The sequence below is a fragment of the Loxodonta africana genome, chromosome 15 (genome assembly GCF_030014295.1).
Source record: "Loxodonta africana isolate mLoxAfr1 chromosome 15, mLoxAfr1.hap2, whole genome shotgun sequence".
Lineage (NCBI taxonomy): Eukaryota > Metazoa > Chordata > Mammalia > Proboscidea > Elephantidae > Loxodonta > Loxodonta africana.
This window is the reverse complement of record NC_087356.1, coordinates 4,138,087-4,399,152: the sequence shown is the minus strand read 5'-3', so window position 1 is coordinate 4,399,152 and position 261,066 is coordinate 4,138,087. Positions and strand designations below refer to the sequence as shown.

At 40.8% G+C, this 261,066-nt stretch overlaps 6 protein-coding genes across 24 annotated transcripts; 3 read left to right on the top strand and 3 right to left on the bottom strand.

Moving 5' to 3' along the window:
* Positions 1 to 21,414: 21,414 nt before the first annotated feature.
* On the top strand, positions 21,415 to 25,929 carry LYG2 (lysozyme g2; the record flags this gene model as incomplete). The annotated part of the gene is made up of 4 exons (XM_023552534.2): positions 21,415 to 21,562; positions 22,363 to 22,559; positions 23,755 to 23,893; positions 25,166 to 25,929. Coding segments are annotated over 4 exons (603 nt in total), but the record flags the coding sequence as incomplete, so codon positions are not given.
* An 8,607-nt stretch (positions 25,930 to 34,536) lies between these two features.
* On the bottom strand, positions 34,537 to 57,796 carry MRPL30 (mitochondrial ribosomal protein L30). 10 transcript variants are annotated; one of them, XR_002786652.2, is made up of 8 exons: positions 57,623 to 57,785; positions 48,782 to 48,860; positions 47,075 to 47,155; positions 43,194 to 43,340; positions 41,180 to 41,253; positions 40,940 to 41,101; positions 38,932 to 38,998; positions 38,025 to 38,235 (listed from the first exon to the last, which is right to left on the bottom strand). XR_002786652.2 is itself a non-coding variant. In XM_064268453.1 (7 exons), exons 3-7 carry the CDS (start codon positions 48,830 to 48,832, stop codon positions 40,969 to 40,971), a joined length of 486 nt encoding a protein of 161 aa, XP_064124523.1. In that variant the 5' UTR covers positions 48,833 to 48,860; positions 57,097 to 57,213; positions 57,623 to 57,785; the 3' UTR covers positions 38,025 to 40,968. The 10 variants fall into 10 exon arrangements, 8 of the variants coding, with proteins under 8 accessions (XP_064124523.1, XP_064124522.1, XP_003413763.1 ...); XR_010317890.1 differs by adding an exon at positions 34,537 to 35,569 and having other exon boundaries at positions 38,085 to 41,101; positions 57,623 to 57,784; XM_064268453.1 differs by adding an exon at positions 57,097 to 57,213 and having other exon boundaries at positions 38,025 to 41,101.
* Positions 57,797 to 57,865: 69 nt separating this feature from the next.
* Positions 57,866 to 73,101, top strand: MITD1 (microtubule interacting and trafficking domain containing 1). Of its 3 annotated transcripts, XM_023552554.2 has the most exons (8): positions 57,994 to 58,106; positions 63,393 to 63,462; positions 63,683 to 63,784; positions 65,877 to 66,013; positions 66,139 to 66,225; positions 66,933 to 67,048; positions 68,785 to 68,845; positions 68,924 to 69,145. In XM_023552554.2, the coding sequence occupies exons 3-8, from the start codon at positions 63,736 to 63,738 to the stop codon at positions 69,017 to 69,019; spliced, it is 546 nt and encodes a 181-aa protein (XP_023408322.1). In that variant the 5' UTR covers positions 57,994 to 58,106; positions 63,393 to 63,462; positions 63,683 to 63,735; the 3' UTR covers positions 69,020 to 69,145. The 3 variants fall into 3 exon arrangements, with proteins under 3 accessions (XP_023408321.1, XP_003413645.1, XP_023408322.1); XM_023552553.2 differs by lacking the exons at positions 63,393 to 63,462; positions 68,924 to 69,145 and adding an exon at positions 72,994 to 73,101 and having other exon boundaries at positions 57,866 to 58,106; XM_003413597.4 differs by lacking the exon at positions 63,393 to 63,462 and having other exon boundaries at positions 57,876 to 58,106.
* A 100-nt stretch (positions 73,102 to 73,201) lies between these two features.
* LIPT1 (lipoyltransferase 1) lies at positions 73,202 to 80,398 on the bottom strand. Of its 3 annotated transcripts, none has more exons than XM_023552551.2 (2): positions 80,301 to 80,398; positions 73,202 to 75,148 (listed from the first exon to the last, which is right to left on the bottom strand). In XM_023552551.2, exon 2 carries the CDS (start codon positions 75,145 to 75,147, stop codon positions 74,026 to 74,028), a length of 1,122 nt encoding a protein of 373 aa, XP_023408319.1. In that variant the 5' UTR covers position 75,148; positions 80,301 to 80,398; the 3' UTR covers positions 73,202 to 74,025. The 3 variants fall into 3 exon arrangements, with proteins under 3 accessions (XP_023408319.1, XP_023408320.1, XP_003413644.1); XM_023552552.2 differs by lacking the exon at positions 80,301 to 80,398 and adding an exon at positions 79,799 to 80,104; XM_003413596.4 differs by lacking the exon at positions 80,301 to 80,398 and adding an exon at positions 76,817 to 76,931.
* Positions 80,399 to 84,409: 4,011 nt separating this feature from the next.
* Positions 84,410 to 100,170, bottom strand: C15H2orf15 (chromosome 15 C2orf15 homolog). Of its 3 annotated transcripts, none has more exons than XM_064268449.1 (4): positions 99,843 to 100,170; positions 99,002 to 99,112; positions 93,677 to 93,813; positions 84,410 to 86,381 (listed from the first exon to the last, which is right to left on the bottom strand). In XM_064268449.1, exon 4 carries the CDS (start codon positions 86,302 to 86,304, stop codon positions 86,029 to 86,031), a length of 276 nt encoding a protein of 91 aa, XP_064124519.1. In that variant the 5' UTR covers positions 86,305 to 86,381; positions 93,677 to 93,813; positions 99,002 to 99,112; positions 99,843 to 100,170; the 3' UTR covers positions 84,410 to 86,028. The 3 variants fall into 3 exon arrangements, with proteins under 3 accessions (XP_064124519.1, XP_064124520.1, XP_064124521.1); XM_064268450.1 differs by having other exon boundaries at positions 93,677 to 93,784; XM_064268451.1 differs by lacking the exon at positions 93,677 to 93,813.
* Positions 100,171 to 100,452: 282 nt separating this feature from the next.
* Positions 100,453 to 239,551, top strand: TSGA10 (testis specific 10). Of its 4 annotated transcripts, none has more exons than XM_023552546.2 (20): positions 100,453 to 100,527; positions 115,422 to 115,550; positions 122,492 to 122,707; positions 129,059 to 129,124; positions 130,427 to 130,550; positions 132,819 to 132,974; positions 135,605 to 135,775; positions 135,861 to 135,938; positions 136,995 to 137,146; positions 165,724 to 165,839; positions 168,219 to 168,373; positions 170,582 to 170,637; positions 171,751 to 171,919; positions 174,743 to 174,853; positions 178,597 to 178,782; positions 184,954 to 185,163; positions 218,792 to 218,994; positions 220,834 to 220,938; positions 221,648 to 221,797; positions 238,531 to 239,551. In XM_023552546.2, the coding sequence occupies exons 5-20, from the start codon at positions 130,500 to 130,502 to the stop codon at positions 238,553 to 238,555; spliced, it is 2,094 nt and encodes a 697-aa protein (XP_023408314.1). In that variant the 5' UTR covers positions 100,453 to 100,527; positions 115,422 to 115,550; positions 122,492 to 122,707; positions 129,059 to 129,124; positions 130,427 to 130,499; the 3' UTR covers positions 238,556 to 239,551. The 4 variants fall into 4 exon arrangements, with proteins under 4 accessions (XP_023408314.1, XP_023408316.1, XP_023408315.1 ...); XM_023552547.2 differs by having other exon boundaries at positions 100,459 to 100,527; positions 130,383 to 130,550; XM_023552548.2 differs by lacking the exon at positions 238,531 to 239,551 and having other exon boundaries at positions 221,648 to 221,948.
* Positions 239,552 to 261,066: the final 21,515 nt, after the last annotated feature.

The window sequence follows — 261,066 nt, the reverse complement described above, 5'->3', positions numbered from 1 at the left end:
CACTGATCTAGAAAGTCTCTGAACATGAAACAACAAACAGGTGTGTTTTCCACTAAGACCAGGAGTGGGTGTGTCGGAGTTCAGGGACTGGGCAGGGTCAGAATGAAGGTGGCCCTGAAGAAGGGTCTTTGTACAGCTGGGTGGTGAACGAGGACATCGATTCTGGCTGCAGGAAATGACCAAAGAAATCACTGAATCTTGGAATTTGAGGATTAAAAAATATCTGTGGGTCCTCTGACCCATGCAATGATGGAAGGAAATGCCTAGACTCAGCAGCCGAAAGTCTGGGCTCCAGCCTCAGTTACATGATTTGTTAGCTGGGAGACCTCAGGCAAATCACTACAGCTCTTTTCCTGTATCTACAGTGGGGGAGGTGACACCTGCTTGACCTTTCTCAGAGGGTTATTTTTGTGTTGCTGTTAGCGGCTGTAAAGTCAGCCTACAGCTCATGGTGACCCCATACAGAATGGAACGAAACACTGACAGTTCTGTGCCATCCCCACGATCGGCTGAAGATCAGACCATTGTGATCCACAGGTTTTCATCAGATGATTTTCAAAGTAGGTTGCCAGGCCTTTCTTCCTAGTCTGTCTCAATCTAGAAGTTCCACTGAAATCTGTTCAGCCTCATAGCAACACTCAAGACTCCACGGACAGATGGATAGTGCTGCCTAGGAGATGCATTGACTGGGAATCAAGCCCCGGGCTCCTGCATGGAAGGTGAGAAAGCTACCACCGAGACCCCACTGCCTTTTATTTCGGTTCCTTTAACTTACTCAAAAGCCCATTCAAATTCTGAAAGCACTATTCAAGCAAGTTATTAAATAGACATTGCCTGTTTTATAATCCTGGCTCAGCCCAGTACAGATAATTGTTGATAATTTTCAAAGTAGATAATTAATTTACAGATAATCTGGCATTAAATAATTGAGTATGTTTTGAGTCTCTACAGAGAAGCAAAAGGGAGCAAAGATAGAGAAACCCTGTAGCTCCCATTTTCTTCTTCTTTCATTTTTTCTCTATCACAGTTACAGGAAACTCTGGTGGCCTAGTGATTAAGTGCTTCGGCTGCTAACCAAGAGGTTGGCAGTTTGAATCCACCAGGCTCTCCTTGGAAACTCTATGGTGCAGTTCTACTCTGTCCTATAGGGTCGCTATGATTCTGAATCGACTCAACGGCACTGGGTTTGGTTTGGGTTTTTTTTTTTTTTAATCACAGCAAAACCTCCCAAAGGAACATTGGAAGAGAGCCTGTGTAACCTGGCAGAGCTGAGTAAACGGGACTGAAATAAAGAAAACAGAACTAAACTGAACTGCAACACAAAGGAGCCAGAAGCTGGAAACAGGCTTGAGGCTTCCTCACTCCTCTGCCAGCCTTGGGGAAATCCACCGAGTTTGGGTTGAATCTGGAGGGGAGTTGCTGATGGCTTTGACTCCCCTGTGCATTCATTGCCTGTTGCAGAACTGGACCCAGAGGCCAGCTGGGAGGCCGCAATGCTCCTGGACCTCTCTGCTGCTGCACACATCTGAGCCGAAACTTGGGGCCACTCCTCTCAGCCCTCAACTGGACTGGACCCTAAAAAGTGGAGAATTGTAAATGATCCCTGATCATCTCCATCATCCCAGCCACCTTTTGTGAGGTTCGGTCCAAGGAGCCGGAATTCTGGAAAATGCGCTTGTGGTTCTCATAAACCAAAAAAAAAAAAAACAGACCTGTTGCCTTCGAGTTGATTCCGACCCCTTAGCAGCCCTGTAGGACAGAGTAGAACTGCCTCACAGGGTTTCTAAGGAGTGGCTGGTGGATTCAGACTGCTGGCCTCTTGGTTAGCAGCCGTAGCTCTTAACCACTGCATCACCAGGGCTTTGCACTTCTCATAAATCCTTGCAGAAGTCCCCTGGGGCCCAGGAATCCTTCTAGGACCATTTAAAAGGAGCCCTATATAGCAGCTACCTGTGGGATCAGATTTGCCTAAGCTTTAGAACCCCAAGGAATTCTTAAAAGAGCATTTAATTCTGACAACTAAATCAATACATGTTCCTTGCAGAACACTTAAAAATTACTGGAAGGGACAAAACCAAAAACAAAACCCAGTGTCATCCAGTCAATTCCAACTGATAACGACCCTATAGGACAGAACAGAACTGCCCTATAGAGTTTCCAAGGAGGGTCTGGCAGATTTGAACTGCCAACCCTTTGGTTAGTAGCCGTAGCACTTAAGCACTATGCCACCAGGGTTTCCGAAACGAACAAAGAAAACAAAACCAACTGTGATTATGCCCCATTAATTAATATTTTATGTTGCCTGATTCTTTTCTTTTTTTGCATGTAATTAACCAAAGACTAGGATCCAGACTGTGTATTGTATATTGAGGATTCCTCCCCCCATCCCCCAAAAAGAGGAAAAGACCAACAACCCAGTGGAAAATGATCAAAAGATAAAAGCAGTCAGCAGAAAGAAGGCGAACCTAGCACAGCCAATCAGCAGTCTGCAAAGACAACCGGATCAGGGAAATGCAATCAGATAAATGAGACTCTTCCCACCGGATTGAAGTCTGGTAACGGCAAATGCTGGGGGGATGGGGAGCACCGGGAACCCTCATACCCCGTTCTAGCAGGTCGGTGTGGTACAAACGCTTTGAAGAACAATTTTATAACATCTGGTACCGCTGAAGGTGCAACTCAGTTTATTTTCCACACCAGTATATACAGACGTTTAAAACAAAGTTGGAAGCATTTAGTAATACTAAAAATCTTGATTATCGTGAACATTATTCTGTTAATAAACAAGAAAACTTACTAAAATCCTTCAAATATCACTTTTGGCTGCAGGTATTATATCATGTGGATGTACTAGATTTATTGACGCGTAGTGTTGGCTCTTTGGGTCGTTTCCAATATTCTAGTTTTATAAATAAGGCTTTATAAATAATGTTATATAATGGGAAGATTATTCTTGGGCCTTTTTTTTTTTTTTTTTGTCTTTCTCTGATTGTTTCCTTAGGATATTCCTAGAGGCAAAATTCCTAGGGACCAAAAAGTGCTCTCTCTCTCTCTTTCTCACACACACACTAATTTAAGTTACCAAATTAGCCAAACAGTGGCTCCCAGCCCTGCCAGCTTTGGAAATTATTGTTTTAGAAAATCCTTGTCAATATGGTAGGTGAAAAATAGTCTCATTTTATGTGCATGTCTTTGCTTCTTAGTAAGGTTGAAGTTTGCATATTGGCTGTTTGTATTTCTTCTGTATGAATTGTACAAATCCTTTCTTCATTTTTCCACTGTAGTGCTTGATTTTTTCTTATTGAGTTCAAAGAGTTCTTTATATATTAAGGATTTTAGCCCTTACTTTATATATTACAAATACGTTTTTCCTACTTTAGTGGGATTGAATTAATATTTTTTATATATACAAAATGTTCAAATTTTATGGACTCAAATATATTGATATTTAGTTTTTGTTTTCATCTTTGCTTTATACTTAAAAACCAAACCCGTTGCCTTGAGTCGATTCCGACTCATAGTGACCCTATATGAGTCGAACTCAGAGTAGAACTACCCCATACGGTTTCCAAGGAGTGGCTGGTGGATTCGATCTGCCAGCCTTTTGGTTAGCAGCGGAGCTCTTAACCACTGCATCACCAGGGCTCCATACTTAGAAAAGCCTAAAATAATGTTTGTTTGTTTTAGATGAGAACTTTGAAGGAGTAACTCCCAGATCAAAGATTTTTCTTTTTCTCTCTGCAAAGGGGAAGTAAAAAAAACTGGGCTGTAGTCGCCCTCTAGCGTCTGTAAGTTTAACGTTTGCAGTTTCAACGAGTGCCCCTGGTGGCCAATGTGTGTAACAACATGCACATCTCCTGACGTTCAACCATCCTCACTTGCCTTGCAAGGACGTGAACAGAATCGATTCACTTAGTGAGTGGAGCCAACCTAGCTTTCATGAAATGTTAAAAACATTTGCTCATTAAGAAATATGTATTTATTTATTATCAATGATAACGAAAAGAGCCAGTTACTAAGACTGATGATAGAAATGAAGAAAATGTTGAGTCTTGAAACATGATGGTTCTTGGCTAGAAAAATAAAATAATTTCAATAAAAGCTAAACATTTTTGGTTGATTTTACTGTATTGGAGTGGGAATAGGATGGGGAATAACATGCATTAAAAAATCATCACAAATTGGTTGCTTAGCAAATGTCCTGAAAATGTTTATTAGGAATGTCACAGGTCATCTGAAAATCTTGGGATGGTGTATTAGTTTCCTGTCGCTGCCGTAACAAATTCTCCAGAACTTAACAGCTTATTGTCTTGCAGTTTTGGAGGTCAGCAGTCTGGCATGGGTATTTCTGGGCTAAAATCAAGGCATCAGGGAAGGGCTGTGTTTCTTTCTGGAGGCCCTAGAGGACCATCTGTTTCCTTCCTCATTTTAACTATTAGCAGAATTCAGTTCCTTGTGGTTGTAGGGCCCAGGTCCTGTTCCTTGTTGGTTGCAAGCTGAAGGTTAATTCCCAGCTTCTAGGGGCTGCCACACTCCTTGGCGTGTGGCCCCCTTCTATATTCAACACCAGGTCTAACGGTAAAGTCCCTTTCCCCTGTCTCAACTCTCTGACCTTCTTCTATACTGCATATGATTAGATAGGACCCACCTGAATAATCCAGGCTAACCTTTCTATCTTAAAGTCAGTTTATTTGCAACCTAAATTCCATCTGCAGCCTTAATTCCCTTTTTCTATATAAAGCAACATATTCACAGGTTCTGGGATCAGCAGGGACAGATTAACCAGTAAGCAAGGTTGGTTCGAATCCACCCAATGAGCCACCTTGGAAGAAAGGTCTGGTGAGCTACTTCCAAAAGGTCCCAGCCATTGAAAACCCTACGGAGTACAGTTCTACTCTGAAACACACGGGGTCACCATGAGTCAAAATCAATTTGATAGCAACTTTTTCTCTGTTTTGGGTTTTATCAAATTTTTAAATGGATTATACCACTCCTGGAGCCCTGGTGGCACAGTGGTTAAGACCTCAGCTGCTAACCAAAAGGTCAGCAGTTCAAATCCACCAGCTGCTCCTTTTGAAAACACTATGGGGCAGTTCTACTCTATTCTATAGGGTCCCTATGAGTTGGAATCTACTGGATGGCAATGAGATTTTCTCGGTTATACCACTCCTAGAAATCTAATCTTCAGAAGGAGTCTGCATGCTCACAAAGACATAGGGCAGCTTTCCTGCAGCTCTGTGCAAAGTCTTTCTTTGGCCGCAGCAGATCCATCCCCCACACTTTCCCACCCTGCCCTGGAGGCTGACAGTGTGGATGTGTCAACAGGTCCCCTGCCTTCTGGATTCTGGCTCAGCTAATGGGGGCCTCAGAAAGGAACTGGGGGGAGGAAGAAAAGTGAGATTGGGGTGCCATTTCCCTGGCTTTCTCCCTGTAGGGTCACTGATGATTGGCTCTCAACCCAGTGTGACAGCTCTCTGTCTCCACTAACTGCTCCCTCACCTCCTGTAACGGCCCAGGAGCTGAAACAGCCCCGCTGTGGCCAGCCCTGGGAGACTGCCTGTCCTTCATGGATTTCCTAAATTCTTCCTGTCGGGGGACAGCCCCAGCAAGGAAAGACCCTCACTGTGCATCCTGGCAGATAATCCAAAGAATTGACAGTAGCACTTTCCAGATTCATACGTTTATTCAGGGAAACTTACTGACACGGGCAAGCAGCTGCTCTCTCCAGTGGCGGCCAGCTGGAGTGTTTTCCGCGCCCACCGAGCCAAAGAGGCAGAGACATTTAAAGGGGAATAAACCAAAAATGCGTGCAGCAGTTTTTCTAAGACCCAGGAGTTCAGCATAATCAAACTCGAGCGAGGGCGGCTTCTTCTCGTGTGCTCAAAGCTAATGGGAGTTGTTATTCTGGGATCTAAGACCCAGAGGTGCTGTTCTAAGACCCAGGCCAGTTCTCATCGGCTTGGAGCCAGTGGGAGCGCTTCCAGGACCATAGCCAAGGGCCTGCCTTGACCGTAGTGCGGCCATGGTGAAATCTTGTCTCCTTACACTTCTGCACCTTCATGAAAGCTCCTTTTTAAAACTCTCCTGTGATTACTCTCCTGCTGGGACTCCGGCACAAAAACCATGAAAAAGAATAAGCTACATCTCTTTGTCCTGCCTTGAAAATCTCCCTAAAATGTATCAGGGGGTGGGGTGGGGGGAGAGAGAAGAGAAGGTCATAGAACAATATATACAATTTAATCCTAGTGTTAAAAATCTATGTATATAAACGTATTCAGAGAAAATGGTCTAGAAGGATATAAGCTTTGTAAGATTTTACTGTTGGCTGCGTGTGACCTGCCCACCCTGTCTCTTGTACCTCACTGTCCATCACTCCCCTCTAGCTCTTTGGCTCTATCACAGTGTCTTCTTTGTTGTTCCTTAATTCAGTCTTGCCTCGGGACCCTTGCCCTTTGGGCTCACTCCACCGTAGCACACTGCCCACACCCTTGCCCACCATACTTGCATGGCTCAGGTCTTTCCTGACCCTCCTATCCTATCCCCAGCACTCTTGTTCCCTCTTACGCTGTATTTTTTTCATAATAAAACCAACCAAGACCGAACCTGTTGCCCTCGAGTCAATTCCTACTCATAGCAACCCTCTAGGACAGAGTAGAACTGTCCCATAGTGTTTCCAAGGAGCAGCTGGTAGATTCAAACTGCTGATCTTTTGGTTAGCAGACAAGCTCTTAAACACTACTATTTGATGTACAAGGGCGGTGAATTTGCTGCTTTAAAAAAAATCGCTGCTATATCCTCAAGGCCCAGGACCGTGGCAGGCACGTTTTGCAATTATTTTCAAAAATATTTTTTTAAGTTGGGGGGGATTGAATAGGCACTTTCTATTTATTTAAAGTCCCCTTCATTTAAAAAAGTAATTTAATTTTTTTAACTTTTTATTTTGAAATAAATTTGTAAAAATAGAACAAAGAATTGCCATCGACCACCCACCCGGAACTCTAAATACTAACATTTTACCGCAGCATTTTGCTTTCTCCATCCCTCTCCCCCTACACACACACACACACACACACACGCACACACACACACACTTTTTTCAACCATTTGAGAGACAGGTGCAGATATGCTGACCTTTTACCTCTAAATATTTTAACATGTATTTCCTAAAAGCAGAGACTCGCTGTTGCATAACCACAACTATCAAGCCAAGACACCAACAGTGACAGAACACTACTATCTACTCTACAGACCTCATTCGAATTTCGCCGAGCGTTCCACTAAGATCCTTCAGAGCAAAGCAGTAAAATAATTTTTTTCTAGTCCAGGATCCAGTCCGGGATCACACATTGTGTAGGATCTAATTTTTTTTTAAAGAAAAGGAACTCAGAACACAGGGCAAATAAAGTTAGTCAATTGAGGGACACCTGGTGGTGCAGTAGTTAAGGGCTCAGCTACTAACCAAAGGTCGGCAGTTCGAATCCACCAGCTGTGCCTTGAAAACCCTATGGGGCAGTTCTACTCTACCATGTGGGGTCGCTATGAGTCAGAATCGGGCTTGGTTTTTGTTTTTTTTAGCCAGGTAAGACTGATGAAGCTAGTGTTTAAGTAAGTACCTAAAAATGCATGCGGGTAAATCTTACCCAGTAACTAAATTCAATTTGGATCCAAAACCATTTAATTCTGGGAGTCTTAGCAACCTAGTCAGTTACAAGAGTCATAGAGACCCTGAGCAAAAGCGTAGGGAAGGAGCCCTGAGACTGGACAATCCCAGTCTCATCCCAAAGAAAAGATACAAGTTCTTTGGTCAGCTTGACTCTATGGACTTGTACTAATACAGAGGAGGTAATCATATGCCTAAAACCAAGTCAAGCCCATTGCTGTCGAGCTGATGCCAACTCATAGAGATAGGACAAGTATGGCTGAATGGTCCAGGGCTGAGCACTGAACCAACCTGGGCTCACTGGAATTCTTTTCTTATCTGTTTTAAAGTGGGTATTATTCCATTATATAGACATATGACAATTGTTTTTATTTTTAACATTTTATTGGGCTTTAGGTGAAAGTTTATAGAATAAATCAGTTTCTCATTCAAAAATATACACACAAACTGTTTCACCACGTTGGTTGCAATCCCCTCTGTGTGTCACACAGTTCCCTTTCCCTCCCTGAGTTCCCCCTTTTCCACTTGTCTGGTTTTCCTGCCCCTTCCTGCCTTCTCATCTTTGCTTTGGGGCAGGTGTTGATTGATCTAAGAAGCACGTTCCTCAGGTGTGTTACTGTTTGTTTCATCGGCCTGTCTAATCTTTGGCTGAAAGAAGAACTCTGGCAGTGGCTTCAGTTCTGAGTTAGCAGGGTGTCTGGGGGATGGGTATACCACAATCATTGATCCATTCTCTGGTTGATGAATTTTGGGATTGTTTCTAGTTTTTGGCTACTATGAATAAAGCTTCTATCAACATTCTCGTACGAGTCTTTTGGGGGACATTTGTTTTCATTTCTCTTGGGTAAATGCCTAGGGCTGGAATTGCTGGATCATGGGGTAGATGGGTGTTCAGCTTTATCAGAAACTGCTTAACAGTTCTCCAGAGCAGTTGCAGCATTTTACCCTCTAACCAGCAATGTACCAGGGTTCCACTTGCTTCGTATTCTCTCCATCTTTTGATACTGTCAGTCTTTGAGTTTAGCCTTGTCATGGATTAATTGTGTCCCCCAAAATTGTGTGTCAGCCTGGCTAGTCCATAGTCTCCATATTGTGTGATTGTCTACCATTTTGTTACCCGATGTGATTTTCCCATGTCTTGTAAATCCTACCTCTATGATGTTAATGAGGCAAGATTACAGGCAGTTATGCTCATGAAGCAGGACTTGATCTACAAGATTAGGTTGTGTTTTAAGTCAATCTCTTTTGAGATATAAAATGGAGAAGCAAGCAGGGAAACATGGGGACCTCACACAACCAAAAAACAAGAGTCAGGAGAATAGTGTGTCCTTTGGACCCAGGGTCCCTGCACTGAGAAGCAACTTGACCAGGGAAAATTGATGACGAGGACCTTCCCCCAGAACCAACACAGAGAAAAACCTTCCCCTGGAGCTGGCACCCTGAATTGGGACTTCTAGTCTCCTAGACTGTGCGAGAATAAATTTCTTTGTTAAAGCCATCCACTTGAGGTGTTTCTGGTATAGCAGCACTAGATGACTAAGACAAGCCTATCGAAAGGGTATAAAATGTTATCTCATTGTGGTTTTAGTTTGTATTTCCCTGATGTCTAATGATGCTTAGCACGTTTTCATGAGTTTCTTGGCCATTTGTATATCTTCTTTTCTAAATTTTTTGTCAGATGTTTGACACTGGAAGACCAGTGATGCAACTAAAATCAGCAATTTCTTTAGCAGGATATGGCATTTTACCTATCATTTAGAAGATTAAACCCAAAATGGGAAAGGTACTCAGCAGTTCAAGCCTGGCATTGAAATATCCTGAGGTTAAATTCACTTTTCTAGTAAAATTTTGTGGGAGGGCTCCCCTTCTGCCTTCCCAGCAGCCACTGGTACCAAAGTGCCTCTGCCATGCATTCTTGGGAAGTCCCTTCAGTCTTTATGCGTTGATGGTTCAGTGGTAGAATTCTCACCTTCCACACGGAAGGCCCAGGTCCGATTCTCAGCCAGTGCCCTTCAAGCAGTCTTTTGTGTTGCTGTGATGCTGAACAGGTTTCAGCGGAGCTTTCAGATTAAGACAGACTAGGAAGAATATCTGGTGATCTACTTTAGAAAATCAACTAATGAAAACTCGTGTGGTTCACAACAACCTGATCCCGTTGTGCATGGGGTCGCCCTGAGTGAAGGGCCAACTCCATGGCAGCTAACAACAACTAAGATATGGAACAGATGCTGGGGCTGGAGGTATCCCTGTGGCTTTTTCTGATGTTGTCATTTCTCCAGTCCCCTCAGGCAGGCTGCAGAGTGCCAGCAATAACCCTTGCTTGTCCTGCCTGCCATATTTCTTTCCAAGCTAAAGGGAGGGTTATATTTAACTTCCTACTTCTGTAAGTCAGCTCTTCATTATTTCCCTTATAGCAACATGGATAAATAAATAAATAATAAATCAACAAGAAGCTAAACCATCAGTACCTGAGTGCAACCTTCATCATCATAATAACTGGCATCCGAATGAAGCATTGCAGTTTATAACATGTTTTTACATATATAATTTATTTTTATCTTCAAAACAAAGCCACGGGTATTATTACCATCTCCATTTTACAGAGGAGGAAAACTAGGGCTCACAGAGGTTACATGGGTTGGCCGTGGTCATTCGTCCTGGCTGTTCTTCCTAAGGAAGAAGAGCTGTGACTGGGAGTCACAAATGGCGACGTGGTGGAGGCAGCCCAGCCTCTATCATCACATCCTAGTGCTGGGAGGGAGGAGATGCTGGACTCCTTTAGTTCCAGGGGCGCCGACCTAGGCTTGCTCAGGGCACAAGGGCAGCTCCTTCTGTGGTATGATTTGAGAGGCCCCTCAAGGTACCCCGACAAAGCCTACTTCCTTGGGTATGCACAGTGCCTCAGTTTCCATCATCAGGAATCTCTTCTCTTCATTAGGGCAGTACTTACAGTTTTCTGTTTGAGCTCCCCCAATGCAGAGGCCGCCCCGGTGTCTGGAGGAGGAAGTGATGCTTCTGAACCTCATGTGCTAGCTTAGACATTCATGCGGATTTCACATTCTTCTTTCTAATAAGTTCACATTTTTTATGTGTTTTAATATAAAGATCATGACCCATTAAAGATGCTTCTCATCTCCATCCTGTGTATCCCCTGGAGGGCTGACTTCTTTCTCACTTTGAGAAAATCTGACTTAAAGAGTTGTAAATCCTGGTTAAAAATTTAAATTGTACCTGAGAGTGACATTACTTTAAGTCCTTGTCACCCATTAATGCAAATCTGTTATCAGATTAACCTACGGGAGAGCAGGCTCCTGGGAGTTAAGAAGTAGAGAGGCTACATGGGCTTATAAAACAAACAATAACAGGTGAGGAACGTGCTTCTTAGATCAATCAAGTATACGAGACCAAATGGGCAACTCCTGCCCCAAAGCAAAGATGAGAGGGCAGGAAGGCACAGGAAACCTGGATGAATGGAAACGGGGATACCGAGCTGGAAAGGAGGAGAGTGCTGACATTGTGGGGATTACGACCAATGTCAAGAAAAAATTTGTGTATAAATTTTTGAATGAGAAACTAATTTGCTCTGTAAACTTTCACCTAAAGCGCGGGCACACACACACAAAAGTAGAACAGCATTAAAAGGAAAAGTTTGAAAATTGTGCAGAATTGCCAGAGGTGGCTGACTCTTGGCTCAGACCCAAATGTCACATGACAGACCCCTTGGCACCATGATTCACTCAGGCTACGAGCAACACCATCCGGAGACCAAGGAATCTCCTGACAATTAGGATAAAAATAATCCTGATATTTTGATTCACTACATTTGTCAGTCATTTACATTATTTTAGGGGAAATTTAAGGCTACTCTTAAATACTTTCTGTTGTGGTAAAACACACATAACATGAAATCTGCTGCCTTAACCATTTTTAAGTGTACAATTCAGTGCGTTAATTACGTTCACAATGTTGTGTAACCATCATCACCGTCTATTTCCAAAACTTTGTCATGACTCCAAACAGAAACTCATTCCTCCTTCCCCCGTCCCTGGTAACCTCTAATCTACTTTGTTTTTACGAATTTGCGTATTCTACATATAAGGAACCCTGGTGGAGCAGTGGTCAAGTGCTTGGCTGAGAACCGAAAGATCGGCGGTTCGAACCCTCCAGCCACTCCTTGGGAGAAAGACGTGGTAGTCTGCTTCCACAAAGGTTTACAGCCTTGGAAACCCTGTGGGCAGTTCTACTCTGTCCCATAGGGTCACTACGAGTCGGAATTGACTCCACAGAAACGGGTCTGGGTTTTTGGGTTTTTTTTTTTGTTTAGATTTAAGTGGAATCATATAGTATTCGTCCTTTTGTGACTGGCTTATTTCACTTAGCATAATTTTTTCAAGGTTCATCCATATTGTAGCATGTATCAGGACTTTATTCCTTTTTACGGGGGAGTAATATTCCATTCACTTTGAGGACTAAAGTGTGCTTGACCCAAGCAAGCCGTGGTATTTTTAGTCACCATATATGCATGTGAAAACTGGACAATGAATAAGGAAGACCGAAGAACTGATGCCTTTTAATTATGGTGTTGACAAAGAATGTTGAATATATCATAAACTGCCAGAAGAACGAACAAATCTGTCTTAGAAGAAGTAGAGCCAGATTGCTCCTTAGAAGCCAGGATGGAGAGACTTCATCTCGAATACTTCGGACACGTTATCAGGAGGGACCAGTCCCAGGAGAAGGACATCATGCTTGGGAAAGTAGAGGGTCAGTGAAAAAGAAGACCCTCAATGAGATGGATCGACACAGTGGCTGCAACAATGGGCTCAAGCATAACAACGACTGTGAGGATGGCACCGGACCAGGTGCCTGTACACATCTACCACATCTTGTTTGTCCATTCATCTCTTGATGGACCCTTGGTTTGTTTTCACCCTTGGGATTACTGTGAACATTGCTGTTATGAACATTGGTGTACAAGTATCTGAGTCCCTGCTTTAAAGTCTTCTTGGGCTTGAGGCTGCTCTTGACACATGCATAGTTAAAACCTCTCATTGGCAATACTCACACACCTGCCTTGACTCACCCTGTGTGACCTGGAACTATGGCTGAGACAAACAAGGAAGCAAGCACACAATCACGCAAATAAAAAAAATTTTTTTTCTACGTTGTCCTTGTCAATATGAAAATTGCCTAGGGGCAAACATATGAGAAAGGTCTTCCGCTATTTGCCAATTGCAAAATAAAGAGGAAAACCAAAGGAAAATGTCACTTTAAAAGCCACCTTAAGACATAGGATGACTTGCATAGCATTTGTGATTTTGGATAAAACTAAAACACAGTCCAAATTTCCATGAAAAATGGCAAAAACTATAATATAGACTTAATATGTACTTAAGCCTCCCTGTTCAACCTTCCATATTTATTCCACTTTTTTGAGCATCCAGGAAGGATTTGACTCACCAACTCCAGCAGAATGTTGGTGCTAGTGGAGACCTTAGAGACAGTCTGCTCTCATCCAGGTTTTTTTTACCTACAAATGGGAGAACTATTCCTATACTGAAAATTGAAAATGATGCCCACCCAAGGTCCATTAGCCAGTCGGTGGCAAATTTGAGACTGGGAGCCAGGTTTCTAGATTTGAAGGCCAGGGCTCTTCCTACCACACCATGCTTTTGCCAGACTGAACAAAGCAAGTCGTTTTTGTGGAACGTGCACACATTTTGGCTTACGGTCTATTGCTGAGAACGTTTAGATATTAGGGATGACTGGGGTCCTCACCACTAGGGCCAGGAACCTCAAATGTATCATGATTCACCAGGGGCCATGAGACTAGTCACAGAGTTCATTCATAAAGCAAGGACATTTTTCCCTATGTTTTTGTTGTTAGGTGTTTTGATGCTTCCTGCATCGTTCAATATTTTGCCCATAGAATCCTTCAACATTGCATCTCAAAGCTTGAGTTTTTTTCCTTCAGTTCTTCCAGCTAAGAAATGCTGAGTGTGTTCTTCCCTTTTGGTTTTCTAACTCCAGCTCTTTGCACATTTCATTATAACTCTTTACTTTGTCTTCCGGAACCGCCCTTTGAAATCTACTTTCCCTTATCATTTCTTCCATTCGCTTTAGCTACTCCATATTCAAGAGCAAGTTTCAGAGTCTCTTCTGACATCCATTTTGGTCTTTTCTTTCTTTCCTGTCTTTTTAATGACCTTTTGCTTTCTTCATGTATAATGTCTTTGATGTCATTACACAACTCACCTGGTCTTCAGCATTAGTGTTCAACGCATCAAATCTATTCTTGAGATGGTCTCTAAATTCAGGTGGGATAATCTCAAGGTCATACTTTGGCTTTTGTGGCCTTGTTTTAATTTTCTTCAGCTTCAGCTTCAACTTCCATACGAGCACTTGATGGTCTGATCTGCATTCGGCCCCTGGCCTTGTTCTGACTGATGATACGGAGCTTCTCCATCATCTCTTTCCACAGATGTAGTTGATTTGATTCCTGTGTATTTCATGCAGCGAGGTCCATGTGTATAGTCACCATTTATGTTATTGAAAAAAGATATTTGCAATGAATAAGTCGTGTGTTTTCACATAGATCGTATTTTTATTTTGGGAGGCTTGAAGGACCAATGGAGATTTTGGCCAGTGCCAAAGTACCCTCAAGCCCCTCCTGGCAACATCAATACAACTCAAAGGCATAGTCGCTCTCAGCACCCTGGGAAGAGATAGAAGATCATTCAGTAAACTTTAAGTGTCAAAAAATTTCTAAGACCCTCATATGATAGTACTCACACTTAACTATGTGAGTACTGGGTTAATAGGGTGTAGTAGTTAAGACTTAGACTTTAGAGTATAATAAACCGGGATTCAGATCTAGGCCATGCCCCTTAACTACTGTGTAAGCTCAGCATGTGTTAGCTACAATTATTATTGGTGGAGAAAACATAAAATGACACAAAGCTACTGTGGATTCAGTCAACTCATATTAATTTGCATTTCAGAAATTGCAACAGTACCTACAAACACTTGAGAGGCAATGGTAAATATCTGTGAATGGCATAATTTATTCAGACCACAGATGATACTCAGTGTGCAAGTTGATTTGGACCTGTTGCAATAATTGCTCCCCAGGGTCATCGGTCTATAGTGCTGATACATCGGAAGAGCATGAACTTTAAAATCTTCCAGAAGACTTAGGTTCAAATCCTGGCTCTGCCATGTACGAACTGTGCCATTGTTGACAAGTTGCTTAACTTCTCTGAGTCCATTTCCTCATCTTAAAATGAGAAATAATACTTCATGGATCATTGGAGGATTGAATGAGATGAAGTCCATAGGAGCCTGCCTATAACTCATTGCTGTTGAGTCGATTCTGGCTCATAGTGACCCTATGGGACAGAGTAGAACTGCCCCATAGAGTTTTCAAGGAGCAGCTGGTGGATTTGAACTGCCGCATTTTTGTTAGTAGCTGCAGCTCTTAACCACTGTGCCACCAGGGCTCCAACCTGGCTATGTTGTTGTTAGGTGCCATTGAGTCAGCTCCGACTCATAGCGACCCTAGGTATAACAGAGCGAAACACTGCTTGGTCCTACGCCATCCTCACAATCATTGTTATGCTTAAGCCCATTGTTGCAGCCGCTGTGTCAATCCATCTCATTGAGGGTCTTCCTCTTTTTTTCCTGACCCTCTAATCTGCCAACCATGATGTCCTTTTTCAGGGACTGATCCCTCCTGAGACTGTCATGGATTGAATTGTGTCCCCCCAAAAATATGTGTCAACTTGGTTAGGCCATGATTCCCAGTACTGTGTGGTTGTCCTGTATTTTGTGATTATAATTTTATGTTAAGAGTATGAGGGTAGGATTGTAACACCACCCTTACTCAGGTCACCATCCACTTGTGGTATTTCTGTTCACCGAGACAGAGACATAGTCTCATCATCTCTCTGCCTCCAAGGCAGATTTGTTTGTTATTTTGGCAGTCCATGGCATATTCACTATTCTTCTCCACCATCACAATTCAAAGGCGTCAATTCTTCTTCTGTCTTCTTTATTCCTCATCCAGCTTTCACATGCATAGGAGGCTATTGAAAACACCATGGCTTGGGTCAGACACACCTTAGTCTTCAAGGTGTCATCTTTGCTTTTCAACACTTTAAATAGGTCTTTTGCAGTAGATTTGCCCAATGCAATGCGTCTTTTGATTTATTGACTGCTGTTTCCATGGGTGCTGATTGTGGATCTAAGTAAAATGAAATCCTTGACAACTTCAATATTTTCCCTGTTTATCCTGATGTTGCTTATTGGTCCAGTTGTGAGGATTTTTGTTTTCTTTATGTCGAGGTGTAATCCGTACTGAAGGCTGTGGTCTTTGATCTTCATCAGTAAGTGCTTCAAGTCCTGGCTATGGTGGGAGTTAAATAAATGTAATTTGTCTTCTCATGATTTGAGCAAAGGAGAACAATTCACATTTGTTTGAAAACCTATTGTTTAAGTTGCAGAGGGCCCGGACATGAGACCCTCATACCTAGGAGGACTCGAAGCCCCACTGTTAGAAAACAGGGAGAGAAATAAAATACTATTCCCATTCAATGGTACGTGAAATATCTAATTATCACTTTTATTCTCCAGGAGATCCAGGGACACCTTCAGCCTCCATATTTTTACCTAACTTGTCATTCTTCCTCCACCTCCTCTCCTCCTTCTCCCTTTCTTGAACCTTCTCATCACATTTAGCCTGGAAGCCTCACATAAGTAGACGCGCTAACTCTGCACTGGGGTGGGCCAGGAGCACAATGTCAATGTGATGTTGCCACTGTCACTGGTGATAGCCTATGTGTTCCAAAGGGCTACCTAGGAGCAGATGGACCCGTGCGAGAGCCCCTATTAAACAGTGGCCCAGACAGTTGATGGTGGTGGAAGGGCAGGCCCTCCATGAATCATTTTCCTGATAGTCCCGGTAGGAATCATTTATTGACTCAGAACGTTCCCACCCCTCTTCCCCAGAATGGAAGGCTGCAGGCCACTTAAAGGCTGCCTGTTCCTATAAGCAGGAAGGCAGACAGGACAGACAGGGATGCAGTGAGATAGTGCAGAGATCAGCTTCGTGAGGGGGTGTTCTCCTGGGAGTTGTGATTTATTATTGACAGGGAACCTACAAAATTGCTTGATTCGGTGCTGTTGTCTTCCCTGTCTCCTGCTCAGGCTTCCTCACACCTCTCTTCACTTGGTGGATACATAGAAGGATTGTCTGCCATTTTAGAAACTTCTCACACCTGTGTAAGGATCCATGCCTGACTTCCTTCCTCCCCTGTAGGAAATGTGCTTTGACCATTTCAAGAACACCCCTTTATCTCCTGTTTCTGGGGGTGCACGATATGCTTTATCTCTTTCTTTGCACATAAATGTGAAGAAAGATACACCATCCCTGAAGAAATTTTTATACCCAGCCAAGTCTTTGTTTCCCATCTCCTCAGAAAGTTCAGGAAACCAGCGCCCACGTTGCTACTACCTGGCTTTGTAATGATCTCCTAGAGCAGGTAGGAAATCTTGTACCTTTTGGTCAGAAGTAGAATTGGAGCAAGGAGCCAAGTTCACCTATTGAGATCATGTGACATGGGAATCATGTGACTTTGGAATGGGGATCAAAGAGCAGGAGACTCAATCTTTCAGGCAAACAGCCCATCCAGGAATTAGAGCTGCTGGTGTTTCCTGTTTATTTAACTTATTTAGGCTAATTATCGTTTCTTGTTCTCAAATTTAGAAGCTGTTTGCCTAGCACAGTTTTAGAAATCCAGAAACAACCCACCAAATATATGCCTCCAGTACAACCTGGGAGGTTCATTACATTAATTAATCAATAGTGCTTAATAAACACTTTGAAATCCTCTTATTAAAGGGGACACCTAATTTCAAACTACTATTATAATCAGTCCTAATGAGGTCAGTGGCTTAAAGAGAGGGTTTTAAACCATATATAAAGCTCTTCCAGTGATCAGTGGTTTAGGACAAAGGTAAGAAGAGGCAGGTGAGTCTTCATGCTGGGGTTTAAAAGCTTACTCCACAGGGGTAGAGCCATAGGGAGGTCAGCTCGGATTGAAGCCAGGTGCACAGAGATCTACTGACTAATGGATTCCCACGTTGTTAAACCTGTGTTATAGGAAAGAAGCCCTCGTGGTGTGGTGGTTAAAGTGCTTGGCTGCCAGCCAAAAGGTTGGCAGTTTGAACCCACCAGCTGCTCCACAGAGAAACATGTGGCAGTCTGCTTTTGTAAAGATTTCCAGCCTTGGAAACCCTATGGGGCAGTTCTACCCTGTCCTATGGGGTTGCTATGAGTTGGAATTGACTCGATGGCAGTGGGTTTTTTGGTTTATGTTTTAGGACAAAGGCCACTGCTTTGTGAAAGCCTGACGTGCAGGTTGCTGCTGAGTACAGAAGACGTTCTCAGAAAGAGGGGAAATTTTCTCTGTCGGGTGACAAACCAGGTTAGTGCTGGCCTTCTTGTGTCTTGTAAAGTATATAAGCTGTCTTCTGAATGAAACAAAGAAAACGGTGGATGGAGGAAGCAAGGGAACCCGGCAAACCTAAGTCCTGTTGCTCTGGTGATGCCCAGAGCTTCTCTTGGTTTCTTAAGAAGGCTGTAGTGAAGAATGGGACAAAAATCATGGCAAGACCAAGCCTGGAGATGGGATGGGAGTATGTGCGGCAACATATGTAAGATATACCTGGGCTTGTGCCAATATGAAGTTGGGTTTAAATGAGTTGGGAGTTTACGCTTAGGCAAGAGAGGGATCCAACAGACCATAACAGACCCTAAGTCTCTAAGAATAGTGTCTTCATACTGGAAATGGGGAACGAATTGGAAGTGACTCTAAGCTTTTTATTAAATCAAAGCAATTCTTTAAGAAACTTTCAAATTATAAAACTAACCAGTTTCTATTTCAGATCATAACAGGCCCTGTAGGATAAGGTTTGCTGCCATGCTATCCTCTGTCGTGTTTTGGGGACTCATTGCCCTCATTGGTAAGTCATTGACTGACAGTTGACGTTTTTTTAGCAGAGTGTCCAAGAAAACACTCCCCAGAGTCAGGAATTAGAGCAATGATCACATGTGTGGAAGAGATGGCATTCCTTCTGAGCAGCCTAGCCATCAACCAATCTTATTTCTATAATTAACAGCATAGTCTGCTGGCTAAGCAGATGAAGGTGATATCAATGGGAATTTAAAACAATCAAATACTTACTGATCTCCTTATTTCCTCTCCAACAATGCACCTACTAGGCTTCTTACCTTATCGAGAGGTATATGGAACAGTGCCTGGGAAGGGAAGGGATATGAAGACAAAACTATCAATGCCAGACAGTAAATAAAGAGTTCAGTCGGTGGTAGAAAAAATGCTGATCTGAGGGGATTTGAAGAGAAGGAGCTCACATTCAGCCAGGATGTTCAGACTTAAAACGGGGGATGTGACTTTGGAAGAATGCTTGGTATTTTAACGGGAGAAGGGAAGAGCCTTCTGGATGGAGGAATGGCTTTAGTAAAGGGACAGAGGCAGAAATGCATGAAAAGTCTTTGAGATACCGCAAGCAAATCAGTGTGACCGGAAGGGGCGGGGCGGTTTTCGAGAGGAAGGCTGGAGAAGTAGGTTGGGGAGATGGTCAAGGACCTTGAATAAGAAAAGACTGGAAACTTCAGCCTAAGAAAAATGAGGAGTCATTGGAAATAACGTCCAAGTTGTCTGCTTATTAATAGAGTGACGATTGAGAAGACAGTTTTCTAAAATGTTCAATTCTAAATTTGGAAAAGTGAGGCTACTCAACAGTGATAATTTCCATTTACTTACGGTCAAATTCAGGGGGATATAGTTTAAAATGTTTACCCCTCTTGAATTGTCAGGTGGAAACAGAGTTATATAGCCAGTAGACCAATTATGAGCTACCATACTAGCTGTGTTTAATGAAAAGGGCGCTATGATTAAAAAGGGCCTGTGTATTTATGATACCAACACAAGTAGTATAGGAACCTTGGCCATATCCTAATACCCTTAAGACAGGGGCAAAACCAGCTGGGGATGCTGGTTAAAGTACAAATTCTTGGATCTTACACCTAAATATTCTGGCTCAATAGATCTGGTATAAGGAATAGAGTAATATGCATTTTTAATAAGCATCCCAGATCACTTTGATGCCTGAGCACTATGGGCCACACAGTTTGAGCATAACAAAGGCTGCCCTGCTCCCTGCCAGTAAAAAGATACTGAGCCTCTTGATATATGTACACTTAATCTATCCAGAAAATTTAGATAATTACTTTCCCATCCCTCCCTCCCTCCCTCCCTCCCTCCCTCCCTCCCTCCCTCCATCCATCCAAACATCCATTTATTCATTCACCCATTCAACAAATATCTATTGAACACCTACTTTGTGCCAGTCATTCATTGTTCTGGATGCTGAAGAAGATACAGCAGAGAAAAACACTAAGTCCCTGCCTTCCTGCCTATGCAGTTTATGTTCTAGCAAGAGAAGCAGGCAAAAAAAAAAAAAAAAAGAGAGAGAGAAATGTCAGATGGTGATAGTGATATACATAAAAAAATATAAGGTAATGAAGAATAAGGTTGAATGTGTTGTCTTTTTAACGTAAGTGGACAAGAAAGGCTCTACAGAAAGGTAACTTTAAAAAAACATTTTATATCGAGCACTTTGAGCCTATAAATTGGAGAGATAATAGTACAATAAACTGAGTACTTACCACCAAGCTTCTACAATTTTCAACATTTGCCAACCTTATTTTACCTATCATGTTACTGTGAAGTTGAGTCTCTGTTTCTTAACATTAGAAAACAATTGAGTTGTTTATAAAAATTTAAGTTAAATCTGTTGTCATTTTTTTTATTTTGTTGAGTTTCTGCCCTAGTCTGTTGACTAAAGAGCTTTTCTGTAATTTTGAAAAGTTTGTTCTAATAGTTCCAGTGTGTTAGTTACTAGGGCAAAAACTCATTTCATAATGACAAAATAAAAAATGACAACAGATTTAGTGTAAAATTTTTATAACTTAATTGTTTTCTAATGTTAACAGACTTAGAGACTCAACTTCCCAGTAACATGATATACAAAATATATTTAACTTAAATTGTTATGGTACCCTTCTTTTCCAGCTTTTGAAATAAAGGCAAATGATAAAACTAGATGTTTTGTTTACATCCCCAGAAACATTTGTGTCCAAAGTGTCTTAAAATTTCTCTCAAGGTTCCTGCTTAAAACTTGTGGCAATTTTTACTCTGATCAAGATCGCAACAAATATATTTGAAACCTATAATAATTGATTTTCATAATACTTTGCACAGTGTTTTAGAAATAAGTGGTATTTTTTGTTGTTTGTTTTGTCTTGTTATGTTTTGATGGTAGAGGTAGAGTAAAAAAATCAAACCTGTTGCCATCAAGTGGATTCCGACTCATAGCGACCCTATAGGACAGAGTAAAACTGCCCCATAGAGTTTCCAAGGAGGAGCTGGTGGGATTCAAACTGCCAACCTTTTGGTTAGCAGCCAGAGCTCTTAATCACTGTGCCACCACGGTTTCCACTGGAGATAGAGTCGGAGGCGGAAATCTTCTGTCCTGTTTTGTCTCTTGAGCCAAGACTAGCAAAGAGACTTGGGGGAGGACCCAGTCTGTGGCCTTGGTTTTTGGTTTAGTGATGTTTATAGTAGCGACTCAAGCAATATTTTCTCACAGGCTTCACGTGAATTACCATTCTGCCTCCAGGTACTTCCAGGGGCTCCTACCCTTTCACTCACATGATGAACCCTCACCTGCATCCCCGTCTGTACCACGGGTGCTATGGGGACATCACCACCATGGACACCTCGGGTGCCACCTGTGATACAGACAGGGTGATCAACTGTGGTAAGTGGGAATTAAAGCAAAGGCTTGACTTTCCCCCTTTCATCGTTTCAGAGTCTCTCTTAGAAAGTAAGTTATTTTTTTTAAGGCATAATTATTATTATAACAATGATATCAAAATTAAACATTAGGGGAAAAAAAAAAACAGAATCCTGGCCAACATAAAAAACCACATCTTTAATTTTTTTCCGTTCTTTCCAGTCCTTGTCCAAATCTGTTTATTTCTGTGTATTGAGGTTATTGATTAAATAAAATGTTATATCCCAGCTTTGTTTTTTGTTTGTCATTGTTTTTACTTAATGTTACAGAATGAGCATTTTAAGGACGCTTAACAGTCGCTCTTTGTATTTCTTCTCTTTTGCAATCCTGTTCCAACGCCTTCTTTATGATGTCATCACTGTTGTAGTATCAGAGCTGGAAGCAGCCAGGAAGTCACATCTAACCCCATGCACTCCATTTAGAGATCAGAACACTGAGGCTCAGGAGGGTGGAAAGAATCCCCAAGGGCCCAGAGCCACATAGCGGCACAGCCAGACTAAACCTTAGGTTGGTTGACATCTAGGCCAAGAGTTTTCCCAGTGCATCAGTGTGGCAGAAAAGAGAAGGAGAAAGAGAGAGAAGAGGCACCCATCCAGAGTTATGAACCTGTCTGGGTTTCTGTAGCCAGAGATGAAGAGAATGTCTTACAATGGCTATCCCAACCCATGAGCAATAAGCAGGGGCTGTGGCTAACTTATATTTTGGAAAAAGGTGATCTTCTGGAGTAGAGGATACACAGTTTTGTTTTGTTTTTTTGACTTCAGGGATCCGTGGTTCTGAAATGTTTGCTGACATGGATTTGAGGGCTATAAAGCTTTACCAGGTTATGATCAAAGATGTTGGGCAGAGGCTCTGCGTGGACCCAGCCCTTGTTGCAGCCGTCATCTCCAGGGAAAGCCACGGTGGAGCCGCCCTGCAGAGTGGCTGGGACCACAGTGGGCTGAAATTTGGTTTGATGCAGGTACTTAGCTAGAGACTCCGTCAAGCCTACTTCTTCCTGCTTTGCAGAAGCTCAGCCCAAAGTAGAAAGCCGTTGGCAGTGTTTCCAGGCCCCCAAACCCTGGGGGCTCTGGCTGGAGCTGCTTCAGCATCATTTGTCCTGGGATTTCTGTGACACACCTCTGGTGTGTTATTCAAGGTTTATTAGTTTGGGATCTCTTCAAAAAAAGACTTTTATGAGTTTCCTATCTATAATTCTGAAATAAATAATATACAATGTAGTTACATTGAGAAAATCTCATATAAGGTCCTATTATTACGGGGTCCTCATGGGTGCATGAAGTAGTTAGTGTCATCCATGTGGATCAAAACACTGTATCATTAAGCTCTACTTGAACCAATTTTTTTCTTTAGGCAAATGGAGGAAGGGCATCCAAATTATCTGGATGTTTGCTTCCAGGCTCTATTTCAAATTGTTTGTAGAAACCCAAATATCTAGCCTTCCCAGTTAGAAACAAATTTTTACCTAAATTAACTGGGTAATTATTTTTGACAGCAAACACCTGGACTTCTTTGTGTGCTAATTATTTGTTTTGAAACAACTTTTTCATATATATGTTGTTGTTGTGTGCCATCGAGTCAAACCGTCCCAGGGGTTTTCTTGGCTATAATTTTCATGGAAACAGATCACCAGGTCTTTCTCCTGCAGAGCTGCTGGGTAGGGTCAAATCGCCGACCGTTTGGTTGGCAGCTGGGTGTTTAGCCATTGTGTCATCAGGACTTGCTTTTCATATTCATAAAATATATATACACCCTGGTGACGTCATGGTTAAGAGCTCGGCTGCTAATCAAAAGGTCGGCAGTTCAAATCCACCAGCTGCTCCTTGGAAACCCTCTGGGGCAGTTCTACTCTGTCCTATAGGGTTGCTATGAGCTGGAACCAACTCGATGGCACCTAACAACAACAAAATAAAATGTAAATACAAACGTATATATGTATGAGTGATTTAAACTGTGCCATTTTCAGTTCTCCCAAACCTTACTTTGTTTCTCTGCCTCGTCCCTCAGTGGAGGAAAGGATAGTAGACTTGACTCTGAGGATATAGGAAAGTGGCTGAGCCAGCGTCTGTGAAAATAAACGCAAGGGGGGAAGTAAGTCACGTCAGAAAAACGTGTCACTTCATCCAGATGCTGACATTACTATCTGAATTTTCTAGCTCGATAAGAAAATCCATGACCCCGTTGGTGCCTGGGACAGCAAAGAACACCTTTTTCAGGGTGTTGGGATTCTAACAGACAGAATTAAGGCAATCCAGAAAAAGTTCCCCACGTGGAGTGTGGCTCAACACCTCAAAGGTACGCCGGATTTTTCATGCTTTGTTTAAATGAGCAGCGAGTGAGCCCTGAAGTCCAGGTGTGTCCTGGGCCTCCCTGGTGGGCAGTGGGTCTGGCAGGAGCTGTCGGAAGGCTGCACGAGTGCCTTCTGAGCGACTGAGTTGCTTTGAGTGGTCTTCCTTCCTCGACTTCTATTTCTGCTTCTCTGTGAAGCTGAGGTTCTTACTGTATCTCTCCTGGGGTCACTGAGCCATGAGTGATGCCTCAAGACTTAATGAGATAGTGTAAAAGAATATGTTTTGTCTTCCTCTGATAGGCTTTTTTCCCATATAAGAAACAGTTAACCACTTCGTGAATTGTTTGAACAAGTTTTTATCCTGTGAGCCCTCTCAATGCCATTGGGGCTTCAGGTACCACCACACGTTCATGCAGAGATCTCTCCCTGGCTGAGCACAGACTCCCCCCCTCCCCCGCCCCAAGTCAGCATCTCCCAGACTGAATTAACTCACTAGCATTTCACTACAGTTTTTTGTTTTGCACTTTTCGTGTCTGTGAAAGGCATCATAATATATCCAGTAATCCCAGCCAGAAAACCAGATTTCTTTTAGGTTTTTCTGGCTCCTTCTCTCTTCCCATCTAACCAACACCTATTCCTACGAAGTCTACCTCCTATGGACTTGTGAAATATATGTATTACCTTCTCTCCCTCCACGCCTTAAGGGTCTTAATTTAGAACAGTTTCTATTTTCTTTCTGTCCTTGAGGGCAGAGATTAGGACCAGGGGTCTTCTTCTTTAGACATCGGAGCACAGCACAATTATGTGTTCAATAAATAAGCATGCAAAGAAATGGACGCAGTATCTTGGGTACCATTATGTATCCCATACTCAGTGTGGCTCAAATCCTGGCACGTGCTAAGTGTTTAGAAAACGTTTATAGGGTGAATGAGTGAGGAGACAAATGAGTGAATTATTAAATGAATACAGAATGTTAGAAACATTCTCTGACTGAAGACTTACTGGGACTCTAGCTCTGTCAGGTCTGAACTATACAAGAAGCAAATCTGACTTTTGTAGAAAGAAAATCTAAGTCTTAAAAGAAATCTGAAATTCTTCCATTGATTCTTGGGGTAGCATGTCCTTTTGGGGCGGGGGGCAGGGGGGAGGAGGGAATGGAAGATCTGGGATTGCCTGTTTTGGAAGATCTGTCCGGAAGGCTGACACCCTGGAAATGCTCGTGTCTTACTTCTGGTGAACATTAATATTTGGATGTAAACTGCTGTGTTTCGTTTCAGGTGGTCTTTCGGCCTTTAAGTCAGGAATCGAAACCATTGTCACCCCCGTGGACATAGACACCGACTACGTCAACGATCTTCTTGCCCGAGCTAAATTCTACAAAAGACATGGCTTCTAGGGCAAGCTGTGTGGGTGGATCAGCTGGCACGGTGCTCAGGTAGCCTTTCTTCTCAGGATGGTTTGATATGAACGTTTTTCTACCCAACACTGCCAATTGTGAGAGAAAATTTATTTCCCAATTTATTGTGCTTGAGGTGAAAGTTTACAGTGCAAATTAATTTCTTATTCAAATATTTATACCCAAATTGTTTTGTGACATTGGTTACAATCCCTGCAATATGTCAGCACTCTCCCCTTTTCCATTTTTACCCTGGGTTTCCCGTGTCCATTTCCTCCAGGTATCCTGTTCCTTCCTGCTTTCTTGTCTTTGCTTTTGGGCAAGTGTTGCCCATTTGGTCTCGTATACTTGCCTGAACTAAGAACATTCCTCATGTGTGTTATGGTTGTTTTATAAACCAAACCTAAACCCACTGCTGTCGAGTCCATTCCGACTCATAGCAACCTTATAGGACAGAGTAGAACTGTCCCATAGAGTTTCCAAGGAGCGCCTGGCAGATTCGAACTGCTGACCTCTTGGTTAGCAGCCGTAGCACTTAACCACTATGCCACCAGGGTTTCTGTTTGTTTTATAGACCTGTCTAATCTTTGGCTGAAAGGTAGACTTTGGGAGTAGCTTTAGTTCTGAGTTATCAGTGTGTCTGGGGGCCATAGTCTCAGTGGTACCAATTTTCTTATTGAAAATAACCTTAAAAAAAATGAAAAGAAAATCCACCCAATCCCCAATATGGCTCCCATGAAACGTGCACAGACATACATATAATGGTTTTCTAGTTAACGTGAATAGCATCATAAGTGAAGTCTACATATTCCAGGAGATCCCATTTTGGCCACAATTTCAATGCTAACCTGATCCCTGCCTTCCAAGGACTGCTAAGAAGTTCACTGAAACTGACCTGAGCTTTTGTCCTTTTCCCAGTAACTGCCCACTTGGGCTTTGCTTGTGAGAAGTGCCTGATTCACAAGCCAGTCAACCCATGTGGCAGTGGAGAAGCTAGGGATAGAAATCCAGCTCCATGGGTAACAAAGTGCTGAGGGTGATGAAGCTGACCTTCCTCAATGATGTACACAACATCCCTCAGGCCCCCACTGACCTCCCATGTCTTCCTCCTCTTCCTTACTGAGGGTCCGGAGGCTGGTTCCTTTTCTATTTTCAGTAGTTGCTGCCATATAGTCTCTCCCTAGGCAGTCATCCCCCCACAAAAATGGCTGAAGATAAATATATATGCCTTGTATTCAAGATGGTTCTTTGGTTTCAAGCAAAAATAACCAACTTGGGTAAATTTAAGCAAGAAAAGAGAAATACTAGAAGTCTATCAGAAAGCTCACAGACCCAACAGGAAGGGCAAGGAAGCTGAGCAGGAAGCAGGCAACTCTGGGTATCTGGCAAGCAGGAAGTGTTTGACTATACAGAACCTTCACCGCAAGAAAAAATTAGGACCCTCACTGCAAAGATGAACTCCAAGGGTTTTCTTCCCCATTCTTTTTTTTTTTTAAATTTTATTGTGCTTTAGGTGAAAATTTACAGTTAATTTATCATTCAAAAATTTACACACATATTGTTTTGTGACTGGTTGCAATCCCCACAATGTGACAGCAAGCTTCCCCTTTCCACCCCGGGTTCCCTGTGTCCATTTGACCAGTTCCTGTCCCTTTCTGCCTTGTTGTCTTGCTTTTAGGCAGAGTTGCCTGTGTGGCCTTGTGTATTTGATTGAAGTAAGAAGTAAGAAGCACGTTCCCCACATGTGTTTTGTTTTATACATCTGTCTAATCTTTGGCTGAAGGGTGGACTTTAGGAGTAGCTTCAGTTCTCAGTTAGCAGGGTGTCTGGGGGCCACAGTCTCGGGGGTTCCTTGTCTTTGTCAGACCAGTAAGTCTGTCTCTTCCATCTTTTTGTCACTCTGTTTCAGAGTCTTGGGCCCTGGAGAGAGAATCTGATTGGCTTATCTTGAGTCAGAGACCCACCTGTACCTTGGCTGCTTTGCTTTCTGGTCTTGCCTAGACTACCCACAATGGAGAACAGGCAATTCTCTAGAAGGAAACCAGATGCTGTTTGTGGCTTTTACTTCCATAGTCAGGAGAAGACATAAGTAATAACACGTTGGAGTGTAAAGCTTACTAAGTCCCTGCAGACATGGCCCCTACTGGACCTTTAGCCCCAGCTCTCTTCTGAGATGCTCAATGAATGCTTCTACCCATTATTCTTCTTTCTGAGAGAGAATCTCTGAGCCTTCCTGGAGAAAGCCAAGTAAAGCATTCTCTACCCAGTGGCCTCTCAAGCCTGCTTGGGGTCCTTGTATGAGTCCTAACAGGCAGTGGGTGTGGCGGCCTTGGAGCATATGGGCCAAAGCCTGTTGTGATTGATCAAGGCCCATGTTGTATGAATTGTTAAAGACTTGAATATCACCCCTGCATATGGGCAGCCCAGACCATTCGTCAGAACTCTACTTTGCTCAAGAATGATTTCTTCAAGACTGTGCCTCACAAACATGCCAACTCCTTCAACGTCACAAAAAGCAATAAAGTACATCTAGGTGAGATAATTTCCAAGTAATGTGAACAACAAGAAATAGAACACCGACTTACACCCTACATCTATCTCCCCAGTTTTCTCTTTATGACTGGGATACCAAGGGCTGTCCTATGGGAGAGTCCATGCTCAAGGTGTCTTAGTTTGGTTCCGCCAGAAGCAGACCCTGAGACAAGGATTCAAGTGCAGGTAGTTTATTTGGGAGGTGCAGAGAACATTGGTATAAAGTGTGACAGTCATACTGGGAAGGAAAGACAGCCAATAAAGGAAGAGTGTGTCATCAAGCCAGCTACCCCAGTGGGCATGAAGTTGAATGCTGCAGGAAAACTGTGAGAAATGGTGGAAAACACACACCTCAGAATCATTCTACCCAAAGGGCAATGGACTAGGACATTTATACATACCCACTTTGGAGGGCCACTGGTCGAGGGCTGGGGTGGGGTGCGGAGTGTCAGTTCCTTGCTGCTTCTGGTCTGCCATGCAAGTAGGCAGCACACTTTGCTGCAGTTCCAGGGAACAGAGGCTGTAGGCACAGAGGTGCAGACACTGGCAGTTAGAAATCAGCCAAGAATCCCGAAAGGTCCATGGTTTTGGGAGGGTCACTGTTAGCACCCGCCTCACAAGGTTTAGCTATACCTGGAGGCTGGGGAACACGGGAATATCTCTGCAACATTGTTTGCTTTCCTTCCTACTTAACATGGTAAGAGCCAACTGATAATAACACACAAGCCTCATTATGCCTCATGATTTCCATTCCAAGCTCACCATAATCAATCAGAATCACTAATGAGATATATTAGAACTTTCCCAGTCTTCATCTTCTTCCTGTCTCTAGTCAGAGCTGGTTACCAGGGATTTACTGAGAACAAGTCCAAAGATACTAATCTCAAATGAGGACCCATTAATCATTCTTTCGGTTATCCTCATTTTTTAAAATATTTTTGCCTGTGTCTCCTTCAGGGATAATGAATTGTTCTATGTTTACTGCCTACTGTGTGAAATATTATCTTTTTTTTAGTTGTCCAAAAGCTAAGCTCTTACTGGAGGATGAATAAAATCTCTCTAGTTTTCAAATAAAAAAAAAAAAAACTGAAAGTATTTCCCTGGCTGGACTTATTCACAATTATGTTCTTATCCTTTCTGTTCCTCGGCCACCCATGCCTCACGGGGCTTAACACATCTGTACTGACGGCATCATTAGAAGGCAGAGATGGAGAGGCTGAGGCTTCCTTCCCTTGTTCCTCCACAACTGCTAAAACAAAACCAAAAACCAAACCCATTGCCATTGAGTCAATTCCAACTCATAGCAACCCTGTAGGACAGAGTAAAATTGCTTCACAGGGTTCCCAAGGAGCGGCTGGTGGATTTAAACTGCTGACCCTTTGGTTAGCAGCCAAACACTTAACTACTGCACCACCAGGGCTCCCTGAAAGAACATACTGCCTGAAAAATGGGCTCAGCAGTAAGACGTGCCCCAGAGGCTGTTTTGCAAACTGAGGATTACGTGTGACCAGGCAGTTACTGCACTGGTGGCGGCACCTCCGGAGCGAGAGGCTGGGGCAGCCAGGGGGTCCTGAGGATGCAGGTCTCCTGGGAGAGGGGGACCCCTGGAAGATAAAGGACCCCAAATACAAAGTGACTGGCTTTGCAATATTCCCACTGCCAGCCCAGCCAGGCAGTAGGTGTGTGCTGATGCAAAGATTCAAGACCTCCACTCGGTGCAGCGTAAAGACTGCAGTTAAACAGGCAAACTCAGATATTTCAGTGTTTCTGATCACTGCCGTAAAGGTCTGTGGGGACAAATCAGAATGACAGAATATTTTGGTCAGTCTGTGGTACGAAGTCACATCCAGAATTGCCCTGTAACCATTCTACTGGAGAAGCAATGAGGTTCACTCCCTCCAGTGATGCAGACGTCTACAAAACCAGGCGCTGACCATCTGAGACTGCACTGAAATTTGTCTCTCTGTGGCTGCTGGCCAGAGTTCTGTCAGCCAAGACTCTAATTTCTGTTTTCTTTCTTTTTTTAAAAAATTAATAGACTTATGTTTTAGAGCAGTTTTAGATTTGCAGAACAACTGAGCAGGAAGAACAGAGAGGTGTTATATAACCCACCTCCGCCCCTTGCACACATTTCCCCTACTGTTAGCGTCTTGCATTCGTGTGGTACATTTGTCACAACTGATGAAAATATTGATACAGTATTATTAATGAAAGGCCAGAGCTTACACTGGAGTTGACTCTTTGTGATACACAGTTTTGTGGGTTTTGACAACTATATAATGTCCCGTATGTACCATTACAGCATCATACAGAGTAGACTCACTGGCCTAAAAATCCTGTGCTCCATCTGCTCATCCCACCCTCCCTCCACATGAGCCCCCGGCAACCACTGACCTTTCTACTGACTATAGCTTTGCCCCTTCCAGAATGTCACAAACTTGGAATCATACAGAAGGCAGCCTTTTCAGATTGGTTTCCTTCACTTAGCAATATGCATTTAAGGTTCCTCCATGTCTTTTTGTCTCTTGATAGCTCATTTCTTCTTATTGCTGAATGATACCCCATTTTATGTATGTGATACAGTTTGCTTATCCATTCATCTATTGAAAGACTTCTTGGTTGCTTCCAATTTTTGGCAATTATAAATAATTATGAGTTATGAATAAAGCTGCTATAAATATTTGTGTGCAGGTTTTCGTCTGGACATGTTTTCAACTCATTTGGGTAAAATGCTGGATTGAAAGGTGAGACTATATTTAGCCTTGTAAGAAACTGTCACACTGTCTTCCAAAGTGGCCGGACCATTTTGTATTCCCACCAGCAACAAATGTGAGCTCCTGTTGCTCTCTCTACACATTCTCACTGGTATTTGGTGTTGCCAGTGTTTGGGATTTTAGTCCTTCTAATAGGTTTTTTTTTTTTTAATAGGTGTTTAGTGGCATCTCATTGTTGTTTTAACTTGATCTTTGTGGCCTATGGGATGTCTTCTCTTGGCTTGGGTTGAGCAACTAGGGTTCCTGGCTCTGAAGTGTCTTACAGAAAATATTGATTTTTCTTGTTTTTGTCATAGTGGTCATGGTGCTGGCCAGTTACCTTCTATCCAAAGTGTTAAATGATTCTGCACAGCCACTCTCTTCCCCAAATGTTCACACGATGATTCAGCAACAAAAAGTCAAGAAGATCTTGTGACGCAGCTGATTATGGAGACAACCAAACAATCCCAGACCAGGGCACATCTGGGTCACTAGCCTTCTCTGAATTGGTCAGCCTCTCAAAAGAGAAAGACTGACTAAAAGGGGATGATTGAGAGATTGAATATACAGGCAGACAATGGCCAGACTACATACGGCAGTAGAACTCTGACTCCCAACCTCTGCAGCAGCCAGTCCAGGAAGCCAAACCACAAATTCCCCAACAACCAGCCTGGGAAGCTAAACTACAGCCTCTGCAACGATTGGCCCAGAACTGTCAGAGCTTGGTCAAAAACGACCAGCTTCCCTATTTCTTGCCCCTACTTCCAATTCAGGGCCAACTAGAGAAAACCAAATATCCCCCAAAACCAGTCACATAACATTCCCCATTTCTTCTTAGCCCACCTCCGGCTTCCTGACACCAACAACCAGCAATCGAAGCACACCTGAAGCCTTCCCTTCTTTTACTATAAATCTTTCCCACTCCTCTGTCTGCCTTAGTCTCTGACAAACACAAGTGATGGTGGCTGACTCTGTTGCTACAGTAACCACCTCATTTGGGTGGTCTTTATCTCCACAATCTGGAAACCAACACTATATTCTCAACAGGCAGAATATGTAGGTCCAGAAATGAAGTAGTAAAGACAGGAGTGGTATCGCTCAGCATCACTCCCAGTGAGCCACTGGTGTTTCCAGTCTCTTCAAGTCTAGGTTCAGGACGTCTGGAGGACCTGGCTCCTAAGGGTGGGTGGGTGGTGAGGGGGAACACATCCACTAAAGGGGAATATGTATGTTGCCTGATCATTTGGGAACCCTTGTGCTGTTGGATCAGAGGCAAAGAAAGAACTTACTATTCTGGAAACTCTCTAGAGGAGACAGGGTTGCTTTAACATGATGGCGGGGCGGCGGGGACGGGGCATGGAGAAATATGTCTGGGGCTAGAAGATCCTAATACTCCTGTGCCATATTGGAGCTGTGAATGGACAATTACAGCCACCTCAGCCTGACAAGAGCACAGTAACCAGGGTCCAAACCTCTCAGAGATGAAGGTCTGGGTCATCCTATTAGGGAAGCGATCCAGACCAGCTGCACTCCTGGCTGAGGTTAAGGGGATCTAGAATGGGTGGTAGTGGAGGGAGGTGATGAATATCGACTATGGCCTCGTGATCAACTCAGGCAGTAGGGGCTAGAGTTTGTGCCAACTACCTTCCATTTCTAGATTTTATTCTATAAATTGTGACCAGTCACCTTACTGGATGCTCAGAAGAATGAGCTTAGGGTCTGGCAAGAGTAAATCTGAGTGGTGCAAGGAGTGGGCTATGATAGATACTGCCAGTATTCTGTCCATTTGGATGACTTTATCATTTCCCAAGCTCATCAGCTTCCTGTTACTTATACCCTCAAAAGTCAGTAGCAGGGTCTCTTTGTCAGAGGGCTGCCCTCTAGAGCAGAAATATCCTGGAGAGCCTGGAAATTTGCTACAATCCCACTACTCCTACAAGCCTCAGGCAATGATGGATGGGTGCGGGAGTGTAGATAATCTTTTTCCCAAACAGTTCTGAGGTGACCTACACTATCTCCACAGCTAGCTGTAGGACTGTGCCAAATTTACTCTCCGCAAGAATTTGCTTGAAACTGTGCACTTGCTTGAATTTCCCTTCCTAGGTTCATTCTGTAACGTTCTCTTAAATACTTTCACACAAATGTTTATCTCAGGATCCACTTATGGGGAGCCTAATCAAGACATCTTGGAACAGCTGAAAGTATATGGTGGGCTTGTGACCATTAAATACTAAGACAGTGAGAATCTGAATGATACCCTGCAAGGAACAAATAATCACAAAGTTCTCATTTTCACCTGTCTCTGGCTGTGGGATGTGAGTTGTGATGATTAGTGAATGAGAAGAAAACTGAAGATCTTGTCATATGTAATATTACATTTATTACCACTTTAGAATTCTTTCTTTTCCTGGTGGACCCAAGCCATAGCCCTTCCAGTTCCCAAGAGGCCCCAGATGCATGAGAGTAAAGTCCCAAAATAAAACTCTGATGATACTGAGAGCAAAACTAATCTTCTGTCTTTCCTTTTTACCCTAGAGCATAGACTCACCCTGGTATCACAATCTGAAAAACAGAGTACAAGAAAACAAAGTTACAGATCAATTTTATTGACTATGCAAAGGCATTTGACTGTGTGGACCATAACAAACTATGGATAACACTGCAAAGAATAGGAATTCCAGAACACTTAATTGTGCTCATGAGGAACCTGTACACAGACCAAGAGGCAGCTGTTCGGACAGAGTAAGGGAATGCTGTGTGGTTTAAAATCTGAAAAGGTGTGTGTCAGGGTTGCATCCTTTCACCATACCTATTCAATCTGTATGCTGAGCAAATAACCTGAGAAGCTGGACTATATCAAGAAGAATCCGTCTTCAAGATTGGAAGAAGACTCATTAACAACCTGAGATATGCAGATGACACAACCTTGCCTGCTGAAAGTAAAGAGGACTTGAAGCACTTACTGATAAAGATCAAAGCCTATAGCCTTCAGTATGGATTACACCTCAAAATAAAGAAAACAAAAATCCTCACAACTGGACCAATAAGCAATATCATGATAAATGCAGAAAAAATTGAAGTTCATGATATCATTTTATTTGGATCCACAATCAATGCCCATGGAAGCAGCAGCCAAGAAATCATACAACATATTGCATTCGGCAAATCTGCTGCGAAAGAATTCTTTTAAAGTGTTGAAAAGCGAAGATGTCCTTTTGAGGGCTAAGATGTGCCTGACCTAAGCCATGGTATTTTCAATTCCATCATATGCATGTGAAAAGTGGACAATGAATAAGGAAGACTGAAGAATTGATGCCTTTGAATTGTCGCATTGGTGAAGAATATTGAATATACCATGGACTGCCGGAAGGATGAACAAGTCTATCTTGGTAGAAATACAGCCAGAGTGCTCCTTGGAAGTGAGGATGGTGAGACTTCGTCTCACATGCTTTGGGCGTGTCATCAGGAGGGACCAGTCCCTGGAGAAGGAAGCGGGATAGGAGCGGATGTGCCTAGGAATGGAGCAGTATGGCGAACTGGGCAAGCCAACCCCGGAAGGAATTAAAATTTCTAGTATTTATTTCCTGCACTCCACTGGACCACACTGTCTCCCTTGGGTATGAACACTCCAGTTTGGAGACCACAGCTGTGAAGTCAGAAGTTCTGCCTTCGAAAGACAGCACCCTCCCTCCTCCTGCTGTTCTCAGGATGGACTGCTTCCAGAAGGATCACAGCAATGGATCTTCAAAGGATGTTCCCCTACAGACACAGCATCCGGAAGGCTGGGGAAAGTTTATGTGTGGACCTAGTGCTCACTGTGGACATCATCTTGTGGCCGCCATCTCACGGAAGAGCCATGCTGGGGTGCTCTCAGAAATGGCTGGGGAGATAATGGGTTCGGGCTGATGCAGGTATGACAGCAATGCAGTGAAGACTGGTTCAGTCAGCTGTTGGATTTTGGCTTTGTAACATAAGAGATTAAGGATTTATTTATTTTATAGCATGAAAATGATACCCACCCACACTCTGCTGTAAAATTTAAGGTGGGCGAAAGATGCCCTTCCAGGTCCCGTTTCAGGGTCTCTGCCCCGCACTTGTGCATTTGTTGTACCCAATCCTGGCTTCGTCCCAGGGCACTAACCACCTGTGTGCTCCCTCTAGGATGTTGTTCCCCGAGGGCCCTCAACTTCCTCCTTCCTTTCCCCTCCACACTGAAATAACCTGAGGAACTCAGGTAATTTATGACTCAGAGGGAACTCTCAACAGTTGCCCCTTCATGGGAGTGGGATGGGGGTGGGGGCTCCTGAACACTTAGGGCTTTAATTTAAATGACTGCATTTCTAATAGTAGCAGGTCAGAGCCTTGGCAGAGTGATGGGGGAGATCTTTTTGTCAAGGGCCTTGAGGACTTCCACCACACGTTCCACCTACAGAGAAGTCAGCTTAGTACAGCTGTACTAAATGAAGGCCCTGCATTTAGACAGTCTCAGCAAATTACGACTGTAAATACAGACCACTGCTTCATGAAAGCATCGCCCCTGCTAGGGGCAGCTAGACCCTCACCGGGGACGCCGATATCGCTGAAGCAAAGGTAACGAGAAAGCAGTAAATGAGATGTGGATATGAAGACAAGGTGTCGCGGGACAACTCTGACAAGGCCAAAAGTAATAGTCTGTGAAACCTGGGGACTGAGCAAGACAAAGACAGAACTTACTTAACTTCAGGGGCAAGCAAAGAGCGAGCATGACTGTAGACTACACAGAATTTAAATAAATACAATGAAAAACACTTAATTTAACATCCCACAGGAACCTTGAATTTAGGGTCCACTCTATTGGAAGGGTTGAATTCTCCTTGGGGAATCATCAGTCCTCTTGTCTGAATTTCTTGAGCTGACAAACACAACAAACTCTCTGGAGACTGGAACATTCAGACACACACTCATCAAGACAGCGGGATTCTGGTTGACAGGATTAATGCCGTCTGGCAAAAATTTCCCACCTGGACAGAGGAACAAAAGCTGAAAGGTATGTTGTGCTTCCATCTGCCCACCTGCAGGGCCCACTGACCACTCACACCCCTTTTTGCTGCTCTGCTGGGCCCAGTGAGCCATTTGTTTCAGAAGGAAAATGTCTCTTTTGTAGGAACCTTCCATTTTTCCCCTGGAGCCAGTGAGTCTGGGCCACCCTTGGTCCAGAGTCCACAGTATCAAGACAGGTGGTGAGGTGGATGGGCTATTGGTACATTGGGAGAAGGGGTGTGGTCTGTAGAGGACCGTCCTTCAGGGTGAGTTACAGCAGAAGTCAGCATAACTGCTTGTTTTTCTTATGTATTTATGTAGCCCCTTATTCATCTATCTGTCCATCAGACTAGTTAGAACAGGTGATGAGCAGCTCATCCAAAACCCTAGCTCCAGCGGAGCATCCAGCCCCCATTTTCTGTCCATCCCTACCTGCTCCAAGGTAGAAGCTTATCTGCTTTGAAGACTGTGGAGAGTGAGCTGAGATGGGCGAGGGGAAAAGGGTCTTACCAAATGAGACTACGTTTCTTCTCAGACAATGGGAAAAGGCCAGTCTCACGGATGGGACCTCAGGCCCCAGGCTGAGCTGGGCAGCAGAAAGCAGAGAAAGGCGTTTCTCCAAACTGAGGCTGAGTAATGATCAAAGTCTCACGAAAGCTTGGGTTGAACCCAGTTCTTTTCATTCAAAGGCCAGTGTTCTTTCTTCTCCCATGGTGGCTGTCTCAGTGAGCCCAGGGAGGCTCCCTGCTTGAAACCAGCCCCGGCCTAGGAACTGTATGGCTCCACCTGCCAGTTGGTCACGGGCATTCTGTGCCTGTCCTCGCCTTGCCTCCTCTCTCCTCTCCCCTGGGGTGTGCTGGGGGTGGGCCCCCAGGCTGCCACATCACACATTCCCAAGATGACCACCTCTAGATATCCCTAGGGAGGCCTGGACTCTCCATATGCCGCACACCAGCTGCCACTGTTTCTCCCAGCGGCCCAAGCAAAACCATGCAAAACTCGGTCCTGCAACACAGCCAAGCGTCCCCAGAATGTAAACACCCTGTGCCTTGAAGTGAAATGTATGTGGAAGACGGAGAGCAGGGCATCGCCAAGGATCAGAGGCCCCTTCATCTCACATCTTGATGAAATTGCCAAGGTAAATAAAGGATCCTGGTCCTTTCTGACCTCCAGTGTCCTCAGCTGTAAAATGGAGATCATTTATCCCTCTTTACAGATACTGAAAGATGCATTTTACAGGTGAAAAGCCTTCCGGGCATATGAATGGTTTTCACTAAACAGTAGCCATTACTAATCCTTCACAAGCATTAATTCACTAAATCATCTCGTCAAATCCTCAAAACAATCAGATGCTGTAGGAATTATCCTCATGTGAGGAATCTGAGAAAAGGTGAAGTCACTTGCTCAGGGGCCCACAGAGAGTAAGCAAGGAACCCTGGCTATACATGAAGTGTGTATACTTCGTGAAGTTCATAGTTTTTCAGCCATTCACTGCTTTCCCCAATCCCAGAACCAACCTCCTCACACACTGTGTCCTGTACCCAACCCTCAGTCTCTAAAGGTTTCCTCAAGCCGATTCCACCTCAGTACTGCCCCAAGGTTACTCAGGACTACCTGAGTATCGTTATCCCAGTTTAATGCAGAGTTACCTCAGCGTTAGCCAAGTTTCATCTGTGTTTACCGGCCCTCGTGGCACAGTGGTTAAGAGCTCAGCTGCTAACCAAAAGGTCGGCAGTTCAACTCCCAACAGCTGCTCCTTGGAAACCCTATAGGGCGGTTCTACTCTGCCCTCTAGTGTCACTATGATTCGTAATCAACTGGATGGCACTTAACAACAACGTGCTACCGAAATGTGAGGAGCATACTTTTGCACATTACCTCGGACTGAGGTATTTGCATTTTCATCAGAGCAGAAGCCTTAAAGAAATAACGGTAAGAGGGTTTCAGGCAACTCCAACATCCGTGGAGGTTCTGAGGGGAAGCGTGGGATGAACTTCCCTGATGCCCCTGTCACACGGGGCTGAGGTCTGCCTGCAGTGAAATCAGAAGACAGCTAATGATGACGGCACACAGCTGCTGGCCATTAACTACAGCAAGCATTTCAGACACTATCTCCTTAGCTGTTGTGGAGATCCTGTGAGTTCGGTGCTGTAATACCTTTATGGCAGAAGCAAGTTAAGTCTTAGAGGGATTAGTACCTTACACATAAGGGCAAACCCTCAAGTGCTCATATACCTGGGACTTAGACACAGCTTAGACTAGTTTCAAAGTCCCTGCTGTTCCTGGCTGTTCTCCTGGTGGATTGTTTCAGGTGTTAAATCCCAAACAGATCCTCAGCAGGCAAGAAGGCCCTTAGGCAGAGGCTGGTCATCACACAGGAGAGGGTGGACAGACTCGGCAGCTTCTCATTCAGGAATCTCAGTGAGATGACTGTGGTTTACACCTCGGAAACCTACAGAACGTCTTTATTTTTTAAGAGAAATGCCTTAAATATACCCCAAAGTCAGAGGTGGTCCTGCGGCATTGCCACCTGGATGGCCGCCTTGTCTTCTGTGCTTTACAGGAAGGGATGCCGTATATCATGCAGGTGTCGATGGTGCCAAGAGGCTCATGTGGACACCACTCCAATGGCGCAGTAGCTGGAGCTCTATAACGTGAAAGACAGATGATCTCCCGGTCAGAGGTGGAGAGAATGTAGAGCAAAATTCAAACTCACACACAAAAAACAGATTTACTGGACTGACGGAGACTGGAGAAACCCGGGAGTATGGCCCCTGGACACCCTTTTAACTCAGTACTGAAGTCACTCCTGAGGTTCACCCTTGAACCAAAGATAAAACCAGCCCACAAAACACAATAATACACGTAGCTCAAACATTTATACGAGACTAAATGGGCACATCAGCCCAGAGACAAGAGTGAGAAGGCAGGAGGGGACAGGAAAGCTGGATGAATGGAAATTGGGAACCCAAGGTCGAGAAGGGGAGAGTGTTGACACATCGTGGGGTTGGCAACCAATGTCACAGAACAATACGTGTATTAGTTTAACGAGAAACTAATTTGCTCTGTAAACCTTCACCTGAAGCATTAAAAAAAAAAAAAAAAAAAAAAAGAGGCAAGGGAAGGTCCAGATGGTCTCTGCAATTACACACACACAAAGGAAGAGGTATGATCAAAAAACGGTCATCTCGCCTCTCGTTCTGAAATACAGCAATGCTAAATGTAGTCAAATTGTAATTCTGTTCATTCAGAGTGAAGCTAGGAGATTCTATCCCAAGGTGAATGACTGAAATGCTTAGCTGTTGAGAATGCAGAAATAGAAAGAACAAAGCTTTTAAAATACCTTTTTCTGTAGAGCTTCCATCTCCTTCCACCAGTCAATTCTGAGGTGGGCATTACCTGCTTGACAGCTGAGGAGGGTAAGAGGCAGCAGCCAGTGGGAAGCCAGGCCAAGGTCACAGGACAAGTAGTCCTCACCCCAGCCTGAAGGGCCAAGGAGAGAGATGCTGGGAACAAGACAGGCACGACGCCCAGGCCTCTTCTTCCCCTACCCCTTCAAGAACCTCAGTTTTTGCAGAAACAAAAAATTAGTTTTCTGGCATTTATGGCTGATGGTCTTGTGCCACACTGGGGTCAGGCCAGTCCCTGTACCCACTCCTTGCCTGGGGCACTGTAATCCCTGGCTGAGCCTGAGTACACTCCTTCTCAACACCATTCCTCACCACAGCCCTGCAGTGCCAGGGCCCACCTCCGTCCATAACCCTCCAGGGACTCGGGTCCAGACACCCAGTAAGGGCTGGAGCTGACCCCCTCCTTTCTCTAAGCCCAACCTCTTGATATACCGAAACCTATCTCAAACGTGGCACTGACAGAAGACACCACTCTTGTTGGAAGGATCAAATGTATCTGAAGAATATCCTTGCTTACAAGCAAGAGACCGTTCTCTTTGGAGAATGCCGATGTCAAAATGAGTAACTCATCTCCACTTGAAACGATTTTTTTTCCTTTAAATTTTTACTCTTAGGAAGGGATGGAGAAGCCTCTTCTGGCTGAAGGGACACGTTCCAGAAGAAGGTGCCCAGGGCAGTGGTAAGGGCAGTCTGAGACCCCAGGCATCCTTGGCCCATGCTGGTGGCGGCTGGCTCTGCAACTCTACTTCAAGTTTAAGCTTTAACTCAGCAGTAAGCTGCTGCCAAAGGCATTGCCGTCCTGGATCTCGTGCAACCAACATCCTTTGTGGTGGACGGCACTGCTCGACCACTGAAGTCTCTACTCAGTCTGTGTAGCCTTTGGAAGATTCTCAGCTCGCTGGCCCTAAGGACATCTCCTGATTGTGCCTGTGGAACAGGGGACTCCTCAGGCTTCATTATCTCCTGGGACTCTTGGCCCTTAAAAGAACTCCGTATTCATCTACTACCTCTTTTTGCCTAAAATGTAAACTCAGCTCAGAAGCTGCTTTGTGGCGAGCTCCTTCCCTCCAGACTCTCCTTTTTGCACTGTGCCTCTGGGACATCGTGTTCCACGGCTGGAGTCTCTTGGGGTACAACTCCTGCTCACGTTCCTCAGTTCATTTCCTGCCATTGCTCAACTTGTAGTCAGCTCTGGGTGGCCTCTGTCCACTCCCAGTACAGCCCTACTGGGCCTGGTTTTATCCACTGTGGCTGAGAAGCTTGTCTTTTCTCTTTTTCAGTTGGAGAGGCTTCTTGACCAGTATCAAAGTGGAACATCGCAAGGCCCCAAGGCCTTTCTCCTCTAAAGATGGAGTGATAGGATGAGAACTAGCCTGGATGAGCACGGTAATTTTGTGATCAGGTTGTCTCTTCAACTTGCCTGAGGGTTTTCTCCAAGGTGCTTACTGAATTCAATTAAATTAAATGAGAAAACAATCTTTTTCAAATGCTAACATGATTGGTAGAGGGTCAGCGAAAAACAAGGGAAACCCTAAATGAGATGGACTGATGCAACAGTGGACTCAAACGATCCAACAATGGACTCAAATGGATACCAACGGTCATGAAGATGGCACAGGACTGGGCAACGTTTCCTTCTGTTATACATAAGGTCGCCATGGGTTAGAGCCTTCTCAAAGTCAACCAACACCACCACCAAGAATGACAACTGCTTCAGGTGGCAGTGGGCCTGAATCTAGATATTCAAATAATTGTCATTCTTACCCATTCTGGAGCAAAACTATTAAGGCAAAAGGGAGAGAATTAAACCAAATACTAGCGCTAAAACCCCTAAGTCTATAAGGAAGAACGATCCTGTGTTTAGTCTGTGAAAATCAATGGTATTTAAAATATACTTTAATGAAAACACTTCCTAGTCATCTTTAAATAAAAATGATTTACATTTTGTAAAATCTGGGACTGCTCTGGCATTAGGCCTTCCTTCCCTCCTGCTCCGCAAGCTTCAGGTTCCACCGCGTGACTAGCTCCCCAGTGCTCTTGAGGCACGTGTCCGACATGTCTTCCTCTGCTGGCAGTCCTTGCGGCAACTTCAGTGGCTGGATTCTGAACGTGAGGAAAAGCACTTAGAATGACGCTGTGTCACATATTTTTAAAAAGCAGCTGATACAACAAACAACAAACCTGATCAAATGTTTAACCACTTTTAGTTTTGCATTCACTGAAGGGATATTCTTGTGAACTTGAGGAGTATGTGCCTACGAACAAAAGAAATGGCGTTACGGTCAGTCTAGACAGCAGGGGGTCCCGCCTTACAGTAAAACGTTACGGGTCAGCCTAGAAAGCAGGTGGCCTGCGTTTCAGTAAAACGTTATGGGTCAGTCTAGAAAGCAGGTGGTCTTTGTTTCAGTAAAATGTTATGGGTCAGTCTAGAAAGCAGGTGGTCCCGCCTTACAGTAAAACGTTATGGGTCAGCCTAGAAAGCAGGTGGCCTGCGTTTCAGTAAAACGTTATGGGTCAGCCTAGAAAGCAGGTGGCCTGCGTTTCAGTAAAACGTTATGGGTCAGTCTAGAAAGCAGGTGGTCTTTGTTTCAGTAAAACGTTATGGGTCAGTCTAGAAAGCAGGTGGTCTTTGTTTCAGTAAAATGTTATGGGTCAGCCTAGAAAGCAGGTGGCCTGCGTTTCAGTAAAACGTTACGGGTCAGCCTAGAAAGCAGGTGGCCTGCGTTTCAGTAAAACGTTATGGGTCAGTCTAGAAAGCAGGTGGTCTTTGTTTCAGTAAAATGTTATGGGTCAGTCTAGAAAGCAGGTGGTCCCGCCTTACAGTAAAACGTTATGGGTCAGCCTAGAAAGCAGGTGGCCTGCGTTTCAGTAAAACGTTATGGGTCAGTCTAGAAAGCAGGTGGTCTTTGTTTCAGTAAAATGTTATGGGTCAGTCTAGAAAGCAGGTGGTCCCGCCTTACAGTAAAACGTTATGGGTCAGCCTAGAAAGCAGGTGGTCCGCGTTTCAGTAAAACGTTATGGGTCAGTCTAGAAAGCAGGTGGTCTTTGTTTCAGTAAAATGTTATGGGTCAGTCTAGAAAGCAGGTGGTCCTGTGTTTCAGTAAAATGTTATGGGTCAGTCTAGAAAGCAGGTGGTCCTGTGTTTCAGTAAAACGTTATGGGTCAGCCTAGAAAGTAGGTGGTCCTGTGTTTCAGTAAAATGTTATGGGTCAGTCTAGAAAGCAGGTGGTCTGCATTTCAGTAAAATGTTATGGGTCAGCCTAGAAAGCAGGTGGTCCACGTTTCAGTAAAACGTTATGGGTCAGTCTAGAAAGCAGGTGGTCCACGTTTCAGTAAAACGTTATGGGTCAGCCTAGAAAGCAGGTGGTCCACATTTCAGTAAAACGTTATGGGTCAGTCTAGAAAGCAGGTGGTCTTTGTTTCAGTAAAATGTTATGGGTCAGTCTAGAAAGCAGGTGGTCCTGTGTTTCAGTAAAATGTTATGGGTCAGTCTAGAAAGCAGGTGGTCCTGTGTTTCAGTAAAACGTTATGGGTCAGCCTAGAAAGTAGGTGGTCCTGTGTTTCAGTAAAATGTTATGGGTCAGTCTAGAAAGCAGGTGGTCCTGTGTTTCAGTAAAACGTTATGGGTCAATCTAGAAAGTAGGTGGTCCATGTTTCAGTAAAACGTTATGGGTCAGTCTAGAAAGCAGGTGGTCCCGTGTTTCAGTAAAATGTTATGGGTCAGCCTAGAAAGCAAGTGGCCTGCGTTTCAGTAAAACATTATGGGTCAGTCTAGAAAGCAGGTGGTCCACGTTTCAGTAAAACGTTATGGGTCAGCCTAGAAAGCAGGTGGTCCACGTTTCAGTAAAATGTTATGGGTCAGTCTAGAAAGCAGGTGGTCCACGTTTCAGTAAAATGTTATGGGTCAGTCTAGAAAGCAGGTGGTCCACGTTTCAGTAAAATGTTATGGGTCAGCCTAGAAAGCAGGTGGTCCACGTTTCAGTAAAATGTTATGGGTCAGTCTAGAAAGCAGGTGGCCCTGTGTTTCAGTAAAATGTTAAGCTGAAGGGTCATTCTGTCTAAATCAAACTTACAAATAAGCTACACTATGTAAGACATTTGAAGAAAAGATACTGTATATATGCCTTAAAGTTATAAAGTGTAAAATTCAAAGAAAATTTAAACAACACTAAAGGTGACTAAAATAGTTGCATACTTTTTCTAATCCAAGCATCTTTATTGTATCTTTTTCCCAATATGGACGTCTTTTTGTACTTTTTATCCTGGTAACAACATGCAGTTTGTGAGGGTTTTGTGGATCGCCGCCGTATTTTTCATGATCTGCAGGTGAAGGCTGAAACACCTAGAAAGGGAAGAATTATAAATGGTCATTTCCCAGCTTCCACACAGTCTCTGATTCTATGTGCCTCCATCGCCCCCCCCCCAACAAAGAAATATACCTAATAATCTCATCCCTAATCTTTATATATTCCTCAACCTCAACGTGAACATTTCTACATGTCTGATTACTCGGAGAGACAGAATCTAAGAATCTCATACTCTAATATCGCACAGGAACGGTTTTTTGTTGTTCTTTTGTTTACCCGTAGACCAAAGCAGAAGCAACCAGAGGACACTAAAGAGTTGAAAAGGCAGGAGAATTTATTAGCCACGCTGTGAGCCAAGCCCTGAGCTGCACCCCCTCCCTGCCTCCCAAAAGGCTAGGAGCTGACTGTCAAGTGGGGAAACAAACACATGAATCAAAAACCGTGAAAAGATGAATATGTAAGGAGTGTGTACGCAGTACTGTGAGATCACAGGGCAGGGTTGCAGGAGCTCTGCCTACGGGGGATCAGAAATAGTTCCCCAGAGCTGACATTCGAACTGAGTTTCTAAACATCAAAAGGTTCTAGAAGCTACCCCACAGAAAGACTTGCCCAGTCACATAAACATACTGGACAAGGACCTGCACAGCAGCACTGCGTGTAACTGGGAAATTTGAGGAAAACGTCTGTGCTCTTCAACAGGAGAATAACTAAATACTGATGTATGCGCTGTACCCCGCCGCTGCCATTAAAAAGAACGTGGTTTACTGTCTTTGCAGGGAACAACATTGAAGGATGGCCTAATACATTCTTGAGCAAAAAAAAAAAAAAAAAACCCAGAAATTTCCACATTACTGTGTGCGGTAGCATAATGTGTCTGCACCATCAGTACCAAATGCGTGGGTGTGTATGTGTGATATATATTATGAATCCTTATTTTAAAAACCATATTTTACACACACACACGTATAGCTGTTGGGTGTATATACACATAAATACTTATATGTCCATAAAAGTCTCAAAGGCATTAAATCAAGAGTCATACGTCTGGGGAATCAAACCGAGGAAGAATAGATTTAAATAAATAGATGGTACTTTCATCCAAAAGAATATTATTCAGTCATTAAAAATAATTTTGAAGACACCAATCTACTGACAGGTTCACATTATATTGCCAAGTGAAGGAAGCAGCTACAGGAATGCTACACACGAGATGATTCACAGTTTTAAAGACACACAACAGAAAAGGGTGAGGAAGCAGCTGTCTAAAGTGGGTGGGATTCACGGGCCAGGCCCTTTTTACTGGTCTGTATTTTTCTAGGGACTCTGAAGAGATTTAGGGTAAGAGGAATGGGTGGTAGGCAGGGGGTGGGGTAGGTGCACCAAAGAAAAGGAGAAAATATATGCAGACAGTGTGACAGCGTGCAGTATTTGGGAAAAGCAATCAGCTCACTGTGGCTAAAGTGAAAAAAAAAGGGGGGGGCATGAAAAGCAATGCGGGGGACAAGGTTAGACTATGCTCCACTGTGCTGAACCTTTAGGGTTTACCTACAGGGATACTGAGCTACTAAAGGTTTGAATAAGCATGACCCTATTTCCAAAAGAGACGCAGAAAAAAAATTCTTGTAAGAAAATAAAATGAGCCAGCCGGATGTGGAGGACTGGGACAAGGAAACCCTGTTAAGCAGCACGTATGACCACGGTTTAAAAGCCTGAGCTGCAGAAGGTGTAACAGAAAAGGGATGGATTTGATGACTGTGGGCAGTAAATACAAGGATTTGGTGGCGGGTGAAGGAAAGACGGGCTGAGATTGAGTCAGGGGTGTCTAGTTTAGGAAACTAGCTAAGAACGGCAGCACAAACTGACATAAACCACTGTAAGAAGAGCCGCTTTTTGTTTGGAGGGAAAGTGAGATAACGAATTTAATTTTGGATCTGTTTAATGTGAAATACCTATGAGTTACCCAAGTGGCAATGTCTAGAAACCAGGTTGGAATACAGGAATAAGTTCAGAAGATAGGCAGGGGTTAAAGGTACAAGTCTTGGGATCATTTTTTCTGAAGTTCCACATTTATTTACTCCAGTCGACAATCAAAATCGCTGCCTTGCTAAGTACTGACTACAGGCAGTCCCCGGGTTGTAGAAGTCTGATTTATGGAGAGCTCGTACTTAAGAATGGACTGCCGCTAGTTAAATACCACGGTTTGTGATAACAAACGCAGGCACTACTTTGCGGTTTGAAAGTGCTTCTTAAGTGTGTTATATGCGTAGAAAGGTAAAACATATACTACGTTCTAAGACAAAAATTTGACTAATTGTTGCTAAGTATGAACCATACGTACCTGTCACAACTTACCTACCAATTCGACTTAAAGACAGGCTTAGAAACGGATCTCATTCATAAGGTGAGGGCTGCCAGTACTGATATCGTTTTAAGTGAGTGCAAACATTTGTACCTACCCTTCTCTTCCAGAAGTTTACAGACTAAGGAAAGTATGTAAAAAAACATGTGAGACAATATAGTCGTGGAAAGGGCAGCTGTAGGAAAACCATGACTTGAAAAATAAAGAGGTCTCATTACAATTTTAAGAGTTTCTGTTCATTCTTTCTCCTAGTTCAGCAGGTAGTACCTGGGATCTTAAAAGCTTGCCACCAGCCATGCAAGATACAACAACTGGGCTCTATTCGTTTGGAGCAAGAGAGGAAGAAGGAGATCTAGAAGTTAGCAAGTGAAATGGTTTGTAAGTCTAACTGCCTCCATGAACTACTACCTCCCCTGCCACGAGACCAGAAGAAACGGATGGTGCCAAAGCATGACTGACTGTTTTCATCAGGGACTCAATAGGTGGATCTTGATCAAAAGGAGGAAAACTGAGGGATGGAACTTCAAATTCTTATTGGAAACCAGACTTCCTGGACACATTGAGACTGGAGGGACCCTTGAATGTATCGCCTGGAAACCACTTTTGAACCTTGAGCCAAAACTATCCCACGAAATCATCTTTAAACTAAATAACAATTTAGTGCAGTAAGTGATGTCTGCCTTGAGCGTTGTGCCCTATTGCTGCACTACCTATATGAGATTGAAATGATAACAGTTACTCTAAAGTACAGAGGGCAGAGAGTATAAGTCAACAGTGATGAAACTACAGGGGTGGAGAGAGTGAGAATGGTGATACAATGTGAAGTACGTAACCATTGTAAGTGAACCGGACATGTAAAAATTGCTAAAGGTGTATGTTTTGTTTATTTTCATTAAAAAAAAAATAAAAATAAACAGGTCTCTGATAAAAGAGCATCAACCACACTAAAGGTTTTAAAGCAGTCAGTGGTGATACTATTTTATCTTCAAAAAAGTCAATGGAGGGCTTAATTGGTGCTTCGCCTCAGAGAACAATAGGTACGCGTAAACCTAGTAGAGAAAAACTCAAGGACCCCAGATAGAGATGGTTGCCACAGACAGTGAAAACAAAGTGACGCACGGTGAGAACCTGAGGAGAAGCACAACTCAGTGTTTTCTCAAGACAAAGGAGAGAATCCAGAAGCAGGAACAAATAGAATCTGGGATGGTAAGAACCCACTACCTGGGAAGGCCAGTGGCACAGCTAACAGAACACCACCACTTCGTAATTCCTACTACGTCTCCAACTCTGCACCAGTGCATATATCCAAAAGCAATTCCACAGAAAAGCATTCAATATTATAAAGATGGGCACCCTTTAAAACACAGTATGTTTTAACAACAGCAATTTTTTAAAAAAACTTGTTCTTACTTTATCTGGAATTCTTGACCTGGTAAATTTGTGACGAATCCAATTTGTACAAATGAGAGACTCCACGCCTTTTGTCACAGTCTAAAATACGACACAAAACATTCGTTTTTCAGAACCTCATTTAGTGCAGACATCTATACCCACCAATCTCTAAGTGACAAAAATCTGTTCTGACCTCACCTATAATTTTTAAAGGTTTATCTCAGTCCTCTAGCAGGATGGATGTACCCAATCCAACCAAGAAGACATTACAAAGCTGAATACAGACTTCTAGACCAGAGGTTGGCAAACTTTTCCTGTAAAGGGCCAGAGAGTAAATATTTCCAGCACTGGGGGCTATGCAGTAGACGTTACCTAGACTCAACTCTGCCATTGCAGGGCAGAAGCAGCCATAGACAATACATAAGCAAAGGGGTGGCTGCATTCTGATAAATTTTAATTACAAAAACAAATTTGGATGTGGGCCAAATTTGGACTGTAGGCCATAGTTTACCAAGCCCTGCTCTAGAAAATGTACAATTCACCCTCAACAATACAAAGTAAAAAGAAGCCAAATGCATTTCTAATTTTCTTTTTAGGCCTAACGAGGTCATCACTGCTACTTCTCATCTCTTATTCCCTCCCTACATTCCTCCAGTCTTGTTTCTCTCAGGCTGTTGAAGAAAAAAGATTTGTTGCCAAAGACTTCACAGCAGGAAGCTCCTATCGTGGGTAATCACGGGGCTGCAGTGCAGGGCACAGATTGATAATACCAACAGTCATTCCCTTCTAGCCTTCCCCGTGCCGCAGAGATGGTGGCGACAACCAGTGTTCCCAGAGAACAGGCAGGAGGGAACACGAGCTGTTAAAGAAAAACACAGGCTTTGACACCAGAAACCTTGGGCTTCTAATCCTGGTTCCGTCGCCTATCAGCTGTGAGACATCAGATTCCTCAGCTATAAATGGAAAATAATTCTGCCCCCACAAGATTAATCTGAGGTGAGATAATATATGTAAACCACCTGGCACTAACTTCTACAGCCACTACCAACCCACTGCCGTCGAGTCAATTCCAACTCACAGTGACCCCACAGGGATTCCAAGACTGTAAATCTTTAGGGAAGCAGGCTGTCACATCTTTCTCCTGCGGAACAGATGGTGGTTTTGAACCGCTGACCTTTAGGTTAGCAGTCAATCACTTTAACCACTGCGCAACCAGAGCTCCTTCTATAGCCACTAGCAAAGCTATATCTAGACTCTCGCCCTTATCAATAGATAAGGCTGCACTGCTGTGCTTTCTAAAAAAAAAAGATGGGAAAGAATTATATGAAAATATTAACACTAGTGTTCTCTGGGTGATTGTTTCTCTTCTTTCTGCTTTTATTTTCTATGATTAAAAATATACCCCTCTCATAACAGAAGGAAAAAGCGAAACCTTTACCAAGATTAAGACAGACTATGGGGAATCAGCATAGTCAAGTTAGTGGCATGCTCTCCAGGAAAAGATCTTTTACGATCCCAACTCTTTTGGGATAAAATAGCAGATAAACCATAAATAAACCAAAGTAGCTCTCCCCCAACACACACACACACAAAATTTAATATATAAAAGAAGAAATCTGTCAAGAACTTAACTTGCCTGTATGTTTAGTTATTAGGAAAAAGAGAGAAAAGGCTCATTGACAATATAAAAGGAAACAAACATAATTCTTGAAAAGGAACACTTACCTGTAGGCTGCCTGGGGGCCCCAGAACTACTGAGCGCAAAATCCCGGCCATTGAGTTTGGTGATTCCTCTCTTCAGAGACTGTGAGAAGGAGGAAATAAACCCACAGGTCAAATATGTCCTGGAAATGGGCAGATCCTCCTCTCCTACTGTATTAAACTTAGCAACAAATCGACTGTAAACCTGATTGAACTTTAACAGTAAAATCTTGGTTATTTTAATATAATAAGGGTAAGAAATAAGCGTTTTCTTTAGAATTTGGCAAAACCACAGGTAGTAATTATAATAAATACAACCCAAATTTCACCAAGTGAATTAGAACCTAGACTGATTTCACAAAAATGGGAAATGTTTACTAAAAGATTATTATCTAAAAATTCTTCCCCAAAAACGGTGATGGATAAAGAAGGCATTATCGTAAAGTCCTATCACAGAATCACAGAAAATAAAAGAGCTGGAAGGGCCCGAGGAAATCCCAATGCCTCTTTCTTTCTGTCTGAGGAAAATTGAGCCCAGGGAGTTTTCATCACTTACTAAGTGCATTCAGCTATCAAGAACATGTATGGTCTTGAACCCAGTTCTCCTAAATCTTAGTCCAGGGTATTTTTACTAAATCATTTAACAGCCTTCTGTTAAAAAGAAAAAAGTACAACGCTCTTTTTTGCTTCTTGGTGTTTTTTTAGTTATTCTTAACAAACATGCATTGCTTCTATGCAGGCAGTCTCCAGAGGTATTTGCTCCTAAGTCTGACTTTAAGTCAAATTAGTACGTAAGTTGTAATAGGTACATACAGCTCGTATATAGCGTCAGTCATCAAATGTTTGTCTTAGTATATATTTTACCTTTCTATGCAGGGTTTTTGGGTGTGCATATAAAACACTTAAGAAGTACTTACAAACCATACAATGTTTTTATGAATGTCACAAAGCAGTACGGACGTTATTACAAACCATTGTATTTAACTCATTATGGCAGTCCGTTCTTCAGTACAAGTTGTTGTGAGTCAGATATTCGTAACCCCAGGGACTGCCTGTAATTTAAGAAGTTTTTTTTCCTTTTTTTTTTAAATTGTACTTTAGATGAAGGCTTACAGAACAAATCCGGTTTCTCATTACAGTTAGTACACGTATTGTTTTATGACATTAGTTAACGACCCCACGACATGTTAACAACACTCTCCCTTGTTGACCCTGGGTTCCCTATTACCAGCTGTCCTGTCCCCTCCTGCCTTCTAATCCTTGCCCCTGGGCTGGTGTGCCCCTTTAGTCTCGTTTTGTTTTATGGGCCTGTCTAATCTTTGGCTGAAGGGTGAACCTTGGGAGTGATTTCATTACTGAGCTAAAAGAGTGTCTGGGGACCATATTCTTGGGGTTTCTTCAGTCTGTGTCAGGCCAGTAAGTCTGGTCTTTTTGTGAGTTAAAATTTTGTTCTACATTTTTCTCCAGCTCCGTCTGGAACACTATTGTGATCTCTGTCAGAGCAGTCAGTGGTGGTAGACGGGCACCATCTAGCTGTATTGGACTCAGTTTGGTGGAGGCCGTGGTAGTTGTAGTCCATTAGTCCCTTGGACTAATCTTTCCCTTGTGTCTCTAGTTTTCTTCGTTCTCCCTTGCAAAACAGTTATGTTTATTTGGAGTCCTGGTGGTGTAGTGGTTAAGAGCACAGCTGCTAGCCAAACGTTGGCAGTTCAAATCTACCAACAGAGCCTTAGGAACCCTATGGGGCAGTTCTACTCTGTCCTGTCCAGCCACCATGAGTCAGAATCAACTTGATGGCAATGGGTTTGGTTTTTTTTTTTTTTTAAAGAGAGGTATGCTGAGAGCAGAAAGGTTAGGTTCGTGAACTACATGTGTATCTTGGGTAAGTTACTTAATTTGTTTTTCAATTTTTCCTTCTACAAAAGACAATAAGACTTATCTTGCAAACGAATTATTCCATAAGACAAATAAAACAGTACCTGGTACGCAGAAACCCTCAATAAATGGTCGCTTAAATTATTATAAAATTATTAAAACATTACAAAGGTACAATAAGAATGGCAGTCCCTGGGTGGTGCAAATGGTTTAGCACTCGACTACTAGCTGAAAGGTTGGTGGTTCAAACTCACCCAGAGATGCCTTGGAAGACAGGCCTGGCGATCTGCTTCCCAAAGGTCACAGCCTGGAAAACCCTATGGAGCAGTTCTACTCTGCACACATGGGGCTGCCATGAGTCGATTCGACTTGACGGCAAACAACAACAACGACATGATAAGAATATTGTTATTACATGGTGACTCAGACCTACCCAGCGGCACCACAGAAGAAAACGCTTGGCAATCCTCTTCCGTAAAAATTACTGCCAAGAACACCTCATGGGGCAGTTTTACTCTGTAACGTACGGGGTTGCCGTGAGTCAGGATCAACTCAACAGCACAAGACAACGATAACGTTATAAGAATCCTCCAACACTTACCAAAACAGGGAAGTGCTATATTTCAGTGTCTGTCAGATCCTATCTCTCTTAAGCTCTGTAAGTCTTTCTTGTGATGTAGATAAAGCAATAGAGTTGGGAACAAATGCTGGACCTCAGAAAATTTTCTTAGCAACTGAATTAATCTCTCAAAATTAATTTCGGGTCAGACAGTTCCAAAAGCATTAGCTACTAAATGCTTAGTGCCCTGAAAGCAAAATTTTGTTCTGCTCACGTTGTCTGAAGAACGGCAGACACCGTGTCTGTTGAATGAATGTATCAATCAGTTAATGGGGCAAATCTATGGTCCACCCAAATCAGAGTTTAGAAGTACAGCACAAGTTCATAACTGTCATCTAACTCCAGACCTCAAACATTACAGTACAGAAGAAACAATTCCTAGTTCAGATCTTCTACTGTGTCCCTGGCTGACTGTTTCTGTACCTTGTATTAAGGCGTCCCTGAAGAGATGCTTCTTCCCTCCTCTGCCCCCCAATCAGACAGGTAACGCTACATCACTTCCTACCACGTCACCTTCTCCCAGGTGAAGCATCATGTACCAACCCAACTCATTTAGTTCTGCACTTGGTCAAATCTTTCTCTTGGTACCTGGATTTCAACAAAAGCCTCCTAACTGGTCTCCCTGCTTCCATTCCAACTCCCCTATGGTCTTTTCTCTGTAACAGCAGTCATCCCATTAAATCTCGAAGCAGATCATGTCACCCCCCTACTCAAAACCTTCCAATGACCCAGGGCTCTCACTGTCGGTGTGGGAAGTTACACACAGCCCAGAGAGGAAGGCTAGAACCATCCACGTGCACCAGATTAGAGTCAAAATTCGTGTTTAGCTTAATACAGGTACTGAAGGATAGATACAGAAATGATTACAGACGTGTGTATCCACAGGATAGTATATGTGGGTTAGCCCTGTCAGCTAGAGGGCCTAGAACAACGGCACCCCAGGAGCAATGCGCACACCCAGTGCTCAGACCTTGGTTTCTCAAAAAAACAAAAACAGCATCAATTGGTCTCAACCCACCTGGATCAAGGGAGAATGAAGAACACCAAGGACACAAGGCAATTACGAGCCTAAGAGACAGAAAGAACCACATGAACCAGAGACTACATCATCCTGAGACCAGAAGAACTAGATGGTGCCCGGCTATAACCGATGACTGCCCTGACAGGGAACACAACAGAGAACCCCTGAGGGAGCAGGAGAGCAGTGGGATGCAGACCCCAAATTCTCATAGGACCAGACTGAATGGTCTGACTGAGCCGAGAAGGACCCCGGTGGTCATGGCCCCCAGACTTTCTGTTGCCCCAGGACAGGAACCATTCCCGAAGCCAATTCTTCAGACATAGATCGGACTGTTCAATGGGTTGGAGAGGGATGCTGGTGAGGAGTGAGCTTCTTGGATCAGGTGGACACTTGAGACTATGCTGGCATCTCCTGCCTGGAGGGAGATGAAAGGGTGGAGGGGATAAAGAAGCTGGCGAAATGGACATGAAAAGAAAGAGTGGAGGGAGAGAGTGGGCTGTTTCATTGGGGGAGAGTAATTGGGAGTGTGTAGCAACATGTATAGGGGTTTTTGTGTGAGAGACTGACTTGATTTGTAAACTTTCACTTAAAGCACAATAAAAATTATTGAACAAAACTAAAGCCAAATCCATTGCCATCGAGTTGATTCTGACTCACAGCAACCCTGTAGGATAAAGCAGAACTGCCCCATAGGGTCCCCAAGGAGTGGCTGGTGGATTCAAACTGCTGACCTTTTGGTTAGCAGCTAAGCTCTCAACCACTGTACCACCAGGCCTCCTGGTTTCTAATACCATTGTCTAATGAAAGAAACCAGGATTCCTTGGAGAAATGGCTGGTTATAGGGCTAGGCAGAGAATAAATATGGTGAGCCTGGAACATTTTTTTTTCTTTTTTTTTATTAACTATTATTGAGCTTCAAGTGAACGTTTACAAATCAAGTCAGTCTGTCACATATAAGTTTATATACACCTTACTCCTTACTCCCACTTGCTCTCCCCCTAATGAGTCAGCCCTTCCAGTCTCTCCTTTCGTGACAATTTTGCCAGCTTCCAACTCTCTCTATCCTCCCATCCCCCCTCCAGACAGGAGATGCCAACACAGTCTCAAGTGTCCACCTGATATAATTAGCTCACTCTTCTTCAGCATCTCTCTTCTACCCACTGTCCAGTCCCTTTCATGTCTGATGAGTTGTCTTCGGGAATAGTTCCTGTCCCGGGCCAACAGAAGGTTTGGGGACCATGCCCGCCGGGATTTCTCTAGTCACAGTCAGACCATTAAGTATGGTCTTTTTATGAGAATTTGGGGTCTGCATCCCACTCATCTCCTGCTCCTTCAGCGGTTGTCTATTGTGCTCCCTGTCAGGGCAGTCATCGATTGTGGCTGGGCACCAACTAGTTCTTCTGGTCTCAGGATGATGTAGCTCTCTGGTTCACGTGCCCCTTTCTGTCTCTTGGGCTCTTAGTTGTCGTGTGACCTTGGTGTTCTTCATTCTCCTTCGCTCCAGGTGGGTTGAGACCAATTGATGCATCTTAGATGGCCGCTTGTTAGCATTTAAGACCCCAGACGCCACATTTCAAAGCGGGATGCAGAATGTTTTCATAACAGAATTATTTTGCCAATTGACTTAGGAGTCCCCTTAGAGCATGGTTCCCAAACCCCCGTCCTTGCTCCGAGGACCTCTGAAGCATTCATTTCATCCTGGAAACTTCTTTGCTTTTGGTCCAGTCCAATTGGGCTGACCTTCCATGTATTGAGTGTTGTCCTTCCCTTCACCCAAAGCAGTTCTTATCTACTAACTAATCAGTAAAAAACCCTCTCCCTCCCTCCCTCCCTCCACCCCTTGTAACCACAAAAGTATGTGTTCTTCTCAGTTTATACTATTTCTCAAGACCTTATAATAGTGGTCTTATACAATATTTGTCCTTTTGCCTATGACTGATTTCGCTCAGCATAATGTCTTCCAGGTTCCTCCATGTTATGAAATGTTTCACAGATTCGTCACTGTTCTTTATCGATGCGTAGTATTCCGTTGTGTGAATATACCACAATTTATTTACCCATTCGTCTGTTGATGGACACCTTGGTTGCTTCCAGGTTTTTGCTATTGTAAACAGTGCTGCAAAAAACATGGGTGTGCATATATCTGTTTGTGTGAAGGCTCTTGTTTCTCTAGGGTATATTCCGAGGAGTGGGATTTCTGGGTTGTATGGTAGTTCTATTTCTAACTGTTTAAGATAACGCCAGATAGATTTCCAAAGTGGTTGTACCATTTTACATTCCCACCAGCAGTGGAGCCTGGAACATTTTGTAGTGCCAGAAAGAAACTCCTCAAAAAATAAAATGATGGGGGCAGGTCAAAGGGACACAGGAGCCAAATGAAAGAGCTCCCGAAGGCCAAAGTTGGAACAACATAAGCAACAAAATAAATTAACAAAGTATTGGACTATAATGCAAACCATAAAATAAATATCCATGAGTCCATACTGTTACAAATAAGTGAGTAAATAAATTAATGGGGGAGAGAGACCAATTCCCACATTAAGGAGTTCCAAATAGATACAAGTAGGTACCACTACGAGGAGATCTACACAAGCAGATACTCCTCCCTAAAAGAGGTGGAGTATAACCTTCACCCCCTTAGTCTGGGCAATACTTAATGACTTGCTTCCAAAGAGCACAGTACGGAAAAAGGAAAAAATAACATTACAGTAGAGAACTTGACAACACTATACTTGGCTGGGTGATCAACGTTAACATCAATAGTTGTAAGTTAAATTGAAGCGTGTACCCTTGATATGATGAGAACGGCACTTCATCTTTGTGGTCTTCCTCCCCAAAGCCCATAATCCTACTATAACCATGAGGAAAACATCAAACATACCCCAATTAAGGGACATTCTATAAAATATGTGACCTCCTCAAAACAGTCAAGGTCATCAAAACAAGGAGAGCCTGAAAAACTACCATAGCCAAAATCAGCCTAAGGAAACATGACTACTAAATATAATGCACTATCCTGAATGCAATCCTGGGACAGCAAAAGGGCATCAGGTGAAAACTAGAGAAATCTCAATCAGGCATGGACTTTAGTTAATAATAACGTATCAATGTTGCTTCATTCGTTGTAACAAATGTACCACACTAACGAAGGTGTTCGCAAAAGGGGACACTGGGTGTGAGGTACTTAGGAGCTCTGTACTACCCTCACAAATTTTGTACATCCACTGTTATTCTAAAAGAGCCCTGGTGGCACAACGGTTAAGTAATTGGCTGCTAACCACCCACAGGCTCTGAGGGAGAAGAGACCTGGTGATCTGCTTCCATAAAGATTACAGCCAAGAAAACCCTGTGAGGTAGTTCTACTGTGTCACACTGGGTTGCTATGAGAAGGAAATCAACTTGATGGCACATAACAAGAACTCTGAAATAAAAAATTTATGTGTCAAAAAACTGAAAACTTCCAATACCTTTCCATTTTAATCACAGTGAAAATCAAAGTCCGTCAGCCCCCAACACCTGTCGAACCTCATCTGCAATCACTGTCTTGCTCAATCACTGCTCTAGACACACTAGCCCCACACACCTTCCCAGGTAGGCATGCTCCCTTTGATTGGCTCTTTCCTCTGGGATGCACCCTCTTCAGATATTCACATGGCTAATTCCTTCACTTCCTTCTTTTTTTTTTTGCTCAAATCTCTTCTCAGTGAGGTCCACTCTGGTTACATTAACGTTTTGAAGCACACCACTACAAATGTCACCACTCCCAGTCCCTCTTATTATACATGATTTTCTTGCCACAGCATTTATCACCTTTTAACACGATCTAGTAAACCCTCGTGGTGTAGTGGTTAAGTGCTACAGCTGCTAACCAGAGGGTCAGCAGTTCAAATCCGCCAGGCGCTCCTTGGAAACTCTATGGGGCAGTTCTATTCTGTCCTATAGGGTCCCTATAAGTCGGAATTGACTCGACGTCGCTGGGTTTGGTTTTTGGTAACATGATCTAGGAAATCCTGGTGGTGTAGTGGTTAAGTGCCACAGCTGCTAACCAAAAGGTCGGCAGTTCAAATCCACCAGGCGCTCCTTGGAAACTCTATAGAGCAGTTCTGCCCTGTCCTATAAGGTCACTATGAGTCGGAACAGACTCAATGGCAGTGGGTTTGGTTGGCTTTGGTAACATGATGTAATTTAATTGCTTGTTAAGTTTGTTGTTTACTGTTTGTGTTCAGTCTGTTACATGTTAATTCCACAAGGACAGGATTTACAAACTTTGCTTTGTCTTTATTCTGTTCTGTTTATTCACAGATGTATCCCAAGCATCTACTGAACACCAGCACTTGCCATACAGTAGCCATGTGATACATTTTTGCTGAACGAAGTTTGATTTACAGACTTCAGAAGGTGTGAGAGCCAAAATGTTTCAATAAAGTAAAAAATTATTCTTATTAGGCACCTACTCTTGAAACTTGAAGCAATTATACTGTCTCTCTTCTACTGCATATTAATTTTTCTCTTGCACAGTTACAAAAATTAACAGAGAAGTACCAGGCATCCTATGAAAAGTACGATCTCATTTCCATAAAAAAAAAGTCTGTGAATGTGTGTGTATACATAAACTCCAGAAGGCTATTAGAAAAATGTCAACATACCCCCGGGGGTATGCCCCCTCGCTTCCTCCCCTGTAACGTCTGAAGTTTTTACAGTGGTCATGCATGTAATGGTTCTTTAAAAGAGCTATTTCCTTTTCAAAGGGATACGTATTAAATTACGAAAGGGGATAAAGATAAAATTACTACTGAAAATGCAAAAGGTATCATTTCCCTTTACCTGAGGTCTCTGACGGCAAGCAACGTGACCCTCCTCCAAGCCCCAGCGCCCAACAAGGCAGCCCCACAGCCGCCTCTTGGCACGGACACGCACAGCGAGCCTCGGGCGGGTGGCGACCTAAAGGTGCAGCAACATCACGGCTCTTAGCAAAAGGACAAACATCTTAACTGCCCACTCCGCACGAGTTCACCTTCCAAATGGAGCCATTTAAAAATAAGACAAACGCGTGTCTTCATTAAAAAAAAAAAAAAGATACAGTTAGCCCACACCTCCTGAACGGGAAGCAGGCGTTAGGAGCACGGCAGACGCACAGGAGCGCTGGAACAAGCCTGAACCCCTTCCCTTCCCCAGAGGCCGGGGCGAGCCTCGCCGCGGACGCTGCCAACGGCTTCTCGGGAGCCAAGGGGACGCGGTCGGGACGCGAACTCAGGATGGAATAGGGAAGAACCAACCGGCGCCTGCACAGGCCTCGGGGTAAGTGCTCGGCGAAAGACGCACACCTTCCGGCCTCTCGGCTCCCACTCACCGGGGCCCCGGGCTGAAGAAGCGGAGACGCCGGACCTTCAGCGGCTCCTACCGCAGCCTGGGCGCCTCCACGGAGCGGAAGTGGACACAGGAAGCACGGCCAAGCGCGTCGCTCAAACCCGGCCGGAGCAACGCTCGCCACCGCGGAGAGAGGACCTTTGGTTCCGGCCGGGTTCCTCCCATTGAAGAAAACGCACAGTGAGCGCGCAGGCGCGCCCTGTCACGGGACCAACTCCCGGAAGTGCGGCAGTCCCTCGGGTCCCCGGCTGCCCGGAAGTGCGGCAGGCCCTCGGGTCCCCGGTTGGGGTGCAGGCAGAGGGCAGGTCCCGGCATCATGGCGAGGTCCGGGCTGGGCCAGGACCCGGACGGCACAGCTGCAGTCGCTGTGCTGAAGCGGGCGGTGGAGCTAGACTCGGAGTCGCGGTATCCGCAGGCTCTGGTTTGTTACCAGGAGGGGATCGATCTGCTCCTGCAGGTTCTGAAAGGTGAGCAGCGAGCCGCCGGGCTGGATCCAGCGGAAAAGGCGCTGGGCTCCTGCTGTGTCTGAGGGCTGAGAGTTAGCACAGCTCCTCCTCGCCGCAGGAAGCAGTCCGGGGTAGACGGTGGGCTGCTCTCCCGCGCACCGGGCACGCTTCTGTTGTACGTTTAGTAAACGGAAGTCATTAAGAAAAGGGGGACTCGTCTAGATTTGGAGCCCAAGTGGCGCAGTGGCTACGAGCTACGGCTGCTAATCAAGGGATCGCCAGTTCGAATCCACCCGCAGCTCCTTGGAAACCTTATGGGGCAGTTCTGCTCTGTCCTATAGGGTTGCTAGGAGTTGGATCGAGTGACTGCAACGGGTTTATTCTCGATTTAGGATCCTTGGCCTTGCAGTGGTTAAGCTCTCGGCAGCCGAAAGGTCGGCGAGTCCAGTCCACCAGCCGCTCGCTGGGAGAGCGATGTGCCCATCAGCTTCTGAAACGATTAGTCTTGGAAACCCTATGGGGCAGTGTTGCTCCGTCCTATACGGTCGCTGTAGGGTCGCTATGAGTCAGAATTGACTCGATGGCAGCAGGTGTGGTTTGGTTATTCTGGATTTAAAAAGACTTAAGAGACAACCATATGCAGTGTATAAACCTTGTTAGGGTCTGGGTTTGAAAGAATTTAAAATAAATTTTTAGATCAGTATAGGAAGTTTGAATTGGATTGGTTGACATTAAAATGACTGATTTTGCTAGTCAGCGTGGTTGTTTGTAGTCCCTAGGTGGTACAAGCAGTATGTATGGCTGTTTAAACCCATCCAGTGGTACCACGGAAGAAGAGCCAGGCGATCTGCTTCCGTAAAGATTACAGCCAAGAAAACTCTACAGAGGCACCATGAGTAGGAATACGACAGCAACAGGTTTTTTGGTGGTTGCTTCAAAGAATATCCTTAATTTTTAGAGATGCAGACTGAAGTGTTTTGGGAAGAAATGTCATGATGTCTGGAATTTAATTTTACTTAAGCAAAAAAAAAAAAAAAGTTGAAGCAAATATGGCAAAATGTCAACAACTTTTAAGTCTAAGGATAGGTGATAAGGGTGTTCATTATACCATTGTTTTACTTTTCCTATTAAACATTTTTATAAAAAGTAAGCAAAAATAAAGTCACGTTCTGGCAGGAGAAAGTGTTTTCTTAAGAAACGTGTGTACTGGAATTCTGTGTGAGCAATGCACAGAATTGTGGGTGGGACAGTCAGACTTTATATTATGTCGTTCTTCAGTGTTGAAAACCAAGTTGCTTAACTCTTGGTTCCAACTCATGGCAACCCCATGTGTGTCATAGTAGAACAGTGCTCCATAGGGTTTTCAGTGGCCGATTTTTAAAAATTTTTTTATTGTGCTTTAAGTGAAAGTTTACAAGTCAGTCATACAATAACGTATACACGCCTTGCTATGTAACCCTAGCTACCCTCCCCCTAATCTGACAGCACACTCCTCCTCTCCACCCTGTATTCCCTGTGTCCCCCTCTGCCCTCTCATCTCCCCTCCAGACAGGAGTTGCCCACATAGTCTCATGTGTCTACACAGTATCATATCCTATCTCATAGTCCAGTCCAATCCCTGTCTGAAGAGTTGGCTTTGGGAATGGTTCCAGTCTTGGGCTAACAGAAGGTCTGGAGACCATGACCTCCTGGGTCTTTCTAGTCTCAGTCAGACCATTAAGTCTGGTCTTTTTATAAGAATTTGAGGTCTGCATCCCACTGCTCTCCTGCTTCCTCAGGGGTTATCTGTTGTGTTCCCTGTCAGAGTAGTCATTGGTTGTAGCTGGGCACCATCTAGCTCTTCTGGTCTCAGGCTGTTGTAGTCTGGCTTATGTGGCTGTTTCTGACTCTTTGGCTCGTAATTACCTTCTGTCTTTGGTGTTCTTCATTCTTCTTTGCCCCAGGTGGGTTGAGACCAATTGATGCATCTTAGATGGCTGCTTGCTAGTGTTTAAGACACCAGACGTCAGTGGCTGATTTTTTGGGAAGTAGATTGCCAGGCCTTTCTTCCAGGGCACCTCTTGGTGGACCCGAAGCTCCAACTTTTTGATTTGGAGCTGAGCATGTTAACCATTTGCACCACCCAGGGACTCTATAAAAATCCTGACAAAAGAGAGGACACTTCAAGGTTATGTTTAGAGGAGTTTTTATTACCTGGTGGAAGAGTATGAGTTCTTGTATCATCATTAAAGCAAACAAACAAAAAACCCATTGCCATCAAGTCGATTTCAGCTCATAGTGATCCTACAGGGCAGAGTAGAACTACCCCAGAGGCTGTAATCTTTACGGAAGCAGACTGCTACATCTTTCTCCCACAGAGTGGCTGGTGGGTTAGAACTACTGACCTTTTGGTTAACAGCCGAGTGTTTAACTGCTGCGCCACCAGTGCTCCTTGTTTCACCACAGGAGGAACAACTCCTCACCAGGGGTTGATGGATTTGTTATGATTTTCTTTTGATACTGTAGTAGAAGCACAAGAAATCTAAATGATATTAGCCTCAACAGTGAGCTCAAATATATCAGAGATCATGGAGATGGGCACAGGACAGGCAGTGTTCCCTTCTGTTATACATAAAGTCGCCATGAGTCGGAGCCAAAGCAGCAGCAACTAGCAACAAGACTATATTAATCTTGGCAGTAGAAGGACTTGAAGGGGAAGATTTCAGTCGTTACGTTGATACCAGTAACATGTTGGAAACAACCTAAATGCCCATGGATAGGAGCTTGCTTGAATAAACTATGACATTTACATACTGAAGTTGTATACTGCTACAAAAAAAAGAATGAGGAGGATCTCTGTGAACTGACACGGAGTGATTTCCAGGATGTGCTATTAAGTGAAAAAAGCAAGGGACAAATAGTATGCTATCCTTGATGTAAAAAAAAGAAGATATAAGAAGATATTCATGTATCTACTCATTTGTGTAAAAGAAATGTAGGAAGAATGAAACCAGAAACTAATGGGATTAATTACCTGAAGTAGGGTGTGTGGGAAAGGGGTGGAAAGAAGAGGGGGATGGGAGTGAGTGGCAAGGGACAGGAGGAAGTGACACTTGTCTGAGTTATTCATTTGTAACCTAATTAAGAAGGTGGGGAAGAAAATAGGTAACCTAAGAATCTTTAAAAAATAGCATCTTGACTGTTTTCTGTAAAGTTAAAAATGAAACAAATCATACACAAGTAATATATTCTAGTGGGCAAATTTGTTTCTAACAGGGATATGTTAGTAATTTTGAAACTACTTTATATGTTCTGTAGGACTGAGCAAAGAAATATATTGTGGATAATAAGAAAAAGGTTAAAAATAGGGAAAGGGGGAGGCTAGAATGGACCCTGTGGAATTGAAGGTATCAGCATGAAGCTGTGGTTCTTAATATACATACTGATGGGTAGACACAGACATATAGATGTGTGCCCGTGTCAGGCTCTGTCGGCTGAGAGGGTCTAGAAGTAGTGATGGGACCCCTCCTGCACCTCCATCCTAGCAACAGTGAGCACACCTAGTGTCCAGAATTTGGTTACTATATACCATTCTCCAATAAAAGCGACCAGGGATCCTTGGAGAAACGGTTGATTCCAGCCCTGGGGCGTGGAAAATACAGCAGTTGATTCTGACTCCTAGCAATCCAATAGGACAGAGTAGAACTGCCCCATAGGGTTTTCAAGGAGTAGTTGATGGATTCGAACTGCCAACCTTTTGGTTAGCAGCTGAGCTCTTAACCACTGCATCATCAGAGCCCCAAAGTAATGATTGTATTAGGTTATAACCCATGATAAAATTAATATCCATGAGTCCATATTGATATAAATAATTGAGTAAAATAGATGGAGAAAAGGAACAGCTGTCTCCTCTGGAGAAACTCAAATCAATAGGGACTTTACAGTGAAGAAATTTGTGAGTTCCACATTAACCAAATGATCAAAATTAACATCACCAGTAATAAGATACACCAACATCATGCACCCACTGAGAAGGGCATGTCATTTCTGTGATTTTCTTGCCAAAAAATGTATAACCTCAATCTAATCATGAGAAAACATCAGACAACCCAAAAAGAGACATTCTACAAAATAACTGACCAATATTCTTCATAAGTGTCATGGTCCTAAAAGACAGGGAAAGACACTGTCATACACTGGAGGAAACTAAGGAGACATAACAACTAAATGCAATGTGGGACCTGGGCTAAAAAAATAACTTCTTTAGTAGGAAAATTGGTGAAATTTGACAAAGATTTGTAGATGAGTTAATAGTATTGTATTGATGTTAATTTCTTGGCTCTGATCATTGTATTATGGCTGTTGGGGGCATGGTCTGCCTCTACGCCTCCCATCCAGCCTGTCTAAGGCCTTGAGTCCAGAACATTCTCTAATAAGGAGGGTGGGAATTAGGTCGCCTTCTCTCTCCCAGTTCCTTCTCCTCATCAGAGAAGGCTTCCCCCTGTTCTGGGCACACACTTTCTCTGTCTCTTGCACATGCACGGGTACCACACAGCACCTGACCAACCCTGCTTCTATGTCTGTTCCCTGCAGAGTCTCTCATACAAAAGGGGGAGTGTGCCAGGTTGCAAGAGCTGGGCTTGAGGGGCGGACTGAAGGGGAAACAGGCTTTGCAAGGCTGAACATGAGCGCCCTCATGTGGTCCATTAGTTCACTACAGTTTGCTAAGTGATCCTTACACAAATCCATGGCATGTAGCCACTACTGTCCACCACCACTATAAAACATCTGCCCTCCCACTGCAGGGTGGGGAAATCCGCTTGGTCCTGCAGCTGCCCAGGACTCACTTCATATGTAAGTGTCTCTAATAAACTCCTTTGCTGCCACCTTGAATTTGCCCACCTCTTTTGTCAGTCTCTGAGCACCCTCCATTTTTGGAGGCAAGTTTAGCATTACTGGTCCATGCCTGAACAATGGCTATGTAATATTTTACCATTAGGCAAATTTGCAAGAAGGAAACTATTATTTTTACTAGTTTTCTACAAATATGAAATTATTTCAAAATAAGGCAATATACTGAGAAGTTAAAAATGAAACTTTTATGGAAACCAAACAATATCAGCAGGAAGGAGGGTGAAGTGATTTGGTGAGAGGGGCTTGACGTAAGATTTTATTGATAATGTGTATTCAAAGATAACTTACATATTCTTGGGTTGCTGTGAAAATGATTGTGCATTAACTATAATAGGGAAGTCTGGAAGAGAAGTTGGTTTTGTGGAAGAAATCATTTGCTATCTTTTGATTATGCTAAAATTTTCAAACTTGCAGGTTATTAGGACAAGATGGTGCTCAGACTCAGGTTTGACATATAATATCACCCCATCGGGTGTCCTCAGAGGTGAGTTACATTATTGAAATCCCTATTCCTAAATAAAGATGCTTCAGATGCTTAGTGCAAAGATGAAGGTCCTGTACCATCAAGCCTATCCTCTGTATTTTAGGACTGAGACAAAACAGGCTAAAGGCAGAAAGTGTTTGGAAAACTTGGGAAACTGGACATAATGCTTCTGCTAAATAAACTGTTGTGAAAACATGAGAATATATTTTCTAATTTATAGGCACCAAAGATGACACAAAGAAATGTAATCTCAGAAAAAAAATTTCTGACTACATGGATAGAGCAGAAAACATAAAGAAATACTTGGATCAAGAAAAAGAAGGTAAAGAGGCTGTTTTATGGGTTGTGGGTTGTGATGAGCCCCATTCATCCAGTGGTTCTGTTCCTGCCCTTGGGAGTACTTTGCAGTCGGGACCACTTGTCCACGCTTACAGATTTCTGCTCCCTGGTACAGGAGAGATTCTTAACTGTTTTTTTTCCCCCCTGGTGGAAAAGAGTGGTGTCAGAGACCTCTTTGACCCTTTAAAACTTTGCATGCCACTTTAAGGAATTCTCCATCCACGTGAAGCCTGTGTATAGACCCAGTCTAAGAACTACTACAGAGGATAAGCCAAACCAAACCAAACTCGTTGCCGCCAAGTCGATTCTGACTCAGAGAGACCCTAGAAGACAAAGTAGAACTGCCCCATGGGGTTTCCAAGGAGTGGCTGGTGGGTTCAAACTGCCGACCTTTTGGTTAGCACCTGAGGTCTTAACTACTGTGCCCCCAGGGCTCCCCTACAGGGGAATACTGAGTGTAAATCCTGAATTTTATTGGTATTTACCTTTATGAAATGATCAAAATCTCTGAAAAAACAGTTGGGACTTCTCTTGGATTTTCTTGTGAATCAAAACATTTTAGGAGTTAATTGTTCATAATGATTAGAAGTGAAGTAGGTATTGTTCCGTATTTATTCTGACTTCTGTACTCATGAGCATCCAGTTTACGAACATAGATATAAATGACCGTTGCCACCCTTACCTGAAGCGCACACCACTGCTGCTTTCTGCAGCCAGAGGTGCTAGTGCCCTCAAAAGCCAGGGCCTTGGCCCCCAGCCGGTCTTCCTCTCTGCCTCACTACAGTTCTCTCCCCAACTCTTCCTAGTATTCCCTACCAGCCCACACCCTCTGTTCAGTGGGAATAAAATTGTGTTTCCTTCACCCCAAGTTGAAATCAAGAATGAAATTTCCCTGCAATGCATTGGTGAAATAGGTGGATAGATTTTATAGCACCATCAGCATTGTGGCTGGAATATATTGAGTTAAATTAACATTGACTTGAAAATTGATGCACAGTTTCTAACATTGTATCTGTGGAAATATTTGAACAGAATCCAAACTACTGATTTTTAAACAAAGTTTAAAGGGCAACCACCATATAAGTTAGGAACTGCCAGTAGGGGTCATATTTTTAAAAAGCCTTAAAAGTCTCTGGTAACTTATTCAATAATTATTCATTTTGAATTAACAAAACCGGTGGAACTACCCTGCTGAGCTGTGACATCCTAGTCTTTAGATTGGGTTATTAAACCCTCTTCAAATTCTAAGAAAGACTTCTAAAATTCCATCTTATACCACATACATTTTGTGTCTAATGAAGCCCTGGTGGTACAATGGTTAAGAGCTCAGCTGCTAACCAAAAGGTTAGCAGTTCGAATCCACCAGCAGCTCCTTGGAAACCCTATGAGGCAGTACTACTCTGTCCTATAGGGTCGCCATGAGTCAAATCAACTCGACAGCAACAGGTTTTATGTTTAATACTCACCTTAGCTATTAAGGAGCCCTGGCGGTGCAGTGATCAAGAGCTTGGCTGCTCACCAAAAGGTCAGCAGCTCAAATCCATCAACTGCTCCTTAGAAACCCTATGGGGCAGTTCTGCTCTGCCTGTAGGGTCGCTATGAGGCAGAATTGACTTGATGGTCACAGGTTTGGTTTGGATTTTTAGCTATTAAATTGCAAGACATAAAAAAAGACTTCAGTCTGAAGAGAAGGACCAGATAGCCACTGAGTTATGGCTGTGATTCTACCCATGGTGACAGGAAGTTGTCAGTCAGTTTATATCCAGTCCTACGTTGAATAAACTGCCTGGTCAGGAGCATCCAACTCATGACCTGTTCCCAGAAATTTCTGGACTTTCCCCCTTGCCCACGCACCATGAGGGCAGACACCATGTTTGCCTTATTGATGTGTGTATCTGCAGCAGCTTGCAATGTGCCTCATATGTAGTAGTGTTTCAATAAATATTTGCTGCGTGAATGAATTAAAAAAATTAACTTGTATCTGATCCTGATTAATCACTGTATATGAAATATAATAAGTGTAAAAAAGAAAAGCAGTGGTCACTAGTTTTATTGTTGAAGCTTGTGTTTCACAGATGGAAAATATCACAAGCAAATTAAAATAGAAGAGAATGCAACAGGTTTCAGCTATGAGTCACTTTTTCAAGAATACCTGAATGAGACAGTTACAGAAGTTTGGATAGAAGATCCTTATATAAGACACACGCATCAGGTAAGTGGAATGGACACAATGTAATGAGTAAAATAACAGAATAAATAATGGAAGAAAATACAATAAAGTACTACATGTCATATAAAATGTACTAGTTAGTAATAACCCGTCTTCCTGTCTTTCAGCTGTATAACTTCCTTCGATTTTGTGAGATGCTTATTAAAAGACCATGTAAAGTAAAAACTATTCATCTTCTCACCTCTCTGGATGAAGTAGGTACCTGGGAGCATTTCCTCTTTCTTAACTTCATAAACTTTATGCAGTTACAAGATGTAGTGAATCAAGGAAAACCTGGACGTAATGTTTTAGCTAGATCTGTCTCCTTGGGAGTTAACTTGTTATCTAATGAGAGGCATAAAACATCTGGAGAAAAATGTTACTGATTTCAGTACCTTGACCTTGTATTTGGCCACTTGCTAAACTCTTTTCTTTGTTCCAGTAGTTTGTCAGTTTATTTTCTTGGATTTCTAGGAGGCAGTCACATTGTCTGCAATATTGACAGTTTTGTTTCTTCTTTACTAATTATTATTATTTTTATTTATTGCATTGGCCTCCTGGGGCATGGTCACATAATGGCGGGCTCCTGTATCTTGATTTTGACTTACACAGGAATGCTTCTAAATAATTCTAAATTCTTGGATTAATTTGAGAAGACAGCCCCATCTGAGTGACTAAAATCATTACTTAAATAGACTTTAGTACAGAGTGGTGTCACGTTCACATTAGAAAAACAGTTATTTTGGTAATAACAACTGCTGTTTAAACTACTTCACATTGCTTGGTGCTTCTTTGAGACAGTAAAAACTAAAACTAGTATAGAACCTTTCTGTCTTAGCTCACCTATGACACGTTGCGTAGCTTAGGGGTAATTTAAAATATTAATAACTGAGGTAGAAAATTGTATTTTTGCCATTAATAGGGTGGTGGGAAAGAGCAGCAGAGTAATGGCCTGAGAGAAATAAAAGAATCGCTCAGGAGTCACGGCGTGCTGTTGGAGGTGGATTACTCTTCTTCGATACACGACCGGGAAATTAGGTTAGTGGACGGAAGTATTTTAATTCTGATGCCATTCAAATACAGTTATTTTTATGTCTCTTCCTCAGTACACGACCAAGAGATTAGGTTAGTGGACGGAATTATTTCAATTCTTATGCCCTTGAAGTACAGTTATTTTTATGTCCTTTCATAAGTTAGGCTTTATATAATTGCATGCTAACATTCAATTAAAATATTTAAAAATCAAAGTTCAATTTTAGTATCTTTTTACTTTCGAGAAGAAAAAAAAAGATTTAATTTACTTTATCCTATGTGTTAGTTTAATATTTCCTTAAGGAGCCCTGGTGGCAAAGTGGTCAAGCACTCAGCTGCTAACCAAAGGGTAAGTGGTTCGAACCCACCAGCCGTTCTGCAGGAGAAAGATGTGGCGGTCTGCTTCCGTAAAGATACGCAGCTTTAGAAACCCTATGGGGCAGTTCTGCTCCGTCCTACAGGGCCACTGTGAGTCGGAATCAACTTGATGGCAGTGGGCATGGTTTTTTTTAATGGAATAAAATTTACTGTACATGTTCTGTGTCACATAAAACTCGCCGTCGAGTTGATTCTGACTCATAGCAACTGTATAGGATGGAGTAGAACTGCCCCATAGAGCTTCCGAGGAGTGCCTGGTGGATTCAAACTGCTGACCTTTCGGTTAGCAGCTGTAGCTCTTAACCATTACGCCACATAAACCAACCAAACCAAACCCAGTGCCGTCGAGTGGATTCCGACTCACAGCAACCCTGTAGGACAGAGTAGAACTGCCCCATAGAGTTTCCAAGGAGCGCCTGGTGGATTCCACCTGCCGACCCTTTGGTTAGCCGTATCACTTTAACCACTATGCCACCAGGGTTTCCGCTACGCCACATTGGAAGGGGAAATACTTGTCTGTCTCTTCAACCATGCACATAGTGTTACGGTCTTGGGATAATTTCCTTTTCTAGTGAAATAATGCTTATTAATGTGGTTTAACTTCTCATGGTTTATTAAGTATCCTAAGTAGGTAATGCTGGCATGGGGTGTCTACAAGGACACAGAATATGCACCAATTTTTGTGATATGTTCGCGTCCATTGAGCACAGCGGCTTTCATGTGTTTACAGCAGTGGCATCCTTGGTTTTAATGGAAACTTACACACAACCAAAGTATGCAGAACAGATGAAAATGCACCTGCTGTGACTGGATCCCCTGTGATGCAGTGGTTAAGAGCTACAGCTGCTAACCAAAAGGTTGGCAGTTTGAATCCACCAGCAGCTCCTTGGAAACCCTATTGGGCAGTTCTACTCTGTCGTAAAGGGTTGCTGTGAGTCGGAATCGACTCGTCGGCACCGGGTTTGGTTTTTGGGTATGACTGAAGCAGAGGTCTGGGTCCAGAGCTCTTCCTGCTCACGTTCCCCATTTCGAGGTAGAGGAACCCCTGACACACCACCAGTCGGTCTGAGTGTACTTGGAAACCTCTTGTCAGCAGAGCAGGAAATTTTTACCAACAGGCTGAAGTGCAGGAGTAATTGAATTGTTAAAGTCTTTATCATCTCATCAAACCAACTCGCGGTTTTACGGACATTTTGTTTCATTGCGGACACAGCCCGCGACTAACCCAGGTTTGACCAGCTCACACCCCTGAAGAAGTGGCTTCCTTTGTTAGGGGGAGATTTCGCTGATACATAATACACTACAGCTTGATATTTGCCTGACATCAGTGTCTTTAATGTAATACTATATACTAATTTCAATAGGTTCAACAATGGATGGATGATTAAGATTGGAAGGGGACTTGACTATTTTAAGAAACCACAGGTAGGTTATAATTTTATGAGTGAGTGTAGCACACTTTTTGTATCATTTTTAAACAACACTCTTTTCTTGTCTTTTTAGAGTCGTTTTTCCCTTGGATATTGTGATTTTGACTTAAGACCATGTCATGAAACAACAGTGGACATTTTTCATAACAAGCACACAAAAAAAATATGATACACAGTGGCCTAATTTGCATCATGTATTTCTATTTTGAGTGAATATTGTTTTTTTCTACTTTGTACAGATCATTGCTATAATATATGACTTTATCAATAAACTTAAATTTCTACTACTTTATGGATCCATGGTTCAGTTGTGTGAACATTTCTAAAGATTTTTGTAAATACATTACTCAGTAGGTTTACAGAGCTTCTTTTCTAGTCATACCGTTCAAACGTGTTACCAGCTTTTCCCTTATTTTGGCTGTTGGAGAGTGCATCAGCAAATAATGTGCTAGCATGAAGCTAAAGGAGCCCTGGTGGCGCAGCAGTTAAACACTCGGCTGCTAACCAAAAGGTTGGCGGTTTGATCCCACCCAGTGGCTCCATGGGAGGAAAACCCGCTAATCTGCTCCCGTAAGAGACCACAGCCTCGAGATCCCTGTGGGGCAGTTCTCCTGTCACATCGGATTGCTGTGAGTCGAAAAACAAATCGACGGCACCCAGCAACAGCAGCAAGTATGAAGATAAGGATCCTGAGTGGTGAAAACGGTTTGTGCTCAACTGCTAACCCAGAGGTTGGTGGTTTGAACCGACCCAGCAGTACTGCATTAAAAAGGCCTGGCAATCTGCTTCTGTTAAGACTACAGCCAAGAAAACCCCATGGAGCAGTTCTGCTCTATAACATACGGGTCGCCATGAGTTGGAATCAACTCAACAGCAACTAACAGCGGTATGAAGATGAATTGGAGTGTTGATCTTGCCCCTAGAGTGCAGGAGGGAAAATCATCATGGATTAGTGTGCTCTTTAGAGACAGATGGGGCTTGGGGTCCAATAAGCAGAAAAGTGGACAACGTTGATTTTGTCGCAATGAAGATAAGTGTCCTTGGCAGAACTTCGCCAGGTGCACCTTGCAGCTCGTTTGACTTGGCTGCACGATTAATAACCCTTTCGGCTTAGAGTCAAGCTGGCCTGGGTGAGCTCATCCATCCAGATGCCAGTTGACTTGTTGGGAACAAAGACTTGGTTCCGTGGAAAAGTGGGGCAAGCATAGAACAGTGGAGCATTGGAAAAAAATTAGTATCTCCATCAATCACTGACGTGCAATAATAACCAAAGAACCCCACTCAAGGCTGCCATTTACTCTAAATCAGCATTCCTTACTGCCGATTCCCACAGAAGTCTTCCCCCTTACACACTGGCCCATCCAGCACACGTCATTTGGCACCACCCCCTTCAGTTGCAGCGAGAAGGGTTTCCACGTCCCAAGTTCCCTGCACCAGTATCTTCCAGTCTCGAGTCCCATGCAGCAGGCGCACCTGATCGGCAAAGCCCAGGTCCTGTGCCCACACCCTAACTTCCGGGGGGGCCAGGAAGAGGGGGGCGCCACCTCCCACCAAGACTTAGAATTCCTCAAACGTCAGGGAGCGTGGATCCTAAACAATTGTAAATTTTAGACTTTAGATGAATCATAAAAGTTCACAATTATCCACAACTCAGCCATTCTCATGACTTAAAATACTATTTATAGGATGTCAACTCCCAAACTTATAAATTAAGCCAAGGCTTCTCCTTGGAGTTCTAGTCTCATATACTCAACTTCCTATGTGATATTTCCTCTGGCATCTCAGAAGCACACAAGTATTTCAAATACAGTGTGCCCCCAACTACACTTCTGGTACGCGCTCCCCAGCCCCCACGTTTACCCCCATCCGTCCAGTTGCTCAGATAAGAAATCTCGCAGTCATTCTTGATTCCTTGCCCTCTCTCATCTCCATATGCAAACTTGGAGTCTGCCTCTGGAACTCACCTGAATCCATCTGTCCCAGGTGGCACTTGATCAGACTTCTCTTTTGGCACCTGAAGTCCTTAACGTCCTTCACCTGATGACATACTCTCTCTTGAGAAACAAATGGTATTAGCAAATCACATCTGTGTTTTTTTGTACCAAAGCACACTGTATTAGGATGTTTATACTTTTCTCAGAAAATACTTTTCACACATTACAACAAATGATAATGCTTAAAAAAAACATGCCGATGACCAGTGTATAGAGCCAGGGATGGATTATCCAATAGGCAAGGTAAGCACAGTGCTTACCTTGCTTACCAGACCACCTGTAGTGAAAAACTCCACATTTTTTCACCACATCAAAGACTCTGCTTCTAGGTACGGCTGGCACCTGTCTCTCTCCCAACTCCACGGCACCTTCCTACAGAATCCAAGCCTCTTTTCAAATTTACAATCCCTGATGGGCAGATGACCCAGGAAGCAAGGTAAGCATGGGTTTACTTGTGCTTACTTGGTAATGTGTAGTGAAACTGTTCACTACAGATGATCTGGTAAGCAAGGCAAGCACTGCGCTTACTTTGTCTATTGGGTAATTCACCTTGATACAGACTGAAGTTTATTAGTGGTTACCAAGGGTGGGAAAGAGAGGCAGAGGAGGACATGGGCAGACTGTCCAATAAACAAGGTAAGCACAGGCTTACTTGTGCTTACTAATCCGTAGCAAACAATTTTACAAAGTGAAAGCTATGTGGAATTGTTCACTACTGGTTAGTAAGTGAGCACAAGTAAGTCTGTGCTTACCTTGTTTACTGGGTCATCCACCCATCAGGTATTTTAAGTTTGAAAGGAGGTTTTGATTCTGTAGGAAGGTGCTGTGGGGTTGGGAGAAAGAAGCCAGCCATACCTAGAAGCAGAATCTTTGACGTGAAATTTTTCACTACCGATTAGTAAGTAACCACAAGTAAGCCTGTGCTTAGGTTGCTTCTTGGATAATCTGCCCCTGAGGGGCACTGAGTTTGTTTATGGTGGTGGAAAATTTGGCATCAGATATTGGTGCTGGTTGCACAATAAAATAAATGTAATTTATGTCACTAAATCGTACATGTGAAAAAGGTTAAATTGGCAAATGTTGTGTTAAAACGCCCATGAGAAATCTCTTCAAAATTGTGATGAACTGCTATTTAATATTGCTGCCAAAGAACAAAGGGACTCGCTCATGAAATCTGCCCCAGATGAAGAACAGCTAAACTGCCAATTTTGTTTGTCCCAGGAGCAATTTTAAAAGTAAAATCCCCTTTACTCACTTCCACTTTAAGACAACCAGTTGCAGACAAAACTTTGTGTGTTCCCTCCGGCTCCTCCTTTTCAAAGGGTGCTGTCTGGATCCACTCGAATATACGAAACAACTCATAAGAAGGGAACTGACATCAATGTGGTGATAGCCACATCCTGTGTATTTGGTACTTTCAGTACTTCAACAAGGACTGCATTGTTAAAGTGCTCTAGTTGCATGTATGTTGTTTCAGGTAAAGAAGTCTCTAGATTTCCCAGGGTCCTGACACTCCTGCCTCATTATTTCCTTGTTAAAAGTACTACAATTAAGCCTTACCTCCATTAGGGATTGAACTGTGTACCCCCAAAATGTGTGTGAACTTGTCTAGGCCATGGTTCCCAGTATTGTGTAGTTATCCACCACTTTGTGATCTGATATGATTTTCCTATGTGTGGTAAATCCTAACCTCTAGGATGCTGATGAGGCAGGATTACAGGCAGTAATGTTAATAAGGCTGGACTCAAACTACAGGATTCGGCTGTATCTTGAATCAATCTCTTTTTAGATATAAAAGAGAGAAGGAAGCAGAGAGGAGAGGGACCTCCTACCACCAAGAAAGAAAAGCTAGGAGCAAAGTGCATCCTTTGGACCCAGGGTCCCTGCACTGAGAAGCTCCTAGACCAGGGGAAGATTGATGTCTAGGGCCTTCCCCCAAAGCTGACAGAGAAAGAGCCTTTCTTGGGGGCTGGTGCCCTGAATTTGGATTCTAGTCTCCTAAACTGTCAGAGAATAAGTTTCTGTTTGTAAAAGGCAGCCACTTATGGTATTGCTGTTATAGCTGCACTAGATAGCGAAGACACCCCCAAAACAGGAGTCGTCCCTCATTTTTCCCAAGTGCCTAACACATGTCCACTTCTTTCCACAGCTGCTGCCGCCAGCGCCATGTTGCCTGACCACCACGGTAACTGCTTCCTGTCTTGCCTCGCTCCAGTCCATTTCCACAGAGTACCCAGAGTAATATGTTCAACTGTCTGCTCACTGCACGTGAAGTCCAGCTCTACTCTAGCCTATCAGTGCCTACATGATCTGGTCTCCACTCATCCAACTCAGTCTTGCCCTGCTCTCCCCTTGTTCCCACACGTGAGTTTGCCTGTACTTCCTTCAATACCATGAATAAGCCTCATTTTTTCCTGCCTTAAGGACTTCTGTATGTTGTTCCCTCAGTCGGTGTGGTAGATTGTACTTTTGCAACAATAACTGCCCTGAGATCTCCCATCCCAGAAGTGTGGGATGTGTTATAATGGGACTCTGACATTCCTCTCATTAAGAGGTAGGGGTCTATGTTCCTTTGAACTTGGTTGCATTTCATTGCAGCAGAAGTGATGCCATGTTACTTCTGAGGCAAAGTCATGAAGACAATATAGCTTCTGCTTGGCTTTCTGGGGTCACTTGTTCTTAGACTCATGGCAACCTTATGTATAACAGAACTAAATGTCTAGCCCTTAAAACCTGTTGCCATTGAGTCGATTCTGACTCATAGAGGCCCTACAGGACAGAGTAGAACAGCCCCATAGGGTTTCCAAGGAGTGGCTGGTGGATTCGAACCACCAGATCTTTTGGTTAGCAGCCTAGCTCTTAGCCACTGTGCCACCAGGGCTCTGTCCTCAGAGGTAAGGAAAACATGCAACTGTGAGGTCAGAGTGTCTAATATGGTACACACCACCAAGATGGTAACAGAAGCAGGAGATGAAGACACAAATGTGTGCCAGGTGTCAAGATCAGTGAAGAAAGAGTATCCTAGAGGTCAGTAGAAAACACAAGGATGGGTGATAGACAATTTCAAGTGGGGAGAAGTTACTCAAAGATGCTAAGACTTTTTTTTAAGAGACATGCAATGTACATTTAAATTTTTGTATTTTCTCATCTAAACCATCACTATTAAGACATTTACTTTGAATCACATTATTCCCTTCATTTTTTCACAGAGAATATTCCATTTACTATATAGTTCATGGTCTCCTGGACATGTTCTCAGTAATATATCCGTTAGCATGGTAGTTTCGATGGGGCAAAACTTACTGTCGATAAAACGTGAATTTAATTTGTCACAAACTTCCGGTGGCAACCAACGATCAGGCGCTTTGATATTACAGGCCAGGATTCTTCCATTCTTTATGTCTACGTGTACTTTAATTTCCACGTGTGACTGCCCATCTAAGACACTGAAGGAAGTGTTTATACTGAACTTGGGAGTTCTGCCATATATCCACTCCCAAGTTTGCAGTTCTTTGGCTTTGCTGTTTATCCCAGGAAACAGCGTCTCATCTGCTGGGTTTATGAGGTTAATGTGATTATCAATCTGATGATGAACGGCGTACTCGGCAGCGACAGCACTGACCAGTACTTCACAGGTCAGAGTGGGATCTTTTTCCACAAGGTTTTTTACTGAGGAAGGTATGCTGGCAGTGGCGTTGCTCTTGATGCCTTGGTAAGGACTCTTGAGCAAAGAGGACAAGAAGGTCCCATCAGTACTACATAATAAAGTGCAGTGGTGATAAGCAGTAGTCCGGCCAATCTTAGAAGCGGTTCCTGAGATTTTAAACTGTCCATCGAGTAAAAGGTCAAATCTTTTGGTAGCCTGCACGTCCAGCTGGGGCCGGACAGCCTTCAGCGCTTGCACAATTAATTTCAGGTTTTTCATCCTATCGTACTTGCTCTTAGTTGTAAAGAAAGTCAAATTGATGTTACCCATATCGTGGTAGACTGTCCCTCCCCCGCTCCTTCTTCTAGCCAGTTTTACACCTTCTTCTCTCATCAGATTCAGGTTACACTCTTGCCACGGATTCTGATGCCGACCAATTACAACAGAGGGAGAATTTCTCCAAAAGAAAAGAACTGGATTGCCTTCTAGATTCATATGGTCATGGATCCAATCTTCTACAGCCAGATTTTGGTAAACATCATTGGAAAGGGACTGTAAAATGAGCCCGTTTTTCACTGTGCCTTTTAAGCCAGCTGCGGGGACCTGACGGTTACGAAGTAACTGGAAGCAGTTCTTCACTGAACATGGGATCAGCATGCTTTTAAAAATGGGAGATAAACAAATTAGTTGATTAAAAAGGAAAACTATATTTTCTAGCCATCAATTCTTGGTTATTTCATCCAGATTTACCTAATCCTCTAAGTAACTCATCTCGTTGCTTTTCTCACCTTTTAGCCGTGTCACTAGTCTTTGGTAACTCTACAAGAGAGACTCAAAGGAAACAAGTGATGACAAACCTCAGAGACTTTCAGTTCAAATGGAGTAAGTGCATAGATTTTTCCAACAATTGTGCTACGAATACATTACATAATATTATCCCAAAGCCAAACAAATTATTTTGAATTCACAAATAATATATGTTCATTGAGAAAAATGAGATAAGCAAAAAGGAGAAAGTAAAATAACCTGTAATCCCACTATCAGGAGATCATCACAGCTAACGTCTTGGTGTGTTCTCATTCTTTTTTGTGCACGTCTACACACACACACACACACACTTTTCCCACCAAAAGTAGGATGGTACCATTACTTCACTCAACACCAACCATGCGCTTACGTCATCTTCGTTGTGTAATATTCTGTGGTCAGATGTACCACAACTTACTCACTCGGTGGTTTAGTTTATCATTTTAGGTTGTTTCTAGTTTTTCTGTATTATCACTAACGTATTCATGAACATCTCTGTGGACAGCTTTCATGATTACTTTGTAATTTTTTTTGGAGTCCCTGGGTGGTGCAAACAGTTAAGCGCTCAACTACTGGTAAAACCCATGTGAAATTGTTCACTACAGATTGGTAAGTAACACAAGTAAGCCCTGCGTACCATGCTTACTGGTTAATCTGACCCTGCTTTGAACTCACCCAGAGGTTCACCTAAGACATGGCTGGTTACAGCCCTGAAAACCCTATGGAACAGTTCTATTCTGCACACGTGCGGTCGCCATGAGTTGGAAATAACTCCATGGCAACTAACAAATAATACTTAAAAAAAAATCCCTATTTGGCTTTGGAAACCCTGGTGGCATACTGGTTAAGAGCTACTACTGCTAACCAAAAGGCCAGCAATTTGAATCCACCAGGCACTCCTTGGAAATCCTATGGGGCAGTTCTACTCTGTTCGATAGGCTGCTATGAATAGGAATTGACTCAGTGGCAATGAGTTTGCTTTTATTTGACTTTGGGATATATGATTTATTGGAAGCATACCTGTTTGATTTAGATCACTGTTAAATTAGAATGGTGCTCCTGAGACCAGGGAACAAAGTGTCAGAGTATGGAGGGTTAAATGGAGAAGTTATGAACAAACTTATTACATGTAGACACTTTGCATAATTCTTGTCAGCAGTGCTGGTGAAATATTAGCTGGCAAAATGTTGAAAATACTAGATATAATGAGGGATTTTTACTAGCTTTGATCTTTTAATAATCTTTTTATTCCAATTGTTTCTCAGGATGTTCATCATTTTCTTTTCGATCGAAGAATTGAGATAGAACAAGTTACTGACGTCCATAACTAGCCCAAATTCTTAAGTAATGTCTTAGAGATACAATTGCTCGGTTAGAGTCTTCACATTTTCATTATGTATTCTGATAAATTGTTCTATAGAAAAATTGAACAAATTTACACTTCTTCTGTCTAAAAAGGTCAGCAAAGGTTTAATAGATAAAGGGATACTTGAACTGAGTGAAATATGATGGTGCTTACCAGGCGCATGGGTGTTAGCAAATTCCAGGTGCTATGGATTGAGGTGGGTCCCCTCCAAAATGTGGGTCAACCTGGCTGGGCCATGATTCCCCAGTATTGTGTGATTGTCCACCACTTTGTCATCTGATGTGATTCTTCTATGTGTTGTAAATCCTAACGTCTATGATATTAATGAGGCAGGATTAGAGCAGTTACGTTAAAAAGATAGGACTCAATTTACGGGATTAGGTTGTATCTTGAGTCAATCTCTTTTGAGATGTAACAGACAGAAGTGAGCAGAGTGACAGGGTGACTTCATTACCACCAAGAATGAAGAACCAGGAAGGGAGCACATCCTTTGGACTCGGGGTCCCTGTGCTGAGAAGCTCCTGAATACATTAGCAAGTTTGCTTGGTGACTACAGACAAAGGCAGAACAAAAGGAGTGGGCTATGTGATCGCCATGTATGATGGGATGGGCGCTGAGGAAACCAGCCCAACTCCTGGGCCCTGGGGAGCTGCTGTCTCTCAAGCAGGTGCTTCCTCCCTCCTGGCGGTGTAGATGCACCCAGGAAACGTGCACCTCTCCTTTACTCCAGGCTTCAGTAGAAGACTGCCATGTCTCTGCCAGGATAAAATCAAGTTTTGAAGGCCTGGTAAAATTTTGTTTCTTTAAAGTAACTTTATGTATCTCCCCTCTGATTGGTTAATTACTAACTTTATAAATTTTCCTCAAAGGACAATCTTACTTTCATGTTCTTGGAACACTTTGCTACTACCAATTTGTACTCCATCACATAAAAAGGAAAAAAACCCGTTGCCGTCAAGTGCCCTACAGGGTTTCCAGGAGCGGCCGGCGGATTCCAACGAGTGGACTCCGATTCACAGCGACCCCTACAGGACAGACTAGCAGCGCCCCACAGGGTTTCCAAGAGCGGCTGCTGGATTCCAACGAGTGGACTCCGATTCACAGCGACCCCTACAGGACAGACTAACAGCGCCCCCCACAGGGTTTCCAAGAGCGGCCGGCGGATTCCAACGAGTGGACTCCGATTCACAGCGACCCCTACAGGACAGACTAGCAGCGCCCCACAGGGTTTCCGGGAGCAGCCGGCGGATTCCAACGAGTGGACTCCGATTCACAGCGACCCCTACAGGACAGACTAGCAGCGCCCCACAGGGTTTCCAAGAGCGGCTGCTGGATTCCAACGAGTGGACTCCGATTCACAGCGACCCCTACAGGACAGACTAGCAGCGCCCCCCACAGGGTTTCCGGGAGCAGCCGGCGGATTCCAACGAGTGGACTCCGATTCACAGCGACCCCTACAGGACAGACTAGCAGCGCCCCACAGGGTTTCCGGGAGCAGCCGGCGGATTCCAACGAGTGGACTCCGATTCACAGCGACCCCTACAGGACAGACTAGCAGCGCCCCACAGGGTTTCCGGGAGCAGCCGGCGGGTTCCAACGAGTGGACTCCGATTCACAGCGACCCCTACAGGACAGACTAGCAGCGCCCCACAGGGTTTCCGGGAGCAGCCGGCGGATTCCAACGAGTGGACTCCGATTCACAGCGACCCCTACAGGACAGACTAGCAGCGCCCCACAGGGTTTCCAAGAGCGGCTGCTGGATTCCAACGAGTGGACTCCGATTCACAGCGACCCCCACAGGACAGACTAGCAGCGCCCCACAGGGTTTCCGGGAGCAGCCGGCGGATTCCAACGAGTGGACTCCGATTCACAGCGACCTCTACAGGACAGACTAGCAGCGCCCCACAGGGTTTCCGGGAGCAGCCGGCGGATTCCAACGAGTGGACTCCGATTCACAGCGACCCCTACAGGACAGACTAGCAGCGCCCCACAGGGTTTCCAAGAGCGGCTGCTGGATTCCAACGAGTGGACTCCGATTCACAGCGACCCCTACAGGACAGACTAGCAGCGCCCCACAGGGTTTCCGGGAGCAGCCGGCGGATTCCAACGAGTGGACTCCGATTCACAGCGACCCCCACAGGACAGACTAGCAGCGCCCCACAGGGTTTCCGGGAGCAGCCGGCGGATTCCAACGAGTGGACTCCGATTCACAGCGACCCCTACAGGACAGACTAGCAGCGCCCCACAGGGTTTCCGGGAGCAGCCGGCGGATTCCAACGAGTGGACTCCGATTCACAGCGACCCCCACAGGACAGACTAGCAGCGCCCCACAGGGTTTCCGGGAGCAGCCGGCGGATTCCAACGAGTGGACTCCGATTCACAGCGACCCCCACAGGACAGACTAGCAGCGCCCCACAGGGTTTCCGGGAGCAGCCGGCGGATTCCAACGAGTGGACTCCGATTCACAGCGACCCCTACAGGACAGACTAGCAGCGCCCCACAGGGTTTCCGGGAGCAGCCGGCGGATTCCAACGAGTGGACTCCGATTCACAGCGACCCCCACAGGACAGACTAGCAGCGCCCCACAGGGTTTCCGGGAGCAGCCGGCGGATTCCAACGAGTGGACTCCGATTCACAGCGACCCCCACAGGACAGACTAGCAGCGCCCCACAGGGTTTCCGGGAGCAGCCGGCGGATTCCAACGAGTGGACTCCGATTCACAGCGACCCCCACAGGACAGACTAGCAGCGCCCCACAGGGTTTCCGGGAGCAGCCGGCGGATTCCAACGAGTGGACTCCGATTCACAGCGACCCCCACAGGACAGACTAGCAGCGCCCCACAGGGTTTCCGGGAGCAGCTGGTGGATTCCAACGAGTGGACTCCGATTCACAGCGACCCCCACAGGACAGACTAACAGCGCCCCACAGGGTTTCCGGGAGCAGCTGGTGGATTCCAACGAGTGGACTCCGATTCACAGCGACCCCCACAGGACAGACTAACAGCGCCCCACAGGGTTTCCGGGAGCAGCCGGCGGATTCCAACGAGTGGACTCCGATTCACAGCGACCCCCACAGGACAGACTGCGAGCGCCCCACAGGGTTTTCGGGAGCGGCTGGCGGATTCCCGCTGCCGACCTTGAGGGGGGCAGCCGAGCTCTCGGGAAGCAAAAGGTCCCAGTCCCGCGTGTCCCCAGGCAGGTCCAGGGCCTCCGTAGAACTCCGCCAGGACTCTGGAGTCAGCACAGACTCGGCGGCAGCGGGTCTGTTTTGGTTCCGTACGGCAGGTAATTTAACGCAGAAATCGACTCGACGGCACTGGGTCTCCCGACGACGATCGGCGCGAACGCTGCTTCGCCGCCCGGGTCCTCCGTGGGCGCGCAAGGCCGGCGGCCAGGTCTCCACGTTTTCACCCCCCTGTGCTCTGCGTAAACCGCGCGCCTTCAGCACCCAGCCCGGCGGACGGAGGCGGCGCGCACGCGGTCCGCCCGCCGCAGGGCCGAGGTCTGCGCTCCCCGCCCGGACTCCTAACCGGGCCAGGAGCTAAGACCGCACCGGCGACAGCCACCGTGCGGCCCGGCACCCCATCCGGCCAATGCAAGTCGTACGTCCCCAAGAACCCGCTTCCGGCTGCACTCACCTGCCGCTTCCGGCCGTGCCGCGGAGAGAAAAACCGCCGGCCCCGAGCTCCCGGCAGGCTCCGCGCGTGGCGCGGCCCCGCCCCCGTCCCCCGGGGAGGGGCAGCCGGCGGAAGAGGCGTGGCGGCGGACGCCATCTGATTGGCCGGAGGCGCCCAGGGGAGGCGGGGCCGCTCCGGAAGGACTCAGCGACGCTGGGGCCCGGTGGTTGAGCGCTGCGCTGTTAAAAGCGGACGGTTTGAACCTGCCAATGCTCCGCGGGAGAAAGACCTGGCGATCTGCTTCCGTCAAGATTGCAGCCTCCGACAACAGTATAGGGAGGGCGTCATGCTTCGTTTTTCCCAGCAAGGGGGAGGGGCTGAGGGGTGCTCGCCAGGTTTCCAAGGGTCCTTCTGAGGTGGCCAAAGCCAATGCAAAACCGTGATTAGGGGAGCAGGGGCGCAGGCAGGAGAGGCGGGTTGAGGGAAGGCAGGAGAGGCGGGGTGCAGGGAGGAGAGGCAGGGTGAGGGAAGGCAGGAGAGGCGGGGTGCAGGGAGGAGAGGCGGGGTGCAGGGAGGAGAGGCGGGGTGCAGGGAGGAGAGGAGGGGTGAGGGAAGGCAGGAGAGGCGGGGTGAGGGAAGGCAGGAGAGGCGGGGTGAGGGAAGGCAGGAGAGGCGGGGTGCAGGGAGGAGAGGCGGGGTGCAGGCAGGAGAGGCGGGGTGCAGGGAAGGCAGGAGAGGCGGGGTGCAGGGAGGAGAGGCGGGTGAGGGAAGGCAGGAGAGGCGGGGTGAGGGAAGGCAGGAGAGGCGAGGTGAGGGAAGGCAGGAGAGTTGGGGTGCAGGGAGGAGAGGCGGGGTGAGGGAAGGCAGGAGAGGCGGGGTGAGGGAAGGCAGGAGAGGCGGGGTGCAGGGAGGAGAGGCGGGGTGAGGGAAGGCAAGAGAGGCGGGGTGCAGGCAGCAGAGGCAGGGTAAGGGAAGGCAGGAGAGGCGGGATGAGGGAAGGCAGGAGAGGCGGGGTGCAGGGACGAGAGGCGGGGTGAGGGAAGGCAGGAGAGGCGGGGTGCAGGGAGGACAGGCGGGGTGAGGGAAGGCAGGAGAGGCGGGGTGCAGGCAGCAGAGGCAGGGTAAGGGAAGGCAGGAAAGGCGGGGTGCAGGCAGGAGAGGCAGGGTAAGGGAAGGCAGGAGAGGCGGGGTGCAGGAAGGAGGGGCGGAGGTTTCAGCTTGGAGGGACATTTCGTGGAACGAGTTTAACCCTTTCGTGTCCAGCAGTACGTATAGCGGCCGTGAACTTTTTCAGCCTCTGGTTTATTGGGAAGTTGTATAGGGTCGCTATGAGTCGGAATCAACTCCAGGGCACTGGTTTTTTTTTTTTTTTTTTTGCTGTGCACTGACAGTGCACGCTGCTGCAAGGCAGGGGCCTTTATGACTGAAACCAAAGAAACGGCTTCTGCCTCAAATTACTGCTTTACAGGGTATTGTATGAGCTGTCTGAATTTTTGGCAGGAAAAATAGAAATTCTGAAAATTTTTGTTACACGTATGTACCAACAGACCCCGGTGGTGCCTCTGGAGTATAATTAGTGGTACTTCATATGTACCACTAAACACTTAGGGTAGGCTTGTGGGGGGGGGGGGCAAGAAAAAAATCCATATTACCTACCAAAAATGCAGACACACCCAATGATTCTGCATCCTTCCATTCATGAAAACACGTAATATCAACAAAAAATTCAAAGCAGAAAATAATTGGGTCACCGAAGGGTTAACAGGCAGGAGTACCAGCAAATATCTTTACTTAACATCTAAAAGGGGTTTTAGGTATCTACTACTCATAGTACAAAGAGCAGATAACTCCACTTGAAAGGTGCAGAAATACAAATTAAAATCAGTTTTAAAAGACAAATTGCATTTAAAGGAATAAACCTTTGTAGTTGTCATGCAGAAATGATAAAAAGTAGGATGAAGTGGATCAAAGAACAAACACTGAGGCAATGAACGTTTGCATTTGGGGCGTCCCTCATTGCAGTTGGCAAGAAAATCCCCTGGCTCAACCAGATGGGAAATTCCCCCAGCAGCCAAGGTAGCCAAGTAATAGTTAACTATAGCTGCCTAACAAATTGCCTCTTAAAACAATAATTTAATTCCCAACAATGTCGTGGGTAAGTTACGTGATTCCTCTGCAGATTTCTCCTGGTCTTACTCATGTGGCTTCATTCAGCAAGGGTTGGCTGAGCTGGAAGGAGTCTTGGTGGCGCAGTGGTTAAACGCTTGGCTGCTAACAAAGGTTGGTGGTTTGAACCCACAGGAGAAAACATGGCAATCTGCTTCTGTAAGGATTACAACTGTGTAAACCCCACGGGGCAGTTCTACTCTGTCCTATATAGGGTCATTGTCAGAATCGACTTGAGGGTAATGGGTTTGGGTTTTTTTTTGTTTGGCTAGCCTGGGAGGTCCAAGATGACTTTATTCACACTTCTGCAGTTAGTGCCAGCTGGCTGCTGGGACACCTCAGTTCAGACCTAGTTTTGGAAGTACCATTCTGCCACACACTATTGGTTGAAACTAAAATGAGCCTGCCCAGATTTAAGGAGTGGGGTGATGTACCCCATCTCTTGATGAAAGGAGCAGCAAAGAATCTGTGGCCATTCTTTTTAGTCTTCGCAGAAATGAAGTTCTCCTCCGTTTAGAATAAAAGCCACCAAGACTTGCCTCTTGGAGTAATATTCACAATACGTTGATCCTGACACTGTGTGACAGGGACTCTATATAAAGACACAGTAAAGACACAACAATACCTCATTTATTAGTACCCTTTTGACTGAAGTCCCTCTGAGTTTTTCTTCCTTTCTTGTATCATATGGATGGGAATGTATTCTGTCGGAAGTTAATCCCACAGGAATTTTCCTAGTTATCATTAGAAATAGCCACACAATGCTGTTGCTTTCTGCTTATATTAAAAAAACAAAACAAAACCCACTGCCATCGAGTCGATTTCAACCTATAGCGACCCTACAGGACAGAGCAGAACTGCCCCTTAGGGTTTCCAAGGAGCAGCTGGTGGATTTGAAGTAACAACCTTCTGGTTAGCAGCCGTAGCTCTTAACCACTGTGCCTCCATTCTTACATTACTTCTCCCTAAATTCTATTCTCTGAACCTGAGATGGTAGAGTTTTTTCCTAATTTCCTGCTTAGGTGGTTTTGGGGAATCCCACTCTCTCCTCCCTGCTCAGAGACCTTCTATCTCTTGGTTTTTCTTACCCCCCTCTCCTACTTCTTCAGCTTCTCCACTGGAACCTTTCCACTGAGGCTCAAACATGCTGTACTCTCTTCTTAACAATCCTCCAGTGACTTTTCTCCATCTTCCATTCTGTCTACTCCCCTTCAGAGCCAAGCTCCTTTGAGTCACTACACATCTAGTATCCACTTCCACACATCTAGTATCCACTTCCTCACATCTCATTTATCCTTCCACCTACTCCAACATGGCTTCTGCCCCCATTATTCCATCAAAAGTGCTTTTGCTAAGGTCACTGATGACATGTTGCTAGATCCAATGGACTTTGTCTTTATTTAACCTTTCAGTTGACTACCTCCACTTTGAAGGACTCCTGTGGGCAACCTTGACATGACCCTGTCTTGGTTTTACTCCAATCTCACTGCCAACTCTTCAGTCCTCTTCGCCAGCTCCCCCTTCTCTGAGTTCTTTGGGACTTCATTCTATACATTCTCCTTAAGCAGGATCCTTCACCCCCATGGCTTTATATAGCATCTCTGTATACAACTTCAAATTTTATATTTTCAGTCCCATACATCTAGCTCTCTACTTACCCTGGAAACCTGTTATCTCCAAAACCTGTTCTGCTGAGATCATGCTTTCCTCCAAGGAAGCGCTATACAGCTTGCTTTTTCTGCTAGAAAGCCTTTTTCTTTTTTCTTACTTCCCACTTCCAAGCCATCACTATGTCCTGACAAATACACCTGGACTCGAACCACTTCTCTGTACCTTGAACTTCACCATCATCTTGGACAATCATGTCACTGCAAACACTATCAATGTCATATCCTCAGAATCCTTACCAATTCCCACAATTACAATCAAGTTTATATGTGTGTCTCCTATTACGTCTCTCCAAAAGCTTTCTGTTTTCTTCATGGCATATCACAGTTTGTATTTTATATACCAAAAAAAAAAAAACCAAACCCAGTGCTGTCGAGTCGATTCTGACTCATAGCTACCCTATTGGACAGAATAGAACTGCCCCATAGAGTTTCCAAGGAGCGCCTGGCGGATTCGAACTGCCGACCTTTTGGTTAGCAGCCATAGCACTTAACCACTACACCACAGGGTTTTATATAGTTACTGTCTAATGTTCTGTCTTCCATGATAGACAGACGGTAAGCACCATGAAGGCTTTGGTCATCACTATATCCCCAGGACTAAGCACAGCACCAAGCTCAGTGAACAAATGAATGGTTTATGTGTTTTTTCCCTCTCATTAAAGTATTATCTTCTACATACGATAAAAAGCAGTATCTTATTGGCTATGTTCTGTCCAACATTTTTTTTGTTTAGTCTAGGTTCAATATTCCCCATAAATACGTTACATTTGCTTAGTATTTTTCTTATTTATAAAATGTTGCTTCTTCCCAAAATAACATGACTTTTCCTCTTTGTTTTTATGAATATTAAGCCGATTACTTAATGGGACCTTAGAGATAATCATTAAATATTAAAGTACTTGAACATATTCAATACATCACCTAAAAAAACCAAACCCAGTGCCGTCGAGTCAATTCCGACTCATAGTGACCCTATAGGACAGAGCAGAACTGCCCCATAGAGTTTCCAAGGAGCGCGTGGCAGATTCGAACTGCTGACCCTCTGGTTAGCAGCCGTAGCACTTAACCACTATGCCCCCAGGGTTTCCATTCAATACACACACAGTATAAACAGTCACAGGTCACTGTATGTCCAGATACAAAATAGTTTTAATATCATCTAACATTACTTGGGACAAGACTGCTGTTTTGAACTACTAGATACTTTAATAAGAACAGCAAACTGATATATAGAAAACAAGATTTTTTAAACACTAGGCTGTTTTTCTAATATTAAATATTCATGGTATAAAATGACAGCATCTGCAAGATAAATTATTACATTTGGAAATAACAATTTTCTAACTCTGAATCAGATTCAATGTGGGGAGAAAAGTTTTAAAAGGGAAGATGTAAAATGTGAAATGCTTCTGAAGGTACGTAATTTACCACTCATTTGCACAGTTTATCCACAGTAATCTTTTACAGAAGAGAAATGCAAAAAATCATGAAGATAAAGTACCCTAAGGTAAAATCCCAAACTGGAAATTTAAGATACAAAATCAGTGCACCAGAAATAGTATGAAATACCAAAGTCAAATTGTTTGGGCGCTGGAAAGTAGCACTTGTTAAAGAAAAACGTTTGATTAAATTGTTTTGGTGCCATTTACTGTTGCTAAAAAGCTCTAGTTTTTTAACAAGGCTAGAATATAATACCAGAGAATTCTGCTTTGATTCTTTGAAGGCTTTTTCTCCCCAAAGTAACTGTCTTTTGAATATGCATCATCAAGAAATGCCAAGAAGATTCATAAATAGTAGAAATAAGCAAGTCCTTTTTTTTTTAGGTTTTCCTAAATAAGGTTTAGTTCTCATTCAGCCCCTCGTCCCTTATCAAAATCGATTTTTGGTTTCCTTGGTGATATGTACAAATAACTTCACTCTATATCTGTCATTTCTATTCCATCGCTTTCTTTAACATATACCACTGAACCCAAGGCTTTCTCTGAAAGAGATCCAGTGCCAGTCTCTTCATTTCTTGTCAGGTTTTCTTGGTTCATATCTTCTAATCTTATTTTCTTGGTGTTTTGGAATAGTTGAGTGACTGGTTCTGGCCTGCTTTCCTCAGTCCCTCGCATTACGTGATCGTCCACTTTTGAATCCACACGCATAGCAGATACCTGAGTAGCAGATTTACTCAGAGAAAAGCCCATTGGGACAGCTGGACAAATATCAAGCTACTCTGCAGGTACCTTTTTTAAGTAGTGGAAATGTTTCTTCAACTTGATTGCTGGAAAAAAAAAAATAAAAATATAAGGAATAAGTGAATATAGCAGGAATTTCAAATACCTTCATGGCAATGTCTGTTTGAATGAAATGTCATGGTGATGGTGCTGAAAATATAAAGTTAAAATCACCTTCCACTTCTCAGTGTTTACATTTTCTTTGCAGGAAGTTTTCAAGTTCTATAGACTCTGTTGAAGGTCATTCTTAAAAGGAATTTAAGTACCAGATTTTATGTTTCATTGCTCTTTGGAAAATAATAGTACTTCTCAACTTAGTCTTTTCTATCATCCTTGCTAGCAAAAGTTTTAAACTCATTAATGGGTTAAAGAAATAATTACTGAAGGCTAAGCACTCTGCTTACATGTTCTGCAAAAAACAAAGATGTCCAATAAAGATACGGAACTTGTTATTTTTGCTGTTGTTAGTTGCCATCAAGCTGATTCGTGGTGACCTTATGTATAATAGAATGAAACATTGCCTAGTTCTGTGCCAGCTCCATGATTGCTGGTATGTTTGAGTCCATTGTTGTGATTAGTGGGTCAGTCCATCTCAGTGAGGGTTTCCCTCCTTTTCCTTAGCCCTCTACCTCACCAAACATGATGTCCTTTGCCAGTGACTGGTCTTTCCTGTTGACGTGTCCAAGGTAAGTCTCACCATCCTTGCTTCCAAGAAGCATTCTGGTTTTATTTCTTCTAAGACTTATTTGTTTCTTCTTTTGGCAATCCACACTATATTCAATATTCTTCACCAACACCACCGTTGAAACACATCAATTCTTCTGTCTTCCTTTTTCATTATCGAACATTATCCTCTGCTTTGGCCAAGATCCACCTGGCAACAGCAGCATCATCATTCATTCCACATACTTTTCTAAATCCAGCTAGAACTTCTGGGTGTTCCCTGTCAATATACAGCTGCAGTCATTTCTGAATTATCGTCAACAGAATTTTGCTAGCATGTGATATGAATGATATTGACTGATAATTTCTGCATCCTATCTGACTGCCTTTCTTTGGAACGGGCACAAATAATAGGTCTCTTCCAGCCAGTTAGGTAGCTGTCTTCCAAATTTCTTGACATAGACAAGTAAGCTCTTCTAGCGTTGCATTCGTTTGTTGAAGCATTTCAAATAGTGTACCATCAATTCCTGGAGCCTTGTTATTTGCTAATGCCTTCAGTACAACTTGAACTTCTTCCTTCAGTACCAGCGGTTCTTGATCACATGCTACTTCCTAAAATGGCTTAATGTTAACTGATGGTTCTGGCACAGTGGCTCTGTATCTTCCTTCCATCTTCTTTTGATGCTTCCTGTGTCGTTCAATATTTTGCCCATTGTTGTTGTTAGGTGCCATCGAGTTGGGTTCGACTCATAGTAAGTCCATAGAGTCCTTCAGTACTGCAACTCAAGGCCTGCATTTTCTTTTCAGTTCTTTCAGCTTGAGAAATGCTGCTTGTGTTCTTCCCTTATGGTTTTCTACTCCCAGTCTTTTTATATTTCATCTTAATACTTTGCCTTATCTTCTAGAGCCACCCTTTAAACGCTTTTGTTTACTTTAGCTACTCTACACTCAAGAGCAAGTTTCAATATCTTCTGAAATCCATCTGAGTCTTTTCATTCTTTCTGGTCTTCTAAAAAATTTTTATTTTGTTTTTATTGTTGAGATTATACACAGTAAAACATACACCAACTCGACAGTTTCTACATGTCTAGTGACACTGATTAAATTCTTTGAGTTCTGCAACCACTCTCACCCTCCTTTTCTGAGTTGTTACTCCCTCATTAACATAAATTCACTGCACCCTAAGGTTCCTCTCTAATCTTTCAAGTTGCTGTTGTCACTCTGATCCCATATAGATAGTTCTTAAAATAGCATAATACTCAAACATTTTTTTTTACTAGTTAAGCTAAACTACTGGTTGGTTTTAAGAAGACTTGAGATATTTTCGGTTTAAGATTTAAAGATTATCTCAGGGCGTTAGTTTCAAGTGTTCATCTAAACTTCATGGCTCCAAGGCTGCAGTCCATTAGTTTTAAATTCTGTTTAAATTTACATTCTATTTCCATTTCCCCCTTTTGATCAGGATTCTGCTGTAGAATCTTTAATCAAAATGTTCAGTGATGGTAGCCAAGCACCACGCAGTTCTGGTCTTATGGCAAAGGAGGCTGTTGTTGATGGAGGCAATTAGCTACACATTCCACACCCTCCTTATATTCCTTACTCTTCTTCCTGTGTTGCTCCAAGTGAATGGAGACCAACTGTTGTGCCTTAGCTGTCCACTTGCAAGCATTTAAGACCCCAGGCAGTATGCAATAAACAATGAGAGGGATTGACAAGTGGTACAACAATGGGTTCAAGCATAACAACGATTGTGAGGATGGTGCAGGTCCAGGCAGTGTTTTGTTCTGTTGCACAGAGGGTTACTATGAGTCAGACCCAACTGGAAGGCACCTACTAACAGCAAGGAGCAAAATACTGAATGACATAGGAAGCATCAAAAGCAGATGGAAGGACTACACAGAGTCACTGTACCAGAAAGAACTGGTCGACATTTAACCATTTCAAGAGGCAGTATATGATCAAGAACCAACGGTACTGAAGGAAGCAGTCCAAGACACTGGTGAAAAATAAGGCTCCAGGAATTGACAAAATACATGTTTCAACAAATGGATGCAATGCTGGAAGCACTCACTGATCTAAGCCAAGAAATTTAGAAAACAGCTACCCAGCCAACTGACTGGAAGAGATCTATATTTGTGCCCATTCCAAAGAAAGGTGTCCAACAGAATGCAGCCATTATCAATCAATATCATTAATACCACACACAGGTAAAATTTTGCTGAAGATAATTCAAAAATGTTTGCAGCAGTATATCCACAGGGAACTGCCAGAAATTCAGGCCAGATTCAGAAGAGGACATGGAATGAGGGATATCACAGCTGATGTCAGATGGATCTTGCTGAAAGCAGAAAATACCAGAAAGATGCTTACCCGTATTTTATTGACTATGTAAATGCATTTGACTGTGTGGATCAAAACAAATTATAGGTAACATTGCGAAGAATGGGAACTCCAGAACACTAACTGTGCTCATGTGGAACCTGTACTTAGATCAAGAGGCAGTCGTTCACAAAGAACAAGGGGATACTATGTAGCTTATGATCAGGGAAGGTGTGCATCAGGGTTGTATTCTCTCACACTTATTCAATATGTACGCTGAGCAAATAATCTGAGAGGGTGGACTATATGAAGAATGTGGCATCAGGATTGGACAAAGACTCATTAACAACCTGTGATGAACAGGTGACACAACCTTGCTTGCTGAAGGGGAAGAGGACTTGAAGCACTTACTGATGAAGATCGAAGACTTCAATGTGGATTGCACCACAACATAAATAAAATAAAAATCCTCACAACATCATGATCAATGGAGAAAATAATTGAAGTTGTTAAGGATTTCATTTCACTTGGATCGACAGTCAACGCCCATGGAAGCAGCAGTCAAGAAATCAAACGACATTGCATTGGGCAAATCTGCTGCAAAAGATCTCTTTATAAAGTGTTAATAAACAAAGATGTCACTTTAGGATGGAGGTGCACCTTACCCAAGCTATGGTATTTTCAGTGGTTTCATATGCACGTGAAAGCTGGACAATGAATAAAGAAGACTGGAGAAAAACTGATACATTTGAATTATGGTGCTGGCAAAGAATACTGAATATACTATGGACTGCCAAAGGAATGAATAAGTGCTGCTTGGAGGAAGTACAACCATTCGAATGCTCCTTAGAAGTAAGGATAGCAACACTTCGCCTCATGTACTTTGAACCCATTTTTAGGAGGGACCAGTCCGTGGGGAAGGACATGACGCTTGGTAAAGCGAAGGGTCAGCAAAAAAGAGGAAGACCCTCAACAGGATGGACTGACACAGTGGCTACAACAGTGGGCTCAAGCATAGCTATGGTTGTGAGGATGGCACAAGACTGGGCAGTGTTTCGTCCTGTTGTACATAGGATGGCTATGAGACATAGCTAACTCCACGGCCCCTAACAACAAATGGTAGTTCTATTTTTAGTTTTTTTTTTGGGAACCCCGACAGTATTTTCCACAACGATTGTGTCATTTTGCATTCCCACCAGCAATGGGTAAGTGTTCTAATTTCCCAATATCCTCACCGACATTTGTTATATAATTTTTAATCTTAGCCATCTTAGTGGAAGTAAATTATATTGCATTGTAGTTTTGATTTGCATCGCTCTGACGGCTAATGACGCTGAGCATCTTTTCATGTGTTTGGTGGCTATTTGAATGTCCTTGTTGGAGAAATGTCTATTCATTTCCTTTGCCCATTTTATGATCATCTTTTTTTTGTTAAATTGTTGAAGTTATATATTTGGTTGTTAGATTCTTGTCAGATACATGGTTTCCAAAGATATTATCCCAGCTCATCTTTTTACTTTTTTGTTAAAGCCTTTTGATGAACAAATGTTTTTAATTTTCATGAGGTCCATTTATTGTCTTTTATTTTAGATAATCCACTGTTAAAAGCTAGCCCTGACGCTGTTGCCCCTGCTTTTTCTTCTAAGAATTTTATGATTTTACTTAGCACATTTAGGTCCTTAATCTGTTTTGAATTTGTTTTTGTGTATCGTGCGAGGCATGAATCCTGTTTCATTTTTCTGCATGTGGATATCCAATTTTCCAAGCACCACTTATTAAACAGGCTCTTCTTTCCCCATCAAATGGACTTAGCACCCTTGTCAAAAACCAGTTGACCATAGATGTATAGGTTTATTTTTGTATTCTCAACTGTATTCCATTGGTCAATGTTTCTATTGTTACACCAGTAGCAGGCTGTTTTGATTACTGTAGGTGTATTAAAAAAAACCAAACCCAGTGCCATCAAGTTGATTCTGACTCACAGCGACCCTATAGGACAGAGTAGAACTGCCCCATAGAGTTTTCAAGGAGTGCCTGGTGGATTCGAACTGCCAACCTTTTGCTTAGCAGGAGCACCACTTAACCACTATGCCACCAGGTTTCTTTTAAAATCATGAAGTGTGACTTCTACTTTGTTCTTCTCTTCCAACATTGCTTTAGCTATGTGAGGCCTCTTGCCATTCTGTATAAAGTTGAGGATTGGTTTTTTGATTTCTGTAGAGAAGGCTGTTGGAATTTTTATTGGGATTATGTTGGAGGTAGAGATTGCTTTGGACAGTATTGACATCTTAAGACTTCCAATCCATGAACATGGAACACCTGTCCATTTATTTAAGTCTCCTTTAATCTCTTTGGGCAGTATTTTATAGTTTTCATTGTATAAGTGCTTCACATCCCTGATTAGATTTATTCCTAGGTATTTTATTCTCTTAGATGATGTTGTAAATGGGATTGTTTCCCTAATTTCCCTTTCAGATTTCTCATTGCTGGTATATAGACACCTTTCCTGTCTTTTCAATGATCTTTCACTTTCTTCATGTATGATGTTCTTGATATCTTCCCACAATTCTTCTGGTTTTTGGTCATTAGTATTTGGTTCTTGAAACCTATTCTTGAGATTGTCTCTAAATTCAGGCTGGATGTATTCAAGGTTATACGTTGACCCTCATGGACTTGCTTTGATTTTCTTCAACCTCATCTTGAACTTGCATGTGAGTAACTGATGGTCAGTTCCACATTTGGCACCTGGTTTTGTTTTGACTGATCATCTGGCACTACTCCTTTGTTTCCTTCCATGGAGTAGTCGATTTGATTCCTAAGTACTCCATCCACCAAGGTCCATATACTTATTCATTATTAAGGTTGCCCAATCTGTTAAGAGAGATAAGCATGCAACATGGAGGGAGAGCCTGGGAAGTTTCCCAAATGAAGGGGGCTTTGGCCAGGGCTGGGCAGTGAAAGATGTGTAGGAACTGGTAAGCAGAGTTGGCCAGGATGGCACAGGGGACAGGCTTTCTGGCACAGGGAAGACAGCGAAGACTGCAGAATCACCAGCGTTTGCTGGAGAATAGCGATCTCCCAAAGATGCTCAATGTGACATCTGGAGCGGATGTCACAGCTGTGAAAGTATTAACCTACCTTTATAATCTCGTCTTCAATATTTAAGCAGTGTGGTATCTTTTGACAGTTTACAATTCAATCTCCATCAAGTTTTAGTCATTTACTGACTGAAAATTTCTAAAGATATTTGGAGATCTGTTCATCCATATTTGTGACTTAATGTCTGTGCCTAACCTGTAACAGAACAGTCCTGGGCCGACTATTATATTCTAAATACGGAAGTTATTCAAGTGTTGTTGCTGTATCAGTTAGATAAAAGAGTATGGATTTGGCTCTCTAGCTACAAGTACAATGTAGCTACGTTTTTAAAGAGTTCTGATGGAATTCTAAATGTAGGTATACCTGTTTCTTAGATTTGGACTTAAAAGTGTTTTTTTTTTTTTCCCTCATCAAATAAATATCCAACACTACCTTCAAATTAATAAAAGTGGGTGCCTTCTGGTCTATGGTTTCTCCTCTTTAATTAATTAAAGAGGAAATACTCCTCCCAAAAATGTGTAAATTGAATTCCAAAATGAGGAAACAGAGACTGAAACCAAAAGACATGCTACAAAACAAATGGCCTGTACTCCTCAAAACACCAGTGTCAGAAAGACAAAAAGATACAAAACAAATGGCCTGTACTCCTCAGAACACCAGTGTCAGAAAGACAAAAAGAGGCTGAGAACGTGTTCTAGGTAAGAGGAGGCTGAGGGGACTTCCAAATGCGGTGAATGATCCTAAATTGGAAAAGAAAAAAAAAAAAAGGTAATATATGGAACACTCCTTGGACAACTGGAGAAATTTGAATGTGGATGGTTTGTTAGATAATCATGTTGCATCAGGGTTAAATTCCCTGAATTTAATAAGTGTATTCTGGTTATGTAAGGGAATATCCTTGTTCTTAGGAGGTACATACTAGAACAGAGGTGAAGGATCAGATCTACAGCTTGCTCTCACTGTTCAGTTATAGAAAATAAGGTATGCAAAATGTAAACATGTGTTGAATCTAGGAGGTAAAAAATAATTGTTCAATTTATCATTCTTGTAACATTTCTGTATGTTTAAACTTTTACAAAATACTAAATTTTAAAAAAGTATAAAAGTCAACAATACTCTATAAGACAACATACTACATTTGAAGTCAACAAAAGTAATATAATGATAACACATAATTATAAACTAATTAACACATCATTCAAAAAAAGGGAGTGAGAAGAAATTAAATGCAATAGGATACATTTGGCTCTATAAATCTCACCTTAAGTTCCCCCAGGGTCTTGTGGACACGAAGAGAGCAAGTCTATTTGGGGGCCTCTTTTTTTTTGGTCTGGCATTCAGGTTGGTATTCAAGAAGAAATATCAAATGCTTATAGAAGAATAAAGGTCCATAAAGAGCTAAATCAATTTGGACAAAAAAGAACAAAGAGACTTGCCTTACCAAATATTAAGACATGCTACGAAAACAATCTACTACAGGTACAGGAACAAATAAATGACCAACGGAATATACCAAAGCTGCAAAATGGACCTAAGTATGTGTAAGAACTTCACATATGATAAAGGAAGCACTATAAGGCAGACGGATGAGTCCTGTGGAGCAGTGGTTAGAGAGCCTTGCTGTTAACTGAAGGTCAGCAGTTCGAACTCACCAGCTGCTCCATGGGAGAAAGGTGTGGCAGTCTGCTCCCATAAAAACTACAGCCTTGGAAACCTTATGAGGAAGTTCTACTCTGTTCTACAGGGTCACTATGAGTTGGAATTGACTCAGAAGCAATGGGTTTAACTTTATAAAGCGAAGAGGATGGAACAAACTATGTTTAGTATGATAAGATAATTAATGTTGACTCACTATGTGGATGAAAAATAAAGCAGGACCCCTATCTTACATACAAAAATACACTCCGAATGCATTAAAAACCTAAATGTGACCACAGGACTATAAAACCAATAGAAGAAAAGGTAGGTCAATATATTTATCACCTTGGAGTGGAGAAGAATGTCTTGAATAAAACCTAAAAAGCTTAAATAATAAGGGGGGAAAACAGATGGCCTTGACTATTCAACATTAGGAACATCTATTCAGTAAAGAGAGTTAAAAAGATAGAAAAGGGACTGGAAGAAGGTATTTGCTATGTGCAAAACTGACAGGGGATTTCATCACTAGAATATGAAAGGAACTCCTATAAATCAACAAGAAAAAGGAAACCCAATAGAAAAACGGGCAAAGAATATAAAGACGTAATTCGCAGGTTGGGGAATCCCATATAGATAAGTACACAAAGAGCTGTTCATACTTACTAGTAACTAGAGACATCAAGTTTAGAAGAACCAGAATGATAAACTTTAGAAGGTGGATAGTACCGAGTACAAGGAGAATGCAGGTTGACAGGAAACCTTATACACTGTTGGTGGAATCATTATTAACGCCCTTCTTTACCTTCTATTCCACATCCAATCCTTCAGTGAATCTGTTTCTACTTCCACCCCTGCCCATCCCTCCCCATTGTACATTCTTCAAACAGTATCAGGAATAAGCCTTTTAAAACACAAGCCAAATCACAGCACTCCAAATCTGATCAACACGCTGTAGTTGTTGCCAATCTCAGAGTAAAACCTAGATTTTCTACATATCTCATCCCCAGGAGGAAACCCTGGTGGCATGGCATAGTGGTTAAGAGCTCGGCTGCTAACCAAAAGCCTGACAGTTTGAATCTACCAGGTGTTCCTTGGAAACCCTATGGAGCAGTTCTACCCTGTCGTATAGGGTCGCTATGAGTCTGAATCGACTTGACGGCAATGAGTTTGGGTTTGTTTTAATCCCCAGCTGTGGTAGGCAGAATAATGGCCCGTTATGGATTGAATTGTGTCCCCACAAAATGTTTATCAACTTGGCTAGGCCATAATTCCCAGTATTGTGTGGTTGTCTACCATTTTATGATCTGATGTGATTTTCCTATGTGCTGTAAATTGTAATCTCTATGATGTTGATGAGGCAGGATTAGAGGCAGTTATGTTAATGAGGTAGGTTTACAGACAGTTATGTTAATGAGGCAGGAAAATCTATAGGATTAGGCTGTATGTTGAGTCAATCTCTTTTGAGATACAAGAGAGAGAATGGAGCAGAGAAGATGGGGACCTCCTACCACCAAGATAGAACCAGGAGCAAGCATGTCCTTTGGACCCAAGGTCCCTTTGCAGAGAAGCTCCTAGACTAGAAGACTGACGACAAGGACCCTCCTCCAGAGCCAACAGAGAGAGAAAGGCTTCCCCTGGGCTGGCGCCCTGTACTCGGACTTCCAGCCTCCCAGACTGTGAGAGAATACTTTCTCTTTGTTAAAGCCATCCTCCTGTGATACTGCTGTTGTAGCACCACTGGATAATTAAGACAGCCCCCAAAGCAGGTGTCCACATCTTAATCCTCAGAATTTCTGAGTATGCTGTGTTACTTAGTGTGGTGAAATGAGTTCCTTTATGTGACCTTTCACTCTGGTTCTTTGGAAAACAGCTTCAGAGATTTTTTTTCCCCTAAGCCCTAAGGAGACAACTTTACCCCAGTTTTCTACCCTAGAAGGTTTGTTACTCTTGTCCAGGTTGAATAACATTTTCTGGGTAACTGTAAACAACTTATGGTTTGATACTTTTTGTCTGCTTCTGGGCTTCAGCTTGCCCTGGGACTGGTATGCACCTTGCAGGGACTGGATTGGTCAATAGGCTATGCAAATTAAGTGTTTGTAGCCTACTATGCAAATGAAGTGTCTGTGGCCTCCCGAGAGGGGATTGGTCTGTTTGTGGCCCTGGTGGGAGTGCCATGCCCTGAAATTGAAGTTTGAGAGTTTGGGCAGTTTGTGTATATAAGCAGCCAAAAAACCCCACAGAAGTTTGTCAGATAGAAAGAAACAGGAATGGAAGCAGAAAGAAGAAAGAAAAGAGAGAAGCAGCAGAAACAGAGAGGTGGCAAGGAACCTTCTAAAAGAACTGTAACACGGGTCAAAGGTTGTAACACTGAAGACATCGAGAGGCCGAGAAGGGGTCCAGTGGCAGAGCTGGCAGCAACAGACAGTAGGGCCAAGAGGAAACTGTCCTGAGAGAGAGAGAGAGGGAGAGAGAGAGAGAGAGGTTTGCACTGAAGGGAGACTTTGCCTACCTGCTTCCTGATGCTGTGTTGTAGACTTTTGATCCTGATCCTGAGTTGTACCCTGTTCCTTAATAAACCACTGAACTGTAAGTATGGTCTGTGAGTCCTGTGTGTCCATTGCAATGGATTATTGAACCCAGAAGTAGAGAGTGCCGTGGGAGGAACGGCTGGTGACAGATTTGATAAAAATGTTGAGAGTGGAGGTATGTTTGACTTCTACTTCATCGGAATCAGTTTTGTGCTGACAGTGATTCTCATTATCCCTCATCCCCTGCCTTTAAGTTAGATAGGTTCTGACTCTATTACTACTCCGACCATTTTGCACTTGGCAAGGGGGATTAAAAGGTTCAGGTAAAATTAAGGAGATTATCCTGGATTGAGTGGTTCCAATGTAATCACAAAGACCCAAGTGAAAGAGGTAGGCAGGAGTGCAAGTGTTAGAGTGACATAACGTGAGAAAGACTTGTCTGGCCATTGCTGGCTCTGAAGGTAGAAAGGGACCACAAGCCAAGGAATGCAGATGACCTGTAGAAGCTGGCACAGATCCGCTCTGAGTCCCCAGAAGGAATGCAGCCCTGATATAACTTTTATTTTAGCCCAACCAAACCCAAAAACCAGATCTGCTGCCTAGCAGCCAAGCTCTGAACCACTGTGCCACCCAGAGCTCCTGTTTTAGCCCAGCCTACCTCGTTTTGGAGTTCTGACCTCCACATGTAACTGGTGGCTACTATTTTTGACCGCATAGCTCTCATGTACCAAACTGTTTCCAAGTAATCTTACTGCATCTCAGAACATGCCCAAATATAAACCCAAAACCAAACCCAGTGCTATAGAGTGGATTCTGACTCATAGTGACCCTATATACTTGAAGAAAAAAACAAACAAAAAAATAATAAAAACTCCAACACCCAACAATGTAAAAATTGCAATAAGCAATCAAAAACTACCTGGCAGGAAAACACCACCCCTAACCGGGGGGGCGGGGGGAGTCAGTTAATAGAAATAAATCCAGAAATGACACAGATGATAGAATTAGCATACAAGAATCTTAAAACAGCTATTTTAAATGTATTTCATATCTCCAACAAAGTAGAGAGTAAAGCATGAATGTGATTAGGTTGAGAAATAGAAGATATTAAAAAAAATCAAAATTCTAGAGATGCAAAATACAGTGGATGGGATTAACAGTGCCAAAGGAAAGAATAGTGAACTTGAAAAAATAGCAGTAACATCCAGTTAGCATTCAATTGAAAGAAATAAATAGGGCACCAGTGAGCTGTGGGAAACCCTGGTGGCACAGTGGTTAAGTGCTACAGCTACTAATCAAAAGGTCAGCGTTCGAATCCACCAGATGCTCCTTGGAAAACCTATGGGTCAGTTCTACTCTGTCCTATAGGGTCACTATGAGCTGGAATCCACTCGACGGTAACAGGTTTTTCAGTGAGCTGTGGGACAATGGTCAAGTAGCTTAACACGCATGTAACTGGAGTCCCAGACTTTTCTTTGGGGGGGGGAGGGACAACAGGGAGACAGGAAAAAAGAGAAAAAAAAAAGGAGGTAAAACAGGTTTTTGTAGTGAAGTTTGTGAAATGACAGAAAGAGTGAGGGAATAGACAACCCCAACCTCTAAGGTTGATGAGGCGTGTCTGTCAGAAGGGAGAGAGCTGAACTACCAAATGAGGTTTAGTTGCTAGGGGCATTCACCACTCCTTGGGTTTCCATAAAGGGAAGAAATTTTTCACTTTTTTTGGGTTACAGAAGGAGATTTAATAGTCCTTGATAAGGGGGAAAAAAAAAAAAAGGAATCTTTACACCCTGTTTTGGCCTTAAAATGATCTCTTCCCTACATTCTTTCCAAGGAATCTTCAGTACCATCCAGTGGCATACATAAACACTTAAACTTTTGTTATTCTTCCCGGAAGAGAAGTACTTTCCTGCTTCCTAAATTAATACCACTCCAAGTCTTCAACTCCAACTGATAGTTTTAAAGTTAGTACATTCTTTCCTATTTCAATAATGCTAAATATTGAGGACCTTTTATTCAAAATAATCCTAGTATCTGAAGAGGAAACAAGAGATTATACAGTATTCCCCCTAAGATAACGTTTCATGAGAGTCTTTGAGAGCCTGTTCTTTGATGGCACATTTTATTAATTAGATGTAATTGTATTTCAGAGGAAGTATGTTCCTTGGGACTCTGACCTCTTTATCTAAAATAACAAAGGCACTCAATTAAATTTTCTAGTAGCTAGCATTTAATACAAACTGCATGGTATCTGAAAATAAATGCTACAAAATACGAGAAAATGTAATGGCACAAATAACGAAAAAATCAGAACAGAGACTGGCAATGCATACGGCACTTATGTTCAAATGTACCTTATGACGAAATTAGTTCTAACATAAAAATTGCCTACCAATAATATGTTTTGGAAAAAAATTACTCACCTGGCAAAGACAGGAACTGTTAGTCTCTTCTAACGTGCGCCTATTTTTGCAACGCACAGGCTTATACTACATCATCAGAGGACTCCTGTAAAAATCCAGTGTCTCTTTCATCTGCAGGAAAAGATGGGAGATGAAGTCACCATTACAGTTCAGAAGCTCTTGGGTTGCTTAAACAGATGGGACATGTTCAACACTAAGAAAAGTTAAGAATACTTTTTAAGCTGGATTCCAAAACATTGGCAATATAATGCAATGCTCATTCTTTTTCACTAAAAAGCTCACCTCTCTACCTTAAGGTAATATAGTTAATTTTAACGTAGCTGGATGGCCAAAAATAATATTACGCCGGGTGAAGTGACTATTCTCAGACTGAAAGCTCCCAGTTGAGAGAAAACCGGATAAAACCAAACCCAGTGCCATCGAGTCGATTCCGAGTCATAGCGACCCTATAGGACAGAGCAGAACTGCCCCAGTTTCAGAAGACACGTTTAAGTGACATTAAACAGGACGACAATCGACGAACTAGAAATACCAAGTGTGGCTGTATACCCTATCCTTTTCGTTAATCGTCACCAGTTTTTCTGCAACGGGGAGTCAGAGGACTGGCAGGTGCTGCAGGACTACCGCGCAGGAATCTTTCACTGCTAGCCCTGCCCCTTGTCGATTCAACCCCGAGTTGATGCTGCAGGGTTGGCCCGGCCGTGGGTCCGCAGGCTCCCTAGACTGCAAGGGGTCCCCTCCACCGGGACGGGCCTGCCCTCTCCCGGAGCGCTGCAAGCAGGAGGCCCCGAGCTGGGAGGCTCCCCCCAAACAGGCGCCTGGCTGCGGCAGGAGAACGCACCAACCTCCCGGAGCCCACGGGCAGCTCTGAGAACTGGCCGGTCCACTGAACGTGAGCCCAGACCCGCGCCTGCTCGCCGGTGCAAGCGGCCCAAAGCTGTGGCCACAAAGCAGCCCGTGCTCCGAACAGCGGAGCTCCAGCCCTGCGCATGCGCGTTCTATCCAGGTGCGGGAGCAGCTGGCAGAGAACGAGAAGCACCTCGTGGAAAAGGGGCTCGAGGCCGGTTACTAGGAGACGGGACGCGCGGGCGGGGCGTCTAGGCGCGGCGTGGGCGTGCGCCTGCGCGGCGCGGAGGGCCAAGAAGCGGCCTCTCCTCGGCGCCCGGACAGGCAGCAGGGGGCGATACGCGTCGCTGCGTGCGCGGGCGCGCGCACAGCTAGTGGTTCCCGCGAGAGAGCGTGTTGAGCCTGGTACGCGTGCGCGGGAGAGCGGGGCCGCGCAGGCGGGTCGCCTAGGCGGGGCGTGGGCATGCGCCTGCGCGGCGCGGAGGACCAGGAAGCGGCCTCTCCTCGGCGCCCGGACAGGCAGCAGGGGGCGATACGCGTCGCTGCGTGCGCGGGCGCGCGCACGGCTTGTGGTTCCCGCGAGGGGGCGTGTTGAGCCGGGTACGCGTGCGCGGGGGGCGGGGCCGCGCGGCACGGAAGCGGCGTGGAGGCACCCGGAGGCGGAGGACGAGCCCCCTGAGGTACAGGGCGTGGGGCGGGGCCGAGGCGGCGCTAACCGCCCCGCCTCCTGCGGCCGGCACCCGGCACTCGGCACCCGGCGGATTTGGGGCCGGAGGGGCGGGGACGGGGCGGGGTATGGAGGCGGGCCGGGTCTCGGGCGCCCGGCGGAGGCCCCGGCCGGACAGTCGCGGGGATGAGCGCCGGGGAGGACGGCGGGCCCGGAACGCCGGCCAGGGAGCCGGAGCGCCAGGTGGAAGCCGCGGGCCTCGCCGGCCCGGGGGAGGCCGCTCCTGGGGGAGGGGGAGGTGGCTCCGGAGGGGGGAGGCCCCCCGGGGGGGAGGCGGCTCCGGAGGGGGAGACCCCCGGGAGGGCGGCCGGCCGGGGACCCACGGCCGGCTCTGCCCCGTCGCGGTCTCCCGGGAGCGTGGGGCCGGGCCCAGTTCCTATGGAGACCGCGTCGCGTCCCGCCGCAGCTGTTGGGGCCCGCTGGGCCAGAGGCGCTGTGCCGTGGAGCCGAGAGCGTGGAGCCGGGTGTTCGGGAGCCCGGCCCGGCTCTTCCTGACTCCCAGCCTGTGGCTTTACCGACGTGGGGAGGCCAGGCGCGGAAGGAAGTATACTGCACAGGACAGGCTGCGTAAACCGCCTGTTCTTTAAAAAAGTATTTAAAACCGAATCGGATACGTGTTCGGTGGTCATGGACCTGATACCTAAAAACGCATACGAATACTTTTTTTTTCTTTAAATAAAGCCAAGAATCAAGGCTTCAGGATAAGTTTGCTTAGAGCAGAGCGTTCCCCAGTGTTTGCCTTCTTCCACACCAGGCCTTGGTATCCTAGGATACTGTTTTTAGTTTCCTCTACTGGTTTTCAGCGTTTCAAGTACACTTGGTTTTCCCTAATGAAATAAGTAGGATACCAATGGATTTGTAACTGGAATAAAATAGATTAGTTATACATGTAAAAGTAAGGTGACACAGCTTCCAGACCTGTCTCCAGTATGAAACTGGTTCCTGTCGCCTTCTCTCTTAGTGGGAAATAACTAGGAAGGCCCATTAATGGAATATTTATTTTAAACCCTAAACTTTAGTATTATTTAACGACAGCATCTAAAATACATTTTTTTTTAATTTACGTTCTGAAAAAAAACACTGCTGATAGCCCAGTATATAATCGGGGAAGAGATTCTCTGGGCTTTCTTCCGGTGTGGTCTTATTCAGTTTAAATACTTGAGACAAGTATGTTTTAGGGTCATTAGATTTTAAAGCTTTCCATATACAGAGGCAGTTAGGGCAGGTGTTATTATCCACCTCCTTTTCCCATCACACAGCGTCCTCCCCAGAGGTAGGCACTATTCTCACTTCTATGGTTTTCCTGATAGTTTTACCACCTTTGTGAACATGCACACTGTGGTTAGGCTTGTTTTTGAACTTTATGTGTCTGGAATTGTACTAAGTCTTTTCATTGTGCTTCTTTACTCAACATTGTGTGTTAAGATTTACCCTTGCTGTTGCTTGTCGTTTGTTGGTAAGTGTTCCATTGTAAGAGTAAACCACAATTTATCTACTGCTGGTAGACAGTCAGGTTTTTACAGTCATGGCAATTATGAGCAAAACTGCTATGAGCCTTCCATATGAAGACAATTTTAAAAGAGAAAGCAAAAAGTCCATCCTTGTTGACCTTTTGTGGAGCCAGATTTCAGAATCCCATATAAAGTACACCACTGTTTTTCATTATTCTAGCAAAAATTCAATAGACATTTGTTGAGCACATACTATGTGTCAGATACTTTGGTCAACACTGATACTTTTTTGCACATGACCTTATCTCCTATTTCACTGAAAAAATAAGACTTAACTGGGCAGGAACTCCTTCAAATGTCTGCCCCTTCTTGCCTATTCTTGGTTTTCTCTTTTTTGTCTCAGAGTACAATGCATATCCTTTTCTTGTGTTTCCTCTTATTACCTCAGGGGTTTTTTCTCCATTAATTCACATTAAGGTATGTCTTAAGAAATCTTTGTTTCTGCACTGGTGGGTTTCTTAACCTGGTGTCCAAGGTGTTTAGGGAGCTGTTGTGTGCTGTCTAGTCGATTCCTACTCATAGCGACCCTATATGACAGAGTAGGACTGCCCCATAGGGTTCCCTAAGCTGTAATCTTTACAAGAGTAGATCACCAGGTCTTTACTGCCATAGGGCCGCTGGATGGGTTCAAACCGCTGACTATTCAGTTAGCAGACCTTTCTGTCAGCAGCCAAGCACTTAGCGGCTGTCCCACCAGCACTTCTTATAGGGAGTTTTTGAATACCTTAAATGGTAAAGTTTTGTGTGTATTTGCATTTTCTTGAAGGCAAGATCTGGGGGTTTTGTTCAATTCAGAAAGGGGTTCTTAACACAAAGAGAATAAAGGAACATGTTTGTCTTCTTTTGTAATGACCCTTCCACAACCATGGTCTTCCTCCAACTTTAGCTGCCTCCCTTCCTCTCACAACCATGCTTTCTAAAAGTAGTTTACATTTTCCATTTCCTTTTCTTTACTCTCATTCATTGATTAGCTCTTATAAATTAAAAAAAAAATTTCTGATGAAAATATGTATAACAGAATATATACCCAGTTCAACAGTTTTTACATGTACAATTCAGTGACAGTGGTTGCATACTCCACACCGTGTCATCATCCTCGGTCTCTTTGCCCGTATCGTTTCACCACTGTTAACTTAGACTCTCTGCCCCTTAAAGTTCTCATCTGCGCTTTAGAGTTATAGTTGTGAATTTGATCTCATATAGATCATATTTTAAAAGCAAAATGCTCAAGGCAAACATTCTTTATTAATTGAGCTAAACTTGTTTAAAGATTCATGGGATCAGGGTTTAAAAGTTGTTTCCAGATAGTTGAGGAGGGGGGCCAAGATGGCTTGCTAGGTAGACGCTACCTTGGATCGCTCTTGCAACAAAGACTTGGGAAAACAAGTGAATTGATCACATACATGACCATCTACGAACTCTGACCAACAAACACAGATTTAAAGACTTGACCTGAGTGACAGAGACCGAGAACGAACAACTACGGGGAAGCAGCGACAGTTTTCAGAGCCTGGAGCCAGCGTCCCAGTCAGGAAACCTTGGCGTGGGGCTTTGGACTGGGCGCAAGGGAGCTGAGCACAGCATCCTGTGATGGCACAAACACGGGGCGCAGCCCCACCCCCCTGAACTGACCTCGGGACGGGGCCCAGCTGGTCCGCGCGGGAGGTGCGGTGATGCAGCTGGCGGGAGGAGAAGTCCCCGGGAGGCAGCGACTGTTTTTGGAGATGGGAGTGCAGAGTCCCAGCCGAGGAACCTTGACGCTGGGCTTTGGACTGGCAGCGGAGGAACTGACCGTGGCTTCTGAGACAGCGCAAGCACAGGACGCGGGCCTGACCCTCGGGGGCAATCTCTACCCAGCCAGTGCACACAGGAGCCCCTTGGGAATCTCAGATAAAACAGTCATCCCAAGCAAGATAAGTAACTTTGTCTGTATTCCAGGGTGCTACTCCTGTTTATCTGAACCCTCCCCTCCCTTTCCCAGGTGGCTTCATTAACGTTGGAATTTCCTGAGCCAGAGGGAGAACTGCTCTGTGGTTTTTCTTTTCCTTTTTTTTTCGGTCTTTCCTAACCCATTCTTCTGGCCTGAGAGAAGCAACCACAAAAAACCCAGGGATGAAAATCCTTCCCTAATTGGACTAAAAACACAGAACCAGCTCCAGCCAAGCATATGTGATCCACAGTCTCGGGATTTCATCCCTACAGGGAACACGGTGGCTATTATAATGCAAACGCATTTTTGACAGGGATCTGACTGCATTTGTTTTAGCTGATTACTGGAAAGACAAGTTTCCCAGGTCTGATATCTCTGCGTATTCAACAGAGCCCTCACTGACCCACAACAGGGAACTGAGGGCTGAAGCTCCCCTCTGACCACCTAGCCTCCTGCCTTAGGGGTCTAAGGAGGGTGACACCTTCCAATCTGTAGAGGTACTTGCATTGGGGGCCTAAGGTACAGCTGCAGAGCCCACCCACCAAGGTGCTTTAGGAATAGAGACACACCTACCTCACTGACACTTGGGGGAAGCCTGTCAGCATCCTGCTCCGCCCCGGAGTGTGAACCCCAGCTGCTACTAGAATCTGGTGCACACAACTATCACCACTACTTCTCAAAGTGGATAGGTGACAGTGTGCATCACACACTTGATGACCGAAAATCAGATTCTACTCAAGAATAGTGAATGGACTCTTAGGCTTATATATCTGGTAACAGCCCAAACCAGCTGGTAATAGGTCATAAGCAAGTCAAGGGCTACAACAGTCAAGACAGCGCAATCTAGTAGCCCATCTACGTATATTGAAAGAGAACAAAACAAGATAAGACTCAGTGAGCAAATATAGAATAAATCGCTACAATATCTTAGTGATGGCTCAGAGACAGCAGTTGATATCAAACCATATGAAGAAGCAGACCATGACTGCTTCTACAACCCCCCAAACTAAAGAATCAAAATCTTTCCCAAATGAAGGTACAATCCTGGAATTATCAGATACAGAATATAAAAAACTAATTTACAGAATGCTTCAAGACATCAGCGATGACCTCAGAAATGAAATAAGGCAATCTGCAGAAAAAGCCAAGGAACACACTGAAAAAGCAGTTGAAGAACTCAAAAAGATTATTCAAGAACATAGTCGAAAAATTAATAAGTTGCAAGAATCCATAGAGAGACAGCATTCAGAAATCCAAAAGATTAAGAATAAAATTACAGAATTAGACAACTCTGTAGGAAGTCAGAGGAGCAGACTCGAGCAGTTAGAATGCAGAGTGGGAAATCTGGAGGACCAGGGAATTAACACCAACATAGCTGAAAAAAAAAAATCAGATAAAAGGATTTAAAAAAATGAAGAAACTCTAAGAATCATGTGAGACTCTATCAAGAAGGATAACTTGCGTGTGATTGGAGTCCCAGAACAGGGAGGGAGGACAGAAAACACAGAGAAAATAGTTGAAGATCTGCTGACAGAAAACTTCCCTGACGTCATGAAAGACGAAAGGATATCTATCCAAGATGCTCATCGAACCCCATTTAAGATTGATCCAAAAAGAAAAACACCAAGACATATTATCATCAAACTTGCCAAAACCAAAGATAAAGAGAAAATTTTAAAAGCAGCCAGGGGTAAAAGAAAGGTCTCCTACAAGGGAGAATCAATAAGAATAAGTTCAGACTACTCAGCAGAAACCATGCAGGCAAGAAGGCAATGGGATGACATATACAGAGCACTGAAGGAGAAAAACTGCCAGCTGAGGATCATATATCCAGCAAAACTCTCTGAAATATGAAGGCGAAATTAAGATATTTACAGATAAACACAAGCTTAGAGAATTTGCAAAAACCAAACCAAAGCTACAAGAAATACCAAAGTAAATTGGTCAGAAAACCAATAATATCAGATACCAGCACAACACAGGGTCACAAAACAGAACATCCTGATGTCAATTCAAATAGGGAAATCACAAAAACAAGATTAATTAAAAAGAAAAATGTTCAAAACAGGGAATCATTGAAGTCAATATGTAAAAGATCACAATAATCAAAAAGAGGAACTAAATACAGGTGGCATAGAACTGCCATATGGAGAGGGATACAAGGCGATACAGGACAATACAAGTTAGGTTTTTACTTAGAAAAACGGGGGTATAAAGGTAACCGCAAAGAGGTATAACAACTCCATAACTCAAAATAAAAACCGAGAAAGATGTAACAACTCAGCAAACAAAGTCAAATACTATATGAAAATGAGGAACACACAATTTACAAAGAAAAACGTCTCAGCACAAAAAAGTAAGTGGAAAAATGAAATTGTCAACAACACACATAAAAAGGCATCAAAATGACAACACTAAACACATACTTCTCTATAATTACACTGAATGTAAATGGACAAAATGCACCAATGAAGAGACAGAGAGTCTCAGACTGGATAAAGAAACACGATCCGTCTATATGCTGCCTACAAGAGACACACCTTAGACTTAGAGACACAAACAAACTAAAACTCAAAGGATGGAAAAAAATATATCAAGCAAACAATAAGCAAAAAAGAGCAGGAGTAACAATATTAATTTCTGACAAAATAGACTTTAAAGTTAAATCCACCACAAAGGATAAAGAAGGACACTACATAATGATAAAAGGGACAATTGACCAGGAAGATATAACCATATTAAATATTTATGCACCCAGTGACAGGGCTGCAAGATACATCAAACAAATTTTAACAGAACTGAAAAGTGAGATAGACACCTCCACAATTATAGTAGGAGACTTCAACACACCACTTTCGGAGAAGGACTGGACGTCCAGTAAGAAGCTCAATAGAGACACGGAAGACCTACTTACAACAATCAACCAACTTGACCTCATTGACTTATACAGAACTCTCCACCCAACTGCTGCAAAGTATACTTTTTTTCCTAGTGCACATGGAACGTTCTCTAGAATAGACCACATGTTAGGTTATAAAACAAACCTTCGCAGAATCCAAAACATCAAAATATTACGAAGCATCTTCTCAGACCACAAGGCCATAAAAGTGGAAATCAATAACAGAAAAATTAGGGAAAAGAAATCAAATACTTGGAAACTGAACAATACCCTACTGAAAAAAGATTGGGTTATAGACATTAAGGAGGGAATAAGGAAATTCATAGAATGCAACGAGACTGAAAATACTTCCTTTCAAAACCTCTGGGACACAGCAAAGGCAGTGCTCAGAGGCCAATTTATATCGATAAATGCACACATACAAAAAGAAGAAAGAGCCAAAATCAGAGAACTGTCCCTACAACTTGAACAAATAGATAAAGTGAGCAACAAAAGAATCCATCAGGCACCAGAAGAAAACAAATAATAAAAATTAGAGCTGAACTAAATGAATTAGAGAACAGAAAAACAATTGAAAGAATTAACAAAGCCAAAAGCTGGTTCTTTCAGAATATTAACAAAATTGATAAACCATTGGCCAGACTGACTAAAGAAATACAGGAAAGGAAATAACCTGAATAAGAAACGAGATGGGCCACATCACAGCAAACCCAACTGAAATTAAAAGAATCATATCAGATTATTATGAAAAATTGTACTCTAACAAATTTGCAAACCTGGAAGAAATGGATGAATTCCTGGAAAAACACTACCTACCTAAACTAACACAATAAGAAGTAGAACAATTAAATAGACCCATAACAAAAAAAGAGATTGAAACGGTAATCGAAAAACTCCCAACAAAAAAAAGCCCTGGCCCGGACGGCTTCACTGCAGAGTTCTACCAAACTTTCAGAGAAGAGTTAACACCACTACTACTAAAGGTATTTCAAAGCATAGAAAATGATGGAATACTACCTAACTCATTCTATGAAGCCACCATTTCCCTGATACCAAAACCAGGTAAAGACATCACGAAAAAAGAAAATTACAGACCTATATCCCTCATGAACATAGATGCAAAAATCCTCAACAAAATTCTAGCCAATAGAATTCAACAACATATCAAAAAAATAATCCACCATGACCAAGTGGGATTTATACCAGGTATGCAAGGCTGGTTTAATGTTAGAAAAACCATTAATTATATGGTGGATTACATTATTAATGTAATCCACCATATAAGTAAAACAAAAGACAAAAACCACATGATCTTATCAATTGATGCAGAAAAGGCATTTGACAAAGTCCAACACTCATTTATGATAAAAACTCTCAGCAAAATAGGAATTGAAGGAAAATTCCTTAACATAATAAAGGGCATCTATACAAAGCAACAGCCAGCATCACTCTAAATGGAGAGATCCTGAAAGCATTTCCCTTGAGAACGGGAACCAGACGAGGATGCCCTTTTTCACCACTCTTATTCAACATTGTGCTAGAGGTCCTAGCCAGAGCAATTAGGCTAGACAAAGAAATAAAGGGCATCGGGACTGGCAAGGAGGAAGTAAAATTTTCTCTATTTGCAGTTGACATGATCTTATACACAGAAAACCCAAAGGAATCCTCCAGAAAACTACTGAAACTAATAGAAGAGTTTGGCAGAGTCTCAGGTTATAAGATAAACATACAAAAATCACTTGGATTCCTCTCCATCGACAAAAAGAACATTGAAGAGGAAATCACAAAATCAGTACAATTCACAGTAGCCCCCAAGAAGATAAAATATTTGGGAATAAATCTTACCAAAGATGTAAAAGACCTATACAAGGAAAACCACAAAGTACTACTACAAGAAACTAAAAAGGACCTACTTAAGTGGAAAGACATACCTTGCTCATGGATAGGAAGACTTAACATAGTAAAAATGTCTATTCTACCAAAAGCCATCTATACATACAATGCACTTCCGATCCAAATTCCAATGTCATTTTTTAATGTGATGGACAAACAAATTACCAACTTCATATGGAAGGGAAAGAAGCCCCGGATAAGTAGAGCATTACTGAAAAAGAAGAAAGTGGGAGGCCTCACTCTACCTGATTTTAGAACATATTATACAGCCACAGTAGTCAAAACAGCCTGGTACTGGTACAACAACAGGCACATAGACCAATGGAACAGAATTGAGAACCCAGATATAAATCCATCCATATAAGAGCAGCTGATATTTGACAAAGGCCCAGTGTCAGTTAATGGGGGAAAAGGTAGTCTTTTTAACAAATGGTGCTGGCATAACTGGATATCCATTTGCAAAAAAATGAAACAGGACCCATACCTCACACCATGCACAAAAACTAACTCCAAGTGGATCAAAGACCTAAACATAAAGACTAAAACGATAAAGATCATGGAAGAAAAAATAGGGAGAACGTTAGGAGCCCTAATACAAGGCATAAACAGAATACAAAGCATTACCAAAATTGACAAAGAGAAACCAGATAACTGGGAGCTCCTAAAAATCAAACACCTATGCTCATCTAAAGACTTCACCAAAAGAGTAAAAAGACCAGCTACAGACTGTGGAAAGAATTTTCAGCTATGACATCTCTGACCAGCGCCTGATCTCTAAAATCTATATGATTCTGTCAAAACTCAACCACAAAAAGACAAACAACCCAATCAAGAAGTGGGCAAAGGATATGAACACTCACTTCACTAAAGAAGATATTCAGGCAGCTAACAGATACATGAGAAAATGCTCTTGGTTATTAGCCATTAGAGAAATGTAAATTAAAACCACGATGAGATTCCATCTCACTCCAACAAGGCTGGCATTAATCCAAAAAACACAAAATAATAAATGTTGGAGAGGCTGCAGAGAGATTGGAACTCTTACACACTGCTGGTGGGAATGTAAAATGGTACAACCACTTTGGAAATCTATCTGGTGTTATCTTAAAAAGTTAAAAATAGAACTGCCATACAACCCAGAAATCCCACTCCTCGAAATAAGAGCCTTCACAGGAACAGATATATGCACACCCATGTTTATTGCAGCTCTGTTTACAATAGCAAAAAGCTGGAAGCAACCGAGGTGTCCATCAACAGATGAATGGGTAAATAAATTGTGGTATATTCACACAATGGAATGCTACGCATCGATAAAGAACAGTGACGAATGTGCGAAACATTTCATAACATGGAGGAACCTGGAAGGCATTATGCTGAGTGAAATTAGAGGCAAGAGGACAAATATTGTATAAGACCACTATTATAAGATCTTGAGAAATAGTATAAACTGAGAAGAACACATACTTTTGTGGTTACGAGGTGGGGAGGGAGGGAGGATGGGAGAGGGTTTTTTACTGATTAGTTAGTGGATAAGAACTGCTTTAGGTGAAGGGAAGGACAATACTCAATACATGGAAGGTCAGCTCAACTGGACTGGACCAAAAGCAAAGAAGTTTCCAGGATAAACTGATTGCTTCAAAGGTCAGCGGAGCAAGGGTGGGGGTTTGGGGACCATGGTGTAAGGGGACTTCTAAGTCAACTGGCAAAGTAATTCTATTATGAAAACATTCTGCATCCCACTTTGAAATGTGGCGGCCGGGGTCTTAAATGCTAACAAGCGGCCATCTAAGATGCATCAATTGGTCTCAACCCACGGGGATCAAAGGAGAGTGAAGAACACCAAGGTCACACAATAACTATGAGCCCAAGAGACAGAAAGGGGCACATCAACCAGAGACTTACATCATCCTGAGACTAGAAGAACTAGTTGGTGCCCGGCCACAACAGATGACTGCCCTGACAGGGAGCAGGCGATCAGTGGGATGCAGACCCCAAATTCTCACAAAAAGACCATACTTAATGGTTTGACTGAGACTAGAGGAATCCAGGCGGTCACGGTCTCCAAACCTTCTGTTGGCCCAGGACAGCAACCATTCCCGAAGACAATTCATCAGACATGGAAGGGACTGGACAGTGGGCGGGAGAGAGATGCTGATGAAGAGTGAGCTATGTGTATCAGGTGGACACTTGAGGCTGTGTTGGCATGTCCTGTCTGGAGGGGGGATGGAAGGATAGAGAGAGTTGGAAGCTGGCAAAATTGTCACGAAAGGAGAGACTGGAAGGGCTGACTCATTAGGGGGAGAGCAAGTGGGAGTATGGAGTAAGGTGTATATAAACTTATATGTGACAGTCTGACTTGATTTGCAAACATTCCCTTGAAGCTCAATAAAAGTTAAAAAAAAAAAAAAGGAAACCAAAAACTCAGAGAAGAAAGGAGTCTACAGAACTAATAGTCGACACGAACCACAGCTCTTCATCTATCATGAAACCAGAAGAACTAGATGGTGCCCGGCTACTACTACTGACCGTTCTGACCAGGGCCACAATAGATGGATCCGTATAGAATGGGAGAGAAATGTGGGAAAAAATTCAAACTCTTAAAAAATCCAGACTTATTAGGGCAGTTGAGAAACAACAGATTGGCTCATAAAATAAAGAACATGAACCATGAGTAATGAAATCATATGTAGGAGACCAAATGGTCAAAAATTATTCTAAAGTGAAGATAAGAAGGCAAGGAGGCGGGGAAACTAGAATACAGGAAATAGTACAACCAGAACAGAATAAATGGGAATAATGACACATTATGAAAAATGTAACCAGTATCTTTCAAAGACTATGTATATAGGTTCAAACTGATAAGAGCAACTCGAAAAATTAGATAGGCACCATAGGGGGCAGTGAATTTATGTTATTGGAGAAGGAACAATGCAGAAAAGGAGGGTGAGAATGATTGCACAATTCAGGGAATGTAATCCATGTCACTAGATGGTACTTGTAGAAACTGTTGAATTGGTTTATGTCTTGCTGTGTATATTCTCAACAACAAAATAAATAAAATTTCTAAAAAACATAAAAAAAAAGTTTCCAGGCAATAGATTTTGGAGTTCCTCGAGTCTCAATGTATCCAGTAAGTCTAGTTTTCATAAGAATTTAAAGTTCTATTCCACATTTTTCCTCCTTTTGATCAATATCCATCTATTGGGTCCTTGATCAGAATGTTCCGGAATGGTAGCCAGGCTCCATCTGTTTCTTCTGGTCTCATGGCAAAGGCGGTAGTACTTCATGGATGCAATTAGACCTGCAGTCCGTTTCCTCCTCTGATTCCTGGTCTCCTTTCTCTGCTGTGATTAATCATCTTCACACTTGCTTCAACCCTACCTCTGTCATTGGAACTGCTCTGTACAAATCACCAAAATTCATTATTTTGAAAATGTGTTATCAAGTACTGCCACCTTTGTGCTGGGCACTTTTTGAGGCACTAGGGATATAAAAGGAGCCCTGGTGGCACAGTGGTTAAGAGCTCGGCTGCTTAACAAAAGGTTGGCCGTTCAAATCCACCGGCTGTCCTTGGAAACCCTATGGGGCAGTCCTATAGCATCCCTATGAGTTGGAATCTACTCGATGGAAACGGGTTGGTTTTTGGCTTTTAGTGGCAATACCTCCAAAGCTAATGTAGGGAAAGCAGCAACTCCAGCATGCTTGCTTGTAATCATGAGGTGGACTGTTGACCCCTTCCTACGTTTAACTCCTAGACTGGCCTGATGGGTAATTTTGCAGAACCCCCATTTAACTGTTTCAGTTTAGCAAAGAGAAGAAGGAAAGATCAGTTTTCTCTGCTTTAACACGGTTTCTTTGCCAACCTTCAGCTGTTCTATGAAGAGCTCTGTACAGGCTTCGGGGTAGGGTGAGGGGGTACGGGGCAACTGCTAAGACTACTTGTTCTTAAGATTCTAATAACTGTTTGGGAAAGACATACCCAGAAAACATAAGTGGCTGAGTGAGATGTTTTATAGTCAATATACACGGAGTCCCAATGAAGAGGTGAGCACTACGGGGTGGAGAACACAGGGAGAGCCTCCCAGAGAACGTGGGATTCAAGATGAGACTTAAACCTGTCTTTTGTGTGTGCGTGTGTGTATGCGTGCGTGCGTGCGCACGTGGGTATTACGTGAAAGTTTACAGAGCAAATCAGGTTCCCATTCCATAGTCTGTACGTAAAGTGTTTCATAGCTTTGGTTTCATTCCCCACGATGTGTCAGCACTCTCTCCATGTCCGCTTTGGGTTCCTTGTGTCTTTTCACCCTGATTTTCTACTCTTTCCTGTGTTCTCATCCGTGCTTTTGGGCAAATATTGCCCTTTTGATCTCATATAATTGATTTGTTCTAAGGAACACGTTCCTTTTAGGTGTTTTAAACGTGTCTTTAGTTAAATGAAGAAAAGGGTGAGGGCAGAGCCTATGAGCAGAAGATACAATGTTTCTAAGTGTCTGTGTAAAGAATGGGAATAGTTTGACTTTCATAGAGGAGTTCTAGGAAGTATCGAGGAGATACATTTGGAGAGGTGGAGAGGGACCAAATTATGAAGAACTCTGAATGCCAGGCAGGTTTCCAAAAAAAACCCCAAAACCCGTTGCTGTTGAGGCGCTTCTGACTCCTAGCGAACCTGTAGGACAGAGCAGAACTGCCCCATAGAGTTTACGCGGAGCGCCGGGTGGATTCGAGCTGCCGACCTTTTTGGTTAGCAGAAACAGCTCTTAACCACTGTGCCACCAGGGTTTCCAGGCAGGTTTAGCTTACATTATAGATGGTGGCTATTTAACGTGTGATCCTTGTACCGGCCGCGTGGGGATTACCAGGCCACTTCTCAGAAGTGCAGAATCTCAGGCCTCATGTCAGTAAGAATCTACATTTTAACATTTCCAAGTTTGTTAGTATGTTCGTTAAAATTTGAAAAGTACTGCCATAGGGAGGAGTCATTTAATTCTGTTATCCTAAGTCAAATGTTTGTAATTAGAAACACAGTTTTCAACAGAAACTATGTGAGAAATGATAGATAGGATTTCAGTCTAGCCCATAATAATTTGAAATATTCTGTGAGATCTAATATTGAAGTTCTGAGGTTCCGGGCGGGGGAGTAACTGCTGGAATGAAGATCAGAAAAGCCAGTATGTGTCTCGTCTTGGGAAAGGACAAAAGGGAAATGAATCTGCCGGGCTGGCTAAGTGCTGGGTCACACAGGGCGAAACGTAAGCCAGTGACTGGGGGGATCCTGATTCTGTAGTTCCCTGAAGACTAGATTTTGGAGAACAGCAGCAGTGTTGCAGGAAAGATCTAGGATGCTTGTAGGAAATTCCCTCTTCCTTAACATAATTGCAGCTTTAATTCCGGGAAAGAAAAAAAAATTATTTCCCCAAATTGCACAATTTTTAAGATACATTGTTGCACCTGTCAAGTTAAAAAAGCATAATGCAGAGGAGTATGGATAGGATAGTACAGTGAATTTTTCACATTTGTTATTTTGCACATGTGCAAATATATCTGTAAGGTAAATCTCTAGAAATTAAATTATTTGGACAAAAGCTATGTGTATTTGTAAGTTGGTTCCATTTGTAACGGAAGATTTTACAAAATTACTCTTCTTGAGTATCAGTTTATGCTGCCACCAGTAATGTGTAAGAATGCTTAGTTATATATCCACCTTTTTGATCTTTGCCATTCGATGGTTAAAAATGGGTAGTCTCTCAGTGTAGTTTTAATTTTATTACTCTCCAGGGTGATTGGACGTCTTTAGATATATTTAAGAGACTTTTCTTTTCTGTGAAGTCTCCCTATTCTTTACCTGTTTTTCTATGATAGTATTTATTTTTATTTATGGAATTTTAAAAACTATTAGGGAACTTAGCTGTGTGTGGTATGTGACAGCAAACCTCCAGCTAGTGGCTGCGGTATTGGACAACATGGGACAATGCCTGTTGTTGTTGTTACCTGCTTTCAAGTCCACCAGACACATGGTGACCCCATGTACGACAGAACGAAACACTGCATGGTCCTGCCACATTCCCATGATCGCTTGTGGATCGGACCGTTCAGATCCACAGGATTTTCATTGGCCGATTTTTGGAAATAGATAGCCCGGCCTTTCTTCCTAGTCCACCTTAGTCTGGAAGCTCCACTGAAGCCTGTTCAGTGTCCTAGCAATGTGGAAGCCCCCACTGATGGGCAGTTGCTATGCATGGGGTACGTGGGCCAGGAATGAAGCTCAGGTGTCTTATGTGGGCTGCGAGAACTCTGCCACCAAACTACCAACAAAAGCCTCCTTTTGTTGCTGACCAAGATTTCCTTAGAACAGCGATTACTGTGGGGAGAGGGTGGGGTAGGGCTTGTTTGGAAAATCATATTCAATATACAGCCTTATATTTGGATAACAAAAAAGTTCTATATTATACAATTTTAAGGTATTAAAGCTTGGTGAAATCCTCTTAGCCGGTGGAACATGAATAAAAACCATTGAAAAACATATCTGAGAATATTGTTAATTTTCAAAATTTATTGATTGCTAGAAATCTCAGAGCTGTTTTAAACCGAGTATTGTTTTCCATTCTCCCCAACAGGTTACCACCAAAGAACATGATTTTGGTCTAGGGGCTCCGGTTTCTGAAGTTGAAAAATACCAGAATACTCTCCAACTAGAACAAGAAGTGAAAAACCAAGACAGATTCATCTATACACTGAAATTACAGGTTACATTTAGTTTATATACATATTTCCCTGCATTAATTTGGGATAAAAAACCCAGACCCAGTGCTGTCCAGTCGATGGAGGGGCTATTTTAAAACAAGGAGATGGAGAATAAATTATTGCTAATTCAGTATTCGTTTCAATCTTAGGAGTCTAAAATACATTCAATTGTTATGTTAATCACTTTGATACACATAGATTCCAAGGCAATGAGTGCAACTGTTTGCCAAGTGTTGTTTCAAGTGCTTTCAAGTACATAATCTTACTTAGTCATCCCCAGCCTTGTGAAATAGTGATGTTATTTCCAGTTTACAAACATGGAAGCTGAAGTTCCAGGAAGTTAAATGTTCGACTAATGAGTGACAGAGCTAAGATTTGAACCCAGTTCTTTGAACTCCAAGTTCAGCATTCTTTCTATTCTCCTAGTGCCTGACACGTGGTGTACTATTAATAAAGGCTATTAGAAAAGGAGGAGCCCTGGTGGCGCAGTGGTTAAGAGCTTGGCTGCTAACCAAAAAGGTGGCAGTTCGAATCCACTGGCCACTCCTTGGAAGCCCCATGGCGGAGTTCTGCTCTGTCCTGTAGGGTTGCTATGAGTTGGGATTGCCTTTTTTTGGTTTTATTAGAAAAGGAAGGAGCCCTGGTGGTGCAGTGGTTAAGTGCTCAGCTGCTAGCCAAAAGGTTGGTGGTTCAGACCCATCAGCTGTGCTGTGGGAGAAAGATGTGGCAGTCTGCTTCCGTAAAGATGACAGCCTTGGAAACTCTATGGGGTAGTTCTGCTCTGTCCTGTAGTGTCACAATGAGTTGGAGTCGACTCCACAGCACACAACAACAACATTAGAAAAGCGTTCCCCTCCTGGGAAAATGGAGTAGATGTTTCCCTATTCCCCCTGCTAAGTACAACTAAAAACCCTGAACGTTACATATAAAACAAGTGTAAGAAGACCCTGAAAGGTGGAGAGAAGAAGAGACCAGCTAGGGACCTCAAGACACAAGGAACAACACGTTGGTGAGTGCCCTGGATTTTCTTTTTGCTCCATCTATCCCAGGGTGCTGGTAAAGCTGACAACATGGGCAAAGCCTGCCCTTTCTAGCCAACGCACCAAGAGGGGCCGCCTAGTAAGGCAGGCAGCTTTTAGACAATTACTCCTGTACTTCCAGCAGACGCTGCAGAAAAAAAACCCTACAGCCCCACCCCCACCTGCAACAGCCAAGTAAAGATCCCAAACTTCACCCTTGCCAGACAGTAACAAGACACCCCAACCACGCCTCTCCTCTTTTCTCCCAGCCATGGTGGCATCAAAGGAGGCTGAGTGAGGACCCAGGATTTTCATCCTTGCCAGATTGTAAGGAGACCCCCAACCGTGCAGTGTCAGGAGACCACATGGGGAGCACAGACATCCACCCCCACCTTCTAGAGAAGAGCCCTCTTACCTCCTCCTTGAGTTGGTTTTAGGAGACCTAGTACAGAGTCAGGACTTTACCGCCTCTCAGCAGTAAGGAGGCCGCCCATTCATGGTGTCAGAGGAGAAATGTGGGGAGCAGTAACAAGGTGCCTCTGTACTTCTTCCCCAGGGGGTGTCAACAGAGGCCTAGTGGGGTACCTGAGCTCCCACTTCTGCTTTGCAGTAACGGGGAGCCATTTCTCCCGAGGTGCCAGTGGAGGCTGAGTGGAGAACCTGAAGTTGTGCCCTGACCTAGCAGTAAGAAGACAGCGTACCCCTTTCCTAGCTGGAGCAGTGCCACAGGAGGCCTGCTGAAACACCAAATTTAAATTAGATCCAGAGTCTTGTAATACCAGAGCTTAATGATTTGCCATCCCAAGAACCAGGAAGATCACAGCTTAAGGAGAAAACACAGTCAAGAGACACCAATACTGAGATGAAACAGGTGTTAAAATTCCTGACAAGGATTTTAAGGTGGCCTTCATATAAATGCTTCAGAAAGCTGTTATGAACACCCTTGAAACAAATGAAAAAATAGAACATCTTAGCAAATAAATAAAACATACGAAGAAGAACCAAATAGAAATTTTAGAACTAAAAAATAGAGTGAAATCAATGCATGGGCTTAGCAGCAGAATGGAGAGGAGAGAGGGATGAATAAGTGAACTTGAGAATAGAAAAATAGAAATTACCCAGCCCTAACAACACAGAGAGGTTAGACTGAAAAACAAAACAGTGAAACCAACCAACCAGCCAAAAAAATGAACAGCATCATAACTATTTGATGAGAAAGGAAGAATATTTACGGATGATGTGATCATCCACATGGAAAATCTCATGAAATCTGCAGCACAAAAACTGGTGAGTTCAGCAAGGTCATAGGATACAAGATGAACATATAAAAGTTGTGTTTCTATATATTAGCAATAAACATATGGAAACAAAAACTAAATATATGGTACCATCTATAGTTACTCAAACAGGAGATGGAATCCTTAAGTGTGAGTCTAACAAAACACGTATGTAACTTGTATGCTAAAAACTACAAAATGCTAATGAAAGCAATCAAAGAAGATCTAAATAAATGGAGAGACATGTCTCGTTCTTGAATTGGAAGCCTCAGCATAGTAAAGATGTCAGTTCTCCCCAAACTGAGGTACAGGTTTAACACAGTTCCTCTAAAAATCCTGGCATGGCTTTTACACGTGTTAATGAGATTTTTCTAAGATGTATGTGGGAAGGCAAAGGGCCTAGAACAGCCAAAACAACTTCGAAGAAGAGTAAAGTGGGAAGAATCATTCTCCACCTCTCTGTACTGTGTTTGCAACTTCCTGTGAATCTTCAATTAACATCAAAATAAAAAGTTTTAAAAAAGCTACTTTTTGAGTACCTGTTATTTGCAAGAAATGTTACTTGAGCTTTTATATAATCTCTCTAGCTACAGTTCTGTAAATTCTCTGTATTTAGCAGATGAGATTCAGTAGGCTCACATTCATTTCTTGTGAACTCAGATTTATCTCTCAGAATCAAAGGGAATAGGGTATGGTAAATTACCCAAGGCTGCATAATTGTAAAGAAATGAAACGATTTAAGCCTAAGTCTGCCTCAGTCCAGAGCTCACAGTCTTTCTACTGCCCTCTACTGCCTCTCCTGAAGTATTTGTGTCTTGAAACTGAGTAAAAGCAGGGTTTGAGTTCAGAGGTAAGGTGAGTGTCGTAAATTTATTATTTATTTATTTAACAATATATTGAATACCATCTGCTAGATAGATATTAAATAATACAGAAATGGAGAGTTACGTTGATACAGAAATGAGAGACATGGCCCTCCCCTCAAGTTGCTTAGAATGTAGTGGAGGGAACGAACGATTACATCTCATAAAACACAGCAACAGCCCATGTAAGAGGCTTTGTGGGAGCCCAGAGAGGAGAGGCATTTAACCTCTGCTGGCGCAGTGGAAGGTGGGCAGGCATTTTCAAGGTGTTCTTGTTGAGAAGTGTGCCTGGAGTAATCCGGCACAGCGGAAGCCACGAACAAAGACAAAAAGGCACAGAGACAGATACAGTGAAGTTCTCCTGTTTGTTTACCCCACATCCCGTAGTTTATAAAATATACTAGTAACGGAAGTAGCTTAGATATTAAGGGTAGAGGAAAACTTAGGGAACGCCTGAGGTGAGGATAGCAAACGTACAGGAAAGCATCGCGCAGTTTCCCTAAGGTGGCTGGAGGTGGGCTGCAGATGTTACTGTAGAATCACTAGAGGCACATGCAAGAAAGAACTAGCAGTTAAAGAACCGACGGTCCGTGAGGTAAGAGCAAACTAGACATCTGAGAGAAGTATGTTTTTGTACTGAAATTGAGACCTGATCAAAGTTTTTTCTTAAGATTCTCAGTGACTCCCACAGAGTAGGGTTAAGAATGAGTTAGTGCGATGGTTTCTTGTAGCATGTCTGGCGGTTAGGCATATACTGGGGATGGTGGGAAATTTTGCTGGTCAGGTCAGTAGGGCTCTGATCACTAATGCCGTTTTTTTCCCGTCTTATTCTAAGTCTCACGAGATACCATAAGGTCACAAGCATTACCTTAAATTTGTCTTTTCGAAGATTTTCTGGCAGTACAGGGGAGAGGCCAAGAGAGGAGAAGAGAGGTGGTGCTGTAACTCAGGCTCCTGTGATAAACAGCCCAACTAAGGCAATAGCAAGTGCATTTACACTTTCCCTTCTTGTGGTTTTAAAATTCTTAACAAGTTTCCTTCTGTCTTGGATTTGAAAATTCGACTTCTTAAGCTCACAAGTTACCTGACAGCTCCAAATCCCACAAGATAATGTGCCTTACAAAATACCAAAGCCAAGGTTGGATTAAAATAGTGGCTTTTATTATGCTTATTTGTGTGTATTTATTGAGTATAATAATGACATCATAGCATATTTAGTTACAAGCAATTTCTGGCCTTTAGGATACTTAATAGTGACAAATTATATTTTTAAAGAAAACTGTTGATTTTGATGGTTTGGAAGGAGATACCCCATAGTTATTTGAAGAAGGCAAAGTCAGGGTAAAAATAATTTTACAACTAAGAGATCAGGGATGTAGCAATTTTAGATGCTCCTTAAAGACAGAGACTGTTCCTTGTTTTGTTTCGTTTCGTTTTTTTTGTACATTTTCCGCAGCTACCAACACAGTGCCTTGCACCAGAGTAGGGGTTAAATGCACAATGAGAGACAGATACTATGGAAAAGGACCTTTGTGCCACCATGTTACCCCATAGATATCTCCATTACGGCACTTAACATGTATTACAATTCTCTGTTCATGTATTTCATCTAAACAATAAGTTCCCAGAGGGCAGATACCTAACCTATTTTGTATCTTTGGAATTTAACATAGTTCCTGGCATGTAATTGTGCTTCAGTGGGTGTCTTAGTTATCTAGTGTTGCTGTAACAGAAATACCACAAGTGGATGGCTTTAACAAACAGAAGTTTATTTTCTCACAGTTCCAGAGGCTAGAAGTCTGAAATTAGGGTGCCACCACTAGGGACAGGTTTTCTCTCTCTGTAGCCTCTGGAGGAAGATACTTGTCTTTTGGAGCTTCTGCTCCTGGGTGATGGTCATGTGGTTGGGCATCGCTCTCCCCACATCTCTGCCTCCTAGCTTCCTTGTTTAATCTCTTTTATATCTCAAAAGAGATTGACTCAAGATAAACCCTACGCTAATCCTGCCTCATTAACATAACAAAGATACCCCGTTCCCAGATGGATTATAATCATAGGCATACTGTCAGGGATTGAATTTGTGTCTCTGCGAAATATCTGTCCGCTTGGCTAGGCCGTGATTCCCAGTACTGTGTGATTGCCCACTCTCGTGTCACCTGGTGTGATTTTCCTGTGTTGTAAATCCTGTCACTATGATGTAATGAGGTGGATTAGTGGCAGTTATATTGATGAGATCTACAAGATTAGATTGTGTCTTAAACCGACCTGTTTTGAGATATTAAAGAGAGAAGCAAGCAGAGAGACATGGGGACTTCACTTCACCAAGAGAAGCACCGGGAGCATAGCGTGTCCTTTGGACCCAGGGTCCCTGTGCTGAGAAGCTCCTTGCCCAGGGGAAGACTGATGACAAGGGCCTTCCTCCAGAGCGGACAGAGAAAGTCTTCTCCTGGAGCTGACGCCCTGAATTTGGACTTGCAGCCTACTAGGCTGTGAGAGAATAAATTTCTCTTTGTTAAACCCATCCGCTTGTAATATTTCTGTTATAGCAGCTCTAGATGACCAAGACACAAACCAAAAAAACCCAAAACCAATTTTTTGTCCATTGCCATTGAGTCGATTCCAACTCATAGCAACGCCTACAGGACAGAGTAGAAGTGCCCTGTAGGGTTCCCAAGGAGCAGCTGGTGGATTCGAACTGCCAACGTTTTGCAGTCAAGCTCTTAAGCACTGCGCCATCAGGGCATTCAGTCCATAACAACGGGTCTGTATATATCTTTCTTTAAAGGCGTTTGGATACCTCAATGACAGCAAGGCCCTTTCACCCTTTCCTTCATTCGTGTGTTGATAGTGGGTTGGGAAGGAAAGCTGTGGTCCTCTACATTAGTCAACATATACTCGATTGATTTGGTATTTAACTTAGGTAAGTTACTGATATTTTCAGAAGGACCTTGCTAAACAGTTGAGTGTTTGGTAACAATAATGAGAAATTTAATTCTGAAGAACTCTTTGACTAATGATATTAATTATTAAAATTAAATAATTTCAGGACTGTTGCAGATATAACATTGGACCATTTTTCTCATAGTTCAGTTAAAAATCAGTAGTAATTAAGTTCTTTTTAAAATAAACTCTTGAAAAATATGGCTATGAAAAAATTTAAGTTTTATTTAAATCTATCTTTTCAAATAGGTAATACATCCACATGATACAAAATTTAGAAGGTACAGTTGATTCTAGTCACCTAGTTGCTCTCCTCAGAGGGAAGCTAAGGAAAAAAATTTTTTTAATGTTTTTTAATACTTTATTGTTGTTAATGAAAATATACATAGCAAGCAAAAAAACAGTCACCAATTCAACAATTTCTACATGTACAATTAATGGTCATTGATTGCATTGTTCAAGTTGTGCAACCATTCCCACCCTCCTTTTCTGAGTTGTCCCTCCCCGACTAACATAAGCTCACTGCCCCCTAAGCTTCCCGTCTAACCTTCCGAGCTGCTGTTGTCAATTTTGTCCTATAGAGACAGCTCTTAAAAGAGCACAATGCTCAAGGCAGACTTTCCTTACTAACTACGCTAAACTATTGTTTGGTTTAAAGACGACTTCAGGGGATATTTTTGGTTTAAGGTTTAAAGATTATCTCAGGGCAATAGTTTTGGGGGTTCACCCAGCATCAGTGGCTCCAGAAAGTCTGGATTCCATAAGAATTTGTAATTCCGTTCCACATTTGCTAAGGAAAAAATTATAATGTGTGTGTGTGTGTGTGTGTTTTTAATTATGACAGATTGAAGATCTCAAACAGACAAATCATGGCTTGGAAGACTATGTTAGGAAACTCTTGGATAGCAAGGAGGTGGTAAGCAGTCAAGTGGATGATTTAACCAGCCACAATGAGCACCTCTGTAAAGAATTGATTAAAGTTGACCAACTAGCAGAGCAACTAGAGAAAGAGAAAAACTTTGTGGTGGATACCGCCGACAAGGAACTTGAAGAAGCAAAGGTATTAGATGCACTACTGATCATGGTTTTAATTCTGCTTTAAAAATCACGTGATTACTAAATACAACGGAAGAAGCAACATTGTTATTTGTATCATTTGAAAACCTTTTAGATTTGGCAGTGTATTTAAATGTCTAAGGATTAAATTATATCTCATGTTTGCTTTCTCTAAAAAAATGTTCAAAAATTTCTTAATATATAGTGATTACAAAAACTTTAAGCAACAGGAATGTTTTGTATATTTACCTCCCTCCCCAATCTTTTAACACTTTGCAGAGATATCTACAAACAGATACATATATTTCCATCCTTTTTTTTTCTTGCCTTTTTTTCACATTTTTAACTTATTTTACTTTTTTTTTTTTTGAGTTAATTTTTATTATGCTTTAAGTGAAAGTTTACAAATCAGGTCAGTCTCTCATACAAAAATTTATGTACACCTTGCTATATACTCCTAATTGCTCTCCTCCTGATGAGATAGCACAGTCCTTCCCTCCACTCTCTTTCCTCATGTCCATTTGGGCAGCTTCTGGCCCTCTCTGCCCTCTCATCTCCCCTCCAGACAGGCGATGCCAACATAGTTTCATGTGTTTACTTGATCCAAGAAGCTTGTTCTTCACCGGTATCATTTTCCATCCCATATTCCAGTTTCCTCCCTGTTTGAAGAGTTGGCTTTGGGAATGGTTCTTGTCTTGGGCTAACAGAAGGTCTGGGGACCATGGCCCCCAGGGTCCTTCTAGCCCCAGTCTGACCATTAAGTCTGGTCTTTTTACAAGAATTTGGGGTCTGCATCCTACTGCTCTCCTGCTCCCTCGGGGGTTCTCTGTTGTGTTCCCTGTCAGGGTAGTCATTGATTGTGGCTGGGCACCATCTAGTTCTTCTGGTCTCAGGCTGATGTAGTCTCTGGTTTATGTGGTCCTTTCTGTCTCTTAGGCTCATAATTACCTGTGTCTTTGGTGTTCTTCATTCTTCCTTGCAACAGGTGGATTGAGACCAATTGATACATCTTAGATGGCCGCTTGCTAGTGTTTTAAGACCCCAGACACCAAAGTGGGATGCAGAATTTTTTTTAGTAGATTTTATTATGCCAGTTGACTTAGATATCCCCTGAAGCCATGGTCCCGAAACCCCCACCGCTGGCCTTTGAAATGTTCAGTTTATTCAGAAAACTTCTTTGCTTTTGGTTTAGTCCAGTTGTGTTGACCCCTCCTGTATTGTGCATTGCCTTTCCCTTCACCTAAAATAAACCTTACCTACTATCTAATTAGTGAAAACCCCTCTTCCTCACTCCCTCCCTCCCCCATCTTGTAACCATCAAAGAATATTTTCTTCTCTGTTTAAACTATTTCTCCAGTTCTTATAATAGTGTTCTTATACAAGTTTTTTTCAAAAGTTTTATATTTTTATGTAATCAAATTTGTCAGTCTTTATTGACTTCTGAGTTTTGATTCTTGTTTAGGAAGGCCTTCTAACCTCAAGAATACAAAAACAGTTTCTAAAAACTTTCTTTTAATAGTTTTTTATACTTTTATTTTTTGATCATTCTGGAATTTTTTTTTTCTTGTGGTATGCGATAGGATTGATAGTAAATTCGCATATGTGCATGGTTATGTTTCTGGACTCTGATTCATTGATTACCTTTTTCTATGCCACTTCCACATTATTTAAGGAGCGCTGGTGGCTCAGTGGTTAAGATCTCCAAAAGGCTGGCAATTCAAACCTAACCAGCTGCTCTATGGGAGAAAGATCTAGCAATCTTTGTACACGTAGAAACTGTTGAATTGGTATATATTGTTGTGTGTATTCTTAACAACAACAAAATTAACTGTTGATTAACTGTAGGATGGTATATGTATATATGCAGTAAACCTCACTGATTTAGACTGTTTAAAATATAAGTCTAAATTAGCGAAAAGGCTGATTAATGGAATTTTTAAATACATGAAGTTAATTACTTTAAAGTAAGTCGCCTTCTTTAAAGTAAAAATTAACTGATATTCAGGATATGATCAGGAGGAGCAGAAAAATGTACAAGACTGAGCGAAGCCTAATTGGCTGAATTCCAATAAATAATCTCTGTTTAGAATTCATCAATTTTAGAAAGCATTGGTAGGGTCTGTGTTCTAGAGAGAAAACGATTACTCTGTCAGGGTGAACTCTGCTATCAAAAGGGAGAATTTCAAGAATATAAAAAATCAAAAACATAACAGCCAGGATTTACCTAAAACTGGAAATATTAATTTACAAATGGAAACTCTTCTTGGCTCAGAACAGTGTTTCTAGGAAATAGATATACATACATAGTATGGAATGTTAGGGTTGTATCTGAGAATTGGAAAATTGTTCAAGGAGGAGGTGGGGCAGCTGTTCTAGAGATAAAGCAGAGGTAACATTGCTGCTGAAGGGATAACATAGGGAACTTATTACATGGAGGACAAAATGGAAATAGGTCCTCTATTCCTGTTGGTGGAATGCCCTCAAACAGGGAACTTCCCCGCTTCAGTAAGTGGCTGCCCCAGGGTAGAATGGGAATGCGAAGAATGCACAACTGGGTTGGGTGTATGAGCACCAATGTGTGTTCTCATCATCACTGTGTGTGCAGTTAGGTTTATAATTATTGGGGAGAGATTTCTTCCCTAATTTGGGGGGTAGAGAATTTCTAATTTGAGAGCTGGGAAAGAATGAGTTCTCTACTGTTGGAGATTATGTCCTAGGTATGTGGAGGAACAGTCTGAGGCTAAAGCTAGTGTTAGTTTGTCAGGAACTGAGGTAGATGATACTACAATATTAAATTTATTTAATGGGAAGAGTTTACTTCTAGTTGTTCATGTTTTTAAAGGTCCGCAGAGTAACTTCTCCCATCGTTTATTACACTGAAATGTTTTGAATATCTAGTATTGTACTATCTATTATATAACAAATTACTCATAAACTTTAATGACTTAAAGCAACAAACATATCTCACAGTTTCTGTGGGATGGGAATTCAAGAGTGTCTTTGCTGGGTGGTTCTGGTTCAGGGTTTCTCAGAAAATTGTAATCAAGATGAGGGCAAGACTGCAATCATAGCTTGACTGTAAATGGAGGATCTGCATCTAAGATGGCCCACTTAGATGGCTGTTGGCAGGAGGCATTGCTTCCTTGCCAAGTGAACCTCTTCATGGCAAGTGGGTCCCTGTCTGTCACCTCCACCCTGAGCCAGTGATCCAAGAGACAACAGCAAGGGGGTAAATCTGCATTTCCTATTTTGACCCAGTCTCAGAAGTTATGTACCATTACCTTCACTATACAGCAGGGAGGAAAGTCTACAGTGTCTGTTATGACCCAGGCTCAGAAGTTATGACCCAGGCTCGGAAGTTATGTATCATCACCTTCACTATACAGCAGGGAGGAAAGTCTACAGTGTCTGTTATGACCCAGGCTCAGAAGTTATATACCATCACCTTCAGTATATTCTGTTGATAAAAATCGAATCTCTTAGTATAGCCCACTCTCAATCCGAAAGAAATCAAGCTCCACTTTTTGAAGAGGAAAATATTAGAGAATTTGTGGATATATTTTAAAACTTCCACAACTATATGCCTCCTTTTGTCTTGTTTATTATTCATGTAATCATTCATGCCTTAATACAGTGTTTCCCAGACAATTGAACACAATTATTTGAAATATGAAGAAGCAGAATTATAATTTTACCACTATTAGTTTCTTCACATAGTTTATATTTTTAATTGACACATCTAAAAACTACAACCAAGCCTGTAGCCCTTGAGTCCATTCTGACTCATAGTGATCCTATAGAATAGAGTAGAACTGCCCCATAGGGTTTCCAAGGAGTGGCTCGTGGATTTGGACTGCTGACCTTTTGGTTAGCAGCCGAGCTCTTATCCAGTGCACCGCCAGAGCTCCTAAAACATATATGAGTGCACATAAAATGCTTTTTGAATGACACAATCATTTGTTGTTAGGTGCCGTCAAGTCGGTTCTGACTAATAGCAGCCCTGTTTACAACAGAACGAAACACTGCCTGGTACTGTGCCCTTCTCACAGACGTCATTATGCTTGAGCCCATTGTTGCAGCCACTGTGTCAGTCCTCTCTTTGAGGGTCTTCCTCCTTTTTGCTGACTCTCTACATTGCCAAGGATAATGTCCTTCTCCAGGAACTGATCTCTTCTGATAACATATCCAAAGTACGTGATACGTAGTCTTGCCATCTTTTCTTTTAAAGAACATTCTGGTTGTACGTCTTCCAAGACAGATTTGTTCATTCTTTTGGTGGTCCACGGTGTATTCAGTATTCTTCGCCAACACCATAATTCAAAGGCATCAGTTCTTCTTCAGTCTTCCTTATTCATGGTCCAGCTTTCACATGTACATGAGGCGATTGAAAATACCATAGCTTGGGTCAGGCACACCTTAGTCTTCAAGGTGACATCTTTGCTTTTCAACACGTTAAAGAGGTCTTTTGCAGCAGATTTGTCCAGTGCAATGGGTCTTTTGATTTCTTGGCTGTTGCTTCCATGTGTGTTGATTTTTGATCCAAGTAGAATGAAATCCTTGACAATTTCAATCTGTCTGATTTATATTTTGCCTATTATCTTTTGTTTCTCTCTCTTTGACTAGAATGTAAACCCCATGTCTGTTTTATTCATTGCATATAATACAATGTCAGGTACATAGTTGGTACTCATTAAATAATTGTCAAATAAATGAAAAAATTGGGTTAACATCTCTTCATTTGGGCTTGTTATAATTTTGATTTTCATAGTGGGATCAGCATTGTTTTATCATTATAGAAGCAGTACATGTTTATTATAAAAATTTCAGACCATATAGAAAAATATAATGAAAAAAAATTCAATTCTGTATAATAATACTTTGCTATAATTGATTTTTTTTTATAATTGATATAACGTATTTACCCTTTTTAACATTTCATTGATTATGTTCTATCTGCATCTAGGATGTGTGTTTATAAATTTATATGTGTATATGAACTTATTTTTTATGAAAATTAAATTGTTCTGATATTCTGTTTTGTAATGTGTGTTTTTTTTTCAGTCAGTTTACTGTAGACATCTTTACATATCATTCAAAATAGATTCACTTCTTTTTAGGGGCTGCATAGTAGTATAAATTAAAACATTGACAATCATTTATCTAAAAGTCTACAAAAACTTATCCAAACAATACCTTTCTAAGAGTTGATAAACTTAAATATGACTGCCAGAGAAATATTAGAAGATAACTGTAGTCTAAAGAAGAAATAAGAATAATTCCAGTAAATTCAAATTTAAAGGCTAGTAGCCAAGATCAGGGAACATCAAGATTAGGGAACATCAACAAGCCCAAGCTCGTGGCTTTCGAGTCGATTCCAAGTCATAGCGACCCTACAGGACAGAGCAGAACCATCCCATAGAGTTTCCAAGGAATGCCTGGTGGATTCGAACTGCCGATCTTTTGGTTAGCAGCCATAGCTCTTAACCACTATGCCACCAGGGTTTCCATATCAACAAGGGAAAGGTTTTTATCCACTCATTAAAAACCAATATGCTAATTCTTAACAAGGAACTCTATAACTTTGTATAAAAACTTAGTCACTGTCCTCTAGGAATTTGCAATTTAATCGCTTGATAAATTTATGACTGTAGATAACTATGGAAACCCTGGTGGCGTAGTGGTTAAGTGCTACGGCTGCTAACCAAAGGGTCAGCAGTTCGAATCCACCAGGCACTCCTTGGAAACTCTATGGGGCAGTTCTGCCCTGTCCTATAGGGTTGCTGTGAGTTGGAATCGACTTGACGGTAGTGGGTATAGGTAAGTATACTATAAGACTTCGTATGTTAAATGTCAGTAATTGATATGAAAATTATTTTGTGGATTGGGTTGAACTAAACTACTGAAGGAGTTCAGAGAAGCAAATAATTACTTCCGACTTGGGTGATTTGGGAAGGCTTCTTTTATTCCAGTCATTCTTTTATCTCTTCCTTATTACCATGTTCAGAATTCTAATTAGCATTAACATTTTGTCCCAGTTCATGGGAGGTAATTCAGGAAGATATAATCAATTAATATTTTACCCAGAACGTTGGATAATTGAAAGGAACTGCTACATTTCACCCTAGGCTCCTTTACCATCAAAGGTAAGGCAGACATAAAGGGGCAGGCTTGTTCCTTCTCTTTCTTTGAATAGTTCGTAGTCTTCCCGTTTTTTATCAAATGGCTTCATTTCATTTTGATGCTCTCTTTCCAATTAAAACAGCTTAAAACGTTTTAATGTAAATAATAGAAGTTTTAATTATTACAATTAAAAAAAAGAAAAAAAAGTTTTAATTTTTCTTGGCTTGTTTTTCAGATTGAACTTATTTGCCAGCAAAATAATATAATAGTTTTGGAAGATACAATAAAAAGACTTAGATCTGTAAGTACATTTTTAATAAATACATTTCAAGTAATTCTATTGAATTTGTAAGATTATAAAAGTTATTTATAATTTAATTAAATATGATATATAATCATGTATATTAAAAAAAGCTCTCATGCCTTTTGTGACCAGTAACAATTTTCACTTTCCCAAGGGGCACCTCCATCTGTAAGAATGATGCTTCTCTTGCTGCATTTCACCATTACTCCTTTTTTTCCCCCGAGAGAGAGAGAGACAGAGACAGAGAGAGAGATAGAGAGAGATGGCGGGGGGAGAACTTTTGGTTGGTTTTGTGAATGGCCTTGGCTGTTACTTAATTTAAAATGATGAAGATGAATCATTTAATCCTCCAAATGTGAAGTGTAGTTGTCTACAGATTAATTTATATTTCCCTCAGCAATAAGTGTTTTTTAAACGATGGATTTGTTACTTAATTCTGAGTAATGTGCTTTCTTTATGTAGCAGAAGGAAATGAAAATTACTCTATTTAGACATTTTAGTATTATCATTTAAAATAGCTGAAATACTCTGAAAGTATATGTGTCATTTTCTTCCAGTAAAGTATTGGTAAATAAATGTTGTAAAAGAAATGTTTCTAAATATAATTAAAACAAAGGCAATTCATGGAAATGCACTTGAATGTGCATGTTGTTGTCGCTAGGTGCCATTGGATCAATTCCGACTCTAGTGACCCCATGCGGCAGAGTAGAACTGCCCCACGGGGTTTTCTGGGCCGTGATCTTTGTGGGAGCAGACGGCCATGTCTTCGTCCTAAGGAGCTGCAGGGTGGGTTCAAACTGCATACAAGTGTGGCAATAGCCAGCAGTCATTTTAATTTATTTGTTCATTGAACAATTATCGAACAAACTGAAGCAGTGTGGACAGATGCTTTAATAGGAGCATGTACATTTTCCTAAAGCAAATTAATTCCATTTCTAGGACTTGTGCCAGGTCTGTGGACGTTTCTGGCATCTCCAATATTTCTTTACCATTTTTTCTTCAAAATTATTGAGTAAATTTAGGGATACTTTCGGTTAAATAAGTACATAGCACATCCAGAAATGTTGGAAAAGAAAGATACCTAACTGCTCTTTAAAAGTATTGATGAATTAGTTTAAAATTTTTATAGTCTTGAGTACCAAATTTGAGCATTTTAATACAATTTGAAGGATTTTATTTGTTTTCAACTTTCATTTAGAAAATGATGCTATAGTTTAGCTTGAAATAATGGCCTAATTTTTTCCTCCTTGGCAAGATAATTTTAGAGACTGAAAAAGCACAAAATAAATCTCCTTCTAGACTTGATTCCTTTGTGAAGACTTTAGAAGCAGACAGAGATTACTACAAGAGTGAAGCTCAAAATTTGAGAAGGATGATCAGAAGTAGGTCTAAAAGTCCAAGACGCCCGTCTCCATCTTCCCGGGTAGGTTTTGGAAACTTAGAAATCTTTTTGGAGCTTTTTGCTTAAACATTGGCTTTCTAATCTTTGATTTACCTAATGTGGAAAGAATTCATTTTGATTCAGCATGAATCGCTATACCAAAGAGGTTGGGCAGCAGAGGTCTCTTTGGTAGCATAGTGGATCCTAGGTGTTCGTTCTTATCCCCAGTATCAGTAGTGATGGGAAGGTGTCTTAGTCACCTAGTGCTGCTATGACAGAAATACGCAAGTGAATGACTTTAACAAAGAGAAATTTATTCTCTCACAGCCTGGTAGGCTAAGAGTCCAAATTCAGGACATCAGCTCCAGGGGAAGGCTTTCTCTCTGTGTTGGCCTTCTCATTAATCTTCCTCTGGACTAGGAGCTTCTGTGCAGGGACCCTGGGTCCAAAGGACGCTCTCTGCTCCTGGCACTGCTTTATTGGTGGTACAAGGCCCCCTGTCACTCTGCTCACTTCTTTCTTTTATATCTCAAGAGATTGCCTCAAGAGACAATCTAATCCTGTAGATTGAGTCCTGCTTCACTAACACAACTGCTGCCCGTCCTCCCTTATTAACATTATAGAGGCAGGATTTACAACAGACAGGAAAATCACACAATACCAGGAATCCTGGCCCAGCCAAATTGATAGACACTTTTTTGGGGGGACATAATTCAATCCATGACATTCCACCCTTGGCCCCCCAAAAATGACATCCTTGCAGCATGCAAAACATACTTACCCAGTTGTCTCATAGCAAAAATCTTAACTCCAAGTCCAAAATCCAAAAATTCATTTTCATCTGTGAAATCTAGAATACAAGTTATTCCCTTCCAAAGGTACAGTGGCAAAACAGGCATAAGCTAGACATTTCCATTACAAATGGGAGAAACTGGAGGAAAAGAAGGGATAACAGGCCCCAGGCAAGTTAGCAAAACACATTACGTTACCCTTCAAGGCTTTGAAAATAATCCTCTGTTCTCTGAGACGATTTACACAATGGCCCTGCCTTCCAGACTCTTGGTATTGGCCACACTGTCCAGATTCTGAGTGGAGGCCCCTCAGCCCTGGGCTTCAGCTTCACTTTCCAGGTCCACTGGGACAGCAACTCTGCTCCCTCGTCTTTAGGTGCACCATCCTCCTAGTCCATCTGAGTGGCGACTCCACCCTTAGAAACACCAAAGGCTGTAGCGCCACCCTTTGAAAACCCTGAGGTAATGGCCATACCTTTTGAGACTGAGGCAGCTTGGCTTCTTGCGTTCCTTGTCTCTTCAGCTTCTGTTTCTTGGTTTCTTGGCCTCTCAGCTCCTCGGGCCTCATGCCTGCATCTGCCCTGCTGGGGCAAGTGTTCCAAAGCTCTGTAGCCCCTCCAATAAGTGCCCGGAGGCACCTCCCTCTGCCAGGAAGCCTCCTGCGCACAGGCAGTCAGCTGTCTCGATCCACAGGTTGGCTCCAGCTCCGTCTTGTGTGGTCTCCTGATTCTGCTGCTTCTAGTTCTCTTCCACTGCCACTTCTCTGCCGCTGCTGGTTCTCTATGCATTCACAGTGTGAAAACCATTTCCATGTTTGAGGTGTCTGTTAGAGCAGCACCCTGCTCTGGTACCAAATTCTTAGTCATCTAGTGCTGCCATAACAGAAATATCACAGTGGATGGCTTTAGCAAAGAGAAATTTATTCTCTCACAGTCTAGTATGCTAAAGTCCAAATTCAGGGCATCAGGTCCAGGGGAAAGCTTTCCCTCTCTGTCAGCCTTCTCATCAATCTTTCCACAGACTAGGAGCTTCTCTACGCAGGGACCCTGGGTCCAAAGAACGTGCTTTGTTCCTGGCACTGCTTTGTTGGTGGTATGAGGTCCCCCTGTCTCTCTGCTCGCTTCTTTTATATCTCAAGGGATTGCCTCAAGAAACACTCCAGTCTTGTAGATTGAGTCCTGCCTCAGTAACAGAACTGCTGCCCATCCTCCCTCATTAACATCGTAGAGGCAAGATTTATAACATACAGGAAAATCACACAATACCGGGAGTCCTGGTCCAGCCAAAATGATACTCATATTTTTTGGGGGACATAATTCAGTTCCTGACAGAAGGTGATCAGACAAAGGTGGAGAAATTTGGGATGAGGCTCTTTAAAAGAGAGGCGTTTTTTGACTCTTTTTCTATCAGTTCCTCTTAGGATTATCCTCATGTTTACTTGAGACTGTGTACTGCCATCGTAATCTACTAGTACAACATGTCAAAGAGGAATTTTAAATTTCTTACGTAATAATTGTAGGGTGCAAACTGTGATGTAGAGCTTTTGAAGACGACAAGGGATCGTGAAGAACTTAAATGCATGCTGGAAAAATACGAGCGTCATTTGGCAGAAATTCAGGGTAATGTCAAGGTTCTTACATCTGAGAGAGACAAGACCTTTCTTCTGTATGAACAGGTGAGCTTATTTTAAATAAACAAAGTACGTAACTAATAGCATTCAGTTCTAGAGGTGTGGAATTATTCCTAAATTCTATAAGAGTGCTGAAATTCACCAGTCAGGTTAATCTAAAATTTGGGAATTACATCCATTCTTAAGATATTCTCAATGAAATGTTATATATTTTCCAAAATATTACATGGATTGATTAGTGTATATGAACATGCATGTATATGTTATTCCCTTATTAAAAAATCATATGCATGCTTAAACATAGTCTAATTTGGAATAAAAAATGGGGAAGTGTTAAATGATGAGGTATGGTGAATTCAAGATGTAAAGATTAGGATTTGGGGATAAAAAATACTAACATCACTTTGAAGTACTATGAATCACTTTAGGAAATGCCCTGTAATTTGCTTAATTTAGGAAAGTCAGTTTTTAGTTTATTTTATAGCCTTTATTAATCAAATAGTTCTTTATCCAATAAATATTAAACTCCAGAAACAACAAATGTAATTTCTTTTAAAAATATTAAAATTTATCAATAATTACAGTTACGTGGCTCTGTAAAGACGAGGTATTTAAATAATGCTCAGGAACTCAGTTCAGCCCGTATGTTACCTGATATATGTAGGGTTCTGGGCTTACATATAGAGAAAACGATAAGATGTAGACCCTGTTTTCTATAAATTTGTAATCTAGTCGGGGAGGTAAAGTATATTCTCTTTATTTTTTGTTAGCATTCTAGAAGATATTGAAGATGTAAAAGCAGTGGGCATTTTTAGTTATGGTGATGAAGTAAATCTTTGCTTATAAGGCGTTTGAGCCTTGAAGGATGAATAGGATTTCTCTTACCCCTAAAAGGGCTAGCAGGGACTTTCCAGACTAAAGGAACGGTATGAGACAAACAATAAAGGCAGGAAAATCGATAGTAAATAGGTTAGTTTATGACTAGAATAGAAGGTCTGTGTCAGTGGAGTAAAACCAAAACCCAACCAAACCCATTGTTGTTGAGTGATTTCCAACTCACAGCGACCCTATAGGACAGAGTAGAACTGCTCCTTGAGTTTCCAAGAAGCGCTTGGTAGATTTGAACTACCGACCTTTTGGTTAATAGCCATAGCAGTTAACCAGTACGCCACCAGGGTTTCTCAGCGGAGTAGATTACTGAGAGCAGGAGCCTGCAAACTCTTAAAGGGTCAGATAGTAAACGTTTTCAGCTTTGCACCCCATATGGCCTCTGCTGCAGCTGTTGGACTCTGCTGTTGTTGCATGAAAACAACCATAGACAGAAAATGAAAGAAAGAATGTGGATGTGTTACAGTAAAACATGATTTATAGACATTGAGATTTTAATTTCATATAAATTTTATATGCCACGAAATGTTCTTCTTTTGATTTTCCTTCAGCCATTTGAAAAGGTATAAACCATTCTTTACTGACAGGCATTCTGAAATAGGTAGTGGACTTGGTTTGGCTTCTGAGCTATATGTAGTTTGCTGACCTCTGGACTAAACGGTAGAGGTCGTTCAGGGAGCAAATAAGGGGTTTATACCTTGCCCTGTAAGTAATAGGCAACCTATTTTTTTTAAAAGCAAGATAAATATGAACAAAATGTTTTTATAGTACTAGCTTGGTGGCAATCTAGTATCTCTTACATAATTCTTGTGTATTTTCTCGTCATATGACAATCTCTCCTGAGGGAGAGACCATGGACAGTGAAGCTCTTTAGGAGGCTGTTATAATAGGGCACACATGAGATATTAAGAACTGAGCTAGGGTGTTATCAGTGGACATACAGGTAGGGACAGATGCAAAACAAGGAAGGCTTGACAAGATCTGATTTTAGGAGGAATAAGGGGGAGTGAGAGTAACTGAAGTTCTGTCTCAAGTGAGAAGAAGAAATAGGAAAGTTACTGCTAGTTTGAGGGGAAAGATACTAGTTTGGTTTCAGACGGAGTAAGATGATGATGGTGGTACGTTTGGGAGTAACTGCTACTAGGCATTAAGTAGTGCGGGACTGGAGTGCGGGGAGGAAGAGCTGAACATGTAGATGTAGACGTCCTTGTTTAGGGGTGAGACAGAGGCTTTAGAGTGGATGAGGTCTCTGAATGAGAAAGCTGGACATGGACGAGCAAAGAGGAGCCTTTGAAAGAGATCAGGAGGACAGAGAACCGGGGTAGCACAATGTTATAAGGCCAAAGGAGGAAGGGATTTTAAGAAGAAGGGTGCTGAAAACAATACCAGATGTCGCAGAAATACCAAGGAGCACAGGAACTGAGAAAAGGCCGTTAGATTTGGGGAGTAGAGGTCAGTAGTGAAATTAGGAATTCAGATTCTGCAGAGCAATGGGTGAGCGCCAGGTTACGCTAGCCTGAGAGAATGGGTGATTAAGGATTGTTGGCACTTAGTACAGGCATCGGTACCTTTTCAAGCCCTGGTGGCACAGATGGATTTGAACTGCCGACCTTTTGGCTGGCAAAACTGCCGACCTTTTGGCTAGCAGCCAGCTCTTAAACAACTACGCCGCCAGGGTTTCCCATATTAATATAGGTTTGCATTTCAACTGGTTGGATATAAGGTAACTATTTACATGTGTTTTCAAAGTTGTTAAAGCAGGATGGATCTATGTACTTAATTAACAGGCCCAGGAAGAAATTGCCCGACTTCGACGAGAAATGATGAAAAGCTGCAAGTCTCCTAAATCTACGACAGCGCATGCCATCCTCCGGCGGGTGGAGACGGAAAGAGATGTAGCCTTCACCGATCTACGAAGAATGACCACAGAGCGAGATAGTCTGAGGGAGAGGCTAAAGGTTCGAGAGACATTTCACCTATATGAACACATATGAGACACATATGCAGAGAAATTAAAGACACTTTATTTTGTTTTTTAAACAGATTGCTCAAGAGACAGCATTTAATGAGAAGGCTCACTTGGAACAAAGGATAGAGGAGCTGGAGTGTACAGTCCATAACGTAAAGAAAAATCAGTTTTGCCCTTTTGGCTATAAACTGTTAATGGTTTTTCCATTTCCCTTTTTCTTGTGCTCAAAGAAGTTCTACTTTTTCTAAGATAAAATAACTGTGTAGTATTTGTAGTCCAAAAACATAAGGTGGTATGTATGGTATAATTTGTCACTTTTTCACTTGCTTATTTCCTTCTGAAAATGTAAGTAAAATCTTTTTTATGTTGCGGTTGCAAAAATGTATTCTTTTTTAAAAAAAAATTAGGAATTCAATGTCAGGGATTTTAGCAACTTTTTCATTTTCCTATTTCATTAAAGATGATGTTGTCAGATATGGAGAAAATGGCTCATTCTGCCTAAGGAAAAATAGAGCAGAGAGAATTATGAGGACATAAAAATTAATGAAAGAATATATTTGAATTGAGTGTAAATGTGAATCATTATCTTTTTTTACTAATCAAGGATTTGAGATGCTATGAATATATATAAGAAGGGAAGTTTACTTTGTTACCAAATTTGATTGAATATTTTTTATAAGTTCGTCTGTAATATGTTGTTATGAGTTTAAAAAAAAGCAGAAGACAGGAGAAAAACAATAATCCCACTTTGTATGTGTAATTTGTTCATGTTGAACAAAGAAGAAATCCTTTTGTGAATAGGGCATGCACCATACCATAAACAATGTGCACGTTGTGTGTTTTTCTGCTGCCGCACGACCCTCTCGCGCATTGTTTTCCTAGGCACGCTTTGCCTATTATGTGTGGGTGCGTTATTTGCAAAAAAAAAAAATACGGTATATGCTATAGTCAAATTGAACCAGATTGAAAAATGTAGACTGACACCTGAGGATAGGTTTTTGGGAGAGCCACGTAGTGGCTTGTTCCTGTTGATACCACCCGATCCCTCGTCCGTAAAACCTCTCGCAGCGGCCAGGTCTGACCCCGTCCTCTCTCCATGTAAATCTTGCCATAAACCACAGTCTGTGCAGAGTGAGTACGTCTCTTTCGAAAAGATGAACTAAGGCTTTTTTGGCGACGTCAGTAACTTTGTCATTTTGCTTGTACAGCTTGATGATGAACGTATGGAGCAGATGTCTAATATGACTTTGATGAAGGAAACCATAACCACTGTGGAAAAAGAAATGAAATCCCTAGCAAGAAAGGCAATGGATACCGAAAGTGAACTTGGCAGACAAAAAGCAGAGAATAATTCTTTGAGGTAAACTACATTACCCTTAAACCACGGAGAGTTTAACATCTCTGCTTTTCTTTAATACTGTACTTTATAATGAAAATTATGTGTTGACAGTAATTTCTGAGGTGATTACTTTGAGCAGTTATGGAAACGTCAGCACACATTAATGATTCCCCCAGGATCAGTCACAGACCAGTAAGCCTCACTTAACTGGGAATCAGATTTCTAGCTGTCTTAATCTCACATTTACAGAAAGCCTCAATGTTTACCTGAAATGGCTTTCAAAGCCCTTCTGGGTACAGAGCATATTTGATTGTTTAACTTAGCTCTATAAGTTTAAATTCTGCTCTGGGATATGAACAGTGTGAGAAGCCCAAAGCACAACTTTGACAGTAAGGGGTGGCTTGGAATGCCGTGAAAAGCAGAGAAATACGAGCATGTAGTAGAACCGGTACTAACTGAATGCCAGGTACTGTGCTGACCCTTCCTACATGCTGGTTTGGTAGCAGAAGAAATACCAGCTAAAGCACCCCACAGCTGATAGATACGTGGGAATAAGTTTTGGAAGATCTTTACAGGAGTAGTTTCACCTTTCGTATTTGATAGGGGTTTACAGATTAAGGTTGAATTTCAGTGTGCACCTATGAATATTTGAAAAATAGTAATTCATGTGAATGTAAAGTATATTATTAAGTCTACAAATAATACTTGGTCCCCATATGAATTCCCAGAGTCCCTCCTTGGTGTTTTAGGGGTACATAGGTTGGAATCACTTACCAGGACAGATAATCACTCAAACTTCTTACCTTTCAGTTTTTTTTTTAAGTTTCCTGCTTATAAAGGTATTGCAAGCTCAGATAAAACAAGAGTAATAATAAAACAAGACACAGCCACAAACAAGAAAACCTTAAAATATAGAGAAAAGTGTGAAAAGAATTTAAATCACCTATGATTCTCTAACCCAGAGAAAATTATTATTTATACAGATCTGTTTCCAGCCAGAAAGATTTCTGTGTGTACATAAGCTTTTTAGTAATTGCAGTCATCCTGCGTAAAGTTATAAATGTGGCCAGTTTCACTTTATTGTATATCGTAAGCTTTTCCTCATGTCATTTGAAGTTCTTTGAAAGTATTTTAGTGATTTATTAAAATATGCCAATGGATAGATGTAAAATAATTTTGGTTTTGTGTGTATTTGTTTTTTTTTTTAACAATTTTATTGAAATATAGTTGACATATATACAGTACACTGCATGTAATTAAAGTATGGAGTTTGGTAAGTTTTGACATTTGACCTGTAAAACCTTCACCGCAATCAAGATAGTGTCCATATCCACTGCTCCCAGAAGTCTCCTCCTGTCCCTCTGTAATCTCTCCTTCCCACCCTCTGCTCCTCTCCACTGCCCATAGGCAACTGTGATCTGCTTTTCTGTCATAGAGATTTGTTGGGATTTTCTATAATTTTATATGCATGAAATATATAGTATGGGTTCTTTTGCTGGGCTGCTTTCACTCAGCATAATTATTTTGATATTAATTTATATTGCTGCATATACCAGTAGTTCACTCTTTTTTTATAGCCATTATTCCACATAGACATCTGGGTTGTTTCCAGATTTGGGCTCTAACAAATGAAGTTGCTATGAACATTCTTATATAAGTCTTCTGTGAACATATGCTTTATTTCTCTTGGAAAAATACCTAGTAATAGAACAGTATGGTGGATGTATACTTAGCCTTTGAAAAAACTCTCAAACTGTTTTCCAGAGTGGTTGTACTGTTTTATGTTTGGACCAGCAGTGTATGTGTGATTCAGTTGTTATATACTGTATTTTTACACAAATAACGTACGTCTTCTATGTTTGTTTGCCAACTGCATCTTCCTCCCATGAGGAATTTTCATAAGCACTGCTATGCCAGTTTTTTTTTTTATATGTTGCTGTAAAAAAATTAGCGTGGCACACTTAGGAAAATACCTCATGGGAGGAAGATGCAGTTGGCAAGCAAACATAGAAGGCATGCGTTATTTGTGTAAAAATACCATATTCACACCAACACTTGGTATGGAGTATCTTTTTAATTCTTTAGCCATCGTAGTAGGTGTGTATTGTGATTTTAATTTGCCTTAAAAACTAATGATTTTGAGCGTTAGTTCACATACCTATTTGCCATCCATGTATCTTGTGAATTGTGTGTTCAAATTTTTTATACACCTTTATTCAGTTTATCTCGTTAAGTTGTAAAGATCTTGTCTATATTCTAGATATAAGTCCTTTATCAGATATATATTTTTGCAAATATTTTCTCCTAGCATGTGGCTTGCCTTTTTATTTTTTTTTAATGGTGTTTTAAAGAGCAAAGCTTTAAATTTCAATGAGTGCAATTTGTTGATTTTTAGAAAATTTATATCAAACATTTTGTGCTTTTTTTAGGAAATTTTTGTCAGGTCACAGATCACTAAGATTTTCTCCTGTGTTTTCTTCTGGCAGTTTTATAGTTTTAGCTCCTACCTTTAAATCTAGGATCCATCTCAAGTTAATTTTTGTATATGGTATGAGGAACTTTTTTTGCATATGGGTGTCCAGATTTTCCAGTGCCATTTGTTGAAGAAACTGTCCTTTCTCCACTGAATTGCCTTTGCACCTTTGTACAAAGTCAGTTGTCCATGTATGGGAGTCTGTTCCTGGGTTATTTATTTTGTTCCATGGATTTATTTGTTTATCTCGATACCAATACAATGCTCTTAATTGTGTAGCTCTAAGTCTTCAAATGAGGTAGCGATAGTCCTCCACCTTTGATTTTTTAAAAATTAAATTGGCTATCCCGGTTCCTCTGAATTTCATTTTAATTTCAGAATCAGGCTCACAACTTCTGCAAAACAGTGCTGGGAATTTCATTGCAACTGGGGAGAAGTGACATCTTAACAATACTGAGTCTTCCCACCCATGAACACAGTGTAACTCTCCCCTTTTTTAGGTCTTCTGTAATTTCCCTCAGCAGAGTTCTCTAGTTTTTTAGGCGTTACACATCTTTTGTCATATTTATCCCTGTGTATTTCATATTTTTTGATGCAATTACAAGTGGAATTTTAAAATTTCATATTCGTGTTTACTTCAACATTCTGTTGGTTAATTTAGGTCTTTTTCCTTCCCATATAAATTTTTGAATCAGTTTGCTGTGATTTTAAGTGAGATTGAGTTGAAGCTACAGGTCAAGTTGGGAAGAATTGACATCTTGACAATATTGAGTCTTTCAAACTGTGAATATCGAATATCTGTGTCTCCATCTAGACCTTCTTTGATTTTTTTCATGAATGTTTTGTAGTTTTCCACATAAACAATCTCGTACCTATTTTTTTAGATTTATACCTAAGAATTTCTTTTTTTGGTGCTATTGTAAAATTATTCGTTTTAATTGCAAATTCCACTTGTTCATTGCTGGTACAGTCAGCCCAATATCTGCAGGTTCTGCGTCCACAGATTCAACCAACCATGAACTGAAAGCGTTCTGGGCGGGGGGAAAAAAGTGTTCCAAAAAGCTAAACTTGAATTAGCCTTGCGCCGAGCGCCAAGCACTCGGCTGCCTCGGCGGGAGTGAAGTAGGGGTAGGCATGCCTTGCTGGAGCGTCCCGCCAGTTCCCGGTCCCCGGTCGCCTCCCGCGCTCAGTGTTCGAGCGTCCTTTGCCTCGCGTCTCCTTCGTTGGGCACTTGGGTTGTGTGCACCCTTTGTTTCTGTGAAAATGGTTCCTAAAAAGCAGTTTAATGGTCAAAGCAACACACAGACTTTTTTTCTTGTCGTTATTCCCTTAACAACACAATGTAATAACTATTCACATAACCTTTCCATTGTATTAGGGTGGATATCCGTGGGGGTTCTGGGAACCAATCCCCGCAGATTCCGAGGGAGGACTGTATGTAGTAAGCAAGTGGCTTTTGTGTATTAACTTTGTATCCTGCAGCTTCCCTATAACTGCTCATCAGTTTAAAGAATTTTTTGTGATCCTATGATTTTTCTTCTTTAGCACGTTGATGTGGGGGATTATATTGATTTATTTTCGAGTGTTGAACCACTTTGCGTACTTGGAATGAATCTCATTGGGCGATAGTGTATAATTATTTTTATACACTGTTAGATTTCAATTTGCTAATATTTTGTGAAATTTTACGTCTGTGTTTCTGAGAGATGTTCATCTGTAGTATTTCTTTCTTGGGTGTCTTTATATGGTTTGGGTATTAGGTAATGTTTACCTCAGAACGATTAGGAAGTGTTTGCTCTGATTTTCTTGAGCACATTGTGGAGAATTGGTATCGTTTCTGTAAATTTTTGGTAGAATTTACCAGGGAAATCTGGGCCTGGTGCTTTTTTTTTTTGGAAAGTTATTAATTATTCATTTAATTTCTTTAATAGATTTGGCCCTTTCACCTTATTTCTCCTTGTGTGAGATTTCGTAGTTTGTGTCTTTCAAGGAATTGGTCCATTTCTTCTAAGTTTTCAAATTTGTGGGCGTAGAGGTGTTGGATGTATTCCTGTGTTGTCCTTTTAATGTCTCTGGGATCAGTAGATATGACCTCTCTTTCGTTTGTGATATTGGTAATTTGTGTCTTATCTCTTTTTTTCACGTTTAACCTGGCTAAAGGTTTATCAATTGTATTGATATTTCCCAAGAACTAGCTTTTGGGTTTGCTGATTTTTTTTCCCCCTCTTTTTTTCTGATTTCAATTTTGTTGGTTTATTCTCTAATTTTTATTATTTCTTTTATTCTGCTTTTTTTAGGCTTAAATTGCTCTTCTTTCACCAGTTTCCTAAGTTCAAACCTAGATTATTGATTTTAGATCTTTCTAATTTCCTAGTATATGCATGATGCTTTAAATTTCCCTGTAAGTACTGCTTGTGCCCCAGTCCATACATTTTGATAATTTTTATTTTCATTTAGTTTAAACTATTCTTTAATTTTTCTTGATTCTTCTTCTTTGAGCCATGTGTTACTTAGGAGCATGTTGTTTAACTTGCAAATATTTGGGGCTTTTCTGTCCGTTTTTCTGTTACTGATTTCTAGTTTAATTACATTGCATGTAGAATAATACTTGACTATAAAAAGGGTAAACTACTGATATATTTCAGTTTGAGAAGTTTCTATTCACATCTCTTTGAGTTCACTGATCCTTCCTTTGGTTGTGTCCAGTCTCCTAATGAGTTCATTGAAGGCATTCTTGTTACAGTTTTTTTCTTCTTTAATTTCTAGCATATCCTTTTGTTTCTCTCTCGGAGTTTCCGTTGCATTACCCATCTCTCCTTGACATCTGCTTCCACTGACAGACAAGTGTTGGCTGTGCTTGAGGTGCATTGGCCACAAATCAAACCCAGGTCTTCTGCATGGAAGGAGAGACTTCTACCTCTCAACCACCGTTGCCGTCACTAAATATTACGGTTAAATTTTTTTTTTCTAACTTGGCAGAAAATTTCATTTTAAGTTATTTAAATTATTTTGTTGAGGAATTTTTCATACACTTTACATTATCTTTTCTGTAAAATGCCTTTTAAAATTTTGGTCCATTTTTTCTGGTTGCACAGTCATATTTTAAAATGAATTTGAATGTATTTATATTAAAGGTGTGGGAAGATATTAACTCTTTGACATATTTAAGGTTAATTTATGAGTTCTTTGTTTCCTTCCTGTTTTTATATTTCTCATTATGTTCTTGAATAACCTTTTTAATTTCTTCAACTGCTTTATCTGTGTGTTCCTTGGCTTGCTCTGTGTATTGCCAGATCTCCTCCCTGATGTCTTGAAGAGTTCCGTACATTCATTTTTGTATTCTGCATCTGGTAATGCCAGGAATGCACCTTCATCCAGAAGATCCCTTGATTCTTTGTTCTGAGAGCTTGTTTAAGTGATCATGGACTGCTTCTTTATGTAATTTGATATTGACTGTTGTGTCCGAGCCATCTATAAATAATTGTATTAGTTTATTTTGTGTTTGCTTACTGTACCCTAGCTTCTTGCTTTGTTTTGTTTTGATACACCCAAACAGGTTGCTTGAGTGAGCTAGCTTGATTATTTTCGCCTTCGAAGCTCTAACGTCCTGTCACCAGATGGCTAGAGCTGTTATCAGGTGTATGAGACTAGGAGTCCATTCATTTTTCTTGTATAGATTCAGCTCAGGTGTCCAGGTAGTTGGTCATCAAGTGTGTGGTACAGGCTCTGTCCTATAGTCTTAGAGGGGCAGAAGTGATTGGTGTAGGTACAGGTATCCGGTTGCAGCAGGGGGCCATGCTCTGAACAAGGCAGGGGGCTGACAACCATCCCCCAAGTGTCTGTGAGGAAGTGTGCCCCTGTTCCCTAGAGCATGCAGGTGGGTGGGTTCTGCAGATGGACCATGGGCACCCAGTTCTTTTGGTTGTGAGGACTAGGAGGTACCAGTTATCCTTGGACCCCAGTCACGGGTGGCTGGGTGACGTGAGTAGAGCAACAGTCCTTCGGGCTCTGATGTGGTAGGTGAGGACCCTGTTTAACAGGCAAAGCGGTGTCAAACATCAAACACCCACCTCTCCAGTGCACAGCTGAAACAGTTGCAGTCTGCCAACAAAGGCCTACTTGCTTGAAATAGGCCCACATAGGTCCTTGCAGGGGGGAAAGTTATTCAAAGTCCCTGGACCGTTTATGCCTGGACAGGAGGTGCTTTTGTCCTGAGCTCCCCGGGTTAGTGGAGCTGCCAAATTATCTTTTCCCCCAACTGTGAATTTATTCCTTCTCCAAGGCTGGAAGAATGGCTCAGGACGCTTGGCAGGACCTATCTCAGGCCCAGGGAAGTCAACAGCCACTAAAGCCGGCTTGGGGGCAGGGGCCGTGGTAAAATATACGCATGTACTTAGCTGTTGCCAAGAGCTCCATTCTTCTCTGGTTCTGGAGGTGTGAGTAGGCTCTGCGGCTGGCTGTCTCTCCCTGAGGAAACTGCGGCCGAACGCTACCATCAGACCGCCACAGTCGCTCCTGGGAATGGTGCCTGAGAGTTCCTGGCAATTCAGATCTGGCAACTCCTCTCTGCTTCTGAACCATGTCTCCTTCTCCCTGCTGGTCAGTCTGTTTTCTAACTTTGCCTTTAATGTTCAGGGCTCCTAGCTTGTCATAAATATAATTGTTTCACTTGTTTTTTTGGATCTTTGTTGTAAGAAGGGTCACTGAAAGTGTCTGACTACTCCGCCATCTTGTCCCTGCCTCCAGCCCATTTTTGTATCTTTTAACATAGAAGTTCTACTTTTGTTTTTAAATCTCTGTTCTCCTTGGTGATTTATTTTATTGCTTTTCCATTCCATTGTATTAGTAAAAAATAACATACATTCTGACACAAAAAATGCCGAAGACAATTGTACACCTGAATGAATTATTATAATGTGAACATCTGTGGAGCTACCCCCAGGTCAGGAAATATAGTAGTGTCAGAGCCTTAGAGATCTCTTGTGTTTCTCTCCCTAATCATATTCCATTTACTTTCCTTGAAAGGCAGTCTCTGCCCTGACTGTTGTGGTTATCTCTTTTGTCATTTTATTTATAATTTTACCACCTAATTATGCATCTCAAATGATTTTGATTTGCATTCCCAGATTTTAATACTGTTGAGTGCCTTTTCACGTATTTATTTTTAACTTAGATACCTTCTTTTGTCAAGTGCCTGTTCAGATTTTTTGCTCACTTATCTGTTGGGTTGTCTATCTTTTTTTTAATGGACTTGTAAGAGGGGCAGGGAATGTTCTTTATATTCTACAGTTCTCTATATATTCTAGATACCAGCCCTTTGTTGATTAAATGTGTATAAATAACTTATTTGTTAACTTGTTTTGTTTTGCTCTCTTAAAAGTATCTTTTGTTTAAATAAAATTTTTATATAGTCATATTTATCAGTCTTCTTTATTGATTCATTTTTTTTGACATACTGAAGATTTTTTAATCTCCGTATCATGAATATATTTTCCTGTATAATCTTCATATTTTTATATGTAATTCTCCAAGAATTGATTTTTGTATATGTTGGAAGCAGCAGTCAAGTTTTATTTATTTTTATATATGGCTGCTCAGTTTTCCCAGCAGTATTTATTGAGAAGGCCACTCTCCCTGCTGCTCTACAGTACTGTCTTTGTTATAAGCCAAGTGTGTATGTATACATCAGTTAGTTTCTAGGCTCAGTGATCTGTTCCATTTGTCTTTTCTGTGGTTCTTGTACCATTACAAAACTCTTAATTACTGTAGATTTATAATAAGTATTGATACCTATTAATACAACTTGAGTCTCTTCTTCTTAAAGAATGCCTTACTGTTCTTGGCCCTTTGCATTTCCAATTTCCATATACATTTTAGAAAGAGTTGATCAAGGTCCACCCCCCACCAAAAAAAAAAAAGAAAAGAAAAACCCTATTCAGATTTTGATTGCAACTGTATTGAATCTATGGATAAATTTGAGGAGTATTTACATTTTTACACTATTTTTACACTATTTGAGTCTTCTGGTCCATGAACATTGTGTATCTATCCATATATTTAGTACTTTAATTTCTCTCAATAATGTTTTATAGGTTTTTGTGTAGATGTCTGCATTCCTTTTGTTAGGTTTGTAGGTACTCAGTATTTGTTGAGACTATTCAGATTTTTATTAAAAATTTTTTTTTTCTGTTTCTTGCTGGTGTATAGAAAATAAATTTTTGTATTTTAGTTTGTATCCAGCATTCTTGCTAAATTCTTACTAATTTTAATAGTTTATCTATAGATTCTTTTTCATTTCTATATACATAACCATGTCTTTTGCAAGTGATGTTAATTTTGTTTCTGCTTCTGTAATCCTTCTATGTTTTATTTCTTTTTCTTGCCTTTTTACCTTGGCTATGACTGCTAGAAAATAGTGAATGAAAATATTGTTAGTACGCATTCTTATTTTGTTCCTGATCTCAAAGAAAATGTTTTCAAGGTTTTACTATTAAATACATTGATTATAACAACTTTTGATAAATATGTATTGCTAGATTTAAGGAAAATATATAACTTAAAAAGAATTATACATGAGCGTTGCATTTGATGTGATATTTTTTATTTATGTATTGAGATGACCACATTATTTTTCTCCTTTATTCTGTTAATGTGTTGAATAATAGTGATTTATTTTGTGATATTAAACCTAACAACCTAGAATAAATCCAAATTGATGAAAGTGTAGTATATTTTTATACATTGCTGGATTCAGTTAACTAGTCCTTTGTTTAGGCTGTTTACATCTATTGTTATAATTGAGATTGGCTGATAACTTGCTCTTTTATTTGCCTTTATCAGATTTTGGTATCAGAGTAATGTGAGCCTTATAATACGACATTTTATTTTATCTTCTATTACATGGAAGAATATGTATAAGATTGGAATATAGAACTTACCAGTGAAGCAATTTGGGTCTCAACTTTTCTTAAAGGAAGGTTTTATTTTATTTATTTAATGGCTAAAGGAACGTTTCGAATTTTCTTGTGTCAGTGTGTTTTTGAGGCGTTTGTGTGCTTTGTCTCCGCTTGACGTCCACAGACTCGGCAGTGAGTTCATCTTTCACATTTCTGGAGTTGGTCATTATTAGTCTTTTCAAGAAACTTTACAAAAGAAACTTTTTGCATTGTTGATCCACTTTATTGTTTGTGTTGTTTCATTTACTTTTATTCTTAATTATTTCCTTCCTTTTACTGTCTTTAGATTAATTTAGTTTTCCTATTTTCTTTACATGAATGCTTGCATCATTACTTCTCAGGCTTACTTATTTCTAATGTAAACATTAAGAACCCCTGGCGCTGCAATGGTTAAGTGCTTGACTGCTCACTGAAAGGTTGTCAGTTTGAATCCACCCAGCGGCTCTGCAGAAAAAAGACCTGGTCATCTGCTTCCTTAAGGATTACAGCCAGGAAAACCCTCGGGGACAGTTCTACTCTGTCACATGGGTTCGCTGTGATTCTGAACTGACTCTGTGGCACCTGACAACCACAACAATGACGTAAACATTTAAGACCATACATTTCCCTCAAAGTACTTCTTCAGGTGTATTCTGTAAGTTTTGATATGTACTATTTCCTTTATAATTCAATTAAAATATTTTCTCACTTCCATTATTATTTCTTCTTTGACCCATTGGTTAGTTATAAGTGTGTTTTAAAACTTCTAGACATATAATGAATTTCCAATTTCTTTTTTAAATTGATTTCTTGCTTATTGTATTGCAGAACACACTCTGTTAAGCCTCAAATTTTTGGAATTTGTTAGCCTACTTTATAGTCAGTTTTTGGTAATGATCTGTATATGCTTGAGAAAATTGTGAGTTCTGAAATTGATATGTACATATATCCTTTAGGCCAGATTCGTAATCATGATATTCAAATAGCCCATATTTGCACTGAATTTTATGCCCACTTCATCTGTCATTACTGACAATTGTTAAAATTTTCTACTGTGATTGTGGATTTGTCTGTCTCTCGTACTGTCCGTTTTTTCCTTATATATTTTGAGAATACGTTTAATACATGTGAATTTAAAATTCTTATGTCACAAAGTGACCTTTTTTTTTTTTATCTCTAGTCATGTTTCTCATCACTTTTTTCTGATGTTAACCTAGGTATACCAGGTTTCTTTTCGGTAATTTTTTTCATAAATTTTTTTCCATCCTTTTACTTTGAATCTTCTGTGCTCTTATGTTTTAGATGTCTTTTGTAAACAGCATATGGTTAAGCTTATTTAGTTTTTATCCAACCTGACAGTCTTTATCTTTTAATTGGGTTATTTGGTTCATTTATATTCATTGTATTTACTGGTATCTTTGGGTTTAAATCCAACATCTCGTTATATGCTTTCTGTTATTCTTGTCTATTGTGTATAGGGTCGCTATGAGTCGGAATCGACTTGATGGCAATGGGTTTTTTTTTGGTTATTGTGTATTTCTTCATTTTTCTCTTTTCTTGCCTCCTTTTGAATTGGTAGGTTGGAGTGTTTTTTTAACCAATACGTTATTTTCTATCAACGTAGAAGTGATAAATTCTTTCATTATTCTTTTAGTGGTTACCCTAGAGATTAGAGTATATATTTTTGCCTTACCGCAATCTAATATGAATTGGCATTTTTTTTCTCCTCAAACAATTTAAGGACCTTAGAACACTAACTCCATTTAACTACTTCTCAACTTATGTACCATTGTTATCCTGTATTTTAGATAGATACATATGCACATACGTACATACATACATACATATATGTATACCCCTGGGTGACACCAACTTTTTGCACTCAGCTGCTAACTGAAAGGTTGGTGGTTTGGATTCACCCCACAGCACAGTGGAAGAAAGGCCTGGTGATCTACTTCTGTAAGATTTAAAAACCAAACCCATTGCTGTTGAGTCAATTTGCACTCATAGGAGGCCTATAAAACAGAGTAGAACTGCCCCATAGAATTTCCAGGGAGCAGCTGGTGGGTTCAGACTGCTGACCACGGTGCCATCCCGGCTCTTCTGTGAGACTGCAGCTGAAGAAAACCTTAGGGAGGACAGTTCTGCTCTGACACACATAGCATCACCATGAGTTGGTGATCAGGTTTAGGTTTATATATTTGTATGTGTGTCCCTGAGTGGTACAAATGGTTAAGCATTCATCTGTTAACTATAAGGTTGGCTGTTCGAATCCACTCAGAGGTGCCTTGGAAGAAAGGCCTGGCCATGTACTTCCAAAAAATCATAGCTGTTGGGAACCCTATGGAGAGCAGTTCTACTCTGAGACACATGGGGTCACCATGAGTCAGAAGCAACTTGGTGGCAATTGGTTTGTTTTGTTGTGTGTGTGTATAATGTATGTAAATAAACCTAAACAAGACCATTATCGGTGCCTGCTCAGGCAGCATTTGATTAGGTTTACATGTGTAGTTATCCTTTTTGCTGCTCTTGATTGCTTTCCTTTCACTTGAACATCCACCTGGGATCTTTTTTTTCTGTCCGAGGATACCCTTTAGGATAGCTCTTAGAGTACACCTGCGCAGTTTTTGTTTGAGAACTCTGTTCCCTTTACCTTTATTTTTTTGTCCTATTGTATATTTTTAAAATCAGATAATTAACACACAATCAAATGTTATTAGTTTGATGAGTTTAGACAGTCGTATATGCTGTGTGACCACTACCTAAAATAATAGAGAGAATATTTCCTTCCCTCCCGATAGTTCCTTTATTCCTTTAGTCGATTCCCCTACACCCCACTGTCTGACTTTTATCATAGATTATATGTGCCTGTATTTGAACTTAATATACAGACAGCCCTCACTTTGCATGGTTCAGATATGCGTGGATTTTGTCTACCATGGTTAGTTAATAACATCAGTCTCCCAACAACATAGTTCAAATTTCACTTACCATGGTATATTAACTGTGAAGTGCTTTCATAAAGTACAGTCTTAGTTGCTAGCTCCTTTAGTCCACCACTCAATATGTACATAACAGATGTACATCATGGTCAGTGACCAATCGCATCACTTCTCTCAAAGTCTGTCAGTGCTGGGTCACTGCGGTTCTGTTACTCAGCTTATGCACAGACAACAAAGTGTGTTGTTGTGTTGCCTCCCAGTGATAAACCTACAGGACATTTTACAAAAAATGGGTAATTGAAAGAGGGACTTGACCAACTTGACCCACAAAGATGAAAATGCAGAAAAGAAACTGTAAGTGATAACACTGCAAATAAAAATGGAATCAAACACGTAAATGGAGCTTTGAAAGAAATAGCTGACTGGAAACATTGATACCACCACCATGGAAGAGGCTCTTAGATGTGCAGACAGAGGAACTTAGGGAAGGAGAACTTATCAACATACGTGAGGAAAGTGATTATGACGAAAAGGATGCCAAAGACCCAGAGGAAGTGATACTGACAAAAAACCTTCACGTTAAAGGAACTCTCTGAGACATTTCATGACCTTGAAAGTGCAAAAAATACAATGTAACAGCTGATCCAAACTTAGAACGGTAGATGGCAATTTGCCAAGAGAGAATAGCCGTTCTCTGTGTTGTAGGTTACATATGACAAGGTCAACACTGTTCAAACTACTCTTGTTTTTTGCAAAAAAAACATTCTAATTCCCAATTTATCTAATGTTTTAAATTATAGTGTACTAAGTAATAGGTTTATGATTTTTTAAATTTCCTTGTGTATTTACAGCTGACAATAAGAAAGTTTTAGTGTCTTGAGGAAAAATTTTAAAGATCATGGAACAATCCTATTTCCCCCTGATTAGTAAGATCACTTTGCATAGTCAGCTCGTACAGTCATTTTCACAGTCCTTCACTACTGTGACAGCGAGGACTGGCTACATGTGGACGAATACAGTGCAGTCTCTTATCTGGCTTATTTCTCGCAATGTAATGTTTTTATAGTCAGCCACGTGTCATTTCTATCAATAGTTCATTTTTTAAAAAATTCTGAGTAATATCTCATAGTATGAATAAACACTATTCACTGTTCTTGATGGATATTTGGGTTAATTTCTAGTTTTTTTTTTTTTTTGGCTATAAGGAGTAAGACTACTGTAAATTTCTTACAAGTCTTTTCATGGACATATATTTTCATTCTTTTGAGAGCCCTGGTGGCACAGTGGTTGAGCATTCAGCTGCTAACCAGAAGGTCAGAGTTTCTTTCTGTTCTGTTGACTGGTTTGTCTCCTGCACCATTTCCAAGGAGCCCTGGTGGCACAACAGTTAAGCACTTGGCTGTTAACCTGAATACTGGCCATTTGAACCCGCCCAGTGGATCTGTGGGAGAAAGACCTGGTGATCCACTTCTGTAAGGATTACAGCCAAGAAAACTATGGGGCTGTTCTGCTCTGTCACATGGGGTCGTCATGAGTCAGAACTGACTTGACAGCAGCCAACAACAGCAACACCAGTGCCACGTTGTCTTGATTACCGTAGCTTTATGATAAGTCTTCCGATCATCCTGAAGTTCATCGTTATTTTGGTGTTTAAGACAGTCGCCTGGAGAGCTAATAAAAAACACAGAGGCCCTGCTTTAGTGAAGTGGCCTTGGGCTTTTGTGTTTTTACTGAATTTGAGAAGCACAATATAAAACATTCCTAAAACTCTCCACGTTGAGAGTCTGACTTTGCTGAACCACTTTTCAGCTCAGTTATCAGTGTCTGTGTTTCTCCAAACACTATTTCCCTTCTTCCATCAAGAGCACTGATAGTGCGGAGTTTCTTCTAAGAGCGCTTCACGATCGTCTCTGGGATTTTCACGTCGATGACGCCCTTTTTGCAAGTTCTGATGGTGGGCCTTTTTTGATCTCACCAGAAGGTGTCAACAAAAGATTTCATAACAAGGACTCATTTTCCTTTCCCTGATGGTCCTTAAATGGTTTCTTGTTTGAAACATCAGGGACTTACAGTTAGCCTGTCACGTCACCAGGAATTTCACGTGTCCTCATGTGTAGGTAGTGACGGTTACATCACAACTGCTGCGGGGTTGCCAATTTCAGAGATGTTAAAATATGAAAAAAGGAGTTACAATATTAATGGACAGATTATTAGATATATACAAATTTCATTTATGAACTGCTTAAAAGGCACATTGAGAACAAAACAATACAGAAGGATTGGAAGTAAAGGGTATCCAACAGGAGATGGTGTGGTATTGTTACTATCATACTAAATAGAATTTAAGGAGAACGGCGTTAATGGAGACAAAGAGGTACAGCCCATTATGAATGGTAAAAACAACACCGTTAAGAGTAGCTATCAACACAGCTTTGAAATACACATGGCAGAAATTGACAGAATTTGAGATGAATTTGACAAATGTACAGGGTAGGACACTTAAAAATTCATTATGGAAAATTGCAAACACATGAAAGTAGAGAAAAATACTGTAATGAGCCTCCATAGACCCATCATCCGACTTCCATAATTATCAGCCCCTCGTGACCGATTTTGTTTCGTCAAAAACCCTGTCCATTTCTCCCCACCCACTGGATTATTTGGAAGCTGATCTCAAGCATCACACAGATTGCTGTTTTTTTTTTTTTTTTTTTAGCACCTTTATTGAGAGATAATTCATATGCAGTCCAACCCACTTAAAGTGTACAGTTCAGTAATTGTTAGTATATTCACAGATATGTGCAATCATCACCTCAAAAAGAAACTCCATGCCCTTTAGCTATCACCCCTCTCCCCCCATAATTATAGAATGTATGGACTTTTGTGGGTGGCATCTTTTGTTCAGTATAATGTTTTCAACTTCATTCCTTTTTACGGCCGAATTATATTCTCTTGTAAGGATATACTGTACTGCTTATCCATTTATCAGTCGAAGGACATTTAGGTTGTTTCCACCTTTTGTCTGTCAAGAATGATGCTGCTGTAAACATTCACGTACAAGTTTTTGCATGGACGTACGTTTTCAGTTCTCTTGGGTGCATACCTAGGGGTGGAATTTCTAGGTCATACGGTAACACTATGTTTAATTGTTTGAAGAACTGCCGAATTGTTGCCAGAGCAGTGCAGCCTTTTACATTCCCACCAGCAGCGTACGAGTGTTTTGATTAGTCCACATCCTCGCCAGTACACATTCTTATCTGACCTTTTGATTCTAGCCATCCTAGTGCGTGTGAAGTGGTATCTCAGTGTAGTTTTGGTTTGCATTTCCCTGATGAATAATGGTCTTGAGCATCGTGAGCTTATTGGCCATTTGTATATCTTCCTTGGAGAAACGTCTATTCAGATAAAATTGGCTTATCTTTTTGTTGTTGAGTCGTAACAGTTCTTTATATATTCCGGGTACAAGTCACTTATCAGACGTATGATCTGCAAACGTTTCTCCCTTTCTCTGGATCGTCCTTTGATTTTCTTGTTGTTGTCCCTTAAAGCACAAAAGTTTTTAAATCGGAGGAAGTCTAGTTTATCTGTTTTGTCTTCTGTTACTGGTGCTTTTGTGTCGCATTTAAGAATCCTCCGCCATATCTGAGTACATAAAGAGTCACCCCTATGCTTTCTTGTAAGGGCTTTATGGTTTAGCTCTTCCATTTGGATCTATGATGCATTTTGAATTAATTTTTGTTTATAATAGGTATCCAACTTTGTTATTTTGCATGTGGCTATTGAGTTGTTTCAGCACGATTTGTTGAAAAGACTATTTTTTCCCCTTTGAATCCTCTTGGCACCCTTGTTGAAAATCCGTTGACCATAGGGATATGGTTTTATCTCTAGATTCTCATTTCTAGTCCATTGGTCTATATGTCTGTCCTTATTCCAGTACCACAGTGTCTTGATTACCATTGCTTTGTGCTGAGTTTTGAAATTAGGAAGTGTGAATCTCCCATTTTGTTCCTTTTCAAGATTGTTTTGGCTATTGTGCGTCTCTGCAATTCCATGTGAATTTTAGAATCAGCCCGTCAATTTCTACAAGAAGTCAGCTGGGATTCTGATGGGGATTGTGTTGAAGCTGTAGGTCAGTTCGGGAAATATTGCCATCTTAACAGTATTAGACTTCTGATTCACGAACTCAGGATCAGGATGTCTTTCCACTTTGTCAAACCACCTTTAATTCCTTTTAATGATATTTTGTAGTTTTCAGAGTGTATTTTTTATACTTCTTTTGTTATATTAGTTCCTAAGTATTTTGTTTTTGATGCTCTTGTTAATGGAATTGTTTTATTTTCAGATTCTTTACACATTGCAAGTGTATAGAAATATATTTGCTTTTTGTATATTGGTTTTACATCTTGCAACCTTTTTGAACTCTTTTATGTCAAAGGTTTTTAGCAGATTCCACGGATCATGTCATCTGTGAATAGAGGTAGTTTTACTTCTTTCTTTCCAATTTGGATGCTTTTTATTTCCTTTTCTTGCCCAATTGCCCCAGCTAGTACCTCCAGTATTCTGTTGAATAGAAGTGGCAAGAGCAGATATCCTTTCTTGCTCCTGATCTTAGAAGAAAGCATCCAGTCTTTTACCATTAAGCCTGATGTTAGCTGTGGACTTTTTCTTTTGTCTCAAGCGTGTTTGTGATTGCTCCCTGAAGAACTTGTATGACTTTTAAAACCCTTGTCAGATGATTCCGACATCCAGTTCATCTTGGTATTGGCACCTGTTGATTTCTTTTCTCGTTCAAATTGAGAATTTCCTGGTTTGGGGTATGATGAATGAGTTTTTGTTTTATCCCGGACTTCTACGTTTTTAGACTCTAGATCTTATTTAAATCTTTTGCTTAATTAAGATTCCTCTGACACCACACCGGTGGGATTAGGAGTGTCGCCTCATTCCTGCCAGGTAGTGATGGGAGTCCAGGTTCTTCATGTGACCTTCTTAGATACAACCATGGTGGGGGACTGCAGGGGCCCTCCTTACATCCAGGAGAGGGTGGATTTCTAGGCTCCCCCACTTGACCTTTGCTAACAAGAATGGGCTGAGCCACAAATTTTCCCATGGTGCTTGCTTGGAGTTGGACAGTCATTCGCTAAATGTTTTGTCTTGCTACACTGACCCTTACCTGGTCCTTGGCTAGAGAGAGCAGGCTTTGCAGGGCAGGGTGTGTGTGTTTTTTTGCCTGAACCCACTGGTGTTTCTGTGTTGCCAGCTTCTCCAGCATCCAGTCCAGAATATACGAGGCAAAACAAAAACCCAGGGAGCTCACTACCATGTCGTTCTTAGGATCCCAAAGTCCCAGCAAGTCTTCCTTCTTCTCTCCACTCTCTATAGACTTTGTATGTTTGTTATATATGTAACGTTCAGAGTTTTGAGCTATGGTTAGTGATAGGAATGGAGAGAAGTGTGTACTCCTTCTTGACTGGAACTGGAAGTTCTGTATTTTTAACCTCCTGTGTGAAATTACCTCTTCTAGTTGTGACCTGGCTCCCTTCTAAAGGCGCTGCTTTCCCTACGGGGCCGCTGTGAGCTGGAGTGGATTCAATGGCAGGGGATTTGCTTTGGTTTTTCCCTTCAGTCACCCTCAAGGAGTGGCTTTTTTCTCTCCCAAGCGTCATGGATCTGGAGTGAGATGATACCTTCTTTGTCCTCCATGGCTGCTTCTAGACTCTTTTCTCTCTCTTCTTAAGCCAAAAAACCAAATTCATTGCCATCAAGTGTATTCCAACCTGTGGTGACCCTATGTGACAGAGTAGAACTGCCCTATAAGGTTTCCAAGGAGTGGCTGGTGGATTTGAACTGCTGACCTTTTGGTTAGCCCTGAGTTCTTAACCACTGTGCCACCAGGGCTCCTCTTCCTTCTTGTAAACACCTAATTTTGAATCTCATATGATCAGACTAAACCTATAGTACTCCTTTGACAGCTTTCACTTTTGAAGAGTAAATTTCTTGATTCACTGTTATTCTCTCTAATACCATTCCCGTAAAGAGTCTTGATCGTTTCCACATCCATGTAGATGAGCCTTCCAGTATCCTGACTTCTTAACCGTCATAATTTTTATTTGTTTGTTTTGTGACTTTCTGTTCAATAAAAACACTCACTGTGGTACTTCTGTTACAGCAGCACTAAGAAACTAAGACAAGCAGTTTCAGGTTTATGGAAAAATTGTGCAAAAATTACAGAGTTCCTGTATACCCCTTCTTTCCCCTGTACACAGTTTTTCCTGTTACTCATCTTGTCCGTAAACCTTGTCATTAAAATATCTGCAACCCCTCCTTAATCTCATTCTCATACCTGTCATTGTCTGACAGTTTCTAGCACCCCAGATCTAGTAACACTTTGTTTCCATTGAGACCTTCAGTTGATTAATTCTATACCATTTTACTATTGCTTACCCTCATAGTTTTTGTTTGTTTTCTGCTTTTTAGTATACTTTATTTTTTAAAACAGTGTGATGGATTGGATTTTGTTCCCCAAAAACATGTGTTGGAATCCTAACCCCTATACCTGGGGATGTAATTCCAATCGGGAATATGGTTTTCTTAGTTATACTAATAAGATAATTATCAGCGTAAGGTATGTCTTAAACATAACCAATTTTGAGATCTAAAAAGAGCAGATTAGGCACAGAGACAAGGAAGCAGACACGGGGGAAGACAAACACGATCTGAAGAAAGCAGAGGCACACGCGTCTACAGGTCCAGGCACGCCATGGATCACTGGCTCCTAGACGCTGACATAAACAGGAAAGGACCTCTCCCCACAGCCAGTGCCCTAAATCCGGACAGCGAGCCTGCTGAATTGTGAGAAAATAAATGTCCATTAAACCCCTCACTTGTGGTCTTTCTGTTACAGCAGCACTAAAAACCTAAGACGAGCAGTTTGAGGCTTAGGGAAAAATTGTGCAAACATTAAAGAGAGTTCCTATATACTCTTTCTTCCCCTGCACACAATTTCTTCTATTATTTACATCTTGCATTTGTTACAATTGATGAACCAATATTGATATTTTATTGTTTACTAGAGTCGATAGTTTACATTAGGGTTCACTCTTTGTGTTGTGCAGTTCTATGGATTTTGACAAATGCACCGTGTCATGTGCCCACCAGTACTGTATCATGCAGAAGAGTTTCACTGCCCGTAAAACTTCCTGTGCTTTACCTGTTCACCCCCTTCCCCAACCACTGATCCCTCTACTGTCTATAGCTTTGCCTTTTCCAGAATGGAATCACACAGTAGGTGGCTTTTTCAGACTGACTTCTTTCCCTTAGCAATACGCATTTAAGTTTCTCTCATGCATTTTTTTTTTTTTTTGGACTAAATTGTGCTTTAGGTGACAATTTATAGAGCAAATTAGTTTCTCATTCAATGATTTGTACACAAATTGTTTTGTGACATTGGTTGCCATTCTCCCATGCCTTTTTGTAGCTTGATTGTTTGTTTTTGTTCACTGAGTAATATTTCATTGTTTGGATGTATCTAAGTTTGTTTATCCATTCACAAATTGAAGGGTGCGTTGGTTGCTTCCAGTGTTTGGCAATCATAAGTAAAGTTGCTGTAAACATTTGTGTGCAGATTTTTGCGTGGACTTACATTTTCAACTCTGGGTAAATATCTAGAAGTGCAATTGTGGGATCATATAGTAAGCTTATGTTTAGCTTTGTAAGAAACTGCCAGACTGCCTTCCAAAGTCAATATATCATTTCGTATTACCACCAGCAATGAATAGTTCTCCACATTCTCACTAGCATTTGGTGTTGTCAGTGTTTTAGAATTTAGCCATTTTAATATGTGTGTAGTGGTATCTTGTTGCAACTTGTAGTTCCCTAATAATGTGTGATGTTGAGCATCTTCTCATATGCTTATTTACCAGCTAATTTCGTGAGGTATCTGTTCAGATCTTGAGCCCATTTATTAGTGGTGGTGTTTGTTTTCTTATTGTTTAGTTTTAAAAGTTCTATTTATATCTTGGATTCTAGTCAGATGTGTATTTTGCAAATATTTTATCCCAGTCTATGCTTTGTCTTTTAATTCTCTTAATGGTGTCTTGGTGTCTTTTGCAAAAGTTTTTAGTTTTAATGAAGTCCAGCTCATCAATTTTTCTTTTATGGATTGTGTTTTTTGGTGTTGTAACCAAAAACCTATCACCAATCCCAGGGTCATCTAGCTTTTCTCCTATGTTATCTTCTAGAAGTTGTATAGTTTTGTGTTTAACATTTAGATTTGTGATCCATTTTGAGTTAATATTAAGGAAGGTATAGGGTTTGTGTCTGCATTCATATTGTTTACATGTGGATGTCCAGTTACTCCAGCATGATTTGTTGAAAAAACTGTTCTTTCTCCATTGAGTTGTCTTTGCTCCTTTGTCAAAGGTCAGTTGACTATATTTGTGTGGGTCTATTTTTGGGCTCTGTATTCTGTTCTGTTTGTCTGTTCTTTTGCCAGTACACACTGTCTTGATCACTGTAGCTTTACTGGAAGTCTTAAAGCTGGGTAATATCAGTCCTCTGATTGTTCTTCTAAGTATTGTGTTGGCTATCCTGGGCCTTCTGCCTTTCCATATAAACTTCAGAATCAGTTTGTCAATATCCATAAAATAATTTGCTGGGATTTTGATTGAGATTTTATTGAATCTATAGATCAAGTTGGAGAGAATTGACATGTTAATAATACTGAGTCTTCCTATCCATGAATGTGGAATATCCCCCAATTTGTTTAGTTTTTTTTTTTTCCTTTATCAGTTTTGTAGTTTTCCCTACACAGATCTTATACATATTTTGTTATATTTATACCTAGTATTCTTTTTTATGGGGGGGGGGGTGCAAATGCAAATGGTGTTGTGTTTTTAATTTCAAATTCTAATTGTTTTTTGCTGGTATAGGGGAAAGCAATGGACTTTTGTATGTTGACCTTACTGTAATCACTTACTAATTTCAAGAAATTTTTTTCTGTTTGTGTTGATTCTTTGAGATTTTCTACATAGACAATTATATTATCTGTGATCAAGACAGTTTTATTTCTCCTTTCCCAGTCTGTATACCTCGTTTCCTTTTCATGTCTTATTGCATTAGCTAGGACTTCCAGTATGATGTTGAATAGGAGTTTTGTCAGGAGATATCCTTGTTTTGTTCCCAGTCTTAGAGGAAAAGCATCTAGTTTCCTGCTGTTAATTATAATGTTCCTATACAGCAGCAGGTTTAGTAATGTCTTTGTTTAGTTTTGTTATTAGGGTAGTGATGACCTCATTAAATGAGTTGGGAAGTGTTTTCTCTGCTTCTATCTTCTGGAAGAGATCATAGAGAATTGGTATCATTTCTTTTTTATGTTTGGTAGAATTCATCACTCCTTTAATTTTTCACTCCAGTCCTTAAACCAAAACCAAACCCATTGCTACGGAGTCAATTCTGACTCATGGTGACCCTATAGGACAGAGTTGAACTTGCCCATAGAGTTTCCAAGGCTGTAATCTTTACAGAAGCAGACTGTCACATCTTTTTCCCATGGAGTGGCTGGTGTGTTTGAACCTCCAACCTTTCGGTTAGCAGCTGAGCACTTAATTGCTGTGTCACCAGGTCTCCTCTACTCCGCACCTTACCTAGTATAAATGCTATAGTCAGTTGTTGAAACCACTTGGCATAAAGCTTCAACTCTCTTAACTCTCTCACTTTGCCGTACTTGCCTGTTTACGCCACGTTCTAATTAAACCAAGTGCTCTACCTATTCATGTTGGAAGTGGCTGGGTGGAAAAATATTCATACTGACTGGACTTACCTTATTCTCCCTTCCCTGAAGCATCCATCACCTCTTCTCCCATTTTTACCTGAAGCGATTTCATTGAGAATATTGAAGCAATAATAAACTCCATGAGCTCCTAATTCATGTTTATTCACCTACTTGTATGTATGTCCGTGTGCTCTAGTTTCTCTGCTTTTACTGGATTGTTCATTCTCCAAGCCAATGCCAACCCTTTTACTTGTGCATTTAAGCTCCTTTCCTATCGCTTCCTCATGAACATTGTTCTTCTCTCCTGTGTACATTTTAGTATTTTTCTCTCTTCTAGATTATTCTCATCTAATTTCTCTCATGTTAAAAAAATTTTTTTTTTTTTTCTAAGCTCCACTTCTTAATTACCTCTTCACCTATCACTGTGTTTCTCTCTTTACAGGAAATTTGTTGAAAGAATTGTCTGAACTTAGGGTACCAATTCCTCAACTTTTGCTTGCTCTTAAACCTACTCTAGTCAGGCTTTCTCCCCACTATTCCATCAGAATTTTTTTGAGGTAATATTTTTGTCATGTTGCTCAATTCAGTGGACAATTCTCAGTCTCCATTCTATTTGACCTGTCAACAGCATTTGACACAGTTGATCAATTGTTCTCTCTCTGTTCCTTTTTCATTTGTCTTTTTGAGCCACTACACTCACTTTTTTGTCTCTTTGGCTGTTCCACCTGCTAGCTCCTTCTCATCTCCATGGCCTCCAAATGTTGGAGTGGCCCTGAGCTTAGTCCTTGGACCTTTTTTCTGTCTCTAGTCATTTTTCCCTCAGCGATCTCACCCAGTCTCATGTATTTACTCTGGACTCTAAAATTTATATCTCTAGCCTGGACCTCTCCTCTGAATTTCATTCTCAAATATCCAACCACTTTCTTGCCATCCCCGCTAGAATTTCTAATAGACACCTCACGCTTAACGTTTCTAAACCTGAATTTCTGCTGTTCACCGCTGCCCCCACTCCACCAATATGCTCGCTTTTGGTCTTTTCTATTTCAGTAATGGAAACCCCATTTTTTAAATTGCTTGTTCCAAAACTTTGAAATGATTTTTATTTCTCTTTTATTCATAACCCACATCCAATCCAGTTGTTTCTGTCTTCAAAATGTATCAGAATCTGAGCATTTCTTACCATATCCATAGCCACCTTGCTAGTATTGAAGGATATTTTTGCTAGGTATAGAATTCTAACGCTGGGAATTATTTGAGCACTTTGATGATATTCTCTGATTTTCTTTTTTTTTTTTTTTGAGAAGTCAATTGTCTGCTTTTTAAAAATAGATCAACATCTTACGTTTTATAATACACTGATATTTACCATAGGTTTCCTATTTACATGTACAAAAAGCAAAGAATCACAAAGAACCTATTAAGGAACTACAGAATCCAACTACATTCAGTATACTTAAGACATTGTTGTCTCTGGTCTTCCTTGTAGCAACTGATCAATGAAAAAATTATAAATTTTATGGTATGTGTGAATTCCAATTATTAGAACTTGAGGACTGAGCTCTGTATAGCGCATGTCTGGTTTTCTGTATACTCGAACTGAGGCGCCATAGTGTTCCAGGCCAGATCAGCCAAAAGTAATATACTGTTGCTCTGTGAGTTTCATTGCCGGTAGAGAAAAAACATCCCACGATTTCAAAACCAATACTCATTATTCATGTTTCTATACTGTTCAGAAAGACTCTTTTCTAAATGTGTATTTTAGCCACGGATGTTCTTCTGTTTGGTTCTCTATGTCACATGAATCAGTACTTGTGGAAAAGCTGTAGTGTTTTCAGAATACTTCCCAGAGGTAGATTTAAAAAAAAAAAAAAGTTTAAGTTTCTCTGTGCATTAAACATCTCTAGGCCCACAAAATTAGGATTTCCTATACAATTAAACGATTGAGCAGAGCTATATGTAAGTAAAAAGTTAGTGTCATGGAATGAATTTTGTCCCCCCAAAATATATGTCAGTTTGGCTAGGCCCTGATTCCCAGTGTTGTGTGATTGTGCACCATTTTGTTATCTCATGTGATTTTCCTATGTGTTGTGAATTCTGTCTTTATGATGTTGATGAAATGGGATTAGCAGCAGTTACGTTAATGAGGCAAGACTCGATGTACAAGACTGGATTGTGTCTTGAGCCAATCTCTTTTGAGATATAAAAAAGAGAAGCGAGCAGAGAGACGTAGGGACTTCACACCACCAAGAAACAAGAGCTGGGAGTGAGCGCGTCCTTTGAACCCAGGGTCCCTGTGCTGAGAAGTTCCTAGTCCAGGGGAAGATTGATGACAAGGACCTTCCTCTAGAGCTGCCAGAGAAAGCATTCCGCTGGAGGTGACACCCTGTATTTGGACTTCTAGCCTTTTAGACTGAGAGAGAAAAAACTGCTGTTTGGTAAAGCCATCCACTTGTGATATTTCTGTTACAGCAGCACTAGATGACTAAGACACATGGGGAGCCCTGGTGGTGCTGTGGTTAATAACCAAAATGTAGGCAGTTCGAATACCCCAGCTGCTCCTTGGAAACCCTATGGGACAGTTCTACTCTGTCCTATAGGGTCACTATGATTCAGAATCGACTCGATGGCAGTGGGTTTTGGTACTACACATGGAGTTTTCCAGTTTCATCTTTCTTATTAAGTGGATCCTTGCATTCTGTGGGGATATCATGTGTACTTTGGAAAGTGTTTGTCTGTAATACAGTTTAACAGCATAAGTCCAGCCACATGTACACTGGAAGGTTTTACCACAACCCTCAGCTTATTTTTTCAGGACTTATTCTGTATCATATGAATTGTTACAATTATTATAATTTTGCTTCTTGTTTTAGCATGCAAATTTCATATAGTACTGTTTAACAGGAAGAAAAAAGCCTAAGAAAATAGGCTGTCAGGGCTTTGGGGGACATTCTTTAGTTGGATTACAGTAGAATTTCACTACATTTTCAAATGTTATTGTTGGATTTACTGTGCCATTCTTTAGGCAGTTTTACCAGATGCATGCTGAATGTGGGGTTATTGGTCAAGATCCTGGCACAACCCTGCATGGTGTACAGAATGTTTGTCTTTGTGATCCAGAACAGATCTCTGACCAAAAGCTGGATCAGCTTTTATAGTAGTACCACACTACCTCCTTGCTGCCTTGCTCCCATGGCCCAAGGAAGCAGTGTGGCACCCCTCGTAGCTTTTAGGAAACTCAGAGTGCCCAATGTCAGCGCACTCACAGCTACTACTCCTATTAGTCTATATCTGCTCTCCTGATTATGATTTGTCTTTTTTTTTTATGACTACTTTTAATATAGTCTATCTTTACTTTTTATTTACTGTATGTTTCTAGGTGTAATTTTGTTTTTATTTGCTTTTCTTGGGTTTGTAAGGCTTTTTCAATTTGTTTGTGGATATTTTTCAGCAGTTTTGGAAAACTCACAGCTGCTTTCTCTTCAAGTATTACACCTGCCCCTTTCCCTTTGGAAAAGGGAATCAATATATTTAGACCTTCTTGCTATATAGCCACTGTCTTTTAACCTTCTCTTTTGCGTTTTTATCCTTTTCCTGCTCTATACATTATTCTGGATTTTTTTCCTGACCTTTCTTCTTGTTCACTAATTTCCTCTTCAGCTATGTCCAGTCTACTGTTGAATCCATCAGTTGAATTAATTTTGGTTTTCACATTTCTTGAATTTACATTTGATTTTTTAAACAGTTGAGGTCTCTTGAGAAATTGTCAGTATTCTCTTTTATCTTCTTAGACATAGTATAGTTATTTTTAAGTTCTGTGTCTGATAACGCCATTGTCTTTATTTTATATGGTGCTGTTTTCATTAAGTGCTCCCCATGGGTCTGCTTTTGTTATCTGCTGTTTCTCTTATTTTTCAATTAGGTGGTATCTTGTATGTACCTGGTTGTTTTTGGTTGAGTATGGAATATTGAGTATGAAAAATTATAGAAATCACTTGATGCCAAGAAGTTATTTTCCTTCACAGAGGATATAAATTTTTTCTGTGGAATGACTAGAGGCACTATCAAAACAGGGCCACTTTAATACAATTTTAAGAATTGGTGAGATAATTCAGCACTGGGCTTAAGTCTTTCAGTTTAGCTATTCAGTGTCCCAACCAAGTGTATGTGTGTATCGGGTGGGGGCAAGAGGGGATGGTTACCAAAGGTTCCACCCCGTTATGGTACAATTGGACTTCAGATTTTGTCCTTTAGCTTCTTAAGACTGTCAGAATTGCTACTTAGCTGTCCAGCCTCTTATCTACTTCTGCCTGAATCGGCAGATTCCTTAAGGAGAAAAATAACACCCAAATTCCAGACTCACCTCTCAGGGTTGCTTCCTCCTCTCAACTCTTTGCCAGACAATTCTTCACTGCTTACTTGACTATCTGCTGCCAATCTCCCCTCCCCAGTTTTTCTAGTTTGTTCTCATTAAAAGTGCTGAATTGAATAGTCTTAAGTGAAACAATAATCCCCTGTTTTTAGTCATCTTAGAATTCACTTTTGTGTGTCTAGGTGTGGGTTTTTCATTATTTGTTATTTTGGCACTCTGTGGACTCTATCAATGTGAGTATTTTCATACATTTTTTCTAATTCTAGAAAATTGATATTATTTCTTCCAGTAATCCAGTTTCTCTATTTTTATGTCTGTTATTACGGATTTATATTATGTTGTTGTTGTTAGGTGCCGTCGAGTTGGTTCCGACTCATAGCGACCCCCTTTGTACCACAGAACAAAACATTGCCTGGTCCTGCACCATCCTTACAATTGTTGTTATGCTTGAGCCCATTGTTGAAGCCACTGTGTCAATCCATCTCGTTGAGGGTCTTCCTCTTTTCTGCTGACCCTGTACTTTACCAAGCATGATGTCCTTCTCCAGGGACTGATCCCTCCTGACAACATGTCCAAAGTATGTAAGATACAGTCTCACCATCCTTGCTTCTAAGGAGCATTCTGGTGGTGCTTCTTCCAAGACAGATTTGTTCATTCTTTTGGCAGTCCACGGTATATTCAATATCCTACTCCAACATCACAATTCAAAGGCGGCAAATTCATTGGACTCCCTTATTCATTGTCTAGCTTTCACATGCATATGATGTGATTGAAAATACCATGGCTTGGGCCAGACACACCTTAGTCTTCAAGGTGACATCTTTGCTTTTCAACACTTTAAAGAGGTCCTTTGCAGCATATTTGCCCAATGTGATGCGTCTTTTAATTCCTTGACTGCTGCTTCCATGGGTGTTGATTGTGGATCCAAGTAAAATGAAACCCTTGACAACCTCAGTGTTTTCTCTGCTTATTGTGATGTTGCTCATTGGTCCAGCTGTGACGATTTTTGTTTTCTTTATGGTGAGGTGCAATCCATACTGAAGGCTGTGGTCTTTGATCTTTAGTTTAAGGGTTTTAATTCCTCTTCACTTTCAGCAAGCAAGGTTGTGTCATCTGCATAATGCAGGTTGTTAATGAGTCTTCCTCCAATCCTGATGCCCTGTTCTTCTTCATATAGTCCGGCTTCTCGGATTATATTATGTAGACATTGGTATTTCTACCTCTATACACCATACCTGTTAGCTGCCGCCTTCTTCTTTTTTAAAATTTTATTAAGGTATAATTGACATACAGTAAACTACACAGATTTAAAATGTACAACATATAAACTTTGTCACGTGTATACACCCATGAAATTACCCTCCCAATCAATATTATTAACACATCTGTCACTCCCAGAAGTTTTCTTGTGCCCATTTATGATCCCTTTTCCCCACCTGCTCTCACGCATAACCCCGTTTCAGGATATCTGGTCTTCCATATTGCCAGAAATTGAAGTTTGTTTACTTGCTTATTGACTCTGAACTCCAGGAGAGCAGGGCCCATGCCACCTAGTGCCTGGCACATACCAGACACTTCAGAAATGTTTTTGGAATGAATGAAATGCCATCCATTACTGCTTTATTTATAATAATGAGAAACTGGAATGAACCTAAGCATGTATTAATATCAGAGTAGTTAAATAAATGGTTATATTTACTTAAAAGTAAATAGCTGTATTTACTGGTAGAATATTTTTCAGCCACAAAATAATAGTTTGGAGGTCTGTATGATAAGACTGAGAAATATTAAAGACTAAGTGTTAAGTGAAAAAAATCAGAAGGATTCTATTTTAAATTTATAGTATGATAAAAATATGCAGAAGAAAAAAAAATACTGAATAGTTGATGCCAAAATGCTAACAGTAGGTTATGTTGGGGTGGTGAATTGAGGACCCTTTTTCCCCCCTATATTTTCCAAACTTCCTATAATGTGGTTTTATAATGAAAACATTACAAAGAAAAAAATGTTTATTACTGTGCTTGCAAGTTTTTTTTTAGATTTAAATACACTGAAAAATCAGCAAAACATAAAAATTCCAGAATTAGTTTTATTATTAAAATGTTTGCAGACTTTTATATGAAAACACAGAAAAAGATCTCTCTGATACTCAGCGGCACCTTGCTAAGAAAAAATATGAGCTACAACTTACTCAGGAGAAGATTATGTGTTTGGATGAAAAAATTGGTGAGTTTGTTTTCCTGATACATATTTATTTTAATATGGTTGAAAAATGTTTTCTTCTCTTCAGTTGTGACATAGATAAACTTAGAAATAGGCCCTAAAATTAAAGTTTTTGAATCAAGCATCTTCTTTGGTATCTTCAATAGTGAAACATTTTACTTAGATTTAGGACCATAAATGCTTAGATATCACTTCAAATTGTCCAGTGAAGAAATAACTAAGTGAAGCAGCAAACTTTGTAAATTTTGATGATCACTTTTAAATTTACAATTTTTTTGTATATTTTGGATTGTCAGTAGCTCTTTTAATGAAACATAATAGATATATGTTAATTTTAGTGAAATATGTACATATATTGGCTATATCTATGATATTAGTTGGTTTTATAGAGTAAGTTATTTTTATGAAGTCTCATATTTGTTTCTTACCAGATAAAAATGATCTCTATGAAAATATGATCATAACTTAATCTTCTTGTAACCAGAATGCTGTATTTTGGTCAGGGCTATAAAAAAGCCTGTTAAAAACTGAGGAAATATTTTTAACATTTGCCATAAATGGCATGAACAACTAGGTGGGTGGTGGTGTTATTTACCGAGATAGGAAATACGGAAAGAGAAATATAAAAGGAGACTAGGGAGCGAGAACTCATATTTGAATATTTTAAACCTAAGTGAAGATGGTAAGCAATGGATACATATGTTTGGATCTCAGAAGAGAAATCTAAGCTGAAGATATACTTTTGGGACACATCAGCATATAAATGATACTTAGAAACCATAAAATCACCTAGGAGGAATACAGAGAATGAGGAGAAGAGGGTCCAGGACTGAGTAGAAGAAGCAGCTTTAAAAGTATGAAGAAAACCCAGAAGCGAGTGTTATCATGGAAGCCAAGAAAGCAGACTTTTAAAGAGGAGGGTTTGCTCAGTTGTCAGATATGTTTCAGAAGGGAAATAACATGAGGATAAAAAAAAAAATCTTTGATTTGGCAAACTGGAGGTTTTTGTTAACACTGGCAAAAACGTCTGAATGGAGTGTGGAGGTGGAATATAGAGTAGGATGAGGAATGAGTGGGCAGTGAGCAAGTAGAGACAGGAAAGAGCAGAAAAGTCTCTCAAGAAGTTTGGCTATTAAGGGTAACAGAAAAATGGGGCAGTAGCTTACGTGAGATGTGAGCTTCTGGATTTCTTTTTTAAGCTAGAAGATACGGCTAATGGGGATAAACTAAGACATCAGGATACCCAAACATGGGGGCTGCCCTAAAGGCAGTACTGCCTGGAAAAGGGACGTGATGTATTCTCAGGTGTTATGTAGATCATGCTCCTGACATACGGCAGGTGGTGTCACCTCCTTTAGCACTGCCCTGGTTAGCCCTCAGAAGCCATCAATCAGCGGGGGCTGACCCAGCGGCTTGGGCTAACAGAGATCCTCCTGGAGAGCTCTGGGCCAGTGGTTCTCAGACCTTGGTGTGTGCCCAGATCGCCTGGAGAGCTCATGCAGCTTGCTGGAGCCAGCCTGGTTGGAGTAAAACAGGGCCAGGGCTTTTGTGTCTTTGCCAAGTTCCCCAGGTGATTCTGATACCCTAGAACCACTGCTGTAGACCAGTGGTTCTCAGACGCCCTTCCCAGAATGGCACGGGGAAGGGGAGGCCGTGCTTGTTGAAACACAGATTGCTGGCCCACCCCCAGAATTCCTGATTCAGCAGGTCTGGGGTGGGACCTGAGAATTTGCATCTCTAACAAGTTTCCCAGGTAATACTCATGGTGCTGGTTGAGGCAGGACACTTTGAAAACCACTGTACTGTACATGATACTGGTTTGCCAGAGTTCCCAAAATTGGAATCAGACTTCCTTGGATGATTTTTTTAAAGGAATTTTTACAATATTACTTTAGAGAAATCAGAATGTTAGAAGACATTTGACTGTGAAGGTGACTTAATTGAATATTTTTTTTATTAAAAAAAATGTTATTAAGATGTATTAATTACCGATTTTACATAGAGCAGTGATTCTATTCCGGGGGGTGGCGGATAAAGGGCAAAAAGGCCAGGCGAGGTTTTTATATTCCACCTACCTCATCCACACTCCTCTTCTCCCCCACACTTAACTTGACTTTGAAAACTCGTGATACAAAGTTTTCTTTTGTTATTCTAATTCAAATGTATTAATAATGCTTTTAAATTTATGAGTCATTTAGGATTTCATGATTCATCTTAGTTTTTGGTAACTAATAAGGAAATCATTTTTATTTGGGACACAGTACTCTTATTTTTAGTTGTTGAATATAGAAGAACTTACTTTGAGAAGTATTTCAATTTTCTTGAACTGGGAAACATTTTTTTATCTTGATTAAAACAATGCCTTTATGATTACATATTTAGATAATTTTACAAGGCAAAACATTGCCCAGCGAGAAGAAATTAGCATTCTTGGTGCAACACTCAATGACCTGGCTAAAGAAAAGGAATGCCTGCAAGCATGTTTGGATAAAAAATCTGAGAATATTGCATCCCTCGGAGAGAGTTTGGCAATGAAAGTATGTTCTGAGAACTGTGGTTTTAAAAGAAATGTTTGAACTTGAATCTGAATAAAATAATAGCAGTTTCTCTCCAAGATTTCTAGAGAGCCGAAACTTTGCAGTCTGATTTTGAAACATTTTAAGATACTTAAGATAGTCTTTGAAAGTGTGCAAATACACTAACTAGGCTAATATTTTTAAGTTGATTTTTCTGTTGTCAGTCTGTGATTAACATTCACTGACAATTGATTCAAGTATCAAAATGTGAAGCATGACAACAAAGTAATGAGACTGATTCATTTTAACAAAAAAGTCAGGACTTTATATTTCCAGGTAGTCACCTGGGGAGGCAGTATGTGTATTCTACTAGAACTGCCTTTGTAATTGTGTTCAGAATTCAGGGTACATTTTTATGTCACACTCAGCCTTTGCCAGGAGATCATATGGAACTGATGGATAAAGCTGGATCGTGATCTCCATCCCATATTTTTTGTTATTGGAAAAAAAAAAAAGTCTAAAAGGCAGAGATAGCCATCCTCTTGTCTAGCTCTTAAACCGATTCTGAAGATAACTTCTAAACTTTGCTACAAAAGTCTTCTCCAAAGGCGGCATCCTTGGAGTAAGATCTTCTCCCCATCTAAGGGAACCAGTTCATTCATTGATTCAGTCATTCGTTTGCGTTATTAGAAATGGAGGGTGAGCGAACCTTCCTTCTAAAAGCATAAGGGGGGAGATAAAATAAAGACGCTGTTACGATATAATGTGTTAAGTGCCGTAGTCATGTAGTCACAATGTATTATTGTAGTTTAGCAGATAGGTACCTTATTCCTCTGGGGGCCTGAGCTAGGAGAGGAGGAAGATCTGGGAAACCCTGCAGGATAATTTACAGTGTTTCTGGAGAATCTTGCTTTCAAGATAAATTCTATTAATAAAACTAAGTGCTTTTTAGGATTATAAGCCATATTTCAAGCTAAACCAAGTGATGAGTTTCAAAAGCACTGCAAGTTCAATTAGCTTTTCAGAATTCATTTTAAAATGTCTTAAATTATATTTCAAAAACGTGTTAACATTCCATTTTCAGTAATATTTTCTGTTTGGGTTTTTCCTCCAGCGATTTGTACTTCTTAAAGAGGTTTCACTTTTTGAGCTCTTTGAGCTGTTTTGTTCATGGATGCTTTGACGATACCCCAACATATGTTACTGCCAGATGTGAGATCTGCTTCATTCCATCAGAAAGCAGAATGAGCTACTAGAGCTGAAAACCCCCTGGAGAGGTTTTTACATGAATACGGGAAGATAACGTACACACACATACACAATTGTGTCTCTAAAGAGACAAGGATAAAACTTCTTGGAAAATATAGGCTGGGTTTTTCATCACATTACTTGGTTATAAAGATTTGAAAATTCACAGAGCAAGGTGAATCCTAGGTATGAGTTAGTGAAGGGATACTTTTCCTACTTTATAAAGAGTTGATGTTGGGTCTGAGTAGCGGGCTGTGTTCAGTTAGTCCAGGCTGAGTGAGAATTTTGCAGGGAGGAGGCTTGGCGGTGCTGTTGATGGCATTAAGGGATTCACACCCACTTCGGCCTTGACTGGCTCCAGAATTCTGCTCCCTCCCCACTACCGTAGAAGATGGGCTTATCAGTGGTTTATTGTTTATCCCTTTGCTCTAGGCCCAGTGCCTACCTTCCCATTAGCTCACACCTAAACATTATTGACAGCTTTTCTATCATAAGCAATTCTATTGCAGCAGCTTTGTGAAGATGCTATTGATAGCTAATAAAAATTATATACTTACTTGACCAAAGTCATAATTCTTAAGAGCTAAATTTAGTTGTACATGGTCTCTTTCCCTGAGTTCTCTTAAATGAAGATGCGAGAGAGTGAATCAGTCCTCGTCCCAGTAGAGAACATTTCAGTGCTAAACCACTGGTTTGCCTCTAAAAACCAGTGGTTGGGGTTCTTTTGGTCCTGGGTGACTGCACAAAATACTTTTTCCCAAAGTATGTGTTGTACTGATCTCGTATCAGTATACCTAAGTGTAGCCTTTACTTTAATGAGAAGAATCTCTTTTTACCCAAAGTGTAGAAGAGAATAGGGCATAAATGTTTAAAAACAAATGGCATTCAAAAGGAAGGGAAAATTTATTTTTCTTTGTTCACTTTTAACAGAAATAACAGTTTAAGGTAATTTTTTATTTAATACTTATATTACTTTTCAAGGAAAAGACCATTTCAGGCATGAAGAATATCATTGCTGAGATGGAACAGGCATCAAGGTAAATCATTCATTCAGCAAGTATTTGAGCACTAATTAGGGGCAAAGTACTATGTAGGGGCAGAGATAGTGAGAAACAAGGGATTTACTGGTAAAAGAATAAGTGAACAATTACAATGCACAATAATAACGCTCTAATGTTGGAAGGAGGCCTACAGTAAGAAGAGATGGTGTTTGCCAAGTAGAGAGTGGAGGTGTGGTCATTGCAGGTGGAAAGAATAGCATGAATGAAAGAAGCACAGATCAGGTTAAAGAGCAGGTGAATGTTGCTGGAACCCAAGCAGAAGTGATGTGGGGAGAGTCTAAACAGGCAGGCAGAGGCCTGTACTATAGACAAGTGAGTTTTGATTTCATTCTCTGGGTGATGAGAAATCACTGAAGAATTTGAAGCAGATTTTTGTGTTAAAGATTATCCAGGCCGAGGAGGTGGTGAGAGACGGGGGTTATAAGAGGAAGGGCAAGAGGGAGAGAAATTTAGGAAAATGCCAGGTTTCTGTCCAGGGATGAGTACTAGACATGATGAAAGTGTGAGGGGAAAGATGATTTTACTTCTGAATTTGGAGAGCCTCTGAGACCTTTCTATAAGGGTTTCTAGTAAGCAGTTAAATATGAGAGTCTGTAGAGTAACGAAAAGTTCTGCTGGTGATAATGATTTTGGAGTTATCTGGGTATCGATGGGGTTAGGAGCCATGGATACGGATGTGGCCTGTCTGAGAGAAGGGGTAGAGTGAAAACAATCAGGAGACTAAGGATTAAGCCTGAGAAACACCAGTATTTAAGAGGGCAGAGAAGGAGGAACCTGCAAAAGTAGACCACGTCATAGCAGTTAGAGGGAGGAGAAAGGCCTTCCTCTCCTTCAGTGTCAGGAGTTTTGAAACACTTAGCAAGTCGTTGACTGTTGTGAATATTTAGCATCCTCTCTCATAGTGAAATGTTGGCAACAGAGAGAAACTCTAATTCACTGTCTTTTGCAGTATTTATTCCTACAAATTTAAATATATTTAAAACCTCTTCGAATGTTTTCATGTTAACTGTCCATCTTCTGTCTTGTGAGAGTTGTTATTGTGTTTCAGTAAAATGTCTCTTCTCATGTACTGTTTGATTTGTGGAATAGACAGTCTACTGAAGCCCTAATTATGTGTGAACAAGACATTTCCAGGATGCGTCGACAGTTGGATGAAACAAATGACGAGCTGGCTCAGATTGCCAGGGAAAGAGATATCCTGGCTCATGAGAATGACAACCTCCAAGAACAGTTTTCTAAAGCTAAACAAGAAAACCAGGTATGCTCTTTCCTAGAATCTTTGTCTCCAAGAAAAAAATATATGTAATTCTTCTGAGGCACAGCCTTCATTTCAGTTTGTAGAAAAAGCTCAGGAATTAGAACAGTCGTTTTTTTTTTTAACCTTTGCAGCAAAGAATACTCCGTAATTTCCAGATGAAATTTACGGTCACGGAGTGTTGAATATTAAAGAAAAGAGAGAACGGGGTACATGAGATTTGTATTTGACTGTAAAAAGGACGCCGAAGGATAAATATTTGAATATGTGAGCAAATGAGGATGAAAACATTTGGACGCTTTTGAGAAAGGGGTAGATGCATTTGATGTTGTTAGTTGCTGTTGAGTGAGTTCCAACTCAGGGCGACTCCGTGTGTGCAGAGTAGAACTGCTTCGTAGGGTTTTCAAGACTGTGACTTTCTGGAAGCAGATCGCCAGGCCTGTCTTCTGGGGCACCTCTGGGTGGGCTTGAACTGCCAGCCTTTTGGCCAGTAGTCAAGTGCCTGCCCATTTGAGCCTCCCAGGACTCCTAGATACATTTAATAGACTCAGTCTCACTCTGTTTAAGTATTGATGTATTGACTCTGCCACATTTTTTGGTCCTTTCTAGTGCTGTAATTTTTTTTTTTTTAACAAAAGTTTCTTTTACAATTACTCCCTCTCTAAACAATATATTTCAGCTTTACCCACAGTTCTCATTTCCAGTATCATTATTTTAACTTGAACATTAAAAAATTTAATTTGGAAGCTTCTCTCTATCCCCCCTATTTTTTAATCCAAATAATTTTCCCCACTTTGATACCATTCTCAATGCTAAATTTGCATCCTAAAATTCATAAAGTTTACATCATAAGATTTAAAAAGTTAAATATTTTTAATTTAAATGAACCATTACAAAGATGCAACATTAATTATAAAAAAAAACAAATGAACTGAGATGGTAAAGTGCTTTATTTAAAAGTTAACGAATAATGAGATCCTGGAAGAGAAAAAGGACCTTACACAGAAACAAAGGGAATTTGAAAAAAATAGAGACTTTAGTTAGTAATATGACAATGTTGGCTCATTAGCTGTGATAAACATTCATAGCAGGGGGAACTCAGGGTGGAGTATATGGGAACTCTTGGTACTGTCTTTACAACTTTTCTGTAAATCTAAAACTATTGTAAAATAAAAGCATGATTTAAAGAAAGTTAACGAATAGCAATAAAAACCAAATGGTGCAGATTTACAGCATCTGCCTTTTCGTGTTCTGCTTACAGCAACAACTAATAGGCTAAAGGTAGCTAGAACACTCTCACATTTTTACCACCCAGACTTAGCCATGGCTAGTATTTTGGTTTTTTAAAACTGATTTTTAATACTTTTTTAAAATTTTTATGCTGATTTTTTACGTACACTTTTTTATGCTGGGATAAAACCACATGCTGTATCATGGTTTTTGTCTACATGAGGACTTGGTAGAGTAGAATATTTAAGATTCACGTGGGTTTGAATCTCACTTCCTGGCTGTGTGATTAAATAGTTTAGCTTCTTTGAACCTTAGTTCATCATTTGTAAAAATGAAGAGTAAATGAGAGTATGTCTGTAAATCATTTAACGTAATGACCAGCATAAAAAAAACCCAAACCCAGTGCCATCGAGTCCATTCCGACTCATAGTGACCCTATAGGACGGGTAGAACTGCCCCAAAGAGTTTCCAAAGAGCGCCTGGCGAATTCAAACTGCCAACCCTTTGGTTAGCAGCCGTAGCACTTAACCACTATGCCACCAGGGTTTCCGATGACCAGCATATCACTCAATAAATATCTTATAGCTACTGTTAGCTCAATGCAATATCGTCAGCATTTTCCTTAAAACTTAAAACATGGTCCAGTGTGTGTTTTTACCTTGTTTGGCTCACAGACCCAGAGGGAGAAGAGGGGTCCCACCTGCAGACCGCAGGTTAAGAACCCATATTGTAGAAGATTTGTAACAGAAACCTTGAGAAATTTCATCCTTGAGCCCACAGTTTTTAACAAATTGGGATTTTGAGGTATATTTAGTGTTTTATCTTGATTTTTTCACTTAGTATAAGTTAACATTTTCCTGTTCTCTTAAGTTATTCTGAACATTTCTCATAGATGCATAATATTCTGTGTTTATACCACTCTGCAGGTATATTGTTATTACTGCATCACCCACTTCATGTGCATATTTCCAATTAGTCACTACAACAATTAATGCCTTAGGAATATTTTAAAATTAAATTTTACTAGTTTTCATTTAAAATTGGACCAAAGCTTATGAGATTTTTAATTTTAAAAACCTTTTTAAATGAACATTTTCAAGTATAATGAGTCCCCATGAATCCGTCTCCCACCTTCAGCAGTGACAACTTTCTGGTCTCCCTTGTTTTTATGTGATATCCGGCCATGAATTGGCTTTTTGAAAATTTGCATTTCCTCCAACAGTCTATGGAAACGCCCATTCCTTGCCATCACTGAGTAGTTGTAATCTCTGCTAGTTTGATAAGCAGAAAGTATTTCATGGTTTAAAGTGGCATTTCTCTGGTTACCAGTAAGGTGGCTTTTGCTGAGCATTGTCCCTTTGTGCTTCCTTTTTGCGAATTGTCCCTTTTTGTCCTTTGCCCATTTACCGTTTGGGCTCTTGTGTTTTCTGTTTTTACCAGAAGTTTTGAAATACTTAGTTTTATTAGTTATATTGGTCTTATATATTAAGCATATTAACTTTTATTTATCATATTTGTCGCAAATATTTATGATGTTTTCGACATACAGGAACTTTTACTTTTTTATAGTGAAATCTAGCTGTCTTTTTCTCTTAGGCATTGTCCAAAAAATTGAATGATACTCATAATGAACTAAGTGACATAAAACAGAAGGTCCAAGATACTAATTTGGAGGTTAGCAAGCTGAAGAATATATTAAAGGCTGAAGTATGTATATATTTTTTCCTTTTTGCTCATAATCATGGTATTTACCGAAGAGTTCTCACTAGAGTTAAGTTCGTAATCAGTTACACCCATGGGGCAGGTGAATCAGATAATGCATAGTATGTCTTAGCACTGACAGTGGTCGATTAGATATGTAGAATGTCAGCAATGTCCAGAAAGGTGACTCAGGAATCTGCCCACTTGTTGCTATTCAGCCACCCCAGACAAGCAGGATCCCCCACGTAGACAAACGAGAAAAGGGCCCGAATCTTCTTGGGTTCTCTTACACTTGAAAATGGGGGAGCTTTCAATTCCAGACCTACGACCAAAGAGGCTCCAGTTGATGGTGTGGCAGATTAGAATGGGCCACCCTCCTGTGGGGGCCAGAGGGCAGATGACTCCCCTCTGTACTTCTTTGTTAGCAACTGTTTGCCCAGCCACGTGTGTGGCATCAGAGGATTCCGGATAAACGTGGGTACAAACGTGGCAACTCTGGAATAGACAGACAGCTTGACCAAGGATATTGGGTATGGCCATTAGGTAAAATATTATCTAAAATAGTACAGCTGAGTTGATTATTATAATAGGTAGCAAAATTTTTCCCCAAACTGTTTTCCATATTTTATTTAACATATCATTTCATATCAGTCTACAAAAGTTTACTTTGAGCATTTGTTTAAAGTATGCATATAGGATTATTAGGGGCTTTGGGAAAAAGAGACTCTAAGAACTCCTAAATTGCAACCCTTACTTTCGGGCACCAAGGCAACGGCCTCATATAGGCAAAGCAGGTGGCTTCCTGCACGTCTTGACTTTAAGGTGTCAGCAATGTGATATCGTGAATGGATAGAGGCTTTGGAGCCAGCAAGGCCTGGTTCCTCCTCTCACTGTGGCTTACGCAGGCGACTCAGCCTCTCTGAGTCTCAGTCTTCACGTGTAATTGGGAAGAATGTCCAAGTAAATGAGATATGATATTCAAAACACCTAGTACAGTCAACCATCTAAATCTGTTCTGGGACAGGACAGAACATAAATAAATTAATACCCGGAACATCATGTAACGTAGTAAGCTTTCAGCCAGTTGGAGGCACTTCATCTTTCCCCCTGGTCAGTCCTGTTACGTGAAATTCCACCAGGAGGGAATGGGGCTTTCATAGATCACACACCAAGCTCCTCTCAGCATTTAGTGTCCTAGTGTGAGTTCATTTATGAGATTGCATTTCACAACAGTACTAAGTGGATCTAGCCCCTCTCCCTCCCCTGAAAGCGTGAACCACAAGTCTGTTTTGGTATAGAGAGGCAGTCAGAAAGTGTGGGGTGCTTCATTCATTCATTCATCCAGTAATCAGTGTGCTAGGTTCTGAGGTGACAGAGAGGAAAACTGAGAGGAGACAGAATGGCACCCCAGGCAGTGGGAATAGCATCAGCAAAGGTTTGAGAGAAAACAGTCTGCCCTGGAGCTGGGGTAGGCTGTGAAGGTGGGTGATAATGGAGAGGTAAGGAGGACCTACCTGAATGCGTTTCAGGAAGCTTCGTTAGGACCTAGGCATGGAAGTTAGTTAAGATTCACCTTTTAGAAAGATCATTCTGGAGATGTTGGGAAGAATAACCAGACGGGTAAAAAAAAATAAGGACGGAGAGCAATTAGGAGAGACTGTAGCCATAATTCAGGCAAGAACTGCAAAGGATTCCAGCTGAGGCAGCTAGGAGCTTTGCCTTGCAGTGAGCCCTTTGACAGACTAGAGGGAGCTGTGGGGTACAGGGGTGAGGGTGGTATAATAAAGAATGTCACCAATGTCTAGAATGGTGACTTAAGGATCTGAGTCACTGACCCTGAAAGAGGAGATTGGACAATATTCAAGAACAATTTCACTTTCTTTATAATTTTGCCCATCTCTGGTTCCACTCTGCTCTGGGAAGATACAAAATAGGGCAAACTATGGTTTCCAGGTACGAGAGGGAGGGGAACTGGATGGTTGAAGGGCAGGGGAACTGGATGGTTGAAGGGCAGGGGTTGCTTGATAGCAGCCTTTGTGTGCATTGCCTAGCCAAAAACCTAAACTTAATATTTAAAAAATGGTTGCTGTCTTCAAGGAATCCAAGGTGTTATCGGGAAGACAGCACACCCACACCTAATACATAAAACTGTAGGGCAGCTTTAAGTCAATGATCTGGACAGTAAGTACTAAAAAAAAAAAAAAAAAGTACTACAGAGGGCTAAAGAGGGGAAGGATTGACCTGGTAAAATTCAGTTTATGTATACCGTACCAGGCACCTCGCCAAGTACACACTCTGTACAGAACTGTGGTTTTTAGTATAAGGGAAAGCACACCAGATTCCTACTTGAACATTTAGTCTATCTGAATTTTGAAAGCCAGTCCTGCAGGATGTTAACTTGTTGACTTGGCAGATGGTCCACATTAGCCAAGGCGCAGTCAGACCACAAGGTGGCAGGAGTTCCTGAGTTTCACCCAGTCTTTTAGGATGAACTCATTGTGTTTTGAGGATTGAATCTGGTTTGAAAGGTTTACAGGGTGAGGCGTTGTTTACTGTAATTTGGTCATTTTATTTAGCCCAGGCTTTCTGCTGGGAAAATGCACTGTTTATTAACAGGTAGAAGGGGAAAAAAAAGATCTAGCGCATTTTAAATTAATTGCTAAAATTATAACTGATGTTTTTAAAATGAGTTGGCCATGTCACACTGCTAAAATGTGTTTTAAAAGTCTTATAATGATTACTCAGTGTAGTATGTTTTTTTGTTGAGCTGAAATTTTTCTTCTAGAAATAAAGTCCTGCTTCAGTCAGTCTGCTCATGACAAGGCTTTTAAGGTTTAAAAAATCTGGTTCTATGTTGTATGCGCATTATAACTACATGAATGTGTATTTACGAATAGTGTTTATTGGCATGTTGTTGTTGTTCTTAGGTGCTGTCGAGTCGGTTCCGACTCATAGTGACCCTGTGCACAACAGAACGAACCACTGCCTGGTCCTGCACCATCCTTACAATCGTTGCTATGCTTGAGCTCGTTGTTACAGCCACTGTGTCAGTCCACCTCATTGAGGGTCTTCCTCTTTTCTGCTGACCCTACACCTTTACTGGGATAGGGTTGATATTTTACTTCTGAACAATTTCAGGAAAGTTACTAGAATGGTGGGCAAAAGTGAATCATAGAGTTGTTCACGATGAAGAAAATTATGACTGAGTTAATAAATGAAAGGCAGGCAGAAACCAGACAGGAAATGTGCCAAACCAAGAAAATGATCAGAAATTGACACTTAAGACAGCAAACAGGCAGAAGGTCTGTAGCCAGTATAACCCAGAAACCCAGCCAGGAGCGAAGGAATATCCAGGTACAAAAGGCCAGGCCACCAGAAGCCAGGGACCGGACTAGCAGTCTGTAAGCAGACACGGGAAAGGAGGCAATGAGGGATCTTTTCACTTCTTCCTGTTTGGACAAAAGCAAACATAAGAACGTGTTCACCCATGACCTGAAGGTAAGCATAATTAATTTTACTTGAGGGGTGAGTGTGACGTGAGCCAGGACAGACCCGTGATCCCACTCCCCTTTGTTAGTTACTGGACACTCAGGTTTCTAACCTAGGACTACAGATAGGGCTCCTCGAGGCTGTGTTACAAATATCCCTAGTGGCAATAAATCCCAGTGACTTAGAAACCAGTGTGTAATTTGTATCACATGTCGCACACTTAAAAACGTTTGAAGTGATGCCTGAGATTTGCTTTTTAGGAATCTGAGAACCGGCAAATGATGGAACAGCTCCGAAAGGCCAACGAAGATGCTGAAACCTGGGAAAATAAGGCCCGTCAGACAGAGGCAGATAACAACACCCTCAAACTGGAGCTTATCACTGCAGAGGCCGAGGGCAACAGACTGAAAGAAAAAGTCGATTCCCTCAACAGAGAGGTCGAACAAGTAAGTCTGGGCAGAGGTAGGAAATGCTGCTAGTAGATTCTGCACCACATTAAAAGAGTTTTGTTTGCTTTTCCATAAACTAAATATATAAACGAGCATGCATTTCCACTCTGGTTGTCTTCTCATCTGTTATCTACCCTACAACCAGAATAATTTTCAGCTTTTTTTTAAATTAGGAACTATTTCAAACATACAGAAAAAGTGGTAACACATACACAAGCAGACACCCGTGCCCACCTCCCAGATTTAAGGAGGCTAACGGTTTGCTGTATTTGCTTCAAATATTTCTTTATTTAAGGGAACAAAACATTTACAGGTACAGCTCCTCATCCTTTTTATTCTTTCCCCCCAATAGTTGGTGCGTATAACTCCTTTGCGTATGTTTACGCTTCTGCATATCTACTGTTCATAAGGAAACCCTGGTGGCACAGTGGTTAAGAGCTCAGCTGCTAATCAAAAGGTCAGCAGTTCGAATCCACCAGCTGCTCCTTGGAAACCCTACGGGGGCAGTTCTACTCTGTCCTACAGGGTTGCTATGAATTTGAATCCAACTTGATGGCCATGGGTTTTTTGGGTTTGCCATCCAGAAATCATGTACAGTTTTGTTTGTGTGCTTTACGTTTGTATTTAAGTGATAACATGCTGTAGATATCTATTTGCAACTTGGCTTTTTGGCTAAACATTATAATTTTGAGATTTATCTATATCAATGCATATAATACTACTTCACCTATTTTAACAGCTGCATTTATTAATCATATAAATATTTTCTTTTTTAATAATTACCGTGTTAAAGGAAATTTAAATGGTTTTCACTCTTTTCTGTAATAAAATGCTGCAACAGACATTCTTTGACATCTGTGGTTGTATGTGTGTTTTCTAGCTGTATGCCTGGACGTGGAACATTCCTGGATATGTACGGCTTCGCCTCTTTCTAAGTAGTCGGACTGATTTACTCTTCCACCAGAAATCGTGGCATTATCATTTTCTCTGTTACTCACCAATACTTGGTATTATCTGACTTAATTTTTTTCCATAGTTCTTGATTTGTTTCCCTGGTTACTAGTGAAGTTGAGCGTCTTTTCCTGTTTCTTGGCTGTTGGGAATTCCTCTTCTGTGAATTTTGTCTTTGTAAACTGTGCCCATTTTTCTATTGGGTTGCTTTTTCTTATTGATTTATTGGAATTCTGTATATATTCTTGATAATGATCCTTTTAAAGATATTATAGTTGTCTTTTCCCTGTATTTGGCTTGTATGGTTTATGCTTTCAGGTGTTCTTTAAGAAACTTTCATTATCTCAAGGTCTGAAAGATATTTTCTTCTTAAAGTCTGAAAGTATGTGAAATTTTGCCCTTTGCATTTACATCTTTAATCTGAGATTGATTTTTTATATAATTTGGTGTTAGGGGTGTAATTTTGTATTTTTGTGTATGGATATTCATCATCCTTTCTTCAGTTAATTCTACATTTTTATGTACAAAAAAAAGCTTCCATAAACTCTGCTCCATTGGTCTATTTTTCTCTTTTAGCTACTATAATTTTACATTAAATCTTGACACCTGAGAGGTTAACATTCTCCAAATTTATTTTGCATACTTGGACCTTATTAAACTCTCTGAAATGAATTTTAGCATCAGCTTGTCACAGTCCATGACTTTTTATCCTTCTTATTTTATATTCATCTAAGACTACGAATTCTTTTCTGATTATTTATTTGGCAACATCCCACAAGTTTTGAGGTTATGCTTTCATTGGCTTTTTTTTTTTTTTTTTAATTGTGCTTTAGGTGAAAGTTTATAGCTTGTTAATTTCTCATATAAAAATTTATACACTCACTGGGTTTATTGTTATGTGACCCTAGTTGCTCTCCCTGTAATGTGACAGCACACTCCCCCTTCCTACCCCGGGTTTCCTGTGTCCATTCAACCAGTTCCTCTCCCTTCCTGCCTTTTTATCCTGCCTCCAGACAGGAGCCGCCCTTTTGGTCTCGTGTATCTGCTTGAACTAAGAAGCACACTCTTCATGAGTATTATTTCATGTTTTCTAGTCCAGTCTACTCTTGGTCTGAAGAGTGGGCTTCAGGAATGCTTTTAGTTCTGGGTTAACAGAGCATCCGGGGACCGTGGCTTCGGGGCTTCCTCCAGCCTCAGTCAGACCATTAAGCCTGGTCTTTTTATATGAATTTGAGTTCTGTTCCCTACTGCCATTCACTTTTAAATATCATCCAATTACATTGTGATTTCTTTTTGATCACTAAAATTTGTTTAAAAAGTCCAGTGGGTAGGGGGTTTGAGGTAATTCTTCTGTGTTTTTTTTTTAACCCACTACTCGTCTGTCAGTTTGTCACACTGTGGTGGCTTGCATGTTGCTGTGATTTTGGAGGCTATGCCACTGTTATGTCAAATACCAGCAGAGTCACCCACGGTGGACAGTTTTCAGTGGAGCTTCCAGACTAAGACAAACTACCCCTAGAGGTATTGGCAATATACTTCTAAAAAAAATTGGCCAGTGAAAACCTTATGACTAGCTTTGGAACATTGATATAGTGCCGAGATGAGCCCCTCAGGTTGGAAGGCAATATGTCTGGGGAAGAGCTGTCTCTTCAAAGCAGAGTCGACCTTAATGATGTGGATGGAGTAAAGCTTTTGAGGCCTTCATTTGCTGATGTGGCATGACTTAAAATGGGAAGAAGCAGCTGCAAACATCCATTAATAATCAGAACGTGCAGTATACAAAGTATGAATCTAAGAAAATTGGAAGTCACTCAAAAATGAAATGGAATGCTTAAGGATTGATATTGTAGGCATTAGTGAGCTGAAATGGACTAGTATTCACTGTTTTGAATCAGACAATTATACAGTCTACGGGGAATGACAAATTGAAGAGGAATGTCTTCACTTTCACTGTTGAAAAGATATATTCTGAAGTATACAACACTGTCAGTGATAGGATAATATCCATATGCCTACAAGGAAGACCAGTGAATATGACTATTATTGAAATTTATGCACTAACCACTAAGGCCAAAGATAAAGAAATTGAAGATTTTTACCAACTTCTGCAGTCTGAAATTCATCAAACACGCAGCCAAGATGCATTGATAATTATTGGTGGTTGGAATGCAAAAGTTGGAAACAAAGAAGTTGGAAAGTATTGCCTTGGTGATAGAAACAATGCTGGAGATCGCATGACAGAATTTTGTAAGACTAACGGCTTATTCATTGCAAATACCTTTCTTCAGTAACATAAGTGGCATATATGTGGACCTCGCCAGATGGAATACACAGAAAATTAAATCGACTACATCTGTGGAAAGAAACAATGGGGAATCTCAATATCATCAGTCAGAACAAGGCCAGGGCCAGACTGTGGAACAGACCATCAATTGCTCATAAGGAAGTTCACGCTGAAGCTGAAGAAAATTAAAACAAATCCACAAGAACCAAAGTACAGCTTGAGTATATCCCATCTTAATTTAGAAACCATCTCAAGAATAGATTCATGCATTGAACACTAATGACTGAAGACCAGATGAGTTGTGGAATGACATCAAGGACATTATACATGAAGAAAGCAAAAGGTCATTAAAAGACAAGAAAGAAAGAAAAGACCAAAAGGGATGTCGGTAAGAGACTCTGAAGCTTGTCTTGAATTTAGAGTAGGTAAAGTGAATGGAAGAAACTATGAAGTAAAAGACCCAAACAGAATATTTCAAAGGGCAGCTTGAGAAGACAAAGTAAAGTATTAGAATGTGCAAAGACCTGGAGTTAGAAACGCAGAAGGGAAGAACACACTCAGCATTTTTCAAGCTGAAAGAACTAAAGAAAAAATTCAGGTCTCGAGTTGCAATATTGAAGGATTCTACGGGTGAGATACTGAATGACACAGAAAACATCAAAAGAAGATGGGAGGAATACACAGAGTCACTGTACCAAAAAGAATTGGCCGATGATCAACCATTTCAGGAGGTAGCATATGATCAAGAACTGATGGTACTGAAGGAAGAAGTTCAAGCTGCACAGAAGGCATTGGCAAAAAACAAGGCTTCAGGAATTAACAAAATATACATTGAGATGTTTCAGCAAACAGATACAATGCTGGAGGTGCTCACTCGTCCATGCCAATAAATTTGGAAGACAGATGCCTGGTTAACTGACTAGAAGAGATCCATATTTGTTTCCATTCCAAATAAAAGTGATCCAACAGAATGTGGAAATTATTGAACAATATCGTTAATATCACATGCAAGTAAAATTTTGCTGAAGATCATTCAGAAATGGTTGCAGCAATATGTTGAGTGGAAACTGCCAGAAATTTCAAGCTGGATTCAGAAGAGGACACTGAATGAGGGATATCATTGCTGATATCTGGTGGATCTTGGCTGAGAGCACAGACTACCAGAAAGATGTTTACCTGTGTTTTATTGACTATGCAAAGGCATTTCACTGTGTGGATTCTAACAAGTTATAGATAACATTGGGAAGAATGCGAATTCCAGAAAAATTGTGCTCATGAAGAACTTGTACATAGACCAAGAGGCAGTCGTTCAAACAGAACGAGGGGATACTGGGTGGTTTAAAATCAGGAAAGGTGTGCATCAGGGTTGTATCCTTTCACCGTACTTATTCAATCTGTATGCTGAGCAAATAATCTGAGAAGCTGGACTACATGAAGAATGTGGCATCAGGATTGGAAGAAGGCTCATTAACAACCTGTAATAGGCACATGACAATCTGTTTGCTGAAAGCGAGAAAAACTTGAAGCACTTGATGAAAATCAAAGAGTACAGCCTTCAGTATGAATTACACCTGAACATAAAGAAAACAAAAATCCTCACAACTGGACCAATAAGCAACATCATGATAAACGGAGAAAATTTTGAAGTTGTCAAGGATTTCATTTTATTTGGATCCACAACCAACGCCCATGGAAGCAGCAGTCAAGAAATCAAATGATGTATTGCATCGGGTAAATCTGCTGCAAAAGACCTCTTTAAAGTGTTAAAAAGCAAAGCTGTCACCTTGAGGACTAAGGTGCACCTGACCCAAGCCGTGAATGAGGAAGACTGAAGAAGAATTGATGCATTTGAATTATGATGTTGGCAAAGAATATTGAATATACCATAGACTGCCAGAAGAACAAACAGATCTGTCTTGGCAGAAGTACAACCAGAATCCTCCTTAGAAGTGAGAATGGTGAGACTTGGCCTCACATACTTTAGACATATTATCAGGAGGGACCAGTCCCTGGAGAAGGACATCATGCTTGGCAAAGTGGAGAGTCAGCCAAAAAGAGAAAGACCCTCAACCAGATGGATTGACACAGTGGCTACAACAGTGGGCTCAAGCATAGCAATGATTGTGAGGTTACTATGAGTCCAAACCAACTAGAGGGCACCTAACAATAACCTGTGTGAGTGTGTGTGTGCGCGCGCGTGTGTGTGTGTGTATATATAGAGAGCCCTGGTGGCTCAGTATTTAATTGCTCAGCTGCTAACCAAAAGGTCGGCAATTTGAATCTTCAGGCCGCTCCTTGGAAACCCAATTGGACAGTTCTACTCTGTCTTATAGGGTTGCTATGAGTTAGAATAGACTTGATGGCAATGGGTTTGGTTTTTTTGGGTGTATATGTGTGGTGGTTTATGTGTGTATGTGTATGTGTGTCAGTGTATGCTTAATTTATGCTTACCCATAGCCCTTTCCCCCTAGAGGAATTGGTAGGTGCTGGAGCGTTATCAGTCCCCATTTTATGGTAGTAAGATTGATAATAAAAAATAAGTGTTGTGAGTCAAACAAGAGATAACATTTTGTCTTTAACAACAGGTTTATACTATGGAATAATTAAAATTCTGGCAGATATGATCAGAACTGTAGAACAAATGTATATATCTCAACTAGTTTTGAGGGTAGAGGCTTTTAAGTGGGATAATGCTTTTTCCTAAGTATATTAAAAAGAATAACCAGTTGACCACCTGCTCCAATTTATAGAAATTTGAGGACTGAATTGCTCTTTCCTGGAGTTTTTGGTACCCACTGTTACCACCTATGTCATCTACAAATCTTTATAGCCTGAGTGTACTATCATTAAAAGATTTGTCCTACTTTGTTTTTCATATTGTAATTTTGTTCAAGTTTACATACATGTATAAAATAATAACCTTGCTTTTGCAGCACTTAAACGCAGAAAGGTCTTACAAGTCACAGATTTCTACATTACATAAGTCTGTTGTGAAGATGGAAGAGGAACTTCAGAAGGTTCAGTTTGAAAAAGTGTCTGCCCTTGCAGATTTGTCTTCCACGAGGGAACTCTGTATTAAACTCGACTCAAGCAAAGAACTTCTTAATCGGCAGCTAGTTGCTAAAGATCAAGAAATCGAAATGGTATGTAATACATTTTTAAAGGATCCTTTTGAAATTGCTTATTAAGCTGTAAATTACTCCAATTTTAAAGTAGCAAAAATTTTATAAAATATTACATCAAACCATGTTTTCCAACTTTTGATTTTATTTTTTAAAGCCCAAACAGTAATTTATGATAACTGTGTTCCAAACAATTCAAGACACAGCAGAAGTTCTTCCTTTAATATGTCGTTTGCATTTACTTTTAGCCGGAAGAATTATAAAACGCATTGACACAGCATTCAGTACAGAACTACGAGCTTGTCTGTGCAACTAAATTACAACTTTAATGATAGTCTTTTAAACTAAATTTGTGTTTTTTAGTAACTGACTGGGTCATTTTAAACTGTAGTTCAGTTAATCGTATCTACTGCATGGCTGACGTTGTGCTTGCCACTGGAAATACCATGTTCAAAAGATACAGACCCTGTCAAGGGCCCCCCGTGTCGACATAGAAATAATTTTGGGTGACTGTTACACGAAAGCGTAGTATTAGGAGAGGGAGTTCCTGTTTGGCCTAAAGGTATCAGGGGAGAGTTCACAAGGAGGTGCTACTGAGCTCAGATGGGAAGATGAATTCCATTCAGAGGTAGCAACAGCATAGGCAGTGGTAGGGAGGTATAAGAAAGGATGGATTCTTGAGTAAATCGTAAATAACGCAATGGATAATGCAGCATGAATGGAAGAAAGTGGCTGGAGTTGAGTCTGGAGAGGCGGAGCCCAGATCGTAAGGGGGTATGTATGGAAGTTGCACAGTGTAACTGAAGTATCAGCAAATTTGGGGCGTGTTTACGTTTGTCATTACTCAGCCCTTTTGAGCTTCTTATTTTGTTAGGAGAACATGATGTACTAGAGAATCACATGTTTTGTCAGTTTTTGTAAGAACCCACTGTTAATATTTCGATGAAGTAATCCATACCATAGTTCTCAGACTTTTCCTTAAATCTGTGTTTCTTTATTTCGGCGAGAACTTTTTAATGATGAAAGTAACTCATAAATAGATGCTCACTATAAAAATTCAAACAATACTTCTTAATTCTTTTCTTTAAAAACATTTTTTACTCCGTGTTTTCAGATTGGAAAAGTAATGCATGCCGCTAAAACAATTGAAGTAATACAAAGATGAAATACCAGAAAATATCATCACAGAACTTACTAAAATAATAATATACCATCACCAAGTCTATTCCAATAATCCTTCTTAAATTTTAAAATCATTACCCTTAGCAGCAGGAGTATTATATAAATCTTGATGATGATTTATACCCTTTGAAATATTTTGAGTATGATTAGCCCCAAGTTTTGTAGCTCTAATTGTAATCAGTTGCTTCCTGTTCTCCTAGTTCTTTAAACTACTGCCGATATTAATTTTTTGTCTTGTAATTTAGTTCTTTATGTGTGTATCTTTCTTCCCACAGTAAATTGTAATCTCAAGTGCAAAGATCATTTTATTTATCTTTGTATTTCTTCAGTTGTGCTACACATGTAGGGAACACTTAAATATTTTTTTCTTTTAAATTAAACTTTTGATTTTGAGATAATTGTAGATTCACGTGCAATTGCAAGAAATAATACAGGGAAGCCTCATGTATCCTTGCCCTGCTTTCCCCCAATGGTAACATTTTGCAGAGCTATAGTACAATACCACAACCAGGTTCTTAATATTGGTACAGGAAAAATACAAAGTATTTCCATAAGCAGATTCCTCAATTGGCTTTTTGTAGCTCTGTCCATTTTCCTTCTATCCCTAACCCCTTCTTAATCCCAGGCAAACACTAATCTCCTCTCCATTTCTGTAATTCTGTCATCTCAAGAATGTTATGTGAATGAGATCATATAATATGTTTGGGATTGGCCCTTTTCATTCAGTGTAATTCTCTGGAGACTTATCCAGGTTCCTTTTCATTGCTGAGTAGTATTCCATGCTATTGGTATATCATAGTTTGTTTAATCATTCATCCGTTGAAGATACCTGGGTTGGTTTCAGTTTTTGGATATTACAAATAAAACTACTATAAATATTCATGTACAGTTTTGATATGTGTGTTTGTGAATATAGGTTTTCATTTCTCTGTAAATGCCCATGAGTGCAGCTAATTTTTTTTTAAACTGCCAAAGTGTTTTCCCAGTATCTGCACCATTTTGTGTTCCCACCAGCAACGTTTGAGCGATGCAGTTTCTCAGCATCCTGGCCAGCATTTTGTTGTTGTTGCTGTTTTTTGTTTTAGCTATTCTGTCTGTGTCCCCACGCATCTGTCAGTGTGTTGTACTGCGGGGGCTTGTGTGTTGCTGTGATGCTGCAAGCTATGCCACCAGTGTTCAAACACCAGCAAGGCCAGCCATGGCAGACAGATTTCAGCTGAGCTTCCAGACTAAGACAGACTAGGAAGAAGTACTCAGCAGTCTACTTCCGAAAAGAATTAACCAGTAAAAACCTTATGAACGGCAGCAGAACATTGTCTGATATGGTGCCGGAAGATGAGCCCCTCAGGTTGGAAGACTGGGGAAGAGCTGCCACCTCAAAGTAGAGCCAACTTTAATAACGTGGATGGTGTCAAGCTTTCGGGAACTTCGATTGTTGATGTGGCATGACTCAAAATGAGAAGAAACAGCTGCAAACACCCATTAATAATTGGAACCTGGGACATATGACGTATGAATCTAGGAAAATTGGAAATCGTCAAAGATGAAATGAAACACATAAAGATTGATATCCTAGCCATTACTGAACTGAAATGAACTGGTATTAGTTAGTTTGAATCAGGCAATCATATGGTCTCCTATGTGGGGAATGGCAGCTTGAAGAGGAGTAGTGTTCCATTCATCATCAAAAAGGACATTTCAAGATCTATCCTGAAGTACAACGCTGTCAGTGTTAGGATGATATCCATACACGTACAAGGAAGACCAGTTAAGATGACTATTACTCAAATTTACACACCAACCACTAAGGCCAAAGATGAAGAAATTGAAGATTTTTACCAACTTCTGCAGTCTGAAATTGATCAAAAGTGCAATCAGGATGCACTCATAATTATTGGTGATTGGGATGTGAAAGTTGGAAACAAAGACGAAGGATCCGTAGTTGGAAAGTAAGGCCTTGGTGATATAAATGATGTTGCAGATCATATAATTGAGTTTTGCAAGACCAATGACTTCTTCATTGCAAATACCTTTTTTTCGCCAACATAAACAGCAACTATACAGGTGGACCTCCCCAGATGGAATACATAGGAATCAAACTGTCTGCATCTGTGAAAAGAGACGATGGAAGAGCTCAGTATCATCAGTCAGAACAAGGCCAGGGGCTGACTGCGGATCAGACCATCAGTTACTCATATGCAAGTTGAAGGTAAAACTGAAGAAAATTAAAACAAGCCTGCAGGAGCCAAAGTATGACCTTGAGTATATCCCACCTGAATTTAGAGACCATCTCCACAGAATAGATTTGACTTGTTGAGCACTAATGACTAAAGACCAGGTGAGTTGTGGAATGACATCAATAACATCATACGTGAAGAAAGCAAGTGGTCATTAAAAAGACAGGAGAGAAAGAAAAGACCTAAATGGATGTCAGAAGAGACTCTGAAACTTGCTCTTGAACATCGAGTAGCTAAAGCAAACGGAAAAAATAATGAAGTAAAAGAGCTGAACAGATTTCAGAGGGCAGCTTGAAAAGGCAAAGTATTATGATGACATGTGCAAAGACCTGGAGGTAAAAAACCAGAAGGGAAGAACACGGTCAGCATCTCTCAAGCTGAAAGAACTGCAGAAAAAATTCAAGCCTTGAGTTGCAATACTGAAGGATTTTACGAGGAAAATATTAAACAATGTAGGAAGCATCAAAAGGAAATGGAAGGAATACACACAGTCACTGTACCAGAAAGAATTGGTCGACATTTAGCCATTTCAGGAGGTAACATATGATCAGGAACCAATGATACTGAAGGAAGAAGTCCAAGCTGCGCTGAAGGCATTGGCGAAAAACAAGGCTCCAGGAATTGACAGAATACCAACTGAGATGTTTGAACAAATGAATGCAGTGCTGCAAGTTCTCACTTGTTTATGCCAAGAAATTTGGAAGACAGCTATCTGGCCAGCCGACTGGAAAAAAAAAAAAGAGATCCGTATTTATGCCTAGTCCCAAGAAAGGTAATCCAACCGAAAGCGGAAATTATCGAGCAATATCATTAATGTCACATGCAAGCAAGATCATTCAAAAGTGGCTGCAGCAGTATATTGACAGGGAACTGCCAGAATTTAAGCCGAATTTAGAAGAGGACTTGGAACCAGGGATATCGTTGCTGATGTTGGATGGATTCTGGCTGAAAGCAGAGGATACCAGAAAGATCTTTACTTGTGTTTTATTGACTATGCTAAGGCATTTGACTGTGTGGATCGTAACAAATTATGGATGACATTGCAGAGAACGGAAATTCTGGAACACTTAATTGCATTCATGAGGAATCTGTACATGGATCAAAAGGCAGTTGTTCGAACAGAACAAGGGGATACTGCATGGTTTAAAGTCAGGAAAGGTATGCACCAGAGTTGTATTCTTTCACCATACCTATTCAATCTGTATGCCCAGCAAATGATCTGAGAAGCCGGACCTGGACTGTATGAAGAAGAATGGGCATCAGGATTGGAGGAAGACTTATTAACAACCTGCATTATGCAGGTGACACAACCTGCTTGCTGAAAGTGAAGAGGACTGGCAGCACTTACTAATGAAAATCAGAGACCACAGCCTTCAGTATAGATTACACCTCGACATAAAGAAAACAAAAATCCTCACAGCTGGACCAATAAGCCACATCATGATAAACAGAGAAAACATTCAGGTTGTCAAGGATTTCGTTTTAATTGGATCCACAGTCAACACCCATGGAAGCAGCAGTCAAGAAATCAAAAGATGCGTTGCATTGGACAAATCTGCTGCAAAAGACCTCTTTAAAGTGTTGAAAAGCAAAGATGTCACCTTGAGGACTAATCTGCGCTTGCCCCAAGCCATGTTGTTTTCAGTCACCTCATAAGCTTTGAAAGCTGGACAATGAATAAGGAAGACTGAAGAAGAATTGATGCCTTTGAATTGTGGTGTTGGCAAAGAATATTGAATATACCATGGACTGCCAAAGGGATGAACAAATCTGTCTTAGAAGAAGTACAACCAGAATGCTCCTTCGAAGCAAGGATGGTGAGACTATGTTTCACATACTTTGAACGTGTTATTAGGAGGGATCAGTCCCTGGAGAATGACATCATGCTTGGTAACTCAGCGAAAAAGGGGAAGACTCTCAAAGAGAGCTGCAACAATGGGCTCAATCATAGCACCAATTTTGAGGATGGTGCAGGACAGGGCAGTGTGTCGTTCTGTTGTGCATAGGGTCACTATGAGTCAGAACTGACTCGACAGCACCTAACAACAACAACATGTATGTGTAGTGCCATATTTTTGTGCTTTAATTTGCATTTCCTAATGACTAATGAAGTTGAGTATCTTTTCATCTGCTTATTTGCCAGGTGTATGTCTTCTTTAGTGAAATGTCTGTTCATATCATTTGTCCATGTTTCAATTAGATTGTTTGCTTTTTTTAATGAGTTTTGAGAGTTCTTTGCTTATTCTGCATAACTCGTACTTTATCAGATATGTGGTCTGCAAATGTTTTCTCTCACTATGTAGCTTGTCTTTTCATCTTCTTAACAGAGTCTTTCACAGAGCAGACTTTTATATTTTGATGAAGTTCACCTTATAAAGTTTCCTTTTATGGATTACCCTTTTGGTGTTAACCCAAAACCAACCCAGTGCTGTCGAGTTGATTCTTAGTGTTAAGTCTAAGAATTTTTTGCGTAGCTCTATATCCCACTGATTTTTCTAATTTTTTTCCTAAAATTTTTATGGTTTTATGTTTCACATTTAATTCCATGATCCATTTTGACTTAATTTTTGTATAAAGTGTGAGATTTATATCAAAGTTCGTCCCCCCCCCCACCCTTTGGATACATAATTGCTCTAGTATTATTCATTAAAAAGTCTATCTTTCTTCCATTGAATTGGCTTTTGTACTTTTGTCAATCAGTTGGCTATATTTGAATGAGTCTATTTCTGGGTTCTCTGTTCTTTTACATTCATTTGTGGGACTGTTTCTCTGCCATTACCACATAGTCTTGATTACTGTAGTTTGCAGTAAGTCTTCAAATCAGGTAGACTGATTTATGCTACTTTATTCTTCTTTTTCAAGACTTTTTTTAGCTAATCTGAGTATTCATATAAATTGTAGAGTACTCTTGTCTATATCTATGAAAAATATTGTTGTGATTTTTGTAGGAATTGTGATAAACCTGTATATAAATTTGGGGAGAATTAATATCTTTACTGTATTGAGCTTTCTAATTCATGAACATGGTATGTCTCTCCATTAATTTAGATTTTCATTGATTTCTCTCATTAGCATAATGTAGTTCTCAGCATGCAAATTCTGTATATGTTTTGTTTGATTTACATGTAAATACTTCTTTTTTTAGCTCTTGTAAATGATATCCTATTTTTTAAATTTGGCATCCACATTTTCATTGCCAGTATATTGAAATAGAATGGATTTTTGTATGTTTATCTTGTATTTTGTGACCCTACAGAACTCAATTAGTTCTAGAAGTTTTTCTATAGATTGTTCCATATTTTCTACATAGACAATCATGTTATCTTCAAATATGGACAGTTTTATTTCTGATCTGTGTGCTTTTTCTTTCTTTATTGCACTGGCTAGAACTAGCACTACAATGAATAAGGGTGGTGAGAGAGGACATTCTTGCCTTGTCTCTGCCTTAGGAGAACATCATTCAGTCTTTCCCCGTTAAGTATAATGTTATCTGTATGTTTTTTGTAGATGCTGTTTATCAAGTTGAAGAAGTTATGATCTGTTCCTGTATTCTAGGGAGTTTTTAATATGAATGAGTTTTGAATTTTGTCAAATGATCTTTTTTCTACATCAATTAACATAATCGTGATTTTTTTTTTCTTTAGCCTGTTGATGTGATGGATTATATTGATTGATTTTTTTCTAATATTGAATAGCCTTTAATCTCTGGAATCACTCAAGTAATTTTACATGAGAGAGGAGAGGGTAAGGGCAAAAGATTATATCTCCTTATTTTCCTATAAAAATTATCTAAAGCACTAGAATAAGGAATTATAGGACCTTTTTGGGTCTTAGTTGTCTTTTCTTTTAAAAAAAGCTTATTGAGTTATAGTTCACACACCATACAACTCACCCAGATCTTAGTTTTCTGTCTTCAGAATGAATGTACTGTATCTGTGTGTTATCTAACTCTTCTCAAGAGAAATACTGAGAGCATGAATTGTAATTCTCCTTCTTTAACATTCTTTAAGTAATATTTATGGATTATTTTCTTAGGAATATTAAAAGTGCTTTGGAGATTCTCATATAATTTTTGAATAAAAGCAGAATTTTTTTTTTAAATGTAGTTAAAATTTTAGGCTACAATTTTAGAACTTAGAACTAGAACATGGGACTTTCTTCTACTATTGACATTTTGTTACAGTTCCTTCTAGTTCTTTCCCTAGTCAGATTTTTGTGTCCTTTTTGCATGGTTGTGATAATGGTATCTTACACTTAAATTTTATTTTTCACTGTTTCCCTATTGCTGGACAATAACATTTTTCAAATATTTGTGTATAAAACAACATGGTAAATAGTTTGTCGCATAAAAACCTTTATCACATTTGCCTTATATCCTTCAGATGGATTCCAAGAAGTGGAATTTTTGACACATACATCCAAAGAGCTTTCAAAAAACCATGCTGCACAATTAAGAGGAAGCTAGTAGCTCTATCTTCATATAGCTCAGCTTCTCGGATTATATGAAGAAGAACAGGGCATCAGGATTGGAGGAAGACTCATTAACAACCTGCGTTATGCAGGTGACACAACCTGCTTGCTGAAAGTCAAGAGGACTTGAAGCACTTACAGTGAAGATCAAAGACCACAGCCTTCAGTATGGATTGCACCTCAACATAAAGAAAACAAAAATCCTCATAACTGGACCAATGAGCAACATCATGATAAACAGAGAAAAGATTGAAGTTGTCAAGGATTTCATTTTACTTGGATCCACAATCAACAGCCATGGTAGCAGCAGTCAAGAAATCAAAAGATGCATTGCATTGGGTAAATCTGCTGCAAAGGACCTCTTTAAAGTGTTGAAGAGCAAAGATGTCACCTTGAAGACTAAGGTGCACCTGGCCCAAGCCATGGTATTTTCAATCACATCATATGCATGTGAAAGCTGGACAATGAATAAGGAAGACCAAAGAAGAGTTGATGCCTTTGAATTGTGGTGTTGGCGAAGAATGACTGCCAAAAGAACGAACAAATCTGTCTTTGAAGAAGTACAACCAGAATCCTCCTTAGAAGCAAGGATGGCGAGACTGCGTCTTACATACTTTGGACATGTTGTCAGGAGGGATCAGTCTCTGGAGAAGGATATCATGCTTGGCAAAGTACAGGGTCAGTGGAAAAAAAGGAAGACCCTCAACGAGGTGGATTGACACAGTGGCAGCAACAATGGCCTCAAGCATAACAACAATTGTAAGGATGGCTCAGGACAGGGCAGTGTTTCGTTCTGTTGTGCATAGGGTCGCTATGAGCCGGAGCCAACTTGATGGCACCTAACAACAACAACAACAACAGTAGCTCTACGATAATAAACAAAAAAACCCAAGACAACTGACCATTTAGAATTTTAAAGAGAACCTCAGAAAGCACAGCTAGGAAGAACCTTTCTGGGATCAGAGCAAGCCTCAAAGATATGCCTGAAAACTACCTCCACAAAGGGCCTGAATTTAATTGGATCAAACTGTGAAGCAATTTATATCACCGGGGCATTGTTAAAAACAATAGATCAGCTAGCAATTCAATTAGTGAAGACTGACAGCCGCGTATGATACCAATAGAGGCAGAACGGCTAGAAACTTAACAGGGAGATCATGGATAGAGATAGTTAAAGAAAGCGTGGCTAAATTGTAATTCTGGGGATAAGGGTTAGGGTGACCACACATATGTCCCTGGGAAGGGGCACAGTACAGGCATACTGTGCATATGCCCTGCGGAGCAGCATCAGAGACAATATACTTCAAGGTAATAAACTGAGTGGAAATAGTCCAGCCAAGTCACTAAACTAATAAAAAAGGAAACAAATGAGCAATAACCACAATAAGCACCAGGGTAGGGGAATCAATATTCAGAGTTGCTACAGTATATTATATATCCCACCTGAATTTAGAGACCATCTGAAGAATAGATTTGATGCATTGAACACTGGTGACCGAAGACCAGACGAGTTGTGGAATGACATCAAGGACATCATACATGAAGAAAGCAAGAGGTCATTGAAAAGACAGGAAAGAAGGAAAAGACCAAGATGGATGTCAGAGGAGACTCTGAAACTTGCTCTCGAACGTCGAGCAGCCAAAGCTTTCAAAGGGCAGCTCGAGAAGACAAAGTATCATAATGACACGTGCAAAGAGCTGAAAATGGAAAACCAAAAGGGAAGAACACGCTCGGTGTTTCTCAAGCTGAAAGAACTGAAGAAAAAATTCAAGCCTGGAGTTGAAATAGTGGAGGATTCTATGGGGAAAATACTAAATGATGCAGGAAGCATCAAAAGAAGATGGAAGGAATACACGGAGTCATTATACAAATAGAGTTAGTCGATGTTTACCCATTTCAAGAGGTAGCATATGATCAGGAACCGATGGTACTGAAGGAAGAAGTCCAAGTTGCTTTGAAGGCATTGGCGAAAAACAAGACTCCAGGAATTGATGGAATATCAATTGAGATGTTTCAACAAACAGATGCAGCACTGGAGGTGCTCACTCATCTTTGCCAAGAAATATGAAAGACAGCTTCCTGGCCAGCTGAGTGGAAGAGATCCATATTTATGCCTATTCCCAAGAAAGGTGATCCAACCGAATGTGGAAATTATACAAGAATATCATTAATATTACCAAACCCAAAAAAAACAAATCCACTGCCGTCAATTCTGACTCATAGCGACCCTATAGGACAGAGTAGAACTGCCCTAAGGAGCGCCTGGCGGATTTGAACTGCCGACCCTTTGGTTAGCAGCCATAGCAATTAACCACTGCGCCACCAGGGTTTCCATTAATATCACACACAGGCAAAATTTTGCTGAAGATCATTCAAAAACAGCTGTAGCAGTATATTGACAGGGAACTGCCAGAAATTCAGAAGAGGATGTGAAAACAGGAATATTATTGCTGATGTCAGATGGATCGTGGCTGAAAGCAGAGAATACCAGAAGGATGTTTACCTGTGTTTTATTGACTATGCAAAGGCATTCGACAGTGTGGATCGTAACAAATTATGGATAACATTGCGAAGAATGGAAATTCCGGAACACTTAATTGTGCTCATGAGGAACCTTTCCATAGATCAAGAGGCAGTTGTTTGGACAGAACAAGGGGATACTGATTGGTTTAAAGTCAGGAAAGGTGTGCATCAGGGTTATATTCTTTCACGGTACTTACTCCATCTGTACGCTGAGCAAGTAATCCGAGAAGCTGGACTATATGAAGAAGACGGGGCATCAGGATTGGAGGAAGACTCATTAACAACCTGCGTTATGCAGGTGACACAACCTTGCTCACTGAAAATGAAAAGGACTTGAAGCACTTACTAGTGAAGATCAAAGACCACAGCCTTCAGTATGGATTGCACCTCAACATAAAGAAAACAAAAATCCTCGCAACTGGACCAGTGGGCGACATCATGATAAACAGAGAAAAGATTGAAGTTGTCAAGGATTTCATTTTACTTGGATCCACAATCAACAGCCATGGTAGCAGCAGTCAAGAAATTAAAAGACGCACTGTGTTGGGTAAATCTGCTGCAAAGGACCTCTTTAAAGTGTTGAAGAGCAAAGATGTCACCTTGAAGACTAAGGTGCACCTGGCCCAAGCCATGGTATTTTCAATCGCATCATATGCATGTGAAAGCTGGACAATGAATAAGGAAGACCGAAGAAGAGTTGATGCTTTTAAATTGTGGTGTTGGCGAAGAATATTGAACATACCATGGACTGCCAAAAGAATGAACAAATCTGTCTTAGAAGTACAGCCAGAATGCTCCTTAGAAGCAAGGATGGCGAGACTGCGTCATACATAGTTTGGACATTTTGTGAGGAGGGATGAGTCCCTGGAGAATGACATCATGCTTGGCAGAGTACAGGGTCAGCAGAAAAGAGGAAGACCCTCAACAAGATGGATTGACACAGTGGCTGCAACAATGGGTTCAAGCATAACATTGATTGTAAGGATGGCACAGGACTGGGCAGTGTTTCGTTCTTTTGTGCATAGGGTCTTTATGAGTCAGGACCAACTCAACGGCACCTAAGAACAACAGTGTATTATGCAAAATGTCCAGTCTTCAAGAAAAAATATTTGACGTGCAGAGGAACAGGGAAGTGTGAGCTGTCCACAGGAAAATAAAGCAAGCAAAATAAATTGCCTTTGAGAAGGTCCAGAGATGTTGGGCTTAGCAGACAAAGACATCAAAGCAGCTATTTTAAAATGTTAAAAGAACTAAAGGAAACCACATTTAAAGAGGTAAAGGAAGGTATGATGAGAATGTCTCATGAAATAGAGAATAGTAGTAAAAATATAGAAATTATAAAAAAGAGCCAAGTAGAAATTGTGGAGTTGAAAGGTAATATAACTGAAATGAAAAATTCATTAGAGGATCCCAACATTAGAGTTGAGCTGGTGTAAGACAAAATCAACAAACATGAAGACAGGGTGGTAGAGATTACACAACCTGAAGAACAGAAAGAAAAAAGAATGAAGAATAATTACTCTGATGCACTTTACCCCCATCTGCCTTCTTGGTGCTATTAATGTGAAATATATTACATTTCTATATGTTATTTTATTTTTATTTTTTTATGTGTTATAGTCTCAACAATACAATACAATTATATATATGTACTGTTTTATGCAATGGCTTTTAAAATTCATTACGAAAAGAAAGGAGAAGAAATAAGCAATTGTACTGTCTTCACTAATTTATATTTAAAATGTCGGAGAAATGTGGCACACCGCTAAGCACACCAATATATACCTTATGGGAGTACCAGAAGGACAGGAGAGAGATCAAGGAGTACAAAAATATTCAAAGAAATAATGGCAGAAAATATCCTGAATTTGGTGCACATCCAAGATGTGTAATGAATTCCAAGTATGATCAATGTAAAAAGATCCAAACCCAGACATATCATAGACAAAATGTTGAAAGTCAAAGACAAAAAGAAAATCATGAAAACAGCAATAAAAAAATGACTTGTCATGTGAAATATAACCTTGGTAAGATTAAAAGATAACCTCAGTAAAATTAATAACTGACTTCTCATCAGAAAGAATGGATGCCAAAAGCACTGGGTTGACCTATTCAAAATTCTGGAAAGAAAAACTCTGTCAAACAAGAATTTTATATTGAGCATTTTCAGATAAATAAAAATGGAGAGAATTCATTGCCATCACACATTCTTTACACAAAATATTAAAAGTTCTTCAAGCTGAAGGTAAATGACACACACACAACACACAAAGTGCACCAGTAAGGGTAATTAGTAGGAAATTATAAAAGACAATATAATTACATATTTCTACCCCTTTCTTCTTTTAACTGATTTAAAAATCAGTTGCATAATATGATATGCATGTACTTGCATTGTTGGGCCTTAACATGTAGAAATGTAACATATGTGAATATAACAGCACAAAGGAGGCAGGTGAGAGCAAAGCATATGACAGTAAGGAAATGATGTCGGTGTCTTAGTTACTAGTGCACCCATAACAGAAATACCACAAGTGGGTGGCTTTAAAGACAGAAATTATTTCCTCGCAGTTCTGGAGGCTAGAAGTCCAAATCAGGGCATCAGCTGTAAGGGAGGATTCTTCCTTGTTGGTAGCCTTGGGAGTTCCTTGGCGTTCCCTGGTATGTGTCTCCTCCTCAGTGTATGTTTCTGAGTCTATTCTGCTCTCTTTATAACTCAGAAGTAATTAGGTTTAGGACCTACCCTACTCTGGTATAACTTCATTAGCGTAACAAAAACCTCTATTTCCAAACAGGGTCATATTTACAATTACAGGGGTTAGGATTTCAACACACATTTTTGGGGAACGTAATTTATTCCAGCGAGGAACACCACTCAAGGCAGAATGCTCATTAGAAGCGAGGATGGCCAGACTTCGTCTCACATACTTTGGACATATGATCAGAAAGGACCAATCCCTGGAGAAGGACCTAATGCTTGGTAGAGTAGAGGGTCAGTGAAAAAGAGGAACACCCTCAGTGAGATGAATTGACACAGTGGCTGCCAACAATGGGCTCAAGCATAACAGCGATTGTGAGGATGGTGCAGGACTGGGCAGTGTTTCATTCTGTTATACATAGGGTTGCTATAAGTTGGAACTGATCTGACAGCACCTAACAACAACAGTTCAGTCCATAACAGATGATAGCATGAATCCACAGGAAGAAATATAAGGGAGCCAGAAATAGTTCGTAAGAAGATTAATACAACAAACTCTATAAATATATACTTGCTCTCTTTTCTTCTATTAACTCCTTTCAACTATGTAAAATTTTAAAGTATTTTTATAACAATATATTTTTGGGTTTGTGACATATAAAACATTAATAGCACTAAAAATAAGAGGGAGAATAGAGCTAAGTAGGTATAACATTTCTATATTTCACTGGAGCTAAACAATTCAACAATAATAGTTGGAGACTTCAATATCCTACTTTTATTCATGCATAGAGCAACTAGGAAGAACATCAACAAGAAAATCAAAGACTTGAACAATGCTGTACACAAATTAAACCTAACAGAAATCTATTAAGACTTTACCAAACAACAGCAGAATACAGTCTTCTCAATTATGCAAGAAAGCTTCTCTAGGATAGACCATATGCTAGGCCATAAAACAAGCCTCAATAGGCTTAAAAAGATTGAAATCATACAAAGTATGTTCTCCCACCACAATAGGATTATATTTGTTGTTGTTGTGTGCTGTCAAGTTGATTCCAACTTATAGCAACCCCATGTGACAGAGTAGAACTGCCCCACAGGGTTTCCTAGTCTGTAATCTTTACAAGAGCAGATTGCCAGGTCTTTCTCCCAAGAATTAGATTAGAAATCAATAAAAGAAAGTAATTTGGGAAATTTGCAAATATATAGAAATTAAACAGCACCCACCAGTGAGTCAAAGAATACATCACAAAGGGAAAAAGAAAATACTTTGAAATTAATGAAGGTGAAAACACAATGTGCCAAAACTTACACAGTTCAACTAAGGCAATATTTAGAGGGAAACTAGTAACTGTAAATATCTATATTAAAAAAGAAGGACATTGTTGGTGGTGATGCGGGGTGGTACAGCCATTGTGGAGGACCTAGTGGTTCCACTCCTGGGTGTATGCCTGGGGGATTTGGGAGCGGCGACTCAGGGGGAGACTTGGGTGCCAGTGTTCACTGCAGCACTGTTCACAGTGGGCAAGAGGTGAGGCGACCTGGATGCCCACTGACAGATGAATGGATTGCCAGGGTATGGTGCATACATGCAGTGGGGTACTGCTCAGCCAGAGGGGGTGGTGAGGTTTTTTTTTTTTTTTTGTAACTTTTATTAAACTTCAAGTGAACGTTTACAAATCCAATCAGTCTGTCACATATAAGTTTACATACATCTCACTCCCTACTCCCACTTACTCTCCCCCTCTTGAGTCAGCCCTTTCAGTCTCTCCTTTCGTGACAATTTTGCCAGCTTCCCTCTCTCTCTATCCTCCCATCCCCCCTCCAGACAAGAGTTGCCAACACAATCTCAAGTGTTCAGCTGATATAATTAGCTCACTCTTCATCAGCTTCTCTCTCCCCCCCGCTGACCAGTCCCTTTCATGTCTGATGAGTTGTCTTCGGGGATGGTTCCTGTCCTGTGTCAACAGAAGGTCTGGGGAGCATGGCTGCTGGGATTCCTCCAGTCTCAGTCAGACCATTAAGTTTGGTCTTTTTATGAGAATTTGGGGTCTGCATCCCACTGATCTCCTGCTCCCTCAGGGGTCCTCTGCTGTGCTCCCTGTCAGGGCAGTCATCGATTGTGGCCAGGCACCAACTAGTTCTTCTGGTCTCAGAATAATGTAGGTCTCTGGTTCATATGGCCCTTTCTGTCTCTTGGGCTCTTAGTTGCCGTGTGGCCTTGGTGTTCTTCATTTTCCTTTGATCCAGGTGGGTTGAGACCAATTGCTGCATCTTAGATGGCCGCTTGTTAGCATTTAAGACCCCAGACGCCACATTTCAAAGTGGGATGCAGAATGATTTCATAATAGAATTATTTTGCCAATTGACTTAGAAGTCCCCTCAAACCATGTTCCCCAGACCCCCGCGCTTGCTCCGCTGACCTTTGAAGCATTCATTTTATCCCGGAAACTTCTTTGCTTTTGGTCCAGTCCAATTGAGCTGACCTTCCATGTATTGAGTGTTGTCTTTCCCTTCACCTAAAGCAGTTCTTATCTACTGATTAATCAATAAAAAACCCTCTCCCACCCTCCCTCCCTCCCCCCCTCGTAACCACAAAAGTATGTGTTCTTCTCAGGTTTACTGTTTCTCAAGATCTTATAATAGTGGTCTTACACAATATTTGTCCTTTTGCCTCTGACTAATTTCGCTCAGCATAATGCCTTCCAGGTTCCTCCATGTTATGAAATGTTTCACAGATTCGTCACTGTTCTTTATCGATGCGTAGTATTCCATTGTGTGAATATACCGCAATTTATTTACCCATTCATCCGTTGATGGACACCTTGGTTGCTTCCAACTTTTTGCTATTGTAAACAGAGCTGCAATAAACATGGGTGTGCATATATCTGTTTGTATGAAGGCTCTTGTATCTCTAGGGTATATTCCTAGGAGTGGGATTTCTGAGTTGTATGGTAGTTCTATTTCTAACTGTTTAAGATAACGCCAGATAGATTTCCAAAGTGGTTGTACCATTTTACATTCCCACCAGCAGTGTATGAGAGTTCCAATCTCTCCGCAGCCTCTCCAACATTTATTATTTTGTGTTTTTTGGATTAATGCCAGCCTTGCTGGTGTGAGATGGAATCTCATCGTAGTTTTAATTTGCATTTCTCTAATGGCTAATGATCGAGAGCATTTTCTCATGTGTCTGTTGGCTGCCTGAATATCTTCTTTAGTGAAATGTGTGTTCATATCCTTTGCCCACTTCTTGATTGGGTTGTTTGTCTTTTTGTGGTTGAGTTTTGACAGAATCATGTAGATTTTAGAGATCAGGCGCCGGTCGGAGATGTCATAGCTGAAAATTATTTCCCAATCTGTAGGTGGTCTTTTTACTCTTTTGGAGAAGTCTTTAGATGAGCATAGGTGTTTGATTTTTAGGAGCTCCCAGTTATCGGGTTTCTCTTCATCATTTTTGGTAATGTTTTGTATTCTGTTTATACCTTGTATTAGGGCTCCTAGGGTTGTCCCAATTTTTTCTTCCATGATCTTTATTGTTTTAGTCTTTATGTTTAGTTCTTTGATCCACTTGGAGTTAGTTTTTGTGCATGGTGTGAGGTATGGGTCCTGTTTCATTTTTTTGCAAATGGATATCCAGTTATGCCAGCACCATTTGTTAAAAAGGCTATCTTTTCCCCAGTTAATTGACACTGGTCCTTTGTCAAATATCAGCTGCTCATACGTGGATGGATCTATGTCTGGGTTCTCAATTCTGTTCCATTGGTCTATGTGTCTGTTGTTGTACCAATACCAGGCTGTTTTGACTACTGTGGCTGTATAATAGGTTCTGAAGTCAGGTAAGGTGAGGCCTCCCACTTTCTTCTTCTTTTTCAGTAGTGCTTTGCTTATCCGAGGCTTCTTTCCCTTCCATATGAAATTGGTGATTTGTTTCTCTATCCCCTTAAAATATGACATTGGAATTTGGATTGGAAGTGCGTTAAATGTATAGATGGCTTTTGGTAGAATAGACATTTTTACTATGTTAAGTCTTCCTATCCATGAGCAAGGTATGTTTTTCCACTTAAGTATGTCCTTTTGAATTTCTTGTAGTAGAGCTTTGTAGTTTTCTTTGTATAGGTCTTTTACATCTTTGGTAAGATTTATTCCTAAGTATCTTATCTTCTTGGGGGCTACTGTGAATGGTATTGATTTGGTTATTTCCTCTTCGGTGTTCTTTTTGTTGATGTAGAGGAATCCAAGTGATTTTTGTATGTTTATTTTATAACCTGAGACTCTGCCAAACTCTTCTATTAGTTTCAGTAGTTTTCTGGAGGATTCCTTAGGGTTTTCTGTGTATATAATCATGTCATCTGCAAATAGTGATAACTTTACTTCTTCCTTGCCAATCCGGATACCTTTTATTTCTTTGTTTAGCCTAATTGCCCTGGCTAAGACTTCCAACACGATGTTGAATAAGAGCGGTGATAAAGGGCATCCTTGTCTGGTTCCTGTTCTCAAGGGAAATGCTTTCAGGTTCTCTCCATTTAGAGTGATATTGGCTGTTGGCTTTGCATAGATGCCCTTTATTATGTTGAGGAATTTTCCTTCAATTCCTATTTTGGTAAGAGTTTTTATCATGAATGGGTGTTGGACTTTGTCAAATGCCTTTTCTGCATCAATTGATAAGATCATGTGGTTTTTGTCTTTTGTTTTATTTATGTGATGGATTACATTAATGGTTTTTCTGATATTAAACCAGCCTTGCATGCCTGGTATAAATCCCACTTGATCAGGGTGAATTATTTTTTTGATGTGTTGTTGGATTCTATTGGCCAGAATTTTGTTGAGGATTTTTGCATCAATGTTCATGAGGGATATAGGTCTATAATTTTCTTTTTTTGTAATGTCTTTACCTGGTTTTGGTATCAGGGAGATGGTGGCTTCATAGAATGAGTTGGGTAGTATTCCGTCATTTTCTATGCTTTGGAATACCTTTAGTAGTAGTGGTGTTAACTCTTCTCTGAAAGTTTGGTAGAACTGTGCAGTAAAGCCGTCCGGGCCAGGGCTTTTTTTTGTTGGGAGTTTTTTGATTACCGTTTCAATCTCTTTTTTTGTTATGGGTCTATTTAGTTGTTCTACTTCTGAATGTGTTAGTTTAGGTAGGTAGTGTTTTTCCAGGAATTCATCCATTTCTTCTAGGTTTTCAAATTTGTTAGAGTACAGTTTTTCATAATAATCTGAAATGATTCTTTTAATTTCATTTGGTTCTGTTGTGACGTGGTCCTTCTCATTTCTTATTCGGGTTATTTGGTTCCTTTCCTGTATTTCTTTAGTCAGTCTAGCCAATGGTTTATCAATTTTGTTAATTTTTTCAAAGAACCAGCTTTTGGCTTTGTTAATTCTTTCGATTGTTTTTCTGTTCTCTAATTCATTTAGTTCAGCTCTAATTTTTATTATTTGTTTTCTTCTGGTGCCTGATGGATTCTTTTGTTGCTCACTTTTATTTGTTCAAGTTGTCGGGACAGTTCTCTGATTTTGGCTCTTTCTTCTTTTTGTATGTGTGCATTTATTGATATAAATTGGCCTCTGAGCACTTCTTTTGCTGTGTCCCAGAGGTTTTGATAGGAAGTATTTTCATTCTCGTTGCTTTCTATGAATTTCCTTATTCACTCCTTGATGTCTTCTATAACCCAGTCTTTTTTCAGGAGGGTATTGTTCATTTTCCAAGTATTTGATTTCTTTTCCCTAGTTTTTCTGTTATTGATCTCTAGTTTTATTGCCTTGTGGTCTGAGAAGATGCTTTGTAATATTTCGATGTTTTGGACTCTGCAAAGGTTTGTTTTATGACCTAATATGTGGTGTCTTCTAGAGAATGTTCCATGTGCGCTAGAAAAAAAAGTATATTTTGCAGCAGTTGGGTGGAGAGTTCTGTATAAGTCAATGAGGTCAAGTTGGTTGATTGTTGTAATTAGATCTTCCGTGTCTCTATTGAGCTTCTTACTGGATGTCCTGTCCTTCTCCGAAAGTGGTGTGTTGAAGTCTCCTACTATAATTGTGAAGGTATCTATCTCGCTTTTCAATTCTGTTAAAATTTGATTTATGTATCTTGCAGCCCTGTCATTGGGTGCGTAAATATTTAATATGGTTATGTCTTCCTGATCAATTGTCCCTTTTATCATTATATAGTGTCCTTCTTTGTCCTGTGTGGTGTATTTAAGTCTAAAGTCTATTTTGTCAGAAATTAATATTGCTACTCCTCTTCTTTTTTGCTTATTGTTTGCTTGATATACTTTTTTCCATCCTTTGAGTTTTAGTTTGTTTGTGTCTCTAAGTCTAAGGTGTGTCTCTTGTAGGCAGCATATAGATGGATCGTGTTTCTTTATCCAGTCTGTGATTCTCTGTCTCTTTATTGGTGCATTTAGTCCATTTACATTCAGGGTAATTATAGATAAATAAGTTTTTAATGCTGTCATTTTGATGCCTTTTTATGTGTGTTGTTGACAATTTCATTTTTCCACATACTTTTTTGTGCTGAGACGTTTTTCTTAGTAAATTGTCAGATCCTCATTTTCATAGTGCTTGACTTTATGTTAGTTGAGTTGTTACATTTTTCTTGGTTTTTATCTTGAGTTATAGAGTTGTTATACCTTTTTGTGGTTACCTTATTATTTACCCCTATTTTTCTAAGTAAAAACCTAACTTGTATTGTTCTATATCGCCTTGTATCGCTCTCTATATGGCAGTTCAATGTCTCCTGTATTTAGTCCCTCTTTTTGATTATTGTGATCTTTTACCTGTTGACTTCCATGATTCCCTGTTATGTGTATTTTTATTTAATTAATCTTAATTTGTTTGTTTTTGTGATTTCCCTATTTGAGTTGATATCAGGACGTTCTGTTTTGTGACCTTGTGTTGTGCTGATATCTGATATTATTGGTTCTCTGACCAAACAATATCCTTTAGTATTTCTTGTAGCTTTGGTTTGGTTTTTGCAAATTCTTTAAACTTGTGTTTGTCTGTAAATATCTTAATTTCGCCTTCATATTTCAGAGAGAGTTTTGCTGGATATATGATCCTTGGCTGGCAGTTTTTCTCCTTCAGTGTTCTGTATATGTCGTCCCATTCCCTTCTTGCCTGCATGGTTTCTGCTGAGTAGTCAGAACATATTCTTATTGATTCTCCCTTGAAGGAAACCTTTCTTTTCTCCCTGGCTGCTTTTAAAATTTTCTGTTTATCTTTGGTTTTGGTGAGTTTGATGATAATATGTCTTGATGTTTTTCTTTTTGTATCAGTCTTAAATGGGGTTCGATGAGCATCTTGGATAGCTATCCTTTCGTCTTTCATGGTGTCAGGGAAGTTTTCTGTCAGGAGTTCTTCAACTATTTTCTCTGTGTTTTCTGTCCCCCCTCCCTGTTCTGGGACTCCAATCACCCGCAGGTTATCCTTCTTGATAGAGTCCCACATAATTCTTAGGGTTTCTTCATTTTTTTAAATTCTTTTATCTGATTTTTTTTCAGCTATGTTGGTGTTGATTCCCTGGTCCTCCAGATATCCCAGTCTGCATTCTAATTGCTCTAGTCTGCTCCTCTGACTTCCTAGTGCGTTGTCTAATTCTGTTATTTTATTGTTAATCTTTTGGATTTCTACATGTTGTCTCTCTATGGATTCTTGCAACTTATTAATTTTTCCAGTATGTTCTTGAATAATCTTTTTGAGTTCTTCAACAGTTTTATCAGTGTGTTCCTTGGCTTTTTCTGCAGTTATCCTAATTTCATTTGTGATATCATTAAGCATTCTGTAAATTAGTTTTTTATATTCTGTATCTGATAATTCCAAGATTGTATCTTCATTTGGGAAAGGTTTTGATTCTTTTGTTTGGGGGGTTGGAGAAGCTGTCACGGTCTGCTTCTTTAAGTGGTTTGATATGGATTGTTGTCTCCGAGCCATCACTGGGAAACTAGTTTTTCCAGAAAATCTGCTAAAAAAAAAATGCAGTCAGATCCCTATCAGAGTTCTCCCTCTGGCTCAGGCTATTCAGATGTTAATGAAGCCGCCTGGGGAGGGTGGGGGAGGGAACAGAGAGATAGGAGAGTAGCACCTCAGAATATAGCCAGAGTTGCTTGTCTTGCTTGGAATGACTATTATATCTGAGATTCCTGCGGGGCGTGTCGCCTATGTGTGCTGGCTGTGTGGAGATTGCCCCCGGGGGGTCTGGCCCGCTGGAGTCACGGTCAGATCCTCCGCTTCCAGCCCCACGCCCCGCGTCAAGGCTCCCCTACTGGGACGGTGCACTCTCGACTCCAAAATCAGTCGCTGCCTCCCGGGGACTTCTCGTCCCTCCAGCCGCGTGGCCGTGCCGACCCCGAGAACCAGTTCGGCCTCCTCCCGGGGTTAGTTCAGATGGGTGGAGCAGGTCCCCGTGCTTGTGCCGTGACCGAGTGTCCCGGCTGGGACGCTGTTCTCCCCGCTCCAATACCAGTCGCTGCCTTCCGGGGACTTCTCCTACCGGCTGAGTCTCACGCTGCCCGCGCGACCCGGCTGGTCCCCTTCCCGGGGTTAGTTCAGGGGGGTGGAGCAACTCTCCATGTTTATGGCGTACCTACGTCCAGTCCAAATCCCTGCGGGACAGTTCCCCGGCTCGGATGCTTCTCTTTCTGCTCCAAGACCAGTCACTGCCTCCTGGGGACTTCTCCTACCGGCTGCGTCCCACGCCGCCCGTGGAACCGGCTGGTCTCCCTCCCGGGGTTAGTTCAGGAGGGTGGAGCAGGTGTCTGTGCTTGTGCCGTACCTGACTGGTACGCTGGCTCCAGGCTCTGGAAACAATTGCTGCTTCCCCGTATTAGTTCGTTCTCCGTCTCTAAATCTGTGTTTGTTGTTCAGGGTTCGTAGATTGTTATGTATGTGATCGATTCACTTGTTTTTCCATGTCTTTGTTGTAAGAGGGATCCGAGGTAGCGTCTGCCTAGTCCGCCATCTTGGCTCCGCCCCTCCGGTGGTGAGGTTTTGATGTATGTTGCAGTGTGGGTGGAGCTTGAGCACATTGTGCTGAGCCAGGTGGGCTGATCACGGGAGGACAGATGTTGTGTGACCTCACTTGTATGGGAAGATAGGAAGAGGCAAATATATAGAGACCAAAGTTTATTAGTGGTTATCAGGGGTGGGAGGGAGGCAAAAGGGGGGGTTAATGGTGATAGAAAAATCATACAGATTAAGGGTAGGGTCCCACAGTCGATTATTGTAATTGCTGTCAATAAGTTGTACACCTGTAAAAAGTTGAACTGGCCAAAGTTGTGTGATAAACATATTTACAACAACAACAAAAGAGTAGCTGCTGAAGCTGCTTCTGTATAACCAAACACCTCATGGGATTTGGTTCCTCGGTTTGGATGTTTAGGGTCATGGTTTCATGGGACATCCCAGTTAATTGGTCTAATAACGTGTTTAGTGCTTCTGTTCTACCTCCTAGTTCGTTGTATGGTGCCTGGGTATCTTAAAAGGTTGCAAGCAGCCGTCTAAGGCACAACAATTAGTCCCTATCCATCTGGAGCAGCAGAGGAAGAAGGAGAGTCAGGAATAGGGAGAGGATTTAGAATGTATGGCTAATTGCCTCCATGAACAACTGCCTCCTTTGCCATGAGACCAGAAGAACTGGATGGTGCCCAGCTTCCATTACTGAATATTTTGATCCAAGATTCCGTAGAAGAAATCTATTAATTAGATGATATTTAAAACTGAATGGCAGTGTGGAGCAGAACTCAAATTCACATAAAAACACCAGACTTAATGGTCTGGCTGAGACTGGCACTGGCCATTTTGAATCAGACAATCATATGGTGTACTATGCCAGGAATGACTAATTAAAGAGGAATGGTATCACATTCATTGTCAAAAAGAACATCTCAAGATTCATCCTGAAGTACGGTACTGTCAGTGGTAGGATAATATCTGTATGCATATAAAGAAGACCATTTGATATGACTATTATTCAAATCTACACATAAAGCACTAATCCCAAAGATGAAGAAATTGAAGATATTTACCAATTTCTGCAGTCTAAAATTGATCAAACATGCTGTCAAGATGCATTGATAATTATTGGTGATTGGAATGCGAAAGTTGGTAACAGAAGAAAGATTAGTAGTTGGAAAATAAGGCCTTGGTGATAGAGTTGATGCTGGAGATCGAATGATAGAATTTTGCAAGACTAATGACTTATTCAGTGCACATACCGTTTTCAACAATGGAAACAGTGACTGTACACGTGGACCTCACCAGATGGAATACACAGGAATCAAATCGATTACATCTGTGGAAAAGACAATGGAGAAGCTCAATATCATCAGTCAGAACAAGGCCAGGGGCCAATTGCAGAACAGATCATCAATTACTCATATGCAGGTTCAAGTTAAAGCTGAAGGAAATTAAAACAAGTCCACGAGAGCCAAAATATGACCTCGAGTTATCCCATCTGAATTTAGAGACCACCTGAGGAATAGATTTGACACATTTGACACTGAGGACTGGAGATCAGACAAGTTGTGGGATGACATCAAGGACAGCATACATGAAAAAAGCAAGAGGTCATTAAAAAGACAGGCAAGAAAGAAAAAAAATCGAAATGAATGCCAGAAGAGACTCTGAAAGTTGCTCTTGAATGCAGAGTAGCTAAAGCAAATGGAAGAAATAATGAAGTAAAAGAACTGAACAGAAGATTTCAAAGAGTGGCTCAAGAAGACAAAGTGAAGTATTATATGAAATGAACAAAGGAGTTAGAAAACCAAAGGGAAGAACACACTCAGCATTTCTCAAGCTTAAAGAACTGAATAAAAAATTCAAGCCTTGAGTTGCAACATTGCAGGATTTTAGGGGCAAAAAATGGAATGATGCAGGAAGCATCAAGAGAAGAGAGAAGGAGAGAAGGCGGAGCTAACATAGCACTATAGACAGAAGCACCAAGCTGTCTCTCCACAAAAAGCCTTGAAAACTAAGTAAAACAGAGACAAATGTCAATCCTGGAACCCTAAGCATCAAATGAAGAGGCGAAGTACTCAACCAAGATGCAAGATTGCACCAGCCAGATACCAACCTAGGAAATGAACGCACAAGGACTGTTCAAAACTAAAAGATTTACAACAGGGAACCAGAGAGATTAATCCGTAAATGGTAACAACATCAGAACAATAAGAAGGAATAAATTGTGTAGGTATAGAACTTTATAATGGAGAGAAAAGCAAGACGATACCAAATAATAAAAGACTGGTTCAAACCTAGAAAAATAAAGGTAAATTACAAAATGACAGCAATAAACTAACGTCTATCAATAATTACACTGAACATAAATGGTCTAAATGTGCCCATAAGAGAGAGAATGATAGAAGGGATTAAAAAAAAAAAAAAAAAAACCGAGAATCCATCATTATGCTGTCTACAAGAGACACACCTTAGAAACAAAGACATAAATTTATTAAAAATCAAAGGATGGAAAAAATATATTGAGCAAACAGCTACCAAAAAAGAGCAGGAGTGGCAATACTAATCTCAGATAAAATAGACCTTAAAACGAAATCCATCATAAAAGACAAAGAAGGATGTTATGTAATGATTAAAGGGATGATCCATCCTGAAGACATAACCATAGTAAATATCTCTGCACCCAATGACAGGGCTCCAAAATACATAAAACAAACAGCATGGAAAAGAGAAATTGATGGTTCCACAATAATAGTAGGACACTTCAACCCAGCGCTCTTTGTAAGGGACAGAACATCAAGAAAGAAACCCAACAACAATACAGAAGATCTAAAGGCCACAGTCAACATAGACATATATTGAACACTCCACCCAACAGCTACAAAGTACGCATTCTTTTCCAATGCACATGGAACATTCTCCAGAATAGACCACGTCTTAGGCCACAAAGCAGCCCTCAACAAAACCCAAAACACTGAGATAAAACAAAGTGTCTTCTCTGATCACAACACCGTCAAAGTAGAAATTAACAATAAGAAAAGCAAGAAAAAAAAATCAATTACAAGGACACTGAATAACACTCTGCTTAAAAACCACTGGATAATAGAAGAAATCAAAGATGGAATTGAAAAATTCCTAGAATTAAATGAGAATGAAAACACATCATAGCAAAACCCTTGGGACACAGCAAAGGCGGTGCTTAGAGGTCAATTTATAGCAATAGATGCATGCATCAAAAAAGAAGGGACAAAATCAAAACATTTGCTACACAACTTGAACAAATAGAAAGGGAACAGCAAAAGAAGGCCACAGCCACCAGAAGAAAGGAGATGATGAAGAGCAGAGTAGAAATAAATGAAACAGAGAATAGAAAAACAATAAAAAGAATCAACAAAACCAATAGTTGGTTCTTTGAAAGGATTAACAAAATTGACAAACCACTGGCCGAATTGATGGGAGAAAAATGCAAATAACCTGAATAAGAAACGAAATGGGGACGTTACAATAGACCTAACTGAAATAAAAAGAATCATAATGGAGTATTATGAAAAACTATACTCCAACAAATTTGAAAACCTAGAGGAAGTGGACAAATTTCTAGAAACACACTACCTACCCAAACTAATACAAAATGATGTTGAAAATCTGAACAGACCCATAACAAGAGAAGATACCGAAAAATTAAAAAAAAAAACAACTCCCAACAAAAAAAAGCCCTGGCCCGGATGGTTTCACTGGAGAAGTCTACCAAACATTCAGAGAAGAGCTTACACCAGTACTACTCAAACTGTTTCAAAACATAGAAGAGATACTTCTGAATTCATTCCATGAAGTCAGCATAACCCTGATACCAAAACCAGGCAAAAGGAGGCAGAGCCAAGATGGTGGAATAGACAGACGCTTCCAGCTAGCCCTCTTTTCAACAAAGACCCCAAAAAACAAGTGAAACGAGTATATTTGTGACAACCTGGGAGCCCTGAGCTTCAAAGGCAAGCTTAGAAAATGAACTGAGGGGTGGGGGAGGAAGAGACCATTCAGAAGCGGAGAGGAGTTACCGGACCTAAATCGCGGGGAGCCTTCAGGCACCATTCCCGGAGCGGTGGCTAGCATTCGGCTGCAGGTTCCTCAGGGAGAAGCAGCCAGCCACACAGCCTACTGACACCTCCGGAACCTGAGAGAACAGCGCTCTCGGCAAAAGCTAAGTACTTGCATATATTTTACCAGAGCCCCCCACCCCCAAGCCAGCTTCAATGTCTGAATTCCCTGGATCTGAGGTAGGCCCTGTTGAGCACCTAGAGCCATCCTCCCAGCCTTGGAGAAGGAAAAAAATTGCATTTGGGGGAAAAGATAATTTGCCAGCTCCACTAACTGGGGGAGCTCTGAACAGAAGCGGCTCCTGTCTAGGCATAAATGGTCCATGGACTTTGAGCACCTTTCCCTTCTGTATGGACCTGTGTGGGCCTGTTTCGGGAGAATAGGCCCTTGTTGGCAGACTCCAACCGTTTCAGCTGTGCAGTGGAGAGCTGGGTATTTGATGTCTGACATTGCTTTGCCTGTTAAACAAGGTCCTCACCTACCGGCATCAGGGACCTAAGGACTGGTAGCTCCACTCAGGTCACCCAGCCACCCGCGACAGGGCTCCAAGGATAACTGGTACCTCCCAGTCCTTACAACTAAAAACTTTGGGTGCCCATGGTCCATCTGCAGAACCCACCCATCTGCATGGTCTAAGGAACAGGGACGCACTTTCCTCAGAGACACTCAGGGGTCGGTTCTCAGCCCCCTGCCTTGTTCAGAGTGTGACCGCCTGCTGCAGTCAGATACTGGTATATATGGCAATCACCCCTGCCCCTCTAAGACTAGGATAGAGCCTGTACCACACACTTGACGAGCAGCTACCTGGAAACCTGAGCTGAATTCAGACAAGAAAACTGAATGGACTCCTAAACTGATATACATGATAACAATTCTAGCCATCTGGGGACAGGATGTCAGAGTTCCAAAGGTGAATATAATCAAGCTAGCTCACTCAAGCAACCCATAGGGGTATACTAAAACAAAACAAAGCAAGAAGCTATGACACAGTAAGCAAGCATAAACTAATACAATAACTTATAGATGGCTCGGAGACAATAGTCAATATCAAGTCACATAAAGAAACAGACCGTGATCACCTCAACAGGCTCTCAAAACAAAGAATCCAGGGATCTTCTAGATGAAAGTGCATTCCTGGAATTACCAGATGCAGAATACAAAAGTTTAATATACAGAACCCTTCAAGACATCAGGAAGGAAATGAGGCAATATGCAGAACAAGCCAAGGAATATACAGGTAAAGCAATTGAAGAAATTAGAAAGGTTATTCAGGAACATACTGAAAAATTTAATAAACTGGAAGAATCCATAGACAGACAGCAATCAGAAATTCAGAAGATTAACAATAAAATTACAGAATTAGACAACTCAATAGAAGGTCAGAGGAGCAGAATTGAGCAAGTGGAAGCCAGAATTTCTGAACTCAAAGATAAATCGCTTGGCTCTAACATAAAAAATTTTGAAGAAAAATCAGATAAAAGAATTACAAAAAATGAAGAAATCTTAAGAATCATGTGGGACTCTATCAAGGGAAATAACCTATGAGTCACTGGAGTACCAGAACAGGGAAGGATGACAGAAAATACAAAGAGAATTGTTGAAGATTTGTTGGCAGAAAACTTCCCTGATATCATGAAAGATGAGAAGATATCTATTCATTGAACTCCACATAGGGTAGATGTTAAAAGATGTTAAAAGAGCCACCAAGACATTATAATCAAACTTACCAAAACCAAAGATAAAGAGAGAATTTTAAGAGCAGCTAGAGATAAAAACTCACCTACAAAGGAGAGCCAGTAAGAATAAGCTCGGACTACTCGGCAGAAACCATGCAGGCAAGAAGGCAATGGGGTGACATATTTTTAAAAAATTGAAGGGAAAAAACTGCCTGCCAAGAATCATATATCCAGCAAAACTGTCTCCTAACTATGAAGGTGAAATTAGAACATTTCCAGATAAACAGAAGTTTAGGGAATTTGTAAAAACCAAACCAAAACTATAAGAAATACTAAAGGGAGTTCTTTGGTTAGAAAATCAATAATATCAGGTATCAACCGAAGACTAGAATACTGGGCAGAGCAATCAGAAGTCAACCCAGACAGGGAAATAAAAAAAAACAAAGCAGGATTAAAAAAAAAAATCAAAACAGAGTGACAGCGATGCTATTATATAAAAAGACAACATTAAAACAATAAAAAGGGACTAAGAAATGTAATCATAGATCTTCCTTGTGGAAAGGAAGATACGGCGATACAAAGAAATAAAAGCTAGGTTTAAATTTAGAAAAATAGGGGTAAATAATAAGGTAACCACAAAGGATACAAACTATCCTACTCATCAAAATAAAATACAAGAAAAAAATAGAGACTCAGTAGAAACAAAATCAACAACAATGAATACGAGGAAAGGACGATATATAATCTACTCAGCACATGAAATTAAGTGGGAAAAAGAAACTGTCAACAACACACAAAAAAAAGACATCAAAATGATAGCACTAAATTCGTACCTATCCATAATTGTGCTGAATGTAAATGGACTAAATGCACCAATAAAGAGACAGAGAGTGGCAGAATGGATTAAAAAACATGATCCATCTATATGCTGCCTACAAGAGACACACCTTAGACTTAGAGACACAAACAAACTAAAACTCAAAGGATGGAAGAAAATATATCAAGCAGACAACAATCAAAAAAGAGCAGGAGTACCAAAACCAGGCAAAGACACCACAGAAAAAGAAAATTGCAGACCAGTATCTGTCATGAATATAGATGCAAAAATTCTCAACAAAATTCTAGCCAATAGAATTCAGCACCATATTAAAAAAATAATAATACACCACGACCAAGTAGGATTCGTACCAGGTATGCGAGGATGGTTCAACATTAGAAAATCAATTAGCATAATCCATCACATAAATAATCACGTGGTCATCTCAATCGATGCAGAAAACGCATTTCACGAAGTCCAACACCATTCCTGATAAAGACTGTCTATAAAGTAGGTGTAGAAGGGAAATTCATGTCTACAAAATCAACAGCCTACATCATTCTTAACGGAGAAAGGCTGAAAACGTTCCCCTTGAGAACAGCAACAAGATAAGGATGCCCTTTATCATGACTCCTATTTAATATTGTGCTGGAATTCTTAGCTAGAGCAATAAGGCAAGAAAAAGAAATAAACAGCATCCAAATTAGTAAGGAGGAAGTAAAACTGTCCCTATTTGCAGATGATTTGATACTATACATAGAAAACCCAAAAGACTCCACAAGAAAACTACTGGAACTAATAGAAAGATTCAGCAGACTGGCAGGATACAAGATAAACATAAAAAAATCAGTTGGATTCCTATACACCAATAAAGATAATGACAAAAAGGAAATCAGGAAAACAATACCATTTATAATAGCATCTAAAAAAATAAAATACTTAGGAATATAAAAGACCTGCACTGTGTTGGGTTATACAAAGAAAACTACAAAACAGTACTACAAGAAACCAAGAGATCTACATAAATGGAAAAACATACAACTCTTATGAATAGGTAGACTCAACATTGTGAAAATGACAATTCTACCCAAAGTGATTTACAAATACAACGCGATCTTGATCCAAATACCAACGACATTCTTTAAAGAGATGGAAAACTTATCATTAACTTTATATGGAAAGGAAAGGAGCCCCGGATAAGTAAAGCACTATTGAAGAAGAAGAATAAAGTAGGAGAACTTGCACTACCTGAGCTCAGAACTTACTACACAGCTACGGTAGTCAAAACAGCCTGGTACTGGTACGACGATGGATACATTGACCAATGGAACAGAATTGAGAACCCAGATGTAAATCCATCCACCTATTGTCACCTGATCTTTGACAAGGACCCAAAGCCCATCAAGTGGGGGAAAAGACAGTCTTTTTAACAAATGGTGCTGGCAAAACTGGATGTCCTTCTGCAAAAAATGAAACAGGGCCCATACCTGACACCATATACAAAAACTAATTTGAAGTGGATCAAAGACCTAAATATAAAACCAAAAACTATAAAGATCATGGAAGAAAAAATAGACTCAGTGCTAGAGGCCCTAATACACGTCATTAACAGGATACAGACCATAATGAACAGCAAACTCCAGAAGAAAGGTAGATAAATGGGATCTTCTAAAAATTAAACACTTAATGCTTATCAAAAGACTTCACCAAAAGAGTAAAAAGAGAACCTACAAACTGGGGAAAAAAATTTGTCTATTACAAATCAGACAAAGGTCTAATCTCTAAAATCTACAGGAAAATCCAACACCTCTACCACAAAAAGACAAATAATCTAATTATAAAATGGACAAAGGAAATGGACACTTTACCAAAGAAGACATTAAAGCAGCCAGCAGACACATGAGGAAATACTGTGATCACTGGCCATTAGAGAAGTGCAGATCAAAACCACAACGAGATACCATCTCACCCTGGCATTACTGGCACAAATAAAAAAAAAACAGAAAATAACAAATGTTGGAGAGACTGCGGGGCTATCAGGACTCTTATGCACTGCTGGTGGGAATGCAAAATGATACAAACGTTTTGGAAAATGATATGGTGCTTCCTTAGAAAGCTAGAAATAGAAATACCATGTGATCTAGCAATCTCACTCGTAGGAATGTATCCTAGAGAAATAAGAGTGGTCACACGAATAGACATACGCACACCCACGTTCAGTGCAGCATCATTCACAACGATGGAAATAACCTTGATGCCCATCAGCAGATGAATGGTCAAACTGTGGTACACGCACACAGTGAAGTATTACACAACGATGAAGAGCAATGATGAATCTGTGCAGCATCTCATAGCACGGATGCATCTGGAGGCCATTATGCTGAGTGAAATAAGGCAGTCACAAAAGGATTCGTATGAGACCACTACTGTAAACACTCATGGAAATGTTTACACACAGAAAGAAACGATCTTTGATGGTTACGAGGGAGGGAAGGGATGGGGATGGAAAAACACTAAATGCACAATAGATAAATGATAACTTTGGCGAAGGTAAGACAGTGCACAGTAATGGGTGTGGTGGTTAAGATGTGTGTCAGCTTGGCTGGGCCATGATTGTTTTTATGTGTTTATATGTGATCACTCCCATGGTTGAATCTGCTGCGAGCAGCCAGTCAGTTGAAAAGCAGTTTCCTTGGGGGTGTGGCCTGCATCCAAATATAAGCAGATGTTCTGGCTTCTTTGCTCCCTCTGGATCCCGCCCTGCCTCCTGTTCATCTGACCTCTGGCTCTTGGGACTTGAGCTATCAGCTTATCTGCAGATCTTGGGATTTGGATCGTACGGCTGCTTCCTGTCTATCTGACCTCTGCCTCTTGGGACTTGAGCTATCAACTTATCTGCAGATCTTGGAATTCTTATCTTGTTGATCTTCACAGCCTGAGAGTGGGAGCCCCACCCGCAGGCCTGCCAACCTTGGGTTTGCCGGCTCCTGTGGTTATGTGAATTGAGAGAAGCCTCTATCCTTGTACATGGACTTGGGACTTTTCAGTCTCTACAATTGCGTGAGCTGTTTCCTTGATATAAGTCTCTCTCCATATATATTTATATGCTTTATTGGTTTTGCTTCTCTAGAAACCCCACTCTAAGAAATTGGGTGAGCCAGCAGAACTTGTTCAGGGCAAGGTCATGGAAGCTCCATGGGCAAATCCACACCCTCCAAAGGACCGAATTACTGGGCCGAGGGCTATGGGCGCCATGGTCTCAGGGAACATCTGGCTCAATTGACATAGTTTATAGAGAAAATGTTCTACGTTCTACTTTGATGAGTAGGGTCTGGGGTCTTAAAAGCCTGTGGGCAGCCATCTGAGATACTCCACTGGTCTCACCCCTTCGGGAGCAAGGGAGAATGAAAATTAAAGATACATCATGCTTGATAAAGTAGAGGGTCAGTGAAACAGAGGAAGACCCCCAATGAGATGAATTGACACAGTGGCTATGACAATGGGCTCAAGCATAGCAACAATTGTGACGATGGCACAGGACTGGGCAGTGTTTTTTTCTGTTGTACATGGGGTTGCTGTAAGTCAGAACTGATTTGATGGCACCTTAAAACAACGATCACACAACTCTTTAATACGCTACAACCTGTTGAATCATGTACTTTAAATGGGTCAATTATATAGTATGTGAATTATATCACAATAAAGCTATTTTTTAACGAAAAGATGCCCCATATTGTATTCCTGCCTGCAAAATGTGTGAGATTGCCCACTTTAATGTACGTCAACACAAACTAACAAATTTGCCAATTTTTTAGACTAGAGCAGTATGGTTCGACCACAGGCTGTTCCCCTCAGTGAACATTAACGATGTCTGTATAAACTATCGATTGTCCTGACTTGGATGGAGTGGGTGCTACTAGGTTCTAGTGGTTAGGAAGCCAGGGATGCTGCTAAATATTCCGTAATACACAGGACAGCCCCCACACCACTTATCCCACTCGGAATGTCCGTAGTTCCAAGGTTAAGGAACCCTAGACTAGAAGTGACATCTTGTTTTAGTTTCTATTTCTATTTGATTAATAGTAAGGGTAAATTTTTTCTGTATGTTTGCTAATTAGTTTTGTCAATTTTCTGGTCATGTAATTAGCCCATAGATCTCCTCAATTTATATGAGCTTTTTATACAAATAAAGATGTTAAATCTTTTCTTTGTTGTTATCGTTGTATTTATTGAGTTTATTTTCCTCCAGTTGTTTCCTTTTAAATTTTGGCTAAGTTTATATCGACTGTCAAAATGTTTATTTTTTTATGTGGTTCAAACTTAACTGTTTTTCCATTGTATCTAAGCCTAGAAAGTTCTTCCCTTACCTACCCCTCCACCAATCATTTCATGTTTATTCACTTCTGTTTTCTTGCAGTTTTATTTAAGTTTGTCTGTTCACATTTTACTCTTAAAATACATTTAGAATTTATTATAATCTGTATTATGAGGTAAGGAATAATTTCTTTCTAAATAGTAATGCCTGGTTTTCCTCCTTTTGAAGAAGCAAGAAATAATTCGCGTCAAGAGTATATTCTAGGCTCAAAATTACCTTCAAAAGGGAGGTTTTCTACAGGTTTATGCAAGCTAGGGAGTGTGCATTTACTCCTTGGATACTTTAACAATGACACTCCATAGGGGGGTTGGATGTTTATAACTCACCTAACTAAGGACACGCAGTAGTTACAGATATCACCACGTCAGTCTTGCAGAAATATACAAGGAAATATCAAAGCTGAAAATGGAAATATTTGCAGTTTGGGATTAACAATTCTTAAAATGAATTTTCTAATATGATCTGAGAATTGGGGAAACTGGTGTGTGTGTATTTGATAGGAAGGATGACACAATTTCACATCAAAGTATTAAGAATGGTTGTGAAGTTTATAACAATACAGAAGCTTTATCTTACAAGTGAACGGATGGGAATAAGTGTAGATATCTTCTTACTATCATACAGATGGAGAATGAATTAGATTCTGCTCGTTCTGAAATAGAACTCCTCAGGAGTCAGATGACAAATGAGAGGATCTCTATGCAGAACCTGGAAGCTTTGCTGGTGGCCAATCGAGACAAAGAGTATCAGTCTCAGATAGCGCTTCAAGAAAAAGAGTCTGAAATCCAGCTCCTTAAAGAACACCTTTGTCTGGCAGAAAATAAAATGTGAGTTGACTAACAATATAAAGTCATTTTTATTCAATGTTTTGGTACTTTGTAAATTAGTAGGATTTTAAAACTAGAGTTTAGTTAATTTAGCACCCGTAATTTACCATTAGTAAAACTGAGGACAAGGGATCTTGTCACTTAGCACAGGCTCAGTACTCATTTCTATTGCCTGTTTTTCCCTTACCTAAATTTCAGTTTAGCCATCTCTGTAGTTTCCAGCAGAGCTTTGGGTATAATAGAATGTCTGACCCAAAATATTACTTTTAGGAAATACTACAACCAGATTAGAAAAAGGTGAAGCACTTCTGAAACCAGAAGAATTTTTGCATTTACAGACCCACCTGTTATTGCTACCTAGTCTTTCCATTGTCACATAGTATTTACTTATTTGTGGAGCCCCTGTGGTATAGCGGTTGAAGCACAAGGCTGCTCACCAAAAGGCTGACAGTTTGAACCCACCAGCCACTCCATGGGAGAAAGATGTGTTAGTTTGCTTCCGTCAAGATTTACAGCCTTGGAAACCCTATAGGGTCGCTAGGAATTGGAATTGGATTAGTGACAGTGGGTTTGGTTTGGTTTTATTTCCTTATTTACGTATAAATGTGTACTGGGTACCTGGAAGAATTCCTGTACTCACAGAGTGCTAAAGACTTCCCTGGAACATGGATTTTAGCGTTTTCAGACTTCCCAGCCTGATTAGCACATTGTTTCAAGACCCTTGTTGGAGGCTGGGGTGGAAAAGTCAGTTTGGATACTGAATGCTTTATTAATAAACTTGGTCATCTCTCACAAGAACTGATGAAGATCCGTAGCCCCTGTTCTCATCTATCCCATCTGTAAAATTTTTTCACCCGTCCTCAACTCTGCCCCTCCATCTGAGCCTGGGGCCCGGTGAAGGGCAGGAATCGCGGTCTCAGGAGTCAGCCACTGAGCACGGGAGCCCCTAAGTACAGGCTAAGTACAGTACAGAAACTGCTTTCAGCTTATGGCAGCTGTGACTGAGCTATTGTGATACCTGGCTCTACAAGATCACTTTCTCAAGCTGGTAGGTAGCAGTCTGCCTTGTAAAATAGGCCCCGACTCCTACCCTAAGGTGTATGCTCTTTTCTAGATTGGCTAGTAAGTACCGTCGTTTAGCACTTACCATAAGCATGATATGCTTTCGTGGTTTTGGTCTCTAACATTCAGATTCCAGTAGTCTGCCCTGCAGTTCTGAAAGCAAGCCCAAGCAGAGAGGATAAAATGTTCTATGCAAACAGCCTTCATTTCTTGTCCTTTTTTTCATTATGATAGTATGCTTTATCACAGGGTTATTGAGGCATAGTTTAGCCCCAGGGAAGATTCTGCTAAATTGAAGAGTTTTTTAAAAATGTTTTTAGCAGTATATATATCAAATTTCATTGTAAGTATATACAACCAACTTGGCTGAATATATATAACATATGTCTTGGACCATACTAATCATGGCGCTAGTGAATTCCAGTGCTAATAATTTAATCTTACTACTTTGCGTTTGCACATTACTTCAACGTACTTTCATAAATGATTTGCAGTAGGTAGGGTAGATAATGTTAGTCCGTCCTTATATGGGGAAGTTGAGACAGAGAGGGTTTAACTAAGTGAATGTGCCTGGGACTGTTTAGGTTTTTCAGCTAGGCTAATTTGTACATTTACCACTTCTAAAAATGGCACATTTTAGATGTACTAATACATCTACATGTACAAATCACCATTTGGCTGGAATCCAGCTGAGAAACCATTGTACTATAGGTTACCGTAAGAGTCATGGCCATATTCTAAGTTTAATCAGCTGTCACCTATCCTTTTCTTACCCAGGGCCATCCAGAGTAGAGATGTGGCCCAGTTCAGAAATGTAGTAACGCAATTGGAGGCTGATTTAGATATTACCAAAAGACAGCTCGGGACAGAACGCTTTGAAAGGTATGTTTATCTCCATACAGCATTTGGCCTGGAAAGTATTGTTTCCTAGGTAACGACTAGGTTTGGTTACTTTGTGATGGTTAGATTTTTTTTTTTTTGCATTTTTATGGAGTATTCTTTTTTTTAATTAATTTTTACTGTGCTTTAAGTGAAGGTTTACAAATCAAGTCAGTCTCTCATGCAAAATTTTACATACACCTTGCTATGCACTCCTGATTGCTCTCCCTCTAATGAGATAGCACAGTTCTTCCCTCCACTCTCTCTGCTCATGTCCATTCAGCCAGCTTCTGGCCCCCTCTGCCCTCTCATCTCCCCTCCAGACAAGAGATGCCAACAAAGTCTCATGTGTCTACTTGATCCAAGAAGCCCACTCCTCACCAGTATCATTTTCCATACCATAGTCCAGTCTAATCCCTGTTCGAAGAGTTGGCTTTGGGAAGGGTTCCTGTCCTGGGCTAACAGAAGGTCTGGGGACCATGACCTCCGGGGTCCTTCTAGTCTCAGTCAGACCATTAAGTCTGGTCTTTTTACGAGAATTTGGGGTCTGCATCCAGCTGCTCTCCTGCTTCCTCAGGGGTTCTCTGTTGTGTTCCCTGTCAGGGCAGTCACGTGATGGTTAGATTTTAAAGTCTGTTTTAAGCTACACTTTATCACAGTTTTAATAATGTCACTGAACATAAAATTGAAAAACATCATTGTTTTGCTTCAGGGAGAGAGCTGTACAAGAACTTCGCCGCCAGAATTATTCAAGCAATGCGTACCATATGAGCACTACTCTAAAGCCAAACACCAAATGCCACTCGCCAGAACGTGCTCACCATCGGTCTCCCGACCGGGGCCTCGATCGATCATTGGAAGAGTAAGTAGCTTAAAGATCCATCCTTTTTGGATCATATAGCAAAATAAACAGTGACTATTTGGGGAAATAAGGAAACTCAAGAAACAGGCTATTATAAATAGTGACACTTAAATGTAATTACCCAGGTATGTTGACATGAAAATATTTTGATAATTACATTAGAGCCACATATAAATATCATACTACAGTGAAAGAGCGCTGGTATTTTATCTAATGTTTGTGTAAGTTATACCTTAAAAGTCTGATTTTCTCTATTTTTATACCCTAGAACTTTTTCACGTACTTTCGTTACAAGATATTGGTTAATTATGACAGCACCATGAAGTATACATGTGCTAGGAAAGTAATAAGCTAATTTTTCAGAGGAAAATATTTTAAATATACTCCTATACATGAAAAATTACAAAACAAAACATTTATTTGGAAATAATTTCAAACTTGAAAAAGTTATAAAAATATAACAAAGAACATCTGCATGCCTTTTACTCAGGCTTGCTGTTGTTAAAATTTTCCCCCTTTTATTGTGTGCTTATGCACTGACTCATGGACTTACACACTCGCCATGCTCCCTCCTCCCCACTGTTTCTACACACACACACACACACACACACACACACACGCTTAAATTATGTTGTATGCCCCTTCTTCTACTTATTTGTTCAATCCCAGGATGCATCTAAAGTAGTTTCAGAATTTCTTCACCCATGGCACCGCAGTAAACAGACCAACTTAAAAATCGTGCACGGTCTGTTTGCAGTTCTTTCCTTCCTACCCCGCATACTACATCGCCCAAGACTTGAGAGTATAGACTCAGATATTGTGTTTATAAATGACTTAGATTGGTTCTTTTTTCCTTTCACTGCAGTTGTGGTTTTTGTTGGAATAGCATTAGATTCATTTATTGGATTTTTTTTCCCCCTTCTTTAGTCTTTATTTTATTTTTTGAATATGTAGAATACTGACATGCTTTCAAAAGTCAAAACCTTGCAAAGAAGTAAAAATTAATGCTCAGAGAAGGCTCATTCCCTCCTGTGTGCCTTTCATCTCGTCTCCACATCTCCACCCTCTTCGTGTGTCTCTGTGTGTTTTCATAATAAGAAACAAATACAATTGTTTCTTCTTTCCCCCTTCTTCCCAAAGGAAAGGTCACATGCTGTAAATGCTTGTTTTCCCTCTGCTTTTTTCACTTGCTAACATCTCTTGGAAATCGCTCCGTATTAGTTCATAGAGATCGTCCTCGTTTCTTTGGACAGCTGCGTAGTACTCCATCGTGCGGATATAAACACCATAGTTAATTTAACCAGTCTCCTATGCTTGAAAATTTAGGTCGTTTCCAACAATTTGCTATTACAAATAATGCTAGAATGAAAAACCTTGTGACTATGTATTTGTGTATTGTTGGAGGTGTATTTTCAAGATAAATTCTTAGAAGTGGGATTGCTTGCTCCAAGGGCAAATGCATGTGTGGTTTTGTAGGTGTCGCCCCAGGCCCCTCCTCAGGGACCGTGCCGTTTGACATTCCCACCAGGGGTGCCTGCTTCCCCACGGTGTCGCCCCAGGCCCCTCCTCAGGGACCGTGCCGTTTGACATTCCTATCAGGAGTGCCTGCTTCCCCATGGTGTCGCCGCAGGCCCCTCCTCAGGGACCGTGCCATTTGACATTCCCACCAGGAGTGCCTGCTTCCCCACGGTGTCGCCAGCGGGTTGTACTGCCAAGCTTTTGAATTTTTGACGAAATGGTGTGCAGTATTCCAGTGTATTCATTCAGTGAGATGGTATTTCAGTGTAGTTTTAATTTCCGTTTCTTCTCTTATGAGTGAAGTTGAATATCTTTTTGTATGTTTAAGGCCATTTTTATATCTCTTTCTGAGTCATCCATTTCTTTTGTCCATTTTTCTTGTGCATTTTTGGTCTTTTTTTCCTGTGGTAAAAGAATATATATAACAAAACTTTCGCCATTTCAAATTTTTTTTTACAGGTCCAGTTTATTGACATTATGTTCATCATGTTGTGCAACCATCCCCACTATCCGTTTCCAGTTTTCTCCGTCACCTGACAGTAGCTCTGTGCTCCCTAAGCAGTGATTCCCCTTCCCCCCTCCTTCCCATCCCTGGCAACCACTAATAAACTTGGGTCTCTCTACATTTATCTATTCTAGGTAATTTCATATAAATGGGATCACACAATATTTGCCCTTTTGTGACTGACTTATTTCCCTTAGCATAAACTTTTCAGGGTTCTTCCATGCTGTAGCAGGTATCAGGACTTCATTTCTCTTTATGGCTGAGTAATATTCAGTTGTGTGTACATACTGTGTTCTGTTTACCCACCCATCTATCGATGGACATTTAGCGAGTATATTCAGTCGTGTGTACATACCGTGTTCTGTTTACCCACCTGTCTGTTGATGGACATTTAGCGAGTATATTCAGTCGTGTGTACATACCATGTTCTGTTTACCCACCCGTCTGCTGATGGACATTAAGCGAGTTTTCACCTTTGGCCACTGTGAACAGTTCTACAGTGAACATTGGTGGACAAGTATGTATTTGAGTCCGTGCTTTCAATTCTTTTGGGTATGTACCTAGGAGTGGAATTGCAGGTCATATAGTAATTTATGTTTAACTTTTTAAGGAGTCACCAAATTGTGACTCCTCATTTTACAGTGGTGCAGCAATGGATGCAATATCCAGTTTTTCCACATCCTTGTCAACTCTTGCTGTTTTCTGCTTTTCTGATCATAGCCATTCTAGTTGGGGTGAAATGGCATTTCACTGTGTTTTCGATTTGCATTTTCCTAATGACTCATGATGTTGAGCATCTTTTCCTGTTCTTGTTGGCCATTTGTATATCTTCATTAATGATGTCTATTCAAATCCTTTGCCCATTTTTTGATTGAGTTCTTTGTCTTTTTGTTGTTAGGTTGTATGAGTTCTTTATACATTCCGGATATTAAACCCTTGTTCAATATATGGGTCCCAAGTATTTTCTCCTGTTTTGTAGATTCTCTTTTCATCTTGTTGATAAAGTCCTTTGATGCACAAAAGCTTTATGGTTTGATGAAGTCAACTTAGTGTATTTTGTCTTCTGTTGCTTGTGCTTTTGGTGTCATACTTGTGAATCTATTGTAAAAAACTAGATCTCAAAGCATTACTCCTATGTTTTGTTCTAAGAGGTTTATGGATTTAGTTTTTGCATTTAGGCTGTTGATCCATTTTGAGTCAATTTTTGTATATGGTGTGAGGTATGGGCCTGACTTCATTCTTTTGCATTCAGCAATCCAGTTGTCTAAGCATCATTTATTGAAGAGACTATACTTTCTCCACTGAATGGACGTAGCAGCCCTGTCACAAATCAGTTGACCAGAGGTGTCTGAGTTTGTTTCTGGACTCTCGATTCTGTTCCATTGGTCTATATGTCTATCATTATATGAGCACCAGACTGTCTTGATTACTGTAGTTTCATAGTATGTTTTGTTTTGATATGCCCAGATAGGCTGCTTGAGTGAGCTAGCTTGATTATTTTCGCCCTTGAAGCTCTAACGTCCTGTCACCAGATGGCTAGAGTTGTTACCAGGTATGTGAGCCTAGGAGTCCATTCACTTTTCTTGTATGGATTTAGCTCAGGTGTCCAGGTAGTTGGTCATCAAGTGTGTAGTACAGGCTCTGTCCTACAGTTTTTTGGGGGGTGGGGTAATTGGTGTAGATACCGGTATCTGGTTGCAGCAGGGGGTCACACTCTGAACGAGGCAGGGGGCTGACAACCGTCCCGAGTGTCTGTGAGGAAAGCGCATCTCTGTTCCCTAGAGCGCACAGGCGGGTGGGCTCTGCAGATGGACCTTGGGCACCCAATGCTTTTGGTTGTAAGGACCGGGAGGTACCAGTCATCCTTAGACCCCAGTCACTGGTGGTTGGGTGACCTGAGTGGAGCCACCAGTCCTTAGGCCCCTGATGTGGGTGGTGAGGACCCTGTTTAATAAGCAAAGCTGTGTCAAACATCAAACACCCACCTCTCCATCTCATAGCTGAAGCAGTTACAGTCTGCCAACAAGGGCCTATTCTCCTGAAATGGGCCCACACAGGTCCATGCAGGGAGGAAAGGTATTCAAAGTCCACGGACCGTTTATACCTGGACACAGGAGCTGCTTCTGTCCTGAGCTCCCCAGGTTGGTGGAGCTGGCAGATTTTCTTTTCCCCAATTATGAGTTTATTCCTTCTCCAAGGCTGGGAGAATGGCTCAGAGTGCGCAACAGGACCTGTCTCAGGCCCAGGGAAATCAACGGCCACTGAAGTCGGCTTTGGGGCGGTGGGCATGGTAAAATATACTCAAGTACTTAGTTTTGCCAAGAGCACCATTCTTCTCTGGTTCCTGAGGTGTGACTAGGCTGTGTGGCTGGATGTTTCTCTCCAGGGAAACTACGGCCGGACGCTACCACCAGTCCAGTGCAGCCGCTCCGGGGAATGGTGCCTGAGGGATCTCGGCAATTCAGGTCTGGCAGCTCCTCTCTGCTTCTGAACTGTCTCTCCCTCCCCCTGCCACTCTGTCCATTTTCTAACATGGCCTTTAATGTTCAGGGCTCCTAGCTTGTCATAAATATAATCTTTTCACTTGTTTATTCTGGTCTTCATCGTAAGAGGGTTCACTGGAAGCGTCTGACATACTCCGCCATCTTGGCCCCACCCCCTAGTTTTATAGTATCTTTTGAAATTGGGAAGTGTGAGTCCTCCTTTTTTCTTTGTTTTCAAAATTGATTTGGCTGTTTGGGGCTCCTTGCAGCTCCATATGCATTTGAGGATTGGCTCTTCCATTTTTGCAAAGAAGGCTGTTAAAATTTTGATGGGTCTTTTTTTTTTTCCTTAAGTTAATTTTAAAAATAAATTGAAGAGATTAGTTCTTTATCTGTGATATATGTTGTAAATATTTTCTCCCAGTTTGTCTTTTAATTTTACTTGTAATGTTTTGCCATGTAATCGTTTTTATTTTTATGTAGTGTTTATATTTAATGCATGTTGATTTCTATTTATAGTTAGAAAATATTTCCCTGTAATCAGGTGGAGGAATTCACCAATGTTTTCTTTCAATATTTATATAATGTTTTATTTTTTACCCTTAGATTTCTGATCCATTTAGTTTATTTTGTGTATGGTATTAGAAATAGATCTAGTTTTTTTTCTCCAAATGACTATCCAGTTGTCCCAATGTAATTTATTAAAAATACTCTTTTTTCCCAGTGATTCAAGTCTCTTTCTGGACTTTCTATGCTTTTCCACTGATCTGTCTATTCATATGCCAGTACCACACTATTTTAATTATAGACACTTTATAGTTTTAAAAATCTTGAATGGCTAGTCTAGTGGTGTGCTGGTAAACTGGCTTCCCCAAAGTGGGGAGGGGGAATCCCTGATTTGTAGCACTTGCCAATTTCTGTAGTATAAGTACTTCCACAGTGGCCAATTTCAAGCTACCAGTGGTAACCACGAGTTCACAAACTTCTTGAATATTTAACAATTAGCTTGAGCCAGCTCCAGCACACTGGTGGGTTAGTGCTTCTTAGAGCTCTTCCTTTTAAGTGCTTACCTATATTTTCTTGTATGTTTATTTTTCCATGTGAACTGTAGGGTCAGTTTGTTTAGCTCCATTAAAAAAAAAGTCCATTGAAATTTGGCAGGGGTGGGGGGATCCTATTACATTTACACATTAACTTAGGGAGAACTGACATCTTGATAATGTTGAGATGTTCTAACTAAGTAAAATTTTCTTTTGTTTGTTTTAGGAATGTTTTGTGGTTTTCTTTGAATGTTTCTTATTAAGTTTACTCATAAATACTTTTTGTTATTGCTATTGTCAGTGGGGTTTTCTCATTTGTCATGTCTTTGGACTGGTTATCACTGTGTACATGGATGCTATTTCTGCAATTTAATTTTCTATCCTGCTACCTTACTAAATTTTTTTGTTGTTCCATTAAGCCTTGTCACTGATTCTCTAGTGTTTTCCAGGTACACTGTCATGTTATCTTCAAAAAGAGATACTTTTATTTCTTCTTTTCCTTTTATTGGTCTTGAATTGTTTTCTCTAGCCTAACTGCATTAACTAGTACCCTCAGAAAAATGTAGGGGAGGAGGTAGGCATACCAGAGTCAAGATACTGAACTGTTCCCTTGCCACCTAAGAATGAGCTCCCGCATGACAGCCGTTTGTAGCCACAGCTATCCCCTCCTCCAGACCTATCCCCTGGCAAACACTGTTTTCTTCTCCATGTCTATAATTCTGTCATTTTGAGAATGTTATATAAATGAAATCATACACAGTATGTTGCCTTTTGAAATTGGCCTTTTCACTCAGCATAATGCCCATGAGATCCATCCAAGTTGTTTTGTATATCAATAGTTCATTCCTTTTTATTGCTGAGTAGCACTCCTTGCTTTTGATGTATCACGGCTTGTTTAACCATTCACACACTGAAGGACATCTGGGTTGTTGCCAGTTTTTAAATAAAGCTGTAAAAATTTATATATAGGTTTTTGTGTGAACTTTAAGTTTTCATTTCTCTGTGAATGCCCATGAGTGCAATTGCTGAGTCATATGGTAGTTGCATGATTAATTTTTTAAGAAACTGCCAAGCCGTTTTCCCAAGTGTCTGTACCATTTTTCATTCCCACCAGCAGTGTGTGGAAGTGACCCAGTTTCTTCACACCCTTACCAGCATTTGATGTTATCACCATTTTTTATTTCAGCCATCCTGACAGGTGTAGAATGATAATCTCTTTGTGGTTTTAATTTGCATTTACCTAGTGGCTAATGATGTTGAATATCTTTTCATGTATTGTTTGCCTCCTATATGACTTCCTTCAAGAAATGTCTGTGCTTTTTGCCCATTTTCTAATTCGGTTATTTGTTTTTTTTTTACTGTTGAGTTATAAGAGTTCTTTTGTTAGCCTAGATACAAGTTCTTTGTCTGATTTGTTTGAAAATAAGTTCTCCTTATCCATACCTTGCCTTTTGATTCTCTTAACAGAGTCCTTCTTAAAAAAAAAAAAAAAGTTATACATTAAAAAAAAATTGAGATATAATTCACATGCCATAAAATTTTCTTTTAAACTGTACAATTGTATGATTGTTAGTATATCACGAGGTTGTTCTGTCATCACCACTGTTTAATTTCAGAACATTTGCATTGCCTTAACAGTCTTCTGTAGACCAAAAGTTTTTAATTTTGATTAAGTCCAATTTGTCAGTTTTTTCTTTTATGAATCATGCTTTTGGTGCTGTATCCAAGAACTGTTCCCAAAGATTTTCTTTTATGTTCTTTTTCTAAAAGGTTTATAGTTTTATGTTTTACATTTATGCCTATGATCCATGTTTAGTTAATTTTTAAAGTGTGAAGTTCAAGTTGAGGTTCTTTTTTTTTTTTTTCTTATTGATATTCAATTGCTGCATCACCATTTGTTGGAAAAACTATCCTTACTCCCTTGAATTAGTTTTGCGTCTTTATAAGAAAGCAGGTTTTGTTTGTTTGTTTATATAGGTCTATTTCTGAGTTCTCTATTCAGTTCCATCGGCTTCTGTGTCTATCTTTCGGAAAATACCATATTTTCTTGATTGTTAGAGCTATGTAGTATTAAAATCAGGTAGAGTGCTTCCTCCCATTTTATTCTTTTTTTTCAAAGTTGTTTTTAACTATTATAGGTCCTATGTCTTTCCATGCAAATTTTAAAATAAGGTTACCTTACATCTACAAAATCTTTCTGGAATTTTCATAGGAATTGCATTAAACCTTCATATAGGTTTGGGGAAAATTAAAATCTTTACTATGTTGAGGCTTCCAATTCATAAACATAGAATATATCTCCATTTATTTAGATCTTTGATTTCTTTTATAAGCTTTTTATAATTTTCAGCAAATAGATCCTGTAAATGTTATGTTAGATTTATACCTAAGAATTTAATTTTTGTGGAGCAATTATAAATGGATTTTTTGTTTTTAATTTTGCTTCCCACGTCTTCATTGTTAGTTTATGATTGATTTTTGTTTGTTGCTCTTGTATCCTGTGACTTGGCTGAAGTCACTTATTAGCTTTAGTTTTGTTTTTTGGTAGATTCCTTAGAATTTTTGAACAATCATGTCATCTGCACATAGAGAAAGTTCTATTCTTTCCTTTCCAAAATGAATGCCTTTTATTTCTTTTTTTTACTGTATCATGCTTGCTAGGACTTCTAGTACTATGCTGAGTAAGAACGGTGAGAATAGTCATGTTTGCTGTGTTTTTTATCTCAGGGGAAAAGAACTCAGTCTTACACCATGATGTTGGCTGTATTTTTGTAGGTGCTTTTTATCAAGTTTTGAAATTTCCTCTCTATTCCTATTTTGATGATTAATTTTTTTTTAAATCATCAGTGGCTGTTGAACTTGGTTAAATGCTTTTCTGCATTAATTGAGATGATCGCATGAGTTTTCTTTTTTATCCTGTGCATAAAATATATGGTAGATTGCACTGGTAGATTTTCAAAATATTGAACCGGACTTACATTTCTAGAATAAACCCCACTAGGTCATTGTGTGTAATTATTTTTATGTATTTCTCATTCAATTCACCTTTTTTTCCCCTGAGGATTTTCATGTGTATGTTCACGAGGGATATTCATCTGTAGTTTTTTTTTTTTTGTCTGTGCCTTGGTCATTTAGTGCTACTATAAGAGAAATACCACAAGTGGATGGCTTTATCAAAGAGTAGTTTATTCTCTCACAGTCCAGCAGGCTAGAAGTCTGAATTCAGGGCGCCGGCTCCAGGGGAAGGCTTTCTCTCTCTCTGTTGGCTCAGGAGTCTGGAGGAAGGCCCTTGTGATACATCAGTCTTGCCTTGGTCTGAGAGCATCTCAGCGCAGGAACCCCAGGTCCAAAGGACATGCCCTGTCCCCCGTACTACTTTCTTGGTGGTATGAGGTCCCCATGTCTCTCTGCTCGTTTCTTTAATATCTCAAAAGAGTTTGGCTTAAGACACTGTCTAATCTTGTAGATCTCATCAATATAACTGCCACTAATCCATCTCACTATGTCATAGTGATAGGATTTACAACACATAGGGAAATCACATCACATGACAAAATGGTGGACAATTACACAATATTGAGAATCATGACCTAGCCAAGTTGACAGATATTTCAGGGGGACACATTCAATTCATTACAGTCTGGTACTGCTGAACTCATGAGTTAGGAAGTGTTTCCTCGTCTGTTTTCTGGGAGAGGTTATGTAGAACTGGTGCTAATTCTTCTTTAAATGTTTAGTAGAATCCTCCAGTGAAACCATCTGTGCTTGCAGATTTCTTTTTTTGGAAAATTTAAAACTATGAATTTGATTTCTTTAAATAGATATAAGACTTCAGTTTGAGTGACTTGCGGTAGTTTGCAGGTTTGGAGGAACTAGTCTATTTAATCTAACTTGTCAAATTTATGTGCATAGAGTTGAACATTTTTTGGACTTCCATTTTGATTTATCAATAATTTTTTTTTTTAGTGTATATCTTTGCATTTTTTAGTGGCTGCTTTGGGTATTATAATAGATAACCATAATTTATCTCTATTCATAAGGTTTTCACTGGCTAATGCTTTTCAGAGGTAGCCTGCTGGGTCTTTCTTCCTAGTCTGTTTAGTCTAGAACCTCACGACTCAAAATGAGAAGAAACAGCTGCAAACATCCATTAATAATCAGAACCTGGAATATATGAGGTATGAATCTAGGAAAATTGGAAATCGTCAAAAATGAAATGGAACACATAAACATCGATATCCTAGGCATTAGTGAGCTGAAATGGACTGGTATTGGCCATTTTGAATCAGACAATCATATAGTCTACTATGCTGGGAATGACAACTTGAAGAGGAATGGTGTTGCATTCATTGTCAAAAAGAACGTTTCAAAATCCATCCTGAAGTACAATGCTGTCAGTGATAGGATAATATCCATACACCTACAAGGAAGACCAGTTAATACAACTATTATTCAAATTTACGTACCAACCACTAGGGCCAAAGGTGAAGAAATAGAAGTTTTTATCAGCTGCTACAGTCTGAAATTGATTGAACATGCAATCAAGATGCATTGATAATTATTGGCGATTGGAATGCAAAAGTTGGAAACAAAGAAGGATCAGTAGTTGGAAAATATGGCCTTGGTGCTAGAAGAGAATGATAGAATTTTGCAAGACCAACGACTTCTTCGTTGCAAATACCTTCTTTCACCAACATAAGCGGTGACTATACACATAGACCTCGCCAGATGGAACACACAGAAATCAAATTGACTACATCTGTGGAAATAGACGATGGAAAAGTTCAATATCATCAGGCAGAACAAGGCCAGGGGCTGACTGTGGAACAGACCATCAATTGCTCATATGCAAGTTCAAGCTGAAACTGAAGAAAATCAGATTAAGTCCATGAGAGCCAAAATATGACCTTGAGTATATCCCACCTGAATTTAGAGACCATCTGAAGAATAGATTTGATGCATTGAACACTAGTGACCACAGACCAGGCGAGTTGTGGAATGACATCAAGGACATCGCCCATGAAGAAAGCAAGAGGTCACTGAAAAGACAGGAAAGAAAGAAAAGACCAAGATGGATGTCAGAGGAGACTCTGAAACTTGCTCTCAAGCATCGAGCAGCTAAAGCAAAAGGAAGAATTGATGAAGTAAAAGAACTGAACAGAAGATTTCAAAGGGCGGCTCGAGAAGACAAAGTAAAGTATTATAATGACATATACAAAGAGCTGGAGATGGAAAACCAAAAGGGAAGAACACGCTTGGCATTTCTCAAGCTGAAAGAACTGAAGAAAAAATTCAAGCCTTGAGTTGCAACAGTGAAGGATTCTGTGGGGAAAATATTAAACGACGCAGGAAGCATCTAAAGAAGATGGAAGGAATACACAGAGTCATTATACCAAAAAGAATTAGTCAATATTCAACAATTTCAAGAGGTGGCATATGATCAGGAACCGATGGTACTGAAGGAAGAAGTCCAAGCTGCCCTGAAGGCATTGGTGAAAAACAAGGCTCTAGGAATTGATGGACTATCAATTGAGATGTTTCAAAAAACAGATACAGCGCTGGAGGTGCTTACTCATCCATGCCAAGAAATATGGAAGACACCTTCCTGCCCAACAGACTGGAAGAGATCCGTATTTATGCCTATTCCCAAGAAAGGTGATCCAACCAAATGTGGAAATTATAGAACAATATCATTAATATCACACACAAGCAAAAATTTGCTGAAGATCATTCAAAAATGGCTGCAGCAGTATATCGACAGGGAACTGCCAGAAATTCAGGCTGGTTTCAGAAGAGGACGTGGAACCAGGGATATCACTGCTGATGTCAGATGGATCCTGGCTGAAAGCAGAGAATACTAGAAGGCTGTTTACCTGTGTTTTATTGACTATGCAAAGGCATTCGACTGTGTGGATCATAACAAACTATGGATAACACTGCGAAGAATGGGAATTCCAGGACACTTAATTGTGCTCATGAGGAACCTTTACATAGATCAAGAGGCAGTTGTTTGGACAGAACAAGGGGATACTGATCGGTTTAAAGGCAGGAAAGGTGTGCATCAGGATTGTATTCTTTCACCATACCTATTTAATCTGTACGCTGAACAAATAATCCCAGAAGCTGGACTATATGAAGAAGAACGGGGCATCAGGATTGGAGGAAGACTGATTAACAACCTGCGTTATGCAGATGATACAACCTTGCTTGCTGAAAGTATAGAGCACTTGAAGCACTTACTAATGAAGATCAAAGACCACAGCCTTCACTATGGGTTACGCTTCAACATAAAGAAAACAAAAATCGTCACAACTGGACCAATAAGCAACATCATGATAAAAGGAAAAAAGATTGACGTTGTCAAGATTCCATTTTACTTGGATCCACAATCTACAGCCATGGAAGCAGCAGTCAAGAAATCAAGAGACGCATTGCATTGGGCCAGTCTGCTGCAAAGGACCTCTTCAAAGTGTTGAAGAGCAAAGCTGTCACCCTAAAGACTAAGGTGCACCTGACCCAAGCAATGGTATTTTCAGTCGTATCATATGCGTGTGAAAGCTGGACAATGAATAAGGAAGACCGAAGAAGAATTGACACCTTTGAATTGTGGTGTTGGCGAAGAATATTGAATATACCATGGACTGCCAAAAGAATGAACAAATCCATCTTGGAAGAAGTGTGACCAGAATGCTCCTTAGAGGCAAGGATGGCGAGACTGCGTCTTACATACTTTGGACGTGTTGTCAGGAGGGATGAGTCCCTGGAGAAGGACATCATGCTTGGCAGAGTACAGGGTCAGCGGAAAAGAGGAAGACCCTCAACAAGGTGGATTGATGCAGTGGCTGCAAAAATGAGCTCAAGTATAACAACGATTGTAAGGTTGGCGCAGGACCAGGCAGTGTTTCGTTCTGTTGTAGATAGGGTTGCTATGAGTCAGAACCGACTCGACGGCACCTAACAACAACAACAACATTGGTAATGACATTTTACCACTTCAGGTAAAGTATAGAAAATTTACTTCAACTTATAAAGGTCCCTTTATCCTCCCCATTTCTTCTACATACATTGGTTAATACATTGAGGATATAATTTTTATTTTAACTGTCAAATGTAATTAATAAAACTGAAAAGGTGATAGTCTTTTATACTTAGCCCTGTTTCCACTCACTCTATTCTTCTTTCCTAATATTCCAAGTTTCCTTCTAATATCATTTCCTTTCTAATTATAGAATTTCCTCTAGTCATTTTTTTTTAATATAAGTCTGCTGGTAACAGATTCCCTTAGTTTTTCTTCATGTCTTGATTTCACCTTCATTCCTGAAGGATATTTTCACTGGATATAGAATTCTGGGTTGATGCATATTTTCTTTCAGCACTTGAAATATGTTGTGCCACTTCTTTCTGGCTTTCATAGATTCAAATGAGAAATCCGTTGGCATTGAATAATTGGTCCTTTGTAGGTAATGTGTCATTTCTCTCCAGCTGCTTTCAAGATGGTCTCTTTGTCTTTAGTTTTCAGAAGTTTGATTGTGATATGTCTTAGCATTGATTTCTTTAGGTTTATCTTGTTTGGGTTTGCTCAGTTTCTTGAATCTGCAGGTTTATGACTTTCACTAAATTTGGGAAATTTTCAAACATTATTTCTTTGAACATTTTTCAGCCCCATACTCTTTTTACTCACCTTCTAGGATTCTGATGACATGAATATTAGATATTTTGTATCGCCCTATGGTTCCTTGAGACTTTGTTCATTTGCTTTGTTCAGTCTGTTCTCTCTCTGTTGTTGCAGTTGGGTCCTGCATTCCAAGTCTATTCTATCTTCAAGTTCACCAATTCTTTTTTTTTTTTTCCTGTTATCTGCAGTCTACTCTTGAGCCCATCCAGTGAGTTTTTTATTTTGGTTATTGTATTTTTGAGTGCTGTAATTTCCAGCTGGTTCAATTGTTTTTGCTGAAATTTTCTGTTTTGCCAGTTACTTCAAGTATGTTTGTAATTGCTTGTTGAAGCATTATGATGGCTTTTTAAAAATCCTTATCAGATAATTCCAACACTGAGTCATCTCATTGTTGGTGTCTTTTCTCATTCAAATGATTATTTTCCTAGTTCTTGGTATAGTGAGTGTTTTTCTATTTTATCTTGGACATTTTGGAAATTATTTTATGAAACTCAGGTTCCTATTTAATCTTCTTTTTTAGAAGGCAGTCACCCTATTCAGGTTTACCATACAGGTTATGACCTACTCTTGTGGACTGTGGTTCCAGTGATGATTTAGTTTCTGGAACCTTTGTTATGTTATTCTGATTTGTTTCATTTGTGTGCTCCCCAGAGGCCAATATGAACCATGAACAGACTCCACATGGTAGTACATTTCTCTAACATTTTGCTGTATTCAGTCTGGTCAGGATCACTATGAGATCTACCCAGGATTTTCCTTTCTCCAGCTCCCTCCTCACTGAAATCCTCCCTCATTCTCGCATCCACCAGGCAGAGGGGTGGAATCCAGATTCCTACCTTGGCCTCACCTAACAGAACAGTAGCAGAGAAAATGGAGTGACAACTGCTACTACCAGGTGAGGGATGGAAGTGCAGTCTCTGCTTGTATCACTCCAACAGGAAAGCATAGCACAGCCTGCACTGGATGTCCACCTGGTCTCTCCTGGCCCAGGGAGTAGGGTAGGGGTTGCTGTTTTCACCCCCACAGTGTTTGTCAAACCCTGCTAAGCTACCTTTTCTTTGTCCTTTGGCTAGAGAGAGAAGGCTTTTCTGGAGGCTTTTTTTTTTTTTTTCCTCATCTGTGTTTCTGAGTTCTGTGCTTCCCCAGTGCCCCAGTTTTGGGAATTATGAATAAAGTTGCTGCAAACATTTACATACAGGTTTTTGTCTGAACAAATTTGCATACACTGTAATTTTGAATGAGGGACTATTTCAGTAGGAGTGTGATAACTACAAAGAGAGTTATAGTTGGTTTTGGGTGGTGAAGCTATTAATCACTGTTTTGTTCTTTTTTCTAATTGTCTGATTTTTCCAAGTTTTCAATGATGGGTATGATTACTTGTAAGAAGAAAAAAGTTCTAAAGTCAGATGTTATGTCAAATACGTTTTGTGATCTAACATTATAATTCATATGTCATGAAAAATAATTGTCCTGCAATTTCCTTTATAGCTTTTATCATTTTTATTGCCTATACAAATTTTTTTTTTATACAAATATGATGGAACATATGTGTTCAATTGTTGAACAAGTTCATATAATGCACAAAAGGATGTAATGTAAGAAAAAAAACAAAAAGAGTCATAGTAATTGAAGACATGGATTTAAATATTAATAAATGAAATACCATATATTTCTAATAACTTAATAAATAGAAGTATGAAATTATGACAGTTATAATTTAGGTTAATTAACTTAATTATATTCTTTTAAGGTTTTTTTCCATTTTCCACAAATGTTCAAAAGTAGGCAAAATGGGAAAAGACACCTAAAAGAATACAGATATTTTCAAAAGTGATTGAAATTATCTTTTCCTAAATGACAGGTTATGAATTTAATAAACATACATTCTATAGGGTCGCTATGAGTTGGAATCAACTCCACTGCAGCGGGTTTTTTAACAGGTCTAGGTGACTGTCATTTGTTGAGTTAATTATCAGATGAATTGATCTTTAGTTCAAGTTGGTTGAGGTGAATTGATGAACTATCTCCTATTCTTTTTGAAAGGTATTCTTAGTACTCTTAAAACATGAATTCTGAAAGTCCATAGATAAGAATGGAGTCCCTGGGTAGTGCAAACCATTAAGTGCTTGACTACTAACCAAAAGGTTGGCAGTTTGAATCCACCCAGAGGCACCTCGGAATAAAAGCCTGGAGACCTGTGTCCAAAAGGCTACAGCCTTGAAAACTCTGTGAGCGCAGTTGTACTGTGCACACGTGGGGTTGCCAAGAGTTGGAAGCAAGTCAAGGAAAGCTGGTTACTAGTTATTGACAAGAATTTTTTTTAGGGACATTGCTTCTTGGATGGCAAGGGTGAAAGTTGCAGTATGTGTGAAAACTTTAGCAAAAAAAAGTTTAAATCATTTTCCTAAAGACTATAAACTCTTATTTTTCCATGGTAATGGGCAACATCTCACCTGCAAAAATCTTCTGATCTTCAAGGTTTTTTTTGGGGGGGGGGGGAATTTTATTTTATTTTATTTTTATAATTTTTGTTGTGCTTTAAGTGAGAGTTTTCAAATCAAGTCAGTCTCTCACACAAAAACCCATACACACCTTGCTGCACACTCCCAGTTACTCTCCCCCTAACGAGACAGCCCGCTCTCTCCCTCCAGTCTCTCTTTTTGTGTCCATTTCGCCAGCTTCTAACCCCCTCCACCTTCTCATCTCCCCTCCAGGCAGGAGATGCCAACATAGTCTCAAGTGTCCACCTGATCCAAGAAGCTCACTCCTCACCAGGATCCCTCTCCAACCCATTGTCCAGTCCAATCCATGTCTGAAGAGTTGGCTTTGGGAATGGTTCCTGTTGTGGGGCAACAGAAGGTCTGGGGGCCATGACCACTGGGGTCCTTCTAGGCTCAGTCAGACCATTAAGTCTGGTGTTACGAGAATTTGGGGTTTGCATCCCACTGCTCTCCTGCTCCCTCAAGGGTTCTCTGTTGTGTTCCCTGTCAGGGCAGTCATCGGTTGTAGCCAGGGACCATCTAGTTCTTCCGGTCTCAGGATGATGTAGTCACTGGTTCATGTGGCCCTTTCTGTCTTTCGGGCTTGTAATCGCCTTGTGTCCTTGGTGTTCTTCATTCTCCTTTGATGATCTTCAAGGTTTTGTTACTTACTAGTAACAAAACTGATTTGAGTTATACTTTTTCCCCTTTGCCACTTTCCCTTTTTGTGAGGGGTAAAAATGAACAAACATACATGAAGGGTAATCAGGAAAGAGGATGAATAAAGGAGCACTGTAACCTACAGATGGGTAATTAGACTGAGAATCGGAAGGTGACTTTGCCTCTCAGATCATGAATGATACCTTCTTTCCCTAGTGAGTGAAAAAATACATTGTATCAGTTTTCCTTCAGGGTGCTGGGGAAAAAAATCTTAAATTTTGTCAAAAGCAGTGCTGAATAGATTTTTTTTTAATGCATGATGAAATAAGTTGAGTTAAAAATATTAATCTGCATAATTTTTTTCTTTTGTAGGAATCTTTGCTATAGAGATTTCTGACACGTGAGGGTTCTTCACGTCCTTGGGAAAGCTCAAAGTTACAAACGGAATTTTTTTTTTTTTTTGCTATATGATTGCATTTATCTTTTGAATGCTTGACAATGTTAAATGTATTTATGAACTCTGTGCCTCTGAATCTCTGTCGTCACGGGCCATATCGTAGTGAGCTGAGATGACGTATAGACACAGAAATGCATATGGCTCTTTCTATCCGTAGAGTACTAGTGAGTATAAAATCTGCTTACTTCGCTATGGAACACTGTTATGTTAACTATCCAGAGTAAATAAAGAAGCTCTAAAAAGAGGGAGAAGTGTTTTTACAAAACTGATTTCCTTTCCTTTCTTAGTATCTCAGATAATTGGTTGGTTAATTTTTTTTCTCTGTGATTTATGTTTCATGGCTGGCGAAGTCGTGCCAACACAGGCACAGTTCTCATACTGGCCTGGGACCATCTATTCCGTTTGGGAACCAACCTGACGTAAATTCCATGCCATATCTGACTTCAGTGCAGCAGAAAGTAGGAGCATGTCAGGGTTTTTAAATCCATAGTAATGTGAACTCAAGACTAATTAACATACATTTTGACAATTGTCTTTACGCCTGTTTTTAGGAAGGTAGGCGATGAGATATCTGTCAAGAATGTAAGATTTAAAAATCTGTATTTTTAATAAGTATTCTTAAAAAAATTAAAGTACTGCAATCAACCTAATTGACATCTAAGCTTTTTTTTTTGCCTGTGGCAACTCTGTAATCTAGAGTAACAAGTTCAGCAATGTTTTCTCCCCCTTCCCTAAATTCTCCTAAATCTTTCACCTTATCTGTCCATAGGCTTTGATTTAATGTTGGTATTGGAGCCTGAACACTACTGTAATTTACTGATATAAGCTATTTGTATTCTTGCTATTTTAATAAAAAATAAGTCCTGTCATTACTAGCATTCCTATGATGCAGACAGTTTCTCATTTTATAATAGCCACTATCAGCATGACTGGAGTGATGTAGAATAGTGCCCTGGTTTAGGTTGTGTTTAATCGTTGGCATTCCCATACCTTACCATTAACGCATGCTATATATTAATTTTCGTTTGGTTTTTAAAAACCTTCAGGTTTATTCAGTGAGTTTAAGACAGTCACTACAGATTGAGAAAAAATTGAATAATTTAAAATAAGATACCTTTCATAAATATATTATAGGATAACATGCAAAAAAGTTGTCCTTTCTAATATTAGATAATGTGCTGGTAGATATGCAAAAATAGCCTTTGCTCAGTGACTCAGTGGTCGTAGAGCTAGGTCATCACCGCATCAATTGCAGTGTCTCCGCCCCCTAGCAGAGCAGACGGAGGAGGAGCTGAGTGTCACCTGTCACGTGCACTTCTAACACACGTTGGCTGTCGTGGCAGTGTGCGGGAAGAGGGGCATGTCAGGGAGAGGAGTGACGCAAGTAGGAAAATATCTCCATACTTGATTAAAAGTACTTGACTTGTGCTGTTAATTACAAAATACGTAAAAGGAAAATTATACGGTAAGTACAGAGGAGCCCACGTCACCCAGAGGTAGGGAAACCTCAGCTGGATTCTACACTGAGACTTCAGAGAAGGTGTTCTTTCTTATGGTAATATGCGAGAATATTTATTGTCTTAAGTGAGATTCTAGTTGTTTGACGTGAATGTATAATAGCCTGTTGCTGTAGTAGGTTGCCTAGTGCAATATCAAACCTCCTGAAAGACAGTCCTCAGTTTTGGAATATCATATTAAATACAAAAAATGCACTCCTGCTGAAGTAAGGCTGTTGTGAAGAGAATTCTCAACCCTCTGAGTAATTTAAAGCCAGGATTTGTTGTGTAAAATCCTATTTTGCAGTTCCAAGTACCCCCAGGATTATCTTAGTTGTGTCTTTCTTTGGTTTATCTGAGCCATCATTCAACTTCCTGTTGGAAGGAGGAGCAAGGCGTTTGCATGAGGATTCGTTCTGAAGTTTGCGAGCTCTAGTCTCATAAGGAACAGGCATTATCTTTTTGATCTTTAGAATAATATTACAAGAGTTCACCCCCCCTTGTTACTATTTAGCAACAGCAGGCATAATTAATTAAATATGTTCTGATAATATCGGCCTCTAAAACTCAGATCGGAATCCGCTGAAAATGTTAGTGATGTAAAGAAAAACTCTAGCTCGGGCTCCCCAAGAGCATCGGCCCCAGTCGTTCACAAATGACCGACCCTGAAGGGGTAATAGAAGAATAAAGAACTGAGTGGAAGCCACTGGATTCGTACTCATTTATGACTTCAAATTTGTTTGAAATTATGCATCGCAGTACCTAAGATATACTTTAAAATACTACTCTCCTAAGAGTCTGCTGTTTTTTCCTTTCCTGTACGTTCCCCTACAAGTACTTACTATAGGATCTTGTTATAGAGCCATCACCTCAGCGCCCCCAATACTATGCTCAAAGTTATGTTTCTTGCACAATCAGAAATAGTTGACAACTCTATTTGCTAGCCTTGTAAGGTAAAATAGAGCTACCAATTGATAAAATCAATCTTCAAAATTCATGTACTTGGTTTTTTTATTAGTAGTATTTTATTGTGTTTTAGGTGAAGGTTTACACAGCAAATGAGGTTCCAGTTTAACAATTTTTATATGGCTTGCTCCATGACATTGGTTACGTTTTTCACAATGTGTCAGCATTGTCATTATTTCCATTACTTTTGTTCCATTTCAGTTACTAGCTTCTTTGCCCCTCCTTAGCATCTCATCTTTGTCTCAGGCTAAATGAGACTCTTTGGTCTCATACAGTTGATTATTTAAGGCAGCACGGTTTTCCTGGGTGATATTGTTTATTTTATAAGCCAATCTATTATTTGGATGAAAGGTGACCATTGAGAGTGGCTTCAGTTCAGAGGATATCTTAGGGTGATTGTCTGGGGGATTCCTCTAGCCTCTGTCCAGTAAGTCTGGCCTTTTTTAGGAATTTGAATTTTGTTCTACATTTTTCTGCCTTTTTATCTGGGAGCTTCTATTGGGTATCTGGTCAGAACAGTCAGTAGTAGTAGCGGGGCACCACCTAGATCTTCTGGTCTCAGGCTAGATGAGGCTGTGGACTAATTTCTTCTTTGAATCTTTGGTTTCCTTCATTCTCTTTTGTTCCAGACTCATATACTTGTTTTTTTCCTGATCACAGCAAATCACAGGTTATCTAATAACAATTGCTGTTGTTTAAAGCCAAATCATCAGCTATCAGAATGTAACTTTTTCGACTTTTTGTTAGCTCTAACCTTCTCAAGTGAAGAAAACTCTTGCCTCGTGCTATATGATACATGAAGCTCTGCTGATTAGACCACCTGTTTAAACCCCTAGATATTCTTCCCACCTGCTAGGCTTTTCCATAACCAGAGTGATTTAGACTAATTGCCTTTAAATTTTCAAACAATGTCCCAATTTAAGAACATTTAGTATATTCTTTATAGGAAGATTTATATTAAACAGAATGTAAAGTAGCATTATCTCAAGATTCTATGATCTCCACAAAATACACAACCTCACTGTCATCCACGTCCTTTAAATTAGCACCATTCAAAACGTCATATATCACTGATAACATAATATGTGGTATGTCAGCTTTAGCTCACTTTCTTTCCTTCCAGGAAATTTTTAATGGGAAGGGTATCTCTTAGTCTTTTAAGGGCCTTACATGAGTGTATTATAGTTTAGAAAAGCTTCATCAGATCTTTTGTAATCATAGCATCAGATCAGTTTTCTTAGGCGCTTCTTAAAGTCTCGGTTTTATCAGAATTCGTAAGTACAACCAACATATACAATTGCATGATAAATATGCAATAAAAAGTATTCAAATGTAAACTAGTGTCAACTGAGCACCTTCTATGAGCTGAGAACTTTGCAAGATGCTCTTAATAGTTCTTATTCCAGATAGCATTGTGGTTCATGAGTCGAATTAAATTGGAAATAACATCTGCAGGCAGGAAGACGACAAAAACGTCAGATGTTAAATCTGCTTCTTAAGTTGCATTTCGCTCGGTTGTACGTAGGCTGCTCTGCGTTGGACCCGACTTGACAGCACGTAACAACAACAAGGTGCAGACTGAGATGTAATGCAACTAATAAGAAAAAATATCATTTGCTCATTGTCCCATTACTTAAGTGATTCTTAATCCTGGCGTCACTATAGAGTGACCTGTGGAACTTTACAAATTAAATGACCTACGGGCACTAATTTAGCCGTACGCAGAGTACAGCTTTATTACTCAACAGATCTAACCAACTGTTCTTTCTGAGTTTTGTGGACTTAGACAGCTAATTATTATGCTACTGGATCATATTATTTTATACTTTCCGCTTTCAAATAGTATTTATATGCTTTCTTCTGTAAAGTTAGCAGATTTTTATTTTGCTCTTTCCTTTGGTCTGTCTCTAGGATCATATACTTACTCTGTTCTGGTTTTGCAGCTTATCCCCTAGCTTTTTACATATTACAATAAACTGTCTCTTCTAGTCTGTGGGCTGAATTATGCACATTTGTGTGCTCTAGTGATAACCTCAGAAAGAACTTTAATGGCTAAGACTTGGTTTTCTCTTCTGCTAAATATGTGCCTTGATAAACAGACACATGGTGTCTTCAGAACAGATTGAAGGGAGTAAGGCAGGGAACGCATCAGCCTTGAGCATTCTGCTGATTGGTGTGCGTTTGTATGGCCTAATGGTGTCTGTGAGAGAATAGGAGTGGAAAGGCACCAAGGTCTGAAAGAGCTGGGCATGGTCTGGAAAAATGCCTCCTTTGTGTTATTATTAGCAAATATATTGCATTTCTTTATAATAAAGGGAAAACGATGCCATTATGTACATATTTCATGCGATTTCTTTTTAAATCAGTTAAGAGAAGAAAGAAGAAGTATGCAATTAAACTTTTTTTAATCATATAATTTTTTTTTTTTTTACTGGAATTCTTTGATTTTTGTGTGTAGATTCAAATTACTGTCTCGTGTCACTTTCTTTCAGACTGAAGAACTTCTTTTAGTATTTCTTGTGAATCTGGTTTGCCAGCAACAAATTCTCTCCATTTTTGATTAGCTGGATTATATTTATTTCACTTTCATTCTTGAAAGACAGTTTTATTGGATACGGGAATCTTGGTTGACAAGTTTTGTTTTGTTTTTTTCTTCCAGCACTTTGAATATGTGCCTTCTGCCCTCCATTGTTTTTGGTGAGAAATCAGCTGTTAACTGACATTCCTTTATAACAGTTGACAAGCCAGCTAGCTGCTAATCTTCTTGGGGTCTGTGGGGTCGTTTTTCTCTTGCTATTTTCAATATTTTTTTGTCTTTGATTTCAGTATTTTGACTTGGATGTGTCTGAGTTTGGATCTCTTTGCATTTATCCTGTTGCAGTTTGTTGAGCATCTTGGATGTGTACGTTAGTGTTTCAAGGTTCATCCATGTTGTAGCATGTATCAGAACTTCATTTCTGTTTATGGCCCAATAATATCCCATTGTATGTACAGACCACATTTTGTTTATCCATTCATCTGTTGCTAGACACTTGGGTTGTTTTCACATTTTGGCTGTTGTGAATAATGCTGCAATTAACATTGGTGTACAAGAATCTCCTTGAATCTTAGCTTTCAAGCCTATTGGGTAAATATCTTGGAGCAGAATTGCAGAACATGTAGTAATTCGACATTTAACTTCTTGAGGAAGTGCCAAATTGTTTTCCACAGCAGATACACCATTTTACATTCCCACTAATTTCTCCACATCCTCACCAACATTTTTTTTTTCCATTTTTCTGGAAAACAGTCATTCTAGTGAGTGTGACAGATAGTCTTTGTTTGGTGAGACATTTTTGTTGTATCTTTGTTTCTTTACATGTGGCTTCCTTAGTTCTTTGAACGTATTTATAATAGCTACTTTGAAGTGTCTGGTAAATTCAATATCTTGGTACCCTCAGAAAATATTCTGCTAAGGCTTTTTTTTTTTTTTTCTGTGTAAGGGAGAAAGCCCCTCACCCCTCCATTCTGGAAGTCCTGCCCCAGTTATGTTATAAAAGTCACCACTTTTTAGTATTGAAATTGGATAAAATTTCAGAGTATGTCAATGCAAATTTTTTTCCTTCTTAAAATATATGTATTTTTGCTACATCTACTGATGAAAATAGACGTATGGAAAGAATAAGTTGATGAAAAGAGAAGGATCAGTTTCTTCAATGATAGGAAGTCAGCTGTGGGCTGTTGATGAGGAATGAAAAGCCTCAGGGTTAGGAAAGTACATGCACTTGTTGGCCACAAAGAGAAAAGAACCCAAATCATGGACACTAGGAGTTGCTTTCTTTGGACTGTAGTTGGATAGCTCACCTTTTTTTACCCTCAGTTGAGGTAGGCAGAAAGATGTGGTATGAGGAGTTAGACAAGGGATCAGTGGAGCTGAATAGAGCAATTCTAGAGGCAGCTGATGCCAGGGAGAAGCTCTCCTAGGAGAAAGGCCGGCCTTTCAGCTGGGAAACACGCTCCAGATGTCCTTTCTGAGCCTTTTCCCTTTCTAAGAGTCCATACTTAAGTACTTGGGGGAAAACCAGCGTCTGTTTGTGTTTTCAATCCCTTGTTGCTGTACTTACAGGAAATTTTGCATCTTACACCTATTCATTGAATAAAGTGAAGTCCAAATCTCCTAAAGCTTCTATGAAAAAGAAAAGGCAAAATATATAAGTACCCCACTTTTGTCCCTCTGGAAGTAAAGAACCATTCTTTTGTGTTTGTTTTGGGGGGGTGTCATGAATTGAATTGTGTCCCCCCAAAATAACTGTCAACTAGGCTAGTTCATGATTGCCAGTATTATGTGATTATTCACCATTTTGTCACCTGATGGGATAAACCCTATCTCTATGATGTTAATGACATGGGATTATTGGCAGTTATGTAGACTCAATCCACAAGATTAATGTATAATTTAAGCCAATCTCTTTTGAGACATAAAAGAAGTGAGCAGAGAGACAGGGGACCTCATACCGCCAAGATAAGCCTCAGCAGGAGCATAGCTTGTCCTTTGAATCTGGGATTCCTGCGTGGAGAAGCTCCTAAACAAAGGGAAGATTGATGACAAGGACCTTCCTCCAGAGCTGACAGGGAGAGAGAAATACCTTCCCCTGGAGCTGGCACCCTGAATTTGGACTTTTAGCCTACTAGACTGTGAGAGAATAAATTTCTCTTGTTAAAGCCATCTATTTGTGGTATTTCTGTTACAGCACCCCTAGATGACTAAGACAGGAGATAATATTAATTATATGTTGGGTAACACTGAGCTGGTGTCTATTTAGGAAAGACAAATTTAATGTCTAGTTTTAAAGGTTTAAGAAAAGCTGCTTCTGCTTGCTACCTACTTACATGTGTTTTGTTGAACTGAATTTAAATCAGCTGTGTCTTGACAGAGAACAGATATTATGGCAGGTATAAACACATCTGCATCGTCTCTTAGGTGATAGCATCTGATATAATAGAGGTGCCATTTTACAATATTCCAAAATAGAACACGTTCAGGTTGCTCAATGTGATGGAAATCCCTTCCGTTTCCATGGGCTTCTTAACGGGCTGTGGACTCTCAAGGATTGCTATTAAAAGGTCAATTTCTTTGATGATGTTTCCTCAAAGTCAGGGCAAGCTCTACACCCCTGCATTCTGGAAGTCCTGCCCCAGTTGTTTTTTATTGGGTCATTGGATCATAAAAGTCACCACTTTTTAGGGTTGAAATTAGATAAAACTCTATTTTATCTAATGAAGGAAGCCTAGCTCATAGGCAGTTACCTCCATCTGTGGATGTCTGTACTTGAGGATAACAGTCTCTAGACAGATCGGCCCCTGGTTTGGCTTATTTCCATGAGAGTAATGGAGAGAATCAGAAATATGTCTCCTGGTCATCTTATTTCTGCTGTTATTTTCAAAGGAGAAACTTTTTTATCTGTACGTAAGTATAAGCTTAAGATGGCATTTACTCTCATATATATCTCCCTAGTTTTCTTTCACTGGGCTGTTGCAGTGTTTTTCACTAATTCAGTCTCAAGCACCAGTGGCTTTCATATAGTAGACGGTCAATAAATATTTGTTGAATGAACAAATGAGTGAAACTTATTTTTTATACTCATCAGAGTCCATAACTCTAAGGACTCACAGAAATTGTACCCCAGTGCAGCCAGTCTCAGCTTATTTCCGGCTGTTGTTAGCTGCTGTCAGTTGGCCCCTCACTCACGGCAATCCCATGCACAATGGGATCAGCCACTTGCGGTCCATAGGGTTTTCATTGGCTGATTTTTCAGAATTAGATAGCCAGACCTTTCTTTTTAGTCTTTCTTATTCTGGAAGCTGCTGAAACCTGTTCAGCATCATAGCAACATACAAGCCTCTACTGACAGATGGGTGGTGGCTGTGCTTGAGGTGCACTGGCTGGGAATCAAACCCACATCTCCCACGTGGGAGACAAGAATGCTGCCACTGAGGCATCGCTTTCCTCCATTGTGTTTCAGTACTCTCTGCCAGTGGCAGGTCAACTACACACCTGTCTATTAGAAGGTAGACTCTGCTCTCCTGATGGATTCCTTCTTCAATTGCATTTATATTTTTTAAACACGGTCCAAGTCTTTTCCTCTATCTTCTGAAACTTTCTAACAAAATATATCTTTAATAAGTTTATGTAATGCTTTATATAATTGTTTCTTCAGAAAAAAACAGACAGCAGGTCTTTGCAGAAGGGAGTTCAAGGCAGATCCGGAGAAGATGGTCAGAGGCAGGAAGAAATTCAAGAATCTTCCTCAGCAAAAAAAAAAATTTTTTTTTTTTTCCTCAGCAGCCCAGATTTGTAAAATCCGATGGCAAGTTAACCTGTGATGAAGCAAGTTCCTTTGATCGTTTTCAGGGTTTCTATTTGGAAGATGACAGTTGATCCTAGGCTTTGCAGGCATTAGTATAAGGAGTTGATTACATCTATTGGAGGTAAGCCATATCAAATGACTTTTGAAAATCTTAACAACTACACAAATGGTGAGAGCTTTTTACAATGGTTAATTGGAAGTTCTGGGCTTATGTGGATAGGTATATATGTATGTGTGTGTGTTGTGAATATATATGTGACTATATATATATATATATATAAAATGTGTTAGAAAATTCTAAACTCTTTTTAGGATCAGAACTTCACACTTGCTCTAATGCAGGAAGAAAAGATTTTCTCTTCCATTTCTGCACCTTAATTAAGTTATGCTTATTGCTACAACTGATCTACATTGGAATATTGCAGCCCTCATTGTAACATCTTTCCAATCCCTCTGCTTTTCCACAACACTCAGTCATTTGTGAAACTTGAGTTGTTCAGAGACAGAGATTTTCAGCAAGTACGTCAAAAGATAAGTGACCTCAGATTTTCACCAAGTCCCATCTGGTAGTAGGTCAACCTTCAGTCAGAGGTTTGGAAATAGACACTTTTACTGGTGCAGTGGTTTATTTGTACATGAAACAAGAGAATAACATCTTTTATAGCAATGAATAGAAGATTTGTAGAGATTAATCCTTGATAAGAAAGAATGACTAGGACCCATCTATTTGAGGAGTTTCCACAGATCATTCAAACCAGACAGGGCGGATCGTTGTCCCTCCGGGCGTTTCTCTGTGCTGTCTATTCTCTTTGAGTACAGTCGCCCATTAATTCAGAGTTTTCTGGGGTAAAATAAAGCAGACATCTTGGATTCTACAATGAGAAGGAAGAGTTTTTCCTTTTCTGGAAAACAGTGCCTTTGTGACCATGATCTTAGAGGATCAGAGATGTGACACCTGATATGCCAGATATGTTGAGAACGGTTGTAAAAAGTCACCTGGAATAAAATCAACTTAGTTTTTATATACTATCCTTTTTATACATCGCTGGATTTGATTTGCTAGTATTTTGTTTTATATGTTTGCGCATGCATGAGATTGAATTGTGTACATTTTCATTTTCATAATGACCGTATCAGGTTTTGGTATTAAGATTTAGTCTGCCTCAAAAAATCAATTAGGAGCTTTCTATTTTCTGGAAGAGCTTTATAAGATTGGAATAATTTATTCCTTAAATATTTATTAGAATTCATTGGTGAAGCCATCTCAGCCTGTAGTTTTCATTTTGGGGAGGTTTTTAATTAAAAAACCATTTTCTGTAATAGTAATAGGACTATTGATATATAATACTTATGTCAGTTTTGGTGTGCTGAATTTTCCTAGGAATTTGTCCATTTAAACTTACATGTTTTCGCTGAACACTTCAGTTGTCTCTTCACTGTACCAGGATCTGCAGTGATGTCCCTCTTTTCATGCCCAGTATTGATGATGTATGCCTTCTTTCTGTCCCTTTTTTTTTTTTTTTAAGTCAGTCTCACCAGGAGTATATCAAGTTTGTTAGTCTTTTCAAAGAAAAAATTTTGGCTTTGTTGGTCCATTCTATTGTGTTTTTGTTTGTTTGTTTGTTTTCTATTTCATTGATTTCTGCTTTTTTTCTGTTCTTTCTTTGGTATAGTTTACTATTCTGTTGCCTAAATTCTTGGGATGCTTAGATCAGATTTTCAGCCTATTTTATTTTCTAATATATGTGTTTTGAACAGGTAATAAATTTCCTGCTAAGGCAAGGTATTTAGGTGCATGTCATCAGTTTTGATATGTCATATGTTCATTAATTAACAGTTAAAAGAATTTTCTAATTTTTATTGTGACTCCTCTTTGACCAATGGGTTATTAAAAATTGTATTTCTTAATTACCAAACATTTAGGGATTTTCTAATTATCTTTTTGTGCTTTATTTTTAGCTTATTGTACTGCAAGAATATACTCCATATTATTTTAACTCACTTAATTTATTAGAGGTCCAGAATATGGTTGATATTTGAAAATGCTCCATGTGTGCTTATTATGAATATATATTCTGAAGTTGTACATTCTGTATAGACATATATGCCAATCAGGTCATTTTTTTTTTTCACCATCAACATAACTCCTTATGTTGTTCAAATCTTCTGTAACCTAAGAAGTATTCGTTTGCTTTATCTATCAGTTACTGAGAAATATAGCTTAAAATTTCTGTTATAGTTATGGATTTATCTATTTCTCCTTGAAGTCTGGTAATTATTTTTTTATGTACTTTGAGGGTGTATTGTTAGGTTCATATAAATTTATAACTGTATCTACCTGGTTAATTGTTTTTCCACCTAGTTGATTTAATCTTTTACTCCTTAATATTTTAGATTTAATTTTCTTTTCAAAATCTTATGTCTTTATTAGAACACTGTAAGTGCATTTACACCCCTCTCAGCTATTATGCTATGGTGATAGTGTTTTTGGAGTTCCTGGGTGGCACAAACAGCCACCCAGACGTATCTTGGAAGACAGCCTCTGGAAAGCACGTTCTACTCTGCAACACGTGCGGTTGCCATGAGTGAGAATCGACTTAATGGCAACTTAACAGGTTTTTTTTGGTTTATAATGTTTTTAATTCTACATTTACCTTAAGCCCCATATGGCATTATTAATATTTCATGCATTTAATATTAATTACCTCCACATTTCTGTCAGTTTGTGGTACTGTGGGGCTTGTGTGTTGGCTGTGATGCTGGAAGCTATGCCACTGGTATTCAAATACCAGCAGGGTCACCAATGGTGGACAGGTTTCATGGAACCTCCAGAAAGACAGGCCAGGAAGAAGGATCCAGTGGTCTACTTCTGGAAAGCATCAGCCAGTGTAAGCTTATGAATAGCAGTGGAACATTGTCTGATATAGCGCCAGAAGATGAGCCCCTTAAGTTGGAAGGTACTCAAAAGATGACTGGGGAAGAGCTGCCTCCTCAAATCAGAGTCAACCTTAATGACATGGATGGAATCAAGCTCTCAGCGTCTTCATTTGCTGATGTGACATGACTCAAAATGAGAAGAAATAGCTGCAACATCCATTAATAATCAGAATGTGGAATATATGAAGTATGAATCTAGGAAAATTGTCAAAAATGAAATGGAATGCATAAGCATAGGTGTCCTAGGCATTAGTGAGCTGAAATGGTCTGGTATTGGCCATTTTGAATCGGACAATCATATGGTCTACTATGCCAGGAATGACAACTTGAAGAAGAATGGTGTTGCATTCATTGTCAAAAAGAACATTTCAAGATATCCAGGAGTACAGCGCTGTCAGTGATAGGTAATACCCATACACCTACAAGGAAGACCAGTTAATATGACTATTTTTCAAATTTACACACCAACCGCTAAGGCCAAAGATGAAGAAATTGAAGATTTTTACCAACTTCTATGGTCTAAAACTGATCAAACATGCGATCAGGATGCACTGATAATTACTGGTGTTTGGAATGTGAAAGTTGGAAACGAAGTATCAGTAGTTGGAAAGTAAGGCCTTGGTGATATAAATGATGCCAGAAATCATATGATAGAATTTTGCAAGACCAATGACTTTTTCATTGCAAATACCTTTTTTCAACAACAAACGGCGACTATACACATGGACCTCACCAGATGGAATACATGGGAATCAAATCAACTATACTTGTGGAAAGAAATGATGGAAAAGCTCAATATCATCAGTCAGAACAAGGCCAGGGGCCGACTGTAGAACAGACTGTCAATTGCTTATGTGCGAGTTCAAGGTGAAACTGAAGAAAATTAGAACAAGTCCACAAGAGCCAAAGTACGACTGTGAGTATATCCCACCTGAATTTAGAGAATTTAAAGAATAGATTTGACATGTTGAACACTAACGACCAAACACCAGATGAGTTGTGGAATGACATCATACATGAAGAAAGTAAGAGGTCATTAAAAAGACAAGAAAGAAAGAAAAGACCAAATTGGATGTCAGAAGAGACTCTAAAATATGCTCTTGAACATTGAGTAGCCAAAGCAAATGGAAGAAATGGTGAAGTAAAAGAGCTGAACAGAAAATTCCAAAAGCAGCTCAGAAAGACAAAGTAAGGTATTATAATGACATGTGCAAAGAGCTGGAGATAGAAAACCAAGAGGGAAGAACAGGCTTGGTATGTCTCAAACTGAAAGAATAGAAGAAAAAATTCAAACCTCTAGTTGGAGTATTGAAGGATTCTATAGGGAAAATATTAAACCATGCAGGAAGCATCAAAAGAAGATGGAAGGAATACACACAGTCACTATACCAAAAAGAATTGGTTGACGTTTAGCCATTTCAGGAGGCAGCATATGATCGGGAACTGATGGTACTGAAGGAAGAGGTCCAAGCTACACTGAAGGCACTGGCGAAAAACAAGGCTCCAGGAATTGATGGAATATCAATTGAGATGTTTCAACAAATGGATGCAGCTGTGGAAGTGCTCACTCATCGAAGTCAAGAAATTCGGAAGACAGCTACCTGGTCAACTGACTGGAAGAGATCCATATTTATGCCTATTCCCATGAAAGGTGATCCAACCGAATGCAGAGATTATCAAACAATATCATTAATATCACAACTAAGTAAAATTTTGCTGAAGATCATTCAAAAGTGGTTGCAGCAGTATATCGACAGGGAACTGCCAGAAATTCAAGCCGGATTCAGAAGAGGACATGGAACCAGGGATATCATTGCTGATGTCAGATGGATTCTGGCTGAAAGCAGAGATTACCAAAAAGATGTTTACCTGTGTTTTATTGACTATGCAAAGGCATTCAACTGTGTGGATCATAACAAATTATGGATAACATTTCGATGAATGGGAATTCCAGAACACTTAATTGTGTTCATGAGGAACCTGTACATAGGTGAAGAGGCAGTTGTTCAGACAGAGCAAGAGGATACTGTGTGGTTTAAAGTCAGGAACGGTGTGCATCAGGGTTGTATCCTATCACTACATCTATTCAATCTGTATGTCGAGAAAATAATTCGAGAAGCTGGACTATATGAAGAAGAACGGGGCATCAGGATTGGAGGAAGACTAGTTAACAACCTGTGTTATGCAGATGACACAACGCTCCTTGCTAAAAGTGAAGAGGACTTGAAGCACTTACTAATGAAGATCAAAGACCACAGCCATCAATATGAATTATACCTCAATATGAAGAAAACAAAAATCTTCACAACTGGACCTGTAAGCAACATCATGATAAATGTAGAAAAGATTGAAGTTGTCAAGGATTTCATTTTACTTGGATCCACAATCAACACCCGTGGAAACAGCAGTCAAGAAATTAAATGACACATTGCCTTGGGCAAATATGCTGTGAAAGACCTCTTTAAAGTGTTGAAAAGCAAAGATATCACCTTGAAGACTAAGGTGAGCCTGGCCCAAGCCATGGTGTTTTCAATTGTCTCATATGCACGAGAAAGTTGGATGACGGTTAAGGAAGATTGAAGAAGAATTGATGCCTCTGAATTGTGGTGTTGGTGAAGAACATCGAATATACCATGGCCTGCCAAAAGAATGAACAAATCTGTCTTGGAAGAAGTACAACCAGAATGCTCCTTAGAAGCAAAGATGGCGAGACTATGTCTCACATACTTCGGGCATGTTATCAGGGGGATCAGTCTCTGGAGAAGGACATCAGGCTTGGTAAAGTAGAGGTTCAGCAAAGAAGGGGAAGACCCTGGATGAGATGGATTGACACAGTGGCTGCAACAATGGGCACAAGCATAACAACAATTGGGAGGATGGCACAGGACTGGGCAGTGTCTTGTTCTGTTGTACACAGGGATGCTATGAGTCGGAACCGACTCAATGGCACCTAACAACAACAACAACCATCTTAAAAATATTAAGTCCTCTGATACAGGATCAGCTAGGTCATGTAGAGCAGGCATGTTGTTGAATGTACTGACATTGTACAAGTCTCACCTAAATTTGAATCTTGGCTATGATACTGTCTTTATAACTTTGGATAAATTACTTTAAAATTCCTAAGCTTTGTTTCTTCAGGTATCAGTGCAGATAAGTAAAGAATAAAATGAGGTAATAGAGTGTAGCAGGCTTGGCACATCTCCTGACACATAGTAAATGCACAGTCGCAATTGACCAGATGGCATACAACAACCACAACATCATTTTAAAGAGGTCCCTGCATGGTGCAAATGGTTTGCGCTCGACTACTAATGGAAAGGTGGGCGGTTCTAATCTACCCAGCAGCGCCACAGAGGAAAGGCCTGGTGACCTACTTCCATAAGGCTGTGGCCATTGAAAACCCTGTGACGTGCAGCTCTGCTCTGAAGCACATGGGGTCGCCGTGAGTCAGAATGGACTTTACAGTCACGGGTGTGGCTTTTACGTTCTATTACGTTAACATGAGTACAACTGAAATTCCAATAAAGCAATGCCAAATAACGATATATTCAACGTATAATTTTCAAAAAATTATTTATTGTCATTTTCTCATCTACCAAGAAGAAATTAAAGCTAGCCTATTAGTCTTCTGCCAGAACTACTGGTTGTCTGAATTTGACATCAGCTACGCTCTCAACAGTTCAATGCTCTCATTTTACCGGTAGGAGAATTGAAGTTAAAGGAGGTTTTGGAGTCGCCCACAGATGCCTCCTTCCAGGGTGAGCCGAGCATAGTTCCGAGCTCTTTTCACCAAAAGTACCACCGCTTGTGTCTATTTTGCCCTTTGCGATTCACGTAGCAGCTCCTCCAGCTCCGTGACCTTGTCTATTATACCGTTTATCCCACGAAGCTGGCGTTTCCCCCACTTCCCTTTGGGGGAGAGTCTTGGGATATCTGTGAATACTCGTTTCTCAGAACCCCAGTATTTCTGTAGCTGAGTCTGCACATGTAATGTGTGTAACTACAGTGTGCCTCCCTGTCTTGTCCCACTGCAGGCCACACACTGACAGCCACCAGAGGAACGGCTTTCTGCTTGAGAATCCTCATGCCGCCTTTGTCACCTCAACACTAAAGGGCTCAGAAATGTTTTTACATTTTTAAGGGAGTTACGGAAGTGCTGGGGCTCTGCTGTTTAATTGGTCTCATTCTAAGAAGCAATGGCAAGGTTGGGCTGGCCAGCTGCATACAATTTTTTGCAGAGAGTCCTTAGACTGTGAAGAATGAAACCAATTCTTTCCCCCTCCCTCGCTTTTTCCTTCTTCTCCTTTTTCTTTTTTGTGAAGTTATTGTTTTAAGGTATGTGTATGTAGTTATTATAAAAGATCACATGAAGAAGGAAATCAAATAATACATTTAAAAATTATTAAAAATTAAAACTTGAGGATGGGATTGGGTGGGAGAGGATGGGTCCTTTTCACACAGCTGTCACATAGACTGCAACTGTCCCCAAGGATGGCAATGGAAAAGAGAGAGAGAGAGCAGACGCTAATTCAGCTACTGCAGAACAAAGCTGTAGTCTTGGATTTACAGCTTTTAAAGTCTTTAAAAACGAGCCGGTCATCAAATACCTTTTCCTGAATAAGCTAAGGGAGATAAGTCTAATTTGTTTTTTAATGTTTCAAACTGCTGTATGGCCAGCAGCTTATGGAGAGATGCCCTGCCCTGGGAGTAAGCCAGTCACAACACTGGAGCCCACTGAATGGAGAAGACAACCAGGTGTGCTTGTTTGGTGCCTGCTTGCTGCTCACAGAGGTTCCCCGATGACCAATTTAACCACTGGGTGAAGATCAGGTTAAAGCACCGCTCCCAAATGAGATATCACCGTCTGCCATCGTTTAGGCTTGTCCGAGAGTTCTTCAAAGGACTGTGCTAAGGAATCCAGCATCTCCTCTGCCAGCCTTTCACTTGATCTCCCAAAGTTTCCGTTTTTCTCAGATGCATCAAGTGAGCACTCAGCTTTGTGATGTTTAGAATCTGGTTGAGGCAGTGCAGGTACAAACTGACCTGGTTGGGGCACAGTCCACGGAGGCTTGTGGAGTAGGGCATCCCCTGCAGCGCGCACTGACCATGGCCCCCTCTGCTTTTAAGCTTTGCTTTAGGGTAGATCTGAGGTCCTTCAGTGGCGCCAACAGTTTGTGCTCTGCTTCTAATTTAAAGGTTAGTGGTTCAAACCCGTCTGGTGCTACTACAGGAAAAAGGCCCGGCAACTTGCTTCCCTTGGGATTACAGCCAAGACCACTGACATTTTGATCGAAGATTCCACAGAAGAGTCCTGATCAAAAGGGATAAAATGCAGAAGAGAATTTCAAATTCTCATGGACTATAGGCTTTCTGGAGCCACAGAGGGTAGATGAACCCCTGAAACTATTGCCTTGAGATACTTTTTAAATATTAAACCAAAAATATTCCCTGAAGTCTTCTTAAAACCAAACAATAAAAAACAAAAAATATATATTTTTAATTTTTTTGGCTTAATTAGTAAAAAAAAGGTATGCCTTGAGCATTATGCTCTTTTAAGAACTATATGGGATCAAAATGACAGTAACAACTTAAAAGATTAGACAGAAACCTTAAGGGGCAGCAAGTCTAGTTTCATGAGAGAGGAGCAACTCAGAAAAGGAGTGTGATAATGGTTGCACAACTTGAAGAATGTAATCAGTGTCACTAAATGGTACATGTAGAAACTGTTGAATTGGTGTATATTTTGCTGTGTATATTCCCAGCAACAAAATAAATAAAATTTAGAAAAATAAAAATTACTACCAGGAAAGCCCTATGGAGCGGTTTCTACTCTGTAACACATGGGGTCTCCATGAGTTGGAATTGACTCCATGGCAATTAACAACAATGACAACAACAAAGGGTAACTCTCCAATCCCATTGGCGTCGAGTCGATTCTGAATCATAGCAACCCTATAGGACAGAGTAGAACTGCCCCATAGGGTTTCCAAGACTGTACATCTTCACAGAAATAGACTGCCATATCTTTTCCCTGCAAAGCCACTAGTGGGTTTGAACCGTTGACCTTTTGATTAGCAGCCAAGTGCTTAACCACTGTACCACCAGGGCTTCTCAGAGTAGGTCTAAACCCATTGCCGTGGATTCCAACTCATAGTGACTCTATAGGACAGAGTAGAACTGCCCCATAGGGTTTCCAAGGAGTGGCTGGTAGATTGGAACACCCAACCTGGTGGTTAGCAGCTCTGGCTCCTAACCACTGCATCACCAGGGCTCCCAGGGGTAGGCCTAGAGGATAATTAATCCAGGGATAGTTCATTCACACTACTAAGGCGTGACTCCTCTAGGGTCTCCACTGAGTGACCTGGTGATCACCAGGGACTCTCCACTCTGGCTGGTCAAAACTTGACTTTCTCCTCGACCTGTGTGAACACTGGCAATCGTTTAGCTTTCAACTCCCTGCTTGTCCTTTGCCCAGCCTCATGGGGCTTTACTCCCTACATGTACAACCTAGTACTCGGCAAAGACTCCAGAAGACATCTGTGCAGATTTCTGGAGCTCTTTTCCCCCATGGCTCTCTCCTTTCCAGAACTCTGCCCTGCAAATTCCAGCTTCTTCAGCCTGCCTGCACTCTGATTTCCATTCTCTTAACTCTGCAAACTGCCGGCCTCTGGATTCTTCCTCTCTGCCCAGGCCATCCGGCAGTCACCTTCAGCCAGGAAGCCCAGGTTACCTTAGGGCTCACATTTTTTGTTTCCCTTCTTTCAGTCCTGTGCTGCCTGTTGTTAAATGTCTGAACACGATTGTTCCACAGATGTTTTCCAGTTTTCTAGTTAAGTCCTATCCTTCTTACACCACTGTACTCAAGGGCAGAAGTGTACAATGAACTTCTACAAACTTACTTTAAAAACTGAGCTATAAAATCGTTTGTGTTGGTAAAATGCACAACTTTTAAATATTTTTGGTGCCTTGAACACAGAGATATGCTACTTGTACATCATGGCTTAGCTAAAATGATTGCAGCATCACCACACAAAATGTCCGTAATGGTTCGTCACAGGCCTTCTCTCAGAAGAGCCCGTTTGCGTGTGAGTGAGCAAGATGTGTTAGTTTAGCTACATCTATTTTCAGGCCACAGGTGGAAGGAAAGTCATGGGAGTCCTGCAGGTAATGTCTCAAGCTTCAGTCAGTTCCAGAGAAGACGAGAGAGGTTAGTCACTATATGCATCTCACACAGCTGTTTTTCTTTAAAAAGACAAAATTTTATGTTCCTACAAAACATTTGAGATCAGAACCACCAAATCATTAGAATTTCTCTAAGTTGTAAATAACAAAGAGGAGGGAGGTCAACTACTGTTTGAGTGCATGTGTGTTGGGCCCCATACTTATAGCTTTGTGGTTAGACCCAGTTGGGTCTGAATTTAGGCTTCCCCACTCATTAGCTTTGTGAATGTCAGTAACTCCTCTCGGAGTTTCCTGTCTTGAAATAGAGATTAGATTTATCTCTAAGGCATATTGTAAGTAGTAGGAACCTGCGCCTGCCTCCGAAGCCTGCTATATGACTGGCTCATGGAAAATCAGCCTGGGCTGGGTGCTGTGATGCGAGGATACCAGGAAGACCCACATACCCCAATGTCTTCTCCCCCAGTGCCCTGTCATGCGCTTTTTACCAATAAGCATGCATTTTATTGGGCTTTACCCTCAGAGTTAAAAAAAATTACAATACTCCTATTTATAGGAGATATTGTTATGTGCCATAAATTTGATTTCTACCTATAGAGACCCCATGTGACAAAGTAGAATTGGCCCACAGGGTTTTCTAGGCTATAATCTTTATGGGAACAGATCGCCAGTCTTTCTCCCATGGAACCACTGGTTTTGAACCGCCAGTGTTTCGGTTAGCAGCTGAGCTCTTAACAGTTGTGCCACCATTAAAGGAGACAGATAGATGCTGAAAAATCTTAAGTCTGTCCCTGTTATTTCCATCTTCAAAGGGCTTGGTTTAATAGCTTGTTTTTCAGAATAGCCAGCTGACGTTTCCATGATAGATGTATTTGAACGAGGGCTGGGGTGGCAGTAAAATGGAGCCTTGCCTGGAGAAGGCGGGTCTAGGGCACCTGTAGTATGGGTCTTTGTGCTGCAACTGGACTCTATATGCCCCTAAAACAAGCTTCACCTACATTACAGTTGCACATAGGGCCACACCTGATCAGGCGAAAGGCAGTTGGAGGTAAAAAACACAGTCAGTGAAACCCTTCATATCTACATGTAGTAAACCACAGAGCCATAGACATTTAGAATGGAAGAGAATAATAGAGATGATAGTGAGTGAAATGATTAGCAGTTGTTTGGAGAGTTATAATGTCAGCAGAGGCCACCCCATTTCTTCCCACGTGCTGTGTTGTTAGGTGCCATCGATTCAGTTGGAACTCACAGACACCCTATGTACAACAGAACAAAACACTGCCTGGTCCTGCGCCATCTTCACAATCATTGTTATGCTTCAGCCTATTGCTGCAGTGGAAACCTTGGTGGCGTAGTGGTTAACAGCTACGGCTGCTAACCAAAAGGTCGGCACTTCAAATCCACCAGGCACTCCTTGGAAACCCTATGGGCCAGGTTCTACTCTGTCCTATAGGGTTGCTATGAGTCAGAATTAACTCGACAGCAACGGGTTTGCTTGTTTGGCTTATTGTTGCAGCTACTGTGTCAATCCATCTCATCGAGGGTCTTCCTCTTTTTCGCTAATACTCTACCAAGTGTGTTGTCCTTCTTCAGGGACTGGTCTCTCCTGATAACATGTTCAAAGTATGTGAGACGAAGTCTTGCCATCCTTGCTTCTAAGGAGTATTCTGGCTGTACTTCTTCCAAGACAGATTTGTTCATTCTTTTGGCAGTCCATGGCATATTCAATATTCTTTGCCAACACCATAATTCGAATGCATCAATTCTCCTTCAGTCTTCCTTATTCATTGCCCAGCTTTTGCATGTATATGAAAAAAAAAAAGTATGAGGCGACTGAAAATACCACGGCTTGGGTCAGGTGCACCTTAGTCCTCAAAATGACATCTTTGCTTCTTGACACTTTAAAGAGGTCTTTTGCACCAGATTTGCCCAATGTAACATGCTTGATTTCCTGACCACTGCTGAGCCCTGGTGGCACAGTGGTTAAGAGCTTGGCTGCTAACCAAAAGATCGGCAGTTTGAATCCACCAGCCACTCCTTGGAAACCCTATGGGGCAGTTCTACTCTGTCCTATAGGGTTGCTATGAGTTGGAATTGACTCTACAGCAATGGGTTTTATGGGTTTGGCTTCCATGGGCATTGACTGTGGATCCAAGTAAAATGAAATCCTTGACAACTTCAGTATTTTCTCCATTTATTATGCTTATTGGTCAAGTTGTGACGATTTTTGTTTTCTTTATGTTGAGGTGCAATCCATACTAAAGGACGTAGTCTTTATCTTCATCAGTAAGTGCTTCAAATCCTTGTCACTTTCTGCAAAAAAGGTTTTATCATTGCATATCCCATGAGTCTTCCTCCAATCCTAATGCTGCGTTCTTCATCATATAGTCATCTTCTTGGATTATTATTTGCTCAGCATTCAGATTGAATAAGTATGGTGAAAGGATACAACTCTGACGCACATATTTCTTAACTTTAAATCACTCAGTATCCCCTTGTTATGTTTGAACCACTGCCTCTTGGTCTATATACAGGTTCTGCATGAGCACAATTAAGTGTTCTGGAATTCGCATTCTTTGCAATGTTATCCATAATTTGTCAAGATCCACACAGTCAAATGCCTTTGCATAGTCAATAAAACACAAGGCTTCCTAGGCATAGAAAACCAGTGGGTATATCATTCCCACTTTGCTTTTTTTCCATGGAAACAATAAAGAAATTATTCCACATCCCACTTTCACTCCAAACACTATTTTTAGTGTAATCATTTGCTATAGAAGCCTTTACTGAGTTCCTTCACCTTAACGTCGTAGCGTTTCACTGACAGAGATGAGGAAGAGCTGCTCACGCAGTTTTCAGAAGAGAAGACGTGTTTGGAGTACCAAACAACTGCATACGAACATGTTTTTGTTTGTCCCCTAGTCATAGGGACCTGCCCGATTATCGACCATTATACAGCCTGATGGAACTTTCTGTGGTTAAAACAATAACAACAACTACACTCCTCTTTTCATTTGTAATCCACTAAAAGGGTGTGATCTGCTTTCCTGTTAGGATGTTGCTGGTATTCTCCTCGGAGCCCTGGTGTGCAAAGGTTAATGAAACGCTGGGCTGCTAACCCAAAGGCTGGCAGTTCAAACCCACCCATCGGCTCTGTGGGAGAAAGAATTGGTGATCTGCTTCCATAAAATTACAACCAAGAAATCCCGATGGGCCAGTTCTACTCTGTCACGTGGAGTCACTCTGAGTTGAAAATCCATTTGACAGCACCTAACAACAACAACAATTTTCTGCCGAGAAAAGTTTTCTGTCAAAATTTTGCTGGTGGTTAGCAAAGACTTGAAAAGCTAGAGTCAGCTGTCAGTGGCGGCTGTCTGTTAAGGTGGTGGGCAATCGCTGTAACACCCTCCCTTTGCATTCAGGTGTTAGGCCACCTCTGCCATCAGTATGTAACTTTGGGCAAGTCACTCTCTGGTACCCCACAAACTGAGGTTGGAGGGGCTGATTTCTAAGATCCTGA

Bases quoted from the DNA above. Each gene is read 5' to 3' on its own strand.
- MRPL30 (XM_064268454.1), bottom strand. From the start codon at position 48,832: ATGGCCGGGATTTTGCGCTCAGTAGTTCTGGGGCCCCCAGGCAGCCTA. The intron at 43,341-47,074 runs GTAAGAACAAGT...TTCCCTTTCTAG, and splicing joins GGTCAAGAATTCCAGATAAA to GTGTTTCAGCCTTCACCTGC. The intron at 41,254-43,193 runs GTATGCAACTAT...TTTTGTTCGTAG, and splicing joins AGATGCTTGGATTAGAAAAA to GCACATACTCCTCAAGTTCA.
- MITD1 (XM_003413597.4), top strand. From the start codon at position 57,956: ATGGCGAGGTCCGGGCTGGGCCAGGACCCGGACGGCACAGCTGCAGTC. The intron at 67,049-68,784 runs GTTAGTGGACGG...TAATTTCAATAG, and splicing joins ATACACGACCGGGAAATTAG to GTTCAACAATGGATGGATGA. The intron at 68,846-68,923 runs GTAGGTTATAAT...TTGTCTTTTTAG, and splicing joins ACTATTTTAAGAAACCACAG to AGTCGTTTTTCCCTTGGATA.
- LIPT1 (XM_023552551.2), bottom strand. From the start codon at position 75,147: ATGCTGATCCCATGTTCAGTGAAGAACTGCTTCCAGTTACTTCGTAAC.
- C15H2orf15 (XM_064268449.1), bottom strand. From the start codon at position 86,304: ATGGGCTTTTCTCTGAGTAAATCTGCTACTCAGGTATCTGCTATGCGT.
- TSGA10 (XM_023552546.2), top strand. From the start codon at position 130,500: ATGATCAGAAGTAGGTCTAAAAGTCCAAGACGCCCGTCTCCATCTTCC. The intron at 174,854-178,596 runs GTATGTATATAT...TTTGCTTTTTAG, and splicing joins AGAATATATTAAAGGCTGAA to GAATCTGAGAACCGGCAAAT. The intron at 185,164-218,791 runs GTATGTAATACA...ACTATCATACAG, and splicing joins AAGATCAAGAAATCGAAATG to ATGGAGAATGAATTAGATTC.